This window comes from Malus sylvestris, chromosome 13 (genome assembly GCF_916048215.2).
Source record: "Malus sylvestris chromosome 13, drMalSylv7.2, whole genome shotgun sequence".
In the NCBI taxonomy this organism is placed as follows: domain Eukaryota; kingdom Viridiplantae; phylum Streptophyta; class Magnoliopsida; order Rosales; family Rosaceae; genus Malus; species Malus sylvestris.
In genome coordinates, this window is record NC_062272.1 from 521,607 (window position 1) to 754,296 (window position 232,690).

At 38.0% G+C, this 232,690-nt stretch overlaps 27 protein-coding genes, 4 long non-coding RNA genes and 2 pseudogenes across 48 annotated transcripts; 13 read left to right on the top strand and 20 right to left on the bottom strand.

Moving 5' to 3' along the window:
• Nucleotides 1–3,397: 3,397 nt before the first annotated feature.
• Nucleotides 3,398–4,937, top strand: LOC126596885 (photosynthetic NDH subunit of lumenal location 3, chloroplastic-like). Its single transcript, XM_050263573.1, has 3 exons — nt 3,398–3,565; nt 4,355–4,605; nt 4,719–4,937. Exons 1-3 carry the CDS (start codon nt 3,532–3,534, stop codon nt 4,815–4,817), a joined length of 384 nt encoding a protein of 127 aa, XP_050119530.1. The 5' UTR covers nt 3,398–3,531; the 3' UTR covers nt 4,818–4,937.
• An 86-nt stretch (nt 4,938–5,023) lies between these two features.
• On the bottom strand, nt 5,024–9,183 carry LOC126596884 (uncharacterized). Of its 4 annotated transcripts, none has more exons than XM_050263571.1 (9): nt 8,657–9,183; nt 7,956–8,502; nt 7,258–7,357; nt 7,092–7,148; nt 6,605–6,722; nt 6,407–6,489; nt 5,866–5,927; nt 5,696–5,789; nt 5,024–5,318 (listed from the first exon to the last, which is right to left on the bottom strand). In XM_050263571.1, the coding sequence occupies exons 2-8, from the start codon at nt 8,273–8,275 to the stop codon at nt 5,696–5,698; spliced, it is 834 nt and encodes a 277-aa protein (XP_050119528.1). In that variant the 5' UTR covers nt 8,276–8,502; nt 8,657–9,183; the 3' UTR covers nt 5,024–5,318. The 4 variants fall into 4 exon arrangements, with proteins under 4 accessions (XP_050119528.1, XP_050119529.1, XP_050119527.1 ...); XM_050263572.1 differs by having other exon boundaries at nt 5,024–5,315; nt 8,836–9,180; XM_050263570.1 differs by having other exon boundaries at nt 5,024–5,315; nt 8,661–9,180.
• Nucleotides 9,184–10,555: 1,372 nt separating this feature from the next.
• On the bottom strand, nt 10,556–14,638 carry LOC126595134 (uncharacterized). Its single transcript, XM_050261509.1, has 5 exons — nt 14,263–14,638; nt 11,840–11,938; nt 11,628–11,724; nt 11,321–11,456; nt 10,556–11,190 (listed from the first exon to the last, which is right to left on the bottom strand). The coding sequence occupies exons 1-5, from the start codon at nt 14,281–14,283 to the stop codon at nt 11,130–11,132; spliced, it is 414 nt and encodes a 137-aa protein (XP_050117466.1). The 5' UTR covers nt 14,284–14,638; the 3' UTR covers nt 10,556–11,129.
• Nucleotides 14,639–16,970: 2,332 nt separating this feature from the next.
• LOC126597339 (inactive leucine-rich repeat receptor-like serine/threonine-protein kinase At1g60630) lies at nt 16,971–21,305 on the bottom strand. Its single transcript, XM_050264121.1, has 2 exons — nt 19,468–21,305; nt 16,971–17,916 (listed from the first exon to the last, which is right to left on the bottom strand). The coding sequence occupies exons 1-2, from the start codon at nt 20,783–20,785 to the stop codon at nt 17,258–17,260; spliced, it is 1,977 nt and encodes a 658-aa protein (XP_050120078.1). The 5' UTR covers nt 20,786–21,305; the 3' UTR covers nt 16,971–17,257.
• Nucleotides 21,306–23,247: 1,942 nt separating this feature from the next.
• On the bottom strand, nt 23,248–26,081 carry LOC126596658 (chromosome segregation in meiosis protein 3-like). Its single transcript, XM_050263321.1, has 5 exons — nt 25,471–26,081; nt 25,104–25,226; nt 24,920–25,019; nt 23,793–23,908; nt 23,248–23,682 (listed from the first exon to the last, which is right to left on the bottom strand). The coding sequence occupies exons 1-5, from the start codon at nt 25,801–25,803 to the stop codon at nt 23,461–23,463; spliced, it is 894 nt and encodes a 297-aa protein (XP_050119278.1). The 5' UTR covers nt 25,804–26,081; the 3' UTR covers nt 23,248–23,460.
• A 140-nt stretch (nt 26,082–26,221) lies between these two features.
• Nucleotides 26,222–32,047, bottom strand: LOC126596657 (uncharacterized). Its single transcript, XM_050263320.1, has 6 exons — nt 30,613–32,047; nt 28,075–28,130; nt 27,760–27,990; nt 27,172–27,463; nt 26,789–26,985; nt 26,222–26,677 (listed from the first exon to the last, which is right to left on the bottom strand). Exons 1-6 carry the CDS (start codon nt 31,801–31,803, stop codon nt 26,524–26,526), a joined length of 2,121 nt encoding a protein of 706 aa, XP_050119277.1. The 5' UTR covers nt 31,804–32,047; the 3' UTR covers nt 26,222–26,523.
• LOC126596659 (uncharacterized) lies at nt 28,736–30,606 on the bottom strand. The gene is made up of 2 exons (XR_007614013.1): nt 30,362–30,606; nt 28,736–30,293 (listed from the first exon to the last, which is right to left on the bottom strand). It is a non-coding gene; the product is annotated as an uncharacterized LOC126596659 (long non-coding RNA).
• A 3,629-nt stretch (nt 32,048–35,676) lies between the features above and the next one.
• LOC126596698 (phytosulfokine receptor 1-like) lies at nt 35,677–37,730 on the top strand (annotated as a pseudogene).
• A 7,632-nt stretch (nt 37,731–45,362) lies between these two features.
• On the top strand, nt 45,363–49,061 carry LOC126597521 (phytosulfokine receptor 1). The gene is made up of 2 exons (XM_050264319.1): nt 45,363–45,568; nt 45,672–49,061. The coding sequence occupies exon 2, from the start codon at nt 45,805–45,807 to the stop codon at nt 48,865–48,867; it is 3,063 nt and encodes a 1,020-aa protein (XP_050120276.1). The 5' UTR covers nt 45,363–45,568; nt 45,672–45,804; the 3' UTR covers nt 48,868–49,061.
• Nucleotides 49,062–50,308: 1,247 nt separating this feature from the next.
• LOC126596157 (aldo-keto reductase family 4 member C10-like) lies at nt 50,309–53,719 on the bottom strand. Its single transcript, XM_050262649.1, has 3 exons — nt 52,633–53,719; nt 51,461–51,715; nt 50,309–50,750 (listed from the first exon to the last, which is right to left on the bottom strand). The coding sequence occupies exons 1-3, from the start codon at nt 53,197–53,199 to the stop codon at nt 50,490–50,492; spliced, it is 1,083 nt and encodes a 360-aa protein (XP_050118606.1). The 5' UTR covers nt 53,200–53,719; the 3' UTR covers nt 50,309–50,489.
• Nucleotides 53,720–54,880: 1,161 nt separating this feature from the next.
• Nucleotides 54,881–65,599, top strand: LOC126596154 (uncharacterized). Of its 7 annotated transcripts, none has more exons than XM_050262644.1 (8): nt 54,881–55,078; nt 56,228–56,347; nt 56,885–56,960; nt 62,334–62,469; nt 62,777–63,406; nt 63,902–64,376; nt 64,542–64,623; nt 65,232–65,599. In XM_050262644.1, the coding sequence occupies exons 4-8, from the start codon at nt 62,373–62,375 to the stop codon at nt 65,433–65,435; spliced, it is 1,488 nt and encodes a 495-aa protein (XP_050118601.1). In that variant the 5' UTR covers nt 54,881–55,078; nt 56,228–56,347; nt 56,885–56,960; nt 62,334–62,372; the 3' UTR covers nt 65,436–65,599. The 7 variants fall into 7 exon arrangements, with proteins under 7 accessions (XP_050118601.1, XP_050118602.1, XP_050118600.1 ...); XM_050262645.1 differs by lacking the exon at nt 54,881–55,078 and adding an exon at nt 55,593–55,734 and having other exon boundaries at nt 56,837–56,960; XM_050262643.1 differs by lacking the exon at nt 54,881–55,078 and adding an exon at nt 55,593–55,734.
• LOC126596158 (tobamovirus multiplication protein 3-like) lies at nt 55,198–60,025 on the bottom strand. Its single transcript, XM_050262650.1, has 11 exons — nt 59,649–60,025; nt 59,228–59,318; nt 59,065–59,117; nt 58,891–58,983; nt 58,717–58,788; nt 57,228–57,300; nt 57,097–57,142; nt 56,190–56,253; nt 56,048–56,101; nt 55,732–55,809; nt 55,198–55,627 (listed from the first exon to the last, which is right to left on the bottom strand). The coding sequence occupies exons 1-11, from the start codon at nt 59,829–59,831 to the stop codon at nt 55,535–55,537; spliced, it is 900 nt and encodes a 299-aa protein (XP_050118607.1). The 5' UTR covers nt 59,832–60,025; the 3' UTR covers nt 55,198–55,534.
• Nucleotides 65,600–66,826: 1,227 nt separating the features above from the next.
• LOC126596728 (zinc finger CCCH domain-containing protein 17-like) lies at nt 66,827–70,844 on the top strand. The gene is made up of 3 exons (XM_050263403.1): nt 66,827–67,161; nt 67,983–68,093; nt 68,573–70,844. The coding sequence occupies exons 1-3, from the start codon at nt 67,012–67,014 to the stop codon at nt 70,529–70,531; spliced, it is 2,220 nt and encodes a 739-aa protein (XP_050119360.1). The 5' UTR covers nt 66,827–67,011; the 3' UTR covers nt 70,532–70,844.
• A 988-nt stretch (nt 70,845–71,832) lies between these two features.
• On the top strand, nt 71,833–75,502 carry LOC126597810 (putative pentatricopeptide repeat-containing protein At2g02150). 2 transcript variants are annotated; one of them, XM_050264647.1, is made up of 4 exons: nt 71,833–74,435; nt 74,538–74,671; nt 74,812–74,978; nt 75,173–75,502. In XM_050264647.1, exon 1 carries the CDS (start codon nt 72,036–72,038, stop codon nt 74,424–74,426), a length of 2,391 nt encoding a protein of 796 aa, XP_050120604.1. In that variant the 5' UTR covers nt 71,833–72,035; the 3' UTR covers nt 74,427–74,435; nt 74,538–74,671; nt 74,812–74,978; nt 75,173–75,502. The 2 variants fall into 2 exon arrangements, with proteins under 2 accessions (XP_050120604.1, XP_050120603.1); XM_050264646.1 differs by having other exon boundaries at nt 71,834–74,671.
• A 1,374-nt stretch (nt 75,503–76,876) lies between these two features.
• On the top strand, nt 76,877–79,816 carry LOC126597096 (uncharacterized protein At2g02148). Of its 2 annotated transcripts, none has more exons than XM_050263863.1 (7): nt 76,877–77,577; nt 77,674–78,036; nt 78,152–78,314; nt 78,476–78,602; nt 78,884–78,949; nt 79,131–79,397; nt 79,546–79,816. In XM_050263863.1, exons 1-7 carry the CDS (start codon nt 77,250–77,252, stop codon nt 79,645–79,647), a joined length of 1,416 nt encoding a protein of 471 aa, XP_050119820.1. In that variant the 5' UTR covers nt 76,877–77,249; the 3' UTR covers nt 79,648–79,816. The 2 variants fall into 2 exon arrangements, with proteins under 2 accessions (XP_050119820.1, XP_050119822.1); XM_050263865.1 differs by having other exon boundaries at nt 78,884–78,940.
• Nucleotides 79,817–80,275: 459 nt separating this feature from the next.
• On the top strand, nt 80,276–81,786 carry LOC126597103 (protein SLOW GREEN 1, chloroplastic-like). Its single transcript, XM_050263874.1, has 3 exons — nt 80,276–81,462; nt 81,496; nt 81,678–81,786. The coding sequence occupies exons 1-3, from the start codon at nt 80,473–80,475 to the stop codon at nt 81,743–81,745; spliced, it is 1,059 nt and encodes a 352-aa protein (XP_050119831.1). The 5' UTR covers nt 80,276–80,472; the 3' UTR covers nt 81,746–81,786.
• Nucleotides 81,782–113,967, bottom strand: LOC126597093 (uncharacterized). Of its 4 annotated transcripts, none has more exons than XM_050263858.1 (13): nt 113,568–113,967; nt 112,424–112,969; nt 110,903–112,105; nt 110,444–110,771; nt 110,007–110,262; nt 109,708–109,924; nt 109,188–109,540; nt 108,516–109,025; nt 107,198–108,401; nt 106,516–106,869; nt 106,202–106,439; nt 103,148–105,929; nt 81,782–82,026 (listed from the first exon to the last, which is right to left on the bottom strand). In XM_050263858.1, the coding sequence occupies exons 1-12, from the start codon at nt 113,670–113,672 to the stop codon at nt 103,165–103,167; spliced, it is 8,079 nt and encodes a 2,692-aa protein (XP_050119815.1). In that variant the 5' UTR covers nt 113,673–113,967; the 3' UTR covers nt 81,782–82,026; nt 103,148–103,164. The 4 variants fall into 4 exon arrangements, with proteins under 4 accessions (XP_050119815.1, XP_050119814.1, XP_050119816.1 ...); XM_050263857.1 differs by having other exon boundaries at nt 81,782–83,490; nt 104,606–105,929; nt 113,568–113,931; XM_050263859.1 differs by having other exon boundaries at nt 81,782–83,933; nt 105,058–105,929; nt 113,568–113,930.
• Nucleotides 95,770–122,362, bottom strand: LOC126597094 (DEAD-box ATP-dependent RNA helicase 32-like). Of its 2 annotated transcripts, XM_050263861.1 has the most exons (8): nt 121,858–122,362; nt 120,711–121,307; nt 119,951–120,142; nt 119,688–119,843; nt 119,134–119,558; nt 118,694–118,848; nt 118,272–118,505; nt 95,770–96,012 (listed from the first exon to the last, which is right to left on the bottom strand). In XM_050263861.1, exons 1-8 carry the CDS (start codon nt 122,224–122,226, stop codon nt 95,906–95,908), a joined length of 2,235 nt encoding a protein of 744 aa, XP_050119818.1. In that variant the 5' UTR covers nt 122,227–122,362; the 3' UTR covers nt 95,770–95,905. The 2 variants fall into 2 exon arrangements, with proteins under 2 accessions (XP_050119818.1, XP_050119817.1); XM_050263860.1 differs by lacking the exons at nt 118,272–118,505; nt 118,694–118,848 and adding an exon at nt 96,438–96,592 and having other exon boundaries at nt 95,770–96,246.
• Nucleotides 122,363–123,834: 1,472 nt separating this feature from the next.
• LOC126597095 (pentatricopeptide repeat-containing protein At5g13770, chloroplastic-like) lies at nt 123,835–126,434 on the top strand. The gene is made up of 2 exons (XM_050263862.1): nt 123,835–124,295; nt 124,462–126,434. The coding sequence occupies exons 1-2, from the start codon at nt 123,913–123,915 to the stop codon at nt 125,741–125,743; spliced, it is 1,665 nt and encodes a 554-aa protein (XP_050119819.1). The 5' UTR covers nt 123,835–123,912; the 3' UTR covers nt 125,744–126,434.
• A 709-nt stretch (nt 126,435–127,143) lies between these two features.
• On the bottom strand, nt 127,144–129,533 carry LOC126597098 (lignin-forming anionic peroxidase-like). The gene is made up of 2 exons (XM_050263869.1): nt 129,178–129,533; nt 127,144–127,980 (listed from the first exon to the last, which is right to left on the bottom strand). The coding sequence occupies exons 1-2, from the start codon at nt 129,409–129,411 to the stop codon at nt 127,228–127,230; spliced, it is 987 nt and encodes a 328-aa protein (XP_050119826.1). The 5' UTR covers nt 129,412–129,533; the 3' UTR covers nt 127,144–127,227.
• A 3,978-nt stretch (nt 129,534–133,511) lies between these two features.
• LOC126596699 (uncharacterized) lies at nt 133,512–134,267 on the bottom strand (the record flags this gene model as incomplete). Its single annotated transcript, XM_050263369.1, has 2 exons — nt 133,512–133,738; nt 133,992–134,267. Coding segments are annotated over 2 exons (336 nt in total), but the record flags the coding sequence as incomplete, so codon positions are not given.
• A 4,899-nt stretch (nt 134,268–139,166) lies between these two features.
• Nucleotides 139,167–139,685, top strand: LOC126596700 (uncharacterized). Its single transcript, XM_050263370.1, has 2 exons — nt 139,167–139,335; nt 139,450–139,685. The coding sequence occupies exons 1-2, from the start codon at nt 139,167–139,169 to the stop codon at nt 139,683–139,685; spliced, it is 405 nt and encodes a 134-aa protein (XP_050119327.1).
• Nucleotides 139,686–140,958: 1,273 nt separating this feature from the next.
• LOC126597101 (defensin Tk-AMP-D1.1-like) lies at nt 140,959–141,560 on the bottom strand. The gene is made up of 2 exons (XM_050263872.1): nt 141,386–141,560; nt 140,959–141,290 (listed from the first exon to the last, which is right to left on the bottom strand). The coding sequence occupies exons 1-2, from the start codon at nt 141,447–141,449 to the stop codon at nt 141,091–141,093; spliced, it is 264 nt and encodes an 87-aa protein (XP_050119829.1). The 5' UTR covers nt 141,450–141,560; the 3' UTR covers nt 140,959–141,090.
• A 2,705-nt stretch (nt 141,561–144,265) lies between these two features.
• Nucleotides 144,266–144,860, bottom strand: LOC126597099 (defensin-like protein 4). Its single transcript, XM_050263870.1, has 2 exons — nt 144,702–144,860; nt 144,266–144,596 (listed from the first exon to the last, which is right to left on the bottom strand). The coding sequence occupies exons 1-2, from the start codon at nt 144,763–144,765 to the stop codon at nt 144,397–144,399; spliced, it is 264 nt and encodes an 87-aa protein (XP_050119827.1). The 5' UTR covers nt 144,766–144,860; the 3' UTR covers nt 144,266–144,396.
• Nucleotides 144,861–149,461: 4,601 nt separating this feature from the next.
• Nucleotides 149,462–150,036, bottom strand: LOC126597100 (defensin-like protein 2). Its single transcript, XM_050263871.1, has 2 exons — nt 149,877–150,036; nt 149,462–149,791 (listed from the first exon to the last, which is right to left on the bottom strand). The coding sequence occupies exons 1-2, from the start codon at nt 149,938–149,940 to the stop codon at nt 149,592–149,594; spliced, it is 264 nt and encodes an 87-aa protein (XP_050119828.1). The 5' UTR covers nt 149,941–150,036; the 3' UTR covers nt 149,462–149,591.
• Nucleotides 150,037–158,493: 8,457 nt separating this feature from the next.
• On the bottom strand, nt 158,494–161,941 carry LOC126597104 (uncharacterized). Its single transcript, XR_007614138.1, has 2 exons — nt 161,778–161,941; nt 158,494–158,691 (listed from the first exon to the last, which is right to left on the bottom strand). It is a non-coding gene; the product is annotated as an uncharacterized LOC126597104 (long non-coding RNA).
• Nucleotides 161,942–166,692: 4,751 nt separating this feature from the next.
• On the bottom strand, nt 166,693–169,647 carry LOC126597105 (uncharacterized). Its single transcript, XR_007614139.1, has 2 exons — nt 169,070–169,647; nt 166,693–168,948 (listed from the first exon to the last, which is right to left on the bottom strand). It is a non-coding gene; the product is annotated as an uncharacterized LOC126597105 (long non-coding RNA).
• A 684-nt stretch (nt 169,648–170,331) lies between these two features.
• On the bottom strand, nt 170,332–171,112 carry LOC126597102 (defensin Ec-AMP-D2-like). The gene is made up of 2 exons (XM_050263873.1): nt 170,957–171,112; nt 170,332–170,840 (listed from the first exon to the last, which is right to left on the bottom strand). The coding sequence occupies exons 1-2, from the start codon at nt 171,015–171,017 to the stop codon at nt 170,668–170,670; spliced, it is 234 nt and encodes a 77-aa protein (XP_050119830.1). The 5' UTR covers nt 171,018–171,112; the 3' UTR covers nt 170,332–170,667.
• A 1,429-nt stretch (nt 171,113–172,541) lies between these two features.
• LOC126597097 (plant UBX domain-containing protein 7-like) lies at nt 172,542–177,283 on the bottom strand. Of its 3 annotated transcripts, none has more exons than XM_050263868.1 (11): nt 177,166–177,283; nt 176,932–177,051; nt 176,610–176,734; nt 176,404–176,526; nt 175,631–175,784; nt 175,199–175,276; nt 175,024–175,092; nt 174,156–174,299; nt 173,917–174,013; nt 173,194–173,459; nt 172,542–173,095 (listed from the first exon to the last, which is right to left on the bottom strand). In XM_050263868.1, the coding sequence occupies exons 2-11, from the start codon at nt 177,031–177,033 to the stop codon at nt 172,931–172,933; spliced, it is 1,323 nt and encodes a 440-aa protein (XP_050119825.1). In that variant the 5' UTR covers nt 177,034–177,051; nt 177,166–177,283; the 3' UTR covers nt 172,542–172,930. The 3 variants fall into 3 exon arrangements, with proteins under 3 accessions (XP_050119825.1, XP_050119824.1, XP_050119823.1); XM_050263867.1 differs by having other exon boundaries at nt 173,194–173,465; XM_050263866.1 differs by having other exon boundaries at nt 173,194–173,474.
• A 3,251-nt stretch (nt 177,284–180,534) lies between these two features.
• Nucleotides 180,535–181,158, top strand: LOC126596701 (uncharacterized). The gene has a single exon (XM_050263371.1). The coding sequence runs from the start codon at nt 180,535–180,537 to the stop codon at nt 181,156–181,158; it is 624 nt and encodes a 207-aa protein (XP_050119328.1).
• A 9,385-nt stretch (nt 181,159–190,543) lies between these two features.
• LOC126597278 (uncharacterized) lies at nt 190,544–191,218 on the bottom strand. Its single transcript, XR_007614204.1, has 2 exons — nt 191,124–191,218; nt 190,544–190,948 (listed from the first exon to the last, which is right to left on the bottom strand). It is a non-coding gene; the product is annotated as an uncharacterized LOC126597278 (long non-coding RNA).
• Nucleotides 191,219–212,748: 21,530 nt separating this feature from the next.
• Nucleotides 212,749–215,971, top strand: LOC126595659 (transcription factor bHLH110-like). Its single transcript, XM_050261957.1, has 7 exons — nt 212,749–213,152; nt 213,736–214,540; nt 214,788–214,916; nt 215,039–215,110; nt 215,255–215,323; nt 215,423–215,461; nt 215,581–215,971. Exons 1-7 carry the CDS (start codon nt 212,815–212,817, stop codon nt 215,743–215,745), a joined length of 1,617 nt encoding a protein of 538 aa, XP_050117914.1. The 5' UTR covers nt 212,749–212,814; the 3' UTR covers nt 215,746–215,971.
• Nucleotides 215,972–218,734: 2,763 nt separating this feature from the next.
• LOC126596702 (protein CHROMATIN REMODELING 19-like) lies at nt 218,735–224,317 on the top strand (annotated as a pseudogene).
• The last annotated feature ends 8,373 nt before the right edge of the window (nt 224,318–232,690 follow it).

The window sequence follows — 232,690 nt, forward strand, 5'->3', positions numbered from 1 at the left end:
ATCTTCTAGTACATCCATGATATCCATGAGAGACTTTTAACTTTCACATTTACTTTCGAGGTCGTAGGAGACTCAGATTTATTTTTACTGCTGCAATGCTGCATATGCATGTGCCGCTTTCGAAGTTTGAAACTTTGAATAATCATTTTATAAAAATAAAGATTAAGAAAAAAGAAAACCACATGTTAAGGTGGGGCCCCAAAATCATGAGCAAATTAAGCAATTAGGTCAAGGGAAGGGAGGGAGACACGGTGCCGCCCAGATGACTCGATCCCTCCCTGAAGGCTCGACAATATGATGTAACAATCTATCGATGTGTAATGTGTTGCTGGTGCTTGTGCTGGTGCTGGTGCTGGTGCCGCCCAAAAGGCAGAGAGGCATACACAGAACAACAACATGTCTTATTCAGTCAACAACTCTCTGGTCACAACAAACACAACGACTCGATTAAAAAACGAATCAAAGCTTGAGCATTGGTATATTTGGTTCACAAAAGGTCGTGGGAAGAAGCTTGTATTCTTTTACAAATAAACCTCAAGATAGGTTTGAGTTCTGCTTAAATAGTTGGATTTAGTTCGTGAAAGTAACAAGTTAAGACTAATTAAGCTTGATTTAGAACGAACGTACCAAACTAGAGTATTGATATGTTTGGTTTATAAAATTCGTGATAGGCTTATATTTATCACGACATAGCTCGAATTAGGTTTGAACTTGGAGTTTTAATTAGTACGGGAAATGGGTTCTTCATATTGTCATACAACTGACTCATAAACTAAATTATAATAACGCCGGGGACCAATTAGGAGGCCAAGTTTCTTGGGTCTACTCTTATACATCAGATGCTCAAACAAAGAGATTTATGGATTTTTAAACAGTTAAATAAATAAATTCTTTGACTAAAACCCAAAAGACCTTGAAGCAAATATGAATATACAATCCACGTGCAGACTTTGGTCGCATTCGTATGTTGTTTACGATAACCTCACAAAACGTCTTGGTTTTTGGCATTTTTTCCAAGAGATTTGGTTGTTACTTGTTAGTCAAGGCAAAAGAGACATAACAATTTATAAACATTCATCTCATATATTATTCTCCTTAAATATACACGGAAAAAATAAGCCATTCAAATTTAAAAGTTGATCTTCTATCTATTTGGACAAAAAAAACATTACTTTCTTGGTACGGAAAGTGCTTTGTCCGAGATTTGAGCACTTGATTCCAAAAGCAACAATACATATAGAAATTACCAAAAATACATTTGTGGAATTTGGTTGGATGCTTATAATTTTCTTTGTCAATTTGATTCGGAACTTAATGCTCAACAAATTGTGATCAGACGATTTCATTTTCTTATCAAAGAGCGGTTTGAAAGTGTTTTTATAACGCTCCATTAGTACAAATTATAAAACTGTTTTCAAATACTTTATAATGTTTTGGACCTCGCTGTTATATTTTTTACTTATTTTTTCAGTTTTTGGCTTAAATATTCTACTAAATATACATCTGTTGCTTAATAAATCGTAAATCCGGCTTCCAAATGCCATATAAAGTTTTATTTGTACATAAATCACCATTTAATCTGTTTATTTTATAAATCAACTGGGGCCCTTTATTAATTTATATTTTTTTATAAATAAATAAATAAGTTTCGAAACCTAATTAATGTTAGGATCACATCTACAAGTCTTGCAACATTTTCCTTTAATCCCAAGCAAAATATTCCCTAAAACTATTTTTTTTTTCCACAAAAACCGTGACTTATAACCCACGTTTTCTAATCGATTTTGAGAATTTTTACATGATTCATTGTAAGCCAAATTTTGAGTCCTTCTCATTGCACCACATGTTACCTAAAATTAATTTTAGGACATTGTAAATATTTTCGACACCTCCAATCTCTTTGGGGGCTTTGCTATTAGTTTATATTATTTTTTCTATTCTTCAACTTTGAAAATCAATAAAACATAGTTTCAGAATTTAATAAATGGTTGGATCACATCCAAAGGTCTTGCAACATTTTCCTTAACTCCAACACAAAAGATTTCCTAAACTAAAAATTTCAATTTTTCCACAAAAACTGTGGCCAACTCACATTTTCAAATCGATTTTTGAGAATTACTTTATGTTTTTCGACTTAAAAAATTACTAAAAATAGAACCGGAACCTAAGAAATCGTAGGATCTCATTCAAAGGTTTTGCAAATTTTTCTCAACCCCAACGCAAAATAGCAAAATATTTCATAAAAAAAAATTTAAAGTAAAAATTAAAAAATAATAATAATTATTAATACTTCAGAAAACTAATTATACACTCCTCATAAAAATTAATTTTCTTCTAAATTTAAATGAGCCAATAACAATTCCAAATTTTTTATGAGCATAGACTCTTGGTTGAGAATAATTCTCAAATAGGGCCCAAACAAAATTTGATGGAGTAGTTCGGGCTTCAAGTTTAGGCCTAATAACACCGGACCTGTTGTGCTTCGATTTTTGCAAGCCCCAACTTCTTTTACCATTTTACCTCGGATGCTCGTTTGGCTTGGTTTTAGGATGTTCGCGGTCACTGGTAGGGTACAATTCTCGACTAGTTTTATTCGGGCATCGAGGTAGGTTAGTCACCAGTTGGCCACTTAAAAAAAAAAAAAAAAAAAAAATAACGGCCGTCTCTTTCTATTCTAAATCTATATTTGTATTCTTACTACCCTAAAATTTATTTGATTATGTTGATCGTACGCTATCACATGTTGAAAGTGGCTTTAAATTTTTGGGCAACAACGACATTACCGAAGAACCATTAAATTGTAGTGCTAGTACAACATTGAAGATGGATGTTGACGAATGCCTTCATATCAACATTGTACAACTTCATACATGTCCTTTCAAACAAAAGAAGGGCAGCTTACTGTTAACCCAAAAAACAAGTTCAATTGGACCTCAGTTCTTAATTTTATTTAAGCCGCTAATCCAGCTCTTAAACCAAATTTACAAAAAATAAAATAAAATAATTTGTGTCTAAAATTTGATCAGAAATAAAGGAGAAATTTTTAGTTGTGACGGGAACATGAATGGTACACCATGTGTTTTTATACAAGTGGTGGAAAATTTAATTTTTAAATTATTAACCTTTTAACATATATAACCCACCATTTATATAGGAACACGTGGTATATCATCTTGTGTAACGGTCACATTGAAAAATCTCTCGAAATAAAGAGTGATGCACCACTTTCAGAGCAACAGAACTTGACGGGTTACCATTGATTTTAATTTTCCACTATTTTTTTGTTAATTTTTATTTTAATTTCTAATCCCAAACTCTAATTTAAAAAAATATATATATTTAATACAAAACCCACCAACATCGCAGTCCCCACCTTTATTTCTCTTACTTAAAATATTTTTAGATGAATAATTTTGCACGATTAAAACAAACTTTTTAGTTGAAATTTCTTGCCTCAAAAAGTAGTTATTTAATTAATTTTATTTATGCTTCTCTCTCTGTTGAAGCAGTAGTGACTACAGGAGGCAACGGATGACATATCCTCGTTTTCCAGAACACCGTTCAGGTAACTCCGTCTAACTCCTCTCTCTCCTCTCCTTCTTCTTGCTTTCTTTTTTTTACCCTAATTTAATTTGTTCCATTTTTTATTTTAATTTTCCTTTATTATTAATTCTCTTTTGCTTTGAATTTTGTACGTTTAATTCGTTATTTTTTTCTGGGTTTTGTGGTTCTAATTATGTGATGATATATGCTCCTCTGGGATGAGGGGTTGATTTTTATTTTACATATCCATATTATTGTTTCCCAACAATTTTTTTCCTCTGAAAATTTCCAAATTGCATGACGGAATTGTATGAGAGCTTCCGAGTTCAAACTTAACGAATTTCCAGCAGCTGGTTTAGCTCAAAAGTGCTTTTAATAAAAGGAATTAGAACTTTTATTATTCGATTAATAATAGTACTTCTAGTATCTGATGGTGCTGAATATGGTTTTAGAATGGTAGTAAAAGAATCACATTCTGTATCAGAAAACTTTATGCCTTGACAAAAGTGCTTTTAGTACAAATGATCTTTTTTGTCACAGTCGCTCCATTTGGTTTGGGGAGTAATTTTCACAACCTCGTTTTCTCCTTATGCACTCCCACTCCCGCCTATTGTTTTTGTCCTTCGATTCTCTTCTGGTTTATTCAATCTAAAGTTGGGCGAACAAAATGTGGGATCACTCCCCCTTTTGCTTTTCTTAAGCACAAAGGCTTCAACTTCCAGTTGAGGCTTATGCTTTTCTCATGAGGAAAACTTGCTCTTATTTATTCTACTTGGTTTTTTTGTTTCATGTCAAAATTTGTATGCTGTAGGGCATGGTAAAATGGTGGACATGCAATTAAAGGGAAGTGCTTGCAGGATTAAGAAGTGTGCTTTCGATTTACTGTCAATCGGGAACGATCTGACGAACGACGATCACTCGTGGGAGTTGATGGGAAGGGATCTCCGCCTCAAATCCACGTTCTTGTACTGTGATCTTAATCAGATGATCTCTCGTTCACCAAGGGACCAGAAGAGAGCTCTCACTGAACTTGCCAACAAACTGTTTTGCTCCATTGAAGAGGTAATTAACTTAACCACCCGTTTGCAACTGCGTTTAGACCTCCCTAAACGCATGCGAGGATTTTGCTTTGCGATTTAACTTTCTCACACGACAATATGCTATTTGTTTTCCAGTTGGACCATGCAGTGAAAATTCAAAGCCTGCCGTTGACCCAGGATCGATACAATGAGGCTGCTGTCATTTTACAGGAGGTGATGGCTCTCGCGCCTTAAAAATAATCCGGTCGATGGTTATAAACACTGATCTGTACATTATTGTGCACACAAATTTCATGTCATCTGTAAATAAATAGCTCTATCCTCGAGTCAGATCTAGTTTTTTTCGGTTTTAAATCCGTTGCTCGCCATAAAATTCCAGCATAGAAATTCAGCAGGGTTCCTCATGAGCAAACCAACAAACCAAACCAGGGCACCAAACAAAAGTAATGTGGTACAATTAGCAATTATAAATCGAAATTTACAAGAGTGAAAAATAAGTGTTGGAAGCTCGAACTGTATCTACCTCGCTTATTTCCTGCACAAATGGAAGTAAGGGTACATAATTTTAGACACAACAAATGAAGCTAGCCATGGATGGAGCACTAAGATCAAATGCCAAATTGGGGCGGCTCTGAGTAGGCCTCGTCGGATATGTGCTACTCTGCTTCCCAACTTGTACGCTTTGCGCTCGAACAATGACGCAGTCCATCATGATTCAGGACCTTGATTTGTCTGCTTGAATTGGTCATTACAAATAGAAGTCAACTACATATGTCAAAAAAATTCAGGCTATTTATTCGTATTCAGTTCATAAGGCATGCAGCGATTAGACTAAAGAACGCCGCACAGAAAATCAAACTCTTGAAAAAAAGAGAGGACAATTCTTAGTAAAGAAATGCAGAACTGACAGCTAGTACTTTCATCAAATGCACATTAGATTACAGGCTGAAATAGTCAAGAATTAATAGTTACGAAAGGCATAAACAAAGAGTACACAATCATCCAGCTATACAACAATTTGGAAAACACTTTCGACCCTCTCCCGCCTTCACAAGTGCCCGGGTCATGCACACCAACTCACCAAGAATATGAGTCATTTCACATGAACATACCTAAGTTGCGTTACGCAAGAGACTATTAGCAAGATCCTCGTCAATGGGTGGCAGTGGAGGCATTCGGCTCATTATGCCAGGCATACCTCTCATGCTGCAAAAATGAAATAGCATTGTCAAAGTTGACCAAATCTCATTATTTGTAATATACATTGAAACTATGCACGTACTCGTTAAGGATGGCAGTTAAATTGTTCCTCGTGCGGTAGAAGAGGTCAATGTTTTCCTGCAACTGTTTATGAAAGAAACAAACTTTTAAGCAAGCGATAAAAAGAACATGCTTCTAATGTTAAATGATATTATATGTTCATCCGAAATGCACATAAAACTTATGCCAGTAAATTCAAACTCAGAAAAGAGAGATGCTTGGGGTAGGCAGTGCTGTCGTTTAGCGATAATATATAGTGGATTTGGATTATACCATGTCTACAACAAACAAGGTCAAGCTTATCATAAATGAGTAAATAAATGTAGAAAATTATTTCATTCATCAATATATGCTGATCAATTGGAAAAATAAAATTCCAGAAGAAGAACATCAAGCAGTAATGCTGCTGCCACAACGCATCAGTTGCATAAAGTAACATAACAAGAACAGGCATCCCTTTTTTACTTTTGACAGATGACTTCAACTGTTAGCGTGTGGAACAATATGGCATGCAAATTAGCTGTGTAATAATCAACATAACTATGATGGCAGGAGGCACTGACCTTGTATGATGAAAGATTAGATGTAATTTGACTGAAAGCTTGAGCATTTTGCTCCAATAGATGCTTGAATGTGCCACTTAATCCTGATAGTAACCAAAGAACAAATACGTCAATGAAACTACCAAATGAAATATATTAAGTAGTATATATTTAGATGAAAAACAATAATGAGAGAAGACACAAGGTAGTATCTCGAACCTTCATACTGCAAACGCTCACTCTGGTCCATATGGTACACCGAATGAGAACATGCAGCCATGTCCAGTGGTGCAGCTGTATGTATGTTTGTCTTTGTAGACGACTCCACCAGTTTATCCTGAAGAAGCATGATCTTTAGAATACTGGTTCTTCAATCAACATTTTTTTTTTTTTGAGAAGAAACAAAGGTTCTTCAATCAACATTAGATCCTAAAGACATTCATTGGTTCAATTAATTAAAACAAAAATTCCATTAATTGTGTTATATCTTAGGACACCAAAAGTCACCGATACATCATGGGATCTCAAATTTTCATGTCCAACAATGATTACAGTGGGAATACATAGTAATGTTAACTCAGGGAAAGGAGTCAACCCATTATTATTATTTCCAATAAGTCTTGAAATGAAAAAATCTTCATGATAAAAAATGAGAAGTTCGAACAAAAACCAATGTCAGACAGTTCATACAAATTTCACAAACAACCTTCCTAATGTTCCCCTTCTTTCCCATACTATGTTCTTCAGGTTTCCTACGCTTTCTCTGCAAAACATTTCAAAATTAGTTCTAACTCAACCGAAAAATCTAAGGAACAAATCTAAAGTAATGAACAAAACTAAAAATACATCATTAGGAAAAGTAAAGAGCTTACAGTCATCCACCTACACCTCAAAGCAACATCACGCACAGTTTTATCATGTAACATTGCCGCGATCTTTATGTATTTCATAATACTTGGTTCATCAGCATATCTACAACCGGAAAATAAATGGCACAAATATGATAAACTTCCAAACACAAAGTAAATGAAATTCACCATAGTAGGACAGCAACTAGGCAACATAAAGTAAATTGAAAGAAAATCAATTCACATCATAGCGAGAATATATGTGAAACAAGAAGGCTATTTAGAGCATAACCATACCAATTCAAGTTTTCTACTGCAGGGATGAGAAAAGCTGATAACAATGGCAATGCGTGATGGACCCCAAAATATTTAAAGCACGACAGGAGGCCATAGACATAAAGTAATGGCTTAAGAAGCTAATGGTTTAAGAAGTTGATGGCTTAAGTTCAAGGAAACATATGTTATGCTTATATTAGAAGGACCAAAAGATTTGCAGTTTGTTATAGTTAGACAGAGTGCAAACATCCGAAGCTTCGTCAACAACAAAACTTAATCACATCAGAAGCTTCATCACAACATTCAGTGAATCGTAACCAGAGGTAGTTTAGCAACATGAATATCAAATTAATAGGCAAGCAAAGTATACATAACTGTGGCACTTAAACACAGACATGCATGAACGAAAACGAATTTATCAAGAGATAAGGTTCCGAATGACCTACTTGACAAGGCCCTCCGTCAATTTGTACTGTTCCTCCACAGACCACTCAACAGCCAAGCCTGTGTCATGCTTGAGCCCGGGGACCGAATCGAGAAGCAGAGAACCTGATGAATTCCCAGCCTGACTAATTACAGGATTGTTGTTAACTATGCCCGAATTCGACGAAAACATCATGCCCCCGTCCGTAGCAAAATAATTCCCCATCGGAATCATCTCCGAGCTGCTGTGTATGGCCCCGGACTGAAACGATATAGCGTGTCGGTTCAAACCGTAGCCAAAAGCTTCGTCGCGAAGATATCCTGTGTTCGACTCCATCGCCATTTCCTCACAACTTCAGTCCTAGTCGGGGAGCACACAAATCAGCTACGCAATCCAAATCAACGCACTATATTTCTGAAGGAATTGAAATTCCATATCGCGTAAAGCCAACGCTTTCCTTCTTGTTACCACAAACACTGATTTGGGGCTGCTCAATTATCAAAACCCTAGATTCCACGGCTCAACGACGATTGCAGCAAGCCCAATCAAGCAGCAACAAGCCGCCATAACTGGTGACAAAAAACCTCAAATTTCAGCAAAAAATAGCAACTTTAACCTGCAAACGCAAATACCCAAATCCCCAAAAATACGAACAAAATCCCCAAAAAAGCAAAACCCCTCAAATTTTGACAACCTCGAAAGCTCGAGAAACAAGAGAAATACCCACAAGAAGAAGAAGAAGCTGAGCAGTCAACCGTAACAGAAACCCAGAAAAATGTGTTGAAAGCACTTGCATCCGTCGTGTAGCTCACAAATGGCAGATAATGGAAAGCAGTGAGAGAGAGAGCACCAAGTGGGTACGTGTGGTGCTTAGAGAGAGAAAAGCTTGACAGGGGCGTTACCTTTTTGGGGTTCAACTTTCCGACGGAGCCCTAATTGGCCCTCCCTTCCTTTCCATCCATTTTTTATTTATTTTCCTTTTTTTTAGATTTCTTTTCTGGGCAGTAGTAGCACCATTAGCAGTGATCTCTCTCTCTCTCTCTCTGCTGCTCTGCTACTTTTCCCTTTTTTATTTTCTTTTTTCGAAAAGCTTTTTTGGGATTATTTAATTTAATTTTCTGGTTCGTTCGTTTGTTTTCTATTTATCTAAGGCAGACGCACAAAGAGATAGCTCAGCGGCCTGGCGCTCGGCAAATTTGGAAGCTAAGAACGGGGGCAACAAAAAGTTGAAGGCTTTAATTTTAGTGTTTTTTTTTTATATATTTTTTTTATTGTAATGTTGAATAAATTAATTTCTAGTTGCAGATCTTGGAATTCAGCAACAGTGCGAATCCCCATAAGCATTTGATGCCAATTATTGTGGACTCTCCACCTTTCCTTTCCACTTTTTTCTCATCAACTTTTTTCTTTTAATTGGTTTTTAATTCTCTTGCCACAATACGGTTCGAACTCGAGATTAATCTAACTCACAACTATGCAGAGTTTGAGTTCGTATCTCTCTCATGTGGTTTAGTTTAGTTTAGTTTAGTTTAGATAAGAATAGCATTCTCAAAAACATAATCAAACTATTTTCTGTTTAGTTTAGTTTAGTTTAGATAAGAATAGCATTCTCAAAAACATAATCAAACTATTTTCTCTTCTCGAGAGGCCGAGAAGACTCTACAAGTTGTTTATTTAATCGATGGAATGAAAACCTCGGAAATTCAACACGCTTAATCCTCACAACTTTATGCACGATCTCAATTTAATTAATTGTAGTTGTGTGTGTGTTTTTTTTTTTTTTTGTGAAAAATAGAATTTAATTCATTGTAGTTGTTAATTCATCAATCTATTTTTTAATTCCTTAAAGCAAATAATAAACAGTATGTTTTCACTTACTATCCCTAAAGCAACTTACATAGAACTAGTTTATTTTCAACATAACATCCTGTCCAATAATATTATGTATTAAAACTTATATATTGCAATACCGAAAATCAGATAACAATAAACTCGTTATAGGTACCGTTTGGTACGTGGAACGGGACAGAATGGGACGAGCCGTTCCGTCCCACGTTTGGTGCGCCTAAAAACTGTGGAACGGGTTGTCCCATGGGACAAAATTTGGCTGATTTTTCGTTCCACCTCTTCCGCCTGGAACGACCCGTTCCACATCCGTGGAACACAAATTTATAACATTTTATGACAAAATTTCTTCTTATCTTTTTCAATATTTACATCATCTGTTCCGTCATGTTTCATCCCGTCCCATTCTGTCCCATCTGCGTACCAAATGGTACCTAAAGTCATTCTCCACAAATCCAACCAAAACACCCATAATGTTTATAAAACGGGCCTAAGACCATTTTCATAATAATTAAAAAAAAAAACCAAGATCCAAAGCTCTTATTAAGGAATCTGGACCGGTCCACTAAATGTAAAAGGCCAATGGACTGTCAACTAATAATTTTGCCGGAACACTGTGTGAAAAGTGAACAAAAAATTTGAGCTTCACGATCAATGAAAATTGAACACAAAACGTAACGTGCATAAGCAAATATTTAGTAGTTACGTTCCGAATTCAAATTCCTCATCCCCTCAAATTTGTGCAGCCCATTCCGATAACTATGATGCACGTCAACATGCAACGATAATGATCTATATTTCTCAAGACATAACTAAGCATTCGATACAAAACTGAATGTCGATAGTACAACGATTATATCAGAGAGGTGCCTAAAAGCCTAGTGTTTGATGCTTAATTCGAAGTGGTTTAAAAACACCCTAATCAACAACATGCACGTTAACCTTGAGTAAAAAAATAAATAAATAAATAAACCACGGGGGTAAGTCCCTGGTAGATTTTTGATGCATAAAACAGGGTTGCTTTGGAAGCAAGAAGCAGCACAAAAATTAACCGGATGAGATGGTAACTCAATCAAGTAGCTGCGCTGACACAAACTGACAGAGTTGGTGCAGCTGAAAAAGCTGGATCATTTAACAAGTATATGTATTTGATCTCAACTGGCAGAGTGAGAAGAGAAGAGAGATCAACCGTTAGACAAAGACTGAGACTGCAGCATGGAGGATTCATGAATGGAGTAGTTATCCCCAGCAGCACAGCTACCAAAAAAATTAAAATCGGAGAGAGTGAATACGCTTTGATTCGATCATGTGCCCGTCTACGCTATGCTAGCTCCATTCCATCCATGGTCTGTCAAACTGTTCTATTGATAGCCAGTGTGAAGTATATGAGGATCAATGTACCCATACTGGACCTGATCAAGAAGAAGAAGCCAACAATCACTTCACGTAAATCTCATCTCTCGTATTTGTTACCAGAGTAGTACATATAAAAAGACATGGTAGAGGATTCATATTTATTGAGGAAAGAAATAGAGGGCTTACACTGTTGCAAATATAAAAAGTATCTTCCGAGGGTTGATGGCCATAAACCGATTAGTGCCTGTAAGCACAGTTGAGCTTGACCCAATGGATTTTGCGGTGATCAATGACTGCTTCAACGGCTCCGACTGAGAGTTCACTATCAAGGGTAACATAGATAAAGTTCAAATTGCAATCTATGCCAAGGTGATCGATGATTTTGAATGTTGACACCAACCCATTAGAGTAAAGGATGACATTAACTTTTCAATAAGATTGCAAATTATCTTTTGAAACTTCATAGAAAGCTAGCTAGATGGCTATATTATACCTTTCACTAGAAGTTTCTTTGGTGGCTCATCCGTGTCCTCCTCGTCATTACTAATCAATCTCTCTGCTCGATAAGACCATTTTCTTGAGAGTGCTCTCTACAGAAAAAAAAAATAGTGTAAAAGAAGAGCATGAGAAAGTTTGCTGATCAATTAGTGTGCATGCCATGTGAGGAGTACTTTCAAGATTGACAACAACGACACTGCTACTTACTGTCATTTTGGGGCTTCCGGAGCTTCTATCTGAGAGTTGTGTAAGGCTCTCAATATCCAACACGACGGTATGAGTTCTATCTGAAGCAGTTGTATCAGTCTGTCGTTGAATTAAATAAACAATATCAGTACATTAATGGATGCATAAATAATCTGCCGATGAGATATAATCAGTGACCTACGTACAATGCATCGATCCAAATTTTATAGACAACCGTGTTTAACAACAGACATTCACAATCCCATACAAGGTCCAATAGTCTACGGACACTGCTCGAATTTGGGCAGGAATAACCGGATGCAGATCAATAACATGGAGCTCGAAAATTTATTTACTTCGAGCATGATTGATAATGCAGTTGCAGATAAGTTACTAATTGCTTAAAAGATTTTTATCATTTATATATCTAGACGGTAATTTCATATTTTCTTTTGTTGTTGACTGACAGTTGCTAGAAAGATGTAGCATTTGGCCTCCAAGGAAGGACTACAAGTACCTGAGAAACAACAGACAGCTCTAAAGCAGTGAGCTAGCTAATGTCAGAAGAGTAACATTATTGGGGTACTATTTATATTTTCTTTATTAAATATGACACCTATGTAGAACGTGGCCAATTCCAAATAAACTTGCCCTAATTTTTATTTTATTTTTTGAACAAAAGATATTATCTACACTAAAGAGGAGAGGGTGAAGCTTAGCCTCATTATGAGCTAGCAATAATGTGGTTCAAACTCATATTTGACGATAATCGAACCTAAGACCTTTCACTTACAAATGAAGAGGAATATCACTAGACCATAATACTAAGTGACAAACTTAAACAAATTGATAAAAAGAAAACTAATTATTAGGACTAAATACAAAGCCAAATGAAATTGGATGAATACAAATTTCCTACTCCTAATTTTTATCTAATTCTTGGACCACTCCCATGGTCTCCCATGTGATGTGAAGAACACGAGGCAAGAAAAACTACACAAAAATTACTCATGCTAATTAAGCTTAATTAATAATCTTTTGAATTAATAAAACTAATACGCAATCATGGAGCCACATGCACCTAAAATATCCCAAAAATTACTTATAATAATGGGATATATTTTTACGATGGCAGACAATCTACTGCGTTTCTGATATGCTTGTTTAGTTGTTTGCTCGAATTAAGCGAAAATGTATATGATACTCCAAGGCAAAAGCATAATTAAATAGCTTAATGATAGATTAATGGTTCGTTTAGAAATGTATTTAAAATGATTGAAAGTATTTTTAAAGAAAATGTTTTTAGGTTTCCAAAGCACTTGAAGTGCTTTTTCATGATTAACTTGTATTTTCATTAAAAATTGGTTCCCAAAACATTTTCACTAAAAATAATTTCAGTTATTTTAAAGCCACTTTCACATGAGTCCTAATTAAAAAGCATAGATGTTCATGCATATATACCAAGAACTATTGAGTCCGTGAGTTGAATGATGCTTGGCAGTTAGCATGGTGGAAGTGGATGACTTATGGCTTCAATAATTGCTATCAACCTCTATATATATATATGTGTGTGTGTGTGTGTGTGGGTGTGTGTGTATTTACAATTTGTTTTTATATTTGGACTTTGGCCTCAACCAGGCATTTGTTATATAGCTGTACTTACCGGTATTCTGCAGAGTCCTTCATTGCATGAATAGGAAGGTGATTAATTACAGATTAGATGCTAATAACAAATTTTAATTACAAACATTTGAGATACTCTTTGCTAGTCAGCGCAGTTTGGTCTTTTAAGTTTTAATCGAAATTCAAATTTCCAAATAACGTAGACATCCAAAAGCTACAGAGTTGATGTACAGCAGCAAATGCACAAAAAGACAACATATAACGTGTCACTTCAGTACCACTAATGTCATGATGCAATATGGTTTTTTTTTCTTTCTGATATATCATGCTAATACTGTTGCTTGATTTCGATGTCAAGTATTCATTTATAAGTTAAAAGAAATACGACTTGATCGCATCTGAAAATGCATTCAGAAGTGAAATTGAAACTGAAATTTATGGATGGTTAAACCGTTTTTAAATCGAATTAGTAATTAGTAATTAGAATGAACAAGTTCGATTACGACAAATATTGGAGTCCAACAAGAAGAGAGAACATAAAAACTAGAAAATTACAAAAAGAATTAAAACATGGAGATTATCAGTTCATCTTAATTGTATCTGTAATTTGAATAAAATCGATATATAAATGAAAACAATTTGGAAATTAAGGCAGAGGAAAAATTCAACGATATATCTGTAAACCGAGATTTAAGTCGTAGAACAATAAGCTCCACGTACTAACGTAAACACCGAGTCATTACAAATTTCCAGTTTTATATGAATTTTTTTAAAGGAAAGTGTATCATTGCAAAGAGTAGAAGAATCGAGAAGAAGAGTACCTGTGCGGTCTGCTCCTCCATCTCAAAATCTCTCTCGATTGAATTCTCAGAGAAATTAATCAGAGCGGCCCAGAGAGATCGCCCTCCTCCTCCTCCTTGATCAATATTCCTCAATGTATCAATGTTTGCCTCTAACTTAGAACAACTTATCAACAGAGCAGCTCATCGCCGATCGCCGTCGGAAAGCGCTCTCTCTCTCCTCCTCCCGTCTCTCTGTGTTTCTCTTCTGAGACTGAAATTTGAAGACGGTAGCGTCAGAAGAGAAGAGAAGACTGCTCTCTCTCTCTCTCTCTCTCTCTCTCTCTCTCTTCAAACATCAACTCGTATATATTGGCATTTTTAATGATGCGATGATATATATGCTATTGGACTTTGTTTAATCTTTTTTCTCTCATAATTTTGATACGTCCATACTTTTATGCCTACCGTTCCGGTGGAAATTTAGGTTAAGCCGCTCAATTAATACAAAAATATTGTATAGAATACATTAAATCGTAATATTAATGACTCCTCTCTTTGATTTATTTATTGTCCGAGTCATATCTGTTTTATATTTTGCCGCTCTAAAACATAAGAAGCCTATCGATCCAAGTGCTGGTTCAGTCAATTAATCTAAGGAAAATGGTAAGAGGATCATTTTTAACGTCAATTCTCGTACTAATATTATAAAAATGTATGTTAAGAATGACTCTCACATTAATGAGAGGAAAGACCATTCATGTGCTTATAAATAGTTGGATTACTCCTTATATTGCTAATTGATTTTATGATGAAACCTTAACTTTCTTCAGTATCAAAGAATCCATAAATAGTCATATTTTAAAAGAGTCTTCTTTGTACTTCTCTTAATCAAATGTATAATATATTTTCGATTATTGTATATAATTATGATTTGGTAGTACCTCCCAATCCACCGTGCACATATTATATTCATTATTTTATGTGAAATCGGGAATCACCTCATGCATTGTTGAATTTTTTAATATTAAACGGGACCGGTTTGTAGTTTTGTTATGATAGGCATTTCAGTTTCTCTTTGATCACCATCGTGTGACTCACAAGTGCCAAAAAACATTGCTTATATTTTATGTCTATTTCTAGCAAGTGGACTACCGCATAACATAATTTAGTTACATAATGTAACATATATGTAGTGGAACATGAATGTACGTGCGCCATTCCTATGAAGTTTGAATGCTTTCACCGATTTCTGCTCAGTTTGGTAAACAATCTGTTTATATCATATTTAGGATCTCGTATTTAGATTTAGTTCAAATACTCGGGGGACTTAAATGTAATTATGTGATCAAGGAATGGGCAAATATGTACTAAGTGAGGAGTCCTTATTCTATAAAAGGACCCCTCACCCTCACAAGTAGGGGAGGTCAATTCCTAGGCCATCAGAGACTCTCTCCCTCAGAGGCTCTGAATCTCTCTCCCTCACTTCTCAGATAAATACATAATCAGTGTGGATGTAGCCCAAACTTGGGGTGAACCACGATACATCTTGTATTATTTACATTACATGCAGATTCACGGTCGGATTTACGTTGTTCCAAGACCTCCGGTTTTGTGCATCAACACGATCGTTATTTGAAGAAATGACCTAATCGAAACCAATGATTTTTGGCACGAATTATAATTGATAACTCAGTATGATAAATCTGAAGTCTTATGTTTCTCCAATTAAATTATCAAAATATAATTTTTTTTATTAACTTAGAACTTTGAATAGTTTTATTTATTAAATAATTTCTTGAAACAAAAGTTTTATTTACTAAAATACTAGTAAAATAAGGGAGTTACTATTAAACTAATCAAAAGTAAATTTGACTCCTAACCACAAAGACTTCAAGTTCAGTCAACACATAACACTTTGATTGAAAAGGTATTTATTATGTCAAATATGACAGTAACATCCTCATCTAAAATTTAACATCTGCTTTAGAGATGCACTGAACATTTTGATTAAAACTTTCAATTAAAATAGATAAATTCAGTTGTTTATAGTGACTATTTTGGAAAAGGAACCTGAAAAGTTTGTAATTTTTCTTCAACAATTTGTGGCTGTTAAATAGTTTGGAAAAATAGACTGGTTACAAAAATAATGTGAACTCCTCGGAACAAAATTTGGGGAAGAATGCATTGGTAAGCAAACCGAGGGGCGATTGGTTTTAAATGTCAACAGCAGTCAATGTAATGGCTTTTGCCATGCACACGCGGCACACATGCAAACCAAAACATCCTCCCCCTCTAATTTATACGCCTTTTTTTTTTCTCATCATCCTATTTATATAGTTAGATAAATTTGAATTTCAAGATTCGTGTACTGAATAAGCACAAATTTTAAAATTCAAATTTATTTAACGATGATTAATAGAAGAATAAGCATACACCATATTAAATAATGGTGAGTAAAAATGCAATTTTTTTTCCCTCTCTTTTTCCCCTTTTGCTTTTTTGTTGTTGCTTCAATTAATTTGTCTCCTCTTTAATTTTGTGCTACGCTTAGTGGTGCACCAATTAATGTGGGGACCTAGGGGGCCGAGCCCATGGCCCAAACAGAGGGCCCATTTTCACAGCCTATCTCATTTGGCCCACCTACTTAATAGGCCCACATGGGAAAACAATAAAGATTCCAGATGTATATGTCAGTTGGAGGTAATTTGGTAGGGACTGTCCATATTACCATGCATTAAATAACGCAATTTCACAAACAGGTAAATCTTCATTTTTCAATAAATAAATGTTTCAACTCTCAATCTCATCAACCAATAACAAAACTCTGCTGATCTCACTGTGGCGATAAACGCGTTTCATGTAAATCTTTCTTCAATATGCTAAAACAAGAAACAAGAATTAAATCACAGAACCTTTACACCAAGAGCTGCACTCTACAATGCGTAGTACAAGAATCACGGTTCAACCCCGAAAGAATCAGAATACATGATTAAGTTTAATCCGCCACGTTAATTACTTTACCAATCACTCGTGATCAAATGCTCAAGTGTTCTTCCCTTGGCAGGCTCTGAACGGTACCCGACCATCTCCCCGGCGAGTGATCACTGCTGTTGGAAGACACGTGACCCTCCGCCCTAGCATCCCTTATCATCCTTAGAACATCTCTCATCGCTGGTCGGTTCTCCGGTGAAAGCGCAACACAAGCCATTGCTATGTTAAGAAGTGCCTGCAGCTTCTCCTCTGATGCGTCGTTCCCCGAGGCAGGGTCATCCCCTGACTCTATCTCTTCTTCGCGCACTGAGCGGACCCATCTAGGGATGTCCGAACCATGTTCCTGAACAAGGTCTTGGAAGGGAGTCTTTCCGGTTAGGAGCTCCAGGAGGAGGACGCCAAAGCTGTACACATCGGCTGGTTGGGTGGACGGTCTTCTGATGTCGCGGCATTCTGGTGCTCTATAAAAGAGAGTGGTTGCGCTAGGTTCTTCGAGTGAATTCGGATCTCGGAATAACGTGAGACCATAATCCGTCAAGCAGGATTCAAAATCGGAACCTAACAAGACGTTTGAGGATTTCAAGTTTCCATGAGTTAAGCCGGGGTTCTGGTGGATATAAACAACACCACTCGCCAAGTCCTCAGCTATTTTAAGACATGACGTCCAGTGAAGCGGCTTCCCGCCTCCTGAAGTTCTTGAACCTGTAAAACAGTTGGAGTATTTCACCACTACAACTAGTCTAAAGAAACATTCAAGAAAACTTGTTGAACAAGCGACAAAAACCAACTAAAAGCCAAGTATATAATGAAATGAACTAGATTAGCGAAGGTACAATGCACACAGTTACGTGACGACGTGACGAGAGAGATAGACAGAAAGCGATATATCTCCAGCTACACGGTTGAATCTCTCCAAATAATATGATCAAATGTGCAACGTGCAGACACGATAACCAGAGTTTTTGAGCCAGTGAGACGTCACTAACATGCTGAGGTCACTCATACTCAAAATTGAAAGGTTGATTAGCAGGCCATCTCCTTTCCAAAGATTGAAATTTATTATTGTATAATTGAGTTCAATTATTAATTACCCTCTGAAATCTTGTCTTTATTTACCTAAATCTCTTGGAGAATGGTGAACTGTGCAGAAAGACTGACAATGACTCATGCCCCACTAAATCAACATTTTTTTCTTCAGAATATTGGCCTCATGAAAAAGAGCTAAATTCAAACTTAAATGCAGGAAAGTAGTCGACGAGCAATAACATGCATTAAGAAAATATATATAGAGCTTACATGAAATTCAGTCATTGATGATCGCATAAAAAGGCGACCTCAAACCAACAAGGCTTTCTGCTTTGTAAGGGCTAAATGGAATGTATATCGTATCCAACCTTATTAGTTTACAAAGAAGTTTTTTTCACAACTCTTAAACCCATAATTTTTTTGTCACAAAAGAGTAATCTTTCTGTTAATCATTCAGTGATGATCACAGGAATGATGAAATCCTAGCTATGAGATCTAAGAGGACATTCCCAAATCAGGCTGTAGACTTGTGTGTGGGGTCCAACCCCAATTCAAGGAGTTGAATTTGTTTTAAAAACCCAGCCAGCCTCCTCACGTTTCATAGAAATGGAAAGGGATGAAATTTCCTCCATCAGAAAGAACACACAAGCACCAAATTTGTTAGGTTCATGAATACGTCATGTTTATAGGATGGCCAACATGGCTTCCAGCCCAGAAACCTGCATGGGGTGGACCCTACAGGCGCCTACAGATGCAGGTGACCCCACACCACTAATTCATCATGCTTTCACTGGATCAACATGGCAAATCCAACATGACCCACCGTTAAATCACTAATCAATGACCTCTAAAAATCATTAGTTAGAAAGTTTACATCACTAAATATGTCTAGTTAGAAAGCTTGTATGACAATGATAAAGATGCTTACGTAGGGTTTTCCGACTAGGGCAATTTTACATGGAATAAGTCTTATATTTTATGAAAAATGTTGTACAAATAAAGTGGTTAGACAACTCTAATTTTTCTTGTAATTTAGTCACACCCGACCCCACACGAAACACAAGCTACTTGGAAAATTTATGATGTTAACCAGAAGTTAATCTCAAACTTTGGTACGGAAAACTTTACAAGCTAATCACAACCATAGTGATTATTAAACGAAAAAAATAAATAAAAAAGCAGGTGAATAAGGGGAGTAGATGGGATGAGAGGACCGACAAGACATACCATGAATAAGTGAAAAGAGGCTGCCATTGGGGAAATAATCGTATACGAGCAGGCGTTCCTCCTTGGCCTGGAAGTAGGCCCTCAGTGGGACCAAGTGTGGGTGCCTCAGCTTCCCTAGCAAGTCCACGTGTCTCCTAAACTCGTCCATCCTCGGGTACCTCGAGTCCTTCAGCCGCTTCACCGTCACGATAAACCCGGACTCCATCACCGCCTTGTACGTACTTCCCATTGTGCCCCTCCCCAGCGTCTCCGCCGACGCCTTGAGCAAATCCTCCAGACGGTAACCCATCTGCTGATCCCCTGCTCCGCAGAACACCAAACTCCCCAACCCCTCACCTTCCCACGAAAACCCACCATTATTACCTCCCTTGCCACTGGGCCCCTCCCCTGATCCTCCTCTCTCTGTTGCCAGCTCAGCACCCCCAACAACCCCGCCTTTGCTCCTCCTCGCCTCCCCGCCACTGCCGCGACTCCTCCGGCACACCATCCACAGCAGAACCGAGCAGATTACGACCACCACGAACCCGCCCACGCTCCCTGCGATTATCTTAATCAGTTTCCCGCGCTTTGACTTTGACTTTGGACCCGGTTGACTGGTGGGACTGATCGACGGCGGAAACCCGATAATGCCCCCGCACGGTTTGTCAATTTGTTCCCCGCAGACATCGACGTTCCCCGAAAAAGACGACGCATTGAACAGAATCAGAGTTGGGGTCACCGGAATTTCTCCGGATAGCTGGTTATTCGACACGTTGAAGAACCGGAGGGAGGTCTGGTTGAGCGGTGGAATGGGACCGGTGAACCTGTTGTCCTGCAAGTACAGGACGTAGAGGCGGCGGAGCCTGAGCAGCGACATTGGGATTTCGCCGGAGATTTTGTTTCCAGCGAGGACGACGACTTTGAGGCGGTGGAGGTCAGAAATGGAAGAGGGGAAAACGCCGGAGAAGTTGTTGTCGTTTAGGAAGAGGGATTTGAGGTTGAGGAGGCCGGAGAGGTCGGGGATTTGGCCGGAGAGGGAGTTGCCTTTGAAGCTGAGGACTCGGAGCTGGTCGAGCCGGTTCAAGATCTTGTGATCCAGAACCCCCGTCAGGTTCGAATATTCCAGCACAAGCTTCGTGACTCTGCCTCTCAGGCAGTCCTTCACGCCTTCCCACTCGCACACATTGCTTCCCTGCCGCCATGGCAGCACGTTTTGAGGGTCGATTGTAGATTTCAGAGATAACAGAGTCTCCGCGTCTCCTGCTTCTGCCGAACCCAGAAAACCCCAGAACAGCAATGGCAGCAATAAGAAAAAGATTCGACCTTTTTGAGAAACCATTTTTAAAAATCTGCGGATTGGATCGATTTTTCAGACCGCCAACATCTCAAAAATGCAATCTTTGAACTTGGATTTTGCTGATTGAGAAAACCCAACTGGGAAATCAGAATCTGAAATGTGTGTATATATATGGAACCTCGAAAGCTAAAAGGTTTTGAACTTTTTTTGGTTCACTTTCCTTTCTCAGTCTCTGCCCAATCGCTGTCCATATCTTCAAGATCTAGCACCACCTCCCCAAATTTGAGTGAGCCATTTTTACTATGCATGCAGCGATAGCATTAGAAGCAGAAGCTTCGTTCTTTGACTCGATCGATCACTGTGCTGATGCTGCAACTGTACCATTGATTGATTCGACAGCTTGAAACAAAAAACAACGGCTTTTGCTTTTCTGCTTCTAAAAAAAAAGAACTTCTAATTTACTCTACTCCCAGCTGCGGAGGAGGGGAGCATTTAAGGTGCAAAAAGCCCATTGGCGAGCTCTATGTACTGAGCAATGGGGAGACACCAAAACAGTGGGGCTTGGCAACACGACATCGTTTCCCGGACATTTACTTGTAATTGTAATTTTATTACAGCGTAAGCTTCACGTGAAGGAAGCTCAGAACTCCGCTTCTCTCTATGATTTGTATATTCTTAATCTGCAGGCACTATTAAACCCAATAATTATAACTAAATAAATAATATTTTCTAAATTTATGTTTGTTTTTTACTTTCTCTTGGGCGGCTCAAAGGCTCAGACTTTTTTTACCGGAGAGTGGTGAAACCTCAAAAGGGAAGGGATCCAAAATTTACTCACCCCCGAGTTTTCGATTTCATCAATTTTCAACAGCTAGCTACCCTCTCTGAAATTAACAAGCGTCCGAAAAACTTAGATAAAAAAAAAAAAAAAAAAAAAAAGGAGTTTTAACGAAAAGTTTGCGCGATACTGTTCATATTAACAAAAAATCACATTTTAATACTAAAAAATCAATCATAATACTATTCATTTTACCCTTTATTTTGTCTTTATCGTTAAAACTCAAAATTTTCAAACCCTTTTTATTAGTTTTTCTAAACAAAAAAAGAATATTGAAGTTGTGAAAGGTTTGAGTGAGTCGAACCCAGATAAATGCTAAAACTTGAAAAGGAAAATTATACATAAAAAATCTGAAAAAAAAAAGAAAAATAATGAAAAATGTTTGAAAACTTTGAATTTTAACCATAAAGATAAAATAAATGGTAAAGTAAATAATACTAAGATTGACTTTTTAAAATAAAAATGTAATTTTTTATTAAAATAAACAATACTAAAAACGTTTCATTAAACTTCTCATAAAAAAAATGGCACATTAAATTAACGCTTGAAAACTTGATACTTGAAAAAGAAAACTCTTGAGAACGATATTTTAACTGGGCAAGTAGGTGAAATATTGAAACCTCGAGACATTCTTTTGTCGCCGATTAATCACATAGTAAGTATTAATGGGCGAATGATTTATTTTTTAAACGCCTAATAAGTATTTATTAAGCTAGGGATGCTATTAAAACTAGGTCTTAATTGCCTCCTCGTAGTCCATGCTAGGCCACAAGGGGTTGAACTTATTGGACTACCAGACACCTCACTCCATCATTGCGAACTTATCCATAAAAAGGGAAATTTTTCCTTGTAACCGAAACATAAAAGATACACTACGTGCTTTTATATGAGTAGTAAGAAATTGTATTTTTTAAATTATTAATTTTTTAACACACATATCTTACAATTTATATAGTAACACATGATGTACTATCTCGTGTTCCGACCACACTGAAAAATCTCTCCCATAAAAAAGCTTACAGGGTGTTTCAAAACAATAGATACATAAATTTTCCAAATGACTTTGATTATTTGTCTAATATGTCACGGTAACAGAGAGGTAAGTCTCTTTCCTCATTACTCGTGTACAATCATTGGTATATTACACGTGACAAAAAGCTGGAACAAGTAATTGAGCTCACGTTATATATCCGGCCCAACAAGAAATGAAGAGAGAGGGTTGAGCTGATCACGTTATTTCACCGCCACTTGGTATTCGGCTCCAACAACTCATGCCAACTGGCTTTGAATCGATCAATACGGTGGTTGACGGTGGTCGTGGCCTGACGACACACCCGCGTACGTTGCCGGAGATCTAGGAGGGCCCAGAAGATATCAAATCTCATGCACACAAGCAATCAGCAACTAGTATCTAGCTTTTATTTGGGACAATTATAATAATACATTGGTTTGAAAAGACTTATATAAACAAATGGTTAGAAAATCAAAATCAAAGTCATCAGGAGAAAGATTTATAAGAAACGAGCTCCCCATCATTGTGACGTCTTGATTCAATATCATGTGGCTGGCAGTGAATTCGTTTCAGATACGTCTCAGATACGTTGCTATTATAAGAAAAAAGATAAAACCTGAAATGGATTTTGAATGGATGCACATTGGGACCAAGTTACCAAACAAGCCTTTATATCCCCTTACTACGATGTTACAAACAAAATGCACATAACCATGCGTAAATATATGAAGAAAACTTCGCCATACAAAGAATTATGAAGACAGAAAGTTCTGCCTTGATGCCTTAAACCATGCGTGCCTGCAATTCCCATCTGTGTCATAACCCCATGAAACAGAATTTAGAGCAAGAGAGAAGAGAAACGGAAGCTCAAGCCGCCTGCAATTGGCGGCGCCGAGCTGCAGCTTTCTCAAGTGCCTTCAATCTATTAGCTTCCATTCGCGTTTTCTGTTCATCTGTCATCTGATTTTCACCGGATTCCCTAGCTTCATTATTTTGAACTTGATTGGTTATTTCTTTCTGGAAACTATCTGCTGCAGATATACTAGCACTAGCAGCAACCATCTCACCATGGAACGTCTCAGACGGTTCCTACAATTAGCAAAGCAAAGGACATCAAGCTCTACTAATTAACAAACGGAGCTTTAATCCGAACACCAAGAAAACTTCAAATAAACTAGATTGAACAAAATTGCACATACTTGGGTAGCTTTCTCATAGATTTCATGAAGCATCTCTTCCTGCATATCATCCACATCATGGTTCCCTGAAGACGAACCCCCCTGGTGATCACTTGGTCCCTCAGGGTTCAAAGTTTCTGCAGGAATATAACAAGATCAGAATTCAAAATGGAAACATAAAAGACGATGGTTTTTCCAAATCAACTATTTCAAATGCCACGATGAATAAGATTATATTGTCTTAACCTACATTTTATAGACACTTCAAGCACAAGCATGGTACAATGCGAAAAACCACAACAAATCATTCATCAGATGGGAATGTTGGAATGTTGTCAAAGATTGTCCCACAAACTTATGTCAACTGGTCCAGAAGTTGTCATGCACGGCATCCCTCTACACAGTTCGTCAGAAGCAGACCCGGCCGAATAGGAAGGCAACACATTTGAAGAGCAGGAAGGGACGCCTGAAGCAGTACCGGAGCCGACTCATTGGTCCCTAAGGCCTCAAGGTAAAAAGGTGGTAAAGAAAAAAGGAAGTTCTTCCAAGAATGACTATACAAAATATATGGACGAACTTGCTCGCCAAGGTGAACTGAGCATGCCACGGGAAGCAGCTAGAGATGAGGCAAAAGCTATGACTATACAAGCAATCTTAGTAGCTACTGAGAGACGTGATGCGGCTAATGAGAGACAAAGAGAAATACTTAATTGAGAATGGAGATGCTTAGAGAAGAAAGGAAGAACTCCCTACTTGATTATTAAAACTAAGTAACATAAAATCAATGCAAGTAGATTTCCACTTATCAATATTATTCTCACCCAGTAATCTCTGGTAGTCCGGTGCAGTGATGTTTCTCTCCTCAACATTGCACATATTCCACTCAGCAGCCAATCCTTTATCCTAACATCATATCCCTAATCGAGTTATAACCTAAACGTCTGAGGATCCCATTTTCAATCTTCTTACAGGTCTTCTGTTAATTACTTACAGTAATTGCAGCACTCAGTCCTTCCAATTAATACCAAACAACTCTGGCAATAGGCACTCAAGATATTGTACAAATGATAATATGCTAGCAACTCTAAAAATGTATCTCATCACATGATAAATTAGAACAATTATACAAAAATGACGGAGCATAATACCCTGTTGATCATTTGGAATGCCTTCCTCGACTGGTGGTTCGCGCAACTTTGTTGGGTCTCCTCCACTTGCAACTCTTTCTCTCAATTCCCTCAGCGTCATCTGCTCAAGAGTGCAGATTAAGAATTAAGCTTTGAGGGAGACTCCAAAGACATTCAAAATAAAAAAGTGAGATATCATCAGTACCTTTACTCGTCTGGTAGCGGCAACTTGTTCGACCTTATGAACAAACTGATCAAATGAGTAATACGGGAGCAAACGCGAATGCCATTGTGTGTACAACCCAATTAGATTTCCCAAATCTCTAACCTGCAAAAATCGCCCAAAGAAAAATGGCACTTTCACATTTTTCCTCAGTAGTATCACACTTTCGAGAAAATCGCTTCAAACCCAATAATTTAGAAAGGAACCGATACAGACTTTGTAAGGGAAGAAGTGCACCATAGAAATTTCACAATTAAGAATCAATTACAGCAACACGTCTGGATATCGGACCTATATGAATGTTCTTGCACAAAGGAAAAGAAACAAGAGCAGAAGTGAGATATCGGACCTCGTGTCCGCGGCCGCGGTACTTGAAGGCGCGAGGGAAGTGGCGGAGGACGTAGCCGAGGCCGTCATCTGAGAGAAGCAGCTCCGGAGTCAGCTTCGGCCGAGTCTTCGGAACCGACACCTTCTTAACCTTCCCACCGATCCCAGTACCAGCACCGCTTTTGAAAGGATATGAAGAGGAATTGGGATTGGTAGGATTAGGGTTAGGATTGGGATTGGGATTGGGATCGGCGTTAGAATTGGGGGTAGGGGCGGAGGAGGAGGGGCAGTCACGTGACCAGTGGCCTGGTCGGCCGCACTTGTAGCAGCCGGTTGCTGCTGGTGCCTTGTCCATTTTCTTCTTCGGATTTTGCTTTCTGAATCCGACGAGTGGATCGTGATCTTTTGGTATTTTATTTCATTTTCTGGATTTATTTTTTATTTTTAGATTTCTTGGCGGGAAGAATTGGAGGGAATTAAAAAAGGCCATTTAATATATTTTAAATGGGCTCTGACTGTGGAAGCTAAGGCCCAAAATTCCTAAGGGGTTATGTCACACATCTCAAATTACTTCTGTTATACTCTTTTAATGTTTTAATATTTTTTTTTATCAAGTGTTACTTCTCTTCTCCAATGCCATCAAACGACCCAAAACATCCTTGTAAAATGCAGGCCTGAAATTCGTCTCCAATCATTGAGTCACCATATCGTGGTTGTCGTGTGACATGTTTGAAGGCATTATTTCTTAATCATTCACCATTTGGCATTGCTAATTATATATAAAAAAAAAACTAGATTTTCATTGCATCCCAAAAAACTGAACTCATAACACAGGAAGAAATTTACAAGGGAAATCTCGTCACATACTTCAATTCCTTTCCCCCTCTCCTCCCTCTCTCTCTCTTTCAATTTCTTCACAACGAATTCAAATCAACATATCCTCTAATTCTTTTCTCAAAAATGAGGTATTATATACAATAATACTTCCCTTGCCAATGCAAGTATCTATATGTGCATGCGTCACCTGTGATAAGTTTCAGTTTTCAAACAACGGCACCTAACGGGTTTTCGAGGTTCAAGAGTTCATGGACCAATCGTAGTTCTGGTAAACGATACTTACATGCCCTCCGTCACCCAAAAGATGTGTCAAAAGACCGGCTCTGGTTGCATCCAAGTATATCAGGATCCACTTTAGAATTTCCTTTTCTTGTCCAAAGTCACCATTGAACCTGCACAAACGCGCGCGCACACACAATATTTGTTTCTCTTCAGCATTGTCTAACCATGACGGTTGCTTTTAGAACAGCTAATGAAGGTTTAATAGTGACTTAATCACTCACCATTTAATAATTTGGGTGAGGTGCACGGTCCTCTTCTCCAAGTTCACTTCCATTCCACCGCTCTTAAGGAACTCTCTAGCTGCAAATCTCAATTCAGCTTCAACTCCTTGGGGTGAGAAAAATCTTACCGTTGGGCTTGACCTTGTCCCGTTGCAGAGTCCAAAGTGAATTAATGGATTCACACTAGCACAGGCAAGCTGTATTATATTGGACGAAATGAAACTCAGTAATCTTTTCAGACAATGAGAAAGTTACTCAAACAAAATAACAAGTATGTATGACTAAAATGCAAGTGGAGGAAACTTTTATCCAGAACTGTTCTATCGTCCAATGATTAGGGAAGGGAGAAGGCAGAAGAATCAGAGATTAATAAAAATGTTCACCTCTGTACGCTTGTCTCCAGCTCCAAGGGGCTTGACCAAGGAATAAGGAGGTCTGCGGTTGTTTCTGAGGATCCCATTTTCGATGGCGCTGAGGGAATAAGGATGGCCTCCGACCAAATATTGGAAGTTGGAAAAGAAGGATCTCCTTTCGATTACTCCCTGTGGATGTCCTATCCTGATAACCGCATGGATGACCATGGCATTGTAGAGGTTCAAAAAAAAGGCTAGCCTCTCATCCTTTGAGAGTTCAAAAAGGTTTACTCGGTGTAGTTCTTGAACCAAATTTATGTACCTGCATTGAAGAGAAGAAGGGATTTACTTAAAACAAAGTTCCATAACTTGCAATGCAGATTAAGATCGGCATCAATGTATCACTAATTTGATACAATTTTCTGTAAAGTAAACTAGTAAATTGGTGAAATTGATGCCAATCAAAGTATTTCGTTCAAAGAGGAAGCCACTTCATCATATTTCAATTCTCAGGAATATGCAATGTAAAGCAAGAAACAGCAAGTTGGTGAAACTTTCGGCATATAAATGCTTATCTAATTGAGTGAAAGTGCTAACTGCAATGTTGACTGATCCTACCTTCTGAACTCCTCACTGTTGCTAATGCCGATGTAATCAAGATGGCGCCGGTCATCTGAGGCATAGGACTCGAGTATGGCAGACATGATCTTGGTGAGCCTTTGGCCAACTTTCGCTGCAGGCTTTGGTTCACAATCATTTATGGATCCCCGGAAATTAAAGCATTTGGGAATAAATGGTTCGTGCTCAAGGAAACGATAAAAATGGTTTCCATCCTCGAAATCATTTTCCCTACACAAACACAAAAGGGTTATCATGGATGGAAACTATGCCAGTTTCTTTAGTTTTCAGTTGGTTCGACAGGTATTTTCTTACCCAAAGACATGATGAATGAAGTGCTTCCTGGCAAGCTGCCTTCCAATCTCAACTGCCTGTGTATGTTGTTATATACAAATAATTAACATCCACACTCGACAGACAAACTTTTGTTTTGTTTTTTTAAAACATCTGTGTACTGCTCACGTGTAATCTAAAATTTGGACCGAAAGGGCTCTGGTTCATTAGTTAAATTTGACCAACCAAAATGCAAAATTAACAGAATTTCAACAAAATACGGTTAGAAAATGGGCCTAATTAATAATTATTATACGTCATAATTGAAACAAGAGTGTTGATAACTCGGCCCAATTCCTATCAATTTATGAAACAAGGTCGGCAGACGCAACGTTTGAAATTCCTCCATACCCAAAATGTGGAAAAGGGACTTGGGGGCCATGTCAAAAACGTTACGCGTTTACTCTTTTCATAAATCATGGCATGAGTTATGCATTCCCTGGGGGTGGGAAGGAGCCAAATATCTGACTGAAGTTTGTAATGCGTGATTTGACATCTAATGGGACCCCTTCAAAGTTCAAACATATCTTGATGGCTAAACCAGGTCCAACACAACCTTTCTTGTTTTCTAAGGAATCATTTCAAGGAGGACTTGTACGGGTCGTTACACATTACGTGCTAATAATACAAAAATGTGTATTGATTTTTCTTCATGTATTCTTGTATTATAAACGCATAATGCTATCGTAACTGTGTACCCTTATACAAGTAGCTCTCTAGCCGTTGGTTACAAAACCAGTCACACAAAAAGGCATATAGAACTTCATCAAAAACATGGTCCACCAGCACTCAACTACTTGTCCTTCCACAATTTATGACCTAATTTTCCACTACTATCTCACTCAAAAAAATTCTAAGCTACAACTGAAATTTATTCACATTAATATATTTTTTGTCACGTGAATTCGAAACACAAAAATTGCTCTTACATAGGTAAAATTGAATGCAAAGGAAAGAGCGTCAGAAAAATAAACTCAAAGAGAGTGGACCTAGTGAAAAGCTCCTTATAATAATGATATTGTGGATGCCATAATTGTCTTCAATGAATCTAACATGTGATGCAAGCTTTCATTCAAATTAGTCTAAAAATTACTAAATTCAATGATAAATGTAGCTACAAACTAAGCATTAAAATATACGAAGTAGGTTTGTATCGGTGACCCATATTATTCTTGTGCAAATAGAATAATAATTGGTTTTAAATTTAATTAATTAATGATTTTTATAGTAATTTTGTTTATTAAGTTTAATGTAATCATACTCCACCGCCATGGTCGTCATTATTAATGTTAGCTATGGTAGTGAGAAAGACGCCAAAGCAAAGTAGGAGAAGATCACAAAATTATTACTAATTAAACTATTACATTAATTAATGTGTTTATTTTTTATTAGCAACACATTGCAAAATTTAAAGATCTAAACTAAAAAATTCGAGATAATGTTAAGCAAATTAAATTTGTAAGCTAAATTTTGTAAATTAATGACATAAAAGTTGATAATTGAATTATTACTAAAATAATAATTAATGCTCTTATTTTTTATTGATGACATATCATTTAGAGTTTACAAATTTAATCTACTTATATTACTAAAAAATGTATCACTTAATACTATTATTTTATTAATATTTCGTACTTAACAACGCCAAAACCTCGCTTAATATCGGAACCAGATCCTCTCTTGAGCTTAAAAGGTTGAGCCTCCTAGCAAATCACATGGGCCGTTGAAATTTGATCAAACGACTGCAATTATTATAACTTTTAGACAGACCTCATGTTTGTACTCATTTGATCAAATTTCAACAGCCCATATAATTTGTTCAGAAGGCTCAGCCTCCCAAGTTCAGGAGGGGATCCGGTTCCCTTAAGGTATTGTTTGGTACGTGGGACGGGACAGAACGGAGTGGGACGAGACGTTCCGTCCCACATTTGGTGTGCCTAAAATGGGTGGAACGCGTTGTTCCATGGGATGAGTTTTGAGTGAATTTTCGTTCCGCCTCACCCCCTAGAACGACTCGTTCCACATTTGTGGACATTTGTGGAACACAAAATTATCACATCTCCGTCTCTTTCTTCTTCCTCCTTGTTTCCATCTGAGGGCATCTTTGCTCTCTCTCCGTTCCATCCCGTCTCGTCATGTCCCAACTCATTCCGTTCTATTCCGTCTCATCCCGTCCTGCATACCAAACGATACCTTTATACCTAGCGGTTACTCATATCTTATTAACGCTTAAGCCTCCTAAGCTCAGGGGATCCGGTTCCCTTAATACCTAACGGTTACTCATATCTTATTAGCGCGTAATCAATGAACTGCGGCTAAGTTAGCGGTTCGATCCGCAGCAGCCGAGCAACTAAATTTAAATGCTGCGCGGCACACTGTAACCAAATGATCCCGCGGAGTTTAATTCAAACAAGAGGACAAGAATCCGCGAGTCAAGCGGTTACGGTGGTCCGATGCACAGAGAATAACAGTAAAAAAAACAGGTGTGGAAATTTGGGAGGGGGGAAGAGGGGTCCGTACCTTTCGACGCCCACAGTCCAAGTGCTGAATGATGACCTCCACCATCTCGCTCCCGGCGAAGCAGTTCTTGACGATCTTCATCTTCATCAGACGGTCCTGAATCGGCAACTTCTGCCGCAACACCCTAATTATCCCGATCATCTGGTCCGTGCACTCCTCCTCATCCAAATCGTCGAATCCGTAAATCGGCGGCGCAGGCGCGTCGTCGGGACATTTCGAACTGAGCATCTCTTCCAACCGCTGGTCAAATCCGCCGCTGTTCCTCAGCGAGTTGAGCGCCACTAGTCCTCCGAACAGCTTCTCGTTGAAGAAAATCTGAGGTACAGACGAGCTACCCGTCCTCTCCACCAGCTCCTTCTGGCGATTGGGATACACGTCGATGTTGATCTCCACGAATTTCAGCCCCTTCTCTCTCAGAAACCTCCGCACCGCCGTGCAGTCCCTGCAATTCGACCGGGAGAAGAAGCAGATTCGACCTTTCAGCGCCTCTTGTCCCTGTGGCTGCTGGTAATCGTCAGACTCGCTCTTGAGCTTGATGGTCACTTTGAGGCCGGAGAGATTGAACTCCGTCACGTCTTTCGATTTAAGATATTCTTCTCCGTTGCTATTGAGGCGCTGGTCCTTCAGCGACGACAGCCGCCTCACGAACGCCGCCGAGAAATTGCTGCTTCGCTCCCGGATGAGCTTCCCGATCGCCGGCACGTCGACGCCGAATTTCTGGTTATTCGAAGGGTCGTCGTTTGGAGAATCCGGAGGCGATGAGTAAATCCCGGGCGGCGCCTCCGGCTTCGGGAGGTGCGCGTGAGGACGGAAGATCCCTTCCCCTGCTGTATCGGGCATCTCAACGGTTAATTGCACGTGCTCGGATTTTTCTGGAGAAACCGTTTGAAACTCGTCCGACTTTTCGGTTATCGAGGTGGGCGAAACGTCGTCGTCCCGTTCTTCCAGGTCACCATTTCCATTTGCATTTGGAATCTCAATTTCCGAAAAGTCATCTCCCTCTTCCTCCTCGTAATCTTTTTGCTTCGGTATACCGTTGGGGGCAGAATTTGAACGATTTATTATTTTCTCGGGCTTTCTGGGACTTTCCGGGAAAACCCCATTCGCCGGCACGCTGTTTAATTTTCCGGCGGCTTTACAAACTCTGACCTCAACGACATTGTTCCCGATTCCATCGGTGGAAAAATCCATTTATTTCCTTCTTCTCGAGGAAATGCAAGATTTTTCTGTTTTAGGAAAAGGAAAACTGGGAACCCTAAGACTAAGAGGAGGAGGGGAGAGAGAGAGAGACAGAAACGAGGAGGAGGGAGAAGGAGAGTGGACAAAAAGGGAAGCGAAGAAAGCAAAGGGAAAATGGGTTAGAGAGAGTTTTGTTTGTTGGAGAGGGAACGATGAATTCGGAGAGGTTTTATGGAGGAAATGGGCAGAGGTTTATGGAATCCCATTTATTTCATTTATTTATTTTCTAAATACAAGTAGAGGTCAAATACGTTGAGACATTTGGACTCTTCTGAGCCATATCCAATGGGTCGCCGGCCCAACCTAAAAAATATCAGCGGCCCTACTTAAACCGTAATCTATGGGTTTCAATTACTATAATACCCTAGAACCTAGGAATTGCAGAAATTTTCAGAGACGGAGAACCGTAGGAATCAGGGCGGTTGTTGTGTTAGCGGTGATTAAAATATCTACGAATTTATCAATTCTCGTCGAAATATCCGAAAAATCAAGGATCGATATGAAAAGAGAGTCAAAATGCATACTTCAGGCTGATTTGGTATTGCTGTGCTTTGAAAAAAAAATTATTCTGCTGTGCTATGAGAATAAGCTCATTTTTGCTGCTTCACGTTTTCAGCTTTTTTCACCCAAAATTGTGAAAATAAGCTGTTTTTAAGTGTTTACCAAATACATTTTTTAGCTTAACTTTTTTTTATACCCACTTTTTATAAACGCACATCAGTACCAAGCCAGTCCTTCACCTTATATTAGCTAGATGCAGAAAAATAATGAATACTTATGATATTTACTGATTCACTACAAAAAGTTTGCCTAACCCCTTGCATATTTCGAACTTCTGAACTTTTTTTAGAATTCTTTCACTAATTTCAACTAAATTTGAATGAGTTGATATACCTAATTACCCATCCCATTGTAAATTTTTATAATTTCTATTGAAGACAACCGATATCAATATATCTATTAATATTTTTATTAATTTTGTACATCGATATTTTCACCTATATCGATATTTTAAACACTAATATTAGCAACATCTAATCTAAAACTGTATCGTACCGTACGGAGGGATCCCTATACAAAGCGGGGTTAGTTATTGGCACCCCCGACCCAAAACTGAACCGTGGACATTCCCTACCTGAGCCGTGATCCAGTAGGGGCTTTTTAGGTAAATGAAAGGATTCGTTAGGAGGAATGCCGTTAGTTTAGATTCGGGTGACTAGTCTAGAAAGAAAGCAATTAGGCCATCTCCAACCGAGGGCTGGTCAGATGGCTCGTTTGAGCCCTCTGGCCCTCCAAGATTCTCCAAGATATTAATATTTTAATGAACAGTACAGGGCCATATTTGCCTCCGTCTCCAACCGAGGGCCAGAGGGCCAAAGGGCTCGTTTTAGCCCTGTCACAAAAAACCGTCTCCAACCGAGGGCCAAAGGGCCATAGGGCCAAACATAATTTATTATTTAAAAACTACAATTTAATGTTGTATAAATGGCCTAGGAAGTTATACGAAAAAAATAGAATTGAAAAAAAATATGAAACAAATTTTGTGAAATAGAAGTTATAGGAAAAAAAATATGAAAAAAAATTTGATTCATATGAAAAGGAAAAAAAAAGGGAAAAAAAGAAGTTTAAATTCATTAAAAAAAAAAGAAAAAAAAAAGAGGCCTAATAATCCAACGGCTACTAGCCGTTACATTCAAAAACATTTCAAACTATTAGTGTCGGTTATAACCGACACTAATAGTAGAACTATTTAAAAAAAAAAGCTCTTTAATGCTGTCGGTTTTAATCGACAGCAATAGGAAACATTAAAAAAAAAATAGCCAGCCAGCAGCCAGCCCTCCAGCCCTCTCCGATCCCGTGGGGCCCTTCCAGATTCCAAAGCCCTCTGGCCTAGCCCTCGGTTGGAGACGGTTTTAGGGCTATTTTCGGCCCTCTGGCCCTCTGGACCCTTCGGTTGGAGATGGCCTTAGAATTTAGGAAGGTTGTTCCATTGATAGAAGTGAGGATCCTCGCCGGATCCTTTTTGTAAGGATCCGAATATCCTCAAATTACATGTATTTATCGTATATTGTACGGTTAGTTTCGTCAGGTACTGTTTATATTCAATTTTAACTAAAAAACTTTGCAATGATTTTTGACCGCATAATGTACGATGAACGAATATGATTTAAGGATTTCAGGAATCCTAACAAAGAGAATCCGGTGAGGATTCTCTCACCATTGACAAGGCAAGAGCAAGAGTCCAAGTGGCAGTATTAGGCCAGGCCAAATTCAGTCCTTAGATAGGACTTTGAATTTCTTCAAAACATAGTCTACATAATAACAGTAAATTCTTGTTTTGTTAGGAGGGTAAACACATTTCTTCTTTTGTTACAACACAATTATTACTTTCATTTTTTTTACAGCATCCAACAGAAAAAGCAAACTGTGGAAACCCTATCAAATCTTGTATATGTATAGAAATCATTGACCAACAAAAAAAATTTACTCCAGCTATGTCACATAATTCACTTACCAAAGGAGTTGAAAAAATTAAAAGAACAACCAATTTAGCTTAAGCATACCTTGTTTGAGGAATCATAATTGTCGTAGATACGGTGTCCTTACCTTTTGCTTTGCTAATTTTTCTTTATTTATCGTCCTTTCTCGAAAATATATTATGTATGTATCCACCATTGCCCTTCCCCCTTTATTTTGTAGCATTCATACCGGTCCTCAATTTTGTTTTCATGATAGAAATAACAATGTAGTATAATGTAAAGAAGTGACATTGATAAATTAGGGCCAAGTCTTCTCTAATTTCCGTGGAGCAAGGTTTGTACACGGCGATGAACAACAATGGAGTTGACCTTTAGTGTCTGTTTGAAAGTGATTATGAGAGGACCAGCCAAGTTTTCTCCGATTTCCAAGTAAGGTTTGTACACGGCAAATAGATAGACAATAACTATTAAGGTTATTTTTAGTGTTCATTTTGAAGTGCTTCTGAGAGGGACATAATCACTTATAGATTGAAGCATATAAGAGGTGTTTCTCTTTAAAATCAGTTCAAAAATCATTTTAAGTGATTTTTCGAAAGGCACATAGAAGGAGTTTCTCCATCAATCACCTTTGGTGTGTTTTTTCCTATAAGTGATTATGATCTTTCGAATCACTTCCAAACAAAGTCCTTTGGTTTGGTGAAGAATCCGTAAATTTCTCTAATTTGTGATTTTATAGTCCATGATTCATGATATCCACGATTCATGATCTATTAAAGTCCACAAAGTATGAATTATAGTCCACTCAAAGTAATTCCAAATCTATGAAGTTAGTGATAGAAAGCATGTCTGGCTTTTCTCTCTCTGTCTCTCCCTCCCTTCCTGCGTGTGTGGCATGCCGGATAACACACCAGATAGTACTATGTTTGGTGTCATTCCGTCTTAAATTAGCACCGGATTATTTATGTGGTCCGTCCTATTTTATACGACGTACGCCGGATAACTTATACACTCCAAATCGTCGGTATTAATTAGTCGGGTCGCTAAAAACAAAATCAAGCTGGCTCTTTTTCCATCTCTCTTACTAGTTTTAAATTGTGAAACTCAGTGCCATAAATGTTCTTCAATCTTCTTTTGAGGAAGTAAATGAACATGATAATCTTTGATGAATTGAGTTTTTAATCTGGTACTGCACCAAACGCCCAATTAAATAGTCAGTACGCTCGACTAAATAGTCAATACTATCCGATGACAAATTATCTTACCCGATTGAAATAGTCAGTACAGTCCGAGCTGCCAAACGAGGCCTTATGGGTGTGTTGAGAAGTTGCCTCTGTGTTCCTATGATATGGGTGCTAAGGATTTCTGGGTGGTGATTGTTCTTGCCCTTGCTTCCAAGCTTAAATCTTGGGCTCTCAGAACTTGACATGCAATCCAAATGATATGAAAGCATTGGTGGATTTCATGTCAAGTTTAACAACTGTGATCGACGAGTGGGGAAACAGTTTCTCATCTGATTGTTGTAAATGGGAAGGCATCACTTGCAACTCTTCATCTTTTTGAGTGGTTAAGTTGGAGCTTCCAAGTAAAAGACTAGCAGGCAATCTCTCTGCATCTTTAAGCACTTTGGACCAACTTAGAACCCTCAATCTCTCTCAAAATTTCCTCAAATGCTCCATTCCAATTGCACTCTTTCGTTTGCGAAATTTAGAATTAGAGCTCTTAGACTTAAGCTTTAATGGCTTTTCCGGCCCCATTCATTTCGGCATTGATTTACCTTCAATCTAGTTCCTTGACATTTCCCATAACCTTTTGAATGGTTCCCTTCCTGGCAGCATGTGTGACAACAATTATACTCAACTTCGGGTACTCAATGTGACCGCTAACTACTTCTCTGGCAATCTTCCACCAGGTTTTGGCAATTGTACTTCCTTAGAGGACCTTGACCTGAGCACGAATTATCTTATAGGCACAGGTGATGGTATATTCAAAGGTTTATTGCAAATGTGAAAGCTAACCTGATTGAGTATTCAAGACAACAAGTTTGCTGAGCCACTTAGCGAAAAATTCGGTAACCTCATTAACTTAGTTCGTTTGGATATCCCAAGTAATGAGTTTTTAAAAACGATCCCAGATGTTTTCTACAGCCTTGGAAGATTACAGAATCTTGTACTTTATTCAAATCGGTTTGGTGGTCAGATACCCCATTCCTTGTCGAGTTCCTCGACCATCTCTTTGTTTAATTTGAGAAACAATTCATTGCAGGGCACAATTGATCTTAATTGTTCAGCAATGACTAGTTTGACCTCTCTTGATCTCGGTTCCAATCAGTTTAATGGGCCTATTCCCTCCAATCTTCCCTCTTGTTGACATTTGAATAATGTCAATCTTGCCTGTAACAACTTCACGGGAAAAATACCAGAAAGCTTCAAGAGTTTCCATAGCCTCTCTTACCTCTCGCTGTCAAACTCCAGCCTTTCTAATATCTCTTTTGCCTTACAAATTTTACAGCAGTGCCAGAACCTGACTACTTTGGTTCTCACCTTGAACTTATGTGGCAAAGTACTGCCTGCTGATCCAATCCTTCATTTGGAAAAGTTGAAGGTTCTGATCATTGCAAATTGCAGGCTCACAGGTTCAACACCCCTATGGTTGAGTACTAGCAGCAGATTGTAGTTGTTGGATATATCGTGGAACCAATTACAAGGAACAATTCCAATCTGGTTTGGCAATTTTAGCAGTCTTTTCTACTTGGACATGTCGAATAATTCGCTTACGAGTGAAATCCCTTGAAGCTTAACTGGACTACCGAGCCTCATTAATGGGAGGATCTCCACTGAGGAACCTTCTCCTGATTTCCCTTTAGTCATGAAAAGGAATGTAAGTGCACGAGGGTTGTAGTACAATCAAGTGTGTAGCTTTCCACCGACGCTGGAACCAAGTAACAATAATCTTTGCGGACCAATTTGGCCAGAGTTTGGGAAACTGAAATTGCTTCATGTTTTGGATCTTAAGTTCAACGGTCTATCAGGACCGATTCTGAGTAGTTTATCTGCCAAGTCCAACTTAGAGATTCTGAATTTGTCTCATAACAAGCTCTCCGGGACACTCCCGCATTCACTGGTCAATCTTAACTTCTTGTCCAAGTTTAGTGTTACAGTCAATCAGTTATACGGGATAATCCTTACATGAGGTTAGTTTTCGACCTTCTCAAGTTCAAACTTTGAAAGGAACAATCTTAGCGGATATGATGCTTTCCCTTGTCCAGCATGATTGGATGCTCATCTAGGAACATGGTTCGGGAAATCGAGCAAGGATTATACAGGAGTTATTGCCAGAGTCGGTGTCGAATTTGTATTTGTAATAGCATGTTTCATTGGAATAGATAGGTACGTCCAATGACGGATCCAGGAAATAATATTAGGGGGTTTAGTAAGAATAGTGCGCACAAGCTATCGCCATTTCATCAAGTCTTAGTAGGCCTGAAGTCATTTGGAAAGGCATGCTGCACACCTGTTAATGTATGCAGGGGCAACACCCAAGGTATCCATGGACATTTATCGAGTCTTGGTAGACCTGAGGTCAGTTGGAAGGCATGTATGAAACCAAATCTAATCTTCAAAAGGGCAGCACTCAAGGTATCCATAGATATTCACCGAAATTCGGAGGGTGAGCACCCAAAGTATCCATAGAAGTTCACCGAAGTTTGAGGGGGTCAGCTGACCCCTCTGCCCCTCAATGCATCCGCCCCTGGGTACGTCTAGACTTTTTAAGGAGAGTACATCCTACATCCTTTTTATTTTATTTGTATTTGGAATAACATGTACATTTACGTTCGTGGTCTAATGTATAGAGAATTAGCTTGTGGTTGTGTAAGTGAGAAAGATTCCAGCACCGGCATATTCATATGCAGCGACACTCGCACACGAATGGTGGGAGGTGCCATATACGAACATTTGTGTGCAAGAACTTCTCCCAAGTGATGAAGGTGGATTCCTTTGAATGTAACAAAAGAAAAACATATGAAATGTAAGGGTTGCAAATTAGATAATACTTGGCTCAAACCATGCCTGAAGAGCTCTGCAGTTTACCCACTTACACATGCCTAAAGACCATGCCTGGAGAGCTCCAAATTATGGACGGAGATCCTCTCCGGTTCTCACTATCTAGAGTCCAAAAAGTAGGAAATTCGGATCACACAAGTTGAATATGACAGTCCTTATCAACTCAATCCCCATACCCACTTCACACAAATCAAAGGCCCTAGTCACTCTTTCTCTCTCTTAAACTGTTCGAATTTTTTAGTCCTAACTCTTAAGGCTCCAAACAATGAGATTCAACAAGAATCCAAATTCGCCACCACAAGGGAATTATGAGGTCCGATCGTCGAGCCAACTAACCAATACGACCTACGCACAAAAAAAGCCACCCCTAATCGACAAGTTTGGGCTGATTTAAATCTCCCTCCATTGCCCAAGCCTAATGCAGGTCCTCACTTGTGCTTTCTTAGTTTCAAAAGGCCTTGGGCTTATTACGACCTAGGAACTATACAGCGAGGCCCATATTATATCCAAAAGGCAAAAGCCGAAGACACTGCTTGAAAGTGAGTAGTGACCACATGATGTTTTGCTTGTTAATTAATAGGATGATGAGATAATCTAATAAATTATATTGCTCACGTTGAAAATCTAATTACACATTTACTTTTGGCACAAAAAGTATTAAAGCATAACATGATTTGGAGTGTCTGCTACATTTTTTTTTTTTTTTTTGAGTAGGTTGCTTTATTCATCCTTAAGAGATAATACAAAGAATAGTACAGAATTATACATACCATCGGGATGCGTACTGCGACTCCTAATTTCACAACAGGGATGAAAAGTGTTGCCTAATCACACAAAAAGCATTGAAGAACATGGAAATAAGAGACAAATACCACCAAATACTACGTAGGCATACCAAAAAATTTGAGGGGAGAAGAGGAAACACCTCCCCGCTCAAAAGTTACAAAACTGGAGAACATGGTAGTCCGTCACTACTCACGAGAGAGTACCATAACCGGCGCTGGAAGAGGCATATATAGTTGGGACCAAATCATAAAACGGACCCTCGAATTGGTTATAGATGCAGCGGCATGGGTTGCTCATTATTCATTATTGAAGCATGTAATGTAATCCACTATTAACCCACTCATTATTTCTCTAAATGCGATTAATTAACATCATTCGATCAATCTTAAGACTTGGATTTCACGAAACATATGATTAATTTTCTCTTTTATTATTTGTGTAGTGCGTACTTATGTAGATGATGACGCAAGGTTGGCATTCTCTCCCTAAGTTAATTAGGCCATCTCTAACCGAGGGCTGGCCAGATGGCTCGTTTTAGCCCTCTGGCCCTCCAAGATTCCCCAAGATATTAATATTTTAATGAACAGTACAGGGCCATATTGGCCTCCGTCTCCAACCGAGGCCCAAAGGGCCAGAGGGCTCGTTTTAGCCCTGTCACAAAAAACCGTCTCCAACCGAGGGCCAAAGGGCCATAGGGCCAAACATAATTTATTATTTAAAAACTACAATTTAAATTCAAATATAACGGCTAAGTGACGTCAACATGATGTCAGCTAGCCGTTGGTAGCTGACATCATGCTGACATCAGCTAGCCGTTAGATTTGAATTTTTTTTTACTATAAATAGGGTGGATATTGGGCTATAATTCACACAACTTTAAATTCAATCTATTTCAATTCAATCTCTTGCAATTCAATCTCTTTCAATTCAAGTTTTTAAATAATAAATTATGGAGTAGGCTTTTAAGTTTTATGTTGTTAAATGTTTTTAAAAATGTTGTTTAAGTTTCATGTTGTTAAATCTTTTTTTATGTTGTATAATTTGTATGTTGGTTAATGTTATTTAATGTTGTTTCATATTGTTTAATGTTGTTTCATGTTACTTAATTTAATTTAATGTTGTATAAATGGCCTAGGAAGTTATAGGAAAAAAATAGAATTGAAAAAAAATATGAAACAAATTTTGTGAAATAGAAGTTATAGGAAAAAAAATGGAATTTAAAAAAAATATGAAACAAATTTTGTAAAATAGAAGTTATATGAAAAAAATATGAATCAAATTTTGTAAAATAGAAGTTATAGGAAAAAAATAGAATTTAAAAAAAAATTGAAACAAATTTTGTGAAATAAAAGTTATAGGAAAAAAATGGAATTTAAAAAAAAATATGAAACAAATTTTGTAAAATAGAAGTTATAGGAAAAAAAATAGAATTTTAAAAAAAATTGAAACAAATTTTGTAAAATATAATTGAAAAAAAATATGAAAAAAAATTTGATTCATATGAAAAGGAAAAAAAAGAAGTAAATTCATTAAAAAAAAAAGTTAATACAACGGCTACTAGCCGTTATATTAAAAAAAATTCAAACTATTAGTGTCGGTTATAACCGACACTAATAGTAATTAAAAATAAAAAATTTTCTTTTGAATAATTATTACTGTCGGTTATAACCAACAGTATTAAAAAATTCTTCTTTAATGCTGTCGGTTATAACTGACAGCAATAGGAAAACATTAAAAAAAAAAATAGCCAGCCCGGGGCTGGCTGGCTGGCCGAAAGTAGCCAACCCTCCAGCCCTCTCTGATCCCGTGGGGCCCTCCCAGATTCCAGAGCCCTCTGGCCTAGCCCTCGGTTGGAGACGGTTTTAGGGCTATTTTCGACCCTCTGGCCCTCTGGACCCTTCGGTTAGAGATGGCCTTATATATGTACATACCACTATTAATGATCGTGATCTCTCACGACAATAGCAAGCAATAGCTTTCATCTCAAAACAAAATAATGAATTAAAATTTTTGTAGACGATCTGTTGGCAGTAGGCACACAATTTAACGAAACGCCACGTGTCATTTTGCTATATGTGCCACGTGTAATGGATCGGGTCGGGGCAAGTCTGCAAGACTAGTGGAAGGCAACTGTTAGATGAAGTAGAATTCACTTCCCTTCAAATATGAGCGGAAGAAAGAAAGAGAAGATTTGGAGGAGAGAAATCTTACTCCTTGTACAGGCTCAACTTTCTCACAAAAAGTATATGAGTTTGTTGGTTGAAACTTGTAGGTACTTAAATTAGTGGTAGCACCACCACGAGAAGGACTGGAGGATGATCCCACAGAAAAAGGGCAGACATGCCACGAATTATCAATATACATTGTCCAATCTAGGGTTGGGATATAATTAATATGGGATAATTTGATTGCGGTCCCTAATCTTTAACATTCTTTGATTAAAACCTTAATAGTATTCAAAGTTTGATCAAGGTTCCTTGACTTTGTACACCTCATTATATTACTATTAATATTTATATTCTTATAGTTTTGCAATTAATTGTTTGATATTTTATGAGATTTATAATCCTATAAATTTAAAATCCTTCATTATAATACTATTAGAAACGGTTATAATAAAAAAAATTCAAACATTTTAATTGAATAAATGGATAAAAACTATGTAAAAATAAGAAATAATAAATGGCAAAAGAATGTATCCATAGTGTTAAAAAAATTGGTACATTTCACATATAACAAAGTGGTACATTAATAAAGAAGAATGGGTACATCATAAATAAATTAGGGTACAAATAAAAGATTAAAAATTATGAGTACAAATGAATTTTTAAAAATATAGGTGCTAAAAGAAATTAATAAATGGGTACAAAATAAAACTAAAAAGAAAATACTACAAATTTAAAAAAAAAATGTTGCAAATTAAAAGTGGGTACAAACTAAAAATATAAATATATGGTACAAAGTTTAGGCATAAAACATAAATATACCATATGTAATTTTTCTATCATTGATTAAATATACAATGTCACGTGATGGTATATACATGGGTACAAACACAAATAAAACTTTAAAAAATATGGGCACAAAAAGAAACTAATATATGGGTACAAATTAAAAATGAAAAGAAAATTGGTACAAATTAAAAAAATATTTACAAATTAAAAATTGGTACAAACTAAAAATAAAAATACATGATAAAAAAATTTAGCCATAAATATAAATATACTAATTGTAACATTTTTAACACTAAAGGAATATATTTAAAAATAAAAATATTTTATTATTCAAATAATTAATGATGTTATTAATACCAAGGACCTTGATCAAAAATTGAAAATGAATAGGATTTTAATCAATGGAGTAACAAAAAGAAGGATGTCAACCTAATTTTCCCTTAATTATTTGGGAGGTGGATGTTGGTAACAGGGTTGAAGAGAGAAGGTCTAATTCATTATCGACACTCTCATTTACCTGTGGGAAATTTTCAAGCCTAATACGTGAACAACACAACTTAGGTGACGTGCAGTGCTTGCGCCCGTTGGACTTCACTTGTAAGACAACCTACTCTGATACCATTAAAAAAATTTGAGTTCCACTATAAAACTAATTGGCAATTAAGTGGCGACATCATCTTTCACTCTGCCTTGTGTTAGAGCAATTTTGTTAACCGAAAGTACTTACTCTACATGCATGCATCCTCAATCGATATACACTACTTGGATCATGAAATATCAGTTTTGGGCAGTGACTAACAGCTTTTTCCACTTTTGTGTGTGAATTGAAATTACGATAAGATGATATTGCATATGAGACAGACACATGTAACCAGTTGTGAATTGGACTTATAATACATGTGACATCTTTTATCATTCACAAGATCGACCATGCATGCGTCTTCCTAAGGATAAAAAGGTTTGAATTTCCTTTTTCAAGGAGCTATAATTTATTTGTATTTTATGTGCTTATTTATTTGAGCTATAATTTCACAAGATCGATCATGCATTTGTCTACTTAATTGTTACGATTGAAATTTCGATGTTTATTAAAACATAATGTCTTCAATTTATTTGAACTTAATTAAATGCATGCACAACAGTGACAAAGTCAAGATTTCATGTGTGAGGATCTCTCACATGCATAGTTAATTTGAACGCAGATCATGAGAAATTTGCATAAAAATTGAAAACCCCTAAATTCAATAGAAAGACTGAAAAAAAAACATTGCACAAACCTAGAAACCCGATTATGAGCTAAAAAGTAAAGTTTAAAATATAAGTTAAAGCAAAAAAAAAATTTATAAAATAAGAAGGGAAAATGAAGACTGCACTACAATAAGAGAGATGAAAATAAAAATAAGGCTGGCCTGAAACGAAAAAGAGTTTAAGTTGAGTACATACTTAAATTTTAGGGAACTCTAATAAAAAACTCCAGGTAATGTACACTTTAACGAAAAATCATATTTTTACACTAAAAAGTCAATCCTGATACTATTTAATTTACTCTTTATTTAGTCTTTATCGTTAAAATTCAAAGTTTTCAAATCTTTTTAATTAATTTTCCTTAAATTTTAAGGGTAAACTAATAGGAAAACTAATGAAAATGGCTTGAAAACTTTGATTTTTAACGATAAGGACAAAATAAAGGGTAAAGTGAATAGTACCAGTATTGACTTTTTAGTGTAAAAATACGGTTTTCGTTAAAGTGAACAATACCAGGAGCTTTTCGTTAAAGTTCCTTAAACTAATATGTAATAACAACATCCGCTAGAGTAGTATGATAAAATGGCAAAATGGGTCACAGGTCATTTTGATCCCTTGTTGGCTCCGCCCTGCCCCACAAGATCTGCACAAACCCTCCCTCTCTATGGTCCAACTCTGCTGTTCATATTTGACCCTTGCGAGTTGTGAGCGACGTTGTTTGTTTCTTTGTATAAAGATAAGCGTTTGAGATTTCAGACATGCATGCATGCATGCATATTTGACTATTCTGATTCCCACAGACTTATAAATAAATTGTGTGTAAATATTAATATTACTAAATAATAAAGACAACAAATTCATTAAAAATAAAATAAATAATCTAAAATATATTGGAAATCCAGAAGAAGCAAAGTCTTGAACTGCGGTCGGTCCACGGCGATTCGATTTCTTCAAACTTCGGATCGAGCATGCATGGTTTGACAATCCATGGAGTTCAAATCTCTAGTTTATACAAATAAAAAAAATTCAATCGTTCACCTAACCTTAAGAAGAATATTAATAAAAATATATGCGGTGGCGGATTTAGAACCCTATCATTGAGGGATTTCATGTTAAAAGTAATTTTTTTTAGATAAAAACAGGATGCTGCCGACACGTGTTAGCAGACATTGCATCAAATACTTGGTGGACACAAAAGAAACCTATACCCAACATTCGAAGAGTGCTCATAAGACTTTCGTATGCATATTTCTCAAACTCTGAGTGATCTTGGAACCACCTTATCCCAATATACATACTTGTTTGAAAATTGAACCCTTAATCCTACTAATTCAACTATCATGTTACTTTCAGCCTCTCCGTATCCCTTAATTTTTATTAGAAGTCATACCACATTCTTTGGTGTAAGTCAAGGATGGTTTCACTTTCAATCTTGTTCCTAAAATTTGCCGACTTGTTTTCTAATGTCAAATTGTATTAAGCTGAACGTTTGACCATTGTTGAAAATCCATTTATTAATTTTGTAGAGAAAATCATTTTCCCGAATCTCCATCTTTGACTTTGGTTTCGTTTACTGTTTTGAACGATGACATTTTTGTTCACAGTTTTTGATACACTAATATATATTTATACTAATAAAATAAAGGAATAAATTAATTGCAAACGTGTTATTCTTAAGATTTCAACTTGAGATCACTACTAAAAAAAATTCCCCTTTAAGAACACGGTTTTACTGTCATTAAATCAATAGGATATAATTTAAAAAACACGGTTGTATTGAAAACACGATTCAATACAATAAATATCATATTAAATCAGTTAAATTTTATTTTTTCAAATTTCTAAATGATCATATTATAACACTTGAGTGGATCAGATATACTAAAAAATCTTTCATCGCTGTCCGTAGCCAAACCTATTGCAATTGACCGGCTTTTACCGGTCACCACTTTGTTCTTTCACATAAGATTATAAATACTGTCTGAAAAATAGAAGTGCTCGCTCGCAGCAGAAAATTGAAGAGAGAAAAATCGGCGAGGAGAAGAAGAACTGCAACTGAAAAAAAAAAAAAATCCTAAAACAAAAGATGAAAACTTTGATTTATTCATTCAATTGTATCATAGCAGAAACCTTGTTTCTTTGAAGTCAAAAGGCTCAAAAGCAAATCCATTGCTCTCTCTTTATCTGTCAGGTTCGTCTTTTTACTCTCTCTTTTTTATTACGTTTCTGCTTTATTTCTTTGAATTTTGATTAATTTTCGTTTTGTTTTCCTGTATTTTTGCTTCATTTCTCAGACATTATGTTTGATACAAGAAAACCCACCTCTGAAAGTTTGGTTCTTGGCAAGGGTTTTGCTGCTGCTGCTGCTACTTGATTGTACACTCTCTCTCCTCTCTCTCTCTCTTCGGGAGGGTGTGTTTCTGTGAAATGGGTGTTCAAGATTTCTGGGTTTTCATTTTTGTTATTGGGTTTTGCTTACAAGCTCGGGTTTCGAGCTCTCAAAACCTGACATGCAATCCAAACGATTTGAAGGCATTGGAGGATTTCATGAACGGTATAGATTCTGTGATTGATGGGTGGGGTAGCAATTTCTCACCTGATTGCTGCAAATGGGCAGGCATCACTTGCAATTCTTCTTCCTCTCTCGGATTGAACGATTCCATTGATACTTATAGAGTGGTTAAGTTGGAGCTTCCAAAGAGAAGGCTAGCGGGAAATCTCTCTGCATCTTTAGGCACTTTGGACCAGCTTAGAACCCTCAATCTCTCTCAAAATTTCCTCAAACACTCGCTTCCAATTTCGCTCTTCCATTTTCCGAATTTAGAGTTCTTAGACTTGAGCTCTAATGATTTTTCCGGCCCCATTCCTTTCGATATCGAATTGCCTTCAATCCAGTTCCTTGAAATTTCTCAAAACTTTTTGAATGGTACCCTTCCGGCTAGCATCTGTGACAAGTCTACTCAGCTTCGAGCACTGAAGTTGGCTGTGAATTACTTCTCTGGTAACCTCCCACCAGGTCTTGGCAATTGTACTTCCTTGGAGGACCTCTGTCTAGGCATGAATAATTTCAATGGCGGTGTGCCCGAAGGTCTATTTCGTCTGCGAAACCTATCCCGGTTGAACATTCAAGATAACAAGCTTTCCGGGGTGCTCAGCGAAGAATTCGGCAACCTCACCAATCTTGTTTATTTGGATATCTCAACTAATGAATTTTCAGGAACCATCCCAGATGTTTTCCACAGCCTTGGAAGATTACAGAATCTTGTACTTCATTCAAATCGGTTCGGTGGTCGGATACCCCCTTCCTTGTCGAGTTCCTCGACCATCTCTTTGCTTAATTTGAGAAACAATTCATTGCAGGGCACAATTGATCTTAATTGTTCAGCAATGACTAGTTTGACCTCTCTTGATCTCGGTTCCAATCAGTTTGATGGGCCTATTCCCTCCAATCTTCCCTCTTGTCGACATTTGAATAATGTCAATCTTGCCCGTAACAACTTCACGGGCGAAATACCAGAAAGCTTCAAGAGTTTCCATAGCCTCTCTTACCTCTCGCTGTCAAACTCCAGCCTTTCCAATATCTCTTCTGCCTTACAAATTTTACAGCAGTGCCAGAACCTGACTACTTTGGTTCTCACCTTGAACTTCCGCGGCGAAGAATTTCCTGCTGATCCGACCCTTCGTTTTGAAAAGTTGAAGGTTCTTATTATTGCAAACTGTAGGCTCACAGGTGTAATACCTCAGTGGTTGAGTACTAGCAGCAGATTGCAATTGTTGGATATATCGTGGAACCAATTGCAAGGAACAATTCCAGTCTGGTTTGGCAATTTTGGCAGTCTTTTCTACTTGGACCTGTCGAATAATTCGTTTACGGGGGAAATCCCTAGAAGCTTAACTGGACTACCTAGCCTCATTAGTGGGAGGATCTCCATTGAGGAACCTTCCCCTGATTTCCCTCTGTTCATGAAGAGGAATGTAAGTGCACGAGGGTTGCAGTACAATCAAGTGTGGAGCTTTCCACCAACGCTGGAACTTAGTAACAATAATCTTAGCGGACCAATCTGGCAAGAGTTTGGGAAACTGAAATTGCTTCATGTTTTGGATCTGAAGTGCAACAATCTCTCAGGACCAATACCGAGTAATTTATCTGGTATGGCCTGCTTAGAGACTCTGGATTTGTCTCATAACAAGCTTTCAGGTACAATCCCACCTTCGTTGGTTAAGCTTAGCTTCTTGTCCAAGTTTAGTGTTGCGGACAATCAGTTATACGGGGTGATCCCTACAGGAGGTCAGTTTGGGACCTTCCCAAATTCAAGCTTTGAAGGGAATAATCTTTGGGGCGACCATGCGCCCCGTTCATCAAAGGAGCATTATCCTCTTGGGAATCCCAGCAAATCAAGAAAAAATAGAGGTGTTATTGTTGGTATAGCTGTCGGAATTGTATTTGGAACAGCACTTGTTCTTGCTCTCGTGTTCACAATTTTGGTGCGGGCACATAGGCGGAGAGAGGTTGATCCTGAAAGAGAGGACCACGATACCAACGAGAAGGATTTGGAAGAATCCGGGTCAAAACTAGTGGTTCTGTTCCAAAACAAGGATGCCAATAAAGAGCTCTCTATTGATGACCTTCTACAATCTACCAACAATTTCGACCAAGCAAATATCATCGGTTGCGGGGGTTTTGGTCTGGTTTACAAGGCCAGCCTTCCTGATGGTAAGAAGGTTGCTATCAAGCGGCTTTCTGGTGACTGTGGCCAGATGGACAGAGAATTCCATGCTGAAGTTGAAACCTTGTCTAGAGCTCAGCATCCAAATCTTGTACATCTTCAGGGGTATTGTACGTATAAAAGTGACAGGCTTTTGATATATTCTTACATGGAGAATGGTAGTCTAGATTACTGGTTACATGAGAAAAGTGATGGTCCGACCTCTCTAGATTGGAATGTGAGGCTTCAGATTGCTCAAGGGGCGGCGAGAGGGCTTGCTTATTTGCACCAGTCATGCGAGCCCCACATCCTTCATCGGGATATAAAGTCAAGCAACATCCTTTTGGATGGGAATTTTAAAGCACACTTAGCGGATTTTGGTCTTGCAAGGCTGATAGATCCGTATGATACTCATGTAACAACTGATCTTGTTGGGACATTAGGCTACATCCCTCCTGAGTACGGCCAAGCCTCTGTTGCTACTTACAAGGGCGATGTGTACAGTTTCGGGGTTGTTCTTTTGGAGCTGCTCACCGGAAGGAGGCCGATGGATATGTGCAAGCCAAAAGGAAGTCGGGATTTGATCTCGTGGGCCTTTCAGATGAAGAGGGAAAAGAGGGAAAGCGAGGTGTTTGATCCTTTCATTTGTGACAAGCAGCACGATGAGGAGCTGTTGTGTGTTTTTGAGATTGCATGCCTCTGTTTAAGCGGATGCCCGAAGGTGAGGCCTTCAACGCAGCAGCTAGTTTCGTGGCTCGAGAACATCAACACCAAGAAAGTCTAGCATTGTTTTCAGATAAGGAAGCCAGGGAAACCCTGGTTGTACAGCAAATATATCTTACTTGTATAAGAAGTTATATCTCCTGATCTATAAATTGTTGTTTTTGCGTTCTCAAAGTTGGTTTTTGTTGTGAATATGTATCCTCGACATATATGGTTTCGTATTGTATAAAATAAAGGTTCCAAGGCTTTTGTGCTGTGGTTTGTTCATATTTTTTAGAGATTGATGTTCATGATTGTTGAGAGTATGAATCACACATCGAGGAAAGAATGGACCTTACATGTACTTATAAATAATTGAGCTACTCTCCGTATTGTCAGTTGGTTTTATTATGGATTTTCAACTTTCTTTACGGTATCAAAGCAGGTTGTCCCATGTGTGAAGTCTAATATACCTCAACTTTATTAAAATACCTTCCTTTCGAGTTCAATGTATTGACTTTACTGTGCACATAGGCTGTTCAGAATTGCTTCTATACGAAACACTAGTGCTCATAGGTGCCTTTACCCAATAGTGCTTTTATATCAACGTGTAAAAAAGAACATAGCATGCGCTTCTCTAGATAAGCGATTTTGTAACCACAAACCGACCCCAAAATTTTCTATCAAACGTAGTAGAAAATGATTTTGGTTTTCAAAACGCACTTTTAGTGCTTGCAGAAGCAATTCCATTTAGAGTTGAAACACCTTAAAAACATGAGAACTTTAACGTAAAGCTCCTGGTACTATTCACTTTAACGAAAAACCATATTTTTACCCTAAAAAATCAATCATGGTACTATTCACTTTACCCTTTATTTTGTCCTTATCGTTAAAACTAAAAGTTTTCAAGTCATTTTCATTAGTTTTCTTAAAAACATTCGTCCACGGTTGAAATTGTTGGACGTGGCCGATTGACAATTGCATATCGTGCATTTTCCCAAATCCATTCACATCGACATCAATTTGTGCAAGAAAAGTCTACAACACCACCAATTTTAGTCTATTAAATTTGGTGTTAGTCAGAAAGGAGGAAGGTAGCGGAGATGGACCAAATCTTGTTCCATCTCGTTTGCATTTGAGTTTATAGTTTTGACTAGAAACCTAAAAGTAAGCAGCATCTTTCACGTTCACACACATGATGTTCAATTCATTTTCGCCATGAGCATGATGGCTGCAAGTATTCCGTCGGCGATGATTCAGAACACCATTTTCTTCCTCAAGAAAATAACGGACGGAGTTGAAATTGGTGAGCAAGACGAACAAGTGTCAGTTATGAATTATGATCGAGTGTGATTTGAGAAATTTGTCTACATGAATATTCTCATGGCTGTAGATAAAGCTTACATTCACGAGAGAAAGAACGTCATAGAATGACCAAAAGACCACGACACATCGAAATCTGATTTCGTAGATACATGTCAAAGAACAACAAAATAAAAGAAGAAGAGATTGAATCACTCATGTTTGTCGAAAACAGAAGTTATATTTGGCACTTGAATTGATAATGTCTGTTCTGACTTTCTACTAAGCATCCACAAACAAGAAGTCTTGCTAACAATGGGCACACATATAAGATGATCACTTCTTTGAACAAAAATGGCACATTGTATGAGGAGGAGGAGGATACTATTATCTATCGGCGTATCAGGCATTGCATTCCATGTCATCTTCCATCTCATGCACAGCTTGAAGTGGACCACTTCCAGACATAAACCCACTCTCCGAAAGATTATTCAAAGGACCATTTCCAAACAAGCATACCTGGGGCTCGATCTGGTTCAAGCGGTTCCACTCATCATCTGATAGAGACCAACTGAAGATGTCTATGTTTTTTCTAATCCTATCAGGCTTCAGACTACAAGGCAGCATGCTGGTTCCTCTTTGCAGCCCCCAACGCAAAATAACCTGAAACCGATACCAATGTGTTACTAAAATCACAAGCACAAATGAATAAGACAGTGGTTTCCATCCCCATCATAACCATGCTTGCAGAATCTAAAGATGGAAAGTAAAATGTTGAAGAACACCAATCGCAAAATACTGGCTCATGTGTAGTGCAAATCACTAGCGAAACTATAACTTCCAAACACGTACAGACCCCACCTCATTTCTAAACATAAATGTGCCACGACTAGCTTAAGATAGCATAATCACTGGAGGACCAAGCATACCAAGTTACCAACACCAGGTATAATCTCTCTCTTTAAATAAGTATTATTGTGTAGTTTCTGTTTAACGTATAACATTCCTTAGTACATTAACAATAGCAAATATAGCATAAAGTTACTGGTGGGGTGAAGAAGACCGAAGAGAAACTAATGTTGATTCAGTATATGATTGTGGTCTTAATTCAATGAGGGAACCACTCCAGACCTTTCGGTTTATAGTCTTAGTTTATATCTTCCCAAAGTCAATCTTGCAAGTTCAACCTACCTATAGCAAAGGGATAATAGTGCAAACTTCAGACTTTGGGAAAATTTATAGAAGCCTACTCTGATATGGGTCTTGAAATCACTAGGATATGCAAATTATGTAATGGTACCTCCATTTCTGGTACATAGCTTGGATGATATGAATGGTATGGAGAGAGAAAAGGACTGTGGAATGTAAAGTACCTGCTCAGGTGTTTTTCTGTGTCGGTCTGCTATCTCTGCAACTGTTGATATTTTCAGCATAGGCCCATGCACAGACCTTGACCTCCTGAATGATATGCGAGGAGTTCCAGGTTCATCTTCCCCACCAGAACTGCTATCAGATGGTCCAGGAGTAGAAGTTGGGACTCCTAAGGGTGTGTGAGCAGACACATGGATACCTTTCAATCGACAGAACTTTACGAGTTCATCTTGCCTCCAAAAGGGGTGCAACTCCACCTAAAAATTCAATCATAAATCAATTAAGCAACCTGAATTATGTGATAATATCATAGATTGAGCAGCTTCAAAACCATAACAACCTAGATTGAAATAATGATGATGGGAGAATAATTAAAATCTAGCTAAGATGAACATTGAAATCCAGCCACTATACCAGAAAAGAGTTGGGAAATGTGATATAGCATAGAGCAATCTGCACCAAGTTTGATATATAATTGGTTTCCAATGACAACATTGAATCAGAAAGGTCATGAGAGGAGCTAGTCCTACAAATCAGTCTCTTTTCAATAAAATTAGATTCAAGTTCAGCTAGTTTTGGAGCACAAATGCAGTGCAGTGAAAATATTTATTAACATATCAAAGAAAGTTCAATGATCGGAGAAGGGGAAAAATTAAGTCTTTAAGTTTGTTTTTTTGAGCCAGACTATGCTAGTAGGCCAATTCTCAACACAACTCAAATGATGATTTTCTGCACTTCACATTACAATGTATACCCAAGTAGGACCTAAATGGGCTGCTTCAATACAGGTTATGTTATGCAATTTTGTTATATTACTGCATGTTCCTTCACATTGCATTGAATTCCACCGTTCAACACTTACAAATTACTATGTGAACCAAAAAAATGGAGAAATTGTATGAGACGATTCATTCATGCTATTAGATTGTAGCAAAATAGTTGCTGAAAAGCCAACTTATCCAATGAATTTCCTCATCAAAATGGTACTAGATTAAATCACTTGTCTACTCTAACATATTAGGCCCATGGATCAACATTGTAATCAAAGAAGCAGCAGAAAAGGAAAAAACAGATGGAAATCCATTGCATCATTCAAACAATATGAACTACTTATAAAGGACAAATTCTGATGCTGAGCTGTTAAAAATAGCAAGAATGATCTACGAAATCCAACCTGATTGACAGCGGGTACAATCTTTGCAAATTTAAGCAATTGTTTGATTTGCGAAACACTGAAATTGCTGACCCCAATAGCTCTCACCAGACCCATCTCAACCAGACCTTCCATAGCTTTCCATGCTTTCTTCAACCGATTCAAGAATTGCCTATACTCGCTCCCAGACTTTGAAGGCGGATCAGTAGCATCACCAAACGCTGAGCTATCAGGCCAATGCATCAAATATAGATCCAAATACGAAACTCCAAGATTCTTAAGAGAATCTCGAACATAGTTCTCAATTTTATTGAGAGAATTCATTGTGCAGTAGAGCTTAGAAGTCAAGAAAACGTCTTCCCTCTTCAGTGAACCCCTAAATGCTTCAGCTAATGCTTCCCCAACTTCGATCTCATTACCATAAAGATGTGCACAATCTATATGGCGGTAACCCACTGATAACGCCGTTTTTACGGCTTGAACACAAAGGTCTCCGCCACTCTGCCATGTCCCAAGTCCAATGGCAGGAATTATATCCCCTGTGTTTAACACAAAGTAACTTCCTGGTGTTCCAAACTTTCCCTTCATCCCTCAAGTTTCAAAGGGTAGATTCTAAACAGCCCAGCAATCCAAATTCCCCAGAGTGCAGCAATCAAATCGAAATTCCAACAATTCAACTATATTAACAGGTGAAATATGAGCTCCAAGCAAACTACTACGAACCCAAAATCTCAGAAACGGGAACAAAGTATGCAAATCAAACAGAAACCCAATTAACAAACATCAAAATCTGATAAACCCAACTCGCAGAAACTCAAAAGAACAATTCCAGTCCAAAAAGATAGCAACTTTGACTACAAAAATTCCCCCACAATCTAATTGTCAAAAGGTCTGAAAGAGAGCTCACCACGACAAGAAGAGAAGGAAAAGGCCAATGCTGAAGCTAACAACCAAATCCTTTTGCTTTGGAAACAAATAGAAGCGTGCCACAACTATGTCGGCTGAAGTATATACGAACATATTCAATCAAAGGGTCATGGTCAACAACGGCAGCACAGAGAGAGAGAGAGAGAGAGAGAAAGAAAGAGGAAAGGGAAGCCCCCAAAACACAAAACAAAAGGCTTAGCTGTAATATCAATCTCATTCCATGATGAAAATGCAAAGGACAAACATTGCTCTCTCTCTCTCTAATTATATAATTAATACTAAATTAATTGTCTTTTTCTAATAAAACTACTATCGGAGGAATGTGAATCATCTCCGAATCATTTTTGTGAGGATCTTGAAATTTTTTAAATTGTGTCAATTCATCTACATTGTGCGGTCAGTTTTCGTCAGTTACTGTTTATGTTTAATTTTTAATAAAAAATTTAAAATAATTTCTGACCGTACGATATATGATGAACCGACACAATTTAAAATTTTCCAGATCCTCACAAAGAGGATCAGAGAAGATCCCCATTCCTATTAGAAAAAAGGTTTAGAGAGATGGGGTTTAGGGATATAAAATTCAATGTTTTACCCACCCACCTTAGAATCCCTCCTCCCACCACCCAACCTACACCCACGTTCATCAGATTTGAAATAATTATAATCTCTCTTTGTTTCGACGTGAAAATATTTTTCTAATCTTGTCTGCGAAAGTTGTAGCAATTAAGGAAAAAAAAGGAAAGCTGTGCCATAATATAACGGTAAAAGCAAACTGCATCTTGTTTCACTTTTGGGTTCGGAGTCTTGTACTCCAACTTTGACTCTACGCCTTCGGTCGGTTTTATTCATCATTCATTAACGTAATGATGGATAGACGAGTGATGTAGCAGGATTAGGAGTAAGTTTAACTACAAGGAAAACTCACTGATTAAGCACTCGTAGGGTGAAAATTTTCAGCTTTAGGAATCAAACTCGAAATTTCCGACCAAAATTGAAACTTAAAAGCATGGGAAGAACATAGAAGGTAAACAAAACGTATGAGCCAGCATGACTTAACCGTCCCAAGTTCCGAAGCTATGGGTCAGCATAGTCGCTCTAACTAATGTGGTTAAACCCACGAGTAACCTGAGTTTAGGGCCACAAGTTTCAGTAATCTTATTAAGTGCCTTTAAACAGGACCCTAAATTGGAAACTCTCATCTTTTTTACCTCACGATGGACATTAACTACCATTCAAAACCTACTTGCAAATTGAGAGGGAAAACCTACCATTCAATTTATATTCAGGCCAGTGGACTAGTAGAGGGCGAAACCAATGCCCCCCATCGTTTAGTCAACCATCCACCTTCACCACCCTAAACACTCCAATCCACTTTCCCAAACGCCTTCGTTTCCATTCTGTTCAACCAGATGACAAAACCCCATCGCGTCTCTCGCCTTAGAGCTTGCGGTGCAACCCCCACAAGCCAGAATCCATAAACCTTTGAAGACGACCGGCAAGTTTACGCCATGAAAGGAAGCTTGCAGTCCCAGAACAGGTACGACGCTTCTGATCCTTTGCAACAATCATTATGTTCAAAGTATGTAAAACTATCACACAATGCACATTTCTGCATCTCACCAAAAATACAAATGTCCAGAAAACACCGACCCGGAGTTCATGAAACATGAAATTCTGCGACTTTAAGTTTCTGAGATTGTTAAAAACAACAGAGCAACACCAGTAAGTCTGATTCAAGACAATCAAAATAAAAGGTCATGATTCTTACATATTTGACAATCCCTTAAAGGTCGTTTCTCTTCAACAAATCTACCACCCCCTGCTAAGAACCAACACTCGGAATCCAATAAAGCTGCTCCTCAAAGCCCATAGTCGTCACCTTTTCCGCCTCTTTCCAATATTTCGTCTCCCCATTGGGTGGATAAGCGTTTCAAAGTTGCGTATTTGTAAGTCCGTTCTTCAGTTTCTGTCAGCGGGATGTTTCTAAATCCTCTCAGCGAATGGGATGATATTGTGTGATCCCACGCTTTGGAGGCAACTTCCTCAAAATGAAAAGGACCAAAGAAGAAGGCAATATCTCCACCAACTGCAAAGAAAGGGCAAGGCCGCAAGGAAAATTTTAAGGCGAGAATTGAAGATCCAATGAATGGACCAAAAGACTTACTCCAAAAACATAAACCAGATGCTTACCAGGTAATATATGAAGTTTAGAACCGGGTGATTCAAAACATCAAGGTTTGCAGCTTTATCGAATGCATTGAAGCACATCTGTAGCACAAGAGAAGAATAATGGAAGCTTAAGTGAGGAAACAATAAATCAGATGCATACAATTCAACCATGGCTTTAACATCCAATCGGAATTTTTGGTCGTATACTTGTGCACGCACATGATATGTACCATCTATGTGATTTTGATTGTTAAAACTATGACCAACTTAAAGACATCAAACGTTCTCAATTCAAGGAGTAGTAGGTAGAATCCATAAAAAAAAATCAAGCACTCACCATTACACATCTGACAAGGAAACATGTAAAACATATGGTTGTCACATAACCAACCTGTAAAAGTCACAAAACAGAAGGAAAGTGAGTACATCTGCAGATGAGAATTTAGAGGTCCTCAAAACAATCTTTTTCAAGTCTTTACCTCCTGCAGCTTCTTACGTCGTCCCTTTGATTCTACAGGAAATCTCTGCAACATCAAGAAGAGTCTGCCAGAAACAAAAGCATTAGAAGATTGCCCATAATCAGAGGATTGGTGTTATTACCAAATTCTCTCCCAGATGAACATATGCAACGGCTAAGGTAACTGCTACCGAATTAATACTTTATGCGTAACTTTGACATAGTAAGATTAACTATAGCATGTACAAGATACTAATCTTCTGAAAGTAATGACATTCCATCACATAAAGGGGATGGTACAACACAGACATTTTATCCCTCACCCATCTTACAGGTGCCCATAAAAAATCATTCAAACTTCATGAGAGCCAAACTATCTTAACACTATTTGAGAAGAAATCTCCTCCCTAAAGGACAAAAAATTTAGAAACAATCAAAGTATAGAGGGTGTGAGAAGGAGTGAGGGAGAAGTAGAACTGTTTTTTCTAGTACAACTGTACAACCTAAATTCAGTGGCAGCTACACATAAGAAACACAAGGCAATATGACAACTTTCAACGAATCCATTAAATATGATGCATTTATGAAAATATAGTTGTTCGTGAAGGCTCAGTATAGTGCTTATTTGTTTGAATTATTTGCTTTTCTGGGCTACGCAACGCTGGCAAGAACATCGTACCTACTTAACTTAGGCCACATCTCCTGTGTGTCTTAAAGGTCCTGACGTGTGATGTTGGTCATGTAGAGCCAAACACAGTATGAATTTGATTCCAACAAGTAAACTTATGTGAAGGCAAGTGAATTTCAATTTTGCTTTTTGTTACACTTTATTTCCTTTTTATTTCAGACGTACACAGGACAATGTGATTTTGCAAATGTAGCGTTTCATGTCAGAAAAACCGGCAAACAACCAAATGCAGATCAATTACCTTCCACCATATAGAAGAAACCCAAGCGCTGCGAATAAGGACACACCTGCAAGAATATGTCTTAGAATAACAGATTATCGAGATAAACTACAAATCTTCAAATACTATATGTACCTACTGAAAAAAAATACCTGCAAAGAACATCTTAGATAAGATGAAGAGAACTGGGATAGGCTTCCACCACAATATCAGCCACATAGCAATCTGTAACAAGTAAACCGAAACAAAAATACTATTATATGTAGCATTCCCAACTCCCCAGATACTTCACATTATTAACTAGCAATATACATAGAACTGCACAGACAGAGGTGCACCACAATAAGCGTAATCAGTACCATATCAACTACAATGAATATCCAAAAAGTAGCCAATTGTCCTACTTTAAATAGGTACCCGTACACATTCTCTCCACTATCCAGTAAAACAATCCCCAAACTTCTACTATAATATCTGAATTATTGAATTCATCAAGACCAATATTTTTGATATATTTTCAAAGAGTTTCAATCCAATTAATACATAGGCGGAAATGAGCAGAAAACTCTTTTAAACTGTATTTGACATAATGAGTGGCAAAGATGAAGCTGAACTTAGCAAGACAAACAGGTGAGTAGGAGATTAAATGATATATGTATATACGTGCGTGCGTGTCCACAAAGATGTGAGGAAGATGATCATCGTTTGCAATATGTCAGAGAGAGATAGAGAGAGGAATGATTTCGTTATAGAATATAAGGAATGGAAAGTGTTTCAACTTTAGTTTTATTTCCCATTATGGAAAATATAGATACAGCATGGTCTCGATCTCCTTTCCATCTTGGAATAATATTAGTATAATGTGAAGATAATTAGTTAATGAGTTCATTAGCAAGGACCTTGAGGAAAGGTAAATTCCAAATAATACGCACGTGCACAGAGGAGCAGTTTTTCCTTATCCAGCACAAATGAGTTACATCTCGATATTCCTAGCCAGCATGACATTTAACAAAACCATACACCCCTTGGGTGCTTCCAGTCAATTGTAGGCCAAAGCATAAACTGTGCACACACCTAACAAAATCATCACCCTGCTACCTTTATCTACTTTCTTGCATTTTAAAATATCTAATAAAAAAACTCGCTAAACCCCTTTGGGTGCTTCCAGTCAGCCGTAAGTTAAAGCATAAAGAAAATCTAAAACCCTCACATGCCACTCCTGTTAAACATCTCTTATCCTTCCAAACTTAGTAACTTTGTCCAAATTACTTTATCTTTCTCTGAGCCCTTTGACCCCATTGCACATATCTATCAGTCTTGATTGCTCGAATGACATCTGGTTGCAACTATTTTTCATCAATACACACCAAAAAAAGGTTCTTAGGAACCATATTCATGAAAGAGATTTTGTGTAAATATGCGGAAGGTTTCTTCAGAAACCTTTCAACTGCATTGTTTGTATAATAAAAAATTCTACATATAAGTGAACAAAATAAACAATAAAAAACATGGCAAAAAGAAAAATAAGATGAACGTTGTGCTCTATTCAGAAACCATGACTTGCTTCCATGCAGAAGAATCCAACTCCAAAAGCTCCCTTTTGTCGGGACTTAAAGTGACACAGTGGATAAGAAATTTCACCTGAATCACATAAACCACAGCATTGATAGTCAAGAAGCTTGGCCTCAGTCCATCTGTAGAAACAGCACGTGCCTGTTCAATTTACACATAAGGGTCATAATCAAACCGCCTTAGTCCAACACCACTCCCACAAAAGAAATCATTTACATAAGAGTATTTGAAATGAAATATAACCTGATAGTAAATTTCGGCCCAGAACAGAACCAAGAGTGCATAGGTTGTGAAGAAAGCAAGACTCGGCATATCAAGCAAGATATGTTTGACAATCTGACAAGAAAACACAAAAAATAACTTAAAATCTACTAAAAACAACTAAACTTAAGAAAATGGCACTGACGAGAATTCAACCTCCGGATGCAGATTCTGCACTTGCCGGCGGAAAACAAACACAGCTGATCGAACTACATGAACAGAAAAAGGAGAAAAATAAGTAAACACTTGCACACAAAACAAATCATGAACGCAATTAAAATCCCGAAAATGCACCAGCCGCGACAAATAAGATACAAACCTCCATTGACAACGAAATTAAGAAAGTGGAAGACTTTCTGTGTGGTCCAACCGTACTCCGGCACTCTCAATTGTATCCGAATCAATTGAACCTAGTATTTAATATAAATACCAAATTAACATATAAATCTTCACCAAATCTCTGCATTAATCTTGAAATTAATAACAGTGCATGATAGAATTGAAACATAAACACACACACACAACTCCAAAGTACTAGCTGAATTTTTTCCCTTCAAATTCGAAGCAACCAAACGAAAACTACAAATCTTAGCAAACAAGAATCAGAATTCAGCTAAACAAATAAAATTGTCACATACAGATAACAGATATATACATACATATATATATATATATACACACACAAATATATATAGTATATAGAAATAGATAAAGATATACATAGAGATTGAGATGCATACCAGGGCAACGACGGCGACGAGACCGTAGAGAATAGCGAGGGCATGAAATATGCGGTCTTGCCAAATAGAGGAGGCATTGATGTTGTGCCACCAACTCGATGCCTCTCCCAGGTTGTAAGCTATCACCGCCGACTCCACCACCCCGACGCCGCCGCCGCCGCCGCCGCCTCTGCCACGCGCCATCCGAACGCCACCAATTCCTACTTTATTTTTCTTTAACTTTTTTTTTACCTATTTATTGCTTATATTAATACGTAATTACACAATTATTACTCGCTTTTCTGAATCCTAAAACCGAAGAGGTTGGAGAATTGAGAAACGATTTTGGAATCGCCCCGCAAGAAAGCGAAGAAGAAATAAATAAATAACCAATCAAATCCAAACCAATTTAAATTCAATCGCCAATGTGTTTTCTTTTCTTTTTTTTTTTTCCTTGGAGAAATTGGAAATAACAAAACGGCCGGCAAAAATAGGAGAATTCGAGCCCGAAGCGGAGGTGTGGGTATTGGGGTTGTTGGGCTTTTTACACTTATGGGCTTGCAGGGCTTTTTTCTCGAACGCTTCCGGTTGTATTCACAGCGGAAAATTGTAAACGCTTGCGGGATTGCCGCCTCCATATTGTGACTCTTATCCATTTACATGTAAGGCGGATTCGTTGCACCGCTTTTTTTACACATATTTTTTTGGAGCTTGTTTTTTAATGTATACTAATAGTCTAAACCGTTTATTTTTTAGAACATTATTCATGGATTATTCTTGTAAAAAAATAGACAAATCTAAAATCATTAAAATATTCAATTGTGGTGGAAAAAATGAACGGATACGATTCTACTAAAAGAAACTAAAGCTTTAATTAAACGGTCATAAGAGATTGTGTGATTTTTGGTAGACATGACTTTAAAAGAAAGACCTAAATATATGTGTGATTTTTTGTAGACATGACTTTAAAAGAAAGACCTAAATAATATATAGAGGAAATAAAATTTGTGTAAAAAATTATGTAAAAGTAATGTGATGGATCCACCTCTATAAAATATGGGTATGGAGTGAAATTTAAAAAAAAATTAAAAAGAGACCTGTTTTGTAATGATAATATGTGAATAAACACGTGTGAAATAAACTAATTGTTTAAGGTATGTGATGAGTCCAAAAAGTCGGTGAATCTCATTAATTTTGAGTATCACATACCCAAAAACAAAAGCATAAAATAACCAGACAAGGATTGTCTGCCTTTCCACTTTCGGTGCCTTTTTCGTGCCCTCCTATTTTGTATGGTCACGGTTAAGCCATGTCAACATAAGATAAAAATGAATAGTAATATAAAATGTTGACGTGGCTTAACCGTGATCACACAAACAAGAGGGCACGGAAGGGCATCAGAAGTGGGAGGGCAGACCATCCTTGTCCAAAATAACCAAAGAGGGTCGTCCCCATACATACTATGTACTAGTGTGATTGTCATCTGAAGAATGTTTTGCACATTAATTCAATGCATAAACCATCTCACCAAATCATAAACTTTGTGTTGGTGTCTTGTATTCTTTCTTTTCCATTTTTTTTCTTCAAACGAATGTACTTAATTAGTACAAGATAGAAAGACCAAAATGCCTCTCATAAGAAACAGTAGGTAAAGTAAAATGCTCAAGTAAGAGTTGCAATTCAAGATACAATACGAGATCCACACAAAATTAGGTCCGTAAGCATATGAAGCAGCATAGACCAAATTACCGCCGCCACCATATCCTCAAATAAAGTCAAACTCCGAACCGAGAAAGGTAGACATTAGATCCAAATCTCCTTCACAAACCCCTGCAAATATATACAAACAAGTATCATATGGATACAAAGTAAAGCTAAAGAGTATGTAAAATACACTTACTGTGATGGAGGCCACATAACACTTGGTCTCGGGGGGGGGGGGGGGGGGGGCGTGGGGATTCGGCATACCTGTTGGGGAAGGGGAAGTGAGGGAGGGAAATGGATTTGATATCCAAATTCAGATCGTAACCCGCAGATCCGAGCACATGATAGGGTGGTGATCGAATATCACGTCTAAAGAGGAGACAGGAAGGAAAAGTAACAAACAGATAACAGTAAAAACAAGCGAAAAACGCCACCCACTGCGAAAAGGTCTACTTTCAGGCTTTCAGCGGGTCCAAAACCTTACGTTGTCTGCAACATAATTAGTCCCTGCGAAAGTGAGACCGACCGACTGCGACGTGACTTTCCTTCCTTCCCTCACTCACTGCAATCTGTGTACGACCCTCTCTCTCTCTCTCTGCAACTCTCAAGCTCCTCAAAACAAGCAAAAAGCATACCCACTCGCCCACGCATTCATTCATTCGTTTCCTCCTTCCTCCTAGAGAGAGAGAGGGGGAGAGAGAGAGAGAATGGTTGAGTGAAATTCTACATCAACGCGTTGAATTGCATGATATTGTCACCCTCACATTTCCATGGATTACGAAAGGATCCAAAAGCCTCAGGTGCCTCTCACATTCCATCGTTTTCAAACTTAATGTGCAAAACTCGAAACATTTTCTGTCTTTATCTCCAAAACCCATCATTCTTTATCCGTCAATTTCACGAATTTGCTTCGAAGTTTTTAGCTTTCTCATTTTTTGGGTACAAAAACAAAGACCCATTTTTGAGTTTATCGGGTCGCTTATTGGGGATTTGAAAGTGCAGGTGGGCGGTGGGGGATTTTCCCCAGGGAAGCTGAGGAGTATGCTACTGGGAGTAGAGAAGAAGAGGAAGGAGAATGAAGATACTGAATCTGCATTCACTCTGAGATCTCAGCCTCCTGACTTTGACGATCAAGCTGGTTAGCTCTTTATTTTTCCCTTTTTTAATTAATCAGTCATTATTTGAATCTTATATTTCTTAGTCTTTGAATTAAGCTAGCTACTGGGTCTGTGGCGATTCCGGTTTAGCAGAAAGCAGTCAAATTTCGTATTTTCTTTTCAATTTTCCTCAGTTTTCTCGAGAAACAAACAAAGGTAGTTAACCATTGCTTGTAGCCGAGCCTAATTAAACTTTTAAAAAATGATACTTTGTGGTCAACATATCAGAATTAGTGAAATTTATTCTTGATGTTCTTACCCTTTCGATGTTTGACTGGATTCTTGCAGGGGGTGGTGCATCTGATAACTGCAAAGATGTGGATGTTGTGAGTGTTCATCCCAAATGCTCGACTACGAATGCTGCTGACTCATTAGGCCCGGAGATGGGTAGCGACCAGCGATTGAAGGATAGCACATTAGTCAATTCAAGAATTAGGAGCCAAGAAGACCCTTCTTTAGATTATGGTAGTGGGTGCGATGCTATGAGTGTGTCCGCCTCCATGTTTGAGTTTCAGAAGGCAGAGCGTGCCCCACAAAGGGTGCCTCTTGCCCCGTTCTCCAAACCAGCGCCGTCCAAATGGGATGATGCGCAGAAGTGGATAGCGAGCCCAACTTGGAACCGGCCAAAGATGGGACAGGTTCAAATGCAGGGTGGGCAAGGGGTTGGGTTGCAAAAGGTGGGTAGCTTTGGTTATGGGAGTGGACAATCGAGCTGTAGCACAAAGGTGGTTGTTGAAGTTCCAGATCAAAAAGTAGATATTTTTGAAGAACCTGATACGAAAAGAATTGACACAAGCCAACCTAAGACGGCAAATGGGGGGCAGAAGTGTGTAAGTTGGGAGCCTGATCCATACCCCATTGCCGATTCATATGGCAAATCGGTGCTCATGGTTGAGAGTTCTGTCGGAGAGTCGGCAAGTAAGAATGTGGTTTTCTTCTTGTTTCATGACTGCATCCTTATTTATCGAATAAGACTTTCAGCACTGTAAATCAAGTTGGTGCGTAGCAGGAATTTCACTCAATTCGGTGTTCTAGAATGTTTTTTTACACTTTCAGTAGGAAATTTCATTCAACGCTTGAACATTTTAACAGTCAATCTCTTCAGTACAACATTTTGATACATACCATTTTATTATAGAAATCCATGCCTAATAGGAACCGAGTCGGTGTCCATCTTGTCCTTTAGGGAGTCTGGTGTGGGAAATGATTTGAAGAACGATGTGTTTGTTCTCGTGTTATTTCATATTGTTAAGTGAGGCCTATCAGAAAGAAACTGCTTTTATAATTGTTTATAACACTCACAGATCTTCCTGCCTTCTCGTAAATTAACTTTCGTGTGCAATACTTTACAAGGTGAGCTTTAGGCGACAACTTGGAACTAACTAGCTGCACAATTTGCATATGATTTCACAGTCAATCTTAGCCAGCATGATTCTTCTACAGCCTTTCATGGGACAACAATATTTATTCCTCCTCCTTCAACAGCAAGGTCGATGTCAATGAGAGACATGGGGACAGAGATGACACCTATAGCTAGTCAGGAACCCTCCAGGACTGGAACTCCCGTGGGGGCAACAACACCAATTCGCAGTCCTAATAATTCAAGTCCATCAACTCCTAGCAGAGCTGCACCCACTTCATCTCCGATTGACCAAAATACTAACAAGGAGTTGTCTGAAAAGGAGTTACAATTGAAAACTAGGAGAGAGATAATGGTTCTTGGGACGCAGCTGGGTAAGATGAACATCGCTGCTTGGGCTAGCAAAGAGGAGGATAAGGATGCATCCGCGTCACAGAAAACTGTACTGGAAGAACAGCCGGGTACAAGTGTTATTGAGACACGTGCAGCAGCATGGGAGGAATCTGAGAAAGCCAAGTATATGGCTAGGTTAGTTCATGCCGCCTTCTTTTGTTTTTTGTTTTTAATACAGTATCCATCTCGTACTACTGTAACTGGACTGTTAGATAATGATGCTCGATTTTTAGGGACACATTGATATTTATGCTGCATTTTCAAATTGTGGAGTGATCATGTGGCCATGCAATTATCCAGGTTCAATCGTGAAGAGATGAAAATTCAAGCTTGGGAAAACCATCAGAAAGCGAAAACAGAAGCTGAGATGAGGAAAATCGAGGTACTTTAAGTTGCTTTCTGTTAGAAAGCTTGTTGTGCCAGCCATTCTGTGTTCCAAATATCATATGTTCTCTCTTTTTATTATTTTTGAGAAAAAATCTATAGAGTAATTTACAAACTCTTGTTAGACGTCAAAACAATATCCAATTTACGCCAGCCGGGCTGGACTGATTATCTAAAATTTAAGATTGGCCAATGTTACCTGGAACATAAACACTGACCATTCTAAACTGCAAGAGGGTGGGTCCTAATGAAGAATGCACTCGCTAGGACTTCTTCGGGTTTTCCCGAAAAACCCTATAGTACCTGCTCATTATGACACAATGCGATGTGGACATGTGGTCATTGTGTTGTGCGAGAGCTTTAGGTCTTTGTTGTCACAACCAAAAAAATGAACAGCAGGCCAGCCTTGTATCAGGTTGAGTTCTTTCGGGCCACGTAGTTCTTTATCACATATATCTTGTTAATTGGTTACTTGTTTGCTCGGATACTTGAAAATAGTGTACACGTCTTGTAAACATAGAAAACCGTCAAGACATTGAACTTGTAAATCTATGCATTCTCTTGGAACCTTTACAGTTTATTGAAACAGACAGTCGTTGCTTCCAGGTCGAGGTTGAAAGGATAAGAGGACGCGCTCATGGTAAGCTTATGAATAAGTTAGCAGCTGCAAGACATAAAGCTCAAGAAAAGCGAGCTGCGGCAGAGGCCAAGAGAAACCGGCAAGCAGCAAAAGCAGAGCATCAAGCAGAGTACATTCGCAAAACCGGTCGCATCCCGTCCTCGTTTTGGTGTTGGGGTTGGTGCTGTTGATATTGGAATCACTTTCTGCAAATGTACGTCCATGCTAATGTAAAAACCTAAACACTTGATTTGGCTCAGGTCAATAAAAGTCAGCAAGTACTCAAATGTAAGTATCATCAGCAAGAGAAGGGTAATGTTGTCACATTGCTTAATTTATTTGTTCTTTGGGTAAATTACAATTTGCACCATCAAGTTTGAACTGCACCGAAAAAGGGTAATATTGGCCTTTCACATTTTGTTTTTTGACGAATTTGGATTCGATTAAGAAAAAAGTAATTTCATTGCAGTTGTGAGAATGACAGTGTTATTCACACACTCTTCAATTCATTCGATCTTATTATAAAAAATTGAGACAAGTGTGAGAACCAAAAATGATTGTGTGTGAGTGGCACTGCCCTTGCGGGAACCATGAAGGGGTAAACAGCCAGTTTAAGACTTACCGCTTCCAAAAGGCACCGATGTCCGGTCTTCCAAAATGCGACAGAAAAACCACTTTGCGAAACAAAAACTAGGGATGTTGAAGTTGATAGTATCTTATGTATCCATGTCACAAAATAGCAAACACGTAAGTCGCTATGTCGCCTAAAGCACTTACCAACATGATTACAAATGACATGAGTGTTTACTTGGCTTGGCTCGAATGCGTATTCTATAATCATAGATATATTTAATCAGCATACACATAACGCATTTAAATTCACTCATTAATATGAGTACTTGAATTATCTCATTCAGTATTTCCGACTTCCTATAAGTATATGAGTATGGTATTCATCATATTCTACACATTTACATATACATATAAAATAAAACAAAATTTGTCTCTAACATTAGCGTTTGAAATCCAAAACTTATTCGGAATTAGATTGATTAAGAGAAAGAGTAGATTCGGTTCTCATTCTTTCTAACCTCCTTGATTCATAATTAATAACTTTTCTCCTTCTAAATAAGCAAACATGTGTTCTCTTCGTGTACAAGAATTCTATTCATAACTTCACATATTTCAAGTAAGTAAACATATCTAAATGAAATTGGAAAATGAGATCTTTACGGGATTTTTCTCTCAGACTATTCATAGTAGTTCATGTAAGTGTGATAACTACATATAAAAATCAAATATTTTAAGTTTGATTTTTATATGGTACCACACTCATACATTTGATATATTAAACTCATGTGTCTAATAGTATCACGCTCAAATTTTCTTGCTCTTGTAGAAGCGGCTTACTTTGTAAGCCTATAGGCATGGGAAAAATTAGAGCTTCTTGCTCTTGTAGAAGCGGCTTACTCTGTAAGCCTTTATTATTTTAAATAAATTGATTATCATTATTATCAAATTTTATTATTTTAAATAAATTAAAAAAAAAAAAAAAAAAAAAACGCTTACGTTAAATCCTCATCATCATCACACACTTCTTCGTTCTCTCAATCTCTCTCTCTCTGTAAGCTTGCCCATCCTGGTGGCGGCTCTTCTTCAAGATTGGATCGGCCTCTCTCTCTCTCTCCCCCTCCCCCTTCTTTCTCCCTCGCTTGGAATCGATCTGATTCCGTTACGATCCGCCGGAGTTTCAACCGAACAATCGCCATGGTAGTCGGCGCACATCCACAGCCGCAACCACAGCAGCAGCTACAACAGAAACCGCCGCAGCAACCGGAGACTTCAGCTGAAGAGGAGGCCTTGAAGAGGAACACGGATTGCGTCTACTTTCTCGCGTCGCCTCTCACATGCAAAAAGGTTTGCCCTCTGTTTTGATTTGAATTTTGTTCTGGGTATTCTTGCTTTCAATTTTAGGGTTTTAGGGTTTCGTTTCTGGTAATATCTTTTTGGGATGGGCCGAAAGTGTGATGCAATTCCGGCTATAAGTTTCAGATTTAAAATTTTCATGGAATTTGGATATCAATTGAAGGGGATTGGAATTAGGTTTTCTGGATATGTTCGATGTCAAGAATTCTTTAGATTAAAGTATGTTCCTTTAGTTAATTCTGATTTTCCTGTACTTAAAGAAAATAATAAAAACCCTTGTCTCAGATTTATTTGTACATCCCAAGGGCTAATTATGTTAAATTGCTGCTAGATTATGTATGTGATAAGTTTCAATGGCAGAATCATGGTTTCGAGGCCTTGGAATCTCGATGAGCTTGCTTTTAGGGCTGATTTAATTGATCTATGAGAAGCTTTATTTCGAGCGAAGTTATGTTTGAAAATGGTGCTTGAAGCTCAAAATTAAACCCCTTTTCACAATTTGGGGCTTGTTAAGTTTTTTTTGGTAGCCTGCTTGATTGCATTGTCTCTGTTACATTTGATTCTGAGCTAGGAAAAGTTAGTTTGTTACATAATATGGAATATACTTCTGGCCCTTTATCTCATAGGGTATGCTGTGTCTTTTTTCACTTTAGTTTTTGGTGTTTATCCTTCGTTACGTGGCCTAGTGAATTCCTGAGTTTGTTACTTGAAGCGTCCTTATGTAAAGCCAAAAAGCATGTTTCTGTACTAATATACCACCAGTATTGGTTTGATTTCCTCCATGCTAACCTCATTGATGCTCCTGTTGACAGGGAAGTGAATGTGAATATAGACACAGTGAATACGCTCGTGTCAACCCCAGGGATTGCTGGTACTGGTTGAATGGCAGTTGCTTGAATTTGAAATGCGCGTTTCGGCACCCAGTAAGTCTTTTCTCTCTTTTATTTTTCCAAATTTATTTGTTTCACGTTTAAACCTGTATAAGGGCTGGTTTGGTATTGCTGTGCTTTGAAAAAAAGCTGCTGTGAGAATAAGCGGCTGTGAAAAAAATCAAGAGAGTGTTTGGTAAACTTTTTTGTAAAAGTGCTTTTGAAAAAAAAAAGCAGTCTGATAGTGGGTCTTTTCATTAAAGGAGCACTGTAGCTCCGTGTGCTTTGAAAAAAAGCCAGTTTTCCAAAGCTTCAAATAGCAGCTTCAACTTTTTCTTTTGATTTCAGCTTATTCTCATAGCAGCTTCCGAAATAAGTATTTTTTTTTTCAGTTTACCAAACACCTAAAACCCTCACAGCTTTTTTTTTAAGCACCTCACTCCCAAACCACCCCTAAGAATGTTCCTTCTTGCCTGTAAACCTTTACTACGTTTATCTAACATTGTTTCTGACCATCTATTGTTCCTCTACAGCCTCTTGATGGATTGTTAGGAAGCCCAGCTGCAAATTCTGCTGGACCTTCTTTGCCTCTATCACATCCTGGGGTTACGCCTACAACACCTGCAACTCATGCTGCTTATAACCCGAGTAAACAAGCAGTCCCCTGTATTTTCTTCCAAAAGGGGCAATGTTTAAAGGGTGAAAAATGTGCCTTTTCGCACGGACCAAATCCTATGGCTAGTAGTAAATTTCTGCAGACACCAGCTGCTCCCCATGGTACGGAGCCTTCACGTCTTAAGAAGGCTTTTGGTGGCCTTCAAAAGTGCATTCAAGAGTTGAAGGTTCCCAAGGCAAGTGTTGCAAAGTCTGTTGGAGTGCCTCCTGAAGCTAAACCTGCTCCAAAAATTCTGACTGCACCAATTAGAAATGGAGTTAGCATTGAGAGGAATGTGCAGTCAACAAAAGCATTGGATGATGAGGCTCTCAGATACAAGGCAACAAGTGTTCCCCCTGTTATCAATGGAGGCTCAACAAGTCGGGCCAATCATTTACCCCAGGTTCATGTTTCAGACTATCATGGTTTTCAAAATGTGAAGGATGTTGATGAGCATTTGAGGGAGTCTTCCCCTGGATTTGATGTTCTTGTAGATGATGAGCTCGGAGATTCTGATTACTACCACGGTGAAGATCGGTTCGGAAGAACAAGAGGTCATGAGGGAAGGAACTTGAATTCTGTGAACGAATATGATTTGGACCGTCCTGTTGATTACACTTCAATGGCTGATGTCGATCGAGAAAGGTTTTGTGACCCACGAGGCTATGACCCTTATGATCGCATGCAAGGGCAATACGCATGGGACCAGCACAGGGCTTCATCTGAGAGACAGTTAGTGGGTCCTGCTCGTCTTGAGAGGAGGGGTTATCGCAAATCTGAGAGTCCGGAGAACATTGATGAGTTAGATCTGCGACATCGTTTATCTAAGCATAGGAGGGTAAACGGTCTGAGATCCATCGTCAGCCATGACTATGCAGTAGATGGTCATGTTGAGGAGCGGAACAACCGTCCTCTTAGGGATTCACAGCAGTTGCCCCCACATGAGGGCTCCCGAAGTAGTCGTCTTCATGGTAGAATAAAGCTTCCAGGCGGGTCTTCTCCAGTCAATGGTAGTGACTTGCATCAAGAAAGGGAAGTTGACAGAGCTAGGAGTCAAGGTAGATTGTCACCCAGGAGGCCTCAGATATCCTCCCACCAAGGAAGGCTTCGAGACAGAATTAAAGGAAGGGTGGAAGAGGACTACGATAATGAGAGGAGAAATTTTGGTGCTCCTCTTGTTAGGAGAGAGATAATGGATGACCGAGGTGATGACTTTTCTCGTCCAAAGCGTCTTCCAGATCTGAAAGTTGTGAAAGATGCAGAAAATAAGGAGCAATCTTACCTTGGAAAACGGAAAAGTGTGATGGATAATAATAATCAAGCAGTAGGAGATCTTTCATTTGAAGGGCCAAAGCCTCTCAGTGAAATTCTGAAGAGGAAGAGAGAAGCTGAAGCAGCAGCAGCTTCTGGGAGCAGGAAATCTTCTGCCCACGATAAACGAGGCAATAATCAGAGAGAAAGCAGGGAGAGCAATCAAGGCAACTCCCAGACTGCAGTTACAGAGACGAATAACAGTCTGCCCCCTGCAGCGAAGGAAGAGCCCAAGTTTGCAATGGCTGATGCAGTTGGAACTGAAGATGAAAAAGTTGATGTGGCTCCTGGTCAGTCTTCAGAAGGACATGAAGTTGGAGAGGTCGAGGCTGAAGAGGGGATGATTTATGAGGAAAATGAAATCGAAGGTGATGATCAGAGGGAAGGAGAGTATGATTACGAGCAGGGGGATGAGGGTGACTATAATTATGAAGAAGGTGAAAATGCAGAGGGCGAAGAGGAATACCTGGAAGAAGATGAAGACGGGGATGACTTTGCTAAGAAGATCGGTGTCATGTTTTCGTGATTGGGCAAAGGGGAAGGGGGTGGGCAACGGAACGAGGATCGACGGCTCTTCCACAAAGAGCGTGGAGACACTTTTAAACGTACTGATTAAGTAAACATGGCTGCTCTGGTTTCTTAACAGAAGTAGGGATTAGCAGGCCTTTTTGTCTCTCTTATGTTAATCGAAACAGTTTCGTTGTATTTAAATCTGATTTAGTGGGATTTTTTTTTTTCCATTTGTGCTTGAGGCATTTTTTGCTGTGCTTGTTTGAGTGCATGGCTGCAGCCTGTGTAACAATAGATGGTCTCAATAAGATTTCTCTCTTATTCTCTCATTTTCTTTTCCTCCCCCTTTTCAGTTATCTTTCTATTGTTTGTTCCCTTGCATGGGTTGATACGATGCTTACAAATTCATTTTTAATAAGGATACTTTTAGGTTCTGACGTACAGGAGTTGGGTCAGTTAGTTGGGAATGATATTTGGATGCTGATTTGGACGGTGGTCGTTCTGACTCTGTCATAATGTTACGGGGTTTCAGTGATTATTACGAGGTTTTAGTGTATTTGAGTATCATCTGACTATTGACGGTACAACTCATGTTGCATACAGTTTTCATATCTTGTGAATCGTCTAACTAACCGGCTAGTCAAGTTGCCATGTCTTGTGCATCCCCTTTGTACTGAATTTTGAATCTTCTTCACTGAAAATTATAGACGATTAACAGTAGTTTAGACTAACAATAAAACTAAATTTAAGACGTCAAAAGCATAAATGGGGTTTAAATGATATTTCCGGGATTGTGAGGACTTGGGCGGCTGTTTGTGTAAGCCCCTTGAGCTGAGCTGGAGAAATTTTTCATTGTGACGTGAACATGGGTGGTACACCACGTGTTTTTATAGAAGTGGTGATAAATTTTATTTTTTAAGTTATTAATCATTTAACACATATATCCCACAATTTGTATAATGACATATGATGTACCACTCCGTATGCCGATCACATTGAAAAATCTCTCCTTGAGCTGATGTTTTTCTTTGTTCAGCGGTTCTGCTTGGGCTTCAAGCCGGATGTAACGAAAAAAAAAAAAAAAACTAATGAAAATAGCTTCAAAACTTTGAGTTTTAACGATAAGAACAACATAAAGGGTAAGATAAATAGTACTATGATTGATTTTTTTGTGTAAAAATATGATTTTTTGTTAAAATAAACATCACCGGAAGTTTTTCGTTAAATTTTCCAAAAAAAAAAAAAGTGTATAAAGTGGGTTCTATTGAAAGAGACTGAAAACGGGTCGGGCCTGTCGGGTCAGCCTCTGTACTCGGTAAATTCTCTTGCAGCCAGGCTCATTTCATCAGTTGAGACTTGAGAGTCCATCCTTCCCCAAAGCTTCCAACTTCCTCAAAACCCTTAAACCCTAAACAACCATTTTTCCAATTTCCTCTTCGTTTTCTTCACCGCACGAGCTATGAGCGCCCATTATTCGTATTCATCTGCAAATCCATGGAGGTCCACTCTCTTCTGTAAAAATGGAGCTCACTGAAGCCGCCGCTCTCGTTTTCTTCTCCTCTTTATTTTTCTTCATCTCCTTCTTCTCAGAGATGCTGCTGTTTCTTCGCAATCTCTTCCGAACGGGTTGCAGAGCCTCCTCCTCCGCATCGTCTCGAGTAAGCCCTCTCTCTTCGATTCCTCAGTACCCATCTAATTGCCGTTTTATCAATTTATCTTCTTTAACTTCATCATCATCGCATGCTACTTCTCTTATAGCTTGCCCATTTGTTTGGTTCACCGGTTTCTTATGCATTTTTCGCTTCCCGTTTGTCACCAAATCCCAACCCAGTTCGTTCCCCGAAAGTTTAAATACTGATTCTTTGAGTAGAATTGTTCAACACGATTACTGGGATGATCCCAGAATTGTAAACTTGTTTGATTCGGCATTGGCGCCGATTTGGGTGTCCAGGTTTTTGGTGGAACTGAAGGGTGATCCCAAGTTGGCGTTGAAATTGTTCAAGTGGGCAAAAACCCAAATTGGGTTTCGCCACACTACTGAGTCTTATTGTATTTTGGTTCACATACTGTTTTTTGCTAGAATGTATGTCGATGCCCATGAAGTTCTTAGAGAGTTGGTCTTGTTGAGCCGGGCATTGCCAGGTTGTGATGTGTTTGATGTGTTGTGGTGGACGAGGAATGTTTGTCGTGTGGGATTTGGAGTGTTCGATGCATTGTTTGGTGTTTTGGTTGAGGTTGGAATGCTTGAGGAAGCAAGTGAATGCTTCTTGAGGATGAAGAAGTTTAGAGTTTTGCCAAAAGTGCGGTCTTGTAATGCGCTTTTGCATAGGTTATCAAAGCCGGGGAAGGGCAATTTGTCAAGGAAGTTTTTTAAGGATATGCTTGGGGCTGGGATTAATCCATCAGTTTTCACATACAATATAATGATTGGTTATATGTGCAAAGAAGGCGATTTGGATACTGCTAGTTGCTTATTTGCACAAATGAAACGGATGGGCCTCACACCTGATGTTGTGACATATAATTCTCTCATTGATGGATATGGGAAGGTTGGACTATTAGATGATTCGGTTTGCATATTTGAAGAAATGAAGGATGCAGATTGTGAACCTGACACAATAACCTTCAATTCTTTGATTAATTGTTGTTGTAAATTTGATAGAATGCCCCAAGCTTTGAATTTTCTCCGTGAGATGAATAATAATGGGTTGAAGCCAAATGTGATAACTTATAGCACTTTAATTGATGCCTTCTGCAAGGAAGGGATGATGCAAGAGGCAGTCAAGATTTTTATGGACATGAAACGAGTTGGTCTTTTACCTAATGAGTTCACCTATACTTCATTGATTGATGCGAATTGTAAAGCTGGGAATTTGAGTGAAGCACTGAAGCTGAAAAGTGAGATGTTACAGGCAGGGATTAGCTGGAACATTGTAACCTATACAGCTCTACTTGACGGGCTATGTGAAGACGGGAGGATGGACGAAGCAGAAGAAGTCTTTAGGGAAGTGCAGAAATCTGGAATAATTCCTAACCAGCAAATATGTACTGCCCTTCTTCATGGATATATTAAAGCTAAGAAGATAGAAAATGCTATGGAAATTTGGAATGAAATTAAGGGGAAAGGCTTTAAACCAGATTTGTTACTCTACGGAACCATCATTTGGGGTCTTTGCTCCCAAAATAAGCTTGAAGAGTCTGAGCTTGTGCTCAAGGAAATGAAGGGTTATGGATTAACTGCAAATCATTTCATTTACACAACACTTATGGATGCTTATTACAAAGCCGGAAAAACCGAGGCGGCGCTTAATCTTGTACAAGAAATGCGAGACAATGGTGTTGAGCTCACTGTTGTAACATATTGTGCATTAATTGATGGTTTGTGCAAAAAGGGATTGTTCCAAGAGGCAACCAGTCATTTTAGGACAATGCCCGACCTTGGTTTGCAACCCAATGTAGCAGTTTTTACAGCCTTAATTGATGGTCTTTGTAAAAATAATTGCATTGAAGCAGCTAAGGAGCTCTTTAACGAAATGATAGATAAGGGTTTGATTCCGGATAAAGCTGCTTACACCACTCTAATGGATGGAAACTTAAAGCATGGAAATCTTGAAGAAGCCTTGAGCATTCAAAATAGGATGAGAGAAATTGGTATGGAACTTGATCTGTATGCATATACTTCCTTGATTTGGGGGCATTCTGAGTTTGGCCAGGTGAAACAAGCAAAAATGTTGCTTGATGAGATGATTGGGAAAGGTATCCTTCCTGACGAGATTCTCTGCATTAGTCTGCTAAGAAAGTACTATAAGCTAGGGAATCTGGATGAAGCCATCGAGTTGCAGATTGAAATGGTAAACAGGGGTCTAATATCTGGAACTTGTGATCATGTGATTCCTAATGCAGGAACTTGAGACGACAGGGTAATTGGTTATCCACCCTTGGTTGGCTGGTATGTGTTGAGTATCTCAATTAGAATCAATGAATGGTATGCCTTCTTCTAATTGGAAGTACTCGAACACAAGGACTCTGAACTGGTGTCTGGACGGATGGGTGAAATATGACAGCTATCTGTTGAGTGTTGAGGCATAATATAAGATTCTCTGTGGTCCGAGGAGGAAAAATCTTCGACGCTCAAAATCTTTAATCTTTTCCCAGGGTGAGGTTTATTATTATTTTTTCTTCCCGCTGTAGCCTTTATGAAATAAGTTAGCAAATACTTATGAATGTTGAGATAGTTTTATAAACTACTTCTGGAATTCATAATTTCTTCTTACATTTCCTTCTCAACTTGTCCAGCTGCGGTATTCTGAAACTGTGACAGTTGGATAACATGTTGGAGCTGGAATAGCTTAATTGGAAGGCGTTGTTAGGTTATCCAGCTTCACTTGAAAAATATGCAGAACAAGGAGAGATGATTGACCAGACTCAGTTAAATTCGATGAAGCTAACGCTTGACTAGCAAGGTGCAAATTTCACTCGACATCTTATAGCCTAGATGGCCATGTTCTCAAGTAGCTCTATCTCTTTGCAATCCTTTGCCTTTACTTTAGTCCATTACTTATGTTGTGCTTTGGAAGATGGCTTTGGCTGGCTATATCGGGCTATTATCATATTGTATTTTGTTATTATTTTTATTAATCTAGGTTAAAAATGGCAGGACGAGAGGCAGCAGCAGCGGCAACAATGGCAGTGGTCATGGGGGCAAATATACCGGTAGAATCAGCTATCACAATGTGGGGGAATGTGGCTGGCTGTGGCGACTACCATGATAGTGGGAGAAGTTTGATGATGGAGACAGCAGTGGTGGCGATGGCAACACCAGAGGTGTTGGAAGTAAGGTAGTGTTCAGTGTTCACGGAGGTTGTGGTGGCATATCATCTTGTAGGAATTTGCTACTTTTCCAATATAAATCAAACAGATGATCTTTCACTACTAATAAATCATTACTTTCAAGTCTTAAATACCTTGAAAGTGCTTGTTTAGAAAACGCTTTTATTACCGAAAATTATTTTGAGCTTCCGCTAGACGTAGACGGAAGCCCTTTTGTGGCTAGAAACGCATTTTTAGGCATTCTAAAAGCAGGCCCACACAACTCCTGCCCTGCGTGCCTGTTGAAGAATGAGCGGGCGACTCATAGGCATTGGCTTGGTTAAGGGAACCCACCAGAATCGTAGCGAAAACGAGTCTTCATAAGAAAATTGTCGCGCTTATGGACTCAAACCAGGTGATCTATCCACAACCAGGATGAAGCTTGGGTGAAACCAAATGGAGGTCCAAACCAACTGATGTTGAAGAATCAACAAATGAGTTGTGGTTAGGGGTGAAACGACACTCGAACTCAAAGCAAACTGGTTATCCTTGAAATGCTTTGAGGCATAGTAGTTAACTGGACATCTAGGGGTAAGCACTGTTTCAGATGGGCCACGAGAGCGGTCCCAAATCAAGGCAAACTTTAAATATTAGATATGACCTCAAAATAACATAGGTCAAGGTCGGACATGAATCTCACCTGAATCTCCCTATCTATCCCTTTGAGTAGAAGTTTAGTTTCAAACTCCGGTTTGAATAGGAGAAGTATGCCAATGCACTGGTGATCAAATTGAACTATCCATGTGGTTGAGAGCCATCAACCCAGAGGCACAATGATGCAATTATCAAGGCGTGCTCTAATAGTCCTCTGTGCGGTCCTCCCACTAGGAGCCTGCCATGCCAAAAGTGAGGGAAACCCCATCCCTCTCTTTCATTTTTTACTCTCCCATGTCACCACATGGAGGGACATATGACATAAAAAAGGGGATCTCATAAACTTGTTCCGGCCTAGGATTATAAGCTCATGAGCTTAGTCTTACTTCACAGTCGAGAAACGAAAGAAAGACTTCCATCTCCAAGTTTAACTAAGATGTATCTCGCTTCCTTTTTGGTATGAAAATGAGGTGATCTAGTCACACCTTCCATTACGACTTCACTCTAGTAACTAGCCGTACCTTCGAACATGGATATCTCCCATAATGTGACAGGCTGTGTTCACAAGGCTTGGGAACGAATTCACTATTGTGTGATTGATTGGTAGTTACTAGCGATTTTGGTTTTATGTAGGCGTGTTGCAGCTTACAATTCAAAATGAAGACAGGTCTTTGGAGTTAGCACACCCTAGCGGGATTGCGACCCTTTGTCCCGGCTATTGTAGCACGTGTGTCGCTCAACGATAAGGGGCATGGTTACTTGACGTGCTTATTTTGCATTAGTAACACATCACATGATTTGTATAGAAGTACGAGGAGGGAAAGGCTCACGGAAGAAAGCGTGAGGGCGCGCCCATGCTATCCCCTCCACCTCCTCCACAACAAATCATATAAGAAGACCGAAAAGCCAAGAGCCGTGTACCTGGCTTGGAAGCTGGTGCGGAGGTCGGAGTGAGGTTCGGAAACTGCTTTTGGAGAGGTGCGGTCTCAGCCTTGGATGTCTCGTCTCTCAGTCGTCTGTATAGCCGTTAAATTTAATTAGCCTTCGAACAGCACACCACTAATCCGCTAATGAACTTCACTAATCACTAATTAAACACCACCACCACCTTCTTCCCTTATTAGCACAGTGTCTTCCTCCTCCTCCTCCTCCTCCTCCTCCCACTCTCTGCTTTGCAGTTCGCAATTCGATATTTACAGTCCAGAATCGACGGCGGCGATGAATTTGGACGGCTGGCATCGGCTTTGGTTGTGGAACTGAAATTTGAAGAAATGGGGAGTAGGGTTCAGCAGCACTACGCCATGAGATCGCCGCCCGCCAATTCCTATATTGGCAACGCGCTTCACGACCTCAACACCGCCGACGCTGCTCGCCCCGCCGCAGAGATCGACTCCATCGATGGTGATTCCGTCGCTGAAGATACCCACCTCCGCGAGGACGACGGCTCCGGCGCCGTTGTCGACGGCTGTATGCACGAAGCGTATACCAATTCTTTGCCTCTTCACTCGGTTCGCCTTGGAGTTGAAGACGATCGCTCCGCCAGCAGTGGCGGAGGCTCTTCCACTTCCAGGGCTCCCTACTGTCTCTTGTCACTTCAAGGTAACAACTTTTACACAATTTCTTACCTTTTTTTTGTAGTTGTGATCCTAAGTTTGGATTTTGAATCAAACCCGTTTGGATTTGGATTGAATTCAGATGTTTCGCCTATCGAATCGGCTAGGGCACGGTTTCTGCAACTGATTGTGGATCATTTTATTAGTGAACATGTGGTTGAAGTGCCTAATTCTGAGGCTGCTTCTTCTGCTGAGTACAATGGTGCTCTGTCTCACTCTGGGCAAGAAAAACTAAACAAGAGGAAGCCTGGAGAGGTGCGGTATGAAGGTGACCCCAGGCTGGCTTTGCCATTGATGTATGTGGCAAATATGTACCAAACTTTGGTTAACGATGCGAATATTAGGCTTTCGAGCTTGAGTGGATTTCGAGAGAAGACAATTGGGGTTGCCCTTGAAGCATCTGGTGGGTTGTACAGATGCTTGGCGAAGAAGTTTCCCAAAAAAGGTATTCAGTTTCTCTACACTTACTAACATTTATGCTGATTGCTGAATCCAATTTACCTGTATGAACCTTGTCGTTTTTTCGTGATATTATCTGATTTGCCTGTATCTTTCTGAAGGACCGCGTACATTTAGAAGAAGAGAGTTGGCCACATCCGTTGAAACGAGGACGAGATTTCCAGAGTTGGTCATACAAGAAGAGAAGCGAGTTCGTTTTGTGGTAGTCAATGGTTTGGATATTGTTGAAAAGCCTACTAGGATGCCTACTGATGATGCTGAGTGGTAAGTTAGTGTGATATGTTTTATGATCTTTCCTTTTCTGAAGACTTGATCAATGCTTTCCATTGGGCAATTCATGCTCTTTGGGCAGTGTTAGCTTACCACACTCCATATTAAGAGTGCCTAAATCTTTTCCCTTCATCATTTCGTGCTCTTTGCTGCAGGTTCAAACGGTTGACTGGTCGGGATGAAGTAGCAGTCTATGCTCGAGACTTTAAGTTCTACTCTCCAAGACACAAGTATAGACGTGTTGCGTCAAACTCCTCGCCTAATAGTATCACCAGTTTACCTGTAAGCTTAATGTGGTTTATTTTACAATACTTGGTTCATTTCATTAACTTTTACAATGAATTTAAGGTCAGATCAACCGTGAAGAATACAGCTCAGTAAAGAACGTTCTGAAAATGTGGTTGGCTGTTAACTTGTAATGACATAGGTCTTTCTCCACGTGGTCATGTTTGAGTTCATCCAAAAATTACGATTGCATGATAAAAAAATTTAAATTTTGTGCTACTTATAGAAGGAAATTTACTGTGGAGTTATCGATTCATCCTCTTAATTATCCTTTTCAGACATTTCCCGGCACTGATAATTCTTCCATGTTGGCTGCTGCTCAGGGATTCCGCTCCGTAAGTGAAGAGTTATTTTTAGGCTTAATGATTAGTGCAAGAATGTTTTGTGTTTGATTGGATTGTCAATATATTGAGAAGAGCATCATCAGCCTATGTCAAGACTGTTTTTGGCCCTTCGTGTGTTTCTGTACACATACAAAACATTTGTCCATCCGAGAATGGAGATTTATCTTTTTCCTTTTGGCAGCCACAGAATCAGCAAACAACTCCTCCGTGTAAGCATCATATGCAACCCCTGTCGCACCAGCCTCAGTTTCAACCTGTTCACCAGACTCATCACCAATCCATCAACCAAAGTCCGCATGCTGTTCATTATTCTCAAAACCATCAATGCGGTGCTACCTCGCACCTGCCTGAAATCGCTCATGCTCACCATTCCCCAACCATGTCGCAACACATGGTTTGCTTACAACCCCTCACTGGAGGCCATGTAGGGGGACGTTTGCATGTCTTGGTGAGTTCTATTTCGCACTCTATGTTTCTAATTCACCTTCATCTCTTGATGTTTTCACTATGTTTAGAATGAAGATTGTCTGATCTGATGAAGCATATATTGACGAACCACATCAGAAATGTTCCTTACTGATCATATTTTATTTCAGCCATCCAGTCCTGCCAAGTTTTGCGATGAATGTGGGGCGCCGTACTTGAGAGAAACCTCCAAGTTCTGCTCTGAATGCGGCGTTAAGAGGTTGGGAGTATAATACGGTGTCTAGACGCTCTACAAACCAGCCATGTAACATTTGTTCTCCATTTTGCTGTAAATATATTTAGCATTACAATTATGTCGTACTCAAAGAAGATCGATTTCATGCCTACATTGCTCAAAGAACACCATGATAACGTAATTTACTTCCTTAACTTTGGCAACGACATGTTCTTCTCGGTCTCCTTCTTTACCTTGGCCGTCCGCCATCTCAAAATCTTCTTGCGTTACGTGAACCCTTGTGTCCCTCAAAGCAAGCATGCCAGCCTCCGTGCAAACGGCCTGCGCCATGGAAAAATAAAATGACCATAAAGATGGGACTTATTCATATGTATCGAGTTTTATTAATTTCGAGTTCGATCCATTCAAAACAAATATGTCTCTTCCCTCGCTTCAAGGAGAGAACGTTTGATTCTAACTGAAAAGGGATGGTCGTTTAATTTGATTTTGTGGTTGTACTTTGAGAAAAATCTCAAATTACCTACGGATTTATATAATAGAATTAAATTACTCGTAGTTCTTAATAAATTTGACTCAGAATAAACCAGAAATTTTTATTTAATGATCTGAATTCTGTAGTTGCATCTAGAAATGCGTACTAGATTGCTTACGTATTCATTTCGAGATCAAACCGAACGTAGTTCGAAATTGGGCTTATTTATTTGGACTTTGATGATTAATGGGAGTGGCCCTTGCGTAGATGGCCAAACCGTCAGTCGGAGTAAAAGTCACACTTTGACACTCCCCCACCTACCACCGTAAACCCCGAACAAAACCTCCCAATACTTGTCATCTCCGCAACTCCTCAGTCGCCGGCTCAACCATGAACTCCTCCTCCACTCTCGCCTCCTCCTCTTCATCCTCCTCTTTCTTCCAATACAAACACCTTCCCACTAAACCAACCCAACCTTCTCTTCTCCGTCTTGCCCCTCCCAATGCCCACAATGTCCCTGCCCTCAAAGTCACAGCCTCCTCCTCCGCCCACCACCACCGCACCCTCCTCACAGGTAACTCCCACAGCAACCCAAACCCGATTCTCCAAACTCTCAAACGCTACGCCAAAGCGGCCATTCTCATCGGAGTCACCGCCGCCGTGTTCACCACCAAGTCCTCGACTTTGCTCGCTAGAGCCGAACCTCCGCCTGCATTGACCGAAGAAGCGCCGACCCAGGTCACAAATGACGAGAATAACCAATCCTCATCGCCATTGTCCGACTTCCTGGGTTCGAATTCGGAAGCCATCGATGCCCTGAAATCGCTTCTGCAGCAGAAGCTCGAAAACGGCGAAGACGACGAGGCGCTCAAGATCCTGCAGCGCTTGGTCGCGGCGCAACCCTCCGCCACCGAGTGGAAATTCATGATGGCTAGAGTTCTCAGCGAAATGGGCGAAAACGAAAGTGCCCGCCGAGTGTTCGAGGAAATACTCGCCTCGAACCCCTTGTCATTCGAGGCGTTGTTCGAGAACGCCCTGCTGATGGACCGCTGCGGCGAAGGCGAGGCCGTGATAAAGCGATTGGAGGACGCATTGCAGGTTGCGGAGGAGGAGAACAAGGCGAAGGAGGCTAGAGACGTTAAATTGATAATGGCGCAGGTTCAGTTCCTGCAGAAGAATGTGGAGGACGCATTGAATAGCTACAATGAATTGGTAAAGGAGGACCCGAAAGACTTCCGGCCGTACTTTTGCCGTGGGATGATTTACAGTTTGCTTGATCGGAATGCGGAGGCGACGGAGCAGTTTGAGAAGTACCGGCAGCTTTCCCCGAAGAAGTTCGAGGTGGATGGCTACTTGAGGAAGCCATTGTCGAGAGTCAAGGTATTCGGGAGTGACGAGAATTGAGTTTTTAAGGGTCTGCCTCTGTTGAAAGACTCATTTTGTTCATCTGTTGTTTTGAATTTGAGAGGTGTTTGAAAGTAGAAAATAACTTGTTGTACAAGTTAACACATTGTTGTTACATTTCTATCCAGTTAATAAAAATTTTGCACCTTAATAATTCTACTTCATAATATATGGTTTTACATCCATACAAGCATCAAGTTCGATTAGTTGTGGAACATTCCACATTGAACTTCAACGACTCGAACTATCTATGTTGTAAGTCTCGATATCAATTCAATTTAAAACCATTTCCCTATTCAATTGAAACGATGAAATTTCAATTATTCTTAAAACATAGAGTTCATTAACTTTTTTGAACTCAATTACATGCCTCAAATATTACACATTCAAACATTCTCTTTTAATTCCTAAAACTTCAATCATTTAATACAACATTTCGAGAGATGTACTCAAATTAAAAGGTCAATATCATACCAACAGAAACATCAAATTCTTATACAGCAAAACAAAATACATACATACATATATATATATATGTATGTATATAAGCAGAGATCAGATGGCTACTTTCTGCCTCTTTTCTTCTTGGGTTTCTTGTTCTTGCCCTTTTTCTTCCCCTGGTTTCCAGTTTCATTGCTGCCACGTTGGGATCCAGAGGCGGCACCGACTTCCTTGTTCTGACCATTGTTCTTCCCCTGGTTTCCAGTTTCCTTACTGCTGCCATGCTGGGATCCAGAAGCAGCATCCGCGGGCGAAGACTTTGGATTTGACTCGTTCGATACAGAATGTTCCTCACCTGCATTTTGACTGTCCCCAACACTAGTCTCTAATGGTTCCACCACACCAGAGTTTGAAGGCAAAATCTTACAATTCTTCCCCTCCTCAGAAATGGCACGACTGCTAGATTGAGTAGCTGCTGCTTCAACAGATTTAGCGTGTGAAGCTTGCAGGACGGGAAGCTTAGGAAACAATTTTCTATAGATGTCATCCCTGGACTGGGACTGGCTGGCCTTCATGTCCACAAAGATGGCATCTGAACATGAGAACCTTGAACAATTGACCCCAAAACTAGCAATTACCATAGTATTTCCGATCTTCTGAAGAGCAGCAGCTACTAGCACATGCACATTTATGCTTGGGGATTTGCGGCCCCTCCTGCTTTTAAGGACAGCATAAAACTCCCACGGAAGAAGTTGAGTGATATCGTTCCTCCCCAGCAAATCATCCAGTATATGTAGACCCTTCCCAAAGTTCACACAAACCATGCAAAGCAGCACAACCAATCTCAGCAAGAGTGGTGAATAATCGTTCTTCCAATTTGTGCTGGACTTTTTGATCCATTCAATCATATCTTCCTTGTTGAAAACGCAGCCACAAACCACATCAATCACAAAACCAACAATCTCATTCAAAGATGGTCGCACATCGGCCGTCATGAGACTCAAGTTGGTGTCTTCATCTTGGTATAGAAGCCATTCCACAAAACAGGAGCGTGTAGTGATAACAAAACCTTGAAAGCAAGTTGCCAAAGTCACAAGGCGCTCTACAAGGTACATAAAGCAACCAGGCGATATGTAATCATTAACCCTCCAGTTAGACCTATAAGTTTCAACTAAAGCTTCATGTAACCTCCATATAACTGACACCTCTCTCGGTACTTGACTGGCATTTCCCGGTTTAATATCCCTACAGAGAATCCTGATAAACGCCATCCATAGTGAGTTGCCCTCCAGATCTTTCACAAGCTCATACAGTTCACTATTCAGCTTACCAGACCCCAGAATGACCATTAGAAGCCTTCCAATTTTCCCAAGAGACAGCGTGTTCTTCGAGCTGGTATACTCAACTATTACTTGTTTCAGGACATTCTTTGAAGCATCATTTCTTCTAAAGGAAATCATATTCTCTGTCACGGAATTCCTTGAATCCAAGGGAAATATTCGAGCAACAACACTCTCAGTCGAAGAAGCAACAAACCTCCGCAGCGTCCTAGTATCTTGATCCCTTAGCTTCAAATATTTTGATTGCAAAAGACATACTGCGACCTCACGGATATGGATAAGACACCAGCATTGGGAGAACGATGGATCATGATTCTTCATTGGAAACTTGTAAAGTTTGTCCAGAACCTTCATGCCAACTGAGAGCAATTCTGAACTCCAATAACTCCGAGCTGCTGAAGCAAGCTGGCGAGCATCAATGGAGACCAACTTCCCATGATGTCTTTTGTCCAGGCCTCGAGCCCAATCAGCATCAGAAATCAGTAGCACATAGACTGGATTAAAATTCTGATGCAACCTCCATACTCCAAAGTAATTAAAACAAAATTCTCCATTCCTTTGGGATTCATTAAAATCTTGGGTATCAAGGCATCCAAGACATTCAATCATGTAAGCAATTTTATCCTTCCAAAAGTTCCAGATGTACATCAACGAATGTATAGAAACCTGGTTCTCAGATATCCTGTCTTCTGAACACTTTATCGGATCATCAACCGATTCTTTTTCCCACACGTACTTATTGGCACTTGAAGAAAGATGAGCATCCAGTATTTTTCGAGCCAACAAAATTTCACCTCCAATACTCCTATGTCTCTCGCAGGCATTCATTTGGTTTTTCATCAGAGCCAAGCTACACTGCTCATTTAATAAAATGTCTGCCTCAGTGCAAACAAACTCATAAAAGCTTTCAGACTCATTGTTAGCACACGACTTGGCTTTTGATAAAAGCTCCTTCTTCTGTGAAAACTGCTTAATAGGCCACCCCTTGCTGCCATATGACCAAAGAGAGTTTGCAAGCACATAGAATAGAATACGCAACGATGCCTCTCTGAACTTGCCAGCCTTTTCAAGGAAATCAGCTTCGAGTAGAATATCGCCTTTCAGTTTTGCTACTTCTACGGCCTCAAGATAGTTTCCAAATCCTTCTTCCAACAGAAGCAGCTCATCAAGACTAGCGTTCTTATTCAAAAAGTTTCGCATTGAATTTATAGAATGAAAAGCTCTAACAAACTTCATCATGGATCTGTTATCTTTCAACTCGCAATAGTGAATTGCGCAGCTCTCCAGAAATTCCTGCTCAATTTTATCCATTCCTTCTCTTCTTGTGGCCACAGCAGTGTCCTCTACTGGATGCTCCTTCCAATATTCGATGTATTTCAAACCCATTTCAAATAGCTTTCCTTCGGCACAAACAGTGAGACACTCGGAGAAAAAATTGCCTTTAGCGTACACATCCGCAGCATCTTGATAGCATCCTGCCAGAGAAAAACATTCTCCAGCTCTTTCCAAGTCACCACATTTACCCAAATAAATCCTAGCTGCATCATTAAAAGTTATAAGATGAGAAAACTTACTTTATCAAACTCGAGTTTTCTAGATTAAGCGATGGTACAAATAATCACAGGCTGGGATGCAAGATTTTCGGAGGATTAAAGTCCAACAAATGATAAACCAAATTTTATCAGAATGCTATTGCAATTTCACTTTTTTTTTTATAGAAGCAAATGCTATTGCAATTCACTTTAAACTTTAAAGAAAATAGTTAAACAGAAAGAGGACAAATAGCAGGTCGTAAAAGAGTCATACCTGCTCTTTCATACTCTCCCAAATCAGAAAAACATCTAGCTGCGGAATCTGCCTTGCCTATAGCATCAAATATCTCAGCAGCTTCTTTAAGAATGGTATTGGCCTCTTCAGGATTTGAAGTCCGCATACGATCAGCGATAGCTTTAAGGCCAGCAGCTTTGGACCTTCTTTCCCAATAAGCATCACCAGCTCTTTCAAAGCACATTGTGGCCATTTCATAGTTATGTTCCTGGTATAGCTGCAACAAACAAAGAGAGGAATTTGTCAATATTACTAGAAAATAATGGCGTTACAACATAAGTAATTATGCAAACCTTAATGCCTCGTGATTTCCACTCCTCGGGGCTGCTTGCAACTTGCATTGCTTGTGCAAGGGAATCATCCAGTTGCCTAACTTGTACAAGACATTTCTTCTTCCAATAGTCAAACATTGGTTTGGAAATCTCTTCTGCATTCTCGCAAACCCACAACCTCTGTCTTGTCCGAGTAACGGCAACATATAATTGTTTGAGTTCAGAGCATAAGATGTTGTGTTTGGCTTCACTGAACGGTTGAAAGCGTTGGGGCAATGTGGAGTCAAGTAAATCTTGGTCCTTCATATAATCATATATCACGCTCCATTTCCTTTTCATTGGTGATGAGCCAAAAAAGTTGTATAAGAGTACATCCTGCAAACAAGTCATAAATGTCATAAATGAAACCAAATATAAACTCCAAAAACATATCAAGATCCAACGAACTGAAAATATCATAAGAAGTAAAGAGGGCAGCAGCAAAAAGTTTCGCAAGGGAAAAAGAAGACATAGATGAAAAGAAGAAATCACGCTTCTCGTGATTAGAGCTTTCTTACAACTAAAAAGTAAGTAAACAAATAGAGTAATCACCTGGAATTCAAGCCCCTTGCATTCCACTATGGTCAGAACAAGAGCATGCTTCCCAACAAATTTGGAAACTTCTTTCCTAGCATCATCATCACGGACCAAAATAACTTGCTCTGCGCCGAAGCCAACTATATGTGCACTATCATTTCCACTATTCCCAAATATTTTTACGATTGCATTTTCATCTTCTCCGGATTCAAGCACTACCGGAGCTTCCCCATATATCAGACTGGTTTCAGGTACCAAAATATCAATAGATTGGGGGAAAAAACGATAAAGTAGCTCAACAATGCTCTGTGATAACTTCAATACACCAGCATGGGTACGGAAGTTTTGAGTCAATTGTTTAACTTCTGATATTTGTCCCTTTTCTTTTCTTTCGTGAGGCTCATTCCCTCTAGATTCCAACACAAACTTCTTGTAAAAGAGATGCCGTATATCTTGGAACCGGAAATCAATACCCCTGGCAATTGTTTGTGCTGTATCACCAGAAAAGACAAAGCCTTCTTCAACATTGTTGCTCACATGTTTAAACAGAGCAATTTGACTCATTGTGAGATCCTGAACCTCATCAATATAAACAAAATCCATTTGGTCACCCACAAATTTTCCATGCCTGAGACGATGGTGAAGATCAATTACAAAATCAGCCAGATCAAATTCACCATTTTCCATCTTCATTTTTTCGTAAGCTTGAAAAATATCGTATATTTCTCCTCTCTTTTTCTTGCTTAAAATGGAACCCCGGCCCTCTGACAGGTGAACATAATCCTCCCGGCTGAGTTTACCATCACCTGCTTCTATGGCTCCAATACCACCTTTAATATGAGATATTATCTCTGTGAAGACTCTGGAAGCATCAAGCTTCTTCGTTAACTGCATATTGAAATGGGGCCAGTAAGACAAACTGAATCTATCATAATTTACCTCCTTTGTCCTTATAAACGTCTGCAATGCAACCGATCTTGAGCTTCTCAATTGACCGTGAGTAAGTGTCCGAGCCTCGAGGAATCTATCAAAGTATGAATTACTCAGCGTTCCATCAAGCATCATCAAGAACTTATGAAATGTTATAACAAGAGGGTAAGATTTGGGAGAAATATCCTGAAATGAATCCTTGATATCCTTGAATTGAGACTCCTCTTCATCAAAATCAGCCATATCAATCGAACTTTTCTCAGCCGAATCACTTCCACCACATGCAAAACTGTAGACATACAAAAGTTTAGTAACTTAAGGTGGCTGATGTGATGTTTGAAATTTACAGAACAATAATGTAAAATAAGTCAGGGATAAGAACAATACTTTTGTTGAATAATCCACATACCTTTTCAAGTGTAGAACATGTTGCTTGATGGCAAAACATAGCTTAGGACTCACGGTCACAAAAAGCTGGTGTAGAGTTCTTTCCTGAGAAGCTGAAGAACTCTGCCCAACATTGCTATTTTGACTACTAAGGCATCCTTGCTCTGCCAACTGAAAACATTGTTCTTTTTGAAACAATTTCATGGTTAAAACAGTGGTTTTCCCTGTTCCCGACCTTCCAAGTATAAAGGTACTTCTCTGATAAAGGATAATCTCCATTTCCTGGTCAGTAACTTCAAATGGAAGATCTAACTCTCTACCCTCGCGGTCAGACAGCAAGTGATTCACAACACCAGATGACAATGAGTAAAATTTCATGAGCAATAAACTCTCGTTGACCTGTGAATTCTCAACATAACTTCTACCATCAGCAGTGTCACCAACTAAGTCACTCTCAGCCTCAGTGTTGCTCAGGTCCTTAAACCGGGGAATATCCAAAGTGGGTGGCCAGCTATTCGGAACTTCTAAATTACTGTTCAAATGATAAAGAAGCACAAGAATTACTTGAAAATTTCAAAAAAATTAGGAAAAGTTTGTATCTTCATATGACTACAGAAAGAGAGCATTTGCTACTACAAATTCATGCTTGTCCAGAAAAAGAAAAAGAAAAGGCCTAGAATGCCAAACAACATACCCGTCAAGACATGTCTCATTGCAACGATTGATGAAATCATCTGTATATCTATGGAAAATACTCTCCAAGCGATTATTCAATTTGGGGATATCCTCTAGAGGCAATATGTCCCAAATCTTTAATACTTGAATGTATTTCTTCTCCTTCACAATGTCAATTGAGCAGACAACATATAGACCTTCAACTTTATACTGCCTCAACATTGCTGATGAGTTTCCACTGATAGTCTGTACATTTCGCTTTCTTGGTCTCCAGCCACCAGAAAGCTTAAGTAGAAGATTAAGCACTGACTTCTTCAAACGGATCGACTTCAGTTTTTTGAACGACTTCAGGAAAATATCACTGAAAAGTACCTAAAGATAACAGATTGGGGGAACAAGAAATTATAAAAATGGTTATAGAAAAGCTTCAAGACATCAGCAATTCCAATTTCAGAACAGAGATTGATAACTTCAAACTATAGGGAGTACTCGAAAATTAAGGCTCAGAAAAACAAACATAATAAAACCTAGAGCATTACCTTCCATATTTTATTGCTGAAAAGTAAGCTGTCAGGATTAAGCAAATCATCAAATTGCTCAAACTCTTTCTTCACCTCTAATATGGATTTTGCCAAATCCTTGTCTTCATCAGCATTAAAAAAGCATTGACGAATTTTGGCATCAAAGACCAAGGCCTCCCAAACAGATTCACTATTAGATAGCGTTCTTTCATTCCCCAAAATCCAGAGACAGTGCCTGAAGTCAATAGCAGAACTGAAGTTATTAATAACAAGTAACAAGGATGCAATAAACAACACAAATTTGAATCGAACCATACCTAGCTCTTGTAAGAGAGACATTAATTCTTTGAGGTTTCGATATGAATTCAAGAGATTGGTCTCTACTGGATCGTACAGTGGACATAATAATTATGTCTTCTTCCCCGCCCTGAAACCCGTCAACTGTCTTCACCTTCACTGTAAAGCCATCAAGCTTATCATACTTCTTTCCAATTTTTTCCTGAACTTCAACTACCTGTGCAGCATAAGGAGATACCACACCAATACTGAGCTTCTCTTTTGAGACAACCCATTCTGCATATAAAGAGAAAGCCAAAAGAGAAATGTTCAGTTTTATCGAGACCAAGAAGTAATTAGCCATTAAAAAAGAGTTGAGGACCGATAACTGTTCTGAAAAGAAAACATCTGGAAATTGAAATCAATGAAATACTGAAAGAAAAAAAGAAAATAAGCATGACTCCCGAGCTTGACATACTTTTGTACACATTCCGTATTATTTTCAATACAATGGCAACCTCAACCATATTCTTCCGACTACGTCCATCCTCATCTTTCTCCTCTCTTCCACCAATAACATTAATAAAGGAATATGGACCGAACATTGACCCAGGAAGATAGTGTTTCTCATAGCTTCTACTTTGAACATTTGGAGCGTCCCAGAGCAGCTTATAATAGAAATTAGAATTTGGGAAGAAACTTATTGATGGATGCATTCTGTATTGCATATTTAGAAGGTGTTTTGAGTGACCCATTAAGCTCAACCTCTCAAACAAGCTTCTTGCAAACCCAGCTTCATCAGACACCTATGCAACAAAAGAAATTTATCCATAAACGCAAAATCATGAGTGAAACAAAAAATTGCAATAACATAAACAGATGCTGTAGATATGTGTGTGTGTGTGTATAACCAAGTAGCATCAACGTACATTGCTTTGCACCGTAGCTGGTAACTGACATTCATCACCAACAAGAACAGCGTGCTTCACACCTCGAAGTTGCAGCGGTATAGTTGATTCGCACTCTTTCAATTGTGCAGCTTCATCAATAACAACAAGGGTCAGTGGATCCATTGCCACTCTATGCAGCTTATATGAACTGGATGCAGTGCAAAATATTAAGGAAGCTCTTTGAAAACAGAACTCCATCAGAGATTCTTGGTTCCGAAAATTTGGAAGACTAAGCCCTCTAAGAGAATCCTGTAGAACATGTAATACTGAAAGGCATTCTCTTCTCTTCGTGTACAAAAGAAACGAGTTATCCATAAATGGCTCAGGCACATCTTCAACTTCTGAACCAGAGAAAATCTCTTCCAGTCTCTGAGAAACAACATTCCCTTGAAACAATAATGATTCAAAGGAATCAAGCAGGCCCACGAGTGAAGTCATATTTTGGAAATTACGTTCCAATATGTAATTTTTGCCTATATGAGTGCAGAAGGTAGAAATGCAATATATTAGGGGTGGTGCAGTAGAGACAAATCTCTCTCTGAAAAATTCAAGAAACGATTTGCACATCCCCTTGCTAACTTCACTATCACTTCTGTATTCTTTCTCCGTCGGTTCACTGCCTTTAGTTTGTCCTTTCTCTTTGGCCCACTCATTTTCAAGGAAAATATGGTAATGAGAAACGCAATCTTCAAGAAAACCGATCATGGAAGCAAAGCAACTACTCCAACCAGTCAGCGGCCCCAAGCACTCGCCAAGCCTTTTGACACGGTTATCCATATATATATCTTCAATGTCTGAACCAACTTTGAGTCGCTCCTTATTCCCAAACAGAAGAATTTGTCCCAGAGGACAAAACATGGCATTAGACTCTGCTTCAGTCACCATCTTTACAACACGAGAAGCCACTTCAGTTATTGCGACATTTGTTGGGGCACAAATGAGCGTCCTACAGTTCATCCGTAACAGAGTAAAAAGCAGAGTAGCGGTGGCTCTAGTTTTTCCTGTCCCAGGAGGACCCCATATAAGTTGCACACCAGACTTGGAATCACTATGCAGCATTTCAAGACAGGCCACAACTGCCCCTGTTTGTGACTCGTTCAATCCAGCAGATAAACTCTCAGCTAACCACTTATCCCGGATGTCATCATTCATTTCAGAACGAAGGTGATAGTTTTCCTGAGGCTGTTACCAACATAAGAGTTTCAGTCAATTCCAACAATATCAGTGTTGAAATATATTATCCCATTTATAATATCAAACGAAGTTGATGGGGGCATGGATTAAGATTTAGAGAGAGTTTTAAAAGATTGAAAATAAATCATTATACAACCGAAGACTTCGATCCAAAGATAAAAGGAAAAGAACACTCTTTGGATACTAGTTTAAACATGATGATTTTATGTCATACTTATTAGAGACAGTACAGGTTTGGTCTATGCAATGCTAACTAAACTGCATAAAACCTACAGTATTAATCCTTAAGGTCTTACCACAAAATCAGTGCACAGAACTTCCTTGATAATCTTCAGATTTCCGAACATGTTCAATGATTTCCATATTCTGCCATTAGGGATTAAATTCACAAGGAATACCAAAACCAATGATTTCCAAGCGCTACTTTCGTCTTCAAACTCCTTTGATGCCCTGACTTTAAAAGAAAGTGAAGTACTATCATCCTCGTTCTCGTTTTCTGAGACTTTAGCGACTGATACAAAAGCCCATGATCTCCCAACCCTTTGTAAATCAGAAACAGTTTCAGGTTTAGCATCTGCTAAGATAAAAAGGTCCCCGGGCAATGTTTTGTATGGCTCCTTTCCGCGATCACTGAACCTGTTTCTCCAGTAATCAACCTTGACATCATATAGATTTTTCCCATACGGTTTTGCTTCTTCAAAAGCAACCACTTCAGCAAATGGTGCTCTGTAAATAGTTTCCATACTAGAATGCACTTGAGCTCTAGTTTCCTCCAACAAGGGGAATAAATAAGACCCAAAATAATGCTGAACCGATTGAAATGATTTCGGAATCTCTTCCACCTAAAACCGTTAAAAAGTTCAAAATCATTACAATGCAATAGAAATTAGAGAATTAAATTAAGAAAATATGTTCTACAATAAAAAAAACAATCCTGCTCTTGCAGTAGGCTTTAAGATTCAAGACCAAAGCTATCAACTTTACGAATCGTTTGTTAAGGTGGTGCAAAGTTTTCAACCTTCTGTGGTCTTTGCAACTAAGCATTCCAAAAAAAAGAAAAGAAAAAACAACGCAAGACAAAGGAATCGTCTTTTGCTACACCAAAACTCAAGAATCGTTACAGTGCAATAGCTTCAAGATTCAAGTCCAAAGCTTTTAGCCGTCAAGAGTGAATCCCACGTCAACATATAAGTAATTAGCTACTCCTCGTACTACCGATCGGTTTTACGATGGAAACTCAACTTAGTCATTAGCATTACAAATTGCTCACTGTGGTGGTCGAAAAGTTCTCAATTTTTGTGGGTTTTTGCAATAAAAAAAATAATAATAAATAAATAAATGCAGTGACAATCTCACCAAAATATTAAGAAAAACGAGTAAAGTAACGCCTTTTTGCAAACTAAAACTCAAAAAATGAGAACTTATGAGTAGATGTGGAAGAACATACCTGGTTCTTGTACAGATTCTCATCGAGAATGTCTTCAAGTGACCAAGAAAACACGGTATCAGTGAAACGGTCCGTTTCAGTCTTCTTCTTGCCTGAAGCCTCCATCATCTCACTCACTCTCACAGTCTCACTCCACAGCATATGCCTACAAACCCAGTTCACAAAACACCACTATTTTACAGAAACATGATCAGTTTTTCAAAAGGGCAAAAGTACGAACAAAGAAACGAAACGTCTGAGGAATTGTACAAAAATAATGACCACCATGCATTTGAAGAAAAGGAGATAAATCAGTAGCAACTTTTTCACCGAAAGAGAAGGTATCTCCACCCCATTAAGCAATCAAATGGTAAAAGAAGAGAAGGGCATTCGCTATTCACTTCACCGCTGAGGGTTTTCTCCTTGACTTAGAGGGGAAGTTCCCTTGATCGACTGGCTAGTCCGTACTATTTCCTCTTTACCAATTGACCATAAAGCTTAAAGGTTCGACCTTTACAAATACACATTAATAAAATAACCATAAAACTCGATGGATTATTGATAGAAGTGACCTTGACGGAGTTCTTACGTCAACGAGGATTCGGCAAACTCTTAAGTTTGAATGTGAGCTTAAAACAATATGTGCATCATTATAAGGGTAGGAGGCAGATGATGCCTCATTCTTCTTCTTCGAGGAAGAAGCATACTGGTTCTCAGTCACGCTTCTTTTTTAATATTGGTGTTGTACTTGAAGAAAATTGAGATTCCAACCAACATGTCGCTACATTGTGTCATTGAGCTTAATACGTAAATAACCTAACCTTGATACTAAAAGAAATTTAAGATTTCAGGCCAAACCAATTGTTAAAATAAAAAATAATAATCCAACTGCCTATGTATGTAATTATGTTTGATTCCAGAACTTAGGAATCAAACTCTCAACAATAAAAAATATCAAACGAAAAAAGTAACAATTTTCAAAAGCACAATAAGAATCTTAGAAAGTTAAATCACCTCATGCTCGCACAATCTTCTGTTCCAAAACACACGTCAAAGCTAGTTCCTTTCCTTCTTAGAAAATAAAGCTCAAATTTTTTAATGTGCCAAAAACCGTACGGTTCAATAATTTAAGAAAAAGAGTACAAGCAATAATTTATATTGATATACACAAGGGAAAAATGAGAATTTTAAGTGAGTATAAGAGAGAGACTCTAACCACAAGGGAGAGAGTTTTTTGCTCACCATCATAATTATAATGTATGATTACCATACACCTAATTGTTTGTCATGTGTCCTTTAACCTAACTCTAATTAACTCTCACATTAAATGTTATTTTTTCAATTTTGAAAAAAATTAACCAAAGTTAAGTGAAAGAATACGTATTAGATGAGTAATGCTATTTATACCATGTTTTTGTACCACATTTTCATATCATCTTAGGTGGCATTTGATGTGGACAGCCACATCATTTGAATTAATCAGATTGTTAAAATTTAATTCATTATTTAATAAACTAATAATTAAGAAAAACTAGTTAATTAAATGTTGATTGTGATATATGAAGAGTCTTCCTCCTTCATTTCCTTAGGTTTTGCAAATTTTTCAAATGATGTGGCAGTCCACATCAGATGCCATCTAAAATGATATAGAAATGTGATATAAAAATATAGTATGAATAACATTACTCGTATCAGATAATTAAATATATGACGAGCATATAGTCAAGTTTAGGATGATGAGCCAAAATACGAGCATTAAAAAGGGACAAGGATTGTCTGCCCTCCACTTCCGGTGCCCTCCCCGTGCCCTCTTGTTTTGTGTGGTCACAGTTAAGCCACGTCAACATTTTATATTGTTTTTTTATAGATATAATAAGATAAAAATGAATAATAATATAAAATGTTGACGTGGCTTAACCGTGACCACACAAACAAAAGGGCACGAGAGGACATTGGAAGTGGAGGGCAGACAATCCTTGTCCATTAAAAAGTTTTCATGTACTAATAAACGCGTGTACGTTTGCTTGGGTTTGGTTGGTATTTAATTACTTTTGACTTCTTGTTTACACCGAGTCTCCCACACTTTTAACGCGGAGGCTGCCAAGTTCCAGCATTTACATGGAGAAGCTCGACGGACGATTGGCTTACGGGAATGCGGAATGCAAGCAACAGTTTTATTCCGACTTTTTATCTTCCATTTCTCACATACAATGTTACTCGAAGATGTGAACGGCTTATCTAAAGACTAAAGTCATTCGTCAAAATCACTTATGCAAAATAAAATAATTAAATTTAAAATTGTTTAGTTATTTAACTATTATTTAATAAGGAGATGCACTATAATTTTTGTTTCAACACTAAAATTGTAACAACGTTAATCAGTTAAATGACTTTTGTTTTGGTTGATTATTTTCGTTGTTATTCATTGAAGAAAACTATGAGAATGTTTTAAAGAAATGTCCCAGTGAGAAAATTACTCCATGTCCCAATGAGAATGTTTCTTTTCATTAGCTTAGGGCTCGTCTAAATGTGCTTTTAAAATGATTGAAAATGTTTTTAGAAAAAATGTTTTTAGATTCTAAAAGCACTTGAATTGCTGCAAGAAGCATATAACATACTTCAAGTGTCTTTCAGAATTTACTTACATTTTTACTAAGGAATGAGGATTTTCTCCGGATCCTCTTTGTGAGGATCTTGAGGATCCTTTAATCGTGTCCATTCATCGTACATTATACGGTCAAAAATCATTTTATATTTTTTATTTAAAATTACACACAAATAGTACATGACGAAAATTAACCGCACGATTTACGATGAACGGATACGATTAAAGATTTCCTTAGATCCTCACAAATAGGATTTGGTGAGGATCCTCATTCTTTATTAAGGACGGGTTTCACAAGCAATTTCACCAAAAACACTCTTAATCATTTTAAAAGCAATTTCAAACGAGTCCTTAATTATCAAGACCTCAATAAGATTTTCCGTTCGGTACATGAAAAAGGGCAAAAAAACCCGGCCCAACCCATCGGGTCTCGGCCCTTTTCACAGAAGGCAGACTTTTTCTCCGGTCAAAGCCAAGCTAGAAGGTAAAACTTAGGGGTGGTTTGAGAGTGAGGTGCTTAAAAAAAAAATCACCTATGAAAAAAAGCTGTGGGGGTTTTAGATGTTTGGTAAACTGAAAACAAAAGGGCTTATTTTGGAAGCTGATGTGAGAATAAGCTGAAATCAAAGGAAAAAGTTGAAGCTACTATTTGCAGCTTTGGAAAACTGATTTTTTTTCAAAGCACACGGAGCTACAGTGCTCCTTTAATAAAAAGACCCACTATCAGACTGCTTTTTTTTCCAAAAGCACTTTTACAAAAAAATTTACCAAACACTCTGCTGATTTATTTCACAGCCGCTTATTCTCACAGCAGTTTTTTTTCAAAACACATCAATACCAAACCAGCCCTTAGAAGGATGATATTGAAAAGAAAAAAAAATGTATAATACTTCTAAATTCACCTTAAAATTTGAAGATCATTACATTTTAGTACTTTACTCAAGACACAGAAGAAGAAAAAAACTAGAAAATATCATTAAGCTCAACAAAGGTCAAAATTTATGAGTGCATGGAATTTAATAATTTGAGAGCCAAAGCTTCTTGTTCCTCTAAAGACATTGAGTCAGCAGTGAAACCCAGTTTCTTCTTACTTTCTTCTCTCTCACCTTCATCATCACTACCAAAGTATATCTTCGACTTTTTGCGGGGTCGATCCTCAGCTGGTTCTCCTTCTGAATCAGAAATATTATCCTCCGAATCTTCTTCTGTGTTTCCTCTCTTCAACTTCATCTTATGCTTCAAACGTTTCTCACGCCGACGCTGGCGGTCTAGAACCTTGTCTTCCTTGTCCACCACCTTCATATCTTCCCTAAGCTTCTTGTAATAGTCATTTTTCATGTCTGCAGCAAAAAATAAGATACGTCAGGACAACATGTTCTTCAGAATAGGAGTAAAAAATTCATAAATCTATTTGTTTACCTCAATTGTTCATTTCGAAATTAGGGCGTCACCCCAAGTTTATGCTATGCTTGTAATATTTTCAGTTATTCTGGTTTATATTTGATGTAAATTCTAGAATCACAACACATACCATGAATTTCATCAGGCAGACCACTGGTATTGATATCAGCCAGCCTTGCTAATGGAGGTAGCGTGTTGCCTTCCTCATCAAAGACGACTCTAGTCCCCACTGGCCTATGGATATTGATCTTTAACTTCTTTTTCTTCGAAACCCGAGTAGCCGGTCTACAAGGAAAAAAAAAGTGATTGAACTCAAATTTTGCCAACAGATTGGGAAACAAATGGCACATGATAAAAGAGTGCATTAAGGTAGTCAGCATGGCATTGGTAATACATCCAAAACTACCACAGCTGGATGATATCATTTTAAGTTGGCAAGCACAGAAAACGGATTTATTACGAAATTGTCCATCCATTTGTGTATAATTTGCTTCTAATGTCAATCAGAACCTTGCAAACTAATCTTTAAGGTTAAATATGTATAAAACATAATAGACAAGCAACTTACATAATATCTCCGATTTTTCGTCCTTCCCCCTCTGCCTCATTTGCAGTAGCATTTCTTACAAGAGCGTCTTCCTCCCCTTCCTCTTCCATAAAATCACCAATATCGAGCTCCTCTTTTGGAAGCTCCAACCTATCCTCCTTGTCCCAACTTTCTGGTTCAACAAGGGGAGATAATTCAGGCACTTTCTTCGACTTGATTTTCTGGTTTGCAAAACGAATTTTAGGAGTCATTGGTAGACCCAGTGATGCTGAAAATTCTTCAATTGGTAAATTCGTAACATCAAAAATCTCTCTGTCCTTCTGCTTTTGAACAGACTTCACGTACGTGATAAAGGCCCTTTTAGCCAGACCCTGAAGTGGATCTGGGTACTTGACTAGCAAAGATGCCAACAACCCAGACACTGGTTCGAGGAAATACTCGGCTCGAACCCCTTGTCATTCGAGGCGTTGTTCGAGAACGCCCTGCTGATGGACCGCTGCGGCGAAGGCGAGGCCGTGATAAAGCGATTGGAGGACGCATTGCTGGTTGCGGAGGAGGAGAACAAGGCGAAGGAGGCTCGAGACGTTAAATTTGATAAACCAGTCTCCTACAAGCACATGGATGTTCATTCCTATTCAAATACAGATACTTGAGCAGCAGCCTAGTTCTAGTTTGATTAGTAGTTTGTTTCCGATACTACTTGTAATTGAACTTTCTGTATTCTACTACATGTCTACTTTGTAATGCTATATATATCAATACTAATTGGCTCACTCAGATTATTGAGTTGAGTTTCATAAATCATATCTTTCATGGTATCACGAGCCAGCGTCTTACGACAACGGTTCATCGTTTAATTTTTTTTTTTTTTTTCTCTTCCCAGTATGGCGTCCTCTTCTTCTTCCTTTACTGCTGCTGCTCCCTCAGTTACGAATTTTCTTACCATAAAACTTGATCGCAACAACTATCCCCTATGGCTTGCTCAGTTTCTTCCCTTGCTGCGCAGCCGCAACCTTCTCTCCTTTGTTACTGGTGAACATAAATGTCCTTCTGCTTTTCTTTCTGATGACAAAGGTACCATTACCGACACCGTCAATCCGTCGTATCTTGACTGGATCCAAACTGATCAGATGATCCTCTCCTGGATTACTAGTTCTCTTACTCCCAAGGTCCTTGCTACTATTGTCAACAAAACTAATTCGGCCTCTGCTTGGTCGTCTCTTCAGAAACGCTATGCCTCTACCTCTCAGAACCGTATTATTCAAATGCGGACAGAATTGATGAATACCTCCCGTGGTGATCTCTCTATTGCCGACTATCTAAACAAGGTGAATATTCTTGCTGACAACCTTGCCCTCTCTGGAGCCCCAGTTTCTGAGTCCGACTTGGTTGCTATTATTATGAGTAAGGTTGGTCCTCAGTTTGAGACTACCGTTGCTTCTGCCCAAGCCCGTGATACTCCTATCACTTACACTGCCTTGGAATCTTTACTTCTTAGCGCCGAACAACGTCACACTGCTTTCTCTCTTCCCTCTGACGTCAGCACTTCTGCGTTTGCTGCTGTGCGTGGTGGCCGTGGTACATCTCGCGGCCGTGGCGGTGCGTTACGGGGTGGTCGTGGCGGCGGCTACGCTCGTGGTTCTGGTTCCTCTCGCACCTACAATGGTGATTTTTCCTATTCTTCTTCGCCAGCCGCCTCCTCCCGTGGACAGCCTGCTTCCTCCAATGGCATCCTCGGCCTTCCTCCTGGTTCAGGTGGCTTCTCTCCTGCACCTGCGTTCTCCCCATCTGGTCGTATTCAGTGCCAGATTTGTCAGCGTTATGGTCACTCCGCTATTGATTGTTACAATCGTCTCAACATGTCCTATGAAGGCAGGGTTCCTTCGTCTCGTCTTCAGGCTTATGCGGCTGCCCCTCAGTCCCGTGGTGTACCTCCTGCTCCTCCTGCCTCGCCTGCTCAACCATGGCTCTTTGACTCTGGCGCCAATTCCCACATAACCAATGATGTGGGTCAGCTTTCTAATCCTCGTGAGTATCATGGAACTGATCAGATTCATGGTGTTCATGGTGGTTCAGGTTTGCACATCTCCAAAATTGGTGATTCGTTTCTTCACACTAAACTAGCTTCTTTTCGTTTACGGAATACTTTCTACTGCCCTCATGTTTCTACTAATATCATATCTTTAAATCGTTTTGCTGATGATAATGACTGTTTCTTTACTATCCACCCTCGTTTTTATCGTGTGCAGGATTCGCGGACGGGGAAGATCCTTTTCCAAGGCCCGAGTAACAATGGACTCTATCCTTCCCATTCTTCTCATCAACCTTCTGGTGTTTTTGCTTGTGTTGGTGAACGTGTCTCGGATGCCTTGTGGCATTCTAGGTTAGGTCATGTTTCGTTTTCTATTTTACAACGATTAGTGTCTGCAAATAAATTGCCAATTAAAGGCTCAATTTCTAGTACGTTTTGTCAATTTTGTCCTTTGGGTAAAAGTCATAAATTGCCTTTTTCTTTATCATCTTCCATGGCTTCTTCACCTTTAGAATTAATTCACTGTGATGTTTGGATGTCTCCCTCTCTCTCCATTTCTGGTTATAAGTATTATGTGATTTTTGTGGATGATTATTCTCGTTATACTTGGTTGTATCCACTCCGATTAAAATCTGATGTTTTCACCCCTTTTGTCACTTTTAAAAACCTCGTTGAAAACATGTTCAGTGTTAAGATTAAAGCTTTCCAAACGGATGGTGGGGGTGAATTTGTTAATCATCGTTTTCGAACATTCTTAAATCACCATGGCATCTTACATCGTCTTACCTGCCCTCATCATCCGGAACAAAATGGTGTGGCAGAACGTAAACACCGCCACATCGTTGAAACTGGCCTTACACTCTTAGCCCAATCCGGTCTGTCTACTCCCTTTTGGACCGAATCCTTTCATACTTCCAATTACATTATTAACCGTTTACCCACTCGCCTTTTACATAATATCTCCCCGTTTGAAAAACTGTTTCACAAACCTCCTCAATATCAGTTTTTTAAGGTTTTTGGGTGTGCTTGTTTTCCGTATTTACGTCCCTATAATACTAACAAACTGCAATTTCGTTCCAAACGCTGTGTTTTCTTGGGTTATTCCTTAAACCATCTTGGTTATCGCTGCTTAGATCCTTCTACAGGTCGTGTCTTTCTGTCTCGCCATGTCGTGTTTGATGAGCATTCCTTTCCATATAAAGAGTCCATTGTTCCCTCGCCTTCCTCACTTTCCTCGTCTGCGGATCCCGTTCTCACCATCGGCCCATCACCATCTCCTAGTACCCCCACGCCCTTCATCTCGCAGCCCCCCTCATCCATTCCCTCAACCCTGCCATCACCCTCTACCCAACGTCCCCTTCAAGTTTATGCTCGTAGGCCCCCTCGCCCTACCAACACCTCTGCCTCTCCTTTATCCCCCACAGCTTCTTCCCCCCAACCTGCTTTCCCCATTACTCCTACCCCTCCGTTAGCCCCTGGAACAAACCTGCCACCTGTTGCCCCCGCTGCATCCGTTTCATCTACTCCCGAGGTAAGTCATCTGTCTCACTCCATGGTTACTCGCAGCAAAGTGGGTGTTCGCAAACCTAATCCCAAATATGCTTTTGTTACTACTGTTTCTGATGATTTGGTTGAGCCTACCTGTTTTAGCCAGGTACACAAACACCCTGAATGGCGCAAAGCCATGGCTGACGAGTTTACTGCATTACAACACAATGGTACCTGGACCTTAGTCCCATTCCACCACACTATGAACGTTCTCCCCAACAAATGGGTCTACAAAATCAAGCGGCGCTCTGATGGTTCTATCGAACACTACAAAGCACGGTTAGTCGCCAATGGGTTTTGTCAACAAGCGGGTTTGGACTATGGTGAGACGTTCAGCCCCGTCGTCAATCATGCCACAATTCGGCTAATTCTCTCCATTGCTATTCACTACAATTGGCCGTTTCGGCAACTCGATGTCCAAAACGCTTTCCTTCATGGTTCTCTAAATGAAGATGTCTATATGCGCCAACCGCCAGGTTTTGTTGATTCTCAACGTCCCACTCATGTGTGCAAATTACAACGGTCTCTATATGGCCTTAAACAGGCTCCTCGTGCATGGTTCCACTGTTTTTCCCAACATTTGGAACATTTGGGGTTTGTTTCTTCTCATGCCGACTCTTCATTGTTTACTTTCTTTGATGGCTCCGTCGTCCTTTACCTGTTAATATACGTGGATGACATCCTTATTACTGGTAATAGCACGGATCATATTGCTCGCCTAATTCAACAACTGGGCGTTCTTTTCTCCATGAAGGATCTTGGCCCCCTTCATTACTTCTTAGGAATGGAAGTTCATCGTACTGCTGCGGGCCTTCATCTTACTCAAGCAAAGTATATCACAGATCTTCTTAAACGTACTAATATGCTGGACTGCAAGCCTATTTCGGCCCCCGCTATTCCTGGCCGCCGCCTCAGCCTCTCAGATGGCGAACCATTGTCTGATCTTACCGAATTCCGCAGTGTTGTGGGGGCCTTGCAATACCTTCTTTTCACTCGTCCTGATATCGCCTTTGCTGTCAATCAGGTTTGCCAGTTCATGCATAGGCCAACCACCGTCCATTGGGTTGCTGTTAAACGCATCATCCGTTACCTTAAAGCGACTCCGTCTCATGGCATTGTTTACAAACCGAGTCCCCTTCACCTCACTGCCTATGCTGATGAGGACTATGCCGGTGATCCTGACGACCGTCGTTCTACTGGCGGCTATTGTATTTTTCTTGGTGATAACCTTATCTCCTGGAGCTCCAAGAAACAACGAGGTGTCTCTCGCTCCAGCACCGAAGCTGAATACCGCCAGCTTGCGTACACTGCTGCGGCCCTCTCTTGGTATCGCTCCTTATTTCGAGAACTTCATCTCCCGCTTGCTCCTCCCCGCATCTGGTGCGACAACATCAGTGCCATTTCTGTCGCCTCTAATCCCGTCTATCAACAACGCATGCGACATGTGGAGGTGGACTATCATTATGTTCGGGAAAAGGTCACTCGCAATGAACTCACTATTGGCTATGTCTCCTCTGTTGACCAGCTGGCTGATCTTCTTACAAAAGGTCTCTCTGCTACCCGCTTTTCTTTTTTGCTCTCCAAACTACCCGTTCGTGGCCTCCCTGTCAGTTTGCGGGGGAGTGATAAACCAGTCTCCTACAAGCACATGGATGTTCATTCCTATTCAAATACAGATACTTGAGCAGCAGCCTAGTTCTAGTTTGATTAGTAGTTTGTTTCCGATACTACTTGTAATTGAACTTTCTGTATTCTACTACATGTCTACTTTGTAATGCTATATATATCAATACTAATTGGCTCACTCAGATTATTGAGTTGAGTTTCATAAATCATATCTTTCAAAATTGATAATGGCGCAGGTTCAGTTCCTGCAGAGGAATGTGGAGGACGCATTGAATAGCTACAATGAATTGGTAAAGGAGGACCCGAAAGACTTCCGGCCGTACTTTTGCCGTGGGATGATTTACAGTTTGCTTGATCGGAATGCGGAGGCGACGGAGCAGTTTGAGAAATACCGGCAGCTTTCGCCGAAGAAGTTCGAGGTGGATGGCTACTTGAGGAAGCCATTGTCGAGAGTCAAGGTATTCGGGAGTGACGAGAATTGAGTTTTTGAGGCTCTGCCTCTGTTGAAAGACTCATTTTGTTCATCTGTTGTTTTGAATTTGAAACGTGTTTGAAAGTAGAAAAATAACTTGTTGTACAAGTTAACACATTGTGGTTACATTTCAATCCAGTTAATAAAAATTTTGCACCTTTAATAATTCTACTTCATAATGTGTGGTTTTACATCAAAAGAAGCATCGAGTTCTTAAACACATATTAGAAAGTAGGCCTTTTAAGGGAATGGATCCTCAATGAAGATTAGTTGTGGGACACATTCAACATCGAATTTCAACGACCCGAACCATCTGTGTTGCAAGTCTCGATACCAATTCAAATTGAAACCATTTGCTTATTTAATTGAAACGATGAAATTTCAATGATTCTTAGAACACAATATAACACATTCAGACATTCTCTTTTAATTCCTAAAACTTCAATTATTTAATTCAACATTTCCAGAGATGTACTCAAATTAAAAGGTTAATATCAATCAAAGATAATATGTCTCAGGACATCATACCGAAAGAAACATCAAATTCTTATACAGCAAAACAAAATTCACATCACACACATACATACACACACACACATATACATACATAAGCAGAGATCAGATGGCTACTTTCAGCCTCCTTTCTTCTTGGGTTTCTTGTTCTTGCCCTTTTTCTTCCCCTGGTTTCCAGTTTCATTGCTGCCACGTTGGGATCCAGAAGCGGCACCGATTTCCTTGTTCTGGCCATTGTTCTTCCCCTGGTTTCCAGTTTCCTTACTGCTGCCATGCTGGGATCCAGAAGCAGCGTCCACGGGCGAAGACTTTGGATTTGACTCGTTCGATGCAGAATGTTCCTCACCTGCATTTTGACTGTCCCCAACACTAGTCTCTAATGGTTCCACCACACCAGAGTTTGAAGGCAGAATCTTACAACTCTTCCCCTCCTCAGAAATGGCACGACTGCTAGATTGAGTAGCTCCTGCTTCAACAGATTTAGCGTGTGAAGCTTGCGGGACGGGAAGCTTAGGAAACAATTTTCTATAGATGTCATCCCTGGACTGGGACTGGCTGGCCTTCACGTCCACAAAGATGGCATCTGAACATAAGAACCTTGAACAATTGAACCCAAAACTTGCTATTATCATAGTATTTCCGATCTTCTGAAGAGCAGCAGCTACTAGCACATTCAACTTTATGCTTGGGGATTCACGGCTCCCCCAGCTTTTAAGGACGTCATAAAACTCCCACGGAAGGAGTTGAGTGATATCGTTCCTCCCCAGCAAATCATCCAGTATATCTAGACCCTTCCCAAAGTTCACACAAACTATGCAAAGGAGCACAACCAATCTCAGCAAGAGTGGTGAATAATCGTTCTTCCAATTTCTGCTGGACTTGTTGATCCATTCAATCATATCTTCCCAATTGAACACGCAGCCCCAAACCACATCAATCACAAAACCAACAATGTCATCCAAAGATGGTCGCACATCGGCCATCATGAGACTCAAGTTGGTGTCTTCATCTTGGTATAGAAGCCATTCCACAAAACAGGAGCGTGTAGTGATAACAAAACCTTGAAAGCAAGAAGCCAAAGTCACAAGGCGCTCTACAAGGTACATAAAGCAACCGGGCGATATGTAATCATTAACCTCCCTCCAGTTTGTCCTATAAGTTTCAACTAAAGCTTCATGTAACCTCCATATAACTGACTCCTCTCTCGGTACTTGACCGGCATTTCCAGGTTTAATATCCCTACAGAGATTCCTGATAAACTCCATCCATGGAGAGTTACACTCCAGCTTTTTCACAAGCTTCTCATACAGTTCACTATTCAGCTTACCAGACCCCAGAATGACCATTACAAGCCTTCCAATTTTCCCAAGAGACAGTGTGTTCTTCGAGCTGGTATACTCAACTATTACTTGTTTCAGCACATTCTTTGAAGCATCAGATCTTCTAAAGGAAACCGTATTCTCTGTCACGGAATTCCTCGAATCCAAGGGAAATATTCGAGCAACAACGCTCTCAGTCGAAGAAGTAACAAACCTCCGCAGCGTCTCAGTATCTTGATACCTTAGCTTCAAATATTTTGATTGCAAAAGACATACTGCGACCTCACAGATATGGTTAAGACACCAGCTTTGGGAGAGCAATGGATCATGATTCTTCATTCGAAACTTGTAAAGCGCTTCAAGTTTGTCCAGAACCTTCATGCCAACTGAGAGCAATTCTGAACTCCAATAATTCGTAGCGGCTGAAGCAAGCTGGCGAGCATCAATGGAGGCCAACTTTCCATGAGGCCTTTTGTCCAGACCTCGAACCCAATCAGCATCAGAAATCAGTAGCACATAGACTGGATTAAAATTCTGATACAACCTCCATACTCCAAAGTAATTAAAACAAAATTCTCCATTCTGTTGGAATTCATTAAAATCTTGGGTATCAAGCCATCCAAGACATTCAATCATGTGAGCAATTTTATCCTTCCAAAAGTTCCAGATGTACATCAACGAATGTATAGAAACCTGGTTTTCAGATATCCTGTCTTCTGAACGCTTTACCGGATCGTCAACCAATTCTTTTTCCCACACGTACTTATTAGCACTTAAAGAAAGATGAGCATCCAGTATTTTTCGAGCCGACAAAATTTCACCTCCAACACTCCTATGCCTCTCGGAGGCATTCATTTGGTTTTTCATCAGAGCCAAACTAGTCTGCTCATTTGATAAAATGTCTACCTCAGTGCAAACAAACTCGTAAAAGCTTTCAGACTCATTGTTAGCACATGACTTGGCTTTTGATAAAAGCTCCTCCTTCTGTGAAAACTGCTCAATAGGCCACCCCTTGCTGCCATATGACCAAAGAGAGTTGGCAAGCACATAGAATAGAATACGCAATGATGCCTCTCTGAACTTGCCAGCCTTTTCAAGGAAATCAGCTTCGAGTAGAATATCGCCTTTCAGTTTTGCTACTTCTGCGGCCTCAAGATAGTTTCCCAATCCTTCTTCCAACAGAAGCAGCTCATCAAGACTAGCGTACTTCTTCAAAAAGTTTCGCATTGAATTTATAGAATGAAAAGCTCTAACAAACTTCATCATGGATCTGTTATCTTTCCACCTGCAATAGTGAAGTGCGCAGCTCTCCAGAAATTCCTGCTCCATTTTATCTATTCCTTCTCCTCTTGTGGCCACAGCAGTGTCCTCTACTGGATGCTCCTTCCAAAATTCGATGTATTTCAAACCCATTTCAAATAGCTTTCCTTTGGCACAAACAGTGAGACACTCGGAGAAAAAATTGCCTTTAGCGTACACATCCGCAGCATCTTGATAGCATCCTGCCAGAGAAAAACATTCTCCAGCTCTTTCCAAGTCACCACATTTACCCAAATAAATCCTAGCTGCATCATTAAAAGTTATAAGATGAGAAAACTTACTTTATCAAACTCAAGAGTTTTCTAGATTAAGCGATATTACAAATAAATAAAGGCTGGGATGCAAGATTTTCGGAGGATTAAAGTCCAACAAATCATAAACCAAATTTTATCAGAATGCTATTGCAATTTCACTTTTTTTTTTTTTTAGAAGAAAATGCTATTGCAATTCACTTTAAACTTTAAAGAAAATATTTAAACAGAAAGAGGACAAATAGCAGGTGTTAAAAGAGTCATACCTGCTCTTTCATACTCTCCCAAATCAGAAAAACATCTAGCTGCAGAATCTGCCATGCCTATAGCATCAAATATCTCAGCAGCTTGCTTAAGAATCGTATTGGCCTCTACAGGATTTGAAGCCCGCATACGATCAGCGATAGCTTTAAGGCCAGCAGCTTTGGACCTTCTTTCCCAATAAGTATCACCAGCTTTTTCAAAGCACATTGTGGCCATATCATAGCTATGTTCCTGGTATAGCTGCAACAAACAAAGAGAGGATTTTGTTAATATGACTAGAAAATAATGGCGTTAAAACATTAGTAATTATGCAAACCTTAATGCCTCGTGATTTCCACTCCTCAGGGCTGCTTGCAACTTGCATTGCTTGTGCAAGGGAATCATCCAGTTGCCGAACTTGTACAAGACATTTCTTCTTCCAATAGTCAAACATTGGTTTGGAAATCTCTTCTGCATTCTCGCAAACCCACAACCTCTGTCTTGTCCGAGTAACAGAAACATATAATTGTTTGAGTTCAGAGCATAAGATGTTGTGTTTGGCTTCACTGAACATTGGAAAGCATTGGGGCAATGTGGAGTCAAGTAAATCTTGGTCCTTCATATAATCATATATCACCCTCCATTTCGTTTTCATTGGCGATGAGCCAAAAAAGTTGTATAAGAGTACATCCTACAAACAAGTCATAAATGTCATAAATGACACCAAATATAAACTCAAAAAACATGTCCAGATCCAACGAACTGAAAATATCATAATAAGTAAAGAAGGCAGCAGCAAAAAATTTCACAAGGAAAAAAAGGGATATAGATGAAAAGAATAAATCAGGCTTCTAGTGATTAGAGCTTTCTTACAATTAAAATAGTAATTAGTAAAGCGGGGCAGCAGCAAAACATTTCACAAGGAAAAAAAGGGATATAGATGAAAAGACAAAATCAAGCTTCTACTGATTAGAGCTTTCTTACAACTAAAATAGTAAGTAAACAAATAGAGTAATCACCTGGAATTCAAGCCCCTTGCATTCCATTATGGTCAGAACAAGAGCATGCTTCCCAACAAATTTGGAAACTTCTTTCCTAGCATCATCATCACGGACCAAAATAACTTGCTCTGCGCCGAAGCCAACTATATTTGCACTATCATTTCCACTATTCCCAAAAAATTTTATGATTGCATTTTCATCTTCTCCGGATTCAAGCACTACCGGAGCTTCCCCATTTAACAGACTGGTTTCAGGTACCAAAATATCAATAGATTGGGGGAAAAAACGATAAAGTAGTTCAATAATGCTCTGTGATAACTTCAATACACCGGCATGGGTACGGAAGTTTTGAGTCAATTGTTTAACTTCTGATATTTGTCCCTTTTCTTTTCTTTCGTGAGGCTCATTCCCTCTAGCTTCCAACACAAACTTCTCGTAAAAGAGATGCCGTATATCTTGGAACCTGAAATCAATGCCCCTGGCAATTGTTTGTGCGGTATCACCAGAAAAGACAAAGCCTTCTTCAACATTGTTGCACACATGCTTAAACAGAGCAATTTGACTCATTGTGAGATCCTGAACCTCATCAATATAAACAAAATCCATTTGGTCACCCACAAATTTTCCATGCCTGAGACGATGGTGAAGATCAATTACAAAATCAGCCAGATCAAATTCACCATTTTCCATCTTCATTTTTTCGTAAGCTTGAAAAATATCGTATATTTCTCCTCTCTTTTTCTTGCTTAAAATGGAACCCCGGCCCTCTGACAGGTGAACATAATCCTCCCGGCTGAGTTTACCATCACCTGCTTCTATGGCTCCAATACCACCTTTAATATGAGATATTATCTCTGTGAAGACTCTGGAAGCATCAAGCTTCTTCGTTAACCGCATATTGAAATGGGGCCAGTAAGACAAACTGAATCTATCATAATTAACCTCCTTTGTCCTTATAAACGTCTGCAATGCAACGGATCTTGAGCCTCTCAATTGACGATGAGTAAGTGTCCTAGCCTCCAGGAATCTATCAAAGTATGAATTACTCAGCGTTCCATCAAGCATCATCAAGAACTTATGAAATGTTATAACAAGAGGGTAAGATTTGGGAGAAATATCCTGAAATGAATCCTTGATATCCTTCAATTGAGACTCCTCTTCATCAAAATCAGCCATATCAATCAAACTTTTCTCAGTTGAATCACTTCCACCACATGCAAAACTGTATACATACAAAAGTTAGTAACTTAAGGTGGCTGATGTGACGTTTGAAATTTACAATAAAGTAAAATAAGTCAGGGACAAGAACAAAACCTTTGTTGAATAATCCACATACCTTTTCAAGTGTAGAACATGTTGTTTGATGGCAAAACATAGCTTAGGACTCACGGTCACAAAAAGCTGGTGTAGAGTTCTTTCCTGAGAAGCTGAAGAACTCTGCCCAACATTGCTATTTTGACTACTAAGGCATCCTTGCTCTGCCAACTGAAAACATTGTTCTTTTTGAAATAATTTCATGGTTAAAACAGTGGTTTTCCCTGTTCCCGACCTTCCAAGTATAAAGGTACTTCTCTGATAAAGGATAATCTCCATTTCCTGGTCAGTAACTTCAAATGGAAGATCTAACTCTCTACCCTCGCGGTCAGACAGCAAGTGATTCACAACACCAGATGACAATGAGTAAAATTTCATGAGCAATAAACTCTCGTTGACCTGTGAATTCTCAACATAACTTCTACCATCAGCAGTGTCACCAACTAAGTCACTCTCAGCCTCAGTGTTGCTCAGGTCCTTAAACCGGGGAATATCCAAAGTGGGTGGCCAGCTATTCGGAACTTCTAAATTACTGTTCAAATGATAAAGAAGCACAAGAATTACTTGAAAATTTCAAAAAAATTAGGAAAAGTTTGTATCTTCATATGACTACAGAAAGAGAGCATTTGCTACTACAAATTCATGCTTGTCCAGAAAAAGAAAAAGAAAAGGCCTAGAATGCCAAACAACATACCCGTCAAGACATGTCTCATTGCAACGATTGATGAAATCATCTGTATATCTATGGAAAATACTCTCCAAGCGATTATTCAATTTGGGGATATCCTCTAGAGGCAATATGTCCCAAATCTTTAATACTTGAATGTATTTCTTCTCCTTCACAATGTCAATTGAGCAGACAACATATAGACCTTCAACTTTATACTGCCTCAACATTGCTGATGAGTTTCCACTGATAGTCTGTACATTTCGCTTTCTTGGTCTCCAGCCACCAGAAAGCTTAAGTAGAAGATTAAGCACTGACTTCTTCAAACGGATCGACTTCAGTTTTTTGAACGACTTCAGGAAAATATCACTGAAAAGTACCTAAAGATAACAGATTGGGGGAACAAGAAATTATAAAAATGGTTATAGAAAAGCTTCAAGACATCAGCAATTCCAATTTCAGAACAGAGATTGATAACTTCAAACTATAGGGAGTACTCGAAAATTAAGGCTCAGAAAAACAAACATAATAAAACCTAGAGCATTACCTTCCATATTTTATTGCTGAAAAGTAAGCTGTCAGGATTAAGCAAATCATCAAATTGCTCAAACTCTTTCTTCACCTCTAATATGGATTTTGCCAAATCCTTGTCTTCATCAGCATTAAAAAAGCATTGACGAATTTTGGCATCAAAGACCAAGGCCTCCCAAACAGATTCACTATTAGATAGCGTTCTTTCATTCCCCAAAATCCAGAGACAGTGCCTGAAGTCAATAGCAGAACTGAAGTTATTAATAACAAGTAACAAGGATGCAATAAACAACACAAATTTGAATCGAACCATACCTAGCTCTTGTAAGAGAGACATTAATTCTTTGAGGTTTCGATATGAATTCAAGAGATTGGTCTCTACTGGATCGTACAGTGGACATAATAATTATGTCTTCTTCCCCGCCCTGAAACCCGTCAACTGTCTTCACCTTCACTGTAAAGCCATCAAGCTTATCATACTTCTTTCCAATTTTTTCCTGAACTTCAACTACCTGTGCAGCATAAGGAGATACCACACCAATACTGAGCTTCTCTTTTGAGACAACCCATTCTGCATATAAAGAGAAAGCCAAAAGAGAAATGTTCAGTTTTATCGAGACCAAGAAGTAATTAGCCATTAAAAAAGAATTGAGGACCGATAACTGTTCTGAAAAGAAAACATCTGGAAATTGAAATCATTGAAATACTGAAAGGAAAAAAGAAAATAAGCATGACTCCCGAGCTTGACATACTTTTGTACACATTCCGTATTATTTTCAATACAATGGCAACCTCAACCATATTCTTCCGACTACGTCCATCCTCATCTTTCTCCTCTCTTCCACCAATAACATTAATAAAGGAATATGGACCGAACATTGACCCAGGAAGGTAGTGTTTCTCATAGCTTCTACTTTGAACATTTGGAGCGTCCCAGAGCAGCTTATAATAGAAATTAGAATTTGGGAAGAAACTTATTGATGGATGCATTCTGTATTGCATATTTAGAAGGTGTTTTGAGTGACCCATTAAGCTCAACCTCTCAAACAAGCTTCTTGCAAACCCAGCTTCATCAGACACCTATGCAACAAAAGAAATTTATCCATAAACGCAAAATCATACGAGTGAAACAAAAAATTGCAATAACATAAACAGAGGATGTAGATATGTGTGTGTGTGTGTGTGTGTATAACCAAGTAGCATCAACGTACATTGCTTTGCACCGTAGCTGGTAACTGACATTCATCACCAACAAGAACAGCGTGCTTCACACCTCGAAGTTGCAGCGGTATAGTTGATTCGCACTCTTTCAATTGTGCAGCTTCATCAATAACAACAAGGGTCAGTGGATCCATTGCCACTCTACGCAGCTTATATGAACTGGATGCAGTGCAAAATATTAAGGAAGCTCTTTGAAAACAGAACTCCATCAGAGATTCTTGGTTCCGAACGTTTGGAAGACTAAGCCCTCTAAGAGAATCCTGTAGAACATGTAATACTGAAAGGCATTCTCTTCTCTTCGTGTACAAAAGAAACAAGTTATCCATAAATCGCTCAGGCACATCTTCAACTTCTGAACGAGAGAAAATCTCTTCCAGTCTCTGAGAAACAACATTCCCTTGAAACAATAATGATTTAAAGGAATCAAGCAGGCCCACGAGTGAAGTCATATTTTGGAAATTACGTTCCAATATGTAATTTTTGCCTATATGAGTACAGAAGGTAGAAATGCAATATATTAGGGGTGATGCAGTAGAGACAAATCTCTCTCTGAAAAATTCAAGAAACGATTTGCACATCCCCTTGCTAACTTCACTATCACTTCTGTATTCTTTCTCCGTCGGTTCACTGCCACTAGTTTGTCCTTTCTCTTTGGCCCACTCATTTTCCAGGAAAATATGGTAATGAGTAACGCAATCTTCAAGAAAACCGATCATGGAAGCAAAGCAACTACTCCAACCAGTCAGCGGCCCCAAGCACTCGCCAAGCCTTTTGACACGGTTATCCATATATATATCTTCAATGTCTGAACCAACTTTGAGTCGCTCCTTATTCCCAAACAGAAGAATTTGTCCCAGAGGACAAAACATGGCATTAGACTCTGCTTCAGTCACCATCTTTACAACACGAGAAGCCACTTCAGTTATTGCGACATTTGTTGGGGCACAAATGAGCGTCCTACAGTTCATCCGTAACAGAGTAAAAAGCAGAGTAGCGGTGGCTCTAGTTTTTCCTGTCCCAGGAGGACCCCATATAAGTTGCACACCAGACTTGGAATCACTATGCAGCATTTCAAGACAGGCCACAACTGCCCCTGTTTGTGACTCGTTCAATCCAGCAGATAAACTCTCAGCTAACCACTTATCCCGGATGTCATCATTCATTTCAGAACGAAGGTGATAGTTTTCCTGAGGCTGTTACCAACATAAGAGTTTCAGTCAATTCCAACAATATCAGTGTTGAAACATATTATCCCATTTATAATATCAAACGAAGTTGATGGGGGCATGGATTACGATTTAGAGAGAATTAGAGAGAGTTTTAAAAAATTGAAAATAAATCATTATACAACCGAAGACTTCGATCCAAAGATAAAAGGAAAAGAAAACTTCTTGGATACTTGTTTAAACATGATGATTTTATGTCATACTTATTAGAGACAGTGTAGGTTTGGTCTATGCAATGCTAACTAAACTGCATAAAACCTACAGTATTAATCCTTAAGGTCTTACCACAAAATCGGTGCGCAGAACTTCCCTGATAATCTTCAGATTTCCGAACATGTTCAATGATTTCCATATTCTGCCATTAGGGATTAAATTCACAAGGAATACCAAAACCAATGATTTCCAAGCGCTACTTTCGTCTTCAAACTCCTTTGATGCCTTGACTTTAAAAGAAAGTGAAGTACTATCATCCTCGTTATCGTTTTCTGAGACTCTAGTGACTGATACAAAAGCCCATGATCTCCCAACCCTTTGTAAATCAGAAACAGTTTCAGGTTTAGCATCCGCTAAGATAAAAAGGTCCCCGGGCAATGTTTTGTATGGCTCCTTTCCGCGATCACTGAACCTGTTTCTCCAGTAATCAACCTTGACATCATATAGATTTTTCCCATGCGGTTTTGCTTCTTCAAAAGCAACTACTTCAGCAAATGGTGCTCTGTAGATAGTTTCCATACTAGAATGCACTTGAGCTCTAGTTTCCTCCAACAAGGGGAATAAATAAGACCCAAAATAATGCTGAACCGATCGAAATGATTTCGGAATCTCTTCCACCTAAAACCGTTAAAAAGTTCAAAATCATTACAATGCAATACAAATTAGAGAATTAAATTAAGAAAATATGTTCAACAATAAAAAAAAAACAATCCTCCTCTTGCAGAAGGCTTTAAGATTCAAGACCAAAGCTATCAACTTTACGAATCGTTTGTTAAGGTGGTGCAAAGTTTTCAACCTTCGGTGGTCTTTGCAAGTAAGCATTCCCAAAAAAAAAAAAAAAAAAAAAAAAAAAACAACGCAAGACAAAGGACTCGTCTTTTGCTACCAAAACTCAAGAATCGTAACAATGCAATAGCTTCATGATTCAAGTCCAAAGCTTTTAGCTGTCGAGAGTGAATCCCACGTCAACATATAAGTAATTGGCTACTCCTCATACTACCAATCGGTTTTACAACGGAAACTCAACTTAGTCATTAGCATTACAAATTGTTCACTGTGGTGGTAGAAAAGTTCCCAATTTTTGTCGGTTTTGCAAAAAAAAAAAAAAAAAAAAAAAACGCAGTGACAATCTCACCAAAATATTACGAAAAACGAGTAAAGTAACGCCTTTTTGCAAACTAAAACTAAAAAAATGGGAACTTATGGAAGAACATACCCGGTTCTTGTGCAGATTCTCATCGAGAATGTCTTCAAGTGACCAAGAAAACACAGTATCAGTGAAACGGTCCGTTTCAGTCTTCTTCTCTGAAGCTTCCATCATCTCACTCACTCTCAGTCTCACTCTACAGCAAATGCCTACAAACCCAGTTCACAAAACCCCACTATTTTACAGAAACATGATCAGTTTTTCAAAAGGGCAAAAGTATGAACAATGAAAGGAGACGTCTGAGGAATTGTACGAAAATAATGACCGCCATGCATTTGAAGAGAAGGAGATAACTCAGTGGCAACTTTTTCACCAAAAGAGAAGGTATCTCATTCTCCACCACATTAAGCAATCAAATGGTAAAAGAAGGAGAAGGGTATTCACTATTCACTTCACCGCTGAGGGTTTTCTCCTTGCCTTAGAGGGGAAGTTCCTTTGATCGACTGGCTGGTCCGTACTAGTTCCTCTTTACTAATTAACCTTAAAGCTTAAAGGTTCGAACTCTAAAGGGGTTCTAAAGGGGTAAGGTGCATGTCCCCTTGTATTTTTCTTTCTTGTTCTACGAGGGGTTAGGTTTATGTCCCCCTGTCTAGGTGTATCTTCTTTTTTCTTATCAATAAATTTCCCTCGTACCGTCGAGGTTCTCCAAAAAAAAAAAAAAAAAAAAAAATTAAAGGTTCCACCTCTACAAATGCAAAAGTATTCGGACAGTTGATCTCCGGAAATGTTTAATCTTCTTGTTTTGTCACACATTAGTAACTTGTTTTGATGCAAATTAATAAAATCACTATAAAACTCATGGATTATTGATAAAAATGACCTTGACGGAGTTGTTAGGTCAACGAGGATTCGGCAAACTCCCAAATTCGAATGTGAGCTTAAAACAATATGTGCATCATTATAAGGGTAGGAGGTATCTGGTGCCTCATTCTTCTTTAAGGAAAAAGCATAACGGTTCTCAGTCACGCTTCTTCTTTTTTAATATTGGTGTTGTTGACACGTCCCGATCCCGATATTCCCTGAATACCAGGATAGGCACGTGCTGGCCGACACCTGACGGTGACGAAAGCCATTAATTGATACAAAAGCTAGGAATAAGAAATAAATATGGGTTATGAATTTAAAAACAATGAATTAACAATTTAGGAACGTGTTCAGAGCATACAACTAAACCTAGTCACTAACAAGAATTAAGATAAGATTGAATGAACAAGGAGTAGGTCCTACCCCGAGAGGACTCGAAGATACTGCTGCGGAAGTGCCTTGATGCCGGGATCATGTGCCTTGATTCTAAGTCCAGAATGAGGGCGCAAAACAAGGATGAGTGGACCAAATTTATATACATATATAGTACGAAAACAGTTATGAACATACTAACCCCCACAATTTAATAATGAAAACTACTAGAATAATAAGTGATAAGCTTTTCAGAAAACTCTGTTCACAGCTCTCATTCCACACAAACTTAACACCTTTACGAGTTAATTTAGTAAGAGGCAGAGCAATTGCAGAAAAATTCTGAATAAATATGTGCTTGCGGATTATCATAAGTCTTATCATAATGCCTAGCCAAACGCCTGAAAGTACTATCAAATTCTGTGATACTGAGGTCACCCTGTCAAAACTCTAAGTTGCTAGTGGAGACTTCCTTAATCTTTTTCCGTACAATTCTGCTGCTTCGGAGTATCTGTGAGTGGACCACCTTCGAAAATTGCATGTTTTATTGATAGAATTGCATAATTTAATAGCATGTCTTGCAGAATTATTGATTTGAGGAATACTTTACAGGAAGCATGATGATTTAATTATGATTGATTATATATTTTGAACTATTTTCATTATATTGTATTTTCTTTAGAACCCTCATTCTGGTAGACTATTTGATCGATGACGATAGGATGCTAAGAATGTTGTTTCAAATGATTTTTGAACACCTCTTCGTAGTATAGAGGATCAATGAATTTATGCTACGAAGTTGTATTTTAGAGATGAATTATGTTTTGTGCGTACCTAGTGAACACTATGCCTGGGGGTGAGGATCTGGTGTTGGCATTGAGGCCGGGAGAAATAATCTCTAGCGAAAGGCTGAGGGACACGAAGACAGGCATTGGGCCGGGAGGGAGATATCTCTGGCTACAGGCACAGAGACTGAGGTGCAGGCATTGGGCCGGGAGTATTGTTATTCAGTGTACTCACTAGCAGCACAACTTGTGTTATGCTTCCTGATATGATTTCTGATATGATTTTCTAAGATTAATTTGCAGAGAGATATATGAATTATTTTTATGGCATGCTAGAGGTTTTGAGAAACCTATCACTTATTATTTAGTGGTTTTCATTATCTTAACTGTGGGGGTTAATATGTTTATAATTGTTTTCGTATTATGTATGTATATAAACTTGGTCCACTCACCCTTGTTTTGCGCCCCCATTCAAGTCTTAAGGACGAGGACTACGACGCAATATACGAGGCATTCCCCCACCAGTAGCTGCGTCCATTTTCTTTGTGCGATATCTGTAATAGTCCTTCCTTTTGAAATCTCAAATTAGAACATGCTATGTGCACTCTAGCCACTTTCTTAAGCACTGTTTATTTCCTTTAGACCTTATGATAATCTTATATATATATTTTCTCCTAATCTTTACTCTTGTATTCAACAAATGGCTTTCGTCACCCTCGGGTGTCGGCCAGCACGTGCCTACCTGGTATTCCGGGAATATCGAGGTCGAGGCGTGTCAGTTGTACTTAAGAAAGTTGAGATTTTAATTTTTTTTTTTAAATTAATGCGTTGAAATAAAAAATAATACAACTGTCTATTATTGTTTGATTCCAGAACTTAGGAATCAAACTCTCAACAATAAAAAATATGAAACTAATAAAGTAACAATTTTCAAAAGCAAGAATCTTATAAAGTTGAATCAACTCATGCTCACACAATCTTTTGTTCCAAAACACACGTCAAAGCTAGTCCTTTCCTTCTTAGAAAATAAAGCTCAAATTTTTTAGTGTGACAGAAATCAATAATTTAAGAAAGAGAGTACAAGCAATAATTTATATTGATATACACTAAAGGTAAAAAAGAGAATTTTAAGTGAGTATAAGAGAAAGACTCTAACCACGAGGGAGGAAGCATTTTTGCTCTCCACCATAACTATAGTGTATGCTCATTATACACTTAATTGTTTGTCACATATCTTTTAACCTAACTCTAATTAACTTTTATATTAAATGTTATTTTTTTCAATTTTGAAAAGAATTAACCAAAGATAAGTGAAATGACATATATCTGATAATTAAATATACGATGAGCATACACTAAAGTTTAGGATAACGACTAAAAATGCAGCATACGATAGCTTTCATGTACTCAAAAACGCATGTACGTTTGCTTGGGTTTGGTTAATCACTTTGACTTGTTTACACTGATTCTCCCACATTTTTAACGTGGAGGCTGCCAAGTTCCAACATTTACACGGAGAAGCTCAACGTCCTTGGCCTATGGGACTGCGCAACGCTAGCTACACTTTCATTCCGGCTTTTTATCTTCCATTTCTCTCATACAATGTTACTCGAAGATGAACGGCATATGTAAGGTCATTCGTCAAAATCACTTATGCAAAATAAAATAATTAAATTCAAAATCGTTTAGTCATTTAACTATTATTTAATAAGAAGATGCATCATATTTTTTGTTTCAACACTAAAATTGTAACAACGTTAATTAGTAATGATTTTAGTTTTGATTGATTATTTTCACTGTTATACATTAAAGAAAACTATGAGAACATTTCAAAGGAAATGTTTAGAAAATTACTTCATGTCCCAATGAGAATGTTTCTTTTAATTAGCTTAGGGTTTTTCTGAATGTGCTTTTAAAATGACTGAAAATGCTTTTAGAAAAAATGTTTTTATGTTCTAAAAGCACTTGAATTGCTGCAAGAAGCATATAACGTACTTCAGGTGTCTTTTCAAAACTCACTTACATTTTACCAAGGAATGAAGATCCTCTCCGAATCCTCTTTGTGAGAATTCTCTTCGGATCCTCTTTGTGAGGATCCTGGGAATCCTTTAATCGTGTCCATTCATCGTCCATCGTGCGATCAGAAATCGTTTTAAACTTTTTATTTAAAATTACACACAAATAGTACCTGACAAAAACTAACCGCACGATTTATGATGAACATACGCGATTGAAAAATTCCTTGGATCCTCACAAAAAGGATTCGAAGAGAATCCTCATTCTTTATTAAGGATTGATTTCAAAAGCAATTTCACCAAAAACGCTTTTAGTCATTTTAAAAGTAATTTCAAACGAGCCCTTAGTTACCAAGACCTCAATAAGATTTTCAGTTCGGTACATGAAAACGGGCCAAAAATCTCGGCCCAACCCATCGGATCTCGGCCCTTTTCACAGAAGGCAGACTTTTTCTCCAGTCAAAGCCGAGCTAGGAGGTAAAACTTAGAAGGATGATATTGAAAAGAAAAAAAAGTATGATACTTCTAAATTCACCTTAAAATTTCAAGATCATTACATTTTAGTACTTTACTCAAGACACAGAAGAAAAAAAACTTGAAAATATCATTAAGCTCAACAAAGATCAAAATTTACGAGTGCATGGAATTTAATAATTTGAGAGCCAAAGCTTCTTGTTCCTCTAAAGACATTGAGTCAGCAGTGAAACCCAGTTTCTCCTTACTTTCTTCTCTCTCACCTTCATCATCACTACCAAAGTATATCTTCGACTTTTTGCGGGGTCGATCCTCAGCTGGTTCTCCTTCTGAATCAGAAAGATTATCCTCCGAATCTTCTTCTGTGTTTCCTCTCTTCAACTTCATCTTATGCTTCAAACGTTTCTCACGCCGACGCTGGCGGTCTAGAACCTTGTCTTCCTTGTCCACCACCTTCATATCTTCTCTAAGCTTCTTATAATATTCGTTTTTCATGTCTGCAGCAAAAAATAAGATACGTCAGGACATGTTCTTCAGAATAGGAGTCGAAAATTCATAAATCTATTTGTTTACCTCGATTGTTCATTTCGAAATTAGGGCATCACCCCAAGTTTATGCTATGCTTGTAATATTTTCAGTTATTCTGGTTTATATTTGATGTGAATTCTAGAATCACAATACATACCATGAATTTCATCAGGCAGACCACTGTTATTGAAATCAGCCAGCCTTGCTAATGGCGGTAGCGTGTTGCCTTCCTCATCAAAGACGACTCTAGTCCCCACTGGCCTATGGACATTGATCTTTAACTTCTTTTTCTTCGAAACCCGAGTAGCCGGTCTACAAGGAAAAAAAAAGAGTGATTGAACTCAAATTTCGCCTACAGATTGGGAAACAAATGGCACATGATAAAAGTGTACATTAAGGTAGTCAGCATGGCATCGGTAATACATCCAAAACTACCACAGCTGGATGGTATCATTTTAAGTTGGGAAGCACAGAAAACGGATTTATTACGAAATTGTCCATCCATTTGTGTATAACTTGCTTCTAATGTCAATCAGAATCTTGCAAATTAATCTTTAAGGTTAAATATCTATAAAACATAATAGACAAGCAACTTACATAATATCTTCGATTTTTCGTCCTTCCCCCTCTGCCTCATTTGCAGTAGCATTTCTTACAAGAGCGTCTTCCTCCCCTTCCTCTTCCATAAAATCACCAATATCAAGCTCCTCTTTTGGAAGCTCCAGCCTATCCTCCTTGTCCCAACTTTCTGGTTCAACAAGGGGAGATAATTCAGGCACTTTCTTGGACTTGATTTTCTGGTTTGCAAAACGAATTTTAGGAGTCATTGGTAGACCCAGTGATGCTGAAAATTCTTCAATTGGTAAATTCGTAACATCAAAAATCTCTCTGTCCTTCTGCTTTTGAATAGACTTCACGTACGTGATAAATGCCCTTTTAGCCAGACCCTGAAGTGGATCTGGGTACTTGACTAGCAAAGATGCCAACAACCCAGACACTGGTTGCAGTTTATCCGGGTTAGCCTGACACATCAGTATAGCAGCTAATTTAGCATGGCCCACAAATCAAAATGGAAAAAACAAAAATAAGTGGACAGTGGATTCTCCATCTCCCAACCCCGTCCTCCTACAATGAAAGAAAGAAAATTAAACCTGGGTGGACTTAATAGGTATTTTTGCCTCTTTCAATTTCTCAAGCATTTTTACTTCTGAAGGCATCAGAAATAAAAGTGATTGCCCTTTAGATTGATAACGAGCAGTTCGTCCAACTCTGTGTATGTAAGATGCAACATCGTCTGGGCAGTCCACCTACACATGGGGAAAAATATCTTTAAAACTGTGACCACAGACAACAAATTTCTTTTCCTTATATTTGTTATAACATAATAAGAATATTTTTGGAGATGACAACCCACCTGAACAACCCAGTCAACTGCCTTGTTGAAATCAAGGCCTCTTGAAGCCACATCAGTTGAGAAGAGAACACAACGTTTTTCAGAAAACTGTGAGTACGTTCCCATTCGTCCCTCTTGCTTCATCTTACCATGAAGACACTTCAAGGGTATTCCCGGACGGAGCTTTTTAAATGCTTCATAGACAAACTTTACCTATTAAAAAAAGCAGTTCAACATCATCAACAGCCGTAAAAGTAAAAATGGAGGTGAAACATGCACCCCACCCCCAAATATGATCCTGTGCCAAATTGGTTTGGGATCAAAACAGTACCACCTGAGTAAGTGAAGAAATTTCTTTCTGGTAAATGACTCGAGCAACTTAGGAGAAAGCTATATTCTTTACGTATGTATGTGTAATTATGCCTATAACTAGAATTACTGATATGATCAACATTTACATGCTGGCTTGTGAAGGGAAAACGGGGTGAGTTAACAAGAGACATCAACATAGACCTAAATGCAGAACCATTAATTCAAACTCCAAGGGCATATAAAAAGTCTGCATTTCCAAGGGCATATAAAAAGTCTGCATCTTTCATTCATGATCGAAGTTCATTGAACTATTTAATTGATTCTGTTGGGCGCACTCTCTCATTTCAAGGGCTTAAGCTGGCCTCTATCAACCAGATGAACTCGATGTTGAATATATTATGCTGAAATTATTAGGCATGACAAATTGGCATCTGAGCTACGTAGACATAATTCAGAGACAAAATTGCACCTGTTTGCGGGTTGATAGAAACACTAGAATTCTATAATTTAGATGTGTCTTTATGAAGCTCCACAACACGTCTAATTTTTTGTCAAGTGAAACGATGACTGCCGCCTGCTGCAAAAGAGTAGGAGTCGCTGTCACAGCCTTCTCATGCACACTGAGATATTCTGGATCCTTCAAACTGAGTCTTGCAAGATCTTTAACCGACTTTGTTTGAGTTGCTGAGAAGAGAAACGTTTGTCTTTTTTTAGGTAGCTGTGAAATGATTGCATTCAGTGTGTCCTTAAATCCGACATCAAGAATACGATCTGCCTCATCAAGGACCAAAACCTGAAGTTGTGAGCAATCAAAATTTGGGGTTTCATCCATGTGCTGAAGAAGCCGTCCAGGAGTGCAAACCAGTATGTTCAGGTCATTTACGTGCTCCTTCTCTTCTTCAACTTTGCGACCACCAATTAGAAGACCAGCACTAAAGTTATGGTGCCTCCCAACCAATTTTAACACATCAAAAGTTTGGTCAGCTATCTCCCTTGTTGGAGATATTATGATGCTGCCTACCCCATCCTGAGGTCCCCATCTTTCTCTATACAATTTTTCCACAAGCTGAAATAAAAAAAAATGATACAGCATCAGAAAAGGGTTCTTTTTGTTACCAAAGAAGAATGCCTATCACTGACAAAGGAAAGGAAAGTTTGCACAAATATATGTATGCATATATAAATGTCTCGATCATTAGCATGCTTAAGTGTGTAAACAGATGCATATAAACTTAACATAAACATATAAAAATTCAGTTTCTTGTGGCACATTTGGTTTCAAATTTAACAAACTTAGTAGAAAAGAGGGAAAACCGAGGAAATTAACAATCATAATTGCGATAAGCATAACCGAAACTCATGAAAAGTTCGCAGATCCAAATATGCAACATACCAAGACCAAAAATTTTGTACCAACCAAAAATCAAAATTGCGAACAAATTTGAAGAAAATCCATTCACTTTCTCACAATTTCCAGCATCAACCATCTTCCTAAAGCACTCATTTTTCACACGGATCATCAAAAATAGTAAAACTACACGCACCCAATTAAATTCTTTACACACACACTATCCCCGCAACCAAACCAACCCCAAAACAAAGCAGGCCCAACTTACCGGAATAACAAAAGCCAAAGTCTTTCCCGACCCGGTCTTGGCGGCGCCGAGAATATCTCTGCCACACAGCGCATGGGGCAAAGAAGCCCTCTGAATATCTGTCATTTCAACGTACTTGCACTGGCGCAGGGCGTCCTTTGTCTTCTTAGAGACGGGCAGCTGCTCGAATCTGGTGCCGCCGGCGTAGGGAGAAAATAAGGTGTCACCGAGACGGCCGACGGGGGCGTCGGAGGGCAAGGCGGGGAGAGACATGGGGTTGGAGCCACAATCGGGTTTCTGGGATTCAATCCATGAATTCAGAAGCTCGATTTCCTGGAGCTCCGAGAGGTCCTTTTGCTTGCGGGAGCACTTCGATTTGGGTTTTCTCATTGCTGCTGGATCCGGCTGCGTTGAAACTTTGGATTTCGGAGAGGGACGAATTCTAGGTTTAGGGTTTTAGAGAAGGGTGACGTCCGTGAAGGGCGCTTTGGCAGTGACAAGGGTTTAAGGTGTTCTCTAACCGCGATAAGGAAATTTGTAGTTTTTTTTATTTACCACCTATTTACTTTGGTTGGTCGTCGCGGCAATCCATCTTTTTCAGAATCGTAGAGACTTAGAGAGTGTAGTTAAATAAGGATTTTGATGGATTTTAAAAGATTTTAAAGATTTTAAAAGACTTTAGAATTCAGGTGTAGTTAATTATGATTTTAAAAGAATTTAAGAGAGTACATTCAAATACAGATGTAATCAACTAATTAAAGATATTTAACCTTTTCATGACATTTATTTTGTAATTCAACAATGTTAAAAATTGAATTTTATATGTATGTGAAATACAAGTCTAAACTTCATCATCAATCATTACTATGTGGTGTTTAGCCAACCATGATAATTAGATAAGTGCATTTTGCTCTTCAATCCACTGTTCGGACTACGTGGCCATATGGCCCGCAACACACAAAAACATCCCTACCATACAAGGAACTGGATCCTCTCCGGATTCAAAATGATCTAAGCCCACTGAACAATGCATTTGGGCTATTAAAATTTGATATAATGGCTACAATTATTATAACTTTAGAGGGGCCCCCTATTTGTAGCCGTTGGATCAAATTTCAATGGTCCAGATGCATTGCTCAATTGGCTCAGATCCCTTGGATCCGGAGAGGATCCAGTTCCGTCATACAAAACCTTGGGGGTCCACCACCAATAGGAAAGATTTTTCAGTGTGACCGGAACACTAAGTGGTACACCTCAATGGTGGGATATGTGTGTTAAAAAGTTAATAACTTTAGAAATTCCACCACATATATCACTTGTATTTCGATCACAATGAAAATTTTCTCCACCAATGATGGCCGCACCCAAGATTTTCCCCTTAAAGTGACTGATGTTCACCCATATTCATTGTTGTTAGATTAATTTGGTTTAATTGGTTTAAGATACAAATTTTAAAATGTAGATTAATCTAACGGCAATCAATAAATAAATGAACTTTAGGGGTGCGCAAAAATACCCTCTAAAAATTGGACATATCAGTCCTCATCTAAGTTAATTGAACTTGAGACTTTTACCTAGTACGTACTTACAACTCGTATATGAAAAGTTTCACTATATCCCCTCTCGCACAATATCGCAATATCACTTGTATCATAGTGGCTTATGTGTTCAAATCTCCCTCACACAATATCACAATACCGCTTGTATATAAGAAAAAGTATTTATTAAACATTTCCTACTGAAAACACAATATTGACTAAGTGAACGTCTTGGATTAGAGTAAAACCGCATTTAAACTATGAGGTTAGTGATTTTCACACTCTCATTAGTGTTATGTTTAAGAATCGATTGGAAGTCTCGTGGCCTTCGCTTTGGCAGATATATCTCTATGTCATTGAACTTTCCAAGTGGGGCATTGCGAGTGGCTTATACGATTTAAACGCATGACAAAAATCCAGTTGGGGATAAGGTATATATCTATATATATATACACACACACACACACACACACACAGAGGCAGAGTCTCCGTCCCACTTATTTCACTCAAGTCTTCAACGGCCTTATCATCTCCTCCAATGTCCATCGCCAGTTCTGCTGCAACTTCAGCAGACTGGTCTTCCGCTTGCGTGATCTCATCCAAAAATCCTCACAAATTTCACTTCCTCGCATCATTCAAAACCCATTTATTCTATTCCATTAATCCCACTTGCTATAGCAATAATCTCCGAGTTTTCAATGCAAATTTAACCAATTTTCCCGTCATTGAATTGGACTTGAAGTTACAAAACTCCCCAGAAGAATGTCCAGCTCCAACGCCGGGTGCCGAGGGCTCGAACGATTTCATATGTGGCTTGTTTCAGAATCCTCAGACGGAAGAATGCGCCTACGATCACTACGAGAAAGCCCGAAAGAAGCCTGAATTCAGACCAAACAAATCGACATTGGAGCAGCTGATAAGGTACTTGATCCGTTCCAATAAATGGGGTTTGTTTATTTCGGTTTTTGAGGATTTTAAGAATTATGAAGTAGTGCCTGCCTGATGGCTATACTTGCTCTAGATTGGTCACTAGCTGCATTAGAGCTAGGAAGTTCAAAATTGTTAGGATTTTGCTTGATGTGTTTAGTGATCACGGAGATGAAGTTGCTGTCCCGGCTTTTGATTCGGCGATGAGAGGATATAATGAGCTTCATATGTTTAAAAGCACGATTTCCGTGTTTGAACGGATGGAATCCGATGGAATTACTGCGAATTCCGGATGCTATTGCCGGATCATGGAAGCTTATATGAAAAAGGGTGATTGCAGAAAAGTTAATGAATTGTTTGAAGAAATGAAAAGTAGGGAATTAGATTTCGTGCCTTTTTCTACTCAAATATACGGAATTTTATGTGAATCACTGTGCAAATTGGGACAGCCCTTTGAAGCTCTTGAGATTTTCCGAAGTGTGACGGAGAGAGGAGTTTATTTAGAATCTTCTAAGATTTACTCTCTGCTGATTTGTTCATTCGCAAGCATTCGAGAAGTAGGGGTGGCTGAAGAGCTTTTTGAAGAAGGAGAGAGCAAGAAATTGTTGAAGGATCCGAGTTTGTTTTTAAAAATGATATCAATGTATGTGGAAGAAGGGTTGACAGAGAAGACTCTCGGAGTAGTTAAGGTGATGAAGGGTGCGAATATCAGGGTTTCCGACAATATATGCTGTGCGGTTGTTAGTGGCTTCTCTAGGAAAAATCGACTCCTGACCGCTGTTAAATTTTTCGAAGATTTGGTGTCGATGGGCTGCCAGCCAGGGCAAGTGACATACGCGTCCATCATCAATGTCTATTGCCGCCTAGGGCTTAACTCGAAGGCGGAAATGGTTTTTGAGGAGATGGAGGAAAAGGGGTTTGGAAAATGTGCTGTGGCATATTCTAGCATGGTTGTGATGTACGGGAAAACAGGGAGGCCAAGAGATGCAATGAGGCTTGTGGCGAAGATGAAAGAAAGAGGGTGTAAGCCGAACGTATGGATATACAATTCTTTGATGGATATGCATGGAAGGGACAAGAATTTGAGGCAGGTTTCGAAGATTTGGACGGAAATGAAGCGAAGGAAGGTAGTGCCGGATAAAGTAAGCTACACGACGGTTATAAGTGCTTACAACAAGGCAGGGGAGTTTGAAATGTGTATGAAATATTACCATGAGTTTAGGGTTCATGGGGGTGTTTTGGACAAGGCTTTGGCTGGAATGATGGTTGGGATTTTTTCAAAGACGGGCCGGATTGATGAGCTGGTGAAGCTTTTGAGAGATATGAAATCGGAAGGGACGGCGTTGGATGGGAGGCTTTACCGGTCAGCCTTGAATGCTTTGACAGATTCGGGGCTGGAAATGCAGGTAAAATGGCTGCAAGGTAGCTTTAAGGTTACATAGATTATATCGATAGGCCTCTTAAATCTTGATTCGATTTCGAAATTTTTCATTTTATCTGTACAGATCGAAATCGAATTCTAGCGTTAGATAGAGAGGAGACTCACATGTGTTTGTGAGCCCTACTTGTTGGATTATGTGGCCAAGTGGCCATATACTTTAGAATAAACAAACCAAAAGGGACAACATTATGATGTTTCTTCCTTGTTTTGGGGAAAAGAAAAGCACTTTGTCTAAAGTTTTCTTGGTCCATGGGAAGTCACGGGGTGACTTGAATGAATGACTATGTTATGATAAGGAAGTTGCTGCCCTTTAGTTTTTTGAAGTGAGCAGAAAATTGGTGAGCCGAAGAGAAGAGAGGGAGAGAAAGAAGGTACTGCTGCAGTACCATTTTGAGAGAAGGAGTTGTTGTTCCTTTCATTGGATAGTTCTCACTCCATCAAAGTGTTATTGTTGTAATAGCTTTGAGCTTTGTATAGAGAAGAAATTAATCACGATATTTCTTTCTCTATTTGTTTCTTTAGAGTGTGAGAGTTATTGGGTGTATTGGGTTATTTGGGTTGTGAGATTGCCAACACTTTGTAAACTCCCATTTGGTTGATAGTGGATTATTGGGTGAGCTCCTACTGCTCCGAGGACGTACTCCAGTTACACTGACTGTTGAGGAACCTCGTTAAAATCTTGGTGTCTTTAATATTTTGTTCTTGCATTTTCATTTGAAAATTTCCTGTGGGTTAGCTTGAGTTGGTTCCATTTGGTTTGGTGCTATCCTAGCACAACACTACTTCTATTACAGAACAAATGTGGCATGTAAAATGTAGTAAGAGTGTCATTTTTTGCCAAATATATGCACCAAATGAGTAGTGCTATATTTACCATTTATTTGCATCATCTATTTAATAGAGGTAGGGTCTTCCAACGTATATGGGTCTCATCTCTATTAGATAGATGATACAAATTATGATACAACTAGATGGTAAAAATAACATTTTTGGCACCAAATAATGTGGCACATTCTACACCATATAAATTATCACACAAAATGTTATTCTTATCATCTCTCTAATAGAGATAGGATCCACATGTGATGATGGGCCCTATCTCTATTAGACATTTGACACAAATAATGATATAAATAAATGGTAAGTGTAGTACTGCTTTTATCATAATTATTAATCAAATTTCATGTATAGTTATATCATTTTAAGTTAAAATATATAGCGCCATCATTCATAATTCATGAAATAAATATATTTCAAAATAACCGTTAGTAATTGACAATATAAACATCTGACTTCGTTCTATTATTGGAAAACAAATTTATTGAAAAATAATAACACAGTATAATTAAGGTTACATATGAATGAATCAATACAACAGACACTCGTAAAAACAAAAAAACAAATCTGAAAGAAATATTCGATATAGAGATTAAGTTACATTTTCATGTGTGGATACTCAATCTTGTGGCTCAAGTAAGTAAGAATTTAGTTGAGAGCACTGCAAATCCTTCTGACCTCTCCAGCTGAACCGGTGAGAGGATTAATGTCTCCCATTTTAATCATAGCGGTGATAAAATCAGCCTTAAAAGTTGCGGGCTTGGAACTGTACTCGGAGACGATGCTGTCTGTGGAACCTCCACTAAAAAGAACTTGATCCGATTCAAGAAGACCCTTCTTCTGAATCAAATTCTTGTAGTAATTGTTGTCAAATGAGTTCGGTGTCACCAACTCGAGCGGTGCCAAATTTGCATCGCCGTTGTTTGCATCAGCTGGACAACGACGTTTGCGAGTAGTGGCAAAGTTAGAATCGATGTCACTTGCATTGTTGTAAATCCTGCCACGGAATGTAACGCAACGAGCCTGTCCAATTGTATGTGCACCTGACAGTGCAACCAAATCTCTCGCGTTGAGGCCTAAGTCGCCAAATCGCTCTCTCAGGCTGTCAAGGCTGTCTGTGAAAAGTGGAAGTGAACTTTCAGCTAGGCTTTGGCTTGCTGTGGTGGAATCTCTTCTTCCAAGTTTCACCGTCCAAGATGGACCGCTCACGGCAACGGATGCATCCCGAGCGGCGACAGCGAGAATATCTGCGCAAGATACGACACCAGGGCAGACCTTCTCTACTTCAGCTTTTGCTTTATCTATGACTTCAAAGCCTCTCACAGAACCGTTGTTTTGAAATGCGCCCTTTTCACTTGTGATAGAAGGAGCGTCATCAAGTAAGATTGATGCGTCACAACCCTACAAATACAATTCATATATTCATCAAAAACTAAGACACTCAATATTGCGCTACAATTTATAATTATATTTTACGAATAAAGTTAAAGTTTTATTAAAAACAATATGACATGAGAACACCTACCCTAAAAATACATTGTGTGTGTATATATATAGGAGAAATTAGGTTCATATCCTTCTTTTTGCTACTCCATTGATTAAAATCATATTCATTTTCAATTTTTGATCAAGTTCCTTGGTATTAATAACATCATTAATTATTTGAATAATAAAATATTTTTATTTTTAAATATATTCCTTTAGTGTTAAAAATGTTATATTTTGTATATTTATATTATTATGGCTAAAATTTCCATCATATATTTTTATTTTTAGTTTGTACCTATTTTTAATTTGTACCATTTTTTTTCATTTTTAATTTGTACCCATATATTAGTTTCTTTTTGTGCCCATATTTTTTAAAAGTTTTATTTGTGTTTGTACCCATATGTATGCCGTCACGTGACATTATATGTTTAATCAATGATAGAAAAATTACATATGATATATTTATGTTTTATGCCTAAACTTTGTATCATATATTTATATTTTTAGTTTGTACCCACTTTTAATTTGCAACATCTTTTTTTTAAGTTTGTAGTATTTTCTTTTTAGTTTTATTTTGTACCCATGTATTAATTTCTTTTAGCGCCAATATTTAAAAAAAAATCATTTGTACTCATAATTTTTTAATCTTTTATCTGTACCCTAATTTATTTATTATGTACCCATTCTTCTTTATTAATGTACCACTTTGTTATATGTGAAATGTACCAATTTTTTTAACACTATGGATACATTCTTTTTCCATTTATTATTTCTTATTTTTACATAGTTTTTATCCATTTATTCAATCAAAATGTTTGAATTTTTTTATTGTAACCGTTTCTAATGGTATTATATAATGAGGGATTTTAAATTTATAAGATTATAAATCTCATAAAATATCAAACAATTAATGTCAAAACTATAAAAATATAAATATTAATTGTAATATAATGAGGTGTACAAAGTCAAGGGACTTTGATCAAACTTTGAATACTATTAAGGTTTTAGTAAAAAAATGTTAAAGATTAAGGACCGCATCCAAAGTATCTCATATATATATATATATATATATATATATGTATGTATGTATATATGTCAAGTAATTAGTACCTGGACAAAGCAATCATGGAAGTGGAGGCGGATTAGGGACGCGGCCATCCGCCTTTCACTGGAAACAGCTGTTCTTATGGCATTTTTTATAGTGGTAAGAGCGGTTGGACAGGTTTTGTCATAAAATGTAGAAGATAATTGGGCTTCGCTTGTTGTGCTCATGAAAACCAACATCACGAGTGCAACAGCTGCGACATTTCCATGGCCGGAAAAGAAGGGGAAAGACATCCTCATCGAGCTTAATTGAACTTAATCAATACAAGTAAGAAGCCACTAAATGAAAATATTTGAAGTGATGAACTGAATAAAGAATAAGAATGAATATTGAAGAAGTTGATGAAGATGAAGCTTGTATGTCTTGTCTATATATAGGGCAGTTTCGTACGTGCTCAAGCTGCTTTGGTTTGTCCAGGTCGCTATTTCCTGCAAACGCGTACGTCGCCTTTGTAGCTGTAGTAGTACCAATTCTGATTTGGTTGGCAAAATATATAAGAAAGGTATTCATCTTTAATGGATTGTGGTTTGAAGTTTCTCTTGTTACTCTTAATATTACTAGTCAAAGGATGAAAATTCGTCGTGTAAATAATCTTATTTTACAGCTAGGTAATCTCTGTCCTGTTGCAAAATTGCATGGGTAATTAGAAATGTTAATATAAAACGGTTGACGTGCGACTTTTTTTTACCTCCATGCATGCATGCAATTGGGCATTATATATGTAAAATGTAGGTGCACTTTGTTGTTCCTCGGATTTGTTCTCTGTCTAGATGGATTCATAATTCTTACTTCATGCTCATACGGTCATAGCAGCCCACGTTTTCCGTTGTCCCAAAACATGAAATTTTGATTAAGACAAGACAAACTTAATTAATTAAGGGCAAGTTTATGAGTAATCTTTTGTAGTGTATACAAGAGGTGGCTTTGGCTTAACATGTCCAAGGGATATAACCCACCATTTCTTATTTCTTTTCATATTACATTATCACTAAGCTATTGCGAGTTACAACCCAAAACTTAAAAATTTAAATGATTTGTTTAAGCTGTAATGTATGGAAAAGCTTTTAGAATTAAGCACATTGGTGATTTTAACAGTTTCTAACAAATCATGCATAACTGGCAACTAATTAAGTACTAATTGTGGAGTGATCGTGAGCCTTCAAGTAAAAGTAATCATATGTTCACTTAAGAGCAATGCTGAGTAGGTCAACTTTTTTTACCAAAGTTACAAATTATGTTGATGAGTCACCAATACAAAATAATTAAGCACGTTAATCAACATTTAAGAAATAATTCAATCGGCAATAACTACGTCATATAGTTTACGAAATGTAATCTAAATAGTTGATCTTCTTAATGTTACCGGTTCACACCTAATGAAGATGAAGTAGCTCTGCTCTCGGATGAGGCTTCTGAACTTGTATAAATGGTCAACTATGAAACAAATAGATATGTATTTACTGAGACAACATTATGCTTTCTAATGTAGGACATTAACGAGAATATGGTCAAACATTTCAACTTATTAGTATAGTTGTCGCGGTCTGACTTTTGATGCCTGCAGTTTTTTGTTTTCGAAATAAATATATTTATTAGACACTAAAATAAGAGAAGCTAAGAAATTGCATATGCATTAAGCTTTGTGCAGGTCTATAATTATTTTTGGACCAATTCTCTAAAAATCATGTAGTCAAGTATGCGATTTGTGAGCTGCACACCACAAAAGTCAATCCACAAATTTAGAAGAGAGGGAAGAGATAGATTATGAGATTAAATAACTTTTTAATTAATATGATTCTCAATTTTTTAGGTGTTTGTTACATATCCATATCAAATGCAAGGAAGTGAAAAAATAGAAAATTTTGATTGGAAAATGATTATCAATCTCCTTTTGTCGTCATGCACTTCTTTACTTTGTTTTTGTCACTTAATTCACTCATTCCTTAATTTACTGCATTGATTCAATTAAGTGGTGAAAAATAAAGAAAGGAGTGCGGGAACAAAACGGGTCTGAAAAGTAACCACTTTACATTTCAGCTCTTATTTTAGGTAAGTAAACACACCATAAAATATAAAGAAACTAAATTTATTATAGAAAAGTCAAATGTGCTACATCCACATGCAACGAATGATAACGAGAGACAATGTCACGGTGATTCGGCGGCTCCACCAAATAACTCACATAATAATTATTCGTATTATTGGAAGAAACTATGCATTAAGAGAGATGTATTTGATTGAGAAATTATGTTTTCAATTGGAATTTTGAGAGATTTTAATTCTTTTAATGAATATACGGGTATTCAAATAAGATTTTAAGTGATTTATGAAATTGACAATGTATTCTATCAGAATTTTAAGATAGTTTAAAAAAATCCTTAGAAATCCGGTCTATTCAATTAAGATTTTAAGAGCATTTCTAAAGGAGATGTCATAATCCTAGATGGAATGCCACTGTACGTATTTGACATCAAAAGTCTCTCCAACTGAAATGTTATTTGCTGATTGGATTTGAAGGCTTAGTGATTTGATGTCAAATTTATTTTTAATTCATTGTAATAGTGGGTCCCTTATTCTACTAACATTTCAACCAATAAAAATTTTATTTCAACATTTTTTTAATAATTACAATCATTTAAAGCTATGTTTAAATAATAAATAACATTTGACAATTCGGTTGGAGAATTACAAAATTTGACATAAGGCTTCAAATTGTCAGATCAGCCATCAATTGTAATTTGACTCTTATAATTTGACATTTCCTTTGGAGATGGTCTAAGACTATCTTTAAATGAGATGTCAAATATGCTTATAGGATTAAAAGACATTCAAGTGTTCTCCAATAGATATGTCAAATATGACGTGGCAGTTGAGTCATTTGACTCCTTACTTTCTAGCTGTTTTTTTTTTACAGCAAATAAAGAATGAGTCAAATATTTTAATTTAATTTTTTAATTCATGGGTCCCAAACAACCAATAGAATAAAAACTAAAATTAATTTTGATAATTTTTTAATAGTTAATGTAACTTTGAGCCCAATAAAATAATAAAATACATATTTGACAGATTCATTGGAAAAGAAGAGGATTTAACACTTATATTCAATTTGCCATATCAGCTATCAAATATAATTTTGACATATTATTTTTGACATCTCTTTTGAAGATGCTTTAAAGAAGGTTATAACATTCTACCTGTATTCATTTACTAATTTTGACATTATTTTTAGAGTAAATTGTAGCAATGGTCCCTTAACTTTAACTCAATTGGAACAATGTCTCTCAACTAAAAATTCATTACCATTGGTTCCTAAACTCATCAAAACGTGCAGTTATAGTCTCTCAACTAAAAATTCATTACCAATGATCCCACAACTTTAATTCAACTAGAGAAATGGTCCCTCAACTTTAACCCAATTGTAGCAATGATCTTTCTAACATAACTTGTTTATACTATACTTAGGGCCTCCGTATTTAGACATCGTATAAATACTCGAGGGACTCAAATGTAATTATATACTAAATAAAGGGGAAAATATGTAATAAGTGAGGAACCCTTAATCTATAAAAGAGACTCCTTACCCTCACAATCCTCAAGCCTCACATCCCCTAAACAGAGGTCTCATCCTCACCACAGTCCTTGTTCTCAAACTCTCTCTTTCTCTAGGGGACTCCCCCCCCCACCCTTGTAATCCATACATACAGTTAGAGAGAAATATAATCAATATCAGTGTGGACATAGCCCAAACATTGAGGTGAACCACGATACATCTTGTGTTCTTTACTTTCTTGCAGATTTACGTTGTTCCAAGACCTCTCTGGTTTTGTGCATCAACATAACTCATTTTGATAAAATTCTGACGAAGTTGACTAAAATGACCATAGCTACATGTTTTGATAAGTTGAGTGACCAATGGTAATTAATTTTTAGTTGAGCGACCATTGCTCCAATTTAATTAAAGTTAAGGGATCATTGCTACAATTTACTCTTATTTTTTACATCTCATTTGGAGATGCTCTAAAGAAGTTTATAACATTATACCTGTATTCAATTGTGAATTGATCCTTTTAAATAATTACAAAAAGGGGAGGAATTAGAGAGAATTGAAGAGTTTTCGTAGCATATTTTAACATTTACAAATCTCACATATTCTCATGAGATTTCAAGAGAATTAAATCAAAATTCTAGAATTTTTACAAATTAATTAAACTTCGTCAAAATTCATGGATTTATAAATCCACTAAAATCTATCAAAATTCCAATCGGATACATACTTTAAGAAAAATTAGGTGTAAAAATTTCTAAAAATCTAGGTGTATTAGATTGAGATTATAGATACTTTTAAAAGAATAAAAATAAAGTGATAAAATTAAAAAGGAAATAATTCAAGTTCTTCACAACCCACAAACGATAATCGATAGTAAAAATCCCCAAAGTTTTTTAGCAAAACAATTCGAAAACAATTCGAATTGGCAAAGCAGAAAATACTAAGAAGAACTGATCCATTCATTCTTTCTCAGGCTGCTTGCCGTTAGTTCCAGTAACGCCATCCACAGGAGGCAACGTCTGCACAAAAATGCACAGCTTCATGAAACCCTAATACTAGAAGAGAGAGCAAGAAAAACAAACGAATATTGTGCCTCAGCGAAGGGAGTGAAACATTTCGTCGAACACCTTGCGTGCAAACATTCAGGGTGAAAGTGTAGAACACAAATTAGAGGCATATATCATTGGTTTCGTAATTAATCAACCAGGAATGTGTTTCCGTGTGTGAGAGAGTGACAGAGGATGAGAGAGTCAAAGAGGAGAGAGATCGTACAAGATCAGGCTTGTAGAGATTGTGGACAACGGATGCCCCGGCGAGAAGAGAAAGTACAACGACGACGGAGGACCAAGCCAGCGACGGAGTGCCCGTCGGCGGCCTCCCTCCCCCAAATTTCCGATTCATCCCCAGACCAAAACAACACAGTCGGCGGCGCGGCCTACAGTTGAGATTCCGACCCTGGTTTTTTCTCTCTCTTTTTTTCCTGTAATTAAATTCCCGCCCACGATTTTTTGTTTCCTTAGAACGCACGCGGTGTTCTCTCAATGGGCTTCAAGCGAACTTCATTTTCCTCCTTGGTATCCCCAGGCCCTATAACATTTGTTGTATGGCCCATGCAACCAAAAAGAAGAATAATTTTGTTGGTTTACTTTCTCCTCTACTTCTCGGTTAAAATCGAACTGTAGATGACCATAATTTTCTTCGACAATGGAGTATAGGAGAACGAGACTGATATTGGATTGCAGTTAGACAACTAGATTAATTGGTGACATAGACAACTAGATTAATTGGTGACATAGAAACAAACAGTTTCGAACTTTCAATTATCAAGTAACCTTGCAGGATCGTTAAAAAAAAATAAGACTATGAGAATGCTTAAATGAGAAGTGTTGATGCACAAAACCGGATGGGTCTTGGAACAACGTAAATTTGACCGTAAATCTGCAAGAAATGTAAATAACACAAGATGTATCGTGGTTCACCCCAAGGTTTGGGCTACGTCCACACTGATATTGTATTTATGAGAGAGAGAGCTCTGAATATGAGAGTGAGAGCTTTGAGGGGATGAGAAGGCTTAAGAAATGGCTTCTGGAAGTGAGCAGGCTCCCCTAATTGTGAGGGTGAGGGGTCCTTATATAGAATAAGAGCTCCTTATTTATTACATATTTGTCCATTCCTTTATTACAAAATTACATTTAAGTCCCCCGATTATTTATACGAGATCTAAATACGGAGGCCCTAAGTATGGTATAAACAGTAGTCCCCCAAGTGTTCAGTCAAGAGAGTCTTTTGGCTGGAGACTTGAAATTCAATCCATGTGTGGGCCGAAGTAACTAGATGTCGTCTTAAACTGATACTTGATATGAGGCGGTGTTCAAAGAGAAATGATGCTCAACTAGAAGTAGCACATCTTGCGAGGCTTCTCGACTTGTGACTTATGTTGCCTTGGTTGGCTCGGCTTGTGGCGTTGAAGGTGAGGGAGTCTCTTTTATAGAATAAGGGCTCGCTCCTTATTACAGAAAATGATGGGCTAGAGTTGATCTTCGCAGCGAGGCGGTTGCTCGACAGGCAGCGATACTCTCTAATGATGGTGAGGGAGTCCCTTTTATAGAACAACGGCTCGCTCCTCAATACATGAATAATTGGTGCTCTCAAATGAAAGTGAGAGAGTCCTTTTTATAAAATAAGGGCTCGCTCCTCAATACATGAATAATGGGCTAAGTCCCCCAAGTATTTTTTATGATGCCCAATATATGGTACATAGTGTAGTCCCCTAAGTCTTCGGTCAATATAGTATGTTGGCTGGAGACTTCAAATTGAATCTATGTATGGGCGGAAGTGGCGGTTGTTCGGAGGCGGTATTTGTATACCCTGCACTGAAGCTTTGTAGGTGAAGCTTTGCAAGTGAAGTTTTGCAGTTGGAGTTTTTGTAAATGAAGCTTTTGAAGTTAAAGCTCTGTAAATGAAGCTTTTGAAGCTAGAGCTTTTGTAAATGAAGCTTGTAAAGCTAGAGCTCTGTAAATGAAACTTTTGAAGCTAGAGCTCTGTAAATGAAGCTTTTGAAGTTGATTGCTTTTGTAAATGTAGCTTTTGAAGCTGATTGCTTTTGTAAATGTAGCTTTTGAAGCTAGAGCTCTGTAAATGAAGCTTTTGAAGCTAGAGCTCTGTAAATGAAGCTTTTGAAGCTGATTGACATGAGTGATGCTCATGAATGTTTATGTTGATTGACATGAGTGATGCTCATGAATGTTTATGTTGATTGACATAAGCAATGCTCATGGATGTTAACATGAGTGATGCTCATGGATGTTGACATGAGCGATGCTCATGGATGTTGACATGAGCGATGCTCATGAATGTTTATGTGTGATTGACATGAGTAATGCTCATGTATAATTTGAAGTACTGGGCATACTTTTGATCACCTGGTTGGTGATAATAGAAGGTCTGGCTCTTTTTGGGCATATGGGCCTTTGCCCTTCACACAACATTCCAGCCCATTTATTTTGGGCTTTGCCGTTTTTTTTTTACCCTCTGATGGGGTTTATACAGATGTCTCCGAAAGATAAGAAAAATAAATTACATCATTCAAAGTAAGGAAAGTAAATCTCATCATTCTGGTGGGGTGTTTATTCCTTGCTTTTGCTTTTGTTTTCTACTTTTCTTGATCTCCCTGCTCCTTCTATGTCCACCCATGTTGTTTTGTAAGGTATCTTTTGCTTGTAGACTCCCTTGCTTTTCTTGGACAGCTTGGTCGTGCACATTCATTCTCACTCCTTTTTTTTCTTTTTCTTTTTTGCTGTCTGAACATCAGCTGGTGTACTCCAGCTGTAAAACCCCATCATAGTACTTTTCTTTCCACTTTTCTGCTTTTTCTTTCGGCCTGTTCAACTAAAAGCAAAAGAATCCCTAATTGCGCCCCTGCTTTACTTGCTTGTTTAGCAGCTTGTTCATCTCGTTCCCCCCATTCAATCCTCACCCATCCCAAAAAGAAGAATAATTTTGTTGGTTTACTTTCTCCTCTACTTCTCGGTTAAAATCGAACTGTAGATGACCATAATTTTCTTCGACAATGGAGTATAGGAGAACGAGACTGATATTGGATTGCAGTTAGACAACTAGATTAATTGGTGACATAGACAACTAGATTAATTGGTGACATAGAAACAAACAGTTTCGAACTTTCAATTATCAAGTAACCTTGCAGGATCGTTAAAAAAAAATAAGACTATGAGAATGCTTAAATGAGAAGTGTTGATGCACAAAACCGGATGGGTCTTGGAACAACGTAAATTTGACCGTAAATCTGCAAGAAATGTAAATAACACAAGATGTATCGTGGTTCACCCCAAGGTTTGGGCTACGTCCACACTGATATTGTATTTATGAGAGAGAGAGCTCTGAATATGAGAGTGAGAGCTTTGAGGGGATGAGAAGGCTTAAGAAATGGCTTCTGGAAGTGAGCAGGCTCCCCTAATTGTGAGGGTGAGGGGTCCTTATATAGAATAAGAGCTCCTTATTTATTACATATTTGTCCATTCCTTTATTACAAAATTACATTTAAGTCCCCCGATTATTTATACGAGATCTAAATACGGAGGCCCTAAGTATGGTATAAACAGTAGTCCCCCAAGTGTTCAGTCAAGAGAGTCTTTTGGCTGGAGACTTGAAATTCAATCCATGTGTGGGCCGAAGTAACTAGATGTCGTCTTAAACTGATACTTGATATGAGGCGGTGTTCAAAGAGAAATGATGCTCAACTAGAAGTAGCACATCTTGCGAGGCTTCTCGACTTGTGACTTATGTTGCCTTGGTTGGCTCGGCTTGTGGCGTTGAAGGTGAGGGAGTCTCTTTTATAGAATAAGGGCTCGCTCCTTATTACAGAAAATGATGGGCTAGAGTTGATCTTCGCAGCGAGGCGGTTGCTCGACAGGCAGCGATACTCTCTAATGATGGTGAGGGAGTCCCTTTTATAGAACAACGGCTCGCTCCTCAATACATGAATAATTGGTGCTCTCAAATGAAAGTGAGAGAGTCCTTTTTATAAAATAAGGGCTCGCTCCTCAATACATGAATAATGGGCTAAGTCCCCCAAGTATTTTTTATGATGCCCAATATATGGTACATAGTGTAGTCCCCTAAGTCTTCGGTCAATATAGTATGTTGGCTGGAGACTTCAAATTGAATCTATGTATGGGCGGAAGTGGCGGTTGTTCGGAGGCGGTATTTGTATACCCTGCACTGAAGCTTTGTAGGTGAAGCTTTGCAAGTGAAGTTTTGCAGTTGGAGTTTTTGTAAATGAAGCTTTTGAAGTTAAAGCTCTGTAAATGAAGCTTTTGAAGCTAGAGCTTTTGTAAATGAAGCTTGTAAAGCTAGAGCTCTGTAAATGAAACTTTTGAAGCTAGAGCTCTGTAAATGAAGCTTTTGAAGTTGATTGCTTTTGTAAATGTAGCTTTTGAAGCTGATTGCTTTTGTAAATGTAGCTTTTGAAGCTAGAGCTCTGTAAATGAAGCTTTTGAAGCTAGAGCTCTGTAAATGAAGCTTTTGAAGCTGATTGACATGAGTGATGCTCATGAATGTTTATGTTGATTGACATGAGTGATGCTCATGAATGTTTATGTTGATTGACATAAGCAATGCTCATGGATGTTAACATGAGTGATGCTCATGGATGTTGACATGAGCGATGCTCATGGATGTTGACATGAGCGATGCTCATGAATGTTTATGTGTGATTGACATGAGTAATGCTCATGTATAATTTGAAGTACTGGGCATACTTTTGATCACCTGGTTGGTGATAATAGAAGGTCTGGCTCTTTTTGGGCATATGGGCCTTTGCCCTTCACACAACATTCCAGCCCATTTATTTTGGGCTTTGCCGTTTTTTTTTTACCCTCTGATGGGGTTTATACAGATGTCTCCGAAAGATAAGAAAAATAAATTACATCATTCAAAGTAAGGAAAGTAAATCTCATCATTCTGGTGGGGTGTTTATTCCTTGCTTTTGCTTTTGTTTTCTACTTTTCTTGATCTCCCTGCTCCTTCTATGTCCACCCATGTTGTTTTGTAAGGTATCTTTTGCTTGTAGACTCCCTTGCTTTTCTTGGACAGCTTGGTCGTGCACATTCATTCTCACTCCTTTTTTTTCTTTTTCTTTTTTGCTGTCTGAACATCAGCTGGTGTACTCCAGCTGTAAAACCCCATCATAGTACTTTTCTTTCCACTTTTCTGCTTTTTCTTTCGGCCTGTTCAACTAAAAGCAAAAGAATCCCTAATTGCGCCCCTGCTTTACTTGCTTGTTTAGCAGCTTGTTCATCTCGTTCCCCCCATTCAATCCTCACCCATCCCGAAAACCCGTTTGAAGAAACGGGCACCCTGGAACCAGAAAGCTGCAGACTAACTTCCTCGCTTATCCTCTTGCCTCCAAACCGCCCATCTCTGGCCACGATGGCGTCAAGCCATGGGCACTCTGGCTGTCTCTTTGGTGAGAGTTACCACTTCCTGCACTATGTTCCTGGAGGTTACCATGTCGTGGCTTATATGATGAATCTTGCGCATGCCCCACCGCCACCTAGTAGAGTGCTCTGTTTCTCTGCCCAAGTCATCAGATTTGTTGGTGAGAATCGAGACTTCTAAAGAGAGAGGTGCAGAAAGAAGAGAATATCACAAGCTCGGAACTTCATACATGGCCCAGCAATCTAACAGCTGCATCAACCTGGGCACTTCGTAGCACCAGCAGCAACAATAGCACCACCACCACCAGCAATGGATAGCCATGCAATACCCGGCGACGGCGACAATGGCGATGATGCAGCAGTAGATGATGGTGTACCCGCAGCATTACATGCCTTACGGGGTGACTTCTCATCATCCTCACCACAATCCGAACCACCATCGGCCTCAGGCTGTGGCGTATCAGCAGTAACAGCAACAGCAGCAGTCGCCGTCACAAAAATAGGGGCCTAACAACGAGGTCAAGACCATCTGGGTTGGTAACCTTCATCATTGGATGGACGAGACTTACCTTCACGGATGCTTTGCGCACACTGGACAATGGTTTCTTTTATGATTGTAAGAGGGGAATTTTGAGGAAGGTGAGGAGGAGGGTGAGAGTCCCTGAGAGTTTTTTTAGAGAAAAAGAGAGTTCTTTTCTCTGAGGACACATAAACGAATAGAGAGAGAAAGAGATATGAGATGACATGGTGGCTTGCTGTTTCTGGGGGTTTTCTGGAAAAGATTTGGGTTCTTGGTTTCTGCAGATTCATGGCAGAGGTGAAAAAATGAAAGATAACTGACACAACTTTTTGTATCGTTTCCCACATACGGCGCCAAATGTTGATGCACAAAACTGGAGGGGTCTTAGAACAACATAAATCAGACCGTGAATCTGCAAGAAATGTAAATAACACAAGATGTATCGTGGTTCACCCCAAGGTTTGGGCTACGTCCACACTGATATTGTATTTCTGAGGGAGAGAGAGCTCTGAATATGAGAGTGAGAGCTTTGAGGGGATGAGAGGGCTTAAGAAATGGCCTTTGGAAGCGAGCAGGCTCCCCTAATTGTGAGGGTGAGGGGTCCTATTATAGAATAAGGGCTCATCACTTATTACATATTTGCCCCTTCCTTTATTATATAATTACATTTAAGTCCCCTGAGTATTTATACGAGATCAAAATACAAGGGCCCTAAGTATGGTATAAACAAGAAGGTTGCTCACCTTTCCAAAATTGAAAAAGAAAATATTTTTTACTAGCATCGCATTTTAATTTTATGCTTACACAACTACCTTCAGAGGTGTAGTGCAATATATTCGAAGTTTCATATAATTTTCCACTTACATATTCTAATTCATGATTTCTTATGCGTTGACCAATATATGGAATAAAAAAGTATGTGAGTTTCACATGGCAATTATAGTTCAATACATGGAAACTCATAAATTAGTTTGATTATGGGCTAGTTTATGATGTTTATCTCATACACATTCAATTTTTCTCATATTTTCGAATTCCGTGATGTTTAGACACATAAATCATTATACTATTGAATCCACCTAGTGTTAGTAATATGATTAGTTTTTTGTGTATGTAAAAATAAAGAAAGGAAAACATCTATAAGCACAACACAAGAATGTCAAGAAACAAGAGGAGTTGTAATGAATGAAACCCTAAAGAAAAACATATAGGATAATAGGCGATTAAAAATAGGTAAGGCGTGATGAAAATACTATACAAGAAATCAGAATAATGATCCATGCAGGTCATTGAATTTTATTAGCAAAAGCAACCCTGTGGATACAGGGTCATATCAATCCATCTCATTACACAAGCACATTCCTTACACAGATTACATTGATTTTTAACAAATTTATTAGCACTTTTTGTTGCACATGCATCTACGGCGGAAGCCACGACATTTGCCTCCAGTGAACTGCTCCCTTTTGCAGGTGTTTTTACAGTTAGTGGATGAAAAGCACAACCCCTTGAACTTGCCGCTCGCAGCCTCGCAGGTCCTTTCCTGAACTTCCTTGCTTGACTTATTCCTTGCCTCAACACCCAATGGCCCCATCTCTGTCAAATCCCATTGATCAAATTTTTTTTGGTCGAATAAGATGCGTTATTGAAAACATCATAAGAAATTAATTACTTAAAAGTGGTATAATTACCGGTAGCGGCTAAAAGCAGGACAAGAACGAAGGCAGCTGAAACAAGACGCGTGGAACGCTCCATTTGAATGTGTGTTTATGTGAGTGTGTGCTTGATCTGTGTGTTTGTATGTGCGTGCTTGTGTATGATAAGAGGTCTTAGACGCTAATGCAAAGAACAATAACCATGCAAGGCTTATTATACAGGGGATCTAGGGCAGATTAAAGAGGATTGTTCTCCATAAAAAGAGGTAACTCCATACCCAAAATAAAAAGTTGAAATTTTCAGCTTAATTGGCACCCTAAACCAAATTTCTATTTTTGTTGACTAAGTTCTCCGCCCTATATTTTTCTATGCACATTTAACTTTTGTTTTAAAAGAATGTATGGGTATTAAGAATATTTGAGTCTGGAGAAGGTTAGATATGTGCATGTGCCATGCATAGTAATATTATTGATGTTATCGGGCCATGCCTTCAAATAAACGAGGAAAGAGAAAGAAAGAGAAACAACAGGACCATGCATGCATATTTCTGCGCTCAACTGAAATGTCTTTCTCTGTCCGTTCTTCCCACACGAACGATGACAATATTCCTTTATTTCATATAATTTTCCACTTACATATTGTAATTCATAATCCTTTATTCAATACATGAAAACACATGAATTGGATTGATTGGGGCTAGTTGATAATCTCATACACATTCTATCTTTTCTCAAATTTTTGAATTCTCCGATATTCAGACACACATACCTCATCATATTGTTGAATAAGAGCTTGTTTAAAAGTACTTTTAAAATAATTGAAACGCTTTTGGTGAAATTAATTTTGAGTTCTAAAAGCAAGTGTTTTTTGAACGAAGCACCAAATATATGTTTCTTGCAAGAAACATTTAAATGCTTTTTAAGGATCTATTTGGATTTTTACTATGGATTGGTTTCAAAAGCATTTTCATCAAAATCACTTTTAGTTATTCTAAAAGTATTTCCAAACGAACCCTCTACTTAGTGCCAATAGGATGATTAATTTTGTGTATCTGACAAAGGAAAAAAAAAACATCTATAAGCACAACACAAGAATGTTAAGAAACAAAAGGAGCAGTAATGAAAGAAACCCTGTCGAAACAGGGTGATTTAGTTAAATAGCAAGAGTGGCCACTATATAGAAGGCTTAATAAATCTATCTCATTACACACAAGCACAGTCCAAAGTCCACAGACTCATCTCTCGCGCACAGATTCCAAACTACTATATAACAAAGTTAGCATTGTTTGGCGCACATGCATCTACGGCGGAAGCCATGGCATTGTCCTCCATTGAAGCCCTCTGACTTGCAGGTGTTTACGCAGTTGCTTGTGAAAAAGCACACTGCCTTGAACTTGCTGCTCTGAGACTCGCACGTCCTTCTCTTGGAGAGATTTTTCAGTGTGACTGTCACATAAGGCGGTACACCACGTGTCTCTATGTAAATGATTGGATATGTGTGTTAAAAGGTTAATAACTTAAAAATTAAAATTTTTCACCACTTACATAAAAACACACGGTGTACCATCCGTATTCCCATCACAACTAAAAAATTTCCCTTCTCTCGACAGCCATTGGTCCCATCTCTACCAAATTCAAACTCATTAAAACGACATCAATCTTTAGCTTAAAATCATATTAATTAAGAAAAGAGACATGTTTAAGACTGCTTATGGAAGGCTTAAAGTGTTTTCTCACGACAAAAATGCTTCTAATTATAATTACGTATGACATAAATTAAAAAAACACTTTTGAGTCGTGGAGGCATGGACGGAGTCAGAAACACTTTTTTAGTGGAGACAACTTTTAAAGATTAAATTAAATTGAAAATTCAATACAATGTATCTACTTTTATCCAACTACATGATTTTGGACTGGTGTTTAGAACGCTAAAATTGCCAACCATTAGCTTACATGACTAGGAAGGGTGAGAGGATAGGAAGTATAGAACGTAAGAGGACAATTTATATTTTTAGTTGGAGCAATTTTCCATCATAAAAAGAGTTGAGTGGTGGCAACTGCCCCCAGTGGGCATATGCTGCCTAGTGCCTCCGTCCATGCGTGGAAGTACTTCATGTTCAATAAATATTTGTACATATTTATAATATTAATTATAAAAGGCAAAAGGGTTTATAAGCATAATTGCTTCTTTCATACCAATAGTAGCAAAAAACAAGACATGGACGAAGGCGACTGGAACAAGACGCATTGAGGACTTCCTGTTAGATCTATGTGTGTTTTGTGAGTGTGTGCTTGATCTGTGCGTGTGTGCTTGTGTATGAATTAGAGATCAGATTTTGCTGATACAGACAACTATAACCATGCATAGCTTATTATTATGGGAGTTTTAACGAAAAGCCTATGGTACTGTTCATTTTAACGAAAAACCACATTTTTACACTAAAAAGTCAAACATGGTACTATTCACTTTACCCTTTATTTTGTCCTTATCATTAAAACTCAAAGTTTTCAAGTCATTTTCATTAGTTTTCCTTATTATATATGGAAAGAAGATCCATTTCCGAAAACGGATCTCAGCTCCATAGCCAAAATAAGCAGTTGAAAAATTCCAGCTTAAAAGGCACCACAAACCAAATTCCTATTTTTGTTAACTAAGTTTTGGCTTCATAATTTAGATTACTGTAACCTAATTACAATTTTCATATACATAACAACTTTTTAACAAGTTTACAGTTAAGATTTCAAACTTAGGGTTGGTTAAAAACTTAGGATCATAATATTGATAAATATAAGTTCTTATAAATGCATACTATAGCAATACCACACATACTATGTAGAGAATATGTAGAGAAGTGGGAGCAAAATGTGTTAGTGTTTTAAAAATAGGTAAGAATAATGAAAACACTACACAAGACATAAAATTAATGATCCATGCAGGGTCATTCAATTTATTAGCAAAAGCTACCCTGTGGATACAGAGTCATTTCAATCCATCTCATTACACAAGCACGATCCCAACACATATTACATTTTTTTTAACAAATTAATTAGCACTTTTTGTTGCACATGCATCTACGACGAAAGCCCTGGCATTGGCCTCCGGTGAATTTCTCCACTTTGCAAGTGTTTTTACAGTTGGTAGACGAAAAGCACAACCCCTTGAACTTGCCGCTCGCAGCCTCACATGTCCTTTCCTTAGCTACCTTGTCTGACTTACTCCTTGCCTCAACACCCATTGGTCCCATCTCTGTAAAATCAAATTACATTAAATATAAAAATCAGCTTTTTGTCAAATAAGATGTTTTATTCAAAACATCATAAGAAGTTAATTATTAAAAAGAGGTATAATTACCGGTAGCAGCGAAAAGCAGGACAAGAACGAAGGCAGCTGAAACAAGACGCATAGAATGCTCCATTTGAATATGTGTTTCTTTGGTGTGTGATATGTGTGTTTGTGTGTGTGTGCTTGTGTATGATAAGAGAGATCTCAATCGCTAATGCAAAGAACAATAACCATGGAAGGCTTATTATATAGGGGATATATGGCAGATTAAAGAGGATTGATCTCCGTAAAGAAAGGTAGCTCCACGCCCAAAATAAAAGGTTGAAATATTCAGCTTAATTGGCACCATAAACCAAATTCCTATTTTTATTGACTAAGTTCTCCACACTACAATTTTCTATGCACATTAGGTTCTCTTTTTCAAGCACATTTAACATTTCCTTTAAAATAATATTTGGGTTATAAGCACATTTGGCTTATTATTCAGATTTTTATATGTAAACGAAGCGCCATATATATCTCATCGGAAAGACCATAGTTCTTATAACGATATAATTTTTTTTAAAATTTTTTTGTTTGTTTATACCATAATAATTTAAATTATATAGATAAGGATTTGAACATTAGGTATAGAGAAGATTATTACGTTACATTAGCTAACTTGGCTAAGCCTAGTAAAATGAATTTAAAAGTAGAATAGTGGAGGAAATAATGATTAATTGTATTTCAAACATAGGACATTACAAAGACTTAAATTTGTTGACAAATAAAGAAGTTACATATAGCATGTCATATTGTATAAAATAATTCATGACGGTGCTACTTAACAAACAAGAACATTAGAAATCATAACAACGATACAATATTAACAATCCAACTATGACTTGGGTCATTTATTTATTCCGGCTAGCTCCACACTAGTACCAAAGTACATATGTCCATGAACACACTGTTAATTAAGTGATTAGTGATCAGCTTATCAATAGCTTAATTAATTAGCTAATTAACAATGTCCAGTGCAAAAGCATATATGGCGTAATTAAGCCACGACAGTGGCCTCTGGGGTGTAAGAAGGATGAAGTTCAAAAGTGTGATCCAAGTGAAGAGACTATCAATGGTTAAAACAAAAGCCATGTGTCAAAAGATTAAATCAGCTAAAATACATATAGTTAGTTAGTTGGAATCTGGAGAGGTTAGATAACTTGGTTAGAAGAAGTTAGTTGAGATAAGGAGGTTATGAATTACTTGCTTCACAAGTCTTGTAGCTGAACACATATATAAGTGAGCGTTGTAAATCATATGGTATTAAGAAAGAAAGCTTTTATCTGATATACATCTCTATCTCTTTTCTCTCTCTGTTCAACCTTTTCTATTTCTCTCTGTGAAACTATCTTAACATGGGGAAGCCCTCAGTTTGGCAAACAACAACATAATTACTTTTTCTCACGTAGGTTCCCATGAAGCGATTAGTTTGAGACTCCATGTCCTACCCTCAACAACCATCGTCCGTTTAAACAATTATCAAAACAAAATATGGTAAATATGAATGCTTAAAATCGTAATAATATATGTTAACAATGAAATTGAGTAACAAGATTGAGGAAGAAGAAGTATTACTGGTGGCCACCAAAAGCAACAGGAAGACGCAGGTAGTTGGGAGAAAACGCATGGACCGTTTTCTATGTATCTGTAACAAGTTTGTAGTTAAGATTTCAAACTTAGGGTAACTCAGAATGATATTATTGATATATATAGGTTCTTATAAATTCATAATATAGGAATACCCAAGGATGAAACCAAAGATCTATATGGACATGGGCATCCTATAAAACAAAATCATACATATTAAAAAGCTCAAGAATTTATTAACAAAACACATATATTAACCCATAAAATTTTTCGTATAACATATTACAATATCCCACGACGCATTTTCAAGTTTTGAAAGTATTGCATGACAATTTCATTACCAATACCATCAAATATCTCTTTTTTTTTTAAATATCCATGTTATTATTCATCCATAATTTCCTTCTGATTTTTGAATTGATTATTTGAAAATTTCATAGCTTAAAATGCTCTATCACGTAAAATTACTATATGTACAATTTTTTTCACAAAAAAAATTGAGTTGGGGCATCCGCCTCTTGGGCCCAAGGTGGCTCCGTCCTTAGCAATACCACACATGCTATGTAGAGAAGTGAGAGAAAAATATGAAAGTGTTTTTTTTTTTCAAAAAAAATGTGGAAGAGTCTTTTGAAATGTCATCAAGAAAACATTATCTTAAAAGACCATTTCTTCTAAAATAAAGTAAAAAACAATTAATTAAGTCCTTGCTTAAAAGTTGCTTAAGCAACTTCGAACCTTTACTAATTTTTTTCTTGTGCATCAACCTCACCTTGTCTTACATATGTTGTTACCGGTTTAAAAGTCAAAAGAATATAATACAACCGAAGGTGTGGATAAAAAAGTACATTTGAAATTGACAATGTGACTTAACAATTTTTGAGATACAAATTAAAGTAATGTGTTGAATCCAAGTACACTAAGTGAAATATTTTCAACAATGCCTTGTCAAAATGGCAAAAAAGTTTCGTTATTAGCATTTGACGATAATTATCATGCACTCTTTCTTAATGGAAAGACAGTAAACAAAAGAAGAGTATGTGGTGATTATCTGGAATGTTAGCAATAACCCTGAAGAAAAATATGATAATAGGCGATTAAAAATGCGTAAGGTGCGGTGAAAATACTAAACAATACATAAAAATAATGATCCTTGGAGGGTCATTCAATTTATTAGCAAAAGCAAGCCTGTGGATACATGGTCATATCAATCAATTTCATTACACAAGCACAATCTCCACACAAATTACAGTTCTATTTATACCAAATCAATTAGCACTTTTTATTGCATATGCATCTACGACGGAAGCCATGACATTCGCCTCCAATGAATTTTTCCGTTTTGCAGGTGTTTTTACTGTTGGTAGACGAAAAGCACATCCCCTTGAACTTGCCGCTTGTAGCCTCGCAGGTCCTTTCCTTAACTGCCTTGCCTGACTTGCTCCTTGCCTCAACACCCATTGGCCCCATCTCTGTCAAATCGAATTACATTAAATATAAATATTTTGTTTTTTGTCAAATGAGACTCTTTATTCGAAACATCATAAGAAATTAATTATTAATAAGAGATATAATTACCGGTAGCGGAGAAAAGTAGGACAAGGATGAAGGTGGCTGAAACAAGACGCATTGAACGCTCAATTTGAATTTGTTTGTATGTAATCTGTGTGCTTGTGTATGATAAGAGAGATCTCAGACGCTAATGCAAAGAACAATAACCATGCAAGACTTATTATATAGGAATCTAGGGCAAATTAAAGAGTGTTGGTCTCCGTAAAAAGAGGTAGCTTATACTTAACCAACAGTGAATTATTTCAGCTAGTTCCACACTAGCACCAAAGTACATGCGTCCATGTACCCACTAATAATTAAGTGATAAGTGACCAGCTCATCACTAGCTTAATTAATTAGATAATTAACAATTTTTTTGTGCAAAAGCATCTGCGGCTTAAACCCAAGAACGACCACCAGTAAAGCCCTTAGTTTGGGAAACAACTGCAAAGTTACTTTTACTCACGCAAGTTCCATTGAAGCGGTTAGTCTTGAGATTCACAGGTTCTACCTTCAGCAACTTTTCCTCCTTTAAACAATTATTCCAAACAAAATAAGGTTACAATGCATGCTTATAATCATGTATAATACATACATACATACATATATATATATATATATATATATATATATATATTCATACTACAGCAATACATCAGGGACGAAGTTTGAGATCGATTTGACTCGGGATATCTTAAAAAACAAAGTCATAAATTAAAAGGCTTAAGAATTAACTAACAAAGGACATATATTAATCCATAAAATATTTCATACAACATATTACAATATCTCACAATGCATTTTAAGTTTTGAAAGCGTTGCATAACAACTTCATTACCAATACCTTCAAATATCTATTCCTATACAAATAACCATGTTATCATTCATCCATTAATTTTCTTACGATTTCTCAATTGATCCTTTAAAAATTTCATAACCTAAAATGCTCTATCACTTGAAATTATAATATGCAATATGTATGATTTTTTCACAAAAAACCGAGTTAGGGCATCAGCCCCTTGGGCCGAAGGTGGCTCCATTCTTGGCAATACTCCACATACTATGCAGAAAAATGAGAGAAAATTATGAAAGTGTTTTAAGAAAAAAAAATGTGGAAGAGTTTTAAAATGTTAATTAACAAGAAAATATTAATCTTTAAGGACTATTTCTTCTAAAATAAAATAAAATAAAAATAAACAATTAAGTCTTTTCTTAAAAGTTCCTTAAGCAATTTCGAACCTTTTCCTAATTTTTTTTCTTGTGCATTAACCTCACCTTGTCTTACATATATTACAACTGGTTTAAAGGTCAAAAGAACTTAATACAATAGAAGGTGTGGCTAGAAAAGTACATCTGAAATCGACAATGCGACTTAAATAATCTTTGTGACACAAATAAAAGTAATGTGTTGAATCCAAGTATACACTAAGTGAAAATTTTCAACAAAATGCCTTGTCAAAATGAAACAAAAAAAATTGTTATTAGCATTTAACAATAATTATCTATCACTCCTTCTTAATTGAAAGTCAATAAACAAAAGAAGAGTCTGTGGTGATAATCTGGAATGTTAATTATAACTCTGAAGAAAAACATATAGGATAATAGGCGATTAAAAGTACGTAAGGGGCAGTAAAAACACTACACTAGACATATGAATAATGATCCATGCACGGTCATTCAATTTATTAGCAAAAGCAACCATGTGGATACAGGGCCATATCAATCCATCGCATTACACAAGCACGGTTTCTACACAGATTACGTTTATTTTTAACAAATTAATTAGCACTTTTTGGTGCACACGCATGTACGGGTCAAGCCACTACATTTGCCTCTGGTGAATTGCTCTTTTCTGCAGGTGTGTTTACAGTTGTTGGACGAAAAGCACAACCCTTTGAACAAGGTGCTCGGAACCTCGCAAATCTTTCCCTCAATTGCCTTGCTTGACTCAGTCCTTGCCTCAACACTCATTGGCCCCATCTCTAAAGATCAAAAAAAATTTTGTTAAAAAAGATGCTTTATTCGAAACATCATAAAAAATTAATGATTAAAAGGAGGTATAATTACCGGTAGCAGCAAAAAACATGACAAGAATGAAGGCGGCTGAAACCAGACGCATTGAACGCTCCATTTGAATCTGTGTGTTTGTGACTTGAACTGCGTGTTTCTGTGTGTGTGCTTGTGTGTGATAAGAGAGATCTTAGACGCTGATGCAAAGAACAATAACCATGGAAGGCTTTTTATATAAGGATGTAGCGCAACTTAAAGAGGATCGGTCAGCGTAAAGCGAGGTTGCTCCACACCCAAAATACAAAGTTGAAATTTCCAACCTAAGAGGCACCGTAAACAAAATTTCTATTTTTGATGACTAAGTTATCCGCCATACATTTTTCTATGCATATTAGGGTTTCTTTTTCGAGCACATTTAACTTTTGCTTTTAAAAGAATATTTGGGTTTTAACTTTTAAGCAAATTTGACTTATTATTCACATTTTTATATGTAAATGAAGCGGCATATATATATCTCACATAAAACACCATAGTTCTTATCATGATTTGCACATTAGGTGTAGACGAAGATTATGTTGCTTTCGGTAACGTGGTTAACCCTTTATTTTGTCCTTATCATTAAAACTCAAAGTTTTCAAGCCCTTTTCATTAGTTTTCCTTAATAAAAATGTTAAAGTAGAACCTTGAGGAAATGATGGTTAATTGTATTTTGTAGGGCATTACAAGGAATTAAATTTGTTGATAAATAAGAAGTTACACAGTACGACATACTGTACGAAGTAACTCATGACGGTGATACTTAATAAACAAAAATATTGTCCGTTTATCGTACGTCGTGCAGTCAGTTTTTATTAAGTACTATTTATGTTTATTGTTAAATAAAAATATTTAAAATAATTTCTGACCGCACAATGTACGATGAACAGACACGAAAAACCATAACAGAGATACGATATTAATTAATAACCCAACAGTGAATTATTCCAGCTAGTTCCACACTAGCACCAAAGTACATGCGTCCATGCACCCACTAATAATTAAGTGATAAGTGATCAGCCCATCACTAGCTTAATTAATTAGCCTACTATTGTTTGTGCAAAAGCATCTGCGGCATAAACCCAAGAACCAGCCACTAGGGAAGCCCTTAGTTTGACAAACAACTACACAATTACTTTTACTCACGCAAGTTCCATTGACGCGGTTACTCTGAAACTCGCAGGTCCTACCCTCACCAACTGTCGTCCATTTAAACAATTATTTCAAACAAAATAAGGTTACTATGCATGCCTATAATCGTAATATATATATATTAACGATGAAGATAGTTAACAAGATCGAGCAAGAAGAAATACTACCGCTTGCTATTAACAAAGAGAAAGAAAAGAATAGCTTGTGAAAACTAGAGAAAGAAAGAAGCTACAGAGAATGATGAACTCTTCAATATATGTTTTGGAAGATGAAAAGATCCACCCAAATGCCTTACACATTTCGTTTATGTAGAGAAAACTAACAGTTACAAAAGTACAATACTACCCTTCTTATATTCTTTTATCTTTCTAACAATCCAATCCTACTTAACAACCTTACAACTGTCTAACCAACTATTTCAACTGTATAACCGACTAACCAACTACTATGGTTATTACTCCCCCCTCAAACTAAGCATGGAGCAACCGAGCTTAGTTTGTTGAACAATCGGTGACAATCCCAAACCAAGAAACCGGCAATGCTTCAAGAAAACAGGACTATGTAAGCCCTTGGTGAATACATCAGCAACCTGATCATCTGTTGGAATGTAATGAACACTGATGTCACCTTTTTGGACCTTTTCTCTAACAAAATGGTAATCTGTATCAAGGTGTTTGATTTTAGAATGAAACACCGGATTAGAACTTAAGGCAAGGGCTGACAGATTATCACGGTGAAGAGCAGGAGGACGAGGAAGAAACTGATGAATATCTTTGAACACAGATCGAATCCATGACACATCAGTTGCACAGTGTGCCAAAGCTTTGTACTCAGCTTCAGTAGAACTGCGGGATACTGTAGATTGCTTCTTCGATTGCCATGAAACAGGATTAGAGCCAATATAGACCACAAACCCGGAAAGTGATCGTCGAGTAGTAATGTCTGCAGCCCAATCAGAGTCTGAATAGGCATTGATGTGGAAATTGTCACTTTTAGTATAGCATAAACCATAGCTGATGGTTCCCTGAATATAACGGAGGATTCTTTTGACCAGATGAAAATGGGCATCAGTTGGTGCTGTCATAAATTGACACACCATATTCACTGAATAAGCAAGATCAGGCCTTGTGAAAGTCAAATACTGAAGGGCACCAACAATACTTCGATATTGACTTGGATCAGATAACAATGTACCTTCACCAGCAAGAATCTGTGTGTGTGGCTTGAAAGGAGTAGATGTGGGCTTACAAGAGTCCATGCCTGCCTTTTTCAACAAATCTGTGGCATACTTGGATTGGTTAATAAACAGAGACCCATCATCATTGTAATGAATATGCAAACCCAAGAAATAGCTTAAGCGCCCCATATCTTTAAGATCAAACACTGCTGCCAAGTTGTTGATTATGCCTTGTACCTTTATGGAATTGGAACCAGTAAGGATGATATCATCCACATACAACAGCAACAAAATAATATCTTCATTATCAGTCTTGACAAATAGACTTGAATCAGAAAGAGAAGGTGTAAACCCAAAGGCTGGAAGATAGCTTGTAAACTTAGAATTCCAAGCCCTAGGAGCCTGTTTTAAACCATAGAGAGATTTCACTAATTTGCAAACATGAGTTGGATGTTCCTGATCAACAAAACCTTGGGGTTGCTGCATATAAACCTCTTCTTCTAATTCACCATGTAAAAAAGCATTTTTGACGTCCAATTGGCGCAAAGACCAACCAAACTGAGCAGCAAGTGCAAGTATAATCCTGACTGTAGTATGTCTAACAACAGGACTAAAAGTTTCAGAGTAGTCAAGACCATGTTCTTGTGTAAAGCCCTGGGCAACCAATCGGGCTTTGAATTTGGAAATAGACCCATCGGGATTCTTCTTGATCTTATAAACCCACTTACTACCAACTATCATTCGATGTGATGGAGGTGGAACTAAAATCCAAGTTCCCTGAGCTTTGAGAGCATCAAATTCCTCCTGCATAGCAATCTGCCATTCTTTCTTACTGGCAGCACCTTTGAAAGTTTTTGGTTCTTCATGATCGGAGACATGAGCCAGAAATGAGAAACCAGCATGACATGGATGTAAACATTGATTATCAGAACTACCATCCAGTAGTTGTAAGGAAGACAACTCAGGTAGGAAGGCTAGATAGTTAGAATAACTTTGTCTTGTGATTGCACCTGTTTGTAACCGAGTCTGCATCCCATGAGAACGTATCGGAACATTATCTGATGCACTAGATGAAGATGAAGCATCAAAAGGTAGAACTACCTGTAACTGGGCAGGATCAATGACAGGAAGCAAGGGAAGTGTAGCAGTGTGAGAGGAAAGAGTAAAGCCTGGTGTTGATGGTGATTCAATTGCCTGAGAATCCGAGACAACTGCAGTATCATTGTGGGAGATAGATGGAGACTGATGTCGATTTACATTTACCTCAGCTGAACTAGAATCTTGTGCAAGCACCTGAGACTCATGCATTGGACTATTGATATGCTCTCTGTGATATAAAGGAACTGGTATAATCACTGGTGTACATCTTTGTGATTCATGACTTTGTACCCCACCTGACTGAACTGCCTTAGGTAATCTCCCAGGAAAACATGATTCATCAAACACAACATGTCGAGATATAATACACTTCCGAGTTTGCATATTAAAACAGATAACTCCTTTATACCCCATAGAATAGCCCAAAAATATACACATAGCAGATCTGGCTTGCAATTTATTTGCTGCATATGGTCTTAACCAAGGAAACACAGCTGATCCGAAAATCTTGAGTGAGTGTACATCAGGGATTTTCCTATATAGCAGTTGATAAGGCGAGGACAAAGAAAGAATCTTACATGGCATTCTGTTAATCAAGAAGACAGAGTGTGCACATGCAAAATACCAAAACTCAGAAGTTAAACCAGCAGCATTGAGAAGTCTGATTGCAGTTTCAACTATATGGCGATGTTTCCTTTCTGCCACTCCATTCTGTTGTGGAGTGTATGGACAAGAAATGAATGAACTTATACCCTTGCTAGCTAGAAAATCAGTAAAAGCTTTACTAACATACTCTCTTCCACCATCTGTTTGCAAACCTTTTATGTGCACCCCAAACTGAGTAAGGACAAAATTATAAAATCTCACAAAGATTTGAAATACATCTGATTTATTACTCATCGGAAAAATCCACACATATCTGGTATATTCATCAATTAGAGTTACATAGTACCTATAACCTTCTAAGGACTTCACAGGAGAAGGACCCCAAACATCCGAGTGGATTTTTTCAAATGGAGAAGTACAAGTAACTGATCTAATTGGAAATGGAGTTCTAGACATTTTCCCCTGAATACAAGACACACAAACACTAGACTTACTATCTCTATCAGCCACAATATTCGACTTTTGTAACATACAATTCATGATTTCAGGAGTAGGATGCCCTAATCTCTGATGCCATGTATCACATTTGATAGCTTTACCCACATAAGCAACTGGACTACTTGTAATCGACTGTACTCCTCTCTGCCTTTGCACAACCGGAATCTGGAACAATTCTTCAGGCTTACTCTTTCCTTGATACACTATTTCCCTTATCTTCTTGTCCTGCACAAAGAATTCAGATTCATCACATATAAACCAGCTCTTATTGTCAGCACAGAGTTGTTTCACAGATAAAAGACTTCGCGCAATATGTGGAACATGTAACACTTTGTTGAGAATAAGAGAGTGATTGTTAGTTTGTAAAGTAGTTGACCCAATATTTTGGATTGATAGATCAGTACCATTACCAATGGTGATTTTGTCAGAACCCTCAAAAAGTGTGACATGATTCAAGGAATTAACATCAGCTGTCATATGATGAGATGCACCGGAATCAACAATCCAGGCATCTTGAGGAACAAATGGTGTGGTTTGTTGAGCCTGCATTGCAGACAATGATGAGGGTGGAAGCTGCCCTTGATATGAATAATTGCTTCGTTGATAACAATCAAGTGCTGAATGTCCTCTCTTGCCACAGATTTGGCATTCAACAACATAGTTTGAAGTAGAAGCATTGATGTTCCTCTGATAACAATTGGCTGCAGTATGCCCCATTTTGTTACAAATTTGACATTCTATCACAGCATTTGTCCTTGTAGAAGTACTCCCAGACCAAGAATTATTACCATTTGGCCGTGAGTTGCTGGAACCATATCCTCGTCCCCTGAAAGTGTTATTATTCCTGTAATTATTGCCTCTGTATTGACCCCCATGTGATCCTCGAGGCCCAAATTGAGCTCCCACATTAAGATGTGCAGCATGAGTATTTGGATCACTAGGATGACCAATAAAACCATATCCATACGACTCACCAGGATACATAAGAGTTTGTGATGGTGGAAGATATCCTGCTGGATACTGTGAGGGAACATGATAAACAGGATATTGAAATGGTGGCAAAGGCAAAGACTGATGTACTGCAGTTTGGGGACCCTGAGAAGTAGAACCATATGGCACCGCAGTAATTGTTCCCGCAGTACTGGCAGGAATGTGATTATGAGCCTGAGAATTGGAAGATGAAGCGGAACTTGAACCAGTGCTTAAACTCGAACCTTGAACATATAACGCAGACAAATTCTGAGACAAAGCATTAATCTCTCCTTCAATCTCCCTTTCTGCCCCCAATAATTGTGCTCGAAATTCTTTTAAGGAAATAGATGACTCTCTGGCCAAAATGACTGTACGAATAGTCCCATATTCCTTTGGCAACCCAGCAAGCCCAGCAATTATGACATCATTGTCAGATACAGATTCACCTGCAGCAGTGAGTTGATCCCTAATACCTTTCAACTTCAAGAGATACTTATCAATTGTATCAGACCCTTTTTGAATGGTATGTAACTCAGTTTTGAGATGGTTGACCCGAGACTTAGAAACAGATGCATATCTATCAACCAAATTGACCCACGCCTCATGAGCAGTCCTACACCCAAGAACATACTCCATCGCATCATCAGTTAAAGTGGCAAGAAGTAAACTAAGCAACGCCATATCTGTAGACTCCCAATCCATAAACGCCTCAGTAATCTCCTTTGTAACCCCAGCTTCTGGATTAACCACATACTTTGATGGACATACAGTTGTGCCATCGAAATGACCAAACAATTTATACCCCCTCAAAACAGACTGAAATTGAAATGCCCATTTGGCAAAATTATCATCTCTTAGTTTGATAGTAAGCATACCCAGAATTCCATCGACTTTAAAAGTTGGACTACCCATGATTATCTTCAAGTAATAACAACGAATTACCAATTGAGATTATGCACAGAGACTGACACTCTGAGAAGAAAGACTAACACTTTCTTGAACACACAACTTCTTGACTTAGAAGGAATGACACCTTCTTGAACGCATGAAAGAATGACACTTCCAGCAAAACTTCTTGACTTAGAAGGAATGACACCTTCTTGAACGCATGAAAGAATGACACTTCCAGCAAAAACAATGCTTTCTAATTATCGCAGCAAATCAACATATACAAATCAACAAAAGAACCCAACTCTATCAAATCATTACTCTGCTTAAACTGAATAAGCTAAAAAATCAGAAACCACCTGAGCCGGAATCGAACAGAAAACCAATCTTGCTCCAATCGCACACCAATGAAGCAACGAACAACCACCAAACCGAACCCCCAATGAAGCAATGAACAGCAGCGGAGCACACCAGGATCACAATCAGTGACTAACGCACACCGGCTCTGATACCATATTAACAAAGAGAAAGAAAAGAATAGCTTGTGAAAACTAGAGAAAGAAAGAAGCTACAGAGAATGATGAACTCTTCAATATATGTTTTGGAAGATGAAAAGATCCACCCAAATGCCTTACACATTTCGTTTATGTAGAGAAAACTAACAGTTACAAAAGTACAATACTACCCTTCTTATATTCTTTTATCTTTCTAACAACCCAATCCTACTTAACAACCTTACAACTGTCTAACCAACTATTTCAACTGTATAACCGACTAACCAACTACTATGGTTATTACTTGCAACCAAAAGTAGCAGGTAGAAGCAAATAGTTGGGAGAAAACGCATGGAACGCTCTTTATGTGTATATAACTAGTTTACACTTAAGATTTCGAACTTAGGGTAACTTAGAATGACACCATTGATATATATATATATATATATATATATATAAGCTCTTATAAATTCAAACAATAGCAATATATCAGGGATGAAGTCTGAGATCCATATGAATTGGGACATCCTAAAAAATAGTCATACATTAAAAAGCTTAAGAATTGCAATATCACACAACGCATTTTTAAGTTTTGAAAGCATTGCATAACAATTTTATTACCAATACCATCAAATATTTGTTCCTATAAAAATTACAATGTTATCATTCATCCACCAATGTTTTTACAATCTCTCAATTGATCATTTAGAAATTTCATAACCGAAAATGTTCTATTATGTGAAATTATAATATGCAATATATACAATTATTGCATCAGCCCCTTGGGCCCAAGGTGGCTCCGTTCCTGGCAATACTGCACATACTATGCAGAAAAGTGAGGGAAAAATATTAAAGTGCTTTAGGAAAAAAAAATATGGAAGAGTCTTTTAAAATGTTACCAAGAAAATATCAATCCTTAAGGACAATTTCCTCTAAAATAAAATAAAATAAAAATAAACAATTAAGTCTTTGCTAAAAAGTTGCTTAAGCAATTTCGAACCTTTTCCTAATTTTTGTTTTCCCGTGCATCAACCTCACCTTGTTTTACATATATTACTACTGGTTTAAAAGTCAAAAGAATATAATACAACAGAACGTGTGGATAGAAAAGTACATCTGAAATCGACAATTCATGCGACTTAAATAATCTTTGTGACACAAATTAAAGTAATGTGTTGAATCTAAGTACACTAAGTGAAAATTTTAAACAAAATGCCTTGTCAAAATGGAAAAAAAAAATTGTTATTAGCATTTGACTATAATTATCCATCACTCTTTCTTTATTGAAAGTCAATAAACGAAAGAAGAGTATGTTCTGATACCATGTAAACTAAGAAGAAGGAAACCACAGACGGTAATCTTAGAGAGAGAAGTCAGAGAAAGAGATTTATAGAGAGAGAAAGATATTTCTATTTCTTTTCTTAATCACCAAGCTATTACACTATAAGAGTATATATACTACACCCTACTTACATTTGCATATTCTTAACAACTATAACTAACTCTCTTAATCTGTTGACAAGTGTCACAATCCTATGTGTACATTATCTCTAACAGATAATAGGCGATAGTAGGCGATTAAAAGTACATAAGGCGCGGTTAAAACACTACACTAGACATATGAATAATGATCCATGCAGGGTCATTCAATTTATTAGCAAAAGCAACCATGTGGATACAGGGTCAAATCAATTCATAGCATTACACAAGCACGGTCTCTACAGAGATTACATTTCTTTTTAACTAATTAATTAACACTTTTTGGTGCACATGCATGTACGGGTCAAGCCACTACATTTGCCTCTGGTGAATTGCTCCTTTCTGCAGGTGTGTTTACAGTTGTTAGAGGAAAAACACAACCCCTTGAACAAGGTGCTCGGAACCTCACAAATCTTTCCCTCAACTGCCTTGCTTGACTCAGTCCTTGCCTCAACACTCATTGGCCCCATCTCTAATGATCAAATATTTTTTGTTGAATAAGATGCTTTATTCAAAACATCATAAAAATTTAATTATTAAAAAGAGGTATAATTACCGGTTGTGGCCAAAAGCATAACAACAACGAAGGCGGCTGAAACAAGACGCATTGAACGCTCCATTTGAATCTGCGTGTATGTAAGTATGTGCTTGATCCACGTGTTTCTGTGTGTGTGCTTGTGTGTGATAAGAGAGATCTTAGACGCTGATAGAAAAAAAAATAACCATGGAAGGCTTTTTATATAGGGGTCTAGCGCATATTAAAGAGGATCTGTCTCCATAAAGCGAGGTAGCTCCATATCCAAAATACAAAGTTGAAATTTCCAACTTAAGAGGCACCATAAACAAAATTTCTATTTTTGATGACTAAGTTCTCCGCCATACATTTTTCTATACATATTAAGGTTTCTTCTTCAAGCACATTTAACTTTTGCTTTTAAAAGAATATTTGGGTTAAGCACATTTGACTTATTATTCACATTTTTATATGTAAATGAAGCGGCATACATACATACATACATACATACATACATACATATATATATATATATATCTCACATAAAAGACCATATTTGTATGTTTTTTACACAAGTTTTGGTCTGTCTGTACCAAATTAATCTAAATTATATAGATCAGGATTTGCACATTAGGTGTAGACGAAGATTACGTTGTTTTAGGTAACATGGCTAAGCCTAATAAAAAAGGAAAACTAATAAAAATGGCTTGAAAACTTTGAGTTTTAATGATAATGACAAAATAAAGGGTAAGGTGAATAGTACATAATTGACTTTTTAGTGTAAAAATGTAGTTTATTTTTCGTTAAAGTAAACAGTACCGGGATATTTTCGTTAAAGTTCCCTAATAAAAATGAATATTAAAGTAGAACCTCTAGGAAATGATGATTAATTGTATTTCGTAGGGCATTACAAAGACTTAAATTTGTTGACAAATAAGTAGTTACGCAGTACGACATACTAGACAAAGTAACTCACGACGGCGATACTTAACTAATAAGAACATTAAAAACCATAACAGAGATACGATATTAATTAACAACCCGACAATGAATTATTCCAGCTAGTTACACACTAGCACTAAAGTACATGCGTCCATGCACCCCATTACTTATTAAGCGATAAGTGATCAGCTCATCACTAGCTTAGTTAATTAGCTATTTAACTATTTTTAGGCACAAGCATCTGCGACGTAAACCCAAGAACCAGCTACCAGTGAAGCCTTTAGTTTGGCAAACAACTGCAAAGTTACTTTTACTCATGCAATTTCCAGGGAAGCGGTTACTTTGAGATTCGCAGGTCCTACCCTCAACAACTTTCGTCCCTTTAAACAATTATTCCAAACAAAATAAGGTTACTATGCATGCTTATAATCGGAATAATATATATATATTAACGATGAAGTAAGTTAACAAGATCGAGCAAGAAGAAATACTACCGCCGGCGACCAAAAGCAGCAGGAAGAAGCAGATAGTTGGGAGAAAACGCATGGAACGCTTTTTATGTATATATAACAAGTTTACATATAAGATTTCGAACTTAGGGCAACTTAGAATGACACCATTGATATATATCGTTATATATATAAGCTCTTATAAATTCATACCATAGCAATACATCAGGGACGAAATCTGAGTTCTATATGAATTGGGACATCCTAAAAAATAAAGTCATAATTAAAAAGTAAGAATTAACTAACAATGCACATATATTAATCCATAAAATATGTCATACATCATATTATAATATCTCACAACGCATTTCTAAGTTTTGAGCGTTGCTTAATAATTTAATTACCAATACCATCAAATATTTGTTCCTATAAAAATAACCGTGTTTTCATTCATCTATTAATTTTCTTATGATTTCTTAATTGATACTTTAAAAATTTCCGAAAATACTTTATCACGTGAAATTATAATATGCAATATGTACAATTTTTTCATAAATAACTGAATTAGGGCATCAGCCCGTTGGGCCTAAGGTGGCTCATATGTTGGCAATACCACACATACTATGTAGAAAAGTGAGAAAAATACGAAAGTATTTTAAAAGTGAGAGAAAAATATGAAAGTATTTTAAGAAAAAAAATGTGGAAGAGTCTTTTAAAGTGTTATCAAGAAAATATCAATCCTTAAGGACAATTTCTTCTAAAATAAAATAAAATAAAAATAAACAATTAATAAGTCTTTGCTTAAAAGTTGCTTAACCAATTTCGAACCTTTTCCTTTTTTTTTTCTTGTGCATCAACCTCACCTTGTCTTACATATATTACTACTGGTTTAAAAGTCAAAAGAACATAATACAACAGAAGGTGTGGATAGAAAAGTACGTCTGAAATCGACAATGCGACTTAAATAATCTTTGTAACACAAATTAAAGTAATGCGTTGAATCCAAGTACACTAAGTGAAAATTTTCAATAAAATGCCTTGTCAAAACGGAAAAAAAATAAATTGTTATTAGCATTTGACGATAATTATCTATCACTCTTTCTTAATTGAAAGTCAATAAACGAAAGAAGAGTTCATGGTGACTATCTGGAATGTTAATAATAACCCTAACGAAAAGCATATAGGATAATAGGCGATTAAAAGTACGTAAGGTGCAGTGAAAACACTACACTAGACATATGAATAATGATCTATGCAGGGTCATTCAATTTATTAGCAAAAGCAACCATGTGGATACAGGGTCATATCAATCCATCACATTACACAAGCACGGTTTCTACAGAGATTACATTTCTTTTTAACTAATTAATTAACACTTTTTGGTGCACATGCATGTACGGGTCAAGCCACTACATTTGCCTCTGGTGAATTGCTCCTTTCTGCAGGTGTGTTTACAGTTGTTAGAGGAAAAGCACAACCCCTTGAACAAGGTGCTCGGAACCTCGCAAATTTTTCCCTCAACTGCCTTGTTTGACTCAGTCCTTGCCTCAACACTTATTGGCCCCATCTCTAATGATCAAAATTTTGTTGTTGAATAAGATGCTTTATTCGAAACATCATAAAAAATTAATGATAATAAAGGGGTATAATTACCGGTAGCGGCCAAAAGTAGAACAAGAACGCAAACGGCTGAAACAAGACGCATTGAACGCTCCATTTGAATCTGCGTGTATGTGAGTATGTGCTTGATCCGTGTGTTTCTGTGTGTGTGCTTGATTGTGATAAGAGAGATCTTAGCCGCTGATGCAAAGAACAATAACCATGGAAGGCTTTTTATACAGGGGTCTAGCCCATATTAAAAAGGATCGGTCTCCGTAAAGCAAGGTAGCTCCATACCCAAAATACAAAGTTGAAATTTCCAACTTAAGAGGCACCATAAACAAAATTTCTAATTTTGATGACTAAGTTCTCCGCCATACATTTTTCTATGCATACTAGGGTTTCTTTTTCAAGCACATTTAACTTTTGCTTTTAAAAGAATAGTTGGGTTATAAGCACATTTGACTTATTATTCAAATTTTTATATGTAAATGAAGTGGTGCGTGTGTGTGTGTGTGTGTGTGTGTATCTCACATAAAAGTCCATATTTCTTATAACAATATAATTGTTTTTTACACAAGTTTTAGTTTGTCTGTACCAAATTAATCTAAATTATATAGATCAGGATTTGCACATTAGGTGTAGACGAAGATTACGTTGCTTTAGGTAACGTGGCTAAGCCTAATAAAAATGGATGCTAAAGTAGAACCCTAAGGAAATGATGATTAATTGTATTTCGTAGGGCATTACAAAGACTTAAATTTGTTGACAAATAAGAAGTTACGCAGTATGACGTATTGTACAAAGTAACCCACAACGGTGATACTTAACAAACATGAACATAAAAAACCATAACAAAGATACGATGTCAATTAATCACCCAACAGTGAGTTATTCCAACTAGTTCCACACTAGCAGTGATACTTAACGAACATGAACATAAAAAACCATAACAGAGATACGATGTCAATTAATCACCCAACAGTAAGTTATTCCAACTAGTTCCACACTAGCACCAAATTACGTGCATCTATGCACCACTAATAATTAAGTGATAGTGATAAGTGATCAGCTCATCACTAGCTTAATTAATTAGCTAATTCACCATTTTGTTGTGCAAAAGCATCTGCGGCGTAAGCCCAAGAACCAGCCACCAGTGAAGTGGTTACTCCAAGACTCGCAAGTCCTACCCTCAGCAATTGTTGTCCCTTTGAACAATTATTCCAAACAAAATAAGGTTACTATGCATGGTTATAAACGGAATAATATATATAGCAGATAGTTGGGAGAAAACGCATGGAACGCTTTTTATGTATATATAACAAGTTTACACTTAAGATTTCGAACTTAGGGTAACTTAGAATGACTATTGATATATATATATATAAGCTCTTATAAAGTCATACTATAGCAATACATGAGAGACGAAGTTTGAGATCGATTTGACTTAGGACATCCTAAAAATAAAGTCATAAATTAAAAAGCTTAAGAATTAACTAACAAAGCACATATAATAAATCATAAAATATTTCATACAACATAGTGCAATATCTCACAACGCATTTTTAAGTTTTGAAAGCGTTGCATAACAATTTCATTACCAATATCATCAAATATCTATTCCTATAAAAATAATCATGTTATCATTCATCCATTAATTTTCTTACGATTTATCATTTGATCATTTAGAAATTTCATAGCCGAAAATACTCTATGAAGTGAAATTATAATATGCAATATATGTAAAAAAATTCACAAAAAACGAAGTTTGGGCATCAGCTCCTTGGGCCAAGGTGGCTCCGTTCTTGGCAATATTACACATACCATGCAGAAAAGCGAGAGAAAATATGAAAGTGTTGTAAGAAAGAAAAAAATGTGGAAAAAGTCTTTTAAAATGTTATGAAGAAAATATTAATCTTTAAGGACTATTTCTTCTAAAAAAATTAAAAAAAAACGATGAAGTCTTTGCTTAAAAGTTGCTTAAGCAATTTCGAACCTTTTTCTAATTTTTTTTTCTTGTGCATCAACCTCACCTTGTCTTAGATATATTACTACTAGTTTAAAAGTCAAAGAACTTAATACAACCGAAGGTGTCGATAAAAAAATACATCTAAAATCGACAATGCTACTTAAATAGTCTTTGTGACACAAATTAAAGAAATGTGTTGAATCCAAGTACACTACGTGAAATTTTTCAACAAAAATGCCTTTTCAAAACGGAAAAAAATATATTGTTATTAGCATTTGGCGATAATTATCTATCACTCTTTCTTAATTGAAAGTCAATAAATGAAAGTAGAGTCTGTGGTGACTATTTGGAATGTTAATAATAACCCTGAAGAAAAACATACATGATAGGCGATTAAAAGTACATAGGGCGTGGTGAAAACACTACACTAGACATATGAATAATGATCAATGTAGGGTCATTCAATTTATTAGCAAAAGCAATCATGTGAATACAAGGCCATATCAATCCATCGCATTACACAAACATGGTCTCTACACATATTACATTTCTTTTTAACAAATTAATTAGCACTTTTTGGTGCACATGCATGTACAGGTCAAGCCACTACATTTCCCTCTGGTGAATTGCTCCTTTTTGCAAGTGTGTTTACAATTGTTAGAGGAAAAGCACAACCCCTTGAACAACGTGCTAGGAACCTCGCAAATCTTTCCCTCAACTGCCTTGCTTGACTCAGTCCTAACCTCAACACTCATTGGCCCCATCTCTAAAGATCAAATTTTTTTGTTGAATAAGATGCTTTATTCGAAACATCATAAAAAATTAATTATTAAAAAGAGGTATAATTACCGGTAGCGGCCAAAAGCAAGACAAGAATGAAAGCGGCTGAAACAAGACGCGTTGAATGCTCCACTTGAATATGTGTGTATGTGAGTGTGTGCTTGATCCGTGTGTTTCTGTGTGTGTGCTTGTGTTTGATAAGAGAGATCTTAGACGCTGATGCAAAGAATAATAACCAAAGGAAGGCTTATTATATAGGGATCCACTGTAGATTAAAGAGGACCAGTATCAGTAAAGTGAGTCAGTTCCAGAGTCGAAATATAAAGTTGAAATTTCCAACTTAAAAGTCACCATAAACCAAATTCCTATTTTTGTTGACTAAGTTCCCCGCCATACATTTTTCTATGCACATTAGGGTTTCTTTTTCAAGCACTTTTAACTTTTGCTTCACATTTTTATTTGTAAATGAAGCGATATACATACATACATATATATATATCTCACATAAAGGACCATAATTCTTGTAACAATATAATTGTTTTTTACAAAAGTTTTAGTCTGTTTGTACCAAATTAATCTAAATTATATAGATCAGGATTTGCACATTTGGGTACAGAAAGATTATGTTGCTTTAGCTAACTTGGCTAAGCCTAATAAATTGAGTGTTAAAATAGAATCATTGAGGAAATGATGAATACCAGGGATGAAGTCTTATAAATTCATACTATAGCAATACCCAGGGACGAAGTCTTATAGAATCATTATTTGAGGTAAGTTCTTATAAATTCATACTATAGCAATACCCTGGGACGAAGTCCTATAAATCCATCGTTGGCCATACTACACATAGTATGCAGAAAGGTGAAAGAAAAATATGATAGTGTTTTAAGAGCAAGTCCACATCAGCAATAACAATAATAAAAGATATCACTAGTGTTTTCCAACCGAAATGTCAATTCCTATGTGGCATGATATGAAAAGCAGCAGAGGAAGTTGTTGTCAAACTTCAAATCTATTTTTAGTAATTAATAAATACTTTTTATAATTTTAATAGTTATCTTTTGTTTTAAAATACTAATTACAACTATAAAAAGTAAATAATAGTTTAAATTTAACATATCGGTTAGAGAACAAAATTTATAAAAAGATCAATGTGCCACATAAGCCTTCAAATTTAAATTTTGTGTTTAAAATTTGGCATCTCCTTTGGAGATGATCTAAGAAAAAAATTGTGGGAGAGTATTTTAAAATGTTATCAAGAAATTTTTATCTTAAAGGACTATTTCTTCTAAAATAAAATAAAAATAAACAATTAATTCTTTGTTTAAAAGTCGCATAAGCAACTTCGTACCTTTTCTTAATTTTTTCTTGTGCATCAACCTCACCTTGTCTTACATATATTATTACTGGTTTAAAAGTCAGAAGATCTTAATACAATAGAAGGTGTGGATAAAAAAGTACAATGTGACTGTGATACAAATTAAAGTAATGTGTTGAATACAAATACACTAAGTGAAATATTTTCAACAAATGCCTTGTCAAAACGGAAAGAAAAAAAGAATCGTTATTAACATTTCACGATAATTATCGTGCATTATTCTTAATTAAAAGTCAATAAAACGAAAGAAGAGTATGTGATGATTATCAAGAGTATTAATAATAACCCTAAAGAAAAACATACAGGATAATAGACGATTAAAAATACGTAAGACATGGTGAAAACACTACACAGGACATAAGAATAATGATCCATGTAGGGTCATTCAATTTATTAGCAAAAGCAACCCTGTAAATACAGGGTTATATCAATCCATCTCATTACACAAACACAGTCCCTACACAGATTACATTTCTTTTTAACAAATTAATTAGCACTTTTTGTTGCACATGCACCTACGGCGGAAGCCACGACATTTGCCTCCGGTGAATTGCTCTCTTTTGCAAGTGTGTTTACAGTTGTTAGACGAAAAGCACAACCCCTTGAACTTGCCGCTTGCAGCCTCGCAGGTCCTTTCCTCAACTACCTTGCTTGACTTGCTCCTTGCCTCAACACCCATTGTCCCCATCTCTGAAGATCATTTTTTGTTGTTGAATGAGATGCTTTATTCAAAACATCATAAAAAATTAATTATTAAAAAGAGGCATAATTACCAGTAGCGACCAAAAGCAAGACAAGAACGAAGGAGGCTGAAACAAGACGCATTGAACGCTCCATTTGAATTTGTGTGTATATGAGTGTGTGCTTTGATCTGTGTGTTTGTGCGTGCGTGCTTGTGTGTATGACAGATCTCAGACGCTAATGCAAAGAACAATAACCATGCAAGGCTTATTATAAAGGGAACTAGGACATGTTATAGAGGATCGATCTCCGTAAAGAGAGGTATCCATACCTAAAATAAAAAGTTGAAATTTCTAACTTAAGAGACACCATAAACCAAATTCCTATTTTTGCTGACTACGCCCTCTGCCATACATTTTTCTATGCACGTTAGGGTTTCTTTTCAAACACATTTAACTTTTGCTTTTAAAAGAATGTTTGGGTTTTAAGCACATCTGACATATTATTCACATTTTTATATGTAAATAAAGTGGCATATATATCTCACATAAAAGACCATAGTTCTTATCACAATATAATTGTTTTTCACATAAATTTTAGTCTGTCTATACCAAATTAATCTAAATTATATAGATCAGGATTTGCACGTTTAGTGTAGAGGAAGATTACGTTGCTTTAGGTACGTTGTTTTAGCTAACTCGGTTAAGCCTAATAAAATGAATGATAAAATAAAATCACTGCAGAAATGATGATTAATCGTATTACGTAGGGTATTACAAAGACTTAAATTTGTTGACAAATATAAAACTAGTACGACATTACAAAGTAACTCACGACGGTGGTACTTAACAAACAAGAACATCAAGAACTATAACAAGGATACGATATTAACAGCCTGACTGTGAGTTGGGTCATTAATTTATTTTAGCTAGTGCCACCCTAGTCCCAAAGTACGTACATCCATGCACGCACTGGTAATTATGTGATAAGCTCATCACTAGCTTAACTAATTTATTTAATTAGCAAATTAACAATGTCTAGTGCAAAAGAATCTACGGCATAGGCCACAACACTGGACTCCAGGGAAGCCCTCAATTTGGCAAACAGCAACAGAGTTACTTTTACTCACGCAAGTCCCCTTGAAGGGGTTACTCTGAGACTCGCAGGTCCTACCCTCTGCAACCATCGTCCCTTTAAGCAGTTATTCCAAACATATATGGTTAGTATGCTTGGTTAAAATCGTAATAGACTATATTAATGATGAAGTTAATTAACAAGATCGAGGGAGAACAAATATTACCGGTGGCCACCAAAAGCAACAGGAAGACGAAGGCAGTTGGTATTAAGATTGAAGAAAGCTTGATGAATGGTGAAGGATTTGTTTCAGAAAATACACAGAGAGAAAAGAGAGAGGGCTCGAGAGTTTATGAAATTAATTGCTTTTCTTAATTGTCAAGTAATTTTTACAATGGTAGTTTATATATATAACTATCGTACTTACAAAGGTTGTAATGAAAGCTTTACTATTGGATTATATTCTCACCTGCTTATAACAACTTTTATAACTGCTCTTCTAATAACTCACAACTTCATATAACTACCTATCTCATCTATTGACAAGTGACACTAGTTTGACCCTTGATCTCTTCTTGACTTGGATCCTTGATTCTTTTTTCTTCATCATTATGATTACAGTTGGGAGAAGACGCATAGAACGCTCCATCTTAATTTCTATTTATCTGTAATTGTAACCCAGCAGCCTTTTTATAGACTGGAGAGTCTGGAGAAGATAACAAAAGTCCATGTGCCATGCATAGTAATATTATTGATATTAGAGGGAGAAGCCTTCAAATAAACGAAGAAAATGAAAGAAAGAGAAACGATAGGAGCCATGCAGATTTCTGTGCTCAAATGAATGGGTGAGATCAGTTCTTGCAGCAGTGAATTGTTTTTCACTGTCAACCTTTTTTGGAGAATGTGAAGGTAAAGAGTCGTTAAAGAAGAAATCTTGTAAGGACTCTTACAAGAAGTTTCTATATTACCAATTGGTTTTATGGTAAAACTTCAACTTTTACGTTGATTCATGTGTGAAACTCAATGTCCACACGTGTATCGTTTCCTAGTTCGTGTTGTTCACGTATTTGGCTTAAAAATTCGACATGGAGGCATGTGAGAATGTAAAGGTAAAAAATCTCACATTGGTGAAAGTAGAAACTTTGCAGTCTCAATATTGTGAATTGATTTTAGCACCGACGTCGTACCTGTCGTCGCAGGCGCCACGCGCCGGTCGTCGGGAAGTTTGACTCAGGGAAACGGAATATACCTGACTTGGAAGGATAATGCCGTTAAATCTAAGGGCGTCACCACTGTAGCCGTCAAGTCTAACGACGACCGCCATTGACCGTCGCTTGCTTGCGCTGGAACCTCACCGGAAATTGCAGAAAAGCCCAGATTGTCACCAAGCTCGGATTTAACTCGTTTTCGAGTCATCAACCCAAATTTAGTATAAAACCACTCCTAAAACGTGCAAGAGCTTACCTTTAAAGATTTCAGGTAGAATGGAGTTCGAATCCACCTCGGATTCGCCAGATTTTCTTCGAATGTACTCACCGGATTCTGGAAAACCAACAGGGTCCATGCAGGGTTTAGAACCACCAGAATTTAACTCAGAACCTCATTACTTCCTTCCCAGATTACAACAACTCAACCCAACAGGAAAAGCACCCCCATCTGGCTTCGAACTCAACGGTTCTCACCGGAGTTCGTCGCCGGAACTGGACATGGATGCACAGAGGATGGCAGGGGTTAAAAACCCTTCATTCGAATTCTAATTTCACCAAACCACACCACAGAACACAGAATCAATCAAGTTCATGAGGAATGGAGCTAGGAACCTCCCCTGAGTTAGAATAGGAACTCGGAGCTCCTGGGTTCTTCAGTTCAGTCCTCTCCCAGCCACCGATCACACATGCAAGGGCGTCATCGTGATCCTCATGTCACGAGGATGCAAAAAATGGTAGTTTGGGGTTAGATTATTTAAAGGGGAATGGTGGTTGTGGGTGAGTTAGAGAGAGTCAGGGTGAGTTGCATAGAGATTGAGCGTAGAGAGGAGGGTGATTGAAAATGAGGGGAAAGAGAGGGACCGACAGTGGGTTAAATCCCACTTAATAATTTCCTAAGTGAATTCACAAAAGTGCCCTCCATTACTTTAAATTTTACATTTTAACATTCGAGACTACGATTTTAATTACATCTTTGCCTACACAATTGTGAGTACGAGAACAATTTAAGAAGGGATATGATATCCACACATTACATTTTACTGCTCACACATTTTTTTAATTTTCGACATTCGGATCAGATGAATTGAAGAAGATCAACGGACAGAAATTATCAAAGGTGTGATAGAAGTAAAATAGGGTATGTGGATAGTACACCCCTTTAAGAAACTAAGAAAATATGAGAAGTTGATATTTAAGCTCAAGGGTCAATAATTACTCAAGACACTCAATGAAGGGTATTTTGATCATTTCACATTATTCGGAAACAATAACAATATTTTAAGGTACAGGTTGTACATTATTTTAATTATAAAATTTCGAAGCATGTAGAATTAGTATAAAAGCTTTGTGGGAACACGTAAAATTAACCTTTTTTCTAATTTCATCCCTATAGAGATCATGTGGCAGACAAATGACCTTTGCTCGTTCTTATATAATAAGGTCAAACTAATGTCCTTGCATCTACATGAATGTGGCACCATATCTCAATTAAAAAGACCAATCGCTAAAGTACAATGGTTGAGAAGAACATTTATTGCATCGCAAAAGGTAGTGTATTACAAAGACATTGTTGAGAAAAATGAAAGCTTACATAAGATAAACCCTAACTATATATACGAAATTACAAAACGGCTCACGCAGGTGGTACTTAACAAACAAGAACACAAGAAAAATAATAAACCAACTGTGAAATATTGTGTTATTAATTTATTCTAGTAGCACACAAGCATGCATGTACGTACGTAGGTATTCATGCACGGAAAGATAATTAAGCGATTATTAATCTTAATTCCCTCACATGTCACACATATATATATCTTGATTCCCTCTCCTTGTTAATTAGTAGCTAATTAATTAACAATGTTTAGTGCAGAAGCATCTGCGGCGAAAGCCACGACAATGGCCTCCACGGAAGCCCTCAGTCTGGCAAACAGTTGCACAGTTACTTTTACTCACGCAGCTTCCCTTGAACCGGTGGCTCTGAGAGTCACAGGTCCTACCCTCTGCAACCATTGGTCCCATCATCCCTGCCAATTATATACATTCCAAACATATATGAGTGATCTGTATATTTTCTTGGGCAGCAATTACAATATTAACACGAAGCAAGTTAGCTATGGGAGAATATGTAAATTTATGTTACCGGTAGCCACCAAAAGAAGGAAGAGGAAGGCAGTTGAAAATAAACGCATGGACCGCTCCATCTTTCTATATGAATTTTGATTTTTTGTATGTAAGAGGACTCAGGGGGAGGAAGAGAGAGACCTGCAGTTGATGTAAAGATTAGTCAACATGCAAGTCCTTATATAGAGAGCTACCAGTACCAGATCGGTGCCATGCCATTGAGAACAACACGAGAAAATTAAAGGTTACTAATTAAAATATAGTGTTCTGTATGAATGAGTCATTGCGAGTGAGGGCGCACTAGTGTTGAAAGTTGAAACAGTGATTTCATTGTCTGTCTATGTGCTTCTTGTCCACATATCATGTCGACAATCCAAGCTCTATTGAGCTGTCAAACGTCTTCTTTTCTTCGCCACTCCACTTTACTTCACTGTATCGGAATCGATCTCTTTAAATTCAAAGATTATTGAAGAATTAATCTGGCAAATCATTTATAAAAAGGACACGTGGAATGATCACTTTGTTCATGGGAATATTTTTTGCCCACCAAATTTAAAATTTAAACTCGTCTATAGTAATAAATAGAGTGCTGAACATTACCACCACTTGAAGGCGGTGAGCAAAAATGCACTTGTTGTTCACACTTTATAGTCACACTATCCCAACCCATCGAAATGAGGTTAGAAAATTAAGCAGAAAGCTTAAAGAATATTCAATTATTAGACTAATTGAACAAGGTCAGTTTCAGAAAAACCACCCAGCTTGGAAACTAAGGACTGTCATCCATCTTTTATATGCAGGTAGGCATTCTCCTTGTCCTCTAATTAACAAGGAAAACAACATTGACACGAAAATATAGAAATAATGTGAAGGGGAGTTTCGACAAACACCACCAAATCTAGCTTTTAAAAGAAAAGATATATCGTAGCAATGATGTAAAGTAACCAAAACGAAATAGATACGCATCTGTCTCACGAAAAAAAGATATAGTGCAGCTTTCTTCCCATGTGATGGAACCCTTACTACACGAAAAATATTATATACATTGTCGTTTGACCCTATAAACTATTACTCTTGTAGAAGTTGACCCACTGAACTATTTTTTTGATTAGTTAACCACCTAAATTATTTGAAACTTGCCAATTAATCCCTCATCCTCAAATTCGATGAAATTTCATCTACTTTACCATAAGATGTAGTGGCACAATGTTATCTTCAAGACTAAATCACATTCTGGTCACGTGTCAATATTTCATGGCAAAATAAATGAAATTACATCGAATTTCACGGTGAAAGGTTTAATTAGCTAAATTCAAATCATTCAAAGAATTAATTTACCAGAAAATTATTTTAAAAGGTCAATTTTATCTCGAATAATAATTCATAGTAAAAGCACAGTTTACTCAAAAATGTTTTCGTTGTGTCGGCACCGAGTTTTCAAACTTTTTGAATTACTTGCATGTAGTTACTGTTGAAATGGTTAACTCCTTTAACCAATTATCTGCTTTCTTTTCCTTTTTAATACATACAACCATACTCCAGTTCAAGTTCATTTCTTATTTAGGTTTGGGGGAAAATAATTGGAAGGTAATAGGAAAGGGGCATTGATCATAGTCCACGGTCCATTCCGTGAGAAAATTGCTTATATCATCTGGTTTAAAATTACCAGTGCTTTTGGGAAGCACTTCAACTGGTAATAAAAAGTGTTTCTAACAAATGCGCTTACAAGCACAAGTGCTTTCTAGAGAAGCGCTTAGGCATAAACAAGTGTGGAGTGTAGATAGGTAGCATGCCCTTGCATGAGTATATACATAATAAATAGCACACAGAAAAATCTGTATCCCCAACTCCCCCCATCCAGGAAACAAGACCTACCTAGTAGGTCCTGAAAACAAAAGTATAAACAAAATGACAACCCGAAAATTCTTCATCAGGCACAATCGTAACAGTTGGGAGAATCATAAGGCAGCCTACCGAGCATGAATTTGTCCATTCATTCCCAAGTAACCGAGACCATAGAGTTGGCCAGACCCGATTCTTCAAAAGTAGATTGACAATCATAATCCAGATTCTTTGAAGCTCCTGGGATTGCCTGTGTCAACTGAAATGGCCTTGCCTCGGCTTCCTTTAGTTGAGAATAGCAGAATGACCACAACAGCTGCAAAACAAACAGTTCAAATTTACCAATCATAGGAAGGGAGGTCAAGCATAATATCAACTTTCTGCATAAAAATCCAAAATTCCCTCACTTCTCACCTGAATTGGATCAATACGAAGGAAGTTCCGCTGGACCCTGCGACCGTCTGGAAGACGGACTCCAACTCTGCATAGGAGGTTCCGGTCACCCTTGGGTTCTTCAGGCAAAGGTGGGTATGTAGGCATCTTGATTGAGCTAGTTTCTTCCTCCTTGTCAGTGATGATTTCATCTTTGTCTTTGGATATTGTTCCACTGGTCTCCTTCATGCCTTCCATGGAAGCTGCCAATGCGCGCTGCATTTCCTCATCTTCTTCATTAGTTTCCTCTGCAACTGAAGCATCTGAAGTCATACATGCAGTTCGTATAAGAAAAGAAAAGGGGAAAGGAAAATATATCCAAAATACAAATCAATCTGCTGCTACCAAGTCAATATGGTATTGTCAAGGCTTAAGAACTTAGCAATAATAGCAGTCAGGTTCAAGAATTTACTGAAATCACTTCCACTACGGGAGTAAAAGCACACACTGATCTTGGTTTCTTCTGTGTATATCAACTTTGAGTTCATATCACCCTTCACACAGGGATTCTTTTTCCTTACTTCTCCCACACCCCCAAGCCCACTTTGTTAAGTTGGAACAAGGAAGTGATCCATTCAAAAGGTTCAACCAAGTGATAAAACATGAGCTGTAATTTGGAAAATAATCGAAGCACAACAGGCTCCATGAATAAAAAAGTTCACTGCAATGTAGTGGAGCAGAAGTTATTAAGAATCCCAAACATACCTTTAGTTTTTTGTGGATGAGCAGTTTCTCTTGGGCGTTTATTGGACAAAGTTACATGATGATCCCTGGGGCCACTATCCAAGAAGAGTAGTAGATCCTACAGTGGCAAGGATGGTTTCATACCAAAACTTAACTTCAAAGTAAAATTTGACCACAGTATGAAACGGTTTCTTAGGCACATGAACAAGATAGAACTTAATACTCAACTGTGAAAATACAATGTGTACCATGACAATTACCTCTAGAAAACGATCTGGGTGAACCATTCCATTCCATGAACGCATTTTTTGTCCAGTAATTGGGTCAATAAGGAGCACTACAGGCATAGATTCCAACTTGTAGTATGTGCAAACCTTCTTGCCTTCAGTTGTATCATCATAGGTCTGAATTTTCAAACCAACATTATATGGGTGAAACACAAAAACAATTAATTTTGTCAGAATCATAAAGATGATGCAAAAGTTCATGCACATGTCTGTTAAACAATTAGGAGGCAAAACCCTCACAAAGATACAATTAATCAAACTTGAGACACAATTAACAGTACCTCAAAGGTATGGTCAAGATGAGATCATGAGATACAACGAAACAAAAACAAATTTATACATAATCTCCTCCGTAAGTCTAAGTTCCAATAAGAGATCCTAAGACTATTGTTCTAAAGGTCAACCTCAGTCAAACTTTTGGTTCAAAGACAACAACATAATATAATCCTAACAAAAATTGAAACCATCAAGGCTGCCTTGGGCAAAACTTACTTGCTTTTACCATGCTACAAAGGGAGCATGGTAATTTATATGTAATAACATCCAGTCACATACATGTTGACTTTATTTCTTTTAAAAACAAAACCACACTAATGCATATAAATATATATTAAACGGTATATATTGAGTAAACGTGCATATGTATCAACAGCCTCCCATTATAACCATAGAATAAAGTATGTAGGAAAAATAAGCCCAAAATAAGTAAAAAGGACTTCTCAAAATTAAAGACCATCAGCCGTGCACTTGTATTGCGAATGTAAATATAATAGAACAGCCTGAAAACAAAATTTGAATTTTATTTAATACGAAGAAAGAATAACTAAAGCATGGAACTAACCTGCCAGAAGATAAAATTAGTAATAATGGTTTGAGAGACAGCTTCATTGGCCCAGGTATCTCGATTAAGCTTCACAAAGAAACACACACATGCCAAAAGTGAACCCACATGCATAGAACAACGAAACCAAAAAACCAAAAAACCAAAATAAAATAAACTAGAGAGCAAACACTACCATATGCGAGCTGAACTCTTTAGTGGATTGCAAGTTCACCAGTAGCCATTTGTCCTGGACAGAAGCAGCACTTTTTGCCTGCATTAGTTAAAAAAATTAAATTAAATTATGTTCCATCAACAGTTATGAAATGCTAAATGATAATAATTCACTCAACATGTCCCTTTATGAATTTGGATTCTTTCTATGCTTATAATTTGGTAGAACAAATCAGAAAGGCTTTGAAAAGAGGGTTACAGCTGCAAAAATATGATCGTATCTGATATATGTAATTTATTCAAATAAGATCAAAGGAAGAGCCTAAAAAATAAGGGATACTCCCACAAAGCCCTTCCCAGCAACCTGCAACACCAATACTGAATATACCATTCAAGTTCAACTTCTACAACATACACACTACTAAAAAATTAACATAACATCAGAAGACCCTACCTTTTCAAAGGAACCCTGGAACAGTATCTTAAATGGAGGACGATATAAGGATGCAAGATTCTCTTGAGTAGCATTTTCTGAGGATGTAGCACCTTGGTCTGATTCCCATACCCCAGGACCCTGTTCATGTTGTGACAATCTAGCCCTTGGTGCTCTATATGAGAATGAAAAAAATAAAAAATAAACGACACCGTTTAATAGAAAAAATCACGATTGTACGTCACCATCTGACTTGAGTACACAAATGAAAAGTGAATTAAGAAATGATAAAGAAACTAAAACATATTCCACAATCTATGCTACCTTGTAGGTTGTCGAGAAAATAGAAAGGAAATTAATTGCACAAAAGTAATAGGAAAGTTCTAAAAATATCTGAAACACGGTACACAAAGCTCTTCAATTAAAATGAAATGAACAATTAGTTACAGTCCTGGCCACGTTTCATTTCTCAAACTCCATATTCCCACATGGCATGCCAATCGCTAAAAGAATGAAGAAAGAACAATGAAATACCATGTGACTTCCCATAACACATAATGCAATGCCTAACAAGTATAACCATAATGCATTAATACAGTTGTTGAGTAGATGCAAATCACAGTTCAAAGATCTTGAATTTAAAGACGACAGATCACTTCCACTATAATATCAAATATACCATCCACTTAAGAAGCCTTGCAACAGAAGAAGTAATACAACTACAACCAACCAAAATTAAGTGAAAAGCTTAATAGTTCACAAGACAAAGCTAGAAATGGAGTGATAAAACATACCCATAGAGTGCCATATCGTCATAAAGAACGTCCCTTATAACAGGCATAGGTGCGCGCACCTCATCCTCACTGAATTGTCCCACATTCTCATTCGCACCAGGAAGTGCCACATTTTCATTTACACTGCCACAAACCCAATGTCAAACAAGAAAAAACAAAAAAAAAACACACCAAAAAGACATAAACAACTAAAGAATATGAAATACCCAGAAGCTTGATCGGCCAACCGATCAATATTTTCAGTCGGTAGTGGCGCCGCCTCGGCCATTATCCCAGCTTCATTACCCACATAAAATAGCTGAATTGCTTCCTCAAGCTTCCACCCAGTGGCCTGTTTACATAAAATTTGAAGCTTTCAACATCCACGCATTGTACAAAGTCTAAAGTCATCACCTTTCAATCAAATGAGCACCCAAATCTACTAATCTAACTCACTTTCCTTTTCCCAAAGAGCAAAACCACAACCCCCAACACACAAAAAGATCAATGCGATGCGTTTTGGGTACTAAATGAGAGATTGAAAGTTACCTGCAGAAACTGCCGGGCAGTATCGGCGGTCTGTCCGACGGCGATCTCCAAAAACGAAGACACCAGGCTCTGCTGGTCATTTGCTGACATCACACCCTCCATCTCTCCCGCTTGCTCGCTCTACAAACAACCACAACAACAGGATTCAAATTTCCATCTTTACTTGCTTCGATAGCAACTGGATTTTAAATTTTCATTTGGAAATTCTACGGTTGTGAGCAACACGAAACGTACCGATTTAGGAAAACCTTGGGATTTTGACAATGGAATTTGTTCTTCTGAGATTTTGTTTTTCTATTTTATTATTATTTTTTTTAATAAATAGGCAACTTTCATTTTTATTTTTATCGGAAAATTGTAATTTAGACAGACTTGGCAGCGGTATTTGTGTAGATATAGCCGAACTTGAAGGGTGTTCTTTGGGTAGTCCAGGAGAATTGTGGGCTCATCGGTTTGGACAGTCAGTGGTATCTGAGACGAGGCCCAAAGTTAGATACTGACTAATGGTCTTGATGAAGAGTTGAACTCAAAAACAGTGGGTTTGTACATGAGTATTACTTGAGTGTTTACCATATGAGAGTGAAAACACGACTATGATTCACACAATATCATGACTTCAAAGTCCTTATTTTGGACAAATTGGACACTAGGTAGGGGTGATATTTTGATTCTTGTAATCAACCCCTCAAAAGGTTTATTTTTAGGAAAACTAATGAAAAAAGTTTGAAAACTTTAAGTTTTAATAATAAGAACAAAATAAAGGGTAAAGTGAATTGTACCATGATTGACTTTTTAGTGTAAAAATATGGTTTTTCGTTAAAGTGAACAATACCATGAGCTTTTCGTTAAAGTTCCTTTCATTTTTTTCTAACTACGAATTAGTAAACTGTAAACATGTCATGCATAAGTTTTAGAGAGCAAAACAAAATATTTAGGCTATATCCTAGAAAAGTTAAGGGAACTTTAACGAAAAGCTCCATGTACTGTTTATTTTAACGAAAAATTACATTTTTACACTAAAAAGTCAATCCTAGTACTATTCACTTTACCATTTATTTTGTCATTATCGTTAAAACTCAAAGTTTTCAAGTTCTTTTCCTTAGTTTTTCTTTAATGTAAGTAATGGTGATGTGTGGATGGGATGTTGTGACATGAGCGCACAAAATTTTCACCGTCCAATTAATGGTGATTTGATCCAATAGTACGTTTCCCGTACTGGCGAAAGGTCAAGTGCTCCTAGGTATGTAGATTTACTCCGAACCAATCTTATGCATTTGTATTGGTGTGCCCAAGTGTTTGTCAATGCCTAATTCATCCTTTTGGCTTTTAACCACAACCACTCGTTTCAATGTGCATGCTTATTAGTTTTTTATCGGATGATCAAAAACGATTACAAAGGTTTTCATATAAGTAGGTTTGGTAAACGGGATGTGTTTGTCGTTTTCGTATCATACTTCTTATATTAAGGGGTTGTGTTATGTTAAACTCATTATCTTAATGAGTTCTTAACAGATGACCCGATAAATATCCTATTTGTTAACAAATCGTGTCGATTCATCTCAGATTAATGGTTATGTAAGAAATTGTCACTTCTAATGTTTGAATCTTGCAAACTATACCTTATTGGGTTCTTAATGGGTGATTCGATAAGAACCCGACTCATTAATGGATTCTTAACAAGTGACTCAATAACAACCTAGCTCGTTAACAGGTTGACCCGAAAACCTGTTATTTTCTATTGTTTTTGTATCGAGTCAATGAATCGTGTAAGAAATTGTCAAGTTTATATGGCAGTACATTTTTTAACAACATTGATCTGAAGATAAACAAACATTTCAGAGAAACTCCTATACAATCGTCACAAGTACAAGCACAAGCGCAACAAGTATACGTCTATAACAACGGCGGTAGAAGCAACAGAACACTGAGATTTTGAAATCAAAATAAATAGTTCACGTTTGTGAAGTCACTATCAAAATGCTGTTAAAGGAATTTGGAAATCACATACACCAAGTAAAATGACTTTCTAATGTAACTGTGTTTAGTGTGTAATTAGTCCTTAACATATTAAAGATGTCAAAATGTATTATTTAATCTCATGTGAGGTTTGCTAGCTAGAGCTACCTACATCTAGTAAAGAAAAAAGGGGCACCACTAAACCAAAAAAATTAATACTTAACCATATATTATTCAACCTTTTGCTTCTTTGCAAATTCTTTAATCACAGATTATATAAAAAATATAATCTAGGTCCTTTTTATTTCATTTAATTAAAGGTCGCGTGCTTTTAAACCAAATTAATTAGTTTGTCCCACCCAATCTAATTTTTTTTCAAAAGTAGGAGACTCGTGCTCTTCAAGAACGCGTGTCGAACAACCTTTGCCATGGATGGAGCTTTCTCACAGGAAAATAATTGGAAAATGTCTAAGAAAGTTGGAAAAACGACAATGGCTACCACTATATATGCATGCTTAATGGACCTGTTATCTTTAATTATTTGGGTTTTAGGCACTTTTTCACCATATGTGTCCAATTCGCCTAACTTTGGGGTGTGTAGATTTATATTCATCTTATGGGAACAATTTGCTAACTAATTACGTACACTGTGCTATATATGTACTTGATACTTGGCAGGATCCGAAACAAATCTCTCCAACATTGGCGGAATCTTACGGTTGGAGTTGGATGTTGTTGATCAAAAAGTAATAAAGCGCCATGTTTTTTTTAAATTTATTTTATTTAGAAGATGGTGTAAGGTTCGAAATTATTATAATAATTTAGATAAAAAAAATTTCGAATCCAAGACACAAAAGAATTTTGAACATATAATCCAACAATTTCTGAAATGATAATCTATAATGGTTCAATCTATAGGTAGCTTAGCTCAACTTCCATCACCAACAGTGCACAGTCCTAACCATACACTGCTAATTAATTATATGGATTTTCTCGTAAGGCACCTTTTTAAATTTTTCCTTATTCCTAATATAAGTGGCCATTTTTGTTTGGTTGGTTTTGCCATCAGGTCTAATGCCACCAAGGTTTTATATATTCACCACAAAGTTAGCCAACTTTCTTGCTCCACTAAATCAAAATCAAATATTTAATTGCGTGCAGGTTTTTTTTAGGGGAGGTACCGAGCAGATTACCATTGGAAAAATATGTGCATGAAATCTTGATCATTGGCCTGAAAGTAGTGAAGTCAATCTATTCCAAATAAATTAACGTCAGATGAAACAATTGAGCAAGTTCAAGATGAATATGGAGGAAACCTAGTGCATGCATGTTCACTTTAATTAGTTTGTATTTCTTTTTCTTTCCTTTTTTCTCTTTGTATGTTGGTACATGGATGAAAATTCCAAGGAATCTATATGTTGGTGTGTTGGAATTTTCGGAGGCAAAAAATAATCATTATTCCCATAGTTTGTGTCGTTTCACAAAAAACCATTGGAAGGAAAGTTAGCAATACTTAATCTCATAATTTGTGATCGATTCCGGAAGGAGAAGAACCATGAGCTAATCTTGCAGGAATGCGTGTTCATTATGTGGAGAATCTGGAAATGTCGAAACGAACTGCTGTTTAAGGGCGCAGAGGCCAATCCCATGGAAAGTGTGAATGTGGTGCGAAGTCAGATTATGGAGTATAGGGCATCCCAAGAACCTGCCAAAACGACTACTACTGTGGGTGTTGTGGGGGAGGCTACCTCTTACGCTGGACAACCTGTTCGGTGGAAAAGACCCAAATTCGGGGTAATCAAGGTTAATTGTGACGGCGCCTGGTGTGAATCAACACTCCGAGGAGGCTATGGATGGGTGGTGCGAGATTTCGCTGGAATGCTTCTTGCGCCTGGCGGGGAAGGGGGTCTATTGTTCAATAAGGCGGCCATGGCTGAGGCTAGTGCAGTGCGTGCAGCTTTAATGGTTTGCAGGGAGCGGGGTTTTGCGGAGGTGGAAATTGAGTCAGATTCTCAGGGACTTATTAGAATGCTTAACGGAGAGTATGACATTGATGCAACTCTAGAATGCTTACTCCATGATATTAGGGTCTTGGCGTCACAAGTTGGCAGGGTGAGCTTTGTGTTTGTTAAGCGGAAAGGAAATGTTGCGGCTCATGCTGTGGCCTCACATGTAACCTTAAAGAGAGGCTCCTTCTGTTGGGATGCCCATGGGCCAGAGTTTTTATTTAATATTCTAGCTGAAGATGTAAACATTCCTATTCGTATTTAGTTGAGTAAAATCTACCTTTGACAAAAAAAAAAAATCTCATAATTTGTGTGCATATATGCAAGTGTAACGACTAATAACAAAATATCATGAGAGATTTCAGGGACATGGAGGGATAGCTTTGATATGACACTTGGTTTGTGTGAAATAGATAGAACAGAGAGGATCCAAAGTTAGAGATGGCTCACTGCAAAAAAAAATATCCACTAGATATTGATTTGTAATTGGCTCTATTTATAATTTTGAAGAGCTATTGATTTGTAATTGGCTCTATTTATAATTTTGAAGATAAAAGACTCTGGTTGCATTCAAGGATAGAGACAGCTAAAGTCCATGTAGTTGTTCTAACTGAAGTTTTGTGTAGACACTACTATAAAAAAACACTTTGCGCTACAAAATAAGATTTGTTGCACAAAATATGATTTCATCGCTCAAAACCTTGCAAGACGAAATTTTTGTCACGCATGATTGGTTGCACAAAGCTCGTTACCAGTGGCGAAGCTAGGATTTGAGGAGGGGAGGGGCGAAATTCAAAAGAGTGCAAGATTCAATCGAAGCAGTTGCTTTCACATTGGAGAGTGCAAAGTTTTGAGTCAATATTCATAGTAGAAAATAGTCTCTCCACCAAAGCAGTTGTAAACAATAATATCAAAGCCAATGTAAGAAGCTTAAATTGGTTAGCATTATATCCTAAAAAATATTAGGCGCTAGTCAAATAGCGAACTGGGACCTAGCAGCTAGGTGCCCAGGCGAGATCTAGGTAGGAGCCTAGATGGATTTAAATTATCATAAAATAAGCATTAAACAATATTTACATTGTTTTTAAATAGTAATACAATATTTATAAATAATGTTAAAGTTTAAGAAAAATACGGTGGGAGTCTTAAAAGAGCAAATAAAAATACATACAAGAATTTAAAAAAAAAAAAGAGGAAAGAAATGGGTTAATAAACCACAGTATTTTAAGAGGGATAATACTTGGGTCCTTACTGGGAAGGACCCAATATACTGAAATTACATGTGGCCCAATCACATAAAATCTTGTGTCATTTAAAGTTCCCTCTATACCTATAACCAAACACCCAACTTTAAGATTGCTCCTATAACCAAACAATCAATCTCTCTCCTCTCTCCTCCTGTGCTCATGCCGCAGATCCCGTTGCATCAAATCCAACCCGAATTTCTCAGTCAATCTCTCTCCTCCGTCGAATTGAATCCTGCCCACTCATACCCAACCTTCTCCTTCACCATGGCAGCAGTTACGCACCTGCTCATTGGCACCGCTTCTTCCTCCCTTCCCTGTGTCATCAATTCCGACGAGAGCGGAGGGGCTGAACCAACGTTCCTAGGCGTGTTTTCCGGCGAGGGGAGTGGCGGCCGCCACTCCTCGCCCTCACGTAGCTTTGCCACTGCTCGTTACGATAGGGTTTGCGCAACGAAATATTTCGTCGCGCAAAGTTTTTGGTTTTTTACTTTTGGGGTTTTTGAACTTTAATCCTTGAAGAAGATTAATATTCAATAAAAACCTGCTGTTAGATTGGATATTGATTTTAGTCCTCTTATGTGTACTTAATTCAAATTTATATTATATTTTTGTTTTAATATTTAATAGATATCTTATTTAATGTCATTACATTAAAATTAAAATTATTTATTAGTATACACATTTTAATTCATTATATTTATTTTACTTCATCTAATTAGTGTACCTAAATGTTCGTATCATAATATATTTTACTAAATTAGTGTACCAAAATGTCCGTACCAAAATATATGATACTAAACTAGTGTACCAAAATGTTGGTACCTAAATATATTATAATAAATTAGTGTACTGAAATGTCCGTACCTAAACATATTATACTAACCTAGTGTATCGAAATGTTTGTACCTAAATATATTGTAATGAATTAGTGGCACACAAGAAAATATGTAAAAACATGTGTACCAAAAAATCTTTACAAAAAATTTTCTTATACAAGATACTTACTGTTTGTACCATACTTGACCAATCCCGAAACTACCGAGCACCGACCAACGCTATACTGTCAAGGACCCAGAAGAGTTCCCCTCCGACCAGGAGGCCAATCACTACTCGACACGTGTCAAGATTAGAAGCCAATCAGAGCGCAGCACGTGTCGACATCAAGAACCAATCATAACATGACACATGTCAATGTGACAAAGCTACAAGTTTTTCTATAAATAGGGGTCATTCCCCCACAATATTGGCTAATGCCATTTGTGTTAAATCATTCACAAGAACTCACTAAATTGAGAGCTTGATCCTTTGTACTTGTGTAAGCCCTTCACTACTAATAAGAACTCCTCTACTCCGTGGACGTAGCCAATCTGGGTGAACCACGTACATCCTGTGTTTGCTTCTCTGTCTCTATTCATTTACGTACTTATCCTCACTAGTGACCGAAGAAAACAAGCGAAGGTCACAAAACCTGACACTTTCTGTTGTACCAAAGTCTTCGCTGATTTTGTGCATCAACATTTGGCGCCGTCTGTGAGAAACGACACTTATTCCTACTCTCTTCAGCTGTGTCAAGCTGGTTTCTATCATTCGTACACTTTCTTTTGACCAGGCATCCCTCTCCAACATGGGAAGCGAAGGAAGCCACAGCACACAGAATGACACCCCCCTTGCACATAGTGCGAAGCAACGAAAGAAGGAAGGAAAACGAGTTCTTCTTCAAGCTAAAGTCGATGAGTTGGAAGCTCAGAACAACAAGATAGCAATGAGGAATGAGGTCCTCCAGGAGCAATATGAGAAGCTCTTCGAGACACTTCACGAAGCTAGGCAAGCTCAGACACGCGAGCTTGTTGCCCCCGTGGAAGTCAACCATCAACTGGGTGCCCTCCAACATGGAGGGTCACATGCATTCGACATAGATATCCCTGATAGGGAACAAATTACCCCTCGATTTGATAATCAACATGAGGCTTCTCTTAACCCAGTTGCTTCGACCCGAACCATGAGAAGTGGAGGGAGACACCTCTTTGCTGAAGGGGCAGAAGGATCGAAAGCCGTCTTTCGCGATTGTCGGGATTTCCTGAAGCAACGTCGAGAGAATTCCATCCATATAAGCTCAAAGATCAATGACCCAAGGATTTCTGAGAGACTCGGTCCCCTGCCACGGCCCGAGCCGGCCACCAATTTGGGGAAGGGGCAACAAGTCCTAGAGAGACATGAGGGTACAGGGGACTCAGAGGTGTTCCGACAGACATACCCTGGAAGCCAGTACAGCGAGTCCAGGGAAAAATCACATGCCCTTGATCAAACCTTCCTAATTCCAAGAGGAGATGGAGATTTACGAAAGAAAGCTCCAGTGGCACATAACTCCGCTCAGGACCCCCTTGTCCTACAACTTCTTGAGGAAGTAAACAAGTTGAAGGCTGAATGTCAGGCTGAAATACCTGACTGGAACCAACCCAGGCCTGGCCCTCTTACAAGGAGGATCCTCAACACCCCCCTTCAAGCAAAGACAAAGCAAAAGCTTGGCTTGCAACTTTATACTGGAAAAGAGGACCCGATTGAGTACCTTAACCTCTTTGAGTCCACCATGGCATACCGGATGCACACCGACGAAGAGCGATGTCTTCTCTTCCCCTCCACCCTCTCTGGTGGAGCTCTAAATTGGTATTGTCGTCTTACACCTGAGACGGTAGACTCATTTGAGGAATTGAGGAAACTATTTGTTTCCCAACACATTTTCCAAACCGATCGCTTGCACTCTGCAGATGACTTGTACACTATCCGCCAGAAGCCAGACGAGTCATTACGTATGTATGCTGGCCGCTTCAGCCATGAATACTCCCGGTGTGCCGAGGCAGACGACAAGACTGCCCTCAAAGCCTTCACGGCAGGCCTACGTGATTGTTTCTTTAAATACATGATCAATGCCAATACTTGGAAGGCTTACTCTGAGGTGATGGCGCAGGCTTATAACCATGCCTCCGCCGAGGCAAAGACATATCAGGAGAAACCCCCTACAACCATCCTTTATCAACAAGTGGGAGGTGGAAGCCAGACTCACCTAAATGAGAAGACCTCGACTTTCCAAACAGCAGTGGCACCTCCCCATGCCTTGCATAATGCTTCACCGAATCAACAGACATATCAATTTCAAGGCAAGAGGAAGGATTTCCATCCTCACCACTCTCATTTCAGTAAAAAGAGTAAGGGACACTATCCCGATAACCAAGGGTATCGCCACAATAACGCTCGCCCCCAGGCAGTCAATGCAGTGGGTCAAACCCGCGTCAAGATACCCCCTACCCCAAGGTATGAGACATACACGCCCTTGAATGCCACATGCGCGGCCATTTACCCCAGCATAGCTCACCTGATACCAAAGCCAAAGCCGAGGCACCCAGATTACACGCCCCCGAATAACGCGGGCATGTTTTGTTGCTACCATGAGCATAACGGCCATGATAGCGAGAAATGTATCATCCTCCGTGATCGTATTGAAGCTTTGGCACGAGAAGGAAAAATTGATCAATTCCTCCTTCACCCTCAAAGGGATAACCGTAACCAACGCCAGGTGAATGTCATATATTCCATAAGCGGCGGCACACCCATATCTGAATCTTCCAATAGGGCCATGAAAAACAGTGAACGAATTCTGAGGCCTGGTCACCAAGTGTTTCACGTGGAAGACATCAGGGGAGGGAAGTATCAAAAGCCTAACTGGGATCCGATATGTTTCTACCCTGAGGAAGAAAGAGGCATCATCTACCCTCATAACGACCCATTGATCGTGGAGGCTCACATAGCCAACTTTGATGTTCGACGAATCCTCGTAGACATAGGGGCTTCGGTCAATATCATGTTTGCCGAAGCTTTCAGGGCACTCAGTGTAGCTGAACACTTGCTCGATCGCTCGATTTCTCCTCTGATAAGCTTCTCCGGTGATATCGTGCAACCCTTAGGGAGCATACATTTACCCTTTACTATTGGTACAGGCCCTTACACGGCTACCATTACCACTAACTTCCTAGTGGTTGACTGCCCAACGGCATACAATGTCATCTTTGGGCGCACAGACATCAATGATCTCAAGGCTATGGTATCCACGCATATGTTGTTGATGAAATTTCCAACCCCCCATGGCAACGGCTACATCAGAGGAGATCAGCTTAGTGCACGATCATGTTACAACACTTCAGTTAAGCAACAACACTTGCCCGGACCCAAGGAAACCCTGTCTGTACATGACCAAGTCACAAAGACCAGCCTAGATGAAGCGAACTTGGATCTTCCTGATAGCAACAATCAACCCGATGATCCTCGAGATGACTCTTTCACCCAGCAAGCCCAACCTGCTGAAGAGTTGGAGAAGGTACCTATCTCAAGAGATTATCCAGATCGCATGGTGAAGATTGGCACCACATTGTCACCACCCCTTCGGTTAGCATTGATATATTTTTTGAAAGAGAACACTGAAGTCTTCGCCTGGTCATACGAGGACATGCCAGGCATCTCTCCCGATGTCATCTGTCATCGTTTGAGTATTGACCCCAAGATCATGCCGGTGAGACAGAAGCGAAGATCTTATGACGCTGAACGATACGAGGCAATGAAAGCAGAAGTTGAAAAACTCAAAGGCATAGGCTTTGTCCGCGAAGTCAATTACCCGACATGGGTAGCAAATGTGGTCCTTGTTAAGAAAAATCCGACCAAAGAAAGTCTTTTGCTTCAAAAGGTCTTGTGGAGAATGTGTGTTGACTACACCGACCTAAACAAAGGGTGTCCGAAAGATAGCTTCCCTCTTCCTCTTATTGACAGACTTATAGACTCTACGGCCGGGTGTGAACTCCTGAGCTTCATGGATGCTTACTCAGGATACAACCAAATCCTCATGAACCCTTCGGATCAAGAACACACAGCCTTCACTACCGACAGAGGACTATACTGCTATAAAGTCATGCCTTTCGGCCTAAAGAATGCAGGAGCGACTTATCAGAGACTAGTCAACTCAATGTTCGCCGAGCAGATTGGGAAGAGCATGGAAGTTTACGTTGATGATATGTTAGTCAAGAGCAAACATGCTGACCAACACATCACCAACCTATCTGAAACTTTCACTATTTTGAAGAGGTATCGAATGAGGTTAAACCCCAACAAATGTGCCTTCGGCGTAGGCTCTGGAAAATTCTTAGGTTTCATGATTAGCCAACGAGGCATTGAAGCTAATCCCGAGAAGATCAAAGCAATCCTCGACATGAAGGAACCGGTAACTTCAAAGGACATCCAGAGCCTTACTGGCAAGGTGGCAGCCTTAACCAGGTTCATTTCTAAGGCCACAGACAAATGTGCTCCCTTTTTTAAAGCACTTAAGGGAAGTAGGAAGTACATTACATGGACTGATGAATGTGCCGAGGCATTCAAAAACCTCAAGGAGTACATGAGTAAAGCCCCTCTACTCTCCAAGCCCGAGGTAGGAGACATTCTCATTATCTACCTATCGGTATCAGCTTCAGCCGTAAGTTCCGTTCTCATTCGAAAGGATGGGAATATTGAGCGACCTGTCTACTACGCTAGCAAAGCCTTACAAGATGCGGAGACACGGTACTCTAACATTGAGAAATTGGCTCTGGCATTGGTCATGTCTGCTTGAAAACTCCGCCCTTACTTCCAAGCGCACTCCATCATCGTGCTTACCAATTATCCTCTTCGACAGATACTCCAAAGTCCTGACACTTCAGGGCGAATGATCAAATGGGCAATAGCGTTGGGTGAGTTTGACATCTCCTACCAACCAAAGCCAGCTGAGAAGGGCCAAGCAGTGGCATACTTCATTGCCGACTTCACATATCCGGTTGACATTGCTTCTACACCTGAAGCAGTGGCTTCATTACCCCCGGAAGCTCAGAAGATAGAACCAACAACCCCAGCATGGAGTCTGTATGTTGATGGCTCATCCAACCAACAGGGCTGTGGAGCGGGACTAGTCTTGACTACACCCGACAAAGTAGCAATGGAGTATGCTCTTCGTTTCAAATTCAAGGCATCAAATAATGAGGCCGAGTATGAAGCCCTTCTAGCAGGATTACGTTTGGCCAAACACCTCGGGGTTAAACAAATTGATATTTTCAGTGACTCCCAATTGGTGGTCAACCAGGTTACCAACAACTTTGATGCTAAGGACAGCTCCATGGCAGCATATCTTGCGCAAACACAACTTTTGCTCAAGCACTTCCACTACCAGATCACCCAAGTTCCTCGAGCGGCAAACAGTCATGCAGACGCCCTGGCTTGCCTCGCCTCGGCTGTGGAAGACAAGATTGGAAGAAAAATTCATGTCGAACTGTTGGCAACACCAAGCACCATGGCCGCAGAAGTATGCAACTTACAACAGGGGGATAGTTGGATCACCCCGATCTATAATTTCCTTGCTCATGGCATCCTCCCAAATGATAAAGTCTAGGCTAAGCAAATTCGATACAAGTCTACCCGCTACCTGATCATCAATGATCAACTCTATAAGCGAGGTTTTAGCCTGCCATACTTAAGGTGTCTTACGCCTGCCGAGGCGGAAATCGTCCTTCGGGAAATACATGAGGGAGTCTGTGGAGATCATGCTGGATCTCGGTCCCTAGCACACAAGACTTTTCGCCAAGGATATTACTGGCCAACACTCCACCAGGATGCCATCAAAGTATCCCGCTCATGTGACAAATGTCAACGATATGCGACTATTCCTCATTCCCCTCCAGAGCCTCTTACTCCTATGATCAGCCCTTGGCCCTTCGCCCAGTGGGGACTTGATTTGATCGGCCCAATGCCGGCAGGGAAGGGCAAAGTCTGTTACGCAGTCGTTGCAGTGGACTACTTCACAAAGTGGGCCGAAGTAGAACCCTTGGCAACCATTACTGAGGCAAAGATAGAAGACTTCGTGTGGAAGAACATCCTTTGTAGATTCGGCATTCCCAATGCGATAGTCACTGACAATGGGTGACAGTTTGACAACAAGAGGTTCAGGTTGTTCTGCTCTAAGTTCAACATCAACTTATGATTTGCCTCTCCAGCTCATCCCCAGTCTAATGGACAAGTTGAGGCCATCAACAAAATAATCAAGCGCACTTTGAAAACCAGCTTGGACAAAGCTAAAGGCTGTTGGCCAGAATTTGTACCCCAAGTTCTTTGGTCATATCGCACTTCATATCGGACTTCAACAGGAGAAACTCCATTCTCACTTGCCTTTGGCACAGAGGCGGTTGTCCCTGTTGAGCTCGAGCAAGCAACATTCCGAGTCCAGAACTACATTCAAAGTGAAAATGACAAACAACTCACCCTCAACTTGGATTTAGTCGAGGAACACAGAAACCAAGCTCACTTGAGGAATGTCGCCTACAAGCAGCGCATCTCCAACTATTATGACTCTAGGGTCAAGCCTCGTTCTTTCAAAATAGGAGACTGGGTCTTAAAGAAAAGATTACTCTGCGACAGAGTCCCGAGTGAAGGCACACTTAGTCCAAACTGGGATGGACCGTATGAAGTCATTGGCATCAGTCGCCCTGGCTCTTACACACTTAGAAGCTCCGATGGCAAGACCCTTGGCCATCCATGGAACGCTGATCACTTGAAGTACTACTACAAATAGACTCACGATGTACAAGTGTTGAGCTATAGCCGTTCGGCATCCTATGTAATGAAGGCCATTTGGCAATGAATTCAATAAAGAGGTAATTTAGCCAACTCAGCCCTCACTCTTTTACATTCATAGCAAGCGATGCCGGAACCCTTCTCAATCAGAAAGCAATCCGTCTTCCACAGTCACTACAAAACAAGCAAATGAAGACCGTGTCAAGCGCCAAAAAAAAAAAAAAAAAAAAAAAAACAGCTTCATCCAAAAAGCTTCACCCGAAAAGCTTCACCTCCAAAGCTTCACCCACAAAGTTTCACCTAAAAAGCTTCACCCAAAAAGCTTCACCCGAAAAGCTTCACCTCCAAAGCTTCACCCACAAAGCTTCACCTAAAAAGCTTCACCCACAAAGCTTCACCCAAAAAAAAAACTTCACCCGAAAAGCTTCACTTAAAAAAGCTTCACCTACAAAGCTTCACCTAAAAAAGCTTCGCCTAGAAAGCTTCATCTACAAAGCTTCACCATCAAAGCTTCACCTAGAAAGCTTCATCTACAAAGCTTCACCATCAAAGCTTCACCTAGAAAGCTTCATCTACAAAGCTTCATCTACAAAGCTTCACCATCAAAGCTTCACCTAGAAAGCTTCAACACCAAAGCTTCACCTACAAAGCTTCAACACAAAACCTTGCTCCAAATAAACAAATTTTGTTCACAAAACCCAAGATGCCCTTGAACTTGTACAAAAACACTTGGGCAAACATAAACATTTTTTGTTTTACACCCACAAGGGCCCAAAATTTTCCTTCTTATTTATTCACTTATATATGTTCCCAAACATATTATAATAGATCCAACAACAAGCCAAAGTCCCAAGTTTCATAATGGACAAAAGTACAAGCAATTCATCAATAATGAAGGTGCTACAAAAATTGGAATCTGCCCCAAAATAGAAATCCAACCCAAGAGACTTTTTCTCTCTCTCCCTCTTCCGCCTCCTTTCATCTATCAAATTTCTGCAACCTCTGATCTTCTCCAATGGAGCTGAATTTTAGACACCCTATAGTTCTTGAGCATATGAACAACTTTCAAGAAGGAACCATTTCTGTTTGAGCGACGGAAATTACAGTGTTGAAGCTCCAAACATGATAGTCGGCTTCTTGCAGATTTCGAAGCTGTTGTGATGTTTCGAAGATCTGGAAATATTTAACCGTTAGTTCATCCTGAATTTTTGATATGTTATGAAAGAGTCGATGAGGAACAACTTCAATGAAGAAAGCATACCGATCTGAACAAGAGAAAATGGAGTTTCGAAGCTCACAACAAATCTGACGGGTTGACAGAAAAATAATAACCAGTCATTCATCATACCTGGATTTCTGGAGTTATACTGCTCCGAGGGATCTCAAATTTGGATATGTTGTAGTTCCCAAGCTGAGGAACAACTTCAATGAAGAAAGCATTCTGATCTGAGCAAAAGAACATAGAGTTTCAAAGCTCACAACAAATCTGACGGGTTGACAGACAAATGATAAACAGTCACTCATCATACCGGGATTTTTGGAGTTATACTGCTCCGAGGGACCTCAAATTTGGATATGTTGTAGTTCACAAGTTAAGGAACAACTTCGATGAAGAAAGTATGTTGATCTGAACAAGAGAAAATGGAGTTTCGAAGCTCACAACAAGTCTGACGGATTAACAGAACATTGATGAACAGTTACTCATCATACTTGAATTTCTGAAGTTGTACTACTCCGATGGATCTCAAATTTGGATATGTTGTAGTTCACAAGATAAGGAAAAACTTTCATGAAGACGACTTTGCAATCTGAGCTATAGAGAAAGGTGTTATCTTGCATCCACTCAGGCTGATTAGTGGAAACGAAAAGCAATTCCACCAAAGAAAAGATGAAAAAGAGAGAAAAGCTACTAATTGCACTTGATCTTGTCTAGTCAATAGCATGCAGCATCAAACACACAAAAGTTGGAAATATTTTTAGATAAAGCATATACGAATGTGTGACATCGAAACAAGGATTCGTTACTTTGACAAATTAGTAACACGCGAGACACCTCATTCGGCAACTCTCTTCGCCTGAAGACTTGGGGGACTCCCACCATATGCTACTGCACCTTGATACTCGGCAGTCTCACAACCACTCAGTGACTTGGATTTTTCAAGTCTCCAACCGAGAAGTTTTCCTCACTCGGGAAATTAAGGGAACACTACCTCAAACTACATGCTTCACTCACAAAGCTTCAACAATACAGGTTTCAACAAAAGCAAAAATTCAAAGAACTTTATGAAGAAGGCTTTGGTGTATTTAACACAATATGTTGAAATGAAGCAAAGCTTATTTATTAATATTTTCGATAAGCCACAAATATGTACATATACATGAGTCAAAATAAACAAACAAAAGGGAGCCTTCACAAAGGTTGCTTAGGGGAAGTCTCAGCAGTCGGTAGAGCCCCAGAAAGAGAAAGCACCGGAGGGTGGTTATCCGGAGCCTCAGTACTTGACAAAACCCCAGAAGGAGGAGGCATTGGAGGTTCATCATTTGAAGCTTCATTACCAGGTACAACCCTAGAGGACGAAGGCAATAAATGCCTTTGGAACAAACCCACAAACCGCTGATGATCAAGTAAAACCTTACCATCAGATTCCTTCATCTGGTCAAGCTTCCTCTTCATGTTTGTAGCATAGTCATGGGCGAGCCGGTGCAACTGCTTATTCTCATGCTTGAGCCCTCTAATCTCCTGTTTGAGACTCATCACTTCAGCAGCCAATGATTCAACTTGGCGGGTTCTAGCAAATAGGCGTTGGGCCATATTAGACACAGAACCTGCACACTGAACACTAAGAGCCAGAGAGTCCTTAACAGCCAACTCATCAGACCGTTTGGAAAGTAGTCTGTTATCTTTGGGAGTGAGAAGGTTCCTGGCCACCACTGCAGCGGTCATATCATTCTTCATCACAGAATCCCCAACGGTAAGAGGACCAGTAGGGGATATGAAGGATGGGCGCCATATGTTGTCTGGAGAAGGCGTGGCTGTCTCTTCTCCAAGGTTCAAGTCAAAACGACGGTCGGAGGGTCCAGACATTTTCAAATGTGTTGAAGAAGGAAGAGGTCAGACAAATCAAGATCTTAGAAGTGCAAGAAATGAGCTTCTACTGGTAGAGATTCAAGTGTGCTGTGGAACTTAATGCCAGCCTCTATAAAAATCTGCACTCGACGGAGCTTCAGAAATCGAAGAGGCGTTTGCTTTCTCAAAAGCTGGGCTGCTCAGAGACCACGAGGGCCGATCTCAGAAATCGAAGAAGCACCTGCTTTTTCAGCCTCGTCAGCACCTGTCACATGCACACTCAGCTTTGCGGAAATTACGGGCAATCTGTCGAAGATTTCTGGTGAAGTAGAAAGCACGTGAATCTTACTGTTCAATCACCGCTCTCCATATGCACCATCAACTCCTCGGGTACCACATATAACTTTGTCAAAGATCTCTGACAAAGTTTAGGCACGAGAATTTCGAAGTTCCAGCTACCCTACTATTACCCATAAGGGTAAAGGAACAGCACCACTGCTTGACAACTGGAAAGTCCCTATGTGTGTCGACCTCCGTGTTTTGCGGCAAGGCAGGTTGGCAAGAACGTCCAACCTTTACTCACATTCGAGAAAAGACTCCCAACATAATTACTTTCTCAAAAACCGGAGTAGCACCGCTTTCCGAATCTCGAGAGTCAGATCCTCGACGGGATTGCTTGTTCGAAAACCGAAGAGGCACAACTCTCAGAACTTCGAGAGCCAGATTTCCTTAGATAAAGCTTGTCTGTAATCTTCACACGTAATATCAGCTTTCCAGATACCACATACCACTTTTTCAAAGTGCTCTGACAAAATTAAAACACGTGAAGCTGGCAGCTCCCACTACATTGCTGTGACCAAGAAGGGTAAAGGAATAACATTACTACTTGTTATTGGGAAATCCCTATATACATTGACCTCCCTCCTCAACGGACAGGCAAACCTGCAAAAATGCTCAACCCTTTCTCGCATTCGAAAAGGCACCCTCAACATAACCTCTCGAAATACTCAGCTTTATTTCCCCCCGATAATACCTCAGCAAATAAGCCACACCAAGAACAAAAGTATCTCATATCATCAGGGTCGAAAGCAAGAGTATCCCATATCATGCTTTCTCCCTGTCTTTGTCTTTGTCCTTGTCCACACCTGCAGGACAAGGAGAAAGAGAGCAGTCAGTCGGAACCTGAAATCAAACCTCCAATTTGGAACTGACTGCCTGGAGCCTTTGCCTGGTTGCTTACTTAGCATTGCTCTCGAGTACTCATCCTCAACTGCTGTCAAGGTCACGAATTCCACCGGCAAATACCTCATGACAGTTGATCAGATATTGGCTCTTTACACTGAAGCTGCCAAGCGTGGATGAGTCACTATGAAGGAATGTTCTGAAGGACCATTTAAATGCAAAGGTTGCACACCACTTCTGCCATGCAAAAGATTGAAGCAGAAGGTTCAACGGTGATCTGAAACAGATCACTACAGCACGACACCTTTCCATACCACATTCATTATTCCGTCAACAACAAAAGTATCCCATATCATCAAGGTCGAACGTACTCTAGATTTGATGGACTTGTTTTGACCCTCAAATTTTTGAGTCGGCCTTATACTCTGAAGGGCACCAGAAAACCCTCCAGTACAGTTCAAGAATAAGCCTGTGGAAAGTTACTTCTTCAAAAGCAAAAGTATCTCATATCATCTCTTATCCATTTGCTTCTCCTTATCCTGGCAGTTGAATGAGAGACAAGGAGAAGGAGAACAATCAACCGGAAGCCGAAGTCAAACCTCTGATCCTGGGTTGCTTACTTGGAAGTTTGACTGCTTACCTTGTCTGTCACCTCTTTCGGCAGATCTCCTAGCTCGGCGACTTGGGGGACTCCTACTATAGGGTTTGTATCACACTTGACTAAGCCCGAAACTACAACTAAGCTTCAAGTGAAATTGATACATTACCTTGTGCATCTTCATCAGCTAAATACACCATTCCCAGATGGAGGAAAGGTACTTCCAGAGAAGGGCAGATGAAGATCAGACCACACTTCGGTACTTAGAAGTTTCGTGATTACTCAAGGGATTGGATCTTGCAAGTCCCCAACCGAGGAGTTTCCCTCACTCGGGAACTTAGGGGAGCACTGTTTGTACCATACTTGACCAATCCCGAAACTACCGAGCACCGGCCAACGCTATACTGTCAAGGACCCAGAAGAGTTCCCCTCCGACCAGGAGGCCAATCACTACTCGACACGTGTCAAGATTAGAAGCCAATCAGAGCGCAGCACGTGTCGACATCAAGAACCAATCATAACATGACACATGTCAATGTGACAAAGCTACAAGTTTTTCTATAAATAGGGGTCATTCCCCCACAATATTGGCTAATGCCATTTGTGTTAAATCATTCACAAGAACTCACTAAATTGAGAGCTTGATCCTTTGTACTTGTGTAAGCCCTTCACTACTAATAAGAACTCCTCTACTCCGTGGACGTAGCCAATCTGGGTGAACCACATACATCCTGTGTTTGCTTCTCTGTCTCTATTCATTTACGTACTTATCCTCACTAGTGACCGAAGAAAACAAGCGAAGGTCACAAAACCTGACACTTTCTGTTGTACCAAAGTCTTCGCTGATTTTGTGCATCAACACTTACCATAATGACAATTAAAATTTATAATATTTTCATAAAATTATAAATAATAAAGAAAGACATTTAATATGCTGTCATTAAATAGAGTCTAGGGAATAAAATCAATTTTTAATCTTGTATAAGACATTTTTCTAAACTTCATCTTATTTAAGGATTAAAATTTATTTTTTTATTTAATTAAATTAATTTAATATTTTGCGCGACGAAATTAACTGTTTGCGAGACGAAATATTTTGTTGCGCAATGTATTTTATTTTTGTTTTATTATTTCTCTTATTTTAATTTAATTATAATTATTTGCGTGACGAAATATTTGGTAGCATAAGATTATTTTACTTTTTTAATTTAAATGAATTGTATCTTTATTTTTTTAATTACTTTAATTTAAATTGACATATTCAAAATAAAACTACATATGAAAAATAGTGATCAAATTATCCATAATATATATTAGGGTAAATTACATAAAACTACATAAACTATTGAGCGAGTCATAGTGTCATACCCTATCTTTAAAATATTTCAATGTCATATCTCATCTTACGAATTTGTTACAATTTCATTCCTTCCATCAGTTTGTCTGTCAATTTTTTCGTTAAATAGTGATGTGGCTTGAAACCGGGCCCACTCTCTATTAAAAATTAATTAAATATTAAAAACTAAAAAAAATAAAATCATTTATTTTGCATGGGGACCCACTCCTTATCCCGCTCACTCTTCTTCCCCGCTCCCGTCTTCCCCAACCCAATACCAGATCCAGAAAAGTTCTGGATCTGAGAAACAAAAGCTGGTTAAACGCGGTGAAGATCTCGATCTCCACTCTCTTCAATGGCGAACGAATCCTATATGACCACGTGTTCTCATCCTTTGCCTCGATTCGCAAGTCCTGCTTCATGGACATTTATCGCGAGGCGGCGACTTTGCTCTTCGGCTTCCTGCTTCTGGTGGCGGTGAAGAACAAGAAGAACTCGCCGTCTCTCGAGATCTTCCACCTCCTCGACATGTAAACTGCGATCTCCGAGAACTGGCTGGAGATCGAATCCATCTTTTGCTTTGAATCCATGGCTGCCCTCCGTTCTCAGGCGCTCAACTCGCTCATCAAACTCAGCGAATCGGTGTTATCTATGCTCTCCGATTTCGAGTCCATGGTCCAGAAAAACTCATCAAAATCCATCCCTACCGGTGACGGGATCCACGATCTGACTCTCCACATGATGAATTACCTCTCGCTCATCACCAATTACAGCAACGTCCTTGTTGACATTAGCACTGACTGGCCTTCGTCGGCGAAATCATCCCATCCAGAATCATACTTCGACAACCCCGTCTTCGACGAATCTCCTGCATCGGCTATCTCCACCCATATGGCGTGGTTCGTACTCGTCCTTCTCTGCAAGCTCAACGACAAGGCCAAGCACTACAAGGACGTCATACTCCAGAACCTCTTGATCCAAAACCATGCAAAAACAGGTTTGGGGTGGTTTTGGTTTTGGGTTGGGGGAAGACGAAAGCGAGGCAGAAGGGTGAGGGGATAAGGGGTGGGTCCCCTATGCAAAAAAAAATTATTAAATGATTTTATTTTTTTAGTTTTTATTATATAATTAATTTTTAATAGAAATTGTGCCCAGTCCCAAGTCATGTCACTGTTTAACGGATAAATTGACAGACAAATTGACGGAATGTATGAAATTGTAACAAATTCGTAAGATGATGTATGACATTGAAATGTTTTAAAGATGAAGTATGAAATTGTGACTGGCCCAATAGTTGAGGTAGTTTTATGTAATTTACCCTATATATTATATTAAAAATGTACACATAAATTAACAAAGTACAATAATAAAATCCTAATACAAGTCTAATGTGGTGGTAGTGGCGGGGGATATGGTCCGATAGCGTCCTAATTCTCAACTTTGGCCGTCAAAGTCTCAACGATTCCCTACGAACAAAACAAACATGGTCAAATAACCAAAAAACAACATAAAATAATGCCAAAAATGGGCATAATCCCCCCTAAAAATGGCATACTTCAAACTCCACCCCACACCAAATCCAAGTAATTAACTCCAAAAACACATATTAATGAAAAAAAATTAAAAATTGGGAAGAAAATACCTTTTGGCAAGATTGAGAGTGAGTAAGAATGAGAGAGAGGAGTGAGTGTGAGAGAGTTAGAGGAGATAGTGAGAGAAAGATGAGAGAGTGAGAGATAGAGAAGAGAGAATGAGAGAGTGAGTGAGAGAGGGGGCCGGATTTGAGGAGAGGGAAGAAGATGAGAGGTAAGAGAATAGAGAAAGACATTGAGAAAATTGTGGAGGAGTTATTTTGGTTTTAAAAACCGTATCACTTTGCGCAACAAAATATTGGTCGCGCAAAGTCTTAAAAAAAAATTTTTTTAAAAATTTCCAATGTCCCATTTTTGGCGGCCACCTAAATTTTTAGGGTTTTGGTCACGCAAAGTTTTGCGTGTCGAAAGATTTGTTGTGTAAAGTCTTAAAAAAAATTCCCGCGTCCCATTTTTGGCGCCCACCCAAATTTAAGGATTTTGCTCAACAAAATATATGTTCGTCGCGCAAAATTTAAAATTAAAAAAATTATAAATAATAATAAAAATTTTATTTTACAATTTAAAATATAAATAAAATGAAATAAATAGGGTTTGGGCAACCAAATGTTAACTCGTCGCACAAAGAAAATATTTTAGTTTAACAATATAAAATATAAAATTAAATAAAAAACAAATAAATAGGGTTTAGGTGACGAAATATTGATATTCGTCGATCAAAGTTAAAAAAAATGAAAATAACTATATTTGAAAATTTATAATATAAAATTAAATAAAAAAAGAAAATAAATTGATTTAGGCGACGAAATATTTGGATTTTATACCACAAAGTTTTTAAAAAAATAATTTTATTTTTATTTTTATGAAGACTTTGCGCATGAATTTTAAAATTTGGTCACGCAAAGTGGCTATACGTGACGATGTGTGTTTCGTCGCACAAGGATTTTTTTTTACTAGTGAGAGTAAAAAAATCATGATGCTTATAGAACTTGATTTTATCGTATTTAAGTACTTTAATTGATTAGTTGAATTTTTAGTAATATGTACAATAAGGTGTCATTGTGAAAAAAATGTATACAAGTTGGCTAAATGAAATTTGAGAAGAAAGAAAAAAACAATGATATTATAGAAGAAATTTTCCTATCAAGATTTTTTTTCTCAAGTATAACTAGAGGTTAAGGTCGCCCTTACTAAAGAAAAGTTTCTAACTTCATCCTTGGTCACATTTTTACATAAATAATGCAGCTACAATTTAGGGCTGGTTTGGTATTGCTGTGCTTTGAAAAAAAGTTGTTGTGAGAATAAGCGGCTGTGCTGTGAGAATAAGCGGCTGTGAAATAAATCAGCAGAGTGTTTGGTAAACTTTTTTGTAAAAGTGCTTTTGGAAAAAAAAAGCAGTCTGATAGTGGGTCTTTTCATTAAAGGAGCAATGTAGCTCTGTGTGCTTTGAAAAAAAAACCAGTTTTCCAAAGCTACAAATAGCAGCTTCAGCTTTTTCCTTTGATTTCAGCTTATTCTCACAGCAGCTTCCAAAATAAGCTTTTTTTTCAGTTTACCAAACACCTAAAACCCTCACAGCTTTTTTTCATTGGTGTTTTTTTTTTTAAGCACCTCACTCCCAAACCACCCCTTAGTCGTCTATTTGTTTCATTGGTGTTGATATAGATGTTTAAAGACGTAAACAAGTTGTTATATGCAGATACATGGAGAAATGCTCTCTTGAGCATATCGTTTTACCAGAAAGATGGTAATAAACAAAGCTAATTTGACATGGTTCGATGGTTATCATCCTCATTTAGATGGCTAGAATTTATATCCATATATCGTTTCTTTATGAATTATATATAATGCAAGAGAAATGCTAAGGAAACTCTTTCAAAGTGGGACTATCTATGGACTATCTGCCACCTCATAAATTAACATTACTACATATGCTAGCATTATAAAACATTGTGTTAAAACATGAGGTGGCAGAAAATCCATGGAGAGTCTCATTTTTTACATAGTCATCTTATCATTTCTCATAAAGCAATTGACGTTACAATACTAGTTATCTAAATCTAAACTACATATTAATAGAACTCTCTTTGTCAACCAAAAGATGATGAAAATACTATTTAGTCTTCTATCACAACAAAATAGGTAAAGGTAGTAACATAATTTCATGAGACAAAATTTTGCCTTTTTTTGTTTAAGTCTCACTACATGTGACTTTAACCTCTCTAATTTAAAAAAATAAATAAAAAGTAAAAAATAAACCTCTCTCCCTCCCTCCCCACTCCCACATTCTCTCTCACTCTCTTCCTCTCTCCTTCAATTTTAAAAACAAAAACAATATGTTCCACACACATTTTGTGTGCAGCATATACTAGTTTATTTTTATAGGAAACAGGAAACCTCGACGGTGCGAGGGAAATTTTATTGATAACGAAAAAAGAAGTTACACCTAGTCAGGGGGGACATAAACCGTACCCCTCATAAAACAGGGATAATAAAAACAATACACGAAAAAGAAGGGGAGGGGACGGACATAAACATTACCCCTCGTCAAACAGGGATAATGAAAACAATACACAAGGGGGGGGGAGACATAAATCTTACCACTCGTAAAATAGGGATAATAAAACTAATACACGAAAAAGAAGGGGGGAACGTAAACCTTACCCTTCTAGAAAAAGAAAAAGAAAAAGAAAGATACAAAGAAAAGAGGGGGAGGACATGAAACCTTACTCCTTTAAAACTAAACCTAAAGGTCTAAACCTGGATGCCCAAATTCACATTAATTTGAGAAGTGGTAGCCAGGCAAGCCAACATAGTCCGAAAACAATGCAGCACGAGCCACCGGCAAATGAGAATCATGCCAAGTTAAAGTTGGAGAAGACAAGCCCATGTTAGCTAAATTATCCGCAACAAAATTTTGTTCCCAATATATGTGAGATGCGTAGAAAGTCATTTTCCGAATACAGTCCAAACAAATGGACCATTGTGTAAGAAGAGGCCAAGGAGGATCAAAATCAGACAATTGAAGACCAGAAATAACACTAGAGCTGTAACTTTCCAACTAAAGACAATGCCAACCCAGCTGATATGCAAACTATACACCAATAACCAATCCATTGGCAAAAACCACCAAGAAAATGATTGTGGCAATAGTGTAGGCATATACTAGTTAATTATATAAAAGAATATGAACTTTTCAATGTCATTATTGTCTAAATAGGAATCAAATTAAGTAATAATTTATATGTATAACACCGTCTAACCTATGATATGTATCCAGTCCCCACCTATAATCAAACTTTCCACTCCAAGCCTAGAGATTAGAAATATTAGATACATTGGGTGGATGATATTGAAGCTAGAGCTACCTAACAAGAACATATTAATTTATACTATATATAAAAGCAAATACGGATCAAATATATGGCCATGTATTCTTCGCGTGACATTGTCTAATGAAGAAATTTAAAAGATGCTTCCTTCCTTTGGCAGCCAATGGCCCTTAATGGTGGTAGAGAACGAAATTATAAAGGTGGAAAAAATTCTCAAGTGGAACTTGATGTAAAGTGATGCAGATTGCCACTCAATAAAAACACCCACCAACTAGACCATGTTCACTGACCTATATTCAAAGGCCAAGAAACTACACCTTTCGTTTAAAAGGACTGCATTTGTTAAATATAAAATAAAAGTAAAGGATACTAAACATATTAATTAATTATTAAGCAAAAGCGATTTTAATTTCTGACCATTTTATCATCAACGTCCAATTAGGTCCATTATTCAATCTTAGGGGACCATGGTCTGTCTCACACACATTGTGTTGATCTCTAGTAGTAAAACACATAGCTTCTTCTGATATATAGAGAAATAAAATATACAAGTTCCAATGACCTAAAACTTGAGTTCTAATCTTAAACTGCATAGGGCAAATTTGGTACTTACGTGATTAATTCAGTTATTGTGCTGGTATGACACACTCCGATCCTAGAATCAAGGCGTGCTGGCCGTCACGTGAGCGTGACGTAACCAAAAGTGTGATGCGGAAGCAAAAGATATGAGAAATACGAAGGAATAAAAACCAACTACTAGCAATAATATCCAACTAGCATGCAAGAGTGAGTTTAAGTATGCAGTACACAATTTCAGAGCATAAATACTAGGTGCAGTCAAGTAGGACAATAATTAAATTACAACACCCGCAGGTGAGTCCTACATGCAGGAAGTCTGTCAGAACGCCGAAGAAAACCTCGTGAGCCACCAACTGCTAACTAGAACCTGGAGGGGCGCAAAACAAAATTGAGTGGGTCAGTAAAACCAAAGTTTTCCAAAACATTTCATTTAAAACATTTCTAACCCCTCACTATAAAACCTGTATACTTTCCCAAAAAATAACATAATAGCATAATATTTGTTCAAATCTCTCAAAACATTAATCTTTATCAAAATCCAGCAAGTATGCCATGCTATAAATGTCAATGACAGAATATGGATGCATCAATATAACAGGTGACATAATGAATCAACCGGAGACCCTGCAGTTGGTCCTGTACGATTAATTCTATAGCTCAATATCCAACCCAGCCGGAGTCACCACGGTGACCTGTACGGCGCTACTCCGCACATAAGTCGGAACTACCTGAAGTAGTCTGTACGACAAGAATGGTGAAATAATACGCTCTAGTGCTTCTCTCATCAATCATCTGCGAGCATAATCTAAGGTCACCTACCAGTCGGAACCACCTCTAGTGATCTATACGACTAGCATGTCGGAACCCTCTCATGGTCTGTACGACATGCACCTACAAGGATCCATGGTGAGCGTGCGGTGCGGTGAATACTATAAGCACTAACACCAGGGGTGCAGGTTATGAGCTCTCAACACAATTCACATCATCAATGATTCATATGAATAACATAAAACTCACCTGATACTCACCTGTGCGTCCACAGCACCAATTCACATATATATATGCATCAATTATCAATTCATATAATTCACAATATGCATGCATGGCATTTTAAAACATACTTTCATATAAATTCAATTTCTGGGAAAATCAATAGTATATAGGTAAATACATAAAATAACTGCCCACTCACTGATAAGTCGAAGGGTTGTAACCCCTGTGACGTCCCTGGATGGGCTCGTCCTCGGGATAGGTATCACCTATATGTGAAACAACTAAAACAACCTTATTTAAAGCACATAACCGACAATTCATAATAACTTCTCATATGGTGCTCAATTTGGGTATATGAATATACCACAACGACCTATTCGACGTCACGAACGTGGGCATATTTTTAGAAAAAAATTCTGAGGCCGCACGCACCCCCACGCGCCAGGATGGGCACGGGTCCACGCGCATCACCCCTAACCTCCAATCGCCGAACTGGTTCGCCGGTCGCCGGAAAACTGGAGATTTTTCAATCTCCTTGTTCTCCGTCATTTCTCAACCATTTTTCACGTATTTTATATCAAAATGAAGCCCTAAGCATGTAGAATCACGTTACACTACTTTAAGGCTCTAAAAACTACGAAATCTCATCGGAGAAATTCCAAGAAAACCGGCCAACTTCCAACTGAACGATCCCGACGTCCAAAACCTTCAAACTAAGCATTTCGAGCTTCCTTAGGACCTCACTAAGCTCACTATAAGCTTAGAATTCCCTGAAAATCAACACATCACGAATGCATGAACAGTACTCAAATCGGGCCTCGGGTTTTCAACGTGATTTCTAAGGTTTTCCGATCTAAAACTAGTACCAAACGACTCAAGAGGTTGAAAGGATGAAGAATCTTACCTTTTTGGCGTCGATCCGTGAAGGTTCGAGGGTTTGGTGCTTTGTCCGTACAATTTCGAGAGGGAGAGAAAGAGATTGAAATGGAGAGGAGAGAGAGAGCACGAGGAAGGAGAGGGTTGTCCCGTGTGTGTGTGTGTGTGGTCCACCAAAAAACAAGTCACAATTCAATTCTTAAAATCCCTAACCACACAAAACATACATACCAACTTTAATCCAACTTAAATTATTTTTCCAAAAGTTTAGGAATATATGTATTTAGTCCAATAATATGTCACACACACATACCTTAGTAACCGCTAAGGGCAATCTCGTCATTTCACGTCCTCGATAAATAAAATCCCGGGACGGGCTGTGACAATCTTCCCCCCTTATAGAATTTCGTCCTCGAAATTCATACAACCAATCAACCACTTAATACTCATAAAACAACCTTGGATACATCTCTCTCATTTGATCTTCTATCTCCCAAGTAGTTTCTTCCACTGAGTGGTTCATCCACAATACTTTTACCAAGCTCACTATCTTATTCCTTATAACCTTGTCTTTCCAATCCAAGATAGTCACTGGTTCTTCCTCATATGTCAAATCCGGATTAATCTCCAAATGTTGAGGAGGAATCACATGTGAAGGATCTGAAACATAATGTCGAAGCATCGAGATATGAAACACATTATGTACCTTAGATAGCTCCGGAGGCAACTCCAATCTGTAAGCAACTTCACCAATCCTCTCAGTGATCTCATAAGGTCCTATGTACCTAGGACTTAGTTTGCCTCTCTTTCCAAACTGTACTACACCTCTCCAAGGTGACAATTTCAAGAATACCAAATTACCCACATCATAAACTCAATCAGCAGCATGTCTATCTGCTAAACTCTTTTGTCGATCCTGGGTCGCTTTCAGGTTAGACTTAATCACCTGAACATTTTGAGTAGTCTCATCCACAATCTCTGGGCCCTCAAGCACTCTTTCGCCAACCTCTGACCAACACAATGACGTACGACAAGCTCTACTATAAAGTGCCTCAAATGGTGACGTACCAATGCTCAAATGAAAACTATTATTGTAGGCAAATTCCATCAAGTCTAAGTGATCATGCCAAGAGTCACCAAACTGTAATACTGAAGATCTCAACATATCCTCCAACATCTGAATAGTCCTCTCTGATTGACCATCGGTTTGAGGATGATAAGCAGTGTTGTAAAGCAATTTCGTACCAAGAGCTTCCTGAAAAGCTATCCAAAACTTAAAAGTAAATCTTGGATCTCGATTAGATATAATATTCACTGGAACTCCATGATACTTCACAATCTTCGTGATGAACAACTTAGCCAATTTATTCAGAGGATACTTTTCCCTCACTGGAATGAAGTGTGCTGACTTAGTAAGCCGATCTACAATCACCCAAACACCATCAAATCCATTTCGTGTACGCGGAAGCTTATACACGAAATCCATAGTTATATTTTCCCATTTCCACTGAGGAACGGGAAGTGGTTACATCCGACCAAAAGGCTTCTTTCTTTCAGCTTTGACTTGCTCACAAACAATACACCTACTTACATATTCAGCAATCTCCCTCTTCATACCCGACCAATAATAAAATGGTCGAATGGTATGGTACATCTTAGTCCCTCTTGGATGCATCGCATAAGCTGAACAATGTGCTTCATCCAAAATTTCCTTCTTTAATTCCTCATTATTCGGCACATACATTATGCTCTCCTGCATAAGCATGCCATCTGATTCTCGAATCCTAAGGTCTTTCTTTTTCCCTTCATTTCTCAATTGGATCATTTTTTGGATCTCTTCATCAACCATTTGAGCTTCAAGTACACGATTAACCAAAACTGGTCTGACTTGGAAACTAGCAAGAAAAGCTTCTCTTCGTTCCTCTAACTCCAACCTTACTCCAGTAGCTCTCAAATCTGCAAGAAGAGGAACACGACAAACATACAAAGCATTGAGTCGACCTTGAGGTTTCCTACTCAGTGAATCAGCTACCACATTTGTACGACCCGGATGATACTCAACAGTGCAGTCATAATCACTTAGTAACTCCATCCACCTTCATTGACGAAGATTAAGATCATGCTGAGTGAAAAGATACTGAAGACTCTTATGATCTGTGAAGATCTTACACTTCTCACCATAGAGGTAATGCCTCCAAATTTTTAAAGCAAAAACAATGGCTGCCAACTCAAGATCGTGAGTAGGATAATTCCTTTCATGAATCTTCAACTATCGCGAAGCATAGGCAATCACTCTATTATGCTACATCAAAACACATCCCAAACCATTCAAAGAAGCATCATTGTAAATCTCAAAGTTACCGCTATCATCAGGAAGTACCAATACTGGAGCATGAGTGAGGCAATATTTCAACTGCTGGAAACTTTGCTCACAATTCTCATCCTAATCAAACTTAACATCCTTCCTGGTTAACTTCGTTAGTGGCAAAGCAATCATAGAAAAATCTTGAACAAACCGTCGATAATAACCTGCTAAACCCAGAAAACTCCGTACCTCAGTGACGGATCGTGGTTGTTTCCAATTCTCCACTACTGCTATCTTTTGAGGACTTGAATTCCTTGTGCCGATACTACATGCCCCAAAAATGCCACTTCATTCAACCAAAACTGACATTTACTGAACTTGGCATACAACTGATGCTTCCTCAATTTCCTTAATACCAAGTTAAGATGTCGAATATGATCTGCTTTAGACTTAAAGTATACCAGAACATCATCGATAAAAACAATGACAAATCTATCAAGATATTACTGGAATACCTCATTCATTAGCCTCATGAAAGCTGCAGGTGCGTTAGTCAATCCAAATGGCATCACCAAAAACTCATAATGTCCATAACGGGTCCTGAAAGCCGTCTTAGGTACATCATCTTCTTTAATCTTCAACTGATAATAACCAGATCTCAAATTAATCTTAGAGAACACACATGCACCTTTAAGCTAATCAAACAAATCATCGATACGAGGCAAGGGATAACGGTTTTTAATCGTTACCTGGTTCAATTGCCTGTAATTAATACATAATCTCAAAGTTCCATATTTCTTTCTCATAAACAACACCAGAGCCCCCCAAGGTGAATTACTAGGTTGAATGAAACCTTTATCAGTTAATTCCTGTAACTGAATTTTCAACTCTCTCAATTCAGCTGGAGCCATTCTATATGGAGTCAAAGATATAGGATCCGTACCTGGAAGTAAATCGATAGAAAACTCCACATCTCTGTCTGGCGGCAATCCAGGCAAATCGTCTGGAAATACATCAGGATAGTGCCTGACTACTCCAACTTCCTCCACACTGCTAGGAACAACATCATTTAACACCACATGTGCTAAGTATCCTTGACAACCTTTCGATAACAACTTCTTTGCTCTCACGGCAGAAATAACACCATGTTTCACCCCACTGCTTTCACCCACAAAAGTAACCTCTAGTAATCCAGGACGATGAAAAGTAACAGATTTCCCGTAAAAATCTATATGGGCACGATTAAAATGCAACCAATCTGCCCCTAGAATCACATCAAAATCCACAATATCTAACGGGATAAGATTAGCTGGCATAACTACACCATCTACCATCACTGGACACCCTGGATAAACACCATCAACATAACATTTGTCCCCTCTATGAGCAAACTCTAAATCAAATCCTAGAGGTGTAGGGTGAGGTTGAGTCATTTGAGCAAACGTATGAGAAATCACAGAATGTGTAGCACCACAATCAATCAAAACTCTAGCAAAATGACCAAGGATATTTAACGTACCCATAATTAAGTCCGGATGATTCTGAGCATCTTGCAGTGAGATGTGATTAACACGTCCCTGAGCTTGCTGTCGTCCACCACGACCTCTGTTGCCTTGGTTACCTCGCCCCTGAGAAGTATGTCCATGTCCTGACTGACTAGACTGCCTAGGTGGTCCTGCACTGCTAGCAGCAACCTCTCCCTATCGGGGCTGACCTCCCTGATGCCACTGAGATCCACTAGCTGGGATGGAAGAATAAGAAGTATAACCTCCAGGGTCTTGGGAATACCCAGTCTGAGAATAAGGATCATGGGAATACTGATACTGTCCGGAAGTATAGGGAGCAGTATCACCCTGGTAGTGGTAAACACCACCACGACCCGTCTGACCATAACTGTCTGATCCAAAATTCTGCTGAATCGGCGCTGGAGGTGGCATAGTAGACTGCTGAGATCTCTGCTGACTCTGGGGACACTGGGTGGCCCTATGTCCCATCTGTCCATAAGTGTAGCAAGCACCACCACTTCTCATACACTCTCCATGATGTCTGAACTTACAACGGCGGCACAACGGAGCACTAGAACCACCAACACCACCAAAATCTCTTTGTCTCTGAAACCTGGGTCCACCAGCAAATCTTCCACCTCTCCTCGGGCCTGTGACAATAAATCATCGACTGGAAGAACTCGAGCTCGCTCCACTTTTCTTGAAATTCTGTGTCTTATGGGGTCCTTGAGTGAAGATACCTTTACCTCTATCATCTTTCTTCTGATTATCATTCTTATCTTCATCATCCTCACTGTTACTAGGAAGGTTGTCGAAATCCTCCATCCGAACCAAAATCTCAGAAAACTCATGATAATCGGTGCAAGGAAGCGCACTAGCAAAAGTCCGCCATTTCTTCTTAGTTCCTAGCTTAAAACGGCGAAGCATCTCTGCCTGATTACCAGCTGTATCAGGATCATAACGAGATAAATCTGTAAATTTCCTGTAATACTCATGCGCCGACATATCATTTTGCTTCAGATGAGTAAACTCCTGCTTCTTACGATCAATGTACTCCGGCGGAACAAATCTTTTCATAAAATGCTATTTGAATACTTCCCAGTCAACTGCCATCTCAGGCGACATAAACTTAGTCTGATTAACCTAGCTGCTGGCTCTTGTCCTAAAAACCAAGTAGTGGTCTCCACCCATCTATTAGCAGGAAGATTCCCTTGACTCTGCATCACATGGAAAGTCTTCTCAATATGGTCTAACCACTTTTCTGCCCCTTCATGACCCTCATTACCCATGAAATGGTCCAATTTCATATTATACATAGTCTCTAGGGGTGTTAATGAGGAGGAGGAGGAGGAGGAGGACGGATTGCATTCTGAAAGGCATGGGCCATCACTTCCCCTAATTGAGCTATATCAGGGAAATTAGACTCAGAAGCACGGTGTGATTCCCTACGAGGTGACATAGTTCTAACAGAAGACATCAAAAGATCATTAGAATATTAACAATTTATACAAGACTGCAACCTAGGCTTTGATACCAAATTGACACACCCTGATCCTAGAATCAATGCGTGCTGGCCGTCACGTGAGTGTGACGTAACCAAAAGTGTGATGCGGAAGCAAAAGATATGAGAAATACGAAGGAATAAAAATCAACTACTAGCAATAATATCCAACTAGCATGCAAAAGTGAGTTTAAGTGTGTAGTACACAATTTCAGAGTATAAATACTAGGTGTAGTCAAGTAGGACAATAATTAAATTACAACACCCGCAGGTGAGTTCTACATGCAGGAAGTCTGTCAGAACGCCGAAGAAAACCTCGTGAGCCACCAACTGCTAACTAGAACCTGAAGAGGCGCAAAACAAAATTGAGTGGGTCAGTAAAACCAAAGTTTTCCAAAACATTTCATTTAAAACATTTCTAACCTCTCACTGTAAAACCTGTATACTTTCCCAGAAAATAACATAATAGCATAATATTTGTTCAAATCTCTCAAAACATTAATCTTTATCAAAATCCAGCAAGTATGCCATGCTATAAATGCCAATGACAGAATATGGATGCATAAATATAACCGGTGACATAATGAATCAACCGGAGACCCTGCAGTTGGTCCTGTATGGTTAATTCTATAGCTCAATATCCAACCCAGCCGGAGTCACCACGGTGACCTATACGGCGCTACTATGCACATAAGTCGGAACTACCTGAAGTAGTATGTACGACAAGAATGGTGAAATAATACGCTCTAGTGCTTCTCTCATCAATCATCTGCGCGCATAATCTAAGGTCACCTACCAGTCGGAACCACCTCTAGTGATCTATACGACTAGCATGTCGGAACCCTCTCATGGTCTGTACGACATGCACCTACTTGGATCTAAGGTGAGCATGCGGTGTGGTGAATACTATCAAAATGAAGCCCTAAGCATGTAGAATCACGTTACACTACTTTAAGGCTCTAAAAACTACGAAATCTCATCGGAAAAATTCCAAGAAAACCGGCCAACTTCCAACTTAACGATCCCGACGTCCAAAACCTTCAAACTAAGCATTCCGAGCTTCCTTAGGACCTCACTAAGCTCACTATAAGCTTAGAATTCCCTGAAAATCAACACATCACGAATGCATGAACAATACTCAAATCGGACCTCGAGTTTTCAACGTGATTTCCAAGGTTTTCCGATCTAAAACTAGTACCAAACGACTCAAGAGGTTGAAAGGATGAAGAATCTTACCTTTTTGGCGTCGATCCGTGAAGGTTCGAGGGTTTGGTGCTTTGTCCGTACAATTTCGAGAGGGAGAGAGAGACTGAAACGGATAGGAGAGAGAGAGAGCACGGGGAAAGAGAGGGTTGTCCCGTGTGTGTGTGTGTGTGGTCCACCAAAAAACAAGTCACAATTCAATTCTTAAAATCCCTAACCACACAAAACATACATGCCAACTTTAATCCAACTTAAATTATTTTTCCAAAAGTTTAGGAATATATGTATTTAGTCCAATAATATGTCACACACACATACCTTAGTAACCGCTAAGGGCAATCCCGTCATTTCACGTCCTCGATAAATAAAATCCCAGGACGGGCTGTGACATGGTACGTGTGTTTGGATATGCCTTTATCAACTTCTGCAGAACTAATGTCACGACTATTGTGATTTAAAAAAAATATATAAACTAATTTGCATTTGCGACCATATATGTATAAGTTGATCAATTGTATTTGAGAAAAGTATTGAACGTACGTATTCCTCTTTGCTTACGAATCAGTAGTAGTAGTGTCGTGTCAAGCGCCTTATCAATATAAAAAAAGTTGTTTTAATTTCTTAGCGAATAATAAGACCATCTCTAATGGTTGGGCTAAAAGCTAAATATTTTAGCCCGAAATATTTAGCTTTTAGCCCAGAAATAGTTTTTCTGCTCCAACCGTTCTAGCATAAAATTTTAGCCCGGAATTATTAAAAAATGAACTTAGGCTATTTTTTTTCTTAAATTAAATTTAAAAAAAAAAAATATGTAGACTATCGTAAATTATTTTTATGAACATTTTAATTTAAAAAAATTTAAATTCCGATAAATATTGAAAAATCACTAAATTTTCCACAATGCAAACCTTCAACTTTTACCAATCTTTCAACCATGGGCTAACTTTCAATTCACCAACCGTTCAACACCAAATTTTCAATTCACCAACCATTCAACACCAAACTTTCAACTTTCATCAACCGTTCAACTCTTATCAAACATCATCTATATAAACATATGTCCAATATTTGTTGATCACACAACCTTTCAACCTTCAATCAATCCTCTATATTCGCCAATCTTTCAACTTTCAAAGAGTTTTTGTTTCCTAAAAATCCTCCATATCTCATCAACGGATGATAGAAACCCATGCCAAGCATAAAGCAACATCTTCCTCACAGGTCCAATTACGACCTCTAATATGCTCTCTTGCCATGTTGAACAATTTGGAAATGGAAAGAAATGGTAGAAAGATAAATTAGAAGAATTGTAAGAAAAAATTGAATTTTGTGTGGATGTTTGAACAAATACATAGGTATTTATAGAGTTTTTGGGTGAATTTTGAGTTAAATAATTTTTTTTAATTATTTTAGCCGTTGTATTTAAATTTGGACCGTTAGATCTTTTTTTACTGTTAGATTTGATTATATTCGATCTCAGCCGTTGAATTCAATGTATTTTAAAATGGCATATTCTAAAAAAATTAAATTTGAATCTAGACCGTTGGATCAACCAACTGTCCTTAAAACCCAGCCATAGGATCAAAATTATAGTCGTTGGGTTTTTGTGGGTGGCCGACACATGCCTGATGGCGAGGCCCACCCCTGTTGGGAAACCTCTGCAAGCGCATCGCGTGCGGCGCGTTGGAGAGTGGGCGGGCCGAGACTGGCCCAACAACCCACGTGGGGGGGAATTTGGCCCAGCTTTGGCATTTAGCCCAAAGTATTAGCATGGGTTGGAAAGTGTTTGGGGGTGGGGGGGGGGAATTTTAGCATTTAACCCACCATTAGACCATCTCCAACTCTTGGGCTAAAAGCCAAATTTTTTAGCCCGGAAAATTTAGCTTTTAGCCCAGAAACATCTTTTCTGCTCCAACCCTTCTACCCTAAAATTTTAGCCCGGAATTATTAAAGAATGAAATTAGTCTAAATTTTTTTCTTAAATCAATTGTTTTAAAAAAAATAAATATGTAGATTATTGTAAATTAATTTTATGAACATTTTAATCTAAAAAAATTTAAATTTCGATAAACATTTCGCATTTAGCCCGGGGGGAAAGCTGGGGGGTATTTGGCCCAGAAATAGCATTTGGCATTTAGCCTAAAATTTTAGCATGGGTTGGAGAGTGTTTGGGGGGGTAATTTGGGGGGTAATTTGGCTTTTAGCCCAGGGTTGGAGATGGTCTTAGACCATCTCCAACCCTTGGGCTAAAAGCCAAATTTTTTAGCCCGGAAAATTTAGCTTTTAGCCCAGAAACATCTTTTCTGCTCCAACCCTTCTACCCTAAAATTTTAGCCCGGAATTATTAAAGAATGAAATTAGCCTAAATTTTTTTCTTAAATCAATTTTTTTTAAAATAAATATGTAGATTATTGTAAATTAATTTTATGAACATTTTAATCTAAAAAAATTTAAATTCCGATAAACATTTCGCATTTAGCCCGGGGGGAAAGCTGGGGGGTATTTGGCCCAGAAATAGCATTTGGCATTTAGCCTAAAATTTTAGCATGGGTTGGAGAGTGTTTGGGGGGGGGGGGTAATTTGGCTTTTAGCCCAGGGTTGGAGATGGTCTTAGAGATGGTCTAAAGAAAAATAAACCGATTGAGAGGCATTAGGAAACCCTAACCCTAAAACCGAACTCTTGGTCTTGGGCATCGGGAAACCCTAAACCTAAAACCAAGCACTTGGGTATTGGGTGGGCCCGGTTATTTATGTCCTTATATAAATTAATAATTGCCCACGAACTTTAGTGGAAAAACTGAGGCCATATTTTACTGTCTCCCCTTGTTATTGATGGATATAGTCTACAAACGCCGTACGTCACCACCCAACGGATACGCATATATATCCCAATCCCTTCCAAACCCTCCACCACAACATTCCATTACAGAAAGAGAGAGAGAGAGAGAGACTGAACAACGTTAAGAACAAATGGCCGAAGAATGCGGTGTTGCAATCTCTTCTTCCTCTACGCAGCTAACGCAACAAAACTGGTGGGATCTCGTCAGCTCTACCAACCCATGGCAGCAGCAGCAGCAGCAGCAGCAACTAAATCAGAAGTACTCCAACTCTTCTAATAATAATTGTGATGATGTTGATCAGGATGTTTCAATCTCCAGTACTTCCTTTACCAATGCCTCCAACCACTCAAGCCTCAGCGTCGACTCCTCTCGCAGACTGCTTGCTGATCAACGTTCTGCTTCTTCCAACGACGACCTGATTAATGGCGAACAGGTCTCTGATAATCATATTTGGAACCATGTCCTATTGTAAGTAACTAATTAAATTTTCTCTAACATATTTATTACTAATTAGCTAGTAATTAATCAAAAGAGTTACATAATCTCAGATGAAACTTTAACTGTCCTTTTATTTTTCCTTACGTAGCAGGGTTCTGTAAACTTAAGAACTCTCAAGGTTTTACTTGAATTTGCATACCCTTTCAAAGAGAGCTGCATGTATTTATATTGACGTTCCGATTACATCAGGGATTGAAATCCCTATTTACAAGGCTATTTCAAATTCAAAAATACAACAGAAACCACAAAGTGTTGTACAGAAAACAACTACTATTCGAAAAGGAGTTTGAACTAATCTAACTCTTCTTGGATAAGAGTTGAGGTTGATCACAACCTCCTGAATTTGAGGAACCCACCACCAGACTCGGACTTGGTCTAACAGGTTCTACCCTTGAGCCTAGCACATCCTACCTATCACCATATCTACCCTCACCACATGGACTAACTCCAGTAGAACTTGAGCGTGTTTATGTATATATATGCATCTCTACATTAATTTCGGCATATATATGGTACTTAATTAATTTAAATTTTGATTGAACCATGCATGCAGAAGCGTTAATGCAAACCATGATTTACGCAACAATGATCATGGTGTTGGAGAGAACTTCATAGATGCACTACCATCCAAGGGCTTGTCAACTCATCATGTTATGTACGATGAGCCTGCTTGTGACTACTTGAAGAAGTTGGACAACAATAGTACTTGGGAGTTCACAAACTCAGCCGCCTCCAATTTCAACAATTTTGAAAAGCAAATAAATGGAGGATTCATGGATAACAACATGAATATTAGTATTGAGAACGAAAGGTTAACCAAGTTGTCTAATCTAGTCAGCAGTTGGTCCATTGCACCCCCAGAACCACAACTAGTACTCAACAATTTTCCTCCTCATCAAGTAATGGATCATGATCATCACTACTCACAACCAAATCTCTGTCACTTAAAGCCGCAACCGTTTTTTAATGATTCCACCTCATCATGCAATCCTCAGATGGGAATTACAAATAGAAACTCGGCATCCAGTTTATTTTCGTGTTACCGCAGTCAAAATATGAAGGTAGACGATCAGAACCATGGACACCCTAATGGCATTGAATATCAGATTGGCCTCGACAACCCAATGGCTGCAGATCATCATAATAGCAAGTACTTCAATGGAAATGGATCAATCTTGCCGGATTCTTATTCTTCATGCACTAGTACTAATGCAGCCAGAAATTTTGCAGATGTTATATCTTTTACGAGTCGATTAGGAAATAAGCCCTTGAATGACCTTCATGCTCCTAAGCCTTGTTTCAAATCTTTCAACTCTTCTGATCATTCTAAGAAGCAAAACCTGCAAACTTCTTCGTCGGTAAGCTCAATATTTATTTAATTTAATTTTTTTGTTCACTTACTTAGAGCTAATGATTTTAAATTTGCCTCGTATATCTGATCCTTTGAGCTTCTTTATGTGTATGTGTGTGTGTATAATTGCGCGCCTAAGCTTATTTGAGCCATATCTGAACCGAAGCTCATTGTATATTATATATGTATATATAATTGAATGGGTAGTGGAGGAGGACAGGTTCTAATTACATGTATATATATACTACACGCAGGCAAGAATGAGTGGTGGAAGAGGACAGGGAATTGCAAATGAAGGAAAAAAGAAAAGAACGGACGACACATCATCAGAAACAGTCGTGAAAAAGCCTAAGCAAGAAACTTCTACAGTTTCATCTGCAAAGGTACTGTAACATACAAAATAAAAAAGGAAAAAGACAATAAATCATGCTTGATCGTTGTTAATTAATTGATTATATTAACTTTTGTTCATGAAATTATAAACTTATGTATATTGGATCAACAGATGCAGGCACCAAAAGTCAAGCTTGGGGACAGGATCACGGCCCTTCAACAAATCGTGTCTCCATTTGGAAAGGTGAGCGGAAAGTAGCAGCACAAGTTCACCTGCTAATTATTTCATTTCAACTGGATTAATTTGTTATGCAGATGTTTCATTCCTTTAACTGCAGGTGATCATATTTGTCACATTTTAAACTATCATAATTTGATTAAATTTCAGACTGATACGGCATCAGTACTATACGAAGCGATTCAGTACATTAAGTTCCTGCAAGAACAAGTGCACGTGGTATGCTATCATAATCTCTTGTTAAATTTGTTCTTTGAAAACAATTTTATTTTCCAACTAATAAGAAATTAATCTACATTTCCATAATTTTTTTTGCAGCTATTGAATAGCCCTTATTTGAAGACAAATTCACCAAAGGTATATATATGTATATAAAACATATATAGAAACACACACACACACACACACACACACACACTCTAATCAGTGTACTTCAACAATTTGTACATATAATTAACTAGTGTTATTTTAATTAGGATCCATGGGCGATGGAAAGAAAAGATCACAAGGGAGATACAAAGGTTGATCTCAAGAGCAAGGGCCTATGTTTGGTGCCTGTTTCATGTACGCCTCAAGTTTATCGTGAAAATACAGGATCAGACTATTGGACACCAACATATAGAGGAAGTTTGTATAGATAAACCAAGTGCAAATAAATGATACATTTAAGTATATATGTTTCATATTTTCTTATGGCCAATGTAATAATTTTAATGTAGCAAAAAAAAAATCGGTCAGTGCATGTAACTTATATCTTCTCAAAAGAATGGGAAGTAACTATATCTGTAGCCTAATTAAGGTCCCATGAAGCTGCTGCTAATCAATGTACTTCAGGTTTTCATATTAATGCTACATATATTTTGATTAGGGAATTGTTTTTAGCACTCCAAAAATCTCATTTTGCATCTCAAACTTTCTATATTTAGAAAGAAAAATACACTTTGTGATTCAAAATGAGATTTTTTTTAAGTGTCAATAACAGTTCCCTTTGATTTTGCGCATCATGCAACTCATCTTTTGGGATTATGATTTTAAATGTATATCGGTGTAGTGTTATGGAACTTATATAATTCTATGTCTATATGGATTAAGAGATGACTAACTCGATCTACATATAAGATGGTAAGATCTTAATATTGTGTGTTATTTGGAAGTCAACGGTTCATTCTTTCTGATATGACATTCTTCTTCTTTTCACTCTCTTCACGATCAGATCTTGTAAAATTCTCACATGCAAAAGAACCAATGGAAGTTTATAGCCATAGCTACTTCAACTGTTTGTAAGTCATGCGTAACCAATACGTACACATTTGATTACAAATGAGAGTTTCAAATCCTGAATTTGTAGCTACTATTCCTGCTCGTCATCCTGCTTATCCTCACCACCATTATTAGGCTAACCCCAATGATTTATATTTGTATTATCTTTCAAAAATGAATGTATGTGAAATAAATTTCTATATTGCATGTATTATAATGGAGAAGATCGAGATTCACAGGTTTCATGATGCATGAGCAAACCATATATATATTCTCCTTTTTTCTTTTCTTTTTTGAAATGATCAACAGAGTGATCACCAAATTGTTGAATCCGAAATGGTGGAGAGGAGTAGTTGTACTTACAAATTGAAATGCTTGCAAGTTGGCCACTCACTTTGCTTTTGTCCTCACCGCAGCTCTTGAAATACACAAGCTAAATAAATATTATTTTCCAAAACCATAATTTCATGAATCTGAAGCCTCACAAATTTTAAATCTAGAAGCAAAGTTTACAAAGAGAAAAAGTGAATCCAACGAAGCATAATTGGTCAAAAGAAAGATGAGCATAAAGTTCAAAACTCATAGTGGTAGTGGTGCACTTAAACATGTTGTTTTGGTACTCCTTTCAATCAAAACGATAGTAGACTATGTTATTTTGGTCTACCATGGAAAGAAAGAAACTAAAATGCATGATGTGTAAACCATTCAAAACCTCATCATACTATAATTAGCAAAGGAAAATGTTAGGGAGACTAAATTTGTATACAAATTTTGCAAACCAAATGATGTGTCACCAGTAGGAAATGAGCACGTTTATCAACGTTTAAATAATAATCCAATCATTAACTTTCATGTCATTAAGTTTACAAAATTATGTCTACAAATTTATCTCTTTAGCATTACCCGTTAGGAAATTCGCATAAAACACTAATACTTGTTTTTAGTGGTATTCCAATAATTATCGACTTTGACTCGTCGTTTTTGAAGACCCAAGAGGATGAGGAGCATTTAATTGTAATATTGTATGGAAATTGTAGTTCAAGTGGTTAAATCCATCGATCTCACTCTCTCCTAACAATTTAACACACTGACACTATTGTTTATAAAAAAACGGTGTGTAATACTAACTCCAAGTTAATCAAATTGTTGACACAAAAATAATGTTGCGACAAAAACTTATACCATCACTATATAGTCTGACACTCTGACAAAATTGTTTTTCAAGAAAAGCCCAAACTGAATTTGTTACTAGAAAATGAAAAGCCCCTAACTCATGCCCAAAATTTTGAACAATAGTGGGCCTATTACTGAGTACCTGGCCTTGAAGTTAGCCCAATGAATTACACTTATGCTTTTTTTTTTTTTTTTATACAATTGAAATTAAGACTTTAATGGCGCGTTTACGTAACCGTAATCAAAATAGAGGAATTGGATTGAGGATGAATTGAATTGAGGAGGAATTGGATCGAGGAGGAATCAGAATCGGATTACTGTTGAAGTTGTTTACTTAAATGTTTTGGAATCGGAGTATGAATGAACTTTAGTTCATATAAGTTGTTTACTAATTCAGATGAATCGGAATATAAATCAATAAGATTACTCAAATGCCCTTATTGTTTATTGTTTTATTTTATCCTATATTTATTTTTAATAACATTTTAGTTAGGAGTTAAGATCAAAGGACAAACATTTAACAAATATTTTTACATTTTATTACCATGTAGAAGCACATCTATCTCTATTTGATTTTAAGAAGAAAAAGAACATTTCATAAAAGTAATTTATTAAAGAGAAAAATAAATTGCAATAAGTAGGAAGAAGAAAAGAGGTAAGAGCCCTCTTTGGTTCTCAAAACAGGACGGTCTCCGTCTTTAGGGAAAAATAAATGTTCTCCATCCTCTTTGGTTCTCAAAACAAAGGTGCGAAGGAATCCATATCTCTCTATCATTCTGGGTTTTGTTAAAAACTTGATTCTCATGATTGTTTTGATTTGTATAATTGTATGTGGTTTTGTATTTGTTTGCACCGCCATCGTCCTTGGAGCTCAGTGTGAGTTGATAAAGATGAAATTGTAGGACTCTGTGATGGGTTGGAAAGGTAAAGTTGTTTGGGTGCTTTCGGATTAGCCAAAAATCATGAGGGTCGTTTCGGTATAAAAGTTAGAATCCGGATGAAGAGTTTCTCCAAAAATCCAAATACTAGGTCTCTCCTAGGAATCCAAATCCGAGAATTTCCGGAGTGTGATTCCGGATTTTAGATGGGCCCCATGTGTTTTTGATTCCCTAAAATTTTAGTAAATACTGTAATCCTTTCAATCGGGAATGATTCATTTTCATTTCATTCCAACCCCGGTTGGTAAACATGCCATAAATGTATATGGTAAATGTTCTTAATCGCTTAAACTCCACAATCAAGTAAAGTTTAACACTTTTATCTTACATTGTAGAAAACTACTTTGAAACTGTGCTACCTTTCTTTTTATAAAATACTAATATCATATCAAATTAAGCGACAACGTAATTCTAATTCTAATTAAACAACATATCAATATTTTTATTATCCCGAATCACATAATATAATATATTTTTAATCTTAGTCAAACAATATAGCATTATACTTATGATTTTACATATTAATAGACAACAACGTATTTTTAATTCTGATAAAAAAGAATGCTAAAACAAAGTAAGATTGAAGTTTTTACTCCATTTTCCCTAAACCAACCCTCCCGTTGCACTTCCAAAGTAGAGGAAGCTCCCAAACATCGTACTTCCTTTTCCTCTTCAGTGACTCAGCACCCACCTTCTATTCTACTGCTACTAAATTAGTAACACTACAAACTCCCTCCCTCCCTCCTAATTTGCAATTAGGGTTTTCCAATTCCCCCATTTCCACCATTTGAAAAAAAAAAAAAACTAACAAAAAGTTATAAAAAAAATTCTTTTAACAAAAAATTATTTTTATAAATATAATAAATAGTACTAATTAAAAATATAAATATGATTTTTCGTTAAAAATATACCGTATCAGAGTATCTTTGTTAAAACTCTTTTTTTTTTAAGGAAAACTAATGAAAAAAGCTTGAAAATTTTGAGTTTTAATGATAAGAACAAAATAAAAAGTAAAGTAAATAGTACTATAATTGACTTTTTTGTAAAAATATAATTTTTCGCTAAAATGAACAATTTCGTTAAATTTCCTTGTTTTTTACCCCTGACATGAAGCGTGGATTCGACGATATCGAAACGTGGATTCGACGATTTCGAAATCTCCGACGAGGACTGGGAGGAGCATTCCTCCGCCTTCAAGCCCTCCCGCGTCCTCAAGAAGTCTCGCACCCCGAGGCCGCCGCCGATCGAGTCTTTCGCCTTCCGATTAGCCTCCAAGCCCCAACGGCTGTCCCACGACGACGAGGACTCCGATTCCGATTGCGTCGAGATTAAACACGAACTGGATGACGACGACTTTGATTGCGTCGTTATTAAGAACGAATTGGAGGACGATGACGCCGACGAGGTCCTGGAGGCTAGGCCGGTCAATCGTGGACGTCGATTTATGGTCGAAGACGAGGATAGCGATGGGGATTGGGCTAATATTGAGTCAACGAGCGAGGAAGAGGAGGAGGAGGTAGAGGAGTTGGAGGACGACGACGTGGTTGGGAAGGCTTTGCAGAAGTGTGCCAAAATATCGACGGATTTGAGAAATGAGCTCCACGGGAGTTCGGCTCCGGCGGTTTCTGATCAGTACGCCGAAGTGGAAGCTGCCCCTGTGAGGATTGTCAATCAGGTGTCTTTTCTTACTTTTACTGAGCTTCTTGTGGTATGAATGACATGGAGTTGGAAAGCTCTTACCTTTACTCATTCATAATTGGGCTAAAAAATTTGGTATTCCTTTGTTTCCAATGTAATTAGTGAAATAAGGAAAATTACAGGCCAATAGAATGTAGCTGTATAAAATTATGGTTCTTTTATGTCATCAAGTATTACTTGCGTGAAGGTTTTGTATTTCTTTTCAGTATGTGTTGAGAGGTCCTCATAAGCATAAAATTGGCTATTTTTTCTGTTGTTGTTGCTGGTGTCGTTATTGTCTTTCAATTGGATTGGCAAGTGATGGTTACTGGTTATTTGTTGTAGGATGACATTATTGAGGCTTGTAGGTCTGAAGTTTCCGATTTTCAACCTATTCTCAAGCCATATCAGTTGGTTGGTGTTAACTTTCTTCTTCTGCTGTATCAGAAGGGTATTGGTGGAGGTACTTATTTTTTGTTCTCTGTAAGCATAATTTTGATTTCCTTCTACTTTAGAAAGTAATTCCTTGTGTAAAAATGTATGACTGTGATAAATTTTGATTCTCTAGACTCTGAGTAGTACAAGATCTTAAACTGTGTGACTAATAAATTTAGATCGCCGAATGGAATTTCATTAGTCATTTTACTACCGCATGATTCTGAAATTTTAAGCTTAAATGTTCTTAGATCACCATAGTTCAAAATTTTCCAACTGTATTGTTAAATTTATGAGGCTAAGTGTATAAGCATGTATGGCTTGGTTTAGTCTCAATTCTGAATCATTACGGTTTAATATACTTTATATTTTGTGCAGCCATTTTGGCCGACGAGATAGGTCTCGGGAAGACCATTCAGGTACCTGCATGTCCTTTCTCTTTGCATATGCCAACAATATTTTTAGCTTTGGTTTGTAATATTTGTCCTTGTTGAACATGCTATAACATACTTGATGCTATTGAAACATTTAAATGATGACCGCGTCCACATTTGATTGTATGCCCTGCTTCTGTTTTGGAAAATTGGGAAAGAGAACTTAAAAAGTGGTGCCCATCATTCACTGTTCTCCAGTATCATGGGGCTGCACGATCGGCATATTTAAAAGAGTTGAACTCTTTGTCCAAAGCTGGATTACCGCCTCCTTTTAATGTTATTCTCGTGTGTTACTATTTGAAAGACACAGGTTTGATTTGGTGTTGCATATGGACAATTGATAGTAATTTTGATTTTATGTTAATTTAATTCCTTTTACTTATGGTCTTCCAGTGCACAACAGAAAGATGATCGTAAAATTCTGAAACGATGGCAGTGGAGTTGTGTGCTTATGGACGAAGCTCATGCTTTGAATAACAAAAATAGCTACAGGTGGAAAACCCTAATGTCCGTTCGACAAAGTGCAAACCAGCGTCTAATGCTGACAGGGACACCTCTACAAAATGATTTACATGTATGACTTTTTACCCTTTGAAATCTTATGGAATATTACTTAGCTAGCCACATGGTTTAATGGAAAAGAAATGGTATTTGCACATTGCAATCTGACCAAGGTAAGATTAGAAACAACTAAGAATTGAAATCAATTAATAATTTCATATGTTTCTTGATTAAGTTCTTGTATTACTATTGATTTTGTAGTGGAACTCACGCTTTTATTAATATTTTTTTTTTTTTTTTTTTTAGATTTTAGTTTTGTTGTTAAATAAGAGGTCGCACTTGGTGCGATGGCAAGTGCCTTCGCCCATGAGCGGTAGGTCTCGGGTTCGAGACTTGGGAGCAGCCTCTTCATAAATGGGGGTAAGGCTAGCCGACATTCACCTCTCCCAGACCCTGCGTAAAGCGGGAGTCTTGTGCACTGGGTACGACCTTTTTTTTTTTTAGTTTTGTTGTTAAATGACTCATTGACTTGTGTGTTCCTGTTGTAGGAGCTTTGGTCTATGCTGGAGTTTATGATGCCAGATCTTTTCACTACTGAGGATGTTGACTTGAAAAAGCTGTTAACTGGTGAAGATAGAGATTTGATTGGCCGCATGAAATCCATATTGGGACCCTTTATTTTGAGACGCTTAAAATCTGATGTTATGCAACAACTTGTTCCAAAAATACAGCGGGTATGTTATGACTTTATGCCTAGTCATTTTAGGATTAGGTTCTTGATTTTTCATATTGTTGTGTTTTTCATTCTCTTTTGATTTTTCTTTTGTATTTTAGAAAGAAGCTGAGAAATGCACTGCAGGTTGAGTATGTTATAATGGACAAGGAACAAGACGCCGCCTATAAAGAAGCCATTGAAGAGTATCGGGCAGCTTCACGAGCTCGTATTGCAAAAACTTCAGAGGTTAACTCAAACAGTATTCTTAAGGTTCTTCCTTGGCGGCAGATCTCCAACTATTTTGTTCAGTTTCGTAAGGTGCATCTGTCTCGACTTTCATGTTTTTGATATCCCAGTTTTGTGTTCAGATTGTATATATGTTTGCTTATTGTTCTTTTTTTCTTTTCTCATTCTCTAGATTGCAAATTATCCTTGACTAGTAAGGCGTATTTACAGTGATGAGGATGTTGTTCCTTTTGCCAGAAAGTTACATCCAATGGGTGCATTTGGCCTTGAATGTACATTAGACAAAGTAATTGGGGAACTTAAGAATTATAGTGACTACTCTATCCATCGGGTATTTTCTCAACTTCTTGAAAATGAATTTGTCTTTCAAATTTGATGCATTACTATCAATGTTTTGGAACGATTTGATTATCTGGGGCGTACAGTGTTCGTGTGCCTGTGTATGTGTGTAGTAGATTACATATTGTATGTTGATATTGTGTATGCTCTCTCTCTCTCTCTCTCTCTCTCTTTGTGTGCAGCTTTTGCTGTATTATGGTGTCTCTGATAATAAGGGATTGCTTCCAGACAAATATGCATTGCTTTCTTCAAAATCTCAGGTATAATGCTACTTTAATAACTTCACTAACCAATTGGTCTGAATCAAAATTTGGAGAGTTGTCATATGATACTCTGTGCTCAAAACTGAGGAGAGTTTTCTTGTTGATGATATTAGGCATTGGCTGAACTTCTTCCTTCACTGAAGCGAGCTGGGCATCGTGTTCTGATTTTCAGCGAGTGGACGTCAATGCTTGATGTTTTGGAGTGGACTTTGGATGTGATAGGTCTTACATACAGACGACTTGATGGAAGGTACTGGTGTACTTTTGTCACATTTACAGATTATTTTTATCATAAGAAAATGTGCCCTGCCACATGGTATATCTGTTTTATTATCTGGCTTACTCAGTTCCACTTGTTGATTGTGGTTAATTGAATTGTTACCTCATCTGTTGTAAGTTGTGTTTCTTGTCTGTTAACCCGTATCTTCCGAATGTCAGCACTCAGGTGACAGAAAGACAGACGATAGTTGATACATTCAATAATGATACTTCTATATTTGCTTGCTTGCTGTCCACAAGAGCTGGAGGCCAGGGTTTGGACTTGGTTGGAGCTGATACCGTAGCTATTCATGATATGGATTTCAAACCGCAAATTGATCAACAGGCAGAAGATTGTTGTCATCGCATCGGCCAAGTGAAGCCTGTTACCATTTACAGGTTTGCCCCTCTTTAATTTCCCAATCTCCCTCCTCACCTATACTTACCAATCTGAGAGAAGCACCTTTCAGGTTTACCCTAACCCCTTCGTCCCTGCTTTTATAATATTGTATTGGTTTGAGTCATAAACTTGATTAGAAAATTGTAGGATTATAACCTGTCATGTCCTTTACAGGCTAGTCACTAAGGGTACAGTAGATGAAAATGTCTACGAGATTGCGAAAAGGAAGTTAGTGCTAGATGTTGCAGTCCTGGAATCTGGCGTGGAGATGGATAATGAAGGTGACACATCCACCATGGGAGATATATTATCGAAACTTTTGCTTGGTTAAAGATTTTAGAAAACTTACAGTCGATCTGCCGATAGAGAAACTGCAACAGGAAACCTTTGTAATTTAGTTTTTGTATTTTTCCAGTCACACTGCAAGAGGTCCATTGTTGTAATGGTTAGGGGTTTGAACAAAAAACTATACATAGTCGTAGGCGGGTATGCTATACGGGTGTAAATTGGCCCAAAAAATTCTTGTGGCAGTTAAAAAGTTTTCGTCAATAAAACGACGATGAATTAACAATGATTTTACATAGCAAGCTGGAATTCTTTGAGTATATGCTCTATAATAACTAACAATTTAACTCACTAATGTTATTATTCAATCTTGTAAACTAATAGAGACCAAAATTGGAAAAAGAGATACGAACGAAGAGGAATAACCAATCGATGAAAGAACATGAAACCATTTTGTTTCAATAAAGGTACAAGAAACGGTTGGGGGCAATGAAGTAGGCAGAAGTGGTAGGATTTTGCGAGCTGTTCCAACCACGGCTAGATGTGATTCCAAGAGCCCAACAAGAATGAATACCACACAGAAGAGTCAAGATCGGTATGTAAAAAAAAAAAAGTTTAATTAATTAACAAGATAGAAAATCTTATACGGGTTTGGGCTTAGGGCCTTGGGTTGAAGCTTAAAAAGTTTGGATTCTAAGGACAAAGAGTTGACCTTCAAACCACTTTAGGGCCTCCTCTTTGTTGGTATTTATTTGGTTGAAAGTGTAACCAGTTGGACCGCTAACCCTACTGAGGTCCTGTGTAAAACTTTGTCGTTACCTTTTTCTTAACATCCAATGTTAATGGGAATTGATGTTGGCTCCTAATCGATTTTTACTTAAGCCAATCTCTTAATTATTGTCTAAACTCAAATTAATTCTATTCTCATTTATAATTATCTACAACTTAAGTATATTGAGAAGGGTTGGGTTATGAGTGAGTTGAACAAGGTCAATTATTGAGGTTCACTAAGCTTCATGCATGATGCATGAATGCAATAGAGTCTCACGTCGGAAACTTCACAAGATAAATTACAAATATATTGAATGGTTTCTCTTCGAATGCACTAAAACCATTTGTGATAAAATCTAAACACGTGCTGAGCTATGCAACTAGTTAAGTTAGGACAATATCGGTGTGAATAGTAGTAGACCGTTGACCTCGGCCCTAAAATCTTAACCAAGTTATGTGTAAGATTAGATGTTTAAGCTCAAAACACATATTTGTGTAGTGTGAGTTGTGTAAGTGTGTGTTGACAAAAAAAGAGAGTGATGTAATAATGTGGACAATGAAAGGAAAGCAAGAGGAAGCTAGACAGCAAAAGTTGTTAGTTGATATGTCTTTTCGATGGAAATTCCCCTTTACAAGATAATTTTTCTTTCTTGCATCAACACTACCACTCCTAGCTGGGCTGCTGCTGCCTAGTACTATGTATGTATTACCCATCATTCATCTCTCTCTCTCTCTCTCTTGTAGTTGTAGGTGAATCTTTCTTTTGGTTCCTTCCTTCCAAGTGAGTAGTTTGTAGCCCGTGAATTCGCTTTTTCTAGCTCCAAGAAAGTTTACCATCCCATTCCCAACCTCCCACCAAAAGCAACAACAAGCAAATGCAGTACTCCTTCAAGCCCTACAAACTATAAATTGGATTTTTGTTATCTTGCCCTTTACAATTAATACTATTTAAACATGTTATGATAGGCTTGCAGCTGGCTTTTAATTGAGGGAATGCATGATTCCCTTCAATAATATATTATGATTAAATTAGATATTCATGCAAAGGGCAGGGCAGAGGACCCTCCCTTCCCCAACCCTACCAGCAGTCACAGCATGTCTCTACTTTATGCTCCATCCAAAAGAAAGCCACAGGCCCACAAAGGAATAGGACCCACCAATGACCCGGCACAACGTGTCCCTCCCATTGTCACCATCACTCACATGCATCAATCGAGCTGCAGGCAAATCACATGTTTCTGTGTGTTGTCCATCTCGATCGACGTCCCACTTTCTCGCTATTTCAATCTTTCCAACCTTTCCCATGCATGTAAATTTCTCAATGCTAATCTACACCAGCTTCTATCTACTTGTGCTGCTCATCAAATATTAGTTACAGTCATAGAGTGAAGATAGATTCATAGGATAAGAAAACCCTAAACATAACATTGCATATGCGCGCGGTAAATTAATTAATGTGTCAAATTTACAATCATAGTAGAGATAGACTCGATAGATTTATCATGGGGTTAAAAAACCCTAATATTGAGTAACATTGCTTGTGTGTGGTAAGGATTGTTGTTTTCACTTTTATTTTTTTGCTTTTCCACTTATTTTATCGTATTTATCTTTCTATTCTCTTTCAATTCATTCAATTCAAAGGTAAAGAAAACAAAAATCACTTATTGTACTATTAACGTATCAAATTTGCCAAGTTAAAGAAAAGAAAGGTAAAATGACTTAATTAGCTAGGATTACCATATGAGTTATAAGCTTTGTAAGCCTTTATCTTCTTAATTTATCTTCATGCATGTAAATTAAGATGTATACTATCAATTAAATAACACAAAACATGTAGTAGTAGTACTAGAAGCAAGGGAAAGGAAAGGAATAATATTTTGATTGGATTAAGGGGGGATGGGAAGGAGAGGGGCATGCATGTCATATATGATGTTCATATACTCCATATGGTGGCCAGCAACGATTCCTCACGGTACGGATGGGACCCACACAGCTCCTTCCAAGAAGAAGACTTGCAACCATTACTAGTATACTACCACCACTACCAACAGTCTCCACTGTCTACTCATATGTACCTCTACAAGAAGAAGAAGAAGAAGAAGAAGAAGCAGCAGCAGCAGCTAGGGTTGTGGCTTTCTGTGGGCCCAGTAGGGTTCGTAACTTCGTCATTTTCATGTCACTCCGCCGTAGGCCACCGGCAATCCCGACAAACCGCAAAATTTCCTTCTCTAAAGATAGACATGACCCACAGAATAATTTGTTCCTCCAATCTATCTCTGGTAATGAATTTTAAATTTCAAATTTGACAACTATGTTTTACGAGTTTTCGGATTATTTTTATCCATTGGGAATTAATCTAAATTATGATGTGGAGCGTATCGACATGAATTTACGAAGATTATTACGCAGATTTTGGGACCCCAAAGAGAATTGACATGGGAAATTGAAAATTAGTTTTGAATGAAAAAGAATATTCAGTCTGAGTCATGACGATCAAGGAAAATCTTGTTTAGCTTTATTTAATTGCAACTGTACATTTTAAACACGAAAATATATATTATACACGGCTTATGATTTAAAAACTGGATTTTATATTATAATTAGGAATGTGGGTTGTTGTCATTACGTCGATTATTGAGAATTTGGTGTGGACCGTGGTCCTTCTGAGCTCCAACAAATTAATTGTATATATGATCATGTGAATAAAGCAATATAATATCCTAAATGAAGTTACTACCAAATCATATTATATATTTTCATAAGAATAAGAAAATTATATATATTAGGTACAAAATGTGAAACTTGCCAAGATGCTAACGTAGAGAATATGTCTCCGGGGGACTGCAGCTGGTTTAGGGTTGAAAGGGAAGGGCACACACTTTTTCTCTTTTTTTACCCAAAAATTATTTGATTTTAAATTCACCGAGGAAAAGGACTTTTCCTTTATACAAGGAAATTGTGGAAAATTTTCAAACTTTCATATGCCGTTAAATCGTAACTGGTTAATATGTTCCTGTAGTTAAACAACCCCAATAATTAATTAGGGATTCCAAACATTTTCTCACAAAAAAATCTAAACATTTTCACGCAAGATTGACCTTAATCCAACATCCTTAATTCTATTGGTTGAATTAACCACTCTTCCAGCCCGGAGAAACTATAGGGATTTTCATTCTGCCCATGGTCACTGTCAAGTAGACTCACCAACTCGGATCATTGAACCCGGGACGACCTCCCAATTTTCTTTGTCGTTTTGAGAGCCGCAGTCTACGTCCTTACCGCTAGGCCACTTGCTATAGTTTTGGTTGAAATAAATTCAAACAATGCTAAAAAAAAACTATTTAAAGGTTTAATTTTATAGTTTCCAATAATAATAAAGTATGAAACGTTCTGGGAAATATTGTTTTATAATTGGAATATTTTTATCAACAACCCCAATAACTATGACCTTTGATTACGGGAGGAGCGTGTGACTGTGAACTTAATCTTTGTGAATTAGGACTCGTTATACATGCAGCCAAACACATGAAGCTCATCGGCAGCCATTTTTTATTCTAAATGATCAGCTAAGTTTGAACAATGATATTCTATATGGCACTTCACTATGGATATTTCACGAAGAATATTTATGCTAGACGGTAAATGGTGCATAAAATGTATAACGTTTGGCTAAACGTCAAGGAGTTGATGATAATTCCATTCTCGTTTTTCGATATATGGAAATCATACATAATATAAAAATATCGACACAGCCAAACCAAGACCTGGAACAAACAATGAATTTGGAGAATATATATCACACAAGATGATCAAACCTTAAAGTCAGTACTGGACACCACCTGTTTACAAGCACAACCGAATAATTGTCAAGTTAGATTTCTTTCACATTCCCCACCATATGCATACGGTTCTATATATATCCATAATTTCCCATGAGGCAACGGTGAGAATGTGAGGACAAAGTCTCATATCAATGAGACTACATCATGCAAGAGCTAATAAGAGATTGGGTTATTTCTCATACTACCAATTAGTTTTATGGTGAAACCTCAACTCACGTGCTCCACGTCATCACTTTGTATTATCGAGGCTTCAAAATTTGTCACACATAAAAGGGTGTGTGAAAATGTGAGGACAAAATCCCACATTTTCACATCAACTACATATTTATAAAATTATAATTCTTAATTTTATTTTAATCTTTTTGCTTCTTCTTCTTTTTTTTTTCTTTTTTTCTTTCTGTTTTTATATTTTTTTAAGTTTGTTTATGAAGGGTTAGGTCCTCTGTCCTTCCTCGTACTTGTATCTTTCTTTTTTCTGAGAGGTAAAATTTATCTTCTAAAATAAATATTCCCCATTAAAATATTTAGAAAAACGTGAATGGAATTGGAAAAATTACACATAGAATATACTTTTAATACTTAATTATATATTGAGACAACATTTTTTAAACATTTCAAGAAAAGACAAAAGTTAATGCATATGAAAAATGACATCATTAACTTTTGTTGTTTAGAGTGTAAGTTACAAAAACAACCTTTATATTAAAATTCAAAATGTGAGTTTTTGCTCAGCTTCCACCACTCCTCGAACCAGATCCAAAATGGCAGACCGAGCCCTCGAGGGGCAATCAAATCCCCAAAGAAAAAGATATGGATATTCTTAAATATAGTCCAAATTTGTCTCACTTGGTGGTTGGCTTTATGAAGCTAATATAAACACAAGGTGAATAGGAAGCCACGTTGAAATTGTTGTTGACTGCAACATCTTTCCGTTAGTGGCCAAAATTGGTTAAATCCGAATCGGCCACTAAACTCTACGATTCAAACATTTCAACCTCACTGCAACTCAATCCATGCCGTCAATCTTCAATAAAAAATTCACAGCCCAAATCTCGAAGGTACCTTCTCAAATTCCAGTTCATTTATAGGGTTTTGATTCCAATTGATTTAAGGATCAAGATTCACCATCCAATTTTTAAATTTTCTTTCAAATTTTGTGATTGGAGATAAATTCGAAGCTCATAGCTTAGATAAAGCCCCATACACTATTAATTCAGAGCAAGAAGAAGAAGGGCCCGACTCGAATCAGTACCATATATGCAATTTAATCATCGCTCTAGTCGCCTTGTCGTTATTCGCTATTTATATTGGTCCAGAAGGCAACATTTCAACTGGTATTTTCAAAAGGTAATATTCGAACTGGTAATTTCAAAGTTTCACTTATTTCTAAATACAAGAAAAGGCACTCGAACATTCCGGTTCACATTTCACCTTGCTTCCGAGTGAAAGAGGGAAATTATGTTAGTATTAGTCGAAGATGGGTTGAATTGATTCTGCAAAAATAGTCGAGGACGGGTTGAACTAATGTTGCAAAAATGGTCGATGACAAGTGAACTAATTATGCAAAAAATGGTTGAGGACGAGTTGAACTGATTCTGCAAAAGTGGTCGACGACGAATTGAATTGATTATGCAAAAATGGTCGTAGATGAGTTGAACTGACTATGCAAAAATGGTCAATGATTGGTTGAACTTTGAATCGATTATGCAAAAATGGTCGACGACGAGTTGAACTAATTTTGCAAAAATAGTCGAAAACGGGTTGAACTGTTTTGCAAAAATAGCCAACGACAGATTGAACTGATTCTGCAAAAATGGTCGGATGAGTTGAATTGATTATGTGAAAATGGTCGAAGACTAGTTGAACCGATTCTACAAACGGTCAAAGACAAATTGAACTGATTCTGCAAAAATGGTTAAAGATGGGTTGACTGATTCTGCAAAAATAGTTAAGAAAGGGTTAAACTAATTCTACAAAAATGGTCGAAGAGGGGTTGGAACTGATTCTACAAAAATGGTCGAAGAGGGTTGAACTGATTCTACAAAAATGATCGATGACGAATTGAACTGATTCTACAAAATTAGTCGAAGATGGGTGGACACATATTAAATTTATTGGAGTTGTGAGGGTGAGTTTTATTAATAGCATAAAACCTTAGGGGTACAGCTGGTATTTTAAAACATTGTTTCTATGTTTTTGGGTTGGGCTTTCGTTGTTTTTATGTTTTTGTCTCTCCTTGACATGTTTAAAAACTAGTGGAGTTTCTTGAATTATAATAAAAATTTTTGTCTCTATATATAAAGCTCCCAATGGAATTATCAACTCCCTTGAGGTTTCAAAAAAGGTTGAGTTTAATGTGTATTGAAAGGTAAAGTTTATGTCTCTCAATTTATTATATAACTTCTTCAATTCTATTCTCACTAAAATTTCATCGTGACTACTAAGGGTTTTGAAATAAAAAAATGTATTAAGTTGACAAATTATTCTCAATGAATAGTAGTCTACTATTCATGTATCTATGAGTGCCACATAGCTGGGTTTAGTCTAGGATAGTGATATTTATATACTCATTTTTACTTCTCACACACTCTTGTAAATTTTTTATCATTGATCTTCTTTGATTGATTTGATCTGACGGTCGAAAATTAAGAAAGTTGTGTGAAAAGTACAAATGTGTGTGTGGATAGCATTGTACCCTTATTTTAATTTGACTAGAAATGACTTGGGAGTACTCCGTCTCCTAACCTGAACAAGAATGGCAAATTTTTTAGTCGAGCAAATCATGTCAGTCTAAAGGAAATCCTGGTCTTGCTGCTTATGGAGGAGTTTTTTTTGGGATTGCCATGGTTAGTTTCTTGGTGGTTTCTGCCAAGGGATTGTTCATTACAACTCTTTTTTTTTTTTTTTGCAAACTTATCAGCAGTTATTATTGGTGTAGAGTTTGCATATCAATGGGGTTGTCATTGTCTTTAGCTGTAAAGTGACTATTCTAGTGTTATTTTTGCCCTCCAATCGACAGATTTTGATCGTCCTGGGCCTCTTCGTATGCAATGGTTTACTTATTTGGACCACATTCAGAAGATGACTTTCTATGCCCCTCACATATGTCGTGAAGGATGTAGTTGCGGACAATTTTGCTAATATGGGCTTGTCTTCTCCAACTTTGGTATGATATGATTCCCCTCCAGTTTTTGTTGCTTTGTTTTCAGACTATGTTGGCTTGCCTGGTTTCCGCTTCTCAAATTAATATGCATCTTGACATACAGAATTGTCTCACTCTTTTTTTTTCCTTAACCTTAGGATGTTGCTTTTTCTGTTTTACAGGTTTAGACCTTTAGGTTTGGCTTTAGAGGGGTTATTCCTTGTATTTTTGTTGTTTTTGTTTCTAGAAGGTTAAGGTTTATGTCCCCCATTCTTTTCATGTATTTTTTTTTATCCTTTTTTCTTATGTTATGAGAGGTTAGATTTATGTTCCCCCTGACTAGGTGTACATTTTTTTCAATATCAATAAAATTCTCATCATACCAAAAGTTTTCTAAAAAAAATAAAATCATGTCCGTCCATTCGGTTGCATATTTCATGATAGCCCACCATGTCTAAGAGGTGGGTCCTAATGTGCGATATAAATATATACGATGCCCTCCTAAAAGGGTCTTTAAGGACAGAAACCTCCCTGACTACTCCTGAGGAAGTTTTCTTTTTTCCTTGATCAATTTATATACATATATATAGATAATGTAATAGATGTATTCCTTTGGTCCCACTTATTGCTGAACATGTACATTATTGCATAAAGGGAATAAAGAGGTTGATTATATTACATGACTACTAGCTAAGTCATGCAGTACTGAGGTTGACAGAGGAAATACAAAGAGTTTGGCTCTCTACCTCACAAGCCAACAAAGATTGTCCATTTCCCGGAGAAATTTCAAGGAAAAAAAGAGAGAGTAAGATGGCCACCTTTGTTTGATGGGTAAAGCAACTGAATGAAGCTTCCTTTGCTTGCAGGTAACAACAATTCTACTCTCAAATCAAAATGCAACCAACTG

Excerpts from the sequence above, each read along its gene's own strand:
- LOC126596885 (XM_050263573.1), top strand. The coding sequence starts at position 3,532 with ATGACATATCCTCGTTTTCCAGAACACCGTTCAG. Across the intron at positions 3,566-4,354 it reads TTTTCCAGAACACCGTTCAG|GGCATGGTAAAATGGTGGAC; the intron begins GTAACTCCGTCT and ends TGTATGCTGTAG. Across the intron at positions 4,606-4,718 it reads TGTTTTGCTCCATTGAAGAG|TTGGACCATGCAGTGAAAAT; the intron begins GTAATTAACTTA and ends TTTGTTTTCCAG.
- LOC126596884 (XM_050263571.1), bottom strand. The coding sequence starts at position 8,275 with ATGGCGATGGAGTCGAACACAGGATATCTTCGCGACGAAGCTTTTGGC. Across the intron at positions 7,358-7,955 it reads TTGACGGAGGGCCTTGTCAA|ATATGCTGATGAACCAAGTA; the intron begins GTAGGTCATTCG and ends TTCCGGTTGTAG. Across the intron at positions 6,490-6,604 it reads TGAGCGTTTGCAGTATGAAG|GATTAAGTGGCACATTCAAG; the intron begins GTTCGAGATACT and ends GGTTACTATCAG.
- LOC126595134 (XM_050261509.1), bottom strand. The coding sequence starts at position 14,283 with ATGGAGGAGCAGACCGCACAG. Across the intron at positions 11,939-14,262 it reads TGGAGGAGCAGACCGCACAG|ACTGATACAACTGCTTCAGA; the intron begins GTACTCTTCTTC and ends ATTCAACGACAG. Across the intron at positions 11,457-11,627 it reads AAAGAAACTTCTAGTGAAAG|TGAACTCTCAGTCGGAGCCG; the intron begins GTATAATATAGC and ends TACCCTTGATAG.
- LOC126597339 (XM_050264121.1), bottom strand. The coding sequence starts at position 20,785 with ATGGTTTCTCAAAAAGGTCGAATCTTTTTCTTATTGCTGCCATTGCTG. Across the intron at positions 17,917-19,467 it reads CCTCTTTTCACTTATTCATG|GTTCAAGAACTTCAGGAGGC; the intron begins GTATGTCTTGTC and ends ACTGTTTTACAG.
- LOC126596658 (XM_050263321.1), bottom strand. The coding sequence starts at position 25,803 with ATGGACAAGGCACCAGCAGCAACCGGCTGCTACAAGTGCGGCCGACCA. Across the intron at positions 25,020-25,103 it reads CCGCTACCAGACGAGTAAAG|ATGACGCTGAGGGAATTGAG; the intron begins GTACTGATGATA and ends ACTCTTGAGCAG. Across the intron at positions 23,909-24,919 it reads CATTCCAAATGATCAACAGG|AAACTTTGAACCCTGAGGGA; the intron begins GTATTATGCTCC and ends ATATTCCTGCAG.
- LOC126596657 (XM_050263320.1), bottom strand. The coding sequence starts at position 31,803 with ATGGATTTTTCCACCGATGGAATCGGGAACAATGTCGTTGAGGTCAGA. Across the intron at positions 28,131-30,612 it reads TGGACTGTGGGCGTCGAAAG|GCAGTTGAGATTGGAAGGCA; the intron begins GTACGGACCCCT and ends CAACATACACAG. Across the intron at positions 26,678-26,788 it reads CTCACCCAAATTATTAAATG|GTTCAATGGTGACTTTGGAC; the intron begins GTGAGTGATTAA and ends GCGTTTGTGCAG.
- LOC126597521 (XM_050264319.1), top strand. The coding sequence starts at position 45,805 with ATGGGTGTTCAAGATTTCTGGGTTTTCATTTTTGTTATTGGGTTTTGC.
- LOC126596157 (XM_050262649.1), bottom strand. The coding sequence starts at position 53,199 with ATGAAGGGAAAGTTTGGAACACCAGGAAGTTACTTTGTGTTAAACACA. Across the intron at positions 51,716-52,632 it reads TTGTACCCGCTGTCAATCAG|GTGGAGTTGCACCCCTTTTG; the intron begins GTTGGATTTCGT and ends TTGAATTTTTAG. Across the intron at positions 50,751-51,460 it reads ACAGAAAAACACCTGAGCAG|GTTATTTTGCGTTGGGGGCT; the intron begins GTACTTTACATT and ends TATCGGTTTCAG.
- LOC126596158 (XM_050262650.1), bottom strand. The coding sequence starts at position 59,831 with ATGGCGCGTGGCAGAGGCGGCGGCGGCGGCGGCGGCGTCGGGGTGGTG. Across the intron at positions 58,789-58,890 it reads GGGCCGAAATTTACTATCAG|GCACGTGCTGTTTCTACAGA; the intron begins GTTATATTTCAT and ends TAAATTGAACAG. Across the intron at positions 56,254-57,096 it reads TTTCTTCTATATGGTGGAAG|ACTCTTCTTGATGTTGCAGA; the intron begins GTAATTGATCTG and ends TGTTTCTGGCAG.
- LOC126596154 (XM_050262642.1), top strand. The coding sequence starts at position 62,102 with ATGGATTACGAAAGGATCCAAAAGCCTCAG. Across the intron at positions 62,132-62,333 it reads AAAGGATCCAAAAGCCTCAG|GTGGGCGGTGGGGGATTTTC; the intron begins GTGCCTCTCACA and ends TTGAAAGTGCAG. Across the intron at positions 64,377-64,541 it reads AAAGCCAAGTATATGGCTAG|GTTCAATCGTGAAGAGATGA; the intron begins GTTAGTTCATGC and ends GCAATTATCCAG.
- LOC126596728 (XM_050263403.1), top strand. The coding sequence starts at position 67,012 with ATGGTAGTCGGCGCACATCCACAGCCGCAACCACAGCAGCAGCTACAA. Across the intron at positions 67,162-67,982 it reads CGCCTCTCACATGCAAAAAG|GGAAGTGAATGTGAATATAG; the intron begins GTTTGCCCTCTG and ends TCCTGTTGACAG. Across the intron at positions 68,094-68,572 it reads AATGCGCGTTTCGGCACCCA|CCTCTTGATGGATTGTTAGG; the intron begins GTAAGTCTTTTC and ends GTTCCTCTACAG.
- LOC126597810 (XM_050264647.1), top strand. The coding sequence starts at position 72,036 with ATGGAGCTCACTGAAGCCGCCGCTCTCGTTTTCTTCTCCTCTTTATTT.
- LOC126597096 (XM_050263863.1), top strand. The coding sequence starts at position 77,250 with ATGGGGAGTAGGGTTCAGCAGCACTACGCCATGAGATCGCCGCCCGCC. Across the intron at positions 78,037-78,151 it reads GAAGAAGTTTCCCAAAAAAG|GACCGCGTACATTTAGAAGA; the intron begins GTATTCAGTTTC and ends ATCTTTCTGAAG. Across the intron at positions 78,315-78,475 it reads CCTACTGATGATGCTGAGTG|GTTCAAACGGTTGACTGGTC; the intron begins GTAAGTTAGTGT and ends TCTTTGCTGCAG.
- LOC126597103 (XM_050263874.1), top strand. The coding sequence starts at position 80,473 with ATGAACTCCTCCTCCACTCTCGCCTCCTCCTCTTCATCCTCCTCTTTC.
- LOC126597093 (XM_050263856.1), bottom strand. The coding sequence starts at position 92,463 with ATGCTGTGGAGTGAGACTGTGAGAGTGAGTGAGATGATGGAGGCTTCA. Across the intron at positions 91,718-92,322 it reads AGAATCTGTACAAGAACCAG|GTGGAAGAGATTCCGAAATC; the intron begins GTATGTTCTTCC and ends TAACGGTTTTAG. Across the intron at positions 89,029-89,209 it reads AATACGGAATGTGTACAAAA|AATGGGTTGTCTCAAAAGAG; the intron begins GTATGTCAAGCT and ends CTTTATATGCAG.
- LOC126597094 (XM_050263860.1), bottom strand. The coding sequence starts at position 122,226 with ATGAGAAAACCCAAATCGAAGTGCTCCCGCAAGCAAAAGGACCTCTCG. Across the intron at positions 121,308-121,857 it reads CTTTGGCTTTTGTTATTCCG|CTTGTGGAAAAATTGTATAG; the intron begins GTAAGTTGGGCC and ends TTTTTATTTCAG. Across the intron at positions 96,593-119,133 it reads CGAAAAATCGAAGATATTAT|ACCGGCTACTCGGGTTTCGA; the intron begins GTAAGTTGCTTG and ends TTTTCCTTGTAG.
- LOC126597095 (XM_050263862.1), top strand. The coding sequence starts at position 123,913 with ATGTCCATCGCCAGTTCTGCTGCAACTTCAGCAGACTGGTCTTCCGCT. Across the intron at positions 124,296-124,461 it reads ACATTGGAGCAGCTGATAAG|TGATCACGGAGATGAAGTTG; the intron begins GTACTTGATCCG and ends TGATGTGTTTAG.
- LOC126597098 (XM_050263869.1), bottom strand. The coding sequence starts at position 129,411 with ATGAGGATGTCTTTCCCCTTCTTTTCCGGCCATGGAAATGTCGCAGCT. Across the intron at positions 127,981-129,177 it reads TCCATGATTGCTTTGTCCAG|GGTTGTGACGCATCAATCTT; the intron begins GTACTAATTACT and ends TTGTATTTGTAG.
- LOC126596700 (XM_050263370.1), top strand. The coding sequence starts at position 139,167 with ATGGCGTCAAGCCATGGGCACTCTGGCTGTCTCTTTGGTGAGAGTTAC. Across the intron at positions 139,336-139,449 it reads CCAAGTCATCAGATTTGTTG|CACCAGCAGCAACAATAGCA; the intron begins GTGAGAATCGAG and ends GGCACTTCGTAG.
- LOC126597101 (XM_050263872.1), bottom strand. The coding sequence starts at position 141,449 with ATGGAGCGTTCCACGCGTCTTGTTTCAGCTGCCTTCGTTCTTGTCCTG. Across the intron at positions 141,291-141,385 it reads CCTGCTTTTAGCCGCTACCG|AGATGGGGCCATTGGGTGTT; the intron begins GTAATTATACCA and ends GGGATTTGACAG.
- LOC126597099 (XM_050263870.1), bottom strand. The coding sequence starts at position 144,765 with ATGGAGCATTCTATGCGTCTTGTTTCAGCTGCCTTCGTTCTTGTCCTG. Across the intron at positions 144,597-144,701 it reads CCTGCTTTTCGCTGCTACCG|AGATGGGACCAATGGGTGTT; the intron begins GTAATTATACCT and ends TTGATTTTACAG.
- LOC126597100 (XM_050263871.1), bottom strand. The coding sequence starts at position 149,940 with ATGGAGCGTTCAATGCGTCTGGTTTCAGCCGCCTTCATTCTTGTCATG. Across the intron at positions 149,792-149,876 it reads CATGTTTTTTGCTGCTACCG|AGATGGGGCCAATGAGTGTT; the intron begins GTAATTATACCT and ends TTTGATCTTTAG.
- LOC126597102 (XM_050263873.1), bottom strand. The coding sequence starts at position 171,017 with ATGGAGCGGTCCATGCGTTTATTTTCAACTGCCTTCCTCTTCCTTCTT. Across the intron at positions 170,841-170,956 it reads CCTTCTTTTGGTGGCTACCG|GGATGATGGGACCAATGGTT; the intron begins GTAACATAAATT and ends TATAATTGGCAG.
- LOC126597097 (XM_050263866.1), bottom strand. The coding sequence starts at position 177,033 with ATGGAGGGTGTGATGTCAGCAAATGACCAGCAGAGCCTGGTGTCTTCG. Across the intron at positions 175,277-175,630 it reads TCCAGGGTTCCTTTGAAAAG|GCAAAAAGTGCTGCTTCTGT; the intron begins GTAGGGTCTTCT and ends TAACTAATGCAG. Across the intron at positions 173,096-173,193 it reads TTCGTATTGATCCAATTCAG|CTGTTGTGGTCATTCTGCTA; the intron begins GTGAGAAGTGAG and ends TTTGTTTTGCAG.
- LOC126596701 (XM_050263371.1), top strand. The coding sequence starts at position 180,535 with ATGGAAAGTGTGAATGTGGTGCGAAGTCAGATTATGGAGTATAGGGCA.
- LOC126595659 (XM_050261957.1), top strand. The coding sequence starts at position 212,815 with ATGGCCGAAGAATGCGGTGTTGCAATCTCTTCTTCCTCTACGCAGCTA. Across the intron at positions 213,153-213,735 it reads ATTTGGAACCATGTCCTATT|AAGCGTTAATGCAAACCATG; the intron begins GTAAGTAACTAA and ends CCATGCATGCAG. Across the intron at positions 215,462-215,580 it reads TGAAGACAAATTCACCAAAG|GATCCATGGGCGATGGAAAG; the intron begins GTATATATATGT and ends TATTTTAATTAG.